This window comes from Oenanthe melanoleuca, chromosome 9, assembly GCF_029582105.1.
Source record: "Oenanthe melanoleuca isolate GR-GAL-2019-014 chromosome 9, OMel1.0, whole genome shotgun sequence".
Classification (NCBI taxonomy): Eukaryota; Metazoa; Chordata; class Aves; order Passeriformes; family Muscicapidae; genus Oenanthe; species Oenanthe melanoleuca.
Genome location: NC_079343.1, coordinates 8522167 through 8753721, shown reverse-complemented (window position 1 = coordinate 8753721; position 231555 = coordinate 8522167). Strand labels below are relative to the sequence as shown.

General features: G+C 41.5%; 3 protein-coding genes across 5 annotated transcripts; 2 read left to right on the top strand and 1 right to left on the bottom strand.

Annotated features, from left to right (window-relative positions):
• The first annotated feature begins 45016 nt into the window (after positions 1-45016).
• On the top strand, positions 45017-185074 carry DOCK10 (dedicator of cytokinesis 10). Of its 3 annotated transcripts, none has more exons than XM_056499007.1 (56): positions 45017-45190; positions 99599-99715; positions 107165-107254; positions 114030-114112; positions 117859-117931; positions 118243-118374; positions 118643-118777; positions 123036-123219; positions 124815-124900; positions 126913-126996; positions 127870-128025; positions 129562-129783; positions 130489-130611; positions 131233-131315; positions 136529-136651; positions 137912-137991; positions 139067-139254; positions 139877-139942; positions 140808-140900; positions 142742-142865; positions 143018-143139; positions 143803-143889; positions 144441-144533; positions 146075-146193; positions 148536-148605; positions 151645-151758; positions 152831-152902; positions 153295-153441; positions 154082-154165; positions 156804-156900; positions 157437-157481; positions 157912-158087; positions 158215-158331; positions 159322-159433; positions 160150-160271; positions 160357-160471; positions 160638-160704; positions 161458-161505; positions 162162-162263; positions 163140-163264; positions 163655-163767; positions 164454-164591; positions 166096-166278; positions 166808-166918; positions 168276-168491; positions 169163-169220; positions 169531-169629; positions 171190-171296; positions 171764-171886; positions 172727-172840; positions 176611-176757; positions 177085-177295; positions 180031-180221; positions 180679-180779; positions 181122-181260; positions 184339-185074. In XM_056499007.1, exons 1-56 carry the CDS (start codon positions 45077-45079, stop codon positions 184453-184455), a joined length of 6558 nt encoding a protein of 2185 aa, XP_056354982.1. In that variant the 5' UTR covers positions 45017-45076; the 3' UTR covers positions 184456-185074. The 3 variants fall into 3 exon arrangements, with proteins under 3 accessions (XP_056354982.1, XP_056354984.1, XP_056354983.1); XM_056499009.1 differs by lacking the exon at positions 45017-45190 and adding an exon at positions 88248-88531; XM_056499008.1 differs by lacking the exon at positions 45017-45190 and adding an exon at positions 88248-88531 and having other exon boundaries at positions 99596-99715.
• An 8822-nt stretch (positions 185075-193896) lies between these two features.
• Positions 193897-199495, top strand: CCDC195 (coiled-coil domain containing 195). Its single transcript, XM_056499255.1, has 3 exons — positions 193897-194326; positions 195670-195919; positions 198220-199495. The coding sequence occupies exons 1-3, from the start codon at positions 194011-194013 to the stop codon at positions 198308-198310; spliced, it is 657 nt and encodes a 218-aa protein (XP_056355230.1). The 5' UTR covers positions 193897-194010; the 3' UTR covers positions 198311-199495.
• A 517-nt stretch (positions 199496-200012) lies between these two features.
• Positions 200013-221774, bottom strand: LOC130256784 (guanylate cyclase soluble subunit beta-2-like). The gene is made up of 16 exons (XM_056498762.1): positions 221638-221774; positions 217907-217980; positions 216880-216974; positions 216526-216686; positions 216024-216123; positions 214699-214919; positions 214506-214611; positions 212759-212862; positions 211094-211310; positions 209129-209449; positions 208342-208490; positions 206102-206248; positions 205679-205833; positions 204044-204258; positions 203833-203955; positions 200013-203143 (listed from the first exon to the last, which is right to left on the bottom strand). The coding sequence occupies exons 3-16, from the start codon at positions 216911-216913 to the stop codon at positions 202992-202994; spliced, it is 2205 nt and encodes a 734-aa protein (XP_056354737.1). The 5' UTR covers positions 216914-216974; positions 217907-217980; positions 221638-221774; the 3' UTR covers positions 200013-202991.
• Positions 221775-231555: the final 9781 nt, after the last annotated feature.

Genomic DNA, 231555 nt, shown 5'->3' with positions numbered 1-231555 from the left:
AATCCTGATGACACCTGTATCTCTAATTTAGGAAGATGCTGATTTCCCTCAAAGATTTAAAACAGGTTCTGTACTTTTGTAGACACAGTGTGGCTAATATTTCCCTATATTTTATGTGGCCCTATGTTCAGGTTTTCTTACTGAATTCAGATGTTTGATGCAGATTCAACGCTTCATTTTCACAGAGCTTGTTGCCACAGAAGAGTTTCTTTTAGGCAAGTCTTATATGCTGTAATCAGGTAGGAATATTGACTGTCTCTGGCTGCGGCAAAGGCCTTGGTTAACAAGCAGCCATGGAACATTAAATATACTTAACAATCCTATTTAAACAAAAAAGGACTAAGGACTCTGTAACCTAGGGGTATTTGTACCAGTCTAGATACAAGTATTACTGTTTAAAACAGTCCTGAGAATGGTTTACTCTATTCCGAAATACTTCCAGTCATTTGAAAGCTTTTTCTTGTTGTTGGTTGATCTTGCCACTTTGTCTTGAGGAGTGCTCAAGACAGTATTTTCCTGGATCAGCTTTGATAACATGTCCAAGGAATTTTTCAAAGTCACAATACTAAATAAATAGTGTAGAGATTGGTCACCCTTTCACCCTCAGCTCTATCTGCATCTCCTTTCTAATCACTTCAAAAGGTTGTCCAGGTGTCTTGTTTTGTAATATTGCCCACAGTAAGCTTGGGACTCCAGAAGTGGATGTGAAGCTCCCACCAGGATGTGCATGGCATTGCATCTGGCAGAGCTGACTGACTGCAGTGCTCAGTAATTTGTGAACAAAGCCACCAGGTCATGTTATTTGTTTCCTACAAGTATTCAGCACTAGCCTGATACTTGAGGAAGTGCTCAGAAGTCCCTTTCAGTTCATAAGCAGGAAAGCCATCTTAATTCTTTTTCCTTGCCTGCATTATGTCTTTGACCTTACTACAGCATTGATTTGCTCCTTTCCTGAGTAAAAACAGCTAGAGGATCTGACCTCAATTTCCCTGGATTCTGTGTTTGTCAGCAGGGAGCTACCATCAATGTAAGAGGGAAAAGCTGTGTTTCTCTATCTGTTTGCTCCAAGCTCAGTAGCCAGGCCCCATTGCAACAAGGGCACTGGTCTTTGCTGTGTGTTTGTGTACAGGGTAACAGTGGGGTCCCCATCGAGGGCTGGAGCTCTTAGATGTCATTGTAACAGAAATAATGTGAGAAATAATAGCTGTGCTGGCAGGGAGGCAAATCTGAGCTTGGCAGGAAATCTTCCCTCAACCCAGGTCCCTTTTAGAATGTGCAGGTAAGCTGTGCAAATTAGCTTGTCCAGCTTCTGGAACACAGGGAGCAAAACAGATTTAGCCAGGTTTTGCTTATGAATGATACTGTGTGATGGGATGTTTCCTGTGGCCTTCAAGAACACTGACTAAGACTGCTATGTGTGTGGCACAGACACATTTGGAAGTGAATTCAGAACAAAGTCGAGCTGTAATGGCTTTACAAATCTGTCCTGATGATGTCAAGAATGCTGGGGTATTGAGAATCCTAGGTGAATTGTATGTGAAACAGAGAATGCTGCACATTTGAGGAAAAAAGCTGGAATGGAAAAATATTTGATTGAAAGACAGCATTGATATGGCAGCAGCAGTCTCTGTTTAGAGACAGAGCAAATAGACACCCCAGACTTCATAGGTGCTTTGAGATATTCTGTCCTGGCAGAAGGGAAGGGTGTTTGAAGAGCACAGACTCTACTTAGAGACTCACCAAAAAAATGGTCTCCTATTGCCTTGTCCTTGCAGAGTAGATAGCCAGAAGATCACCTTTGCATTACTTTACACGCTTGTTTATATGATGAAAGATCTTGAAGTGTTGAGATTTCCCTGTACAAAGAGAGAACCAAAAATATTTCTGCATCAAAGTGAAACTTAATTTCCTAGAAACAATCATTGTCATCTAGGGGGAGTAGAACAGAAGTGTCTAAAGCCAATTGTGCAGCTTCACTTTGCACCTCAAAGCTTTGGCTGTTTTTCTGGTGGGCTAAGAGACTGATTCAGCCATAGCTTCAAAGGCCCTGGCACTTCTCAGCCTGTGAGAAGCTGGACTAGCATGAAATCGAGGTTTGAAGAGCCAACAAAATTACACTACTCCTCAAAACTCTTCAGTTTTGACAAACCTCCATTTCTCAAAAGAATGTTCCATCAGAAAACTCACAAGTATGCTTTGGTGAAGGGGAGGAGGCATAAGAAGTTTACTCTTTTCCTTCTGCCTTCAAAAACAACAGGCCAGAAAGATGTTCTCATTATGTGAGCAGGGACTGAGTCATGGGGAATTGGATCAAGAAAGTTAAAGAGGCAGTGGTGGAGGTTGTCAGTGGGGTGAACCCTACAGATGTGATTTGTCCTTCCATGTGGCTGCCTGTTTCTGGGTTGAGATGGAAAGGTCTCTGGAGCACAGGGTTCTTTTCTCCTGTGAATGTCCAGCCCTCAGTAGTGCAGAGCCCTGTGGTGGCAGCAGGCTCAGGGAAGGCTCTGCCAGCACCCAGCTGAACCCCTCCAAGACCTGGAGGAATCCCAGTGGAAAGGCTTAGGATGAAAACCACCAGTTACAATCCTGGTTGTGGTAGAAGATTTATTTGCTGCATGCAAATTTGTGCATAACATTTGGTATAAGGATTTTTTAAAACTGTGTGGAAATTTGTTTTCTTTAATGGAATGAGTGATTTAAAGGCCCAGTGATTTGTGAGTTACAATTGTAACACATACAATGTAATGCAAAGGGCTCTCACTAAAATTCAGCAAGCTAGTGCTGCTGTTGACAAGTTGGTACAAATAGGAGAGACATATGGCCATCATCTGGTCCAGCTGCTTGGTGAGAGCAGGCCAGTGTCACCCAAGTCAAAAAGAACCAGCAACTTCATGTGGCAAGTCTCTAAACAAGGTACATATTCAGAATTCTTGACACATGCTGAAGCTGAAATTGAATATGAAATGTTATCATACTTTCATTTCTGTGTGATATAGCTTTCTGTAATATTAACCACAGAATTTGTACAATAAATACAAAATTATCAATGGAATTCAAGCCAGCAACAGATAGTATGATTCATAGCAAAATACTGTCACTACTAAATGCTTAGTTGAAGTTTTGGCAGGGTTTTGTTATACAGGACAAATGTTCTATCTCTTGCATGGTTTTCCAAATCTCACAGTTAGCTTTATTTTATCATTTAGCTTAAATTTTTGGGAACTTTAGGTTATTATGTCTGCATTGCAACAAAGCAGATTATAAACTAGGCACTGAACTAAACTTAATCTGCAAAAGCATATGGTTAATATGGGGTTCAGGCATAGTGGGTGTGAAAGAGAAATGACTTTCAGCCAGCATGTGTTTATCAAGCATTGTCATTGCCAGCTATTTGAAATTCATTTTTTGCCATTTGGAAATGTTAACATTGTAATTCTTCTGTTTTTCCAGACACAAAGAGCAAACAGACACTTTCTATGTGAATTAGGTTTCTTTGATTAAGAGAACAACAAACCAAACAAAAAAGTCCCTTTGAAAGAATGCCCTGGTGTGGTTTTATTCTGACATTCTGCACTGCAGTTTGCTTCACTCCACAAATAAAGGTCATCTAGAAACAGAAAGGAGAAGTGCACAAGAAAATGATTTTTCCCACCATGTTTCTGCCTGTCAGAACAACAGGCAGAATGCAGAGTGGGTGAGCATCGGTGGTTGTTTTTCCCACTAGTTCAGAGGATTAAGCCCAGGATCTGCTGCCTGCAGTCTGTTTGCCATGAGGGAATTCTTAAAGGACAGCCCTGGGAATGGATTAGCAGGCAGGGAGAGCCACAGAGGGTGCCATGCAGTGACTTTGGGGCAGTGAGGTGGCTGATTGGAGGGACTTATAAATTCACTGGTACTCAGGAGGGATGGCTCCAAGAGGGACAGGAGCTCACCTGGCAGTGGTGGGAGGTGCCAGGCAAGCATGTGCCTCTCCCAAGGGCAACTGCATCTTATCTAGGAAAAAATACAGTGGGCTTTGTAACATGTTGTCTTTGCAACAGAGACACAGGATTCTTTTATAATAAAAATAAAATATATTTGAATATTCTCTTTATATATTATTCGTTAAGATTATTTGCTGCAAAAACCTCACAAGGGTAGTCTAGCAGAAGTGGAATTCTGCATACTTGCATAACAAAACCCAATAATTTTCATATTTTAAATGAAAACGTGATACACCTAATTCCTCTTATCACATGTCAAATTAATACTTTGTTCCTCTAAATATTGTTTATATTGAAGCTTTTTCTGTAAAGAGCACCATACAATTTTAATTGTTATGCAAATTATTAACAGAAACTGCTGGGCTTTGTGCTTTGTTTTTAAGTCAGTTCCTTCAAATTGCAGCCACTAGGGTCCTTTTTGTCTCGTGAAGATGAGCAGCAGGTGCAATTTCCAGTGCTGATGGTAATTTTTGGGCTATGGGTCAAACCCAAGAGGGAGTTGAGTCAGCTGGGAGAGGACAAGCAGGTGGGTGGGAGGGCAGTGGCCATGGGGATGGAAGGCCCTTGCATGGTACTGGAGGGTTAAACAAGTCTCTCCTTTGGCTAGAAAGGCAGATTGGAAGGAGCTGCTCCCCAGACTAAATCAGCTGCACTGTAGTGTTCATCTGTGCCCGAAAAATTAAGATCCACTTACCCTCTTCTAATGCAAAGATGAAATTGTTGAGTGTCTGCAGGGCGACTTAGCCAAGAGCAGAAATGCAAGGTATATGGAAGTGTCTGACTGCTGTGTGTCCTTCAGTGGCACCTAGAATATTCCTTCTCCCATTTATCAAATTCCCATTCCCTTACAAATGAATTTCTGGTTGCTATGCCCCTCACCCCCCCAAGAAAAAAAAATAGAAAAAAAATACCTCCCCCCCCAAAAAATAGAAAAAGCAGTGAAAGTAAAACAAAGAGGTCTGTGGAAGAAGTTTACTGGCTTACGTCTGCTTGGTTTTATTTTTAGATCTGTAAAGTATTTCTCAACTTTCTGCCTTGTGTCAATGTCAGTGAGCTTCCCTGATGTGCCCCAGCTTTAGTACTGTTATTAGAATTGAGATAGGAGTATTAGAATTTGTGTAGCAATGCTGTGTCTGTGATACTGTATTTCAGAAGTCTGAGGCAGTCAGAGATCTTGCAAATATATCTCCTATTAGTCTTCCAAAACTATTCTCATGTGCCAGGCAGATTAATGCTAATACTTTGCAGTGAGAAGGGTAAATCTCTGAGACCACACATTCAGCTTCTGTCTGCAGGTTCTTATTATGTCTTTCCCTATTATGTCAGTTCCAAGGCTTTCACCAGATCTGCACTGAAGTAATGAGTAAACTGGAGAGGATCCTGGAGGTGAGGAAGTTCTGCTCCCAGTCATTGCAGGCTCCTGTCACTGCTTCCCAGGAGCTCAGCAAGGGAGTGGGTCTGCTGTGCCTGAAGGAAGGTTGTTACTCACAAAAAGTCATTCCTTTGGTTAAAAACCTTCTGTTGACATCCAATTTTCAGTTTATTCAGGGAAAGCTCACGCTGCTTTATTCTTGTGCCAGCATCTTCTATTTTCACACAAAGAGATCTTTCCTCTTCCTGGCATTTATCCCTGTGATGTATTTATAGACACTAATGGGCTTCTATCCATTCCCTGCTTTCATTTGTTAGCAGAAGTAAGTCAGGCTTCACCAGTCCCCTTTATTTGAGCAAAATTATAGCCAATACTGTAGTCAAAGCTGTTTAATATTGTGTATTCTTCCCTCAAGCATTATCTGCTTTTAAATAAGTGGATGATGTCTCTTAACTTTCACAGGTGTTACTGTGGCAGCTTGTTGTCATCTTACATTCAGATTGCATGTCCATTCAGTCACTTTTACACTGAAGAACTCCTGTTTTATATCATGAGTTGTGGGTTTGTTGTTGGTTTTTTGTTTTGTTTTTTTTTAATTAGGCCATTAAGACCTGATGTTTTATGATAACAAATTCATTCTGTTTCTATTACTCTGTTTCTGTCTAGCTTTCCAATCTTCTTCTATTGCTGATATTATATCTCCTATTAATCCATTTCCCTTCTCACTTACAATTAGTTTTTCAGTCCTCACCTTCTTCATTTCAGCTAATAGACTCCTATATGCTGCTTTCCTGCACTCCAGCTAGTCTAGATCCTATTGGGTTAGAAAACGAGTTATCAAACAAAGCTAGATGAATCCAAACTAATCTGATGTAGCCTGTCATTTCTTGTCCAATCCACTTAGAAGTAGGGGCTGGAAATAAGTAAATTCTGCCTTTTTCATTTTTTCAAGGGTATATGTACATTGGAGGTTTATTTCCATACGACTCCTGGTCATTTCTGTAACCTTCACTTTAGCCAATCTGTTTTTATTCCTGTATTCTCTTCCATTTAAGCCAGGCTCTATTTTCTGTCTATAATGAGTGATATCTGGATTATTTTAATAAGCTAAATGCCAAACTCTTCGTGTGGCAAACGGAGAGCCTGCACAATTCAGTTGTTTGCTATGACTTCCAGAACTGTTCTAGAACCTGCAACAGCTTTTTTGTGCCTATTTTTCCATTACCTTTTTAGAAGGATGATGGAGAGAAGACACTAAGCAGTGTAAAAAGCAAAATTTAAAGAAAGGCTGAGATGTTCTCCATATCTTTGTCATCATGGCCATAGCAAGTTCTACAGCATGACTAAAGTAAAGAAATATCCTAATGAGACCCTCACAAACAGAACTTTGTATGGAATAGCTTTATCATGGGTGATTTGGGAGAAATGTGTTTCACCAGGAAGGAATTTTATCCAATGACTTTGAATTTCTGAAATATTAAAAACAAATGTCTATATATTAGATCTTATCTAAAATATTTAGTATAGACTGTTTTTGATACATTACTATTGGCTCAGAACAACCATTCATATTCTTACCTTAACAGTCATCCCAGTTCCTGTTTAAAATTCCTGCTTTCAAGAGCTTGTCATTTGGCTCTGAAATGTTCCAGACTGAAGCTTGGCATAAAAAAGTAGCTACAGATTGCATTTTTTCAATTAATCTGGGGTCTGGGTGGGGGTTGGTGGGGTTTTTTGGGTTTTGTTTTGGTTTTCTTTTGGTTTTCTTTTGTTTTGGTTTTTTTTTAATTTCAGAATTGCTATAGAATTTAAAGAAGGGGTTTGAGGGTTTTTGCCTCTAATATGAATTAATGCTACTGAGTATTTAAAGTGTCAAAGGCATTTCCAGAGCCAGCAGATTTGCTGCATGAAGCATTATTACATTTTCAAGACATAACACATGCATTTCTGTCACAAAATATAGGACCAAAATATTCTGGGCCTGCTTCTGTAGGATGTTTAGCTAATTTTGCATGGTTTTTGTGAGAAAAAGCTGTAGTGCACATGAAGTGAAGATGATTCTAGCTGCTCAAGAGCCTTCAGCTGGCAGGGACAGTGAGGACACTTGCACACCAACTTCTTAGCTTTAACACTGTAGCTGGGACCAGGGCTTATATTCCTAAAATTGCATTTCTGTAAACATTTGCAGCCACAAGTCAGTGTCAGCCCCTCAGTCTAGTTGCACCACTGCTGATAAGCAATTTAAAATCTGTTAGTGGGCAGAAAACGATTAACCTTTTTTCTTCTTTCATTCTTGTCCATATTTTTCATTGTGTTTTGTAACCGATTAAGATTGGAGACAATATCTAGAATATGGAATATTTTTTGCAAATACTAACCACTGGATTATAGATGTGTAAGTTTAAAAACAAAAACAAACAAAGAAATCACCTAAAATCTTATTCCTGATGAACTCTTCCTTTCTTAGCGCATATTTTATTCTAGGCATGGTATAAACAAAATATGGTAGCCATGGAAGGCCCCAGCCAGGACCCCCAGCTCAGGGGCTGACAGGGTCTGTTCAGCAGTGTGTGCACAGCTCCTGTGGCATCTGTGATGAGCAGCACTTGAGCTGTTTACAAACCAAGCACAGCACAGGGACAGCTGCCTGTCTCCTTCTCTCTTTTGTCCTTGGGGTAGAGCAGTATTAGAGCAAAGGAGACATTGTTTTTGTCTGTAACTCTAGAGATAATTACAAATCCAAACTATAAATGTTAATGCTTCTCATATTCAAGGAATTATTTATGAATATGGATTAGCCCAGCCAGTGAATATTAACAATGATAAATTTCTTGTGTTCTTCAGCTTTGTTTATCAACAGGTATTCCAAAATTCATTGCAGTTTTAACCTTGATTTGTACAAACTCTGCAATATGCACAGAAGCCACTCTCTAACAAATCATGGGCAAAACAAAGAAGTAAATTAAGTTTAGCAATTAATGTATTCAAGTGTAGTAACAAGGTCATCTGAAAGTAATTGGCTTTGGCAAGAAGAGTTGCCCAGGTTAGAATTCAGCATCTCTGGACTACCAAGGTTTTCCAGCAAGTTAACAATGAGCAGCGTATTCTGAGGCTTTGATGGCTGCAAACTGTCCAGCAGCACTGGTTTCCAACCACATGGAAGCACAGCTACCTCCCTACAGTAACACCAGTGCTCAGGTGAGCTTGGCCTGCCCTCTGTCAGACTTTGCTCAGCTCCGTGTGACTGGTGGTGCTTTGAGCACAGGCTCTATCTGCTGAGCTGCATGACCAAACCCAAGCTACACAATGCAAGAGAGCCCCTGCAGCCCCCTGGGACGAGTCACCCCTTCTTTCAGCAGTGTAACTTGTACTTGCTCTGCTCTTAGAGCCCTGCCACTCCAGCACAGACCCACTTCTCTTATAAGTTCTGACAAGATCACAGCTGGAGACAGTATGGCTGTAGGCATTACGCATTTTCATGCACTCTGAGTACTCTTTCAGGATGAAAGTGATTAAAAATTTTGACATATTGAAGAAAAAAATGAGGAAGTCACATGGGCTGCAACTTTAAAATACAAAATAAAAACCGAGAAAGTCACGTGGGCTAAAATTAAAAATACAAAATATTGAAAAATAGTGACTGTAGAACATTTTGCTCACCTTGAGCCTTTGAAGCAATTTTATTAAGCAGAGTAATAGTGCTTCTGTTTGAAGTGTCAAGATGATTGCATATTTTTACCAAATTTCTTCAATTTCAGAATTATCAAATATGTCTTCTCAGATTGATTAGTATATTTCAAAAGAGGAGATAGACTGTATTGTAATAATGATTAAAACTATCGTTAGTATTTTATTCTAATAGCTTCTAAGTATAAATACATGCCTAAATCAAAATAAAGAGCAGGTCAGGATAAAGAGACAAGTATAAAGGTATCATGCACAACAACAACAGAACAAGTAAAGAGAGCTGCAGAATACATTGCATTTTCTAGAGTCATGGCTGATTTGTATGGTAATGTTGGTAAGAGAGACCACGTGCACATATTGATCTCAAAAACAGAAATGAAAGGGAGACACAAGGCAATGATATGTAAAAGGACCAGATACAAGCCAGGCTGGGCTTGCATTCCATTTATCATGTTTGCACAGACCAAATGAGGCATTCCAAGACATTCTGGGCACAAGTAAATAAATCCTTTTAGCACTAAACTGCATGGACTCTGGTCTCAGGACTTGGCTCTGGATTTCCTAAATACATACTATTTCTTTAGTGTAGATGGGCCTTAAAATGATTTCTTGGCTAGGTCTTCCATTAGCTGTGAGCAGCAAGGGGTTGGGGGAAAGGAGGATTTGCAGTGTTACATCACATGGAGCAGGTAGTGGTTACTGTGGTATTATATAAAACACAGACATTTGGGAGGGTGAGGGTTACAGCTAGAGAAGACAAAGTAGGTTATTTTGCTTTAAAATCAGAGAAAAAAGAAATTTCTTACCATGTTGATATTTCAAGGTTGAGATGGGAATTGTGGTTACTGCACATTAAGTATAATGTTATGTGTAGGGTTGGGACTAGGAGATTCTCTAAATTGGTCTATTACAAATTTCTGTGTAAGAACAAATGAGGTCATAAATTGGAGACAACTGGAAAAAATTCAGCTAATTAGAATTTATGATGGTAGAGAAGACACTTTGTGTTATTAACAAGTATCAGACTATCTGGTGTTAAATACAGGCTGTATATTTAATTGAGGTCCAGTGTTTTGACCCAATAGTTTCTGCTTGGTGCAGGGTTACAAGTCTGTGTTATTACAGGCTTCTCTGTATTCCTGTACTTCAGTTGATTTGTTCTTTTACTGTCTCATGTCCTGCTCAGTATGTTGGTAGTTCAGTAATACTGTTAAAGGGATAGGTGAGCTTGCAAGCATTTGTTCTCCAGTTCTGTGATAAGAACAGACAGTCCACACTTTTCTCTCTGATAAATTTTCACGTGGAGCTGTTATAAATAGGGAGATTTCCTAAGAGATATTCCAAATGTCTTGACCTCTCTTTTTCTTGTTAGAAGATAGTAAAGGTAAAACTCATTCCTTCAGAGCAATGCTTTAAAAGATTCAGGTCTGCAGGAAATGGAAATTTGAGCCAAATTCTGAATGTCCCCCAATGCTCGGGTACTCCTGCCTCAGTCTGTTCTCTGGTGCCAGCCCAGTGACTCACTGCTCTTCTGAGAAATTCTTGCCTGTTTCTTACATTCCTTCAATTCAGATCATTTATGTTTGGGCTCCTTGGTTTTACAGGGAGAAACAGCTCTCTTTTCTGCCCTGGGAGGATTGCTGATGAGTATGCAAGGAATACAGCAAAGAGGCTGGTGATTTTGTTTTCAGAAGTCTCTTTACTACTGTCACTATTGTCTCTACATTCCCTCTGCTCTGAGGCTGATAGAAAGAACCAGTGATGAAAGCCTAAATACTGGAAAAACACTTGGAATGCTTTAGAGGAAAGTCAAGGCCTTATTCCTGGCATGAAAAATCTAGAAACTCTCTTCCAGTTGTTGGCATCAGAGAGCTAATGATAATTTTGTAAGCAGAGCAAAGTTAATAAATCTGGAAAAGTAATCAGCTACAATAGTAGTCTTTCCAGAAAAACAAATGTATGCTAGCTGCAGCCAAGGACTTTAAGGTACCTTTGTGGAAAATAATTTTCCAAAGGCTTAATTTTTTTCTCCTTTATTACACCCCTGTAGCTCTCTATTTAAATATTAGAGCATTTGCTCTAGAAAGTGATTTTTTCTTGCATGTGTGCAAAGGCCAATGAAAATTGTATTGTATAATATCTGAATTATAAATAGAAGATACTTGTTACCTGCGACTCTGATGGCAACAGGATCTTGTTGTGTCTTGAGTAAAGGCTGAATGAAACATTCCCTGATGTGTTTGCAGGTCCAAGTCATTGCTAGTGTTTCCTCTACTGAGGTTCCTGACTGGTCTCATGCAAGCCCTGTTCCCCTGCAGTCAGAACATGCATCCACTGCCAGTCCCCTGCCTGGGCAGTAACTGACTTGAGTCAGAACTGACAGAAAAAGCAGCTTTGGTTTAACTTTATTGAATCTCCTCCAGATCCATTTTTAAAACGGTCTTTAATAATTTCATTAGTGAAGGCAAACTGGATAAAAGACTTTTCCCCAAACTAATTGTCCTGTAAATGACTTCTGGTAATTTTGGAAAGATGTTTATATCTGAAACTGCTCTCATTAGCAAAACCAAAATATTGTCCATCTGTCAAAGGTCACAAAACCCTCAGACTGCACAGATTGAAGCCTCAGACCCTTCTGGAAAATATTCAGTGTCAGGCTTACTGGATTTGTGCACTGAAGTGATAGAGACGTGAATTTTGATACAGAAGTCATAACACTTCTTATCTGCTTCTCATCCAGCAAGGCTGGCATAAGCAAAGGAAGTTCAGGGTTGTCTTTAAAAGTCCATATGTACTTTTAGGGAAAGGTTTTGGTACCAAAATTCTGAGTGGAAGTTGACTGAATCCTTCTATGTGACTGAAGAAATGGTAGTGAATTTTTCAATTTTAACATTAGTTTTCTTAATAGTTCCTATTTTTTCCGACTTTAAAAGGATTGGCAACGCACACTGGTACCTAAAGGGAAGAAAAAATGTGAGAAAAGAAAAACTAAGATATGAATGAATTGGTGTCTGAGCAGATTAAAATCCATCATAAATTTCAAAATTTACAAGGTATTTTTCTTAATGTTATTTTTATTATTAAGTTAAACAATTTAGCATCACCATTACTGTCTTCCTAGAAATAAAGTACTGCAGTCTTTTGCTTTGGTGCTGGAGGCTAATCCTCCTGCAGCCAGGGACTATAAAGAAACGGAAATAGTGAAATGTGGTTTTCAAGTGAACTGGCTGCTTTCCAGCTGTATTAAGATGAAGTGAAGACTCTGTAGGACACCACTGAGTCTCTCAACAAGAGAATTCTAATGGAGTCTGAGATTGTGAGATTTCTGTTCAGGCAGAGCAGAGCAACTTTTCAAAGGTTGTCAAGGATGAAACTTAATTGAGTGCTGCAAGAGACCAGGAAATAATCATTCAAAGTGCCTGACAGCTAAATCCTAGAAATATAAAGGCATTAAAGGCCAGATGTCATGCATATAATCATAAAGCATTGAGAAAATTTGTATGGGGTCTAGACCAAGAAGAAAATCTGGATATTGTAACATTTTCTGCCTGCATTGTTGTAGTGATTTTGGATGTGAATGGCTCTGGAGAAAGAGCCAGAAAAGTGAAACCAAAAACTTAAATCCCCAAATGTCACAAGACAGCGAGAGGACCATGTTTGGACATAGAAAAACAATGAGAAGCTACTGTGAGTTTCCAGAGAGGCTTTTATACCATGGCAGTAAGTATCAGGTAAACAAATTCATTATGCTGGTACTGCAAGTTTTAATGGACAAAAATACACTGGTACCATTTTTACAGAAGCAGATAAAGTTAATCTCTTGCCACTATAGACATATGCTAGATTTTTCTTACAAAGAAAAAAAATAATTGAATGAAAAAAACAAGAACACAGACTTTGTCCCAATATCAGATGGGATTTTCTCATCTGTGAAAAATTCAAGGACCAAATTCTTTTTCCCTCACTTACTGCTCCAGCTGATTTCCTCCCACATGCTATCAAATCTATTTATGGATTTCATTAGCCCACTGTCTCTTTCTTTAACAATGTCAGACTCTCTTCTGAGCTAAATAAAAACAAATGAATATTAATGCTTTCTTCTTTTGTTTGGCTCTTCTAACATAGAGCAACAGCAGATGCAAATTTGTTCACTGTAATTGTATTCCTTTGGATGGCAAAAAGACAACGTTTTTTCAGAGACATTAATAATAGTAATTTCAAAACACAGATTAGGTAAGGTGTGTTTCTTGGTGTACATGTGAAACAGTTCTATGTCTGCAAATATAAATGATCCTAAACAAAAGCTCTTAATATTATATGCACAAAATTGTGATTCTTCTATACACCAGGTATTAAATCTGCAAGGAATCCTGTTAATAGATAACTGGATGGCATCCTAGTTCTTTCTCCTCTACAAGAAACAAAAAGAAATCCTCAGATAACACTGTCATGCAATTCCTTAAGGCTTTCTTTTTTTTCAAAGCAACATGCAAAATATTTCAATGCATCACAGACATTATTTTGCCTTAGTTAAGGCAGAAAAAAATCCATCAAACAAGTCAATTACTGCAAGCAGAAAAAGCATCTTGCAGTTGTATTTTTTGTTGTTCAGTAATTTTTAATTAATTTTATTTACAAAAGAAAGGATCCCCTTGTTAATTTATGTAGTATTTTTGGTATTATATGGTTTCAAATATGAAGATAGGTTTTATCATTTGTCCTTTTGTAACAAGAGAAGAGGAAAAAGTTGCTATACTCTGAGATATTATTTTACCCAGCCTTCCCAGTAGATCTAAACCTGAGTTAGTAGGTCATTTATAGCACTGGGGAGAAGAGAAAGACAAAGGAGCACGTTGTAACTCAGTTGTGGAAAAAAAGGATCTGTTAAACTTTGTGGTTCACCCTTTTTCACATTTTGATCAAAAGAGAAAAACATTGCTAGACTGAATTGCCCTCCAGCTTTCTCCCCAGCCCCATCCTTGAGGACACACTTGTGTGTTCTATTTTCACCTGACTGGTGCCACACCCCTTTGGAGTTCTCTACTTCTGCCATCTCCTTTTCCATTCTGCCACAGCAATTGCTGCTGTGACCAGGTACTTCATTCCCATGATTCCAGCTCAGTATGATGTTCACAGCCTGATTTGTTCTTGAATGCTTGTCTACCCCAAAGTAATGTTTCTTTAGGAAATTAACTTGATGGTGGGGAAATTCTGCCCACAGATGTAGAAAGCTTATGTTAGGGTCAGTTATCAGTCATTAACAGTGGTGTAACTTTGGAAAGGTTTTACTGAAGACTTTTCTGTCTAGTGTTAAGTATCAGCTGGCATTTGTCATAAGGGTATGCTTCAAGTCAGTATACACTGAAATTTGGATTTACTTTGGTTAGGCTTAAATTAATTAGAGGCAGCATTAAAATATAAATATCCATTAACTTGGTAAACAATTAGAGCATTTCAACTTTTTTTTCTAATGCTCAATATTTAGTCCACAGCATCAGAACAAGGGAGCATTTATTAATTTGTTCCAGCATGAGATGCAGAGGCTTAATTCAAGGTCTGCACAGATCTACTGCAGGTTTTGGTTTTTGCTTTGGGCTTTTTTTGTCTCACGTTACATAATTGCTGAATTTGGATTGAATGACAATTATTCTGTCATCACTAAGTATATGATGATAGCTAAAAGAAGAATTTGATTTGTTTCTTATATTTGTTCTTGAATTCAGCCTGCAGTTTATACTACTGGCTCAAAATAAGAGATTTTTTTTTAATAACCACATTTATGGGCTCCACAAGGTGCTTATTGAGTGACATATTTGGCAAGTTTGAGATTAGTTTTGTTCAGGAAAGCTGAACATTATTTTGCACTATTAGGTTACTTTAAAAGCATCCTTCCAGGAGAATATGTAGCAAGTTCATTCAGTTATCCTGATTAAAAACTTTTGCAGAAGTAATTTAAAACTTGTACACAAAAACCATTCTTTTTTTACCATTTCTGTAGCTGGAACTTCCCTTCTCTTCTCCATATATGTGCACGTCCATGGCAAAGTGCAGGTCTGCAGCCAGGCTGTGATTTCCCAGCTGGGCTGGAGCCAGAGCTGACCCTCAGCCCAGCCTGTGGAGGTGTGCTGGGCTCAGAGCAGCCTGGGGTGTCTGCTGGTGCCCCACAGAGCTGTTTCCAGCTCACAGCCCCGGCTCTGGGTGCTGCTGCCTGATCTCTGCTGCCTTCTCTGTCTCTGGTGGAGCCTCTCCCGTGGTGCCTGTGACCATGAGCAGTAAGGTGTTGTGTCCTGTAGCTCCTGCTGAAGCCAGAGCTGATTTTGAAAATATCTGTGTGTAAAAATGATAGTAGCAGGCCATCTGCTATAGCTACTTCACCAAGAAAACTACAACCAAACAAGCCATAAATATTTAAAATAAGAATTCTCTCCACCACATCAGAAACCAGTACAATTCTTCATCCTTACTAATATGAATATTAGCAATGGAATCATAGTGAAAATGCGAAACTGGTCCTTTCTACAGAATATGCTTTATTAAAAAATAACTTGCCTTTAATCTGGGATACAGCAATCTTCATCCAAATGTATAATCCCTTCCTCTCCATTTAGAGGGAAGCCTCGCCTTAGATATGGACCACACACAAATATTATTTTTTATTGACTTAGGATAACAAATGGTTCCAGCACTCTGTCTCTCACATTCTTCAGCCCTTTCTGTTTCTGCCTGCTCATTTGAAAGTGCCAAGTTCCACCAAAAATATATCACTGTATTCCAGGGATGAGTTAAATTTCCTCTCACATAATCTAGGATACAGTAAATAATTTCTTTACTCAGAGAATTTATGCTTGTTTCCTTTAAATTTGATTAAAGACTTGGATCTGAGAAGAAATGTTAAGAACCTTTGTGTAAATACTAAGAATCCTGGTTATTTCAGCTACCAGGGTCTTGCCAGAGCTCTGGTTTGCAGCAGACAGAATTCTTCTTCTAAAATCTAAAAATGGTTGGTGCTTCTCCAGCACACCTAATTTCTGGAAGGGTACAGCATTTCTTCTACATTTGTGAGTCTAAAATTAGAAACAGTAGATTTCAGGGAGATATGTAAATTACTGATCCTGGGAGCTTTCCACCTTTTTGGATTAACTGAGTGTTCAACTACAGAATGAATAATCAACTTAGTCACCGTTTTTGAAAATTTAGGTTGTGCTGTACATAAGTAGTTGTAATAATTTTTAATTTTTTTTTTTTTAAATTTTACTCCTAGGGGTTGTTAATTGTACTGTCAGATTTCAAAAAGAAATAAATCAGCTTAGCATAAAATAGTCATCTTTCTCCCTGAAATATCTCTGAGTGCACTGCTGTCCTGCATTCTAATTCTAAAATGAATTTGTTAAAAAGAGAGAAGAACACTGGGTAGGCACATTTCATTAAATGTCCAATTATATTCATAGCTGGAGCTGTAGCAGTTCTTCCCTCATCTTTTAATAGAGACACTGGTCTCTCAATAGTTATAATTGCTTGTTAAACTAACCTGGTATTGCAGTGCTAGACTACAAAGAGTTGTTTAAACTTGGAGATTCAGGTAGCTCTTTCTAATTCTAGGTACCTATTTTGTTAAGGCTAATTAAATTATAGAGGCTATCCCACTGTCCTCTAAGAAGAAGAATTATCATTCACACAAAATCTTGCAAAAACACTAATGCAGCAACTTCTCTAGCTGAATTGCCATTTTACTAATTTGCAATAAATGTCTTGAAGTTTAAGAACTGAAATCATGGGATAAACAACACAAAACCCTTAAAATATAAGTCTTAAAATTTTTTGGAATATTCCCTATTATCTCTGTGAAAGCTTTTCAGACTATGCTACCATACAGTCTTTCCTTTTATTTCTTAAATGTTTTTAGTTCTCCTTCTCCCCATTAATTTCAAAACAGTTCAACAAATTCAATTTTCCAATCATTTTGGCTGACCTGAATCTTTATCATTCAGTAAATTCATCATTTTCCTAAAGAACTTCTTTAACCCACAATTCAAGATGAAGCACTGACTCTTCTGTCTAGTCTAAATGAAGACTTATAGCCATACTTGTACTGAACTATAGTTAAAAGTAAGTTCAAAAATGACTTGTTCAAAAAAGACAAAAAGGCTGCACTGAGTCAAATGAGGGGCAAACTACACAGCAGCTGAAAGTCATTTATCTGGAAAGCTCCACAAAGGCCTTACTTTAGTGTATACTTCCCATACCTGAAAAATAAGGGAAAGCAGGAATTTGTTCAGAAGCTGGTGTTGCCACAGGGAATGGTGAAATGAGCATCCTTTGTGAGGGAGGATGTGGCTTGCAGGTGGCAGAGGAGCTGGAGATCTGCCAGCGTGAGAACCAGCATGGCATTCAAGTTAACTCCATCAACCTCCCAGCCAACTCCAAGTAGCACATGCTGCATGCTAATAAACATCATATGGCTTTTCAGTCTGTGGTGGGAAGGGCCAAACCTGCAACTCTTAAAACTATCTTTTGGTATTGAGATTATTTAATTAACAATATTCAGTGTAAAGGTACAGCAGGGACAAAAGAAAAAAAATCAGAATCCCAGCAGTGTCAGAAGTTAAAGTTTGGGTGGATGGGAGTGAAGTGTCTCATTAACTTTTGTCAAGAGGAGATTCAGGATAATGGAAATGTCAGCAGAGGGCCCTGGAACGTTTAGATGCATCTTCTGCCATGTCTTCTGACAGCTGGCAACAGAGCAGTAGTGAAATGCAGGAAAAGGTTAAACAGCTTGTCAGTGAGATGCTGTCTATATGAAGGTGTCTTGGTTTGTGTTGTTTCTTATAATTTTTTATTTCAATGTACAGCAACCAGCAGATTACAAAAAATTCCTAAAATAAGATTTAAAATTATGTAATTTTAGTGTGCTATTATGTCTGTCAGCTTCACTTGGTGATGTCAGCAGAGGAGACAGAAAGAGATTTATGTCTAGAGAGGTTTGATTGTGTTTGTCAGAGAGTTCTTTTCCCTTTTTGGATTTTAATTGTCTGATTACAATGTGTTGTCTAGTATAAATATTAACTAGGTGCTTGGAAAGGTTTAAATATTTGCCAGGAGTGTTATCAGTGGGGTCTAGTGTCACAAATGAGGGGGTTTAGGTCGCTTAAAGCATCATCATCAAAGCTATTAGCAAAAGCAGGTTTAATAGAAATTTGTGAAAATGTAACTTAATGAAGTTTGACAGCACAGTTCACTCTATTACTTATTGCATAGATGAAGCATGCAAAGTAAATTCAGATTAGAATGTGTTTAGAATGATTTACCGAGACAGGGAACACAACAGGGTAAGGATGCAGAGGGGTAGGGACACAGAAGGTTGAGGATGTAATCAGGAGAGGGAGACCCTCCCATTGGGTCATGAGGTTCAGACTAGTCCCCCTTGCTTTCTGCCTCCCTGATGGAGCCTAAGCAAGGCTGAGCCCAGATTTAGCCTCCAACTTGGTCAACAGTGTACATCAAAAGCATTTAACAGCCCTTAATCGAAGACTGGATTAGGATTTCCTAAAAGCACAGCAGTAGCACATCTCAGTAGATCTGAGATGGCAATATTCATACTGTGCTTGCTATGGAGTATTTCAGTCAATTCACACCTGCACAGAGATGTAAATGTGCACATGTACAGATGTACAGAGGTACCTGCTAAAATTCCCCTCACATTCAGTGGAACACCTTGGACACCTTTACATTTCTCAGCAGACTAGGGGTGAACCTTGACCATGGGGTCACAGCTCAGGCCCCTCGGCAGATTTTGGGGTGGCCTCGAGTATCACAAAGGTGACAGCTGGCAAGCTGAGCTGTCCCACTTGGGGAGAGGCTGCCACTGCCCCCTGTGACCCCAGAGAGCTCCAAGGGCCTCACTTAGCACCACTGCTTGTGAGGTTGCAGGGTGATTGGCATCAGCCATCAGTCAATGTCCATCCTGGCTCTAATCCAATACAGCAATTATTGGAAATTTTCAAAAGTCCAGCAACAATAGTATTGCTCTCCTTGGGCTATGATTCAGGCAAGTAATGTTCCAAGGCTGTCCAGGGATGACTGATGATCTCTTGTCCCCTCCCTTGGTGAGGCAACAGAGGTTCCTGCTGCAGACAGTGCTCCTGATAAGCTCAAGGGGAGTTTAAGCCATGGGGCCATTAGCCAAAGCCTAACAGGATTCCTGAGATCATAGAGCAGCCCGAGGGAGGAGGATGGAGGAATGCACCACCACACCCTGTTAGACTAGAGAAGGCTCAAAACAAGTATCCAAGATGTAAACACAAGTCTCCTTTACCACGCTCTCTAATTATACATTTTCTGGCTTTCATAGCTGCAATGTATAATCCAGGTGTACCAGGCAATGTACAGGAAATTAAAGTAGAATCTTATTGTTGGAAGGAATACGTCAATGTAGATTGTAAATGGCAGATACAAAAAACAGGGGAAGGATAGTAGGAACATATCAGTCCTTCTGCAGGACATTATCTATTAATCAGAGAAGGAAACCCTGGTCTGGATTCTTAGGCAGCCTAAATTGAATTGTCTAGACTGGGGTGAATAGAAGGGAATTATATCAACTGAGATCTTGCCCCACAAGTTTGAAAACTCAGATTCAATTTTATAACATATAAGAAAGCCTTATTTTTTTTTCTGAAAAAATGTTCTACTGGCTGCATGTGCAGAAAATTAAGCTTGTCCAGTTAAGCTTGACTGTGCCTTTAGAGGTACACATTTAAGCTGCTGTGTGACTATCTAGCACCTATCCATGGTCTGTAGTTGTGGAAATATATTTTTGTAGAAAATTTTAGCAAAATTCAAGAAACAGAAGCATTTTTGATTTAGTTACTGGGGGGAATGTGAATCTTCCAGATTGGAAAATATAATGTGTACAGCACAGGAAGAGAACTTAAAATTCAGGCAAGCAGGTTATGACAGGGGATTAGAAACTACAGGTGATGTGATCATAAAGCTCAGGACACAGCCAGACCATGGTTGCAGCAATCCAGGCTTAAATATCTTTGGGCAAGGTGCTCAGAAATTAGCCATTATATATTATTGAATAGAATATTTTTTACCCAACTAATAGAATTCTACACAGCCCTCCAGGCCTTTCTCTTCAGGAATTATCCTGGAGGAAGGAGACTATACAGAAGCTAAAGCTTTATACTGGTCTTCTTTGGGAGGGTTTAGTATGAAATTCTTACAAGCCTTATTTTCCACAGACCCTCCTAATGGCAGTAAAAGGAATCCAGCAGCTGCAGCAGAACTGGACTGTTCCAGAACACATGTGTTATGTTTTTCTAGTAACTTTAATGCACTGAGGCATGTCAGTCCAGGTAGAAAACTCAGCTTTCTGAAATAAGCCTATTTAGGTCAATGTGTCAAAGAAATTAAATTATTTTCAGTTGCATTTATTTTTGTTGAAGACTTGTTACATATGAAAAAAATCTGAATTGTTGAAATTGAGGTGTTTATTTGAATCTGAGGTTCTACAGGAATGGATTTTTTTTTTACTTATTAGAAAAACAAAAACATGAATGCTGAAAACTATTTTAGTTCCACTATTTGGCTGAGGACAAACACAGCTGTATGGAAATTTAGTGTGGTGGTTCCCACAGCAACTGTAGTCCCACCATAGAACACACAACAATGTTCTTAATTTCCTTCTAAAACTGAGAATTTACCATTTATCTGAAAAATAAAAATCTGAGTAATTTCACACGCATAGTGAGAGATACATTTTTGAAGAAACAGCACTACTGAATTTTGAGCTTCAGTAGCCTTTCATTTCTCATCTGTAATTTCCTATTAAGATAGGATTTTATACCAATGTATTTCTATAGAACATGACAACAATTCCTTTTACAGGCACTTATTTTTGTAGTATTTCAAATGTGAAGATCAAAGTGATTAATGGATTCCATTTCATTCCAGAAGTACTAAGAGAATACTTCCTTCGATGACTTCTGTAATCAGGTTTAATTAAAATAATTTTTTGCACTTCAGAAAATGAGATTCAGATATTTATTTGAATGTAACTATAGTCATTTAATTAAATCATTAGCAATCACAGAGATGACATTATTAGTTCAAGCTCACTTAGCGTGTATTTTAGCTTGAGGCAAAGCCATGGGCTGAAATCAAGACAGACAAGTAATTTTTTTCCATTTCATTAACATAAAACCTTGTGAATGTAGTGTATTATTATTGTAGTCTGAGTTAGAGCAAGCTCTATCAAATTTCACCAAGACTGGGATCCTGGGCCTGAGAGTTTCCTGCAAGAGAGAGCTCCTGACAGGCACAGCTTGTGGGTTAAGCCGGCAATAGAAATGAAATTTGTCAAGGAGAACAGGCAGCTGCAGCTCCCAAACCTGGTCACAGCACACCTTCAGATGCTCAGGTATTGTGCAGGAGCTGATGTGCCCTCCACCAGTTCCAGAGGACTTGGGAGATCTCCCTCTTAACTGCAAATCAACAGCTTTACAGCCATTTGTTGTTCCTCTGCCTGTACTTTGTTAAACTCAAAGATTTGGCATTATTACTAATGTGAAAAACTTGAGATTGAGCATCTATTGGTATAAAATTGTTGCTTTGTCATCTTCCCTTTATTCTGTGTCCTTATGCCACTGAAATACTGGATTCTTCTGGTGTTCCCCTTGGTTTTGTTGCAATGAAACATAAAAAACCTGGAGGTGAATTGGATGCAAATGTTGCTTCTAATGAGTCGAAACCTCATTTCCATTAAATGAGCATAAGAGAAAAGAAAAAGAAGAAGATCTTTTAGTGAAGACACTCTAGAGAGACAAAACTGTCTCCAGCAGGGATTTCAGGACTATTGTACAGAGGCTGTTGCCTCACAGTGTCTCAGTTCAGAGCCCCAGCCCCAACCAAGGCCATGTGTTCCTGCTGGGCAGTCAAAATCTACTAAACAAAAGGTTATTAGGCTATAGAAGAGCTCCTAGAGAAGATGCAATTTTTGTATTGCCACAGTCCAGTCCTAATTAGTATTACAAAATGTGCTGTCTTTGAGATGGGCAAGCAAACAAAGACATCTGAGAGACAGCGATGGGAGCCAGAAGCCAAATTGCAAAGTATTAGTGGGCTAGTGTGGGAATTACACTAAGAGGGTTTTCCTAAAAGCTGGGAAGACCCATGGGGAGAAGTGGGATACTTGACTGTGGAGGTCTCGGACATGAGTGTAATATACTGGCAGTTTCAATTCTCTCATTTGCAATTTATGAATAGATGAAAAGAGCAACTAAAAACAAAATAAAAGTGCAATTGCCTTTTTCAGTCTTCATTAGCATTCTTTTCTTGAACAGATGGGCCCTCACTAGATACTCTTATGTTAAGTTTTTTTTCTGTTCTGGGCAATATTATGTTATTTGAATTATTTAATAAGCTTAAATTTATAGGGACAGTATGTGAATTGTCATGAATGAGAGGCTTAGAGCTTGGAGAAAAACATCTTCTTCCTGTCAGTTTAAAAATCACCTGAAATTTATGTTGTTTCTGAAACCAAGGACAACTCTGGAAAAATTTCTCTGTGGTTTACAGACCACATCTGTTTTGAGATCATCACCCCTATTTCCTTATCAATTTAAAGTTTAGGTCATGTTTTCAAGGTGTTTGCTGAGATTTACAGACATGGAACATGTCAGCAAACTCTACACCATCTTTACTGTCTTCAGTACTGTCTTTACTGCTGCTTTTTATATTTTGCTATTTGACTGATCTGTAAGAAAGCAGAAAACTCAAGGATTGAGATAAATCAACAGTAAATTTAAATTCTTTTTTTCTATCCTGTTTTCTTTGTCTGATTGTAACTATTCACATTTGTATGACATGATGAAAAATTGTTTATTTTGTCATACCAGGTCTAACTTTTAAATAAATTGTTAGAAATCTGAAAAATTCTGGGAAATCAAAACTACATATTTTAAATTTGGAAAATATTTTCTTTAAGAAAAGGAAATGAGAACGCTAAAATATTAGCCTTGATGTTTCATTCTGGAGCTGAAAAAAGATTTTATTTTAACATTTGAGATGTCATTTGAATGTGTGATTTCATTAATATCAGTAGGTAAATAAGGCTCTATAAGTAAAAATCTCACTTTGAGTCAAATTAATTGTTTTAATTTCCTTTTATTTGAATCCAAAACAATGCTGACATCTAAAATGTTTAACGTTGAATCAAAATTCTTTCAGAGGTTTTTTTCTTTCAGATGTCAAGGCAAAAAATAATTTTCTCTCAGAGAGCAGGGAGAGGTACTAACCACAGACTTCTTGCTGTTGGGAAGGCAGAATGAGAAATAAAAAATGTGCCAGTACCTGGGTAAGAAGCTATCTGGGGTGGAAAGACTTCAGAATCTTCTTTTGCTTTGTTTTGCTTAAAGGCATTTCTGATTTATTTCAGTGTTCCAGAGTCCAAACAGTGTAATATAATATTTAAATCTGTGTTCTACTTCTCTTTGAGCTTGATTTGGAATATGTATTCATATGGAGGCCTTAGGCTTGCAGGAGGAAAACAACAGCAGGGAATCTGAGGTGTCCCTTGGCCATCCAAAGATTGTGTCTTTGGGATCTTTGAGCTGTCTGGTTCTTGAGGGAGAGCACCTCGCTCCAGGGGAGCTCAGTGTGCAGTGACTTAGATTACACTGATCCTGCTGGGACAGAGCAGGGATTTGGTGCCAGACAAAGGAGCATCTGTTGATCTTTTTGAACCTGGGGAGAGCCTGCTGCAGTAAGTTCTAGTTCAGCATTCTGTAAATGCACACAAAGCTGCATATACATAGAGGGAGTGTAGCTTAAGTCATTGCCAATTTTTCCTTTTTTCTCTACACGCAGAGCAATTCTGCTCACAGGAATTCAGGCAAAGGGAAGAGAGCCCTTGGTTTGGCTCAGGAAACTTGGACTCCAGCTGCAGAAAATTGTCCCATGTGTAAGGCAAAGCTCTTCTGTGTCTCAGGCTGTACTTAACCAGTTCTGAAAGCAGCTACAGTGATATTACTGTGCATGGCACAGCACTTGGCTCATTTCAACAGTGAGCATCCTAAGGCAGGTATTGCTATTACTGAGAACAAACTGCCAGGGTAAATGGAGTGAACTGCTGGAACTCCAAATGGTTCTGGGAGCTAAGAAAGAAATGTGGTTCACTGGTTTTCACTCCTTTCTTCCTACCTGGTATTTTAATGCCAAATATCTGGCTTATGTTTCTGGAACCTCCCTTCTGACCTACACTGCTGTGAATCTGACTCTCCTCTTCCTTTGCTGCCAGCCAACATTCAGGATTTCCTCTGGAGCTACTGCCCTGTGTCTCCCTGAGAGGGCTGTGGACAACATGGGCCCCAGACAAAGCTGTCTTCCTTCTAACATTAATTTCATGTATTTATAAACAGCAATGGATGCAAGTTGCTCAAACATTTATGTAAGTACTGAGGAGCCTCTGAGGAATTACCATTGCCTCTACTGGCCACAAATTTGTTCTCAGCTGATGCTGTGGGAGGGTGGTTTAAATTCTGGATGAAATGTCTTTTCGTCTGGAAATCTGGCATTGGCTGCCAATAAATAAGACAGAAATCAGGAATTCCCAGACTGTTTCTACCATATTACAAATCTGGCCTCTTCAGCTGTATTCTTGGCATTCTTCCGTACCAAAAAAGTGTATGAACATCTTGTCATACTCACAACACCAGGACTTTGAGAAACATACTGGAATATTTATCAAGGAAAACAATGTAATTTGAAAATATGCACATCTTGAACAAAGCATTTATTTTTGAAAGAGATGGAATAAATTTCTTCATCTCTTATAGTCGGTTTGTTAATATTTTTATTTTTTGTCCTTTGTAATGAAAGGGAGTGGGTTTTCTTAGCTTTTCATTGTATTCAAATTACCCTGTGGACTGGGGACAATTTTATTCTTAGTTTGAAATGTTGTGTATGGAGCATTCACAATGAAATCATGTTAATAATATAGCTTTGTTAAAGAATTATATAAAATAAAAGAGAAGCTAGCTGATCCTTCTGTTTCTACCTTAAGTCCAGAAAAGTAATGCAGATACTGCTATGGTAACCAGAACTGAGTATTGTATTAAGACTAAATTTATACTGCTCCTCTTGTTTCTTTACCTTGTTTGTGGCTATTGAGTTTCAAGAATGTAAATCTTTCAGATGAGGACCTCAGAGCCAAGCTAACCCTTCGGTTTAAGAAAAAAATTAAATACTGTCAAAATTTTTCATGGAAGTGAAAAACATTAACATGTTTTTTTGAACTTAGTTTTTCTGCCTTGGTTTTCCTGCTCACAGCTCTCTCTTTCACTCTTTGGCTGGCTGAATATTTAATTATCTGCCCAAAGTGAAACAGTTCCAGCAGGAGAGAGGCAGACTCTATAAAGTCTAATGTTAATATTATAGCTTCCTTTAACAAAAATACAATGAACTTACTCACAAAGGTCTGATATTTCTGTCTCAAATGTATTTTCTGTCCCTGCCAGCTTTCACCACTGAAAACCATCCACAGAGAAGAGTAGTTTTTGCTTCTGTTCCTATATGGAAATGAACCATTTAATCTGACTTAGAACTTAATCATGTTATGCTGCCAAGTACCACACCACGGATGCAAGATCCTCTATATGGCAAGGGAAATTGTGTGAATTCAGATTCAGGGCACTGTCACAAAGAGAAAGGAATATGAACCTTTCTTTCCTATGTTCCTCCCCACTAGGGTATTATTTCAAGGTGAAAATTCTAGTTTTGGAGAGCTTGCATTTTCCAGGGGAATAAAGTTCAATCAGAAACAGAAATTGCACATTTGTTCTTGTAGCAGTAAGCATAGAAGGCCTAATGAAAGTATTGTCTGGGTTTAGAAGAGAGTGGTTAGATATTTTCCTCATGATATATTTTCTTGTTAGGTTACTTTTGTGGGTGGAAACTTTTCCTTACTGGTGCTTTCCAGGCAACCACTATTCAAAACCTCTTTGGACAAGAGTATATACCTTTTGCTATGAAGCCTAATGAAGCTTCCAGAGAGGTATGTTATTTTGGAGGGATTTTATATTCTCTGCTCTGGCTATCCAGGCTCTTTTCCAGCTCTTGTTAGGCACAATTGAAATAACTCCAAGAGAAGGACAGTAATACATCTCCTACTGTCTAAATGTGGCTGCCTTATTTAAAAGGTCTGATCCTCAGGTTCCCCATGTTGCCTCAGTATTTAATAAGCACCAAGTGTCTCCTGGCCATTGCTGTCCTCTGCCAAATCCATAACTAGAAAACAGAAGGTATTAACTTCAGATTCTCCTCTTGCTGACACAAGGATCCCCCTTGAGCAACTGAGGTTGGTCTGTGCAAATAGGACAGATGCACCAAATAGGGATGCACCAAAGGTTATTATAAATTATGTTAGCCAGAGTCTCCAAAGTTTGACAGTGCAGAAGCATGAGTCACTAAATCTTAAATATTTTCCCTGCAACTGGAATAGTTGGCTGCTGGCTTCATTGGTAGCACAGCAGCACAGAAATGGTGGAGTTAGTGTGGGATATAATGCAGACAAAGAAGAAATTGTGAAAAGGAAGATGCTCTTGATTATGAGCATGATTATGAGCATGATTATGTTTAAGGTAGCCTGCTGGTTAGCTAAAAATAGAAAGATAAGTGGGAGTTTTATCACCTGAAATTTCTTTGTATAGAGAAGTATCCTTTGACCAGTTGCATAGGGCCATTTCTGGGAATGGCATTGCTTTCAGTTTGCAAGAAATCTGTTACTCATTGAAGGGTGATACTTTGGAAAGGGAGTAACTCGATACCTTTAGAGGAAGGGTAACATTCTCTGAGTATCCCTGTTGTGGAATACAAATGAAGGTTTACAGCTGGTCATTCAGTAAAGCTTATTAGAGTGAGCTTCATTAGCTCTTTTGTATGATTTTGCTAAAGGCTAAGCAGCATTCTTTATGTCTTTGTTACTTTTTGCGCATGCTTGTGTGTAGGCTAAATATAGGAACCTAGAGAGATGGAATTGGTTACAGAAGACACAGCTGTGGAGTTATTATTTACAATCAAATTAGAAAAAAGAACAATTGAAGGGAACAGAGACCCCATTAATAACTGCTGGAAGCCTTGTTTGAAGTATTCTTTTTTTCTTACATCCAAATGTATCATCAAGAGACAAAAAATTCTGTATGGTGGTTTTGTTACTGGAGTACTAGATTGTGTTGTTTTTTCTTTGCCCAAATTTACCTTTTGTACAACTACTGTATCATATTAATCTGTTGCTTTGATTTTTCTTATTTTCTTTCTCCCATAAATTGCTGGGTTTCACTATAGCATTCTATGGAGAAGAGCATCTAAAGGCAGCATTCCCCTTCCTGAGTCCAAACCAAACTGCAGAGCTGGTACCACAGAAAGGAAACTTCCCTTTCCCAGATCAGTGATGTCAATCCATCTTGTCACTGGATGATGACAAGGCTCCAAGACTAACATCGGCATCCTTAGAAAACACAAGCTCTGGCTTGAATGGTAATTTAAAGCCCAGCTTCTTAGGGTTCAAGTCTGTTCAGAAAAATTCTCCCACATATGTCCCAAAACATCGCTGTGGTGGCTTCAGGCACATTTTGTGACAGCAGTGTCCTGTGGTGCTCCTGCCCTTTTAGCACCCTCGTCCCAGGCTGTACTCAACACTCTGCTGCAACCTACTGATGCTCCGAGGAACTACAGACTGGGCAATCCCTCCTCAGCCCCACCCAAGCAGAAGGTTTAAAATACTTTAAACAGTCCATTTTCAGCACTCGTGGCATCATTGTTTGCAGGGGAATGCTCTTCTATTTTGGCATTTCTGTATTGGAAAGTTTCCTGTAATGCAAACTTAAAATGAGTTGCTGGTTCTGAAAATGGCTGTCAAGTTTGATGAGCACAGCAGGATGAACAGATTGTAGAGTCGCTAACATGAGGAATTGTTTCCTTCTCACTGTTACATTCTTTCTAGAACTTCCATAATTTGAATTTATGCAGAATGATTAATGAAATTGGCTTTGGTAACAGTTAGTAAGCACTCGCTGTGCAGGAGCAACTCACTTTATTAAGCTACTGAGAATGATAATATTAATAGAACATAGCAGAGTTTTTCTCTAAGGTGCCTCAGTATTGGGATTTTTCCTTGTTCTAGCATGACAATTACTATATGCCCTGTGTTTTGTCTTCATGAGCTGTGCAGAGGTAATCTGGAATTTTTAAAGGCACATAGAAGCTGCTAAGTCTTGTTAATTTTAGTAGAAATGGGGAGCCCAGCACTGACCTGACATGAGAGACAAGAAGATAATTGCTCTGGTTGTACAGCTGAAATGTTGGTTCCTCAAGAATACACTGGTGTTAGGATAAGACTAGCAAGCTGAATGTCTGGCCAAGATCTACCAAAGATTCCTCTGCAAAGATGATAGGTAGATGAGGAACTATCCAAATTCAACTTCAAATTATATTATCTGCGCTGATAGGATGGGAGATAGAGCTTATGATTATAAGAAAACTGTGTAGAAAGAACCATGACTAAATAATTGGGAAAGGTAACTATGAAGCTACTCCCAGAAGCTGTCCTAGTGTACTTCTTCAGGATTTTTAGCATTTAAAACAGTTCCCAAATTACACACTATGAAAGTTATTTCAGAGGATGTCATATTTTCTATTCCAGTATACTTGAAGAGGAGCTGAGTGAAAAAAAACCTTGCATAAAAAAACCTTGAAAGATAAGTGTTACTTTCATATTTTGACTTCACCAGCCTACTGAGCCACCTTCAGGTTCAAGCCTCAGACCTCAAGAGGGAGCTCATAAGTACTCTACTGGCTTACTTTGTCCTTCACATTTGAACTAAAAATATTTCTCATTTTAGGGCCACACATCACTAAACTCAAGTGTAGTTCTTTTCCCCATGTCTAATTTTCACATGTTAAATCCACCACAGTGCTATTGAGTAACACCTGCCATTTTGTGAAGAGCTTTGGAACAGCAGAGCCTGATCTGGAGCTGATTTATGTTCCTACACAGTCAGAATTAGAGAATGAGAACGTGCTCCTGTAGGTCTTAGACATCAGGAAAGAAACAAGGGAGAAGCATTTTGGGGTTAGTCTGAAAGGACAGTTCAGTAGAGAGAACATGGGCACTTCCTTCCTGTGATCCTTACCTGCACTAGCTTTCCCTGACTCTGTCAGAGATGAGGGTGCTCAGCATTTCCTACAGTCCCACCTCACCACAAGAGCTAGTGCTGGCACCCTGTGACTGCCCAGTCACCTGGCATGGACCAGACCTTGCTGCCAGCCCAGCAGTGATCTCCCAGGGAGAGCCTGGTGTGATAGATTTGCTGTTCATGGGTGTTTGGATCAGCCCACACACTGATCCCTCTCGAGATACATCACACAACATTATTCCATTCTGAAGACTGCTTCAAGGAGCTGAAGCCAGCAGCCTGTACCTGTCTGAGGGGGTGTATTAAGAAGCCTCTCAGGTACTGTGTTAAGTATGGAAAGCAGATGAATGGTACAGAAACATAGAGGGAGGTTCAGGGACCATGTGTTCCAAGGGGAGAGCTCATGTAACTATAGCTTCAGAATTGCTGTGGGTCTGGAAGGCAGCCAAGGGGTAGCAGGACATGCTTGAATTGTTCTGGTCTTCCCACATTACCTCCATGCCCTGCCACCTGCTTCTGCCTGAGCCTGAGCTGTTCTCTGCCAGTTTTGGTCCCAATAACCAAACCAGAGCAAATGAGCTTTTTTCCCTCTTTGGACCTCCAGGTGTCTGTTCTGCACAGAATATCTGAGGGATGAAAAGCTCCTGAAGGGAAATAATCTGGGAGCAGAAGTTCATTAGGCTGTAAATGGCTTGGGTAAGGACACCTAGGAGAGAGAGTTATGAAATACTGTATTAGTTCTGGGGAGTGGGAACCTCTCCATGATATTCTCTAAAGGAAAGATGATGCGTTAATTTAACACTGGCAGAAGAAGATGGATTATCTGAATACTTGGAGGAAATTGTGTGAGGAGATGAGTTAAGGGCTATTAATCAACAAGGACTACTAAATTGAAACAAATGCAATCCAATATACTTCAGACTGTCCTGGGCACCAGAACACTTACAGAGATTGGGATCACAAGAAAATAATTTATGCTGGAGAAGTTTCAACCCAGGAGGAAATTATAAGCATATGTTTTGGGGCAGCTGTAACCTAGAGCATTGTGGAATATGATTCTTAGTAATTAATATTTCAAAAGCAAGGACACCAGCATCTGAAGTGCTACCTATAGTATATTAGCAAATTACTCTTAGTAATAGGAGTACTCCTAGATAACAGAGGAGTTTTAGCCTTAGGCTAGCAAATTAGTTCTTGGATCAGAGAGAGCGTCCTGCTGATTAAACAAAATGGCTGAATAGAAATAGAATAGACAATGCATTATATAGATGGAAAATACATTAGAAGAATGTTAAACATATGGAAAGCATTTAAGATTCTGAAGGGGGAAAATCTGGGGCTGGATCAAATCTGAAGTAAGAAATGTACTCTGTGAGACACAGAGGTTTTGAAGCTAAAGAGAAACCTTAAAAATCATGGTTTATGCTTTTGTTCTTCCTTTCTTCACTTCCTCATAAAATGCCTGCTCTTATGGGAACCCACAGGTCACAGAGCAGTGCCAGCCCACTGTTGCAGTGTCTCTCCCTTCCCATTTCTGAAGCAGTAGGACTTCTCCTTCCCTCCCTGTGCCACTCTGCCCCCAGCTCTGCCTCCCAGTCAGTGTGATTTGCATGTTTTGCTAGCACAATTATACAGTACTTTGACTTCTACTGAAGAGCTGAGAGAGGGATAGAATTTAAGTTGGGAAGTAAGTAGAACTTTAAGTCTGTGATAGAAAATGTGCCTACAAATGGTTCATGGGAGGTAAAAAAAGTCCTGGGAATGCAGACCTTGTGGATAGACTGTTGGTAATGGCTTACACCTTCGTTAAGAACATGCAGAAAATTTGGCACAGAAGATGATGTAGGCATTTTTCTAGGCCACTGACTCTAGAAGGGTGTTCTAATGTTTGCCTTTCTGAAAAAGCAGTTGTGATAGTGCAGACCACTAATTTTTTTCCCGTTTTATCTCTTGAAAACAAGCATATCAAGTAGTTTAAAATCTCTGTCTGTTTGGGGGCTGCTCTGAGCTTTCCTGGAGAGACTCCTAACCATCAGCTGCATCTGAACACTGCAGCAATTTAAAACTGGATTTGCCACCCAGCATGAAGCCAGGTGGAATTCAGGTGATGTAGGTGCAAAGTTGTAATCCTGCAAACCACACCAAACTGCTGCCACAGCATCTGAGCAACTCAGTTTGGAAACTGGTCTGATAATAAGTTTCTCAGAGCACACGGAGTGCATAGGAGGAGGCTCAGTTCTGGCTGTTTGTTTCAATACACATTTGTTAAGCAAAAGGTGTTCAGGAATTCCTTGCCCTAAATTGTCCTCTTTAAACCATTTTATCTTTTGAATTGGGATTGGTTGTGTAGAAAATAGGGGATTGCAAAAATTTTTCCCTTTTTCAAACCCATGTTTCCCATTCATTTGGCTGTACTGTCAGCAGCAGCAATGCTCTGTGTCTGGCTGAAGCAAAACCTCTGTACAAAACCAATTTGGCTCTCTGGAAATACACAAAGACAACAGGCACCAAAAAGAATGAACATATTCTTGCATTTTGGCATTATGTAAAAATGCTGAAGTATTGTATGTCAAACAGTACAGCTGCTTTTTAAACTGGATTTCTGATCTAGTCCAAAGTAATTCACTATTGTTTTTGCAATAAAAATCCATGCCAGGGCTGAAACCCCAAACAAAGTTTCCTGCCTTCAAGTCATCCCCTAGTACCTGAAAGTACTGTATTCTGATATTGACCATTTTGGAAAGTAATTTCCTGCTTCTCTTTTCCTATAAATCTGTGTTAAGAGGAGATGCCCCATTGAAGAATGAGATGCATTTGTTTTTTACCTTGCTAATGTTATTTTCTCACTTGAATACTGGTTTTTCTGTTTAATGAGCATGCATGTGACATTTGTGTTTATGTCTATGTAGATTCATAACTTCAGAGAAAGTTTGAAAACTTCAGATGAAAAGCTGAGAAGGTAATTTGTTATACCCATAGGCTGAACAACAAGCTTAAATATGATAATAAAAAATACAGAGGGTTAAACATACATTAAATGTAGTCAGTTATAATTGTAAGCAAGTAAAGACTGGGAGGAGGTTGATTACTGTACTAATGTCTGGTATTTAATATATTTCATGTCACAGTCTGACCAGGAAGATGATATCAACAGGACTGATTTACCCAATGATATGTTGAGTTGAATGAGAAATAAGGAATTACAGAGCATTCCAAATTCTAACTGGCTTTTTCCTCCTGATTTTAAACAGAAAATTTGTAAAATTTAATATATATATATATGCTCCTTCTATTTGAAAAGTTTTCACTGGAAAAAGCTCTTAAACTTTTATTTATTTATATACTGAATTTATTGTATTTGTGTACTATAATCTCCAGTGTTCATGTTGCAGGACAGCTCCTGAGTGTTACTGCCCTATATACCCACAAAGACAACATGTGTGGGAGGGGGTTATATTTTTACACTGACTTAAAATCCCTGATCTCCCAGAAGTCACGTACAGGAACAGCTAAATGTTCCTGTGCAGCACTGGAACATTCTAGATAATTGTTTTAGTGGCATAACACATGTATAAACACTGGTCTCTACCTCTGCACACTGGGTGCAGCATTCTGACACAGTAATACTGCAGGTAAATAGAATCAAATGGTAGAAAATATTTGGGAAACAGACCCCATTCTCTTGGTGGGGCAGTGCAGGATCTCATGCCTGCATTTATATTTTGTATTTGATATCGTTCCATCATAATTCCAAATCTTCTGTTAATAGAAGTTGTCTTATTCCAGGCCTTTGGGTGTCCTCTTGCACTCATCTCCCAACAGAATCTATTTTGTTTTATATATCTTGGAAATATTCAACCAGCATATTAAGTCCCACTGTTTTCCAGACACAGAAATATAAAATCTTTAGAAATCTGAATAACTGTGGATTTAAAGCATTGTTATGATCAATGCTTTAGCTCTTGAGTGACTGGGCTACTCCCACTCATGGACAAACACAGCTACAAACTGGAAAAAGTGCATGCAGTGCTCTTCAGTAGGTGGCATTCTTAATGTTCCTTGCAAAATAGTAAGACTTTGACCTTAATAATAAAAAACTTGTGTTGCTTATTCCTTGACTCTATTCATTAAAAGAGTTCTCCAGAAATTGTTTTCTATGTTGCTGTATCTCCTTATTTAACTACTTGGGATAGACACACCACTGGTTAGATGGTTTCTGACTGTTTCACTGCTTTGAACCTGTGCCTAACTCTCTTCACCCTACCAGGCCACTGCCTCCACTCTGGATCTTTACCCTGTGTTTTCACTCAGCAAACAACAAAATGCAGCACAGCATAAAAAGTGTCTCTGACTGACTATGGGATTTAATACCATTCGAAGTGGAAATACCTGGCTGCTACTTCATTAAAAATTCAAAATTCAGAAGACACTGACTCTGCTAGTCTCCTGTTTCTGTTTAAACTTGTACCAGTGTCCCAAGTCATCACATTTTGGCTTCATGAAATCCCCCACGGTGTCTCACTTTATTAAGTACCAGTGCACAAAAGTAATGCTTGGCCACTTCTAGGATTCACAGTCTGCATCTTTCTGACTTGCTCATCTGCAGAGCACAGTCTGACAGGTCTGGCAGATTGGGGCAGGGATCTTGTGGAGAACATGCCACAGAGAGCAGTGAAAAGAAATAGCATGCACGCCTTATCCAGCAGCTCCATGGCTAGGGCACGCATCTGAAATGCTGGAAATCCCAGATCAGCTTTCTATTTAGGTAAGTTAATCTGAATCCCTCTCTCCCAGGATAAAGCCCTAATCAACATCTATGGGGTTGAGGTATTCAGCCTACAGATCAGTGTCTGTAGTGCAGAAGGACATCACAGACACTCTACAGCACCTTTCCAGTTTTCCTGAGGATTCTTCAGTCCCTTATTACTGTGTGACCGTGTGTCTGTCTCTTAAAAGCAGCAGAGTACTGGAGTTACACTTGGACATGGTCACAGGCTGGTCAGAACACATGGGAAAGCTGGAACTAAATGGCCTCACATCTTTCTATTTCCCTGCTGCAATAAGAAGCTGGAATACTGTTGCCTTTTAGGTGTGTGCAGCAATCAAGAATTGAGACACAGAGGGCATGAAAAACTAGAGGTACTGGCAATTACCCAGAAGAGGAGAGACAAGACATATAAATCCGGGGGGGGAATTTGCATCTTGTTTATTCTCTGTGCACTGTGTAGTTCAAATTGCCTTAGCAATAGATATGTCAAAGCATTTGCATTCAGGCAGTAAAATGTTCTTCTTTGACAGACCAGCTGACCTTCCAGACCAGGCTTGTGCTATATCAGATACGTGGCACACTGAGAACACATTCTCACATGACATTCTCATAAACAGACTAAGGCAGCAGACTCTAGATGAAATCATCATTAGCTGGGTACACAACCAGCTGAAAACTGTCCAAAGGTCAGGTGTCAATTGGTTTACTAAAACAGAAGGAAATTTCAAGAGAAAGCTGTCCTCAGCTCAACTGTAATATGTGTCCTCAATACTGACATGAGAGTAGAACAAAGATGGTCTAATGACATTTGAAGATGACGCTGTGCAAGGAAGGGTTGCAGTACTTTGATGTAGAAAACCAGATTATTCAGACATTTAATAAATGGTCTGAAATTCACCACTTGACATTCAGTCCAGGTCCAAAACATTGCATTTCAGTGAAATTGGGCACTCAAATATGAAACAAGAGAGTAACCATCCAAGCAGCAGAAAGATGCAGGAGTTCTGACAATGTGAGCACCAAGATGGTGATGTTACTGTGAAGGCAGATCTCTCAGTGATGAGAAAAACCAGAGAGCTTAGTCCAGGAAGAAAAGAAGGCAAAAGGTATGTGGAGGAAAGAGACATAACACCAAGTCTTGGAGATATCCTTGGCCCTGCCTCCAAAAAAAGATGTAAACTCTTATGACTCCTATGACCTTTCTACATAAAGGCTTCCTTACCTAATCTGAGGAAAGTTGAGGTAAAAAGAGAGGATGTAAAATAGAATAAATAATGACAAGTGAATTGAGCTTTTAGGATTAATGGATTAATATTCTTTCTTGTTTAATTATCTAATTGTAACTTTCACTATAGGTGGGAAACCATTTACAGGGACAGAGCTTATCTCCCACCTGTGACTAATCAGATGGCAGAAACTCAAGTGTCACCCCCTCAAGTGAAATCTGGGTAGGGATAGAGCTTTAAAGAGGGACTTTACACTGTGCATCTATGGGAAGGGAATGACTGTAATATCCCCATTTTTGTTTATGGCATGTGTTTTGTCTGATTTGCATGCATCATTTCACTAGAAATTTTAAATTGTTGGGGTCCACATAAAACAACATTTAAGGACACAATCAGGGACTCCCTGCATGTTAAACGGGGAATTCAGGGAACTATAATTACTAATGTGCCATCAGTCATAAATAAATATTAAATAGTCATAAAAGCAATCCTGATGTTAGCCCCTGAGGTTTTGTTATTATCTCTCAAAGGAGCTATTAAGTATCACTGATCTTCTGGCTGAGCAGGGAAGAAAGTCTTGTTCCAAAGTTGAAGAGATGGCCTTAAGGAAGATGAAGCAGCTCAGAAAAAAGAGCAGTAGTCTAATTGTGATGGGCCCAGAGCTGCAGCCAAAGTCACCTGGAGAGTTTACCATGTAGGCAGATGCTGATGCTAGAGACTGATTTTTAAGTCTTGGTATTTGGCTAGTGAGCCCACTGCTCTAGGAGAAATACACAGTAAATGACTTTGTGAATCTGCAATATCAAGTCCCAGGCAGTGCACTAATTCAGCCTGTAAAACTTGTATTTTCTGGCATTTTGAGTTATCATGTGACACATTTCCACTTGCATATTTTTTCAGCTTTCTGAATGTAGTTTTCTTTTAAGAACCATTGCTTATGAAAATGACACCTGCTCTGAACTCTACTCTGCTGCTTGTAGTGCCAAAGCATTTCCAGTTTTCCTGTCCCACCAACTCTCCAAATGTGGGTAGAAGAATTTCTGTTGCTTGTCTCTTGCTTGACCATGAGTCATTTTAGTTTGTAGCAAGTAGTTTGTTGCCTTATAAACTAAGGAGAGACAGTGGGTTTGTAGTGGAATCTCATTTGGCCTGGATGTTACAGGAACCTGTCCCATAATGGTAGCAGTAAGTAAATTTTAAAAAAACAGGTGGTTTACTATCATGGTATGTTGAAGGTAAAAAGTGGACCAAGAATATTCTACATGACTGTTTCCGCTGTAGGAGGTAACAGGGAGGGAAGGCCTTCTTTTAAACTTAATTTTCTGCTCCTGGGAAAATGAGTGGCTCTGTGTTCCACTGCACAGATGGTAAAGTAAAAGGTATCATAAAGAAAAAAGGAGGCAGTAATTACTGTAAAAATCTTCCCTTAAATGTAATGTGTGCATATTTCCCCTCTGCCACATTAGTTAATCCGTGGAAGTTGAACGAGAATACATGTGTACACTTCAGAAGAGAGTTTTTCCTTCATGTTAAAGATGTACTTGAGTAGTAAGTTAGTTGGAATCCCCTTGCTTCTGCAGGGAAGAATGTCAGAGTCAAGTAAAATGAGTGGATTTAGTCCCATGAACTTTAATGAGATTTGGTCAATCTCAATAACATGATGTTGCTATCAAGTAAAAGCCAGAATCTGATAACAGCTTCTGAGTATAGTTGCAGGCCAGTTTTTAGCACTCTTCTCTAGTTACATGAAGTATATAGAGTTACCCTAAGCACAGTAACTTATTATTCCATCTTGTTGAATGTGTTTATTTATGAGTACAGAAAGAGGAGAGATGTTTTGTCATTGTCACAGGCAGAAGGGAAGAATTATTTCACATTGACTGATGCTGGCAGAAGTTCCTGTTCAGATTTTCAGTTGATCTCCATGGGTAACTCTCTCCATCAGATGTTAGCTATGGTGCCCATCTGTGCTCTCATTTTATAACAAATCACTTTCTACAATTTCATTAGTATTTTTGTACTCTGTTTCTGTATTAGAACTTCTATTTATAGATTTTGTGATACACTCCAAAGATTCAAGAAATCCATCAGAAGGAAGACATTTGATTTTTCAGTGTGAAATATGCTCATAAAACCTGCTGCTTTCATTTACAATGTGAGCTTGACCTCAAATTGGTCCTGTTGCTGGATAGGTGAAAAGGATTTTTCTTTAAAATACAATTATTTTTAATTTATTAAGTGTCTAAATTTAAATTAAAAGTAAACCCATTGCCATTCTAGTATTGCTGTTTGTACATATCAAGTGATTGCTTGAGGGCATACAAACTTTATGTGGTGCAAGCAAATTGGACCCAGCAGCAGCTCTTATAGTCACAGGAGCTAGATTAAACTCTGCATTTTCACTTAGATAAACTGGTTACAACCAGCTGCTAAGCAAAGAGTTTATACTTCAGGGATGATATTTCCCCCCTCTTTCTCCTGCCAATGCAGGACAATTCGTGTGAGTTGTTGAGGGCTTTTAGTATTTTACCTGTTTGTGACTGAATAGGAGAGGAAAAATAATTTGACTACCTTATTTTTATTATTCCACAAGTTCCCTTGTAAGTGAACAAGAAAGCAGTGAATTTTAGCAAAATGAAAGCTCTAGAGAGTAAATTTTAGAATGCCTGTTTACATTTTTTTTCTGACACATGTTTATGGTGTAGCACTTTATTCAACCCTTCTGACTCAGAAGCAGGAGTGGGCCCAAGAGTCTTCTAACTTGGAAAATTCAGGTCTCTGGATGTTTTATAAAGGGCCAGATTACATCAATCTGAGTGTTTTCCACAACTAAATCAGCTCTGGCAATAGTGTTCTTGCAGTGTCCAGACAAGATTTCAGGGGGGTTGTGGGAGGCATCTTAAATCTTTCTTCATTTTTGTTGCAGAGAGAGTGAGAAGATTCAGTCTCACCGTGAGATTTTGTGCACGAAATGAAACCAAAAGTGATTTCAACCACTTTGTGTGAGAGGCAAGAGTAGAAATAGAGAACAACATTTACCCCAAAGCCACATGATGTGACCACGTTTCCACTTCAAGACAGGTTTAAGAGCCAGCGTGTGAGTGTTTGTGGCAGGGACAAGACTGCACAGGGCTGCTGCTGGGCTCCTGCTCGTATTTCCAGCACAGCAGTAGAACAAGAGTGTAAGAGAGAGCAGAGGAAAGGCCTCTGCTTTTCCTGTGACATTTGAGGACAATTCCTCTCCCTGTGCAGGCAGAGTGGTGGGAGGAAGGCAACAATAAGGGCAGAGGCCACTCACTGATGTTCCTGGCTGTATTTAGGGACGTGCAAGCTGCTGGATGCATTTCTCTTCCACAAGATGAGTGCTCTGACTACAAATTCCAGCATCTACTCTACTCTTTTTTTTTTTCTTTTTTTTTTTTCCCCTCCCCTCAAATGGAGCAAGAAAGAAGAAAAAGTTCTTTCCTCCCAAAGGAGAGTACTGAATCATGTCCAGTACATTTATCCTTTCACTCCCGTTTGGTCATGCAGAATCTCCAGCCTCCAGCAGCTGCTTCCCACCCTGGCAGCAGTACATTGCTATAGGCATGCTGCTGCATCCCAACAAACCACCAAAAGAAAGGGGCAGCAGTAGGTTCAGTCTTTACTTCCTCCTGCTTTAAAGTGGACCTGTACCCTACTGAGTACAGTTTTTCACTTTTATAAAAATGTCTGAAATATATAATGGGCTTTCTGCCTTGTTTCTGTTGCCTGCTTCGTTCTTGGTTGTGGTTATGTCTTCCTTTTCCAAAGAGTTGAATGTTTGTGTATATACAGTGCCCCAGAGTTTTGGCAGAAGTAAAGTCAGGTTGGCTGGTTTTGCTGTTTATTGTTTTATACCATAAATCTCATCTATGTGCTCTGCATTTTTATTTAAAAAAACCCAAACAACTAAACATTTGTGCAACATCTGCTTTTAAAAAAGAAAAATATGACAAAGCATCCAGATTTTACCCAAGAGGATTACCCATTAAATTATGGTTGCATTCAATTCTCACCCCAGTTCTTTTCCATTGGGAATTTTTACCTTGAGGTAGCTGGCCAAATGCATTTTAAAATTAAATTTAGAGGTCACAAGACTCATCCTATTAATCATTTCAAGCAGTAGAAAAATCAAGCAGACTATGTGTTTAGAAAAGAAAAAAGAGGTTCCTGGAATGCAATCCTCAATGCCAAGTACACTTTGTATAGAGTATCATGGAAAAACAGCATTTAAAAATGGAAAGGTCAGCATCTTGACCTGGTTGACTTCCACAAATGGTAAAATATGCTTACTGTGAAAGAAGAGTATGTGTTATGGAGGTATGGGACATAAAAGTGAGAATTAAAAGCATGAAGACAATTAATCTTGCCTTTAGTATCATCATAAGTACAGTGAAAAATGTGCAGGTGGAGCACTTACTAGAAGTTTCAAGCTGCTCTGAATATTCCTAAATTAAGACTGTGATCACAGAGAATTACCTTAAGCTTTTGCTATTTTATATTTAAATTTTCTGCCAATTTTTCAAACCAAAGAGGTGATTCTAATGATGCATACTTGTCAAGTGCTACATGGAACAGAGAATTTCTACTTAAAAAGGGAAAAGGCTGCTTGAACTGTAGTTTAATTTGTGTGATTATGTGCCCTTTCACCACTGCAATATGACAGAGATCTGCTTTTTGTGGCAATGGACCTCAGTCTATTTACAAGAGGGTTGGTGTCACAATTAAATCATGCATGATATTGCATCAGTCATAGCAAATGGAGCCTCCTAGCAATGTATGTTTAATGTAATTGATAATGGAGTCATATTTTGAAATTGAGAACATATCAATCATCCAGTGATTAAGATAAATTTGAAATTGATTTGATGTGTGATTTTCCTTGCAGCTTCCATGTTAGAATTTTATGAGACTTTCCAAAATGAATCTGATGACTTGGTAGAGAGGGGATGTGAAGAATAAGTCTTAGAAGGGCTGCAGTGCTCTGTGCTGCCATAGAATTCATAACAGCTTTGCAGAGAGAAAGGTTTAAACACCAAACTTGTTATTTTAAGCACACTTAAAAAAATACAAACCACTCTGTATTTAACAGTGTCTGTAGTCCTGTGAGTGCCTGAGCACTTATGGGATGAGAGTCTTGTGAATCACTGAATAATGCTTCTGTTCCATAAAGTTGCTTAAATCCATGTGTGAATCTTCTCCTAAGAGACTAATACAGCTATCACAAATTCAAGGGTTTGCATTTGCACAGCTGAAGTGAAAAGAACTTTTTTTAATGTTCCAGCTAGGTATTTAATGCTGGTATGAATGCAGTGCTTGAATGCTTTATAAAAAGCATTGCTTGTTAATTGATTAATAAAAACAGTTCCACTGTGAACTGTCAGTTGTAGCTCCTCACTGATGAGCCTATTAACTCATAAATCTAGCAGAAATAGTTAAATTTATATGCATTCACAGAGTAGGTCATAGCATGAAGCTTGAAATATTTAGAACCACCCTGTGACCTTACTTGCCTTGCTAAAACAGCCCTACTGATGCCAATGATGCTTCCACTCAGGCAGCTACACCCAACCTGGTACCTTAGAGAAAGGGTAGATGAAGGGCTGGAAAATTATTTCTTTTAATATCCTTTATGCTATAAGCCTATTTTTACAGAGTGCAACCTTTGCAGCAAAGTAGGCTTATATGTGTGGATATTAAAGACGTGCAAAAGTATTACTTTTGCAGTTTTTAATTTGAGCATTGAAGGAGATATTTTGTGCTTGCAGGTTTTCATTTCCTTCTGTTGCTATCTTGTGTTATGATACATTAAACTTCAAAGAGATCTATCGCCTCGAATTTGGTGAGTTCATCCTCTGAGATGAGAGGAAGCAATGCAGATGCAATGCAGGTATCAGCTGTGGAGGGAGAAAGCTCTCCTCAGTGCTGTGGGGTGTGCTGTGCTGGGGGGGCTGATCTGTGATACACAGCAGCCACATCATCCTGTGCAGGGCAGGTGCCTGTGAGCAGGTTGGGAGTCACGTTCTGCAAGTGGCAGAACAATTAAAGATTGTGCCATGCTGTCATTTTTAACAAATCAGATGGATTGGGAATTACCTGGGAAGTGAATTAGTGAAGACTAAAAGGTTTCTGAATTACTGGACCAATGTAAAGCACTTGCATGTTAAAGGAGTCAACCTTCTTGAGCTATTAGTAGTGATGGAGATTCCTCAATTCCATTCAGCAAACACCTGCATCAGCACAACTTAAAACTATACTAGGAGCTAAGGAAGGTCTCATGGACAGGAAGATTCTTTACATTGCACACAGAAAAAAGTTCAAAGCCCAAGAGAAAATGAAGCTACACTTTACAGTATGTTTTGGGGGTTTTGCAGTTCAGATGATAAAACCCACAGCAGTTAATTTCACTTTGCAGTTAGTGTGTGCTGATAATAGGACAAAAATGCATTTGTGGTCGGGGTAGAAGAGGCAGGGGTGGGGGAAGGTGTTATCTCAATGAAAAAATTTTGTCTTGAGTGTTTGTGTGCACCAGCTTAATGGTATAAGAAATGCAACAACTTTTTCACTAATCAAATTAATGACCATTTCAGGGACAAAGAAAACTTAGGTAAAATATTTAAATACACACACTGCTGAGTAACCTGATGACATAAACTAGAATCCCCAGATAATTAAGCTGAATGTCTGCATTAGAAAACTAATGCATATTGAGTAAGTTATGCCAGTACAGAGGTATAGGATGACAGATTTCTGTGATTTTCTTCAAAAGGCAGTTCTAGAAATGTTAGATTACCAAACATGCTAAAGAAGCAAGCTTAAATAGTGTCACTATCTTTTGTTTTGCAGTAAGCCTGGGGGAAATGGCCACTGGGGGAAAGGGAGACAATTCTTTGATATATTTGTGAGAAAGTGGAACTATTGTCTATTCAAGTTCACATACAGTTGTGAAAGAAAATAGTTTTCATGGTCTTGCTAAAGAGAGACAACATGCACATGGCCTTGCTAATTAATGCAACTGCACATTGAAGGCTTTTGCTTCTGATTAGGAGTGGTATTGAAACAAAATTTTTCCAAACATCCTTGAAATTTGAAAAAAAATGTTCCAGATCCAAAGCCAACTTTGAGTGTGAAACTCAGTCCAAACAGTTACAGCCAGTGATTTTCTGCTGTGCTGAAATTGCTCTCCATCAGTGACGCTCATCCATCTCTCAGGAGCAGCCTTGAGTAGTTGTAAGAATAGGCTTCAAACTCATGTTTTTAAGAATGACTTGTTTCTGTAAATCCAAATCTCTAGTCCAAGCTCAATTGAATATCCAAATTTACAACTCTGCTGTTGCTATTTTACTAATGCTAACTATGTGTTTATCAAGGTAACAGTTCGTTAAGGTGGAGAATTAACAGCATTTAGCATATATACCTTTTTAGCAGAACCACACTATGGCGTACCCAAAATCAAATGGAAAGCCTCTTAGGGAGTGCAGTGGCCTTGTGTAACAACTGACTGAAATCTGAAAACCAAAGAACTTTTGAAATACAGAAGAACTGTGAAACAAACCCAAATAATTACTCTTGCGTAATATTTTTTTTGGTTAACAACCACATTTGTGTAAAATCCTGCACATTTGTGCTTTGCACCATGTGTGACAATTTGAGAGACTCAGCTTGTCTTTGACAGAGGTCCTTTACTAGACTATCACTGAATGTTTACTTAAAAGGATGATAATTTAAAAAAAAGTGTTATATTTAAACCTACTGCCTTTTTGTGCTCATTATTTGAGCATTTCTGGATATTTCTTGCTTCCCTGCAGGCTTGTAAATGTTTGTGGTGTAGAAACAGCTGGCTCTTTTACATCTTGATATCTACTAATAGATTTCAGCAGCCACATCCTCCCTGACAAGTATCTGCATATTCACTCATCCCCAGCTTGCCCATGTGCAGTTGTGAAGGGAGAAGTATTGTGGAGCACAGGCTGCTATTGCCTGACCACAGAGCTGACCACATCTGAGCAGGAGCAGCAGTGCTGTGCCCAAAGACAGAGATGGCTGGACATTTCTGGCCTGCTTTATGGTAATGATTTCCTTAAAACCATTTTCCAGAATGTACATTCACATACGGAATGGAAGAAACCATTAACTTTCTTTGTCCTTTCTCACATATGCAACGTGTGTTTTCTTTGCTGCCTGCAATAAATTGCAGTCAAGTTTATCCTAAATTACATCCTTGTGTTGAGGCAGAATGCTTCCCTACTCTCCAAGACTACTTAGTCTTCTTTTTTGTTTCTATGCAACATCAGGCTGCATTTCTAAAATGAGCCTTATATATAGATCGTTTGCAGAATGAATGTAATCTCCTTTTTCATCTCACAGTAAATTTTCGTGTCAAATTTCCCAAGAAATATTTTCCAATCCAGTAGTATTTTCTTACGGAGTTTTAGCTTCAAACAAATGTCATCTCCAAGATATTACAATGTAGCACCTGTTGCCTGGCAAAAATAGCTGGAGCACTTGATTGTTTTAAGCCAATTCTGGAGCACACTTCAGATGATTCACTTTATGGGAAAACATTTCCTTTGCAGAGCAATACTTAAACTCTGTTATCATTGCTGCCTTTGGTATCTTCAGTGAGCTTGGAGAACTGGGAGCTATGAGAAGGCTGCAGTGAATTTGCACACACTGTGTGTCTTACAGCACCTACCTCAAAACACACGGTGCTTCTCGGGGAGGACGTCATCCAGGAGTTCTTGCAACACTTAAATCCCCAATACAAAGTCTAACTAAATGTTAACTGACTGTTGGGTTTTGTGTTTTAGCACCTTTGCAGCTTCAGCTGTTGCCTTCACATACGTACAGCAGCTTTGACATTCAGGAATTACACCTGCGGTTCCTTGGGTTTTATTTCAATCTTTTCTTACAGGGATTGTCATGCACTCAGATGTTTTCTCTCACTGTCACCTCCTTTCCCACGCCTACCAGTTTAACTGAAAAAAAGAAAACTCTGCATTATAGTGGAGAAGGAAAGTATTATTGTGCAAAGACATTAAGATACAGCTCTCACAGCAATCCTTTATTCTCCACATTGCAGCTTTAGTGTTAAGGCATAAAGGTATATTCCTACTAACATAGGGTATGATTGCTTTGCTGGGGGCTGCGGGAGCTGTGACTATTGTGTAACTTCCGTGGGCTTAAATGGCTAAACTTAATTGTGGATCGGCTGAGTTTTCCACGGTGAAGAGAAAGGGATGGCATGCCAGCTGGCAGAAGAACTGGGAGACATCCAGCCTTTATCTGTGCAGGCTGCTTGGAGGACGCTTTCCAAGACCTCAGTGGACGGTGGCGATGACCAGAGAGTCTATTTCTCGTGAAACCTGGAGACCACTTCGGCTTCATCCCGTGAGCCGGAGTTCCCACTTCAGCAAGTGGCAAATACCAAGAGTGGCTCTTCCCGTGCCGAGCCCACCGCAGCCTGGCCGGGAGAGCATCCTTTGGTGACCACACGCACGGAAAGCGCTGTGGCTGAGCTGGCACGGCTGGGGCTCCCTCCCGGAGCCCCGTATCCCCGCGGTGCGCTCCGTATCCCCGCGGTGCGCTCCGTATCCCCCCGCATCCCCGGAGCCCCGCATCCCCCGAGCCCCGCATCCCCGGAGCGCTGCGGTCCGGCACAGCGGGGCGGGCGGCGAGGCCCCGCCGCTGCCCCGGGGAGGGTCGGGCGGCCCCCGCCCCGCTCGCGGCCCCCGCGCGGGGGGAGCGGGAGGGAAAGCGCCGGTTCCGCTTCCTGACGGCGCCGCGGCCCGGGCGGGAGCGGCGGCCGGAGCGCGGGGCTGCCGGCGCCCATGGCCGGCGAGCGGACGCGGCGCTTCACGCGGAGCCTGCTGCGGCCGGGGCAGGCGGCGGAGCTGCGGCACAGCGCGGCCGCCGCGGCCGCCAGCGGGCGGCTGCAGCTGCGGGTGAGTGCGGCGGGCAGCGCCGAGGGCTGCGGGCGGCGGGCGGCGGGCACGGCCCAGGTGCGAAGCGCGCCGGGTTCCCGGGAGAGCCCGGCCCGGCCCGGCCCGGCCCGGCCCGGCGCGACCGGCCCCGAGCGCAGCGGCCCGCGGGCAGCCGGGCCCGCCCGAGCCGCTCGGCCAGCGCCGCTCCGCGCCCCCCGTGCGCGGCCGAGGCTGACACCCTCGCTGACAGCCCTGCCTGACAGCCCTGCCTGACAGCCCTGCCTGATAGCCCTGCCTGCAGCCCTGCCTGACAGCCCCGCATCCTCCCGGCCCCTCGCCGGTCCCCTTCCCCTCGGCTGAGCTGCGAGCGGCGGGCGGGCGAAGCCGGAGCGCCCCGCCGGTGCGGGACAGGCGCGGCAGTGCCGCTCCAGCACAGCCCCTGTCTCCATCGCTACCCACAGCGTGTCGCTCCCGGTGATTTCCACTGGAAACCCCGCGCAAGAAGCCTGAAATGCCACGGAAACACAGACCCTGTTCTTCCCGCTTGCGTTCGCTTGTGAAATGCGCTGCATGAGCCTTCAGGCCCCGTGTCTCTCCATCAGTGGAGTTTTCTCCTCCGTTACATAGTTGTACCTAAGTCCTTAGCTGATGGGCATAGATGGCAAATCGTTAGGGCTCACAGTGAAGTATCCACGAGCCTTTTCAAATCTCTAGATATTTATGAGTCATTTATTAGCCGTTTTGATGTTATTATTCCTTTGGACTTAAAGCTATGTGTTATGAGACTTATATGACTCTTTAGATGATTAAGCACATCATTTATGTGAATCATTTAATTCAGATAAATATTTTCCTTTTCTAGTTTTTTCAGACAACACAACTCATGAAGTAGCGGGAAAGTTTTAAGTGAAAGGTCATCACTCATCAAAGTTTACCCCACAGCAGTGCTTAGCTGTAATCCCTTCTCTCTGCATAAAACAAAAAGCAATTCTGCAACTGTGTTCCCATAAAGTTAGTGGCATTTTCCATCTTCCGAGGGGTCTTGCCCAGTACAAATGGGCAGCTGTGCTGAAGTGACTGCTGTGCTTAGAGACAGCAGCCAGTTCACAGTTCCTAGTTACCTGTACAGCAAATGTGAGTTTTCTTTACGTCACTAGATTTGAAGTACCTTTACAGTCAGCTTTGGAGGTCTTCATAAAGCATTGCCAAACTCCTGACTTTTGAAAGCTTAAAATAAGTTACATGTCTCCTGACTTTCCACAAATGTTGTACATGCTATCAGCCCTTGTCAAATCCCAAAGCGTCCCTACAGCTGCACCACAAACAGATTTACATGGTCCTGCCTGCTGGGCACAGAGTTCAGAATTTGGCTCATTATCAAACAGGATGCACTATACTGATGGAGTTTTGATGGAAACCATCAAGGTACCATCATGGTTGGTTTGGGCTCTGACCAGACACTGTGCTGAGTAGTTGTCCCTTAAGAGGGTATGTTTCAGTTCAGGTGCCAGCTAAACTATTGTATTGTCTCATTGCATCTTGGAGTATCATAAATGAAGTTCTGTGAGCAATATATTTAACTCTGCTGTGACTTCGCTGCAAGAATGTAGAAACAAAACAGAATGAAATTGATGAAGCAAATCTGAAATTGATGGTCTGTTTCCTCAGAGGAGAATGGTGTTTTTAATGTGCTGCTAACAAATCTTATACAGCTATCTTAATATAGCATTTAATTACTCCTCGTGTATTCACATTGTATTCTATTCAATCTGTCTTTAAAACATCGAGACTTCAATTGTAGGGTGACAAAAATCATCTGCCACTTCTGTGAGTCTTCTGTGAGACTTCCTGTTGACTGATGAAATACACTGGTGCTGGATTTCATCAGGGCTTTTGATGCAATATCTGAGGCAAATACGGTCAGATCTGAAAAGATGGTCTTTGGAAGATACTGAAGTTAAGATCTGAAGATGCCAGACCAAATCCTGGTTTCAGTTATACCACTCAGTGGGATCACTTAGGAACTTCCAGATGTGTTTTATTCACCAGCAGGCACAATGGTTCTGAAGTCTGAGTTGCTTGCTGTGTTGAATATGTGTGGCTCTGGGGAACTTAATGAAGTTGCCATCTTTTAACCATATATTTTTGGGTTGCCAGTAACGTCGCCTCTGAAGGGCAAAGTTTTATAAAATGCCTTTTGCTGAGGTCTCATGATGGAGTACAAAGCTTCTCCCTACAGGGTTAAATCTTTTCTGCCTACATCAGCTAGACTGAGCAGAGTTAACCATTGTGTCTTGGCCAGCAGGCAGGGCTCTTTCTTGGCAGATGTAGCAGGGTTGCAGTTTGGGGGCTGCCAGGTGGAGCTGTGGTGCTCTGTCCTGAGCACTGATTGCTGCTCTGGATCTGTAACACACAATGCCAGGGCCTGCTGAGGTGTGTGTGAGGGCTCCCTCTCGCCTCTGTGCCTTGCACTCAGGGGTGCTGGGATGGCACAGCTGTGGCAGTAAAGCTGTTGTGTTGCTTTTGTAAAAAAGGTCCCACAGAACCTGAAATTTCTGCCTGAATTTCAACTGATATTTTTTACCAGAAGTGAATATCTTCACAGAAGAGAAAAACTGGGTATATTCAGTGGGGGCTCTTGGTTCTCATCATCTCTTGCTCTGGATGTATCAGCACTTATATTCCAGTTATATTAAATCTGGCTTGTGTTGGAGTGTCCTGAAAGTTGGCTCAGCTGTGAAGTGTCTGCAAATAACTGGCAGCTACAAAGGAGGGAAAGCATAAACGTGTAATGTGTAAAGAATTATGTGTAATGAGCAAAGAATTAAGCCTTCTGGTACTATGCCCTGTATAAGTTGCAGCTGGACTTCTGCTGGTAACGTTTGGACAGCACCTGCTGTAGGTGCAACCCTTCAGTTCAATAGGATCATAGGGATCACATGTCTAAACTATCTTAGAGAAAAGTGAAATGTTCTGTCTTGTAAGTCTTTACTGTCTTTATTTAGATTGCTTCTCCTTTTGTGTCCTTCACCTTTACTTTTGCTCATTTATTCATTTAATAGCTGCTGGTGTTCAGCACACAGATCTGTTTGTTAAAAAAAAGGTGCTATTATAATCAGGAAAAATGAGTTGGCAGAAATAAGGATGTTTGTCATTTGGTGATGTATAAGAGAGGAACTTCTGCAGTGCCCTGAAAGATAAAAAGTGCAGATAGAGATTGAAGCTGGAATATATGTGTGTATCTTGCTGGTAGGGACTGGTAACTGCAGTGTTTTGGCACAAGTAACACATTCTACATTAATTACCCAACTCTTCAGCAGGTGGGAGGACTGGTGCTATCAGGTGTTAATGGCTGTACTTCAGCTTGTTTCCATTGCCCCTTAAGCTTTCAAGTAGTAATGGCAATTCACCAAACTAGGTGGTGAAATAGATCAGCATCTTCTAGAAGGTAAATAATTTATTGTATTTTGAAACTTCAATGTGCAATTCTTTGTCTCTTCTAGTAGAAAGCACTTGTTAGAAAGTTGCTTTATGAACACTTGCTGCCACTGCCCAGGAGAGCTAAATAGCTGTGAAAGGGAAATTAATATGTCTGTTGCTTCATTTGTGTCTCTCACTGTAGCAGTGTTTTACTCGAAGTTTTTTAAATGGATATGGGCCAGTCAGTGCTCCTAGAAATCAGCTTGCTAATTGCTTATCTAGTACTGAACTTCAAGTTATACTATTATTTCCAGATCTCAATTAATTTGGCTAAGTACTGCTGGCTGCAGTCCTCATCCTTTACATAAAGTGTTGTGACATTGCTTTTATAAAAGAGCTGTGGCAGGTCTTGCTCCTCATCTCTCTTCCATCGTTAAACAAGTTAATAGCAGTCTGGAATTGGGCTGTAGCTCCACGTGTCTTTTTTTTGGCAGAGGTTTCTTTCCATCCCACTAGTAGTCCAATCCCTGAGTGCTGGCTGTCTCTCACGTGGAAGGCTGGATTACATGGCTCTCTCTTCTGCACAATATGGGTTCCTTTCCTTCTTACCTTACCTGGGGCCACCACAATTCCTCCCTGAAAGAATAGATCCCCTTAGTTTCCCATGTGTATTTTATGTGGCATGTACTTCACAAATAATGTCTCTGTTTATACTGTGGTTGTGTATTTCTAGTTTTGGTGGGTAATGAACTGGTTTGTAACTCCAGTGGTGTGTTGTAGTCTCTCCAGAAGAGTGATGTGTGTGGTTTCCAGCCTCACTGGAGCACCCACTGTCCTGGTACCTGGATAATGGTTCCAGAGCTTTGACTGGCCTGCTCTGTGTGACCTGTTCTCCTTATGGGATTGGGCTTCCATGTTGAGAATGAAATCACACTGCAAACCTCATCTGTAGAAAAGGGACAGTGCTACCTGAGCTACTTCAAAAACAGAAACTGGACTGTGAGACTGTTTTCTCCTGAGGATGTTCTGATGTCTACTGTTAGTCCAGGGTGAACCCAAGGGATGCATTTATGAAGGCAATGAGCCTATTGTGGTGTTGTACCTAAAACAGACTCTGTGTGTTTGTTCATAGGTGCACATGCACTGTCATCACACACCGCTAGGTTTTTTGTCTCCTTCCCTGTGAACAAAACCCACACTGGTGCAGTAATCTTAAGAGCATGTGCATACAGAGAAAGCCTCATCCTGTTGTAGTGACTGAGACAGTTTGTTCATGGCACCAGAGTAAGGGAGCATCACCTGCAGGTCTGGAGCTGGTGTTTCTGATATGGCAGGCCTTGGTATTTGAGATGAGCTAGGGTTTGCACAGGGCAGACAACTTAACAGGCATATTTAGAATGTTAACAACCTTGTGCAGTGCTGAAATATTAAATAATTTCTTTATATTTGTATTTTACCTGTGAACCTTGTTCATGAATCCACACTCAAAAACATATCTTTCATTTATAGCCTGTGTAGCATTCCTTACTTACTCAAGCACAAGACCCACATTATCTGCAAGTAGTCTCTTTTATTAGCAATTTTTTATTGTTTTGAAGTGTCTGACCAGTAATTCTGTCGATGTTTTTCGGCTAGGGTATCCCAAGAACACTTGGTCTGGCCCGGGCAAGGATCTGATTGCTTTCAGCTGGCTGCTGGAGCCCAGATGTAAGGGCAAATCAAGCAAAGGGTACAGGCAAGAATGCACTACTTGCACATTCTCCAGCTGCAAGGCTCCCTCCTCTGCAGGCAGACAAAAGGAGCAAAGTCTGCTTCTGAGCAATTCTAGGAACTTCATCTGGCACTGGGGGTGAAATTGGTGCAGAAGTGAGGAAAAGGAGATAAGGGAACAGAGGCTCAGAGAGGGTGGAGACAGAGAAGGGAAGAAAATGGTTTAGAAAGAAGAAAAGCATTGGAGAAAATGGGGGAAAAAAGAAAAGACTTTGTGGGGAAGGAGAGGCTGAAGAAGACAATAAAACGAAGGAAAGAAACAAAGAGAGCTGCAAGAAAGCTGCGTCAGGTTGGTGAATAACTTGTGCAGATAAGCCATTAGTGAGCACCCAGAGCAGTCATTTAGGAGTTGGGGAGATCCAGGCACTTGGATTTAAAGGCAGGGTTTTTACTGTTGTCTTGCATCTGTCACTTGACTAACTCTTTTAAATCCATGGAAAGTGAGCCAGCTTGGGTAACTCAAAATGCTCTCAGTTGACAGAAGTTGCATCAAGTTTTTTCTTTTTGCCTTCAAGATGAAGTAAGGGGTCTTGAGAGGGAGAGAATGAACATCAGTAGCAAAGAGAAGCTGGAAGATTAAGCCTTGTATTGGCTTTGGAGGAGGATGGATACACAGAGAGAGAGTTTAATATTGTTGTGGTTTAGAACAGGCAGTTCTGCACTGCATGTGTCACTTCCAGAAGTCAAAACATGTTTCTAAGTTTTCTAGCATAAGGTCAAAAGCCTATGAAGTGACACAGATGTGATTATTGCACAAAGACTTGTTTGTCATGTGCATAATGTTTCCAGTTTAGGATTCCCTGCATTTCACAGAACTCAACAATAATTTTCTGAATCTAGATTATACTTGCTGTCTGTTTTATAACAACTGTATGTTCTCATTTTAACAAGAACCAACTTTATCTCTATTTTTGTTGATAAGAAAAACGAAACACCAGGAGCTAACTGCCCAAGTTCATGCAATAAATCTATAATAAAAGCCCTAGAATGATTGCCTCCAAGTTTACCCCCCTCACAGGCTGTCCTGCCCCATATGGATGAATAATTTGCCTGGCTTCATAGTCCCTAGCCTAAGATACCCCCCTACTCCTCTCATTTCTGTCATGGGCAAATTTTTCCCACTCTTGTAAAATGTAAGAAGACTGAAGGCTGCCTGTACTTTGTGTGCTTTCTTAGTGTAAATGACTTCTGCTCAAGTTGTCCCTTTCTGGGCAGAGCACAAGTTCCAAATAGCAGTGTCATAGGAGGGTGCTGAGCTGCATTGGTGTTAAACAGTGGTGTGTGTCAGGGAAGCCTTCCAGAGCTGGGACAGCTTTTTCTGCTTTTCTTTTCTTTTTTTTCCTTTTTTTTTTTTTTTTTTTTTTTTTTAATTTCCCAAGTCTCCTTACCCCTCCTCTGTTTTTTAGTTTGGGTGCTCAAGGCAGTAGTCTGTTATTTTTTTCTCCTTCATGTCAATGATGCATAATCACTTAAGTGCATTGCTTAAATACATTTTTTTTTTTTTGTAGATTTCTTGTAATTTCTGGTACTAGTTTTGTCTTCATGTTACAGACAGGAAGAGGTCAATGTTGCATTTTTGTTCTTAAATTTTACAGAGGGAGAGTTCCCTTGGAGCACTGGGGGTAGATGGTGCTGCCCAGCCTCTCCTGCCCTGCTTTACTCTGGGAGTCAACATCCAGCCTCTTTACTTGGGGACTGTAAAGTTATTTTTCAGCTGAAACCCAAATACTGCATGTTTTGGAACACAGTGTAATGTTTTGAGATGACAGAATATGGATGTTCTTTAGGCTTGTATAGAAGTACATCAGATAGGGAAATCTGGATATGTGTGTGACGTGTGGGTTCATACTGTGCAGACTGCAGTGTGAACTGCAGCTACTGTCTTTGGGATCCTAGGAAAACATGGGGAAATGGAGGTGAATACCTCCCTGCAAGGAGTCTTCTGCTGCCTCTGTGAAACAAGGTTTTATCTCTGCAGACTCAAAGGAAAAAAAAAAAAGGAAACCTCAAAAGTGGAAAGATACACTGTATTACATTTTAAATTACTAATGCACTGATTAATAAATGACAATTCTCTTTCTGCTAGACTTTCTTTCCCTTATTGCTGTTGTGGAGTTGTATAATATTCATTTACAGAAGCTCAGTGTGCTGTCAGCATTGCAGTGATTTTTTTAAATTGCAGTGTAATTCCCTGCTTTTTCCTTCATGGAGTGTGGGGGAAGTGGAGGGCAGTTCTGTCACTGAGTCCAAAATGGGCTGTTCAGGTAGGAGAATAATGCTGGCTGACTTAAAGCAAACATGATCCTAGGTTACTTTGACATGTTGACCTAAATTAAATGATGTAGATATAATGAAATTTAATGAATGCAATTGAATTGGATATGATAGAGGGAAAAAAGGTTTCATTTTTTTATGTGTTACTGTTTATCAACAAGAGTAATACAGAGATATTCTCTCTGAAAGTGGCATGAATAGGAATGTTTAGAATAGCAAAAAGAAAATCTATTATCTTTGGATTTTAGTTTTTAAACTGTCATTGCCTGTGCTAGATGTACCTGCTTTGGTAACCATGTTTAGGTTGATAATTTTGAAGAGTGTACTTCTGATTCACAGGCAAGAATGAAATTCTGGACTCTTAAGTGTCTTGTAACACATGGCTCTGCTTTTCTAGGGCTAAGTTAAAAGCTCTCCACATGGGGAGCACAATGGCTCTGCAGAGAAGGTCTAGAAGCATCTTTTATCCAAAAGCTGCCTGGAACACTGCAACTAAGGGTTAATGTGTCTGTCTTTAGATGCAAATTCCTCAGTGATCTTTGTTCTGGATTGGGTCTTTCTCCTGGTTTAGGGGCAGAGGTTGGCATTGTTTTAAGAAAATGTATTTTTAAAGTGTGAAAATATTCTCCTGTGAGCTGAGTTTTTTTGCCAGGCTATGGGATAGAACAAGTGCATGGCAGAGGGACATGAGGAGAGGGAGGAGGAAGACTGCTGTGGTATCCTCTGTGGTGTGTAACAAAGCCTTAAACTACTTTTTCCATCTTTTGCTGTGAGGTGCTCGTTGCAGCTTCCCCCTTGCCCACTCTCTACTCCCTGCCTCTTTCCCTCTTAGTCCTGTGCAAGCTCTGGCAGCCCTGGGGGCAGTCTGAGCCAAAAAGTCAACAGAATAGAGGAAGGAAAGGCTGCCTATACCAGACACTGCAAAATGTATGTTCAGTTTGAGGGAGGGCAGGATTCCAGTCCTCCACATCCAGCCCCCTTCTCTCCCCTTTGGAAGCAAACACAGCACTCCTTTCCATGCTGTGAGTAGGTGCAGGAGAAAGGATTCAGATTTTGTTGAGTCTTTGAGTGAAGGTGGTGGGCTGAATTCAGCCTGGGGGCTATTGATTGGACTGCTTGTTTAGATAATAAGTCACCTTTGGAGCCTGTCCTGTGAAAGAGCTTTCTCCATTGCTGTGCAAGTACCATGGCACAGGCCAGGCTTGATGTCTTTTGTTAGGAATGCCTCTGTTGCATTTCACACACCATAAATAACTTGTGGTATTTGTAGCAATCTCAGTCTCTCTTTGAAGATACAAGTGTACAGCCTTTTTCCTGGCTTCTTTTTTCTTTTCTTCTTTTTTTGTTACTTAGCCTCAAGTGGTCTCAAGTCTCAAAAGTGGTTCAAGGGCCTGAATTTGGCCATTCTTGGGATAGAACTGTTTTGTGGCTTTGAACTTTAAGCTACGTGGAATAAAATACATGCAAGTTTGTTCTACTGAACAACAGTGTGTTGACAGGGAGAGACCTTGGGAAAACAAGTCCTGGGTCACACCTCTGATTCTGTGTGCAGAGAGAAAGGGAGTGATGAGTAAGTATTAAAACCAGTGATGAGCAGACTTTGATATTTATTCTAGAATATCATGTGGTGTGTGAATACCTTTTGTATTCACATATTTGCAATGCATAGTGAAATATGTGCTGAGCCATCATGTTTCTATTGTCAGTATATAGGCACACGTTTTCCCCTTCAATTCATGGGTGGCAGGTGGACTTCCAGCAGTGGATAGAGAGCAATTACAGAAGCAATGCAGACGTTAAATACCACGCACAGCTCTCCTCTGAAAGCAGCTTACTGAAAAGCATCTGCCTGTTCCAAAGCTGCATCTCACTTCAGGCAACAGTTGCCTTTTACATGAGTAGCAGTTGTTTTTTCCTTTGAGCTGTGTGATTGCAGAGTGCCTCTGTTCTGCTGACACCCTTTCATTAAACAGCTAAAATCACAAGCACTGATGGAAACGAGGTTGTACAACATTAAGTAGGGTTGAATTATACTGGTCTCTTTAGTGCTGCATGAATTTATCCTCACAGCTTCCCCTGAATCAATGAAAACTGTTTTGGAGGTTTTGTAAGAGAACCTACAAAACAGAAGTTTAGGAAATCCATGATCAGAAATTTGGCTTTCCTGGTCAAATAATAACCTGTGATTTAACAGTAATGTTAGGAAATCCCTAATAATAAGCAAAAAAAAAATTGTAGTCAAGGTAGATGATTACTTTTCCTGAAGTGTCTTTCAGAAACCTCCTGTTCCTTTTTATATTTCAGATGCATACCCATTTGTTTCCATGGTTCTGTATACTTTCTAGAAGAAATGGAGCTCATGTAACGCACCAACTCCAAGTGGTTTAACCCCAGTTGGTTTGGAAATGGAAGAAGGTGGAATGGTAGTTTAGGGGAGGTTATGTAATGTTGATAGTTCCAGCTGGCTGGGGATGTTGACAATGAAATGCTTTTTGCTTTCTATGTATTCTTTCCTCAGAAAGGGTGAGGAGAAGACTGTATGCAGAGAGGTTTCAGGTGAATGTTACAAGTCACTTGTGTTGCAATAAGGATGAGCAGTAGTACAGTGGGACACAATATCTTACATGCCTTCATATGAAGTTTATCTCTTTTTTTTATTTTCCCTAGAGCTTTTCTTACAATGAGAACCCTTCAAAACCACTAGCCATGGCCTGTATGTTGCAGTTAAATATTATCTTTCTCTCATTTCTTCATTCTCACATCTGCCCACTCCCTGCTTTGCTGCCCTCACCCCTTCCAGTCCTGGATCCTCGTTGTGCTTTGTGTCCCTCTCCCACTGTCTCAGATCCTCTGTTAATGCCTCTCTGTGCAGGGAACAGTGTGTCAGTTGTGCCAGGCACCCTATCTTTGCCTGCCATCCATGCCACACTAAAACCCACTTCTTCCAGGAATGTTCCTTGCCAGTTCTGCGAATGGATAATGTCTGTGCTCCTCCCTGAGCTGCCCCGTGCTGCTCTGCCCAGCCCAAACTGGCAATGGAAAGCCTTTGCCTTTGGTAATAGGCCTCTCCCCTGGCTTCAGTGTGGGGCACATGGTTTTGTATTGATAGTTGCTATTTGAATGACTGTTCACCAGATAAAACATTGTTCAAATAATGCTGAGCGGCTCTTCTTGAAAGAAGAACTTTTCCTGTGTCTGTTTCCTTAAAGGAAGCAGTGGTTCCCCTGTTCAGTGCAGTGTGGAAGACAACTCCATGTTGTGATGTGTGACTGTATCAATGGATTTATATGTATTTCAAAATAATCTAAAATAAATAGGGCTAAAATCCATTTCCTTGGAATAATGTGGCATGCCTGGTTTGGGGGGTTTAAGATGAGTACTCTGCATTTAAATTCCATGATGATGGCTATTGAGATGTGCTAGAATAAGGTATAAGGGCTGCTCTGCTTGGTCTTTGTGGACCAAGGCCTCTGGGTTTCTGTTTTCTGCCACTGTCTCCCAATGTGTATTTCAGAAGATCCTCATTCCTAATCCTCAAGGATCTGTCAGGGATTCAGATAAGAATTTTGAGTTTCTTTGTTTTGGGAGAAGATTTGTGTGATTGAGAATGGGAGTCAGCAAATGACTTGCAATTAGAGGTTGAAAACTGAGGTGTGAAAGGTCTATGATACACAATGAGGGTTTGCTGCTCAGTGTCTAACTGGGTCTGTCATCACCCCAGCAGCACATCCTGAACCCACTTTGCATAGTTTGCAGTGCATCTGGTTGTTGTTAACATCAATGAGGTAAAAAAGATAATGCAAGAGAGTTGTCTTAACTTCTTTTGCCAGTGTCAGAGCTCCAAACCTGCCCCAGAGCCAGTATGACAAACATCCTGCTATCGTTGGCTAACAGGGGCAGTTTAATAAATACTTTTTTCTGTCATAGGGGTGCAAAAAGAAACAAAAATCGAGCCATGACTAAGGAATAATACATTCTAGTTGTTATTACCATGGGCTCAGTTTAGCAGATTTTTTAGCTTTTTCATGTCTGTCTATAAGATAACAGGAATAAAAGCCAGCAAAGTGCAGTGCTGATGGTATGACTGCTTTTTGACAGTTTGGCAGGAAATGCTGTTTCCTGTTCTGTTTGAAGTTCTGTTGACTTTCTCATAAATATTAACCCATCTGGGGCTTCAACATTTGTTGTTACGGTGGGATAGACAATGTCAGTGACAACCAAATTTAAATGTAGTTGTTCCTTTTAGTAGATTAAACAGGTTAAAAAATGCAGAATTGTGCTGTAATTCTTTTGACTGCAGTGTAACATCTTCAGATTTCTGTCTGCATAGGCAAGTTGGAAAGTGGGATTAGATTTGCCTTTAAAGTATGGGCTCACACTGGTGTGGCTTGTTCTTCTGGATCAGATTAGATCTTCCAGAAGTCCCATGTCATAGGCAGATACCAGGCTCCTCAGCACTCCAAAGTCAAGTAATAGTTGTGTGCTTCCCAGATCACCAGATAAATTTGTATTTGGAATATGATGATAGATCCATCTTCTCCATTACTTTCATGAGAGGAACGTGTCATTGTCTCTTGAGACCCCAAGCAAGTGCTGTCCACAGTGTGTCATGGTCTCTTCCAACCCAAACTCTTGTGTGAAGGGGTGAACCTTTCCCCCTGCCTGTTGCTGTTGGCTGGCAGCAGTGTGAACACTGGTTCAGCAGGATGTCTTGGTTAGGGCTGTACCTCTATCAGAGTGCACCAGTCTTTTGGGGTTGGCTTTTAAATTTGTGGTTTTTTCAAATCAGAGGCTGATAGAGAAGATCTGAAAGCCAGAGAGTGCTCTTCCCAGAGAGCTGAGATCTGCAGGCAAGTTTGTGCTGGGTGCAGGACATCCCCAGGTGTCTCCCTGGAAATGCAGTAGCTCCCATTCCCCCTGTTGCTGCATGCCAGTGACACTGCCCCAGCAGTCTCCTCAGTAAACTGCCAGCCTCATCCTCTGTGAAGAGCAGTCATGTTGAATTTAGTGGTACTACATCAGGAGTGAAGCTCTGATACTGAGAGTGAGTAATTGTGACCAAGTCTGCCCTTATGCCTGACAGTGTGTGTTTGGTATTTAGCTGTAACTGTTCCTAATTTGCTCAGCTGCTTGACAAAAGCAGAAATGGCATCGAGGTGAGAGCTCTTCTGTTTGCTGCAACTCTGTGCTACCATGAAATAATTGTAACATTACACAGAAAGTGATAAATCATTGCTAACTTTAATTAGAGCACTAATTATATATTGGAGTGAATTTCAGCAGAAATGAACAATTGCTATCTCTGCATTTAAATTTCCATCTGAATTGTAAGAGAAAGTTGAGAATATTTTCCCTTGGTGTGAAAAAGGAGTGTGTTTAAAGGGGATCTGCATATATCATCATATTTTCACTTGGATATCGCGTGCTCTAGTGAAAGCTTTGGCAGCACAGACAGCCAGACTGTTGACTTCCTTAAAAAACACCTATAAACAATCTTTTGGGTTAAAGTTCCCATGCATACTCTGTAACATTTAAATCATTTACTTATGCATTTGCACTTTTTCTACTGGCACTACTTAAGAACATAACCCTGTTGAATGCCCAGCTGTCAGCAGAAGAATCAGGGGGTGGTCATCTATTCAAAAACCTAAGTGCATGTTGCACACAGGGAACTGCTTGATGCCCTAAACTAAATCAGTACCTTTGTGAGTGTAACAAATTGTGATTTCTTGAAAAATGCTATCTGGCTGATCTCTATTTCCTGCTTGATTGAGAAGCCCTGAAAGACTAAAAAGAGAAGAGTTCAACATTTGGATACTACATAAAAATTACTAGGATCTTTTGGAAGTTAATTTGAGATGTGTCATAATAATCTAGGGAATGGCATCACTTCTGTTATATACTAGGTAATTTTTTTAAAATAATATTCTAAAGTGGGTCTGTAAGAACAGGATATTTTCATAAATATAAGTTAATTTTACAGAAAGTCAATAGCACAGGCTGTTAGGACTTTAATAATAAAACAAATTACTTGTAACCAGACATTTCAGTCAGTGAGAATGAAAGCTTTTTGCACATATGTGTATTTAGCTCATAGTTTCTACTCATATTTTAATCTCCCTTGGAGTTCAGTATTAGTCTTTCAAAACACACATGTTACTAATCAAAATATTATTCTTCTAAGGATTTCTTCCTGAAATACCAACCAGAAGACATATGTTTATAGAGACTGTGTTAGAACTTAACAAATACAGGCCAAACAACTTAAAATTGGCCTGGTTTTGCTTATTTTGTATTTTGTTGAATCATCAGCCTTGTGGATGTGAATGTTAATGGATACCAGAAACCTAAGGTTCGTTAGTTTTAGATTTTGTATGATTTTATTATCTTCTGGAGGTCAAATAAAAGAAAGGGAGTGAAGTCCTGACAAGAGACACAAAATGAAAGCCACATGTTGTACAGAAAAGCTGTCCAGGGGACAGTGTCCTCATTAGCTGCTACAATAGCTGTTCCTTGGTTTGATATAGCGAGCACATTGTTGTGCTGTGACAAAAACCCAGCAATATTATTTCTAAAAGGGGCAGGGTAGTTTTGGATTGGGTTGGTGTGTTTTGTTTTGCCTTTGGGGGTGTTTTTCTCTTTTCCATGGTGATGAGGGCAAAGCTGTGTGCTTCAGGCACCTCCTTGGGTGTGTTTGAGTTGCTCTTTCTGGCAGGGTGACTCCATCCCGGTGAGGGGCTGAGGGACCTTGTCTCTTTTCCATGCTGCTGTCTGGGTGGTCTCACTGTTCCATTGTGCAGCTTGGCTTCCTGGCTGGTGGAAAGCAGGAGGAATGTGAGCCTCCCTGAGCTTCTGGATGTGCTAAGAAGGGGAAAGTTTTGGGGCTACTCAGCCCCCACATTGTAATCAAGGGGATAACTTCTCTTACAGTATCTGGCACTATGCACACAGATCCCTTTTATTGTCTTCTGAAGGCTAATGTTTATGCCAGTAGGATTCTCTGTAGGTGGATTTCTCTGCAGAAATTAATAATTTGCCCTGTGTGCTTTAGCCCAAGAAGTGTCATGGTTATGTGACACTTGACATGATCAAACAGGGAAAAGGTGCTTGGCTGGCTGCCCCTGGACCTGTCAGATTTGGGTAGGGTTTTTTGAATAATATGTAAACAAAAAAAAATGTCAAGACAGCTCTGTGATATTTATAGCCTTAAAAACTTTCAGAGTCCTAACTCTTAGCTTCTTTATTCTGGATTCTTGGAACTGATAAGAAAAAAGGAATCTGAAGCCACAGTATTATGCTGCTAGTGGAAACAATCCATATTATTCTTGTGGGATCTTTTCTGACAACTACAAGGATACATCTGCAGCTGCTGTATTTGGGGGAGTGGGGTGATGGGAGAGCAGCACCTGAGACAACACAGTTTTTCTGGCCCCATATATACAGATTTTACTTTGCATTTCTTTTTTTTACTTTGTCCACATTTTGTGCCTAGTTTTCCCTTTTGCAGCTGTAGAAGCTTATGCTTGGAAATTGAATGAGATGGTTCCTTTTGGTTCCTTGCTTCTGGCTGAACTCTTTGCATATGCCTCAAAGTGAAATTGCCTTGAAATAATAAGCAGAGATTGTACAGCTGACTTAGAGTTGAAAGAAGCCTGATTGGGAGCCTCTTTTGTTCATTTTGGGTTAGGTTAGAAACAGAGCCTTGTGTGAAAAAAAAATGGTATGGCCAGTTCATAGAGCTCCATAGAGCAGTTCTGAATTTTGTTATTGTTGTTAGCTGGCTCATAAATACAAAGATGTCATTGGCTTAGAGGCAAATTGGAAAAAGAAATTACTTTCTACCAAAATATCACTGTCTAAAATTCTGCTCTAGTCCAGATTTGAGTGGTCTTTTTGAAATTAACTCCAGTCTCTCTTTGTTTCTATTTCTATTCTCTCTGTGTTTCTTTATTTGAACAGAGATACTAGTTTTGGATTATGGCAAGCTGTGGCTGAAATAGAGAATGGGTTTCACATCCTGAAGATGAGATGTTGTAGGTGTAGAAAAGATTACAGGCAGTCTTGCCTCTGATAAATCACAATTGTACTAATTACCAAAGAAGAGGAACAGCTTTGCCTTTAATGGGTCACAGTTGTGACTAATAAATATCAATGTGATAAAAGGGATGGGGCTGGCTGGTCAGGGTGGTTCCTGGAGGAACAGGACCTGGCAAAGGTAGTGGAGCCCTGAGGAAGAAGGAATGATGCAGAGAGACACAAAGAATGAAACAAGGAATGGAGCTGCTGCAGTAGAAGATCTGCTGTGAGGTCAGTCTGGGTCTGATGGAGTCAGAGCCTGCAGCCATGGCTGGGCTGGGGGAAAGCTGTGTTCAGTCTGCAAATCAATCCTTGCAGTCATAGTCCAGCTGGGAATAGCCAGCAGAGTCTGCAGCTGGACCCTACAGTGGGAGCTTGCTGTGGTCAGAGTCAGGATGGCAAAGCTGTAAAGAAGAATGAACCAGGACTCTTTTCATGTTGTTGAGTGAGAGTCTGTGTCTTGGCTCATCTCTACCCCTAATGAGAGGTCTGCTCTTATTATGATGTCAGCAATAAAGGTTTCTGTGGCTCTTGTCCAAAGCTTGTGGATGTGGGTGAGAGGTTTTACAGTGACTTTTTTAGGCCTTTATCATATTTTAGAGAAGAAGTGGTAGTTTATTAAACCACAGTGCTGGTCAGTCCATTCAGCATAGAGAACATTGCTGTACAAATGGCTCCTCATCCAAACCCACATCTTGCTCTTAAAACCTCGTTAGTGGCTGCTGACATCTCTGTGCACTGGGAGGGCTGGCTGGGGATGTTCCTGCCTGCTCTCCCCAGTTGCTTGGTTCTCTTTCCAGTGTTTCCATAAGTGGCAGCAAATGGAGAATGCATCTGCTCTCCTGTGGGAAGAGCATCTTCCCATGTAGCTGATGTGTTTCATCCTTTAAAATTGATTTGTGAAACATCTAGACAAAAGTCTTTGGAATTTATGTATATTGTGGAGATCTTGGACTATGACAGGTAACAGATGAGTAGCACTCTGCTTCAGCTGTAAAGAATGTCACAAAACCAACATGTTAGAGTGAAAACAGGCAATGTGGTCTTCTTTTGTTTTATTCCCCTATGCCAGTTTTGGTTTTCAGACCCTCTTTCATTGGGCTAGTGAAATGGAGGTCACCTGGAAACAGGATCAGCTGTTGATAATGCCATTTGGAAGTTTAATCTGTATCTTTCTGAAAGAGGATAATAATTTGCTGCCAGCTCTTTTTGGGAACCAGTGGGGTGGTGACTGGTTTTTTTTCTGTTGTGACTTATCTGTAAAATCCTTGCTTTAGAAGTATGAGCTCAGACAGGGTTACAACTTCTGGTGAAAACTCTTCACAGAGTTTATCTTAATATATTATGTTTTTACTTAACGGTGTGCCAAAGAAAATACGAGTTTTGGTAGCTCCAACTAATTCCTCACCAGTTTTATGGGATAATAGAAGTTCTTTTTAAAAACAAACAAACATTTGCTTTGTAGGTTAAGTAGTTATTTTTCCTGGTTTGAAGTCAAAGATTTCTTTTCCTATTACATGTTTAAGGAAACCACAACAATCCTCTTAGCTGCTTTTTGGAATATTCTGTGCTACATCCAGAAGCCACTGAAGTGCATTGAAATAAGCTTTTCATCACTGCCTGTGAGTTGCAGTTCTCCATTTTACTTGATCTAAGAATAATTCCACTGATCTCACAGAGGCTGTAATTGTGGAAACTACCTGTCAAAGTGAGGAATTTCTTGAAAATCAGCAGGGTGCTTCACCTGAGTTGAAAATAAGAATGTGGAACTACTTGCATGCAGGTTACAGATTTATCTTATTTTTCTGTAAAGAGTCTTCTGAGAATCCACTTTAGAGGTTGAAGCTCCAGAGATTCTCTCATCAGCCTGTTAGAAATCCTTACACCAGTCTTTTTTCACTTTGTTTTCTTATTTGTCAATAGTTTGCAATTTGTTGATGCCATCTGCTGTAAGATCTAATGGGGGAAACCTGTGTTTTGGCCATGTACAGTGTGGTAGTAATTAGGAGTCTTCCACACAACGTCTGTGTAACACTTTGCACCAGACATCAACGTGAGAGAACAAAGGAAAATTGAGGAGAGAAAGGCAGCACTAGCACAGGCAGTCGTGGGAAGCCTGTTTCTGTGCTTGTCTGGCTGTTTGTTCTTCCCTCCCCTGTCTGCAGCGATTGTTTCCACTTTGAGCAGGTAAAGCCAGGAAGCAGGAGCTGTGAATTGGTCTTTCATGTGCTACTCCCTAGAGGGTGCCAGACACCCGCGTTCTGCAGCCCTGTGTGCGCTGCAGCCGGTGGCACCGCCAGCTCTGCCTTTGGGTGACACTGTGGCACCGCAGCCTGGTGGCACCGCCAGCTCTGCCTTTGACACTGTGGCATTGTAGCCTGGTGGCACTGCCAGCTCTGCCTTTGGGTGACACTGTGGCACCGCAGCCTGGTGGCACCGCCAGCTCTGCCTTTGGGTGACACTGCGGCTCTGCCTTTGGGTGACACTGTGGCACCGCAGGCTGGTGACACTGGCACCGCAGCCTGGTGGCTCTGCCGGCTCTGCCTTTGGGTGACACTGTGGCTCTGCCGGCTCTGCCTTTGGGTGACACTGTGGCTCTGCCGGCTCTGCCTTTGGGTGACACTGTGGCACTGCCGGCTCTGCCTTTGGGTGACACTGTGGCTCTGCCGGCTCTGCCTTTGGGTGACACTGTGGCACTGCCGGCTCTGCCTTTGGGTGACACCGTGGCACCGCCGGCTCTGCACCCTGTGAAATCGCAGCATGGTGGCACCGCCGGCTCTGCCTTCGGGTGACATTGTGGCACCGCCGGTTCTGCCTTTAGGTGACACTGTGGCACTGCTGGGTCCCTCTGGCTCGCAGCTGTGTGAGCATCACTTACCGCTGAAAGGCACAACGAGAGAAATGAGGCGGCTGAATGATTCCAGCACCTCTCTCACAGTCGTAACCATGTACTCTCACTCCTGGGCTTTTACTTCCTGTAGCTTGTGTGTTAGGAATCTTTTGTGTTGGTCAAGGATAACTCAGTGAGAAGGAAACGATTTCAAGATGAAAAAGCTGTAAATGGTTTAGGAGTTGTGCTGGCCAGTTACTGCAGTGAATACCTGCTTTTCTGGGTCACTAGCGAGCAGCTGGTGGAAACTAAAGAATTACAAAGCCTGTGTATTCTGACTCTTAGTCACCCCCTCTGCTGTTTGAGACCTCCGTGTTTCTGGTATTTAACCATTTTTATAGTAACACTTGAAGATACAGTGCATGAATGTTTTGAAATTAATTTAAGAGGGTATGTTATGAGTGGAGGCACAGATGCTATTTATGGCTTGTAGCACCTGTGACTGCATAAGCTTTCTTTGAAGTAAATATGGTATCCCTGTGTGTCCTTTAAAGCACTTTTGTTTTTTTTCTCCTCCCTCAAAATGTATGGCAGCAATGGTTCAGCCTAGCCCTGCACAGCCTGCTGTTGCCCTCTGGGCTGAGTGTGAAAGGTTTGGGACACAACTTTTGGAAAGGGAAGACAGGACAACTCCTTGAAGGTGGATCCCTGTAGTCCCCCAGACCTCCACTGGGAGCAGACAGAGAGCAGGAGGTGTGTTGGAAATGCTGCATCTGACAGTGAGAGGTGCCACTCTAACATGGTATTCTCCACATTGTTTAAGGCTGTAGTCATAAGGAAAAAGTGCATGGAAAGACCTGAGCTTATACTCGGGTATATGTACTTATATACAAATACCGGTGACAAAGACTTCTGCTAAGAAAATGTGTATCAGCTCTTTGTTTTGAAAGGGTGGGTGATAAATATCTAAATGTTGAGAAATGAGACATTAGCTTAAAAAAAAAAAATGTGAGGGATCCTCATTTGCATCAAAGCAGACTTTAATTTTCTTGTCCTATCTTGCTTCAAATGTTTATCTGCTACTTGTATGGACTAACTTAAGAGAAGTTTTACTATGAGCTATGGGTCTATGTGTGGAGCTGTGAGTGAGAGTCACTGATCACTTATGTTGTTTATGTGCTGCTGGGGAGCTGCTCATCATCTGCACCAGGGTATGGTGTACGTGAAATGGTAACTTGTAATGGTGGCATGAGCCTTATCATTTTAACAGTGAGTTCTTATTGTATGTACTGCTGTGCTGTCTTTTAGTTCTTGCTGATGGCTTGATGCTTCTGTGGGCCATGGTAAACACACTGCTGTAAGCAGTTCCAGGGGTGTTCCTGCTCCTTTGGATGTCTCCTGTGCTCACCTGACACTGCTGCTTTAAGATTGTCATGCTACAAGACCTTCTGTGGAGCTTCTCAGTAATGTCATGCAAAAATACTATGGAGAGGCAGGCTTTTTTTCCAGGTTAAAAATCCCAACCAAACAAAATGGTGCATGCCATGCTGGCAGGTGAGAGGCCTCATGGCAAGGGGGATTCTAACCTGCAGCCATCCTCCTTGCTTAAGAAAAACACAGCCTCCTTTGGGGGTGGAGGAAGGATCAGTGTTGAATTTGACAAGTTGTCATCTCACTAAAGGATCTTCCCCAACACTCACTTTTCTGCCTTCCTCTTTAAAGCCTTCAGCTGAGGACCAAAATACCAATAGATTGTATCCTGTTTATTATGATCACAGGAATTCAAATGCCACAAAGAGAAAAGAAAATTAATGGAATAAAGTAAGCTGTGGGAAGTAGAACAGCTTTTAATGTGGTCTGCTAATGAGGTATGAAATAGCTGTGTAAGAAAATGTTTGGTAGCATCTTCAGCAACACTTGCAGCCTGCAGAAACAGAAATACAGGAATATTGTAGAAGAGAAATAACCCAGTGCTTGGAGGAGAAGGAGTTTACTGTCTGCTGCAGACTTAGTGCAAGAGAGAATTTGCCTCTTCAGGCCCTGGCTGCCCTTTTGCAGGGCTGTTATCTCTTTCATGTGGAAGCTGAGGCTGGAATAGCTGCAAGCTCGAGGATACAGATGCCTTTGAACTCTGCTTTCTTATCATGGACTTTATAAGACATGGCAAGTGTGACCCACTTCTGTTCCTGCACAGCTCTGCTGCTACACAGACCTAGCCCTTGGAATTGCTGAGGACTGGGTCACTGAAGTCTGCAGGGTTAAAACAATTGTCTTGCCTATCTAATTTTGTTTCATTTTTTCATTGAGTTGCCTTTAGTGGTCTTCTTCCCAGCCTGTCCCCATAAGCCATCATGCCGGTGTTACATGTCTACATAGCATAGCTAAAATGAGTGATGGGTAAGAATGGAGTGAGAATGGGCAGAGGAAGCCTTCCAGTGTGCATATTCCTTAGCCCAGCATTGCTGCCAAAGTCTTTGTAAATGGGAATTAAGGAGTTGCTTGTACAAAGAAGTATTTTGCTTCCCAGGGGGTTTCACTGAATTTTGCTTCTGGATTAAAGTGCTAATTATCACAAAATAGTGCTGAATGCTTCACTGCAAGAGTAACTAACACTGTTGATAACTGGTGTATAAACATAATGTATGCTAATGAGATCCCTACCTTTGCAAAACAAAGCTGTTGATACTCTGTGTGTGTCCAGGCATTTTTAGTGGGCTGGGATTTCCATAAAACAGAAGGGATTTTTTTATCTCCTCAGTGGTTTCTTTTCCCCTGTGCATTAGCTGTTTTTCAGTTCTTGAATTTTGATCAAGAGCTGGAGGCTACTTTTAGCTGGCTTTGGCTTGTTAGTTTACTCGCTTTCAGACTGTGTCATTTTTCTCTCGGAAGAGCTGAAATGCCAAGATTGTGTCATTTCTACTTGTATCTAATAATAGCTTAATCTACAAATAACTGTAATGAAGTTACTAAGGCCACTGGCAGAGGGTAGTGCGATCCAAAGAATGAATGGGATTCTTCAGGGAGAGCAAAGTGAAGCTTTGGGTCGAGCCCTAGGGTGCTGTTCTGTCCACACGTGCGTGCACATGTGCAGCAGCGCTGGGCTGTGCTGCAGAAACCAAATTCAAACAATGCTGCCAACTCTCCCAGCTGAGCACTGGTGAGTGAAGGAGGATGCTGTACAGACAGACAGGAGATGTGTTAGCAGCCCCCAAGGTAGCAGAGCAGTTGCCATAACAGCCAGCAGCAGATGTTACCCAGGACTGTATTCTCTGCTGGAATTAGAGTGGGAATGGAGGTCTCCCAGCTGCCAAATGCATCGTTTGTGTGGCCAGGGTGTCAGTGGCAGCTCCAGAGGAGGCAGGGGGCTGATGAACACACAAACAGCAGCAGCAGGATGGCTGGTGCAGGATTTACTCAGCTGTGCCACTGTGCCCTTGTAATGCCTTTAGGAAAGTCAGGCTAACAAGCATGATAGGAGCCCCCTGTGCAGGGTTTGCTGCTGGGGAGGCAGGGACATCTCACCAGCGTGTCAAGGGTGTGCCCAGGAGGGTCAGAGGGGGAAGAGCCAGGTGGGTGCTCTGGCAGGGCTGGGGCCAGCCTGTGCAGTGCTGCTGACTGTTTTCCACGTTGCTCTAAAGAAATAAAATCAAGAAATAATTGTGATGAGTTTGTTTCTATCAAAGGACAGATCTAAAGGATTTACCTGTTCTGGTAAATGCTTTAATTAGAATTACGATATGTTTTGCCAGATTTCTGAGCAATTAAACTCTACTTAAGCCCAGAAAAAGTACTTCCATAAAAAGTTTTCAGTTCAGTTCCTGACTGAGATTGTGAAGAGGGTATTATTTACAAATATCTCATTAACAGACATTATAAAGTTGCTTATTGCCCCCATGGGAATTGATGACAAAACTTTCAGGCCTTTATTAGAAATGAAAACCTTTTGATGCAAGGTAAATATGGTTTTGGGTGCACATATAATGAAGTTATACATATTAGCTTAAAAGCAGCTGCTCTGGAAACCCTATTGGAAATTCTTAGTTTTCCTAATGTGTAGGAGAAATCCACTTTCTGTATGTATTTTTAGTGCTAACTTCCTCCCCTGTGCTATTATCTTACACACTCTTCCATTAGTGCCTGCTGTGTTTCCAGGTCAGCCATGTGATTGCCGAGCATCCCTGCCTGCTTTTTGAATGACTTGCCAGGCAGGAGCCCGAGAGGCGAGTAGTTAGTGCTGGTGCCACAGCAGCTGTTCCCAGCGTGGACCCACTGGTAACACACACTGGTAACACACAGAAACCCGCTGCTCTCACCCCTCTGGGAAGGTCATCATGTGAGGTTCAGAGAGACCCTGCTCCTGTGTTGGTGTAAAGGTGCTTGCCTCTCTGTGAAGGCAGAAGGTTGTGTGTAGGAACACGGAACAGCCCCACTGTTGAGAGGCATTTCAGAGCTGCTGCTTCACTTGAGCCGCGGTTGTTTTAGCATGAGCTGCATGTAGCACACAGATTTCTGCCTTTTTGCCACTTGTTACATTTACACCTCAAATGAACTTGCTGTGCTTCAGAAAATTGCAAGAAGTAGTGAAGACATTCTAGTCCAAATCCTTCTATGAGCTTTTTTTTTTGTGTGTGTGGTAAAAAAAAAACCCTTAGGCAAAGTGTTTTAAACCCAGCAGTGCTGATAATGAGAGTTAATAACTTTCCAGACATTCGCTTTTTTGCTACGTACGACCTTTTTAAAAAGGTATTTAAACTGATCCAGCCAGTTGCTGTGGATTCCTCTGTGTGTGTTTAATGAACAGCTGGCTCTTTTGAACTGGGAATTTTAATACTTTCAGTTCCATGAAACTGGAATCGGAGGAGGCGGATGATTGTACGAGAGAGGGAGCGCATTTTCTCATGCGAATTCAGGAGCAGGGAGGGAGGGAAAGGAAAGCATCGTAATATTGCGTGTGTTTCTGTTTCAGTGGATCAAATCTTTCCTCTGTGTGCATCCAAGCTATTTGGTTGTGATCAGATGATCAGAGCTCAAGGAAGCGATTGGAGAGCGAGCTGGCTGCAGCTGCACTGTAGGCTGTTTTCAGGGACAAGGAGCCACTGTTTTTCAAACACAGCATAAACATAGAAGTTATTTTGTAGGCTTCAGGATGCAGATATGGGTTGTGCTGCCAGCATTGTTCTGCTCCAAGCCTTTCGTTCTGTGGTACAGAGGAACTGTCCACATATCTGCAGGCGCCGACGGCGAGAGGAGTTGTCACATGAATTTCTGCCGCTGGATAGTGATGATGAAATGAGCAGACCCAGGACTCTCATCATAATGGTATGGTATACTTTAATCAACGGAGAAGTGCAGAATTATTACAGATGTTATGTGATTTTTAAATTTTTTTTCCTTTGACTGTATATTCATACAGAGAGCACTGATAGGCAGTTTGTCAGTTTGGTTAGTTTGCTGTAGATTTGCTGTGTCTATAATGTTACTTTATAGGTGAAGCTGTAAGCTGCACATAAACTCTGTGTAAAGTAAATGTTCTGTTATTTAATTGCTGGTGAATTTTGCTTGTGAGATAGGCAGCACTGGAGCCGGTAGTGTGGTTATGTTTTATTTCAGACTTGGAATTCCAAACAGCAGACAGCTTAGGAAATGTTTGCAAAGTCTGTTCATCATAAAAACAAAAACAAACCCAAAAGCCAAGCCAAACAAAACAAAAAAATCTTTACTTGCACCCAGGATGCAGTTGGAATTCATATTAAGTTATATGCAAATAAACCCATATATCTTTGCTTCAAACAGTTTGAAGCAGTAAAATGTTTGCTGGATCACTGCTTTCTGGTTTACTGAGTTGCCTCTGTTCTTTGATGAAGGAGGGCTTGAAAGGCTCCCAGTCTTCCAGCATCATTTTCTTCCTGAATTAAATTTTTGTTTTGTGATGGGAATATAATAAGCACTATAGGTTTATTAGAATTAAGTGACAGGGTTGTTCCTGATTATAAATCCCTGTTTCAGAATGAGGAATACCCTTACTACTGCCTAGTTACTGCTCTTTGCCAAATACACATATGGTGAGCATTTCCAGAACCCTGGAGTGGTTTTTGCGTCTGAAGTGGCAATGATTTGTTACTCTGTGGCTCTCGCTTGATAAAAATATTACCAAGATGCTGAAAATGGTATTTTTGTCAGTTTGTCAGGAGTCTCATTTATGTCATTTAAGTGGTAGAGATTTGATGAAGTTCAAAGTGCACTCCCATGATACTCTGATCCCACACAGAGCTGTAACAGTGGTGAAGGGTAGCATTAGAGAATTTAAAAGCTGTCCTGAGCAGCTGTTTTGAATAGAGCATTGCTGCCCATGCAGAGGTGTGTGATGCAGTCATGGCAACCACAGTAGCAAGGACCCAATCTCATCAGTGCTTTATGTATCAGCTGAGGGTGTTATCCAGGGCAGGGGGAAGTCATAAGTGTCAGGGGCAGCGTCATAAGAAGGAAGGAAATTGATTTCATCATTGTGAATCTTGTTAAAGCTTCTTTTGCTCTAAAAGTATCTCTGTCTATACAACTAACTTTTTTTTTTTTTTTCCTACCTAATGGTTAAATAAATGACCTCAATAGCATTTAAATGTACAAATGTCTGCTTTCTGGTAGTAATTTCAAGCATGATGAAGTGAGAAATGTCTGGAAGCACGTCTGGATATGGATCATTTGTGTAACTTGCTGCAGTCCTTGGAAGAAAAGGGTAGTCTTGGGTGTTGGGGCAGCAAATTGTGCCAGCCTGCCAAACCCAGAAATACTCATCAGCAGCTTGAGTTGTGTTTCTTTGTGTGGTAGGTCCTGTGAGATCAGGGCTCCAAGAGCAAAGGTCCCTGGCTCTCAGGAGGTGAGGCTTTACCCTGCAGCCTGGAGGGAGCTGTGGAAGGAGAGGCATCCTGGTCAGGATGGTTTGGTACCTGGTGCTGGATGTGCTCTGAGATCCCTCAAACACACCCCCAGTTGTGCTCACAGGGCCTCAGGTTTTCTAGGTCAGTGGTTAATACACTGGAGTTTGTCCTGCCAGAAGGCTGCCCTTCCCCAGGAGCTTTGTGGGATCATTTTCTCCCTCTCAGTCCCTTTGAGGAGAGGAGGAGGAATGGTCCAGCCCTGTCCTGGGGTAGGTGCAGGCAGGTGCTTTGGAAGAAAGCTGCTGGGCAGAGGTTGACTTTGGACACATCTCTCTCTTCAGGATGTGTATTATTAGCATGCTTTTGTTTTGAAGCGGTTAATTATGTAAATATCTGAATGAATTTGCCATTAAACTTTGCAGTTAGGCTTAGGAATGATGTGGAGACCTGGCAAGCTGAGAAAAAAGTGCTGCTTCAGACTACTTTGTGGCAGAATGGAGGGTTCTGTTTCCACCTAAATTCATGTTACTTGAAAGAGCAGCATGATAAAGAGAGCTGGAGGCTACTGGGCCTTAATACAACACGTTATGCTCCTAACAAATTAGTTTTTCCCCTGGGTCTGTTGTAGATCATTGAGGATTATGTCTGGATAATACAGTGGAGGCAACTATGTAGACGAGCAAGAGTGTTTGGTTCCCAATATCATTATGCACATTGTGCTGATGCCAGGAGCTAAACTGATCCAAATGAGATTCCAGAGTGCTTGTATCTGTGGCAGTGAGTACCTGGAGTGCCCAAGAGAGGTGAGGAAATCTCAAAATGCAGAATACCATAAGTACACACTCACTGATGGGCCTGGGTGTGATCATTTGGCTCCTGTCAGCTGAAGATCTGGCATTTTCTCTCTTCAAGCCTTCAGATGAAATGCTCTTACTCTCTGTAGCTTGTGTGCCACTGCCTATTTGTGTCCTACTGAAAGTGTGAGCCTTTGGTATTGATTTCAGGAGATAAACTATGCCTTCTGTGTGAACAGCTTTTTGAAGTCACCAGGCTCTGCTGTCTGTTCTTGCAAGTTTGTCTGTCCTGTGTGTAGCAAAATTAACATCTTGGAGTTGCCTTGATACAGAAAGCAACCCTGAATCAGAGTGAACAGCAATCTACCCTGAAATGCTTCAAGTAAACAGCCCTAGGGATGTGCCCCATTTTCCTTTGTTAGTCACTGAAGAAGAACATCCTGGTAGGATATACTTCTAGGAATTTTTTTGCCAGTGGCACTCTGAACAGGAGATTCTGTGGGTGCACTCTAAGAGAAAAGAAAGGAAGAAGTCCCCAGCACAGCCTCCAGCTATTGCTTAATGGCTACCTACTAATCACTGTATGAAGCCTTTGGGTATCTCAGCAGGTATTTATGGCATTCTGGTCCTTGCAGAAAGTGAGGATTGATGTCTTAATCCAGAGAATTATTTTTTCCTTCGGTTTGTTAGTTTAGAAATTTGGTTTTACCCTTAGGCAAGACATTAGTTTTAGATCTTGACTGGATCCACAGAGCTGGAGAGATGTTGGAAAGAGAAAACTATAAATTCTGTCCATTACTATTGTGTGTCATCTTCTCTTGGATGAAATCCTGGAATTTGCCAGAGACATGCAAAGTAAGTGTTCGAACAGCCTCTAATATGGTGTACAAGTTGAATCATTGATTTAATAGACCCTTGTTTTCTGTACCTTTAAGAGCTTGTCTGCAAGAGCTGGCTTTCAAAATAAGTCTGAGATGGTGAGGTTTGAGGTACTAAAAACCTTTCTAGAGTGAATGCAAATGGCTGTACATGCTGTTTCCACAACAAAAAGGAGAAGAGGAAGATGTCTGAAGGAAGAAAATGAAGTACATGGGTCATATAGAGCTGTTTGGTGTTTTAAGGGGAGCACTAATGTGCAAGATGTTGGTTTGCATTTGGAACTTGTGACTTGAAGTTAAGTTTTATCTAGCAGGTCATTCTTTGGGCTTTTTCATGCAATTTATTGCAAACTGTGGCAGCTGAGATTTGTGTGATGAGAGCAAAGCATATTTGAGGATATGATCCTCCTTCCACCACCCCCAGCTTTCCTGCCCATGGTAATAAACTACATAAAAATGTAAAAATTGTTTTGCATTTTGAATAAAATAGTATAACTTGAGCTGACTTATTAGCTTGAACACAGCAATATTCACTTCATTAATGCTGCCCAACTGCTTCCCAGGCCACTTAGTTTTAAATGGATTTTTATTCTTCTAAAAGCAGTAGAGAGAACAGAAGCATGGTGCTAAGAATTTTTCATCATCTAGTATTGAAGCTTACCTCCAGAACAGTGTTGCTTAAGTTTTGTTGCATGGTCTGTGTTAATTTTCTACTTTTAGTTGGAATAATTTAGAGCACTCAAAAGTGCATTCCCTTCCTGCAATGTCTTGGAGGGGCATTGTCTTTGCAAAGCAAGATTATCCAGAGCTGCAAAATGAAAAAAGAAAAAAAAAATTCTCAAAATTTTCATTACTTCTTAGCTTAAGTCAGAAGCTTCAACGTGTAATACATTTTTAAGCAATGATAAGCATATGGAGCTTTGTTTGACCTTAACTTCCACTTCAGCACTTGACCTCAGCAGGAACAGAAACAGGGCCATGTTTGAATAAATGAATATCATTAGAGTGTAAAGAGGAGAAGTATTAAATGGTGCAAAAAATGCAGTTCTGCTTCACAGTCATGTTGGCCACTGTTCTTGTTACCTTTGCAGCTTTTGTGTGCTGTGCCCTCAGTGCAGTGACTGCCAGCCCTTCCCCTGGGCACCAGGGACAGTGTTCTTGCTGCTCCTTGGAAGGATGTTGGGTTTGTTTAGGTGTTTACCTGTTCACATAGCAGCTGTGCCTCTGGGCAGAGTTTCTTATATACAACAGGGGAGAAAATGTGGGTTGGTTTTCATTCTTCAGTGTTGCAGTACCACGTAGTGTATGCATATGGTTCAAGAAAAGCTGATGATTTTTTTTTGAAAGTGGCCTTTTAAAAACACTGAGCAAATCTTCTCCATCTGACTTGGTACTCTGAGCAGTGTCTTATATTGCTTTCACTTCTTATTAGTGTTGCAGCAATGTGTATAGTATGACAGTGTGTGAAATGCAATTATTATTAATGTGTTAACCAAATTTTTTATGACAGCTTATGGAGAGTGTGGGCTCAAAGCAATAAAGTGATGAAAACATTTTTCAATATATGAGGAATTTATTCTCTTTTTTTTTTCTATGGGAAAAAAGAGAGAAGTAAGCTATTTATTTGTAAGAAATGCCTACCTGAAAGACTAGGGAATAAATTAAAGAGGCACAGAAAACCTCTGTAAGTCTTAGTCCTTGGGAGTGCTTTGGGAAGGTGATTTATGCATTTGACAAAAATCCCAATTTAGCATGTGTATGCAAAATACTACTTGAGAGAGAAGAAAATTGACCTGTGAAAAAGCAGAGGAACTTGATCAAAGCCAAGAATACAGAGAGAGAGACAAACCCACACAAAAAAAACAAGGCAGGTTTTTCAGGCTTTGGCCATCTGCAGGCACAGTGCTGTGTCACAGGCACAAATACAGGCAGAGCTATGCACAGACATCCTTGATTTGTCACAGTTTTGTCTGTGATGCTCTGCAGTTCTGCTTGGCCCCAGCTCTCCTGGACTTTAGCAAATGTGAGCTTTCCATATTTCCCTTCATCATTTTGCTCTTTGGATCATCACACAGTAAGGTCGGAGAGTTAACAAGATCCCAGTGATCTGTCTAGTCTGGGATTTTGGGACTGGATAAGCTGTGGCTGTAATAACCTGAAGCTCTCTGTGGTGTGGTGTGCTTATACACCAAGTCAGCCATAAGCACAGATTTTGCATTTGTTTGTGTCTCTCCTGTGTTCATCACAATCAGATGAATTACAACAAAAAGATAAACTAAATAATAATAAAGATACTAACATAGATTTAAATGCCAAGTGCTAGACACAGGATGAACCACCTAAAATAGCCACAGTAATATCTTTGAAGTTCTGGAGACTTGATTTGAAATGTGTTTCACAAAGAATTGAGTAGAGGTATTTTCTTTTATGCTGTCAATAAAACATGTATGTATGTACTTGGAACCAACAGCCTTCAGGTATAATTTCAGAGTGGTTCTCTGGGATTTTTTATGCATGTCTTGGGCTTCACAAGGAGTTCCAGACTCATGACTTTGTTCAAATTATTTGGTGTTTTGCTCCCCCAGTAAGGCTTTGGTACTGGGATGTGTGGCTGCTGCTGGCCCTGTACCGCCCAGGCTGTGGCAGTGGATTATGTTGAGAGTTAATATGTATAGAAATTAAGTGATAACAGTGATAAACCTGCTGCAGTGTCTTGGCTCAGTGTCAGCACAGCCTGAGTGTAGCAGCACTGTCACTGCCCGTAGCTCACAGGAGGCAGGCTGGGGCAGCACAGGCAGTCTGTGGAGCCAGGGGAGTGCAGAAATGCCCCCGTGATGCTCCATCCCCACTCCCAGCACACTGCAGGTGTCTGCACTGCATCACCAGTGAGAGCATTCCCGTGGGGATCCGCAGCTGGAGCACCGACCTGCGATGGGCAGGGCAGCTGGAGAGCCCCTGGCTGGCGGGGACAGTGGCAGCAGGGGCGGTGGCAGCAGGGGCAGATGGAGCAGGGGCGGTGGCAGCGGGACGGTGGCAGCGGGGACAGTGGCAGCAGGGGCGGTGGCAGCAGGAGCGGTGGCAGCAGGGGCAGATGGAGCAGGGGCAGATGGAGCAGGGGCGGTGGCAGCAGGGAGACAGTGGCAGCAGGGGTGGTGGCAGCAGGGGCAGTGGCAGCAGGGGCAGTTGGAGCAGGGGCGGTGGCAGCGGGAGCAGTGGCAGCAGGGGCAGTGGCAGCAGGGGCAGTGGCAGCAGGAGCAGTTGGAGCAGGGGCAGTGGCAGCAGGAGCAGTTGGAACAGGGGCAGTGGCAGCAGGGGCGGTGGCAGCAGCGCTCGCATCTGAACGTGCACTCCCTGTCCTTGGCCCGGGCTCTGGCAGGCTGGGTCTCTCTGGCTGAAGTAGGGCAGTTGCAGCTGGTTCCAGAAGAGCACAAAGGAACAGTATATTAAGCTCATGCTTTCAGAAAACGATATTAATGCCAGCCCTCAGCCCTTGCCTCTCACTGGCCTTAACTCACTGCTGGCTGCAGCCCTGAGCTGGGCTGGGCTTTATCTTTCCCCCTGTTGTCAATACCAAATCCTCTGAGTAGCACTGAACTGGATTTAAATGCATAGAGCTGAGTCCAGAATCCATTTCAGGCCTTTGGCCCCAACTATGGGGGTATTGATTTAGCTTGGATCAGCTCTGCCCTGTAAGAGGTATGCTGAGAGCAGAAGGGAGCCATAAAGGCACCGGGGCCCTCAGAGAATGCTGGCCAACCAAAAGTACTGCCAAAGTAAAAGCTGCTGGGAGGGAGAGCTGTCGAGGCAAAGACAGTGGGTAAGAGAGGAAGAGGTAAGTGATGAGAGAGAAGCCAAGGGGGAAATGCCATTTCTTCTCATCTGAATGTAAATAGGCACACTGCTCTTAAACTTTGGTCAGATATTTGATTTTAGAGGGCTATCCATCATTGCTCTGTTGATATGTCATATTCTAATTCTGCTTTTTGCTTTCTATCTTTTTTTTTTTTTTCCAAAAGCTTTGACTTTATTTCAGAGTATGCCTCCTCCTCATTAATATTAAATTCTCCTCTCTTGCTCTTTTTCCATCTCTTCTTTCTCAAAGTGTAAAACCATCTTCTGCTTTGCCTTCAGCATAAATACACTCTATTCCCCTCCCCTGCATGAATTGGAAATCTGAATGGAATGCAACAGAACTGTTCCTAATATTTCTCACTTCCTTGAAATACCTCCTTTACAACACCAATCTTAATACATTTGTTCTAAACCTAGTTTGAATAAACCAGAATGCCAATTTAGCACGTTTCAGACAAAAGTGTTATGCCAAGTTTCATTGCTCTTGTTCAGAGCATATTTCATTGTTCAGAGATATAACTCTGAACCTTTATCTCTATGCTTTGTGCTCTGCCATCCATCAGAACTATTTGGTTTTGGTGAATGTGGAAAGTCTCTGTTGTTCTGTAAGCTCTCAGTAACCTCTGGGCAGCAGAGCAAGGTCAGGTGGTAACAGGAGTCCCTTCTCTTCATAGCAGCTGCTCAACCATTCTACCATCAGCTGTGGCAGAAAATTCAATGGATGAGTAGATACTGTGAGTGCACCTGCAGCATAAAATTGTGATCAACTGTGTGCTGCAAAACCTGGTGTGGGTAGCTTTGGTTTTGTTTTTTTTCTGTGCATCTCAGGGGGATTCCCACCTGATTTCAGAAAAAACCTCTCAAGAGATTCTGCCTTCTAGATTACATTTAATGAATCATACAGGGTTTAGATGAAAGGCAGCAGTGCTTCATGACTGTCAGATGGCTGCTGTCATTGTGGGGGTGAACACAGACCAGCTCCAGCTTGCAGTGTATCCTGTAGTGGAAGGGGAGCTGGACAAACACAGGCAAAAGGTTTTGATGGTCCCTTGATCAAACAGAGGTTTGTAAAGGCAAAACACAGGATTTTATTTCTAGTTCTAAGCAGCATTTCAGCCTGTTTGAGGCTGTCAGCTAGTACTGGCAGCTCTGCTTTTATGAGTAAAATAAAAATTAAATTACCTGCTGAAGTACTGAACTGAACTCTAGTTCCCTGCAGTAATGTTGTCCAGGAATAGGAAAAGGATTGACATCTTCAGAATGTTTGGAGCTAGGGAAGATGAGGAAAAGTGGACTGTCGAGGAAATATGGGAACCATTCCTGGTCTTTCAGCTTTCAAATCACTTCCTTGAATAATTAAGGCTTCCAGTTTGAATTAGTGATTGGAGTGAGGAATACCACAATAGTGAAAGGGTTAGGATTCAGCATCAAAAAGTGAGTCATATGAATACTTCAGGATGTTTTGGGTGGCAAGGATTTGACATCATCTCAAGGCACTATTCCAAGTCTAGTCCAGCTGTTCTAATACATGGCTCAGACCATGGGCCATGATCTCCTATGCCAAGGTGTGGTAGCTGTACATGTGTGCACACATTTCCATTCAGACAGAAACTGATTACTTCATTGTTCTTGGGCTCAATTATTTCTCTTTTTTAAAACTCCGTAAGTAAATACATTCTATAAAAATGTGCTTTTATTACCCTGCTCATGTGGTGCCTCTTCAGAACAAAATGTTATTTTCTGTCTAAAAAGAAACTGTGTGCAATATCTGACTTTACAATTTCTGTCTGTTAATAATTATTGCCAATTTGTGGTTAGCTTAAAAAATAATAGATTCTCTGTGTGTGGTTTTCGATGAAAAATAGCCATTGTGATGTTTGTTGGACTTTCCTGCCTCAGGGATCACTCTGAGTGCAGTGTACAAAGCCAATTGAATTGACTACTTCATGCCTTTGGTGTTTGTTTTTCCTCACTTCTCATCTGTCAACTGCTGTGCTCATTTTTTTTTCATTAGTATTGATACTTGCATGAAGATGAGTTGGCCGGATTCAGGTGTCAGTTAAATGTGTGCAAATCCAGTAGAATAAGGCTTGACTCAAAGCAGTAAACCAGATCAGAAGTTTAATTCTGTGCTGCTTGCATGTTTCTGTCCCCAAAAATAGAAATTGTGAAGTTAGAGTGGAAAATGTGTGTGGCCTTGCTGGATCAGGCTCTGGAATGGGGATGCTGGAGTTGAATATTGTGCCACCAATCACTCTTGACTTTCTTTGGTGTTTCAAGTAAGGGTTTGGTGTAATTACCTTGATGATTTCCACAGGTTGTGACTTATGTGCTAAAATTAGCTTGTGCAGAGTACAAGCCTTAGCAGTAAAGAGATTAATTACTGAAATGTAGATTCCTGGAACCAGATGCTCCCCCATTGTCTGAGATGTTTCTGCCATTAGTAAATTATATGCAAACATTCATTGCAGCCTTCACTATAGGAGATCTGATCTTAATGAGATTACAGAGAAGCTCTTGAGAGAAACTGCTCTTGGAATTGGGCCTATTCTTTCTCATTTTTGGATCCTTCTCTTTTATGGCTTGAAGTTAAAGAATAAAAAATGCTCACACAGCTGATATACTTCTTTCTTTTCAGTGCCTTAGCACTTTCCCTGTCATTAACCCATTCTCCCATGAGCTTGAGGAGACTTTTCTCATCTCCCTAGAACTCCCCAGAATATGCATCCAGCTGCCTGTTTGGTCTCTCCACCTGCCAGGTGGTGCTTGAGCCTGACTTTGCCCATTCTGGCTGTGACTCTAGTTGGATTTTGCAGTGCTCGAATTCCTCCAGCTATTGACCACTGTCAGCTCTTTGGTTTTAAGCAAGGGCACAGCCCTTAAGGAGGTGCAGTGATCTAAGCAGTTACCTAATAGCTTGTTTGTTGCCAAGAATGTCCAGTTCCTTTGGCCTTTCAACCTTTAGTTGGCTCTCCTTTTATCTTTTAGCTAAGTCCCTTGTTTGCTGTCTGCTCCCAGGTGTTGTACATGTGTTCTCTAAGACATCCTCCAGATGAATGTGAGCATCACATGTGTCAAAGACAATGGGAAAGCAATCCTAACCTTAAATCTGGTGTATCCAGCAGGAGAAATTCACTGGAGCTTTGCACTTTCCTGTATTTCAGATACACAATATATTTTGTTGCTCATGATGCATCTGATTCTTCATGATGACATTTGCCCCCTGTAGCACCTGATTTTGTTTGTGCTGACAGAGCAGCAAAGGCATCACTTGGGGAAGGACTCGTGACTGGAGTGTTTGTGCATCTGTCACCTGCTTTTGTTCAGAAACCCTCTGACCAAGCATGCTCATTCCTCAAACTCATCTGAAAATGCAAAATATTTTAGCAGAATGTATGAAAGTATATAGTGTGCTTGTAAACACAGTTTGAACTGAAGAACTGTTTGGAAATAATAGAAATGTTTACTAACAAGTGCTTAATTCTGCTTTGTATATAAAAGATAAAAGTGAATCAAAGCCTGGAATTATACCAATATGTTTTAGCCTGTCCTTTCTGCATCTAAATGAAACTGTAAGTACCAGTTAATAAAATGTAATTCTGAAACATTTTACTGTATTTAAAAAGCCAATTCTTGAAGAATGCACTAAAGCAGACCTGCCCAGATGAAATGTTTGGGATGAGTTGACATAAAGGTTTGTACCAGCTCCCACTGAGAAGTTTCTTTACACAGTATTTTTAAGCTGCCAAAAGCTTTTGTACGTGCTAAGTGCTTGCCAATTTTTCATTTTTAAACTAACTCAAAGGCAATTTTAAGCTACATGAGCCTGCAGAAAGAATTGGTGGCTAAACATTGTGCTTTAAAAAATGCATTCAAAAGACAACTGTATTTCTTGGAAATATTTTCAAAAAAGGTTTTGTTCCTGCAGCCAGGATGTGTCTGCAGTGTTTCAGGCAGAACAAGGAGCTGAGTGAGGAGGAACTGCAGCAAACTCTGCTTTATTTCCCATCCACATCCTTTTCTGGCACTTGTTTATGCCTGGCTGTGGTGTGTATTTGTACAAAATCAGAAGTTAACCTTTTAGTTTCTGATTTCCCGACCAATTCTTTTGTTTCCAGATCAAGTGGCACTTAATACAAACAAGAATCATGATGTTATAGCAGTTTCCCAGTAAAAGGGAATTTTTTGGACTTTCCAGAATTTCAGTATTAAAAACTCAGAATTTCCAAGTTAAAAAAAGACCTCTTGGTACACAGCCAGTTGTCAGTGGCCAGTTTAGGGTTGGTAGACAATGTGAGAGTGAAGGTGCAAACAATTGTGTTTGTGTGTTGGATACCAAGGGTAAGATAGGGGAGGGGGAGGGAAACACAAGGGGAGGAATGCTGGTTTATCCTCATCCCATTGGAGAAAATAATCCAGAAAGGGTGAAGGAGGAGGACTGACTGTGATTCAGCTCTCTGCCTTGCAGGGGCTGGGACCTGGAAGCTTAGAGCAGCTTTACTGTGTTAAGAATGACACTGTTTTGGTCCTGTTTTCCAGTTCACTGAGAAATTGTAAATGAATTTTGCTTTTTGATCTATCCTTGGATGGAAGAGTTCTATAGCAACTTCTTGGGAGGCCTTTAATATCTTACAGAATTCAGACAGACTTTCTGGAATTGGAAAATAACTGTCAGGGGATATGATGAAAATCATACTAATAAAGAATGGTCAGAGGCAAGGAGGCTTTGCTTGCAGTTTTTTTCCTCAGAAAAGTGAGAGAAGATGAACTAAGGATCATCAAATTAAATTTATGTGGGACAAGTTTTGGGGAAAGAAATGTATAAAATTAACATTAAAACTGAATTTCCCTGCCACAAAAATGTGTAAGTTTGAAGAATGACTGAAAAAGATTGAGAGAAGAGTCTTTGAGAACTAGTAAATATGCTGACGCTGTCTCAGGCTGGGAACCTGCATGAGTGCAGATTGAAAGGGCATTCAGGAGAAATACTGTTACAGTGACCATATTCTGTACTTCTCCCTGAGCACCTGCAGGCACAGGTGCAGAAATGTGGTTTAAATCCTGCATGTTGTGACCATGCCTACAAAAACTGCAGTTTGGTGTGGTATACCTGAAGGAGTAGAGTTTGATGGGTTACATTATCTCTTTTTTTGTCTAGGCTGGGTTACATGTAGTTTTAATGACACTGCATGGGCTCTCTCAGGGACCCTAAGCACTGCCACTGGGGCATTTTCCTTGTGGTTTTTGCCTTCCTGTTTTGGTAATACTGAAGATTGCATATATTTTAATGTTTCAATTAGGATAAGCATTTTTTAATTAAGAAATTAAGAAACAAAGGCCTGGAAAGGTGAAACAATTCTCTGGATTTACAGAAAGTTGTGTCAGAGTGAGAAATGCCATATCAGATGTTGGCACAATTTGATGATGCTGTTTTATTTTCTGTGTTCCAGGAGAACAGGAAGAGAAGGGCAATGTCACAAGGATGCAAATTGTCTTTCTCTCTTTTCCACACACCAAATTTAATTAATGTAAATCTGACTTGCAGAGTTACAAATATATGATATTAAAAACAATAATGATTGTAGGGTCAGCTTGCACATGTATGGAGGAGAGAGTGTTATAGTGTTTAAAAGAAAAAAAAGGAAGAGGATTCTAGGATATTTTATATCAATATTACAGCATTGTAGATATTGATTGTGACCTTGAGTAAATTATTGAGTTGCCCAGCCTCCTTTTGCTTCAGTTATTCCAGCTGGAAAATTGGGTGAAAATGTGTATTCTCTTTATAAACCAGATGTCTGATCTGAGATTTTTCTTGGTAAAGAAAAAAACATTTTTTCAGCATAGCTGCATAATATAGCAGCATAGCATAGATCTGAATAAAAAAGATTAAAATTACAGACAGAAAAGCAAGCAACAGGAGCCAAAGTCACAGCTGCATTTTCATGTCTGGAGATAGTGTAAATTCAGATGATTAAATTATTTAATCACCTTTCATGTCCCTTCATCACTGTGTGTGTTGCTATCAAGGGCTGATGCCAGTCCAAGTAGATGAAAACAAAAGGGGTAATGTTTGTTTGAAATTTCCCAATGGATCAAGCTAAAGAAGAAATTAAAGTAATTGCATATTTTGCTTTTATACACATCAGCAGGACAACATTGCTAATGGGAAGTTTATTCTTCTAACCTGATTGCTGGTGTGGGAAGCAGCATTTTGTGTTCTTAGAGAGTGAGTACAGCCCAGTTTCTCCTGCTGCAGCTCCCTGGGGAGCCTGGCACAGGCACAGCTGGCAGCAGCTGGCACAGACCCAGTGCCCTGCTCCTCTGTGCCCAGAGAGCTGCTGGGGTAGGAGAGAAGCAGCAGCAAACACGAGAGCTGAGGTGATGGTGTCTGTAAAGGAGACATCATTAGGTTCTCCAAGGCTCTTTTCATTTTCATTCAGCCTTGTGGCAAAGGAATGTGTTCTATTTGTGCCTTGTGCAGGTGGGTTTCCAGCTTGGAGAGCTGCTGAAATGATGCTGCTGTTCCATCAGTGTTCTTGTGGGTGAGCTGATAGAAGTGTTGTGGCAAGTTGAGAGCAGGATGGTGTGTGCAGGGGGACAGCATTCTCAGGCTGTGGGACAGGGAGGGACTGCCCCTGGCTCAGCCAAGCTTGCATCCCAGGCAGGACAGCAGGATGTTCTCTGGGAGCTGTAAATTCAGCAAAGAGGGGTAGCAAGTGGCTTTTGGGGTGTGGATGTTACCAGCCAGCCCTTGTGTTTGCATGGGCATGTTGAGGTGATGAAATGGCCATTGGGTGCTGTGGAGGGTCAGGCTGGGAGCTGCCAAATTGCCCTCCAAGGCTTTCTCCTCAACCCCATCAGGGACCCCTTTGGCCACGGGTGAGTTCTCTGGCAAGAGTGGCACAGACAACCTGTTGATGGCTCCTGTCACCAGCAGGTCATCTGGAGGGGCTGTTTCAGCCTGGCATGCAGGGCAAAGAGGCACAGCAGCCTCTCCCAAACAAGTGTGTGAGTGCACTGAAAGCTGGAGCACAAAGAGAAGGTGAAGGCGCAGAGGAGGAATTGCTGAGGTCAGCACACTGCTCTGCCTGGGAGGAGCAGAGATGGATTGACACCGGCAGGGTCTCTGACATCAGGGAGTGCTGTCTGGAAAGATCTGTCAGCAGAGCTGTGACAGATAGAAGGGCTGCTTTTCATGGATATTTATGCAGGGGCACGGTCTCCCTGCCTCGGAGAGCTCACCTTGTGTGCTGATGTCGTTTTAGCTGTGATGGATTCCCAGCCCTTTGCCTGGTCTGAGTGAGCTGTATGGATGTGTGGGCAAAATGCGAGCTCCTGCTGCTCTAAAGGCTTTGTGGAGTGTTTGTGTGCAAAGCTTGATGTATCAGCTCTAGCTGTTAAAACATAGGTGGAGTCATATTTCTCAAAAAAAAAACAAACAATAAAAAAACAAACCCATCATTTAATACCAGAATGGCTTCACACAAAGGTTGCTTTAGATGTAGTTTTTCTAACTCAGTTGTTTTACCTTTCTGTTTACATTGTAATGCTTCATATTTTTCCTTTTTTTTTTTTTTTTTACTTTTTTTTCCCCCAAAGGACATGTTAAAATGTTCATGGATCAATAGTGAGCATTTAATTCTAAAATACAATCTCTTGGTTTGATTTGGGATTTTTTGACAGGGGGAGGAGGAGAGAATGTTCAGTCTTTGACAAAGGGATTGGGATGGAGCTCACTAGTGCTTTCTGTTGTCTTTGTTGGGTGCTAGTGAAAAGCACCTAACTGTCCCTGGCCCCAGTGTAGTGATGTGCTTTACCTGCCCAACATGAAGCTTTTGGGAAGGGCAGTTTTTAGGTGCAGTCACAAACCCCTCCAGGGCACCCCCTCTCCCCAATGCAGGTAAGATGAATGTGTGGTGTCCAGTCCCTGTCACCTCAGCTTTAGTCTCTCATTAGGAGATTATTGACAGTCCTATCTGAATAAAACACGTGCAGTGTGTGGCCACTCCATGCAATCCATGTCCTAGAGAGCATTCTGAGACAGAAAGGACAGTGTGTAATATCTGATCCTGCTGGCTTTGTGCAAACACAAACCTGGCTTCTGGCAGCTCTGCCCTGTCCAGGGGTCTCAGAGTCTGGTGGGGGACTTGCTGGGGGATTAACACTGAACACATGGAAAGCAGCATCAGCCTGGGCACCTGCACTGCCTGGATGCTGTGGGATATTAACTCTGTCATTCTCCCCATTATTGGCCTCAGAAGAGCTACACCAGCTATATCTCCAGATTTTGAAGAAAATTATGTGAAAATATTAAAATTTAAAAAGAAAAATATAAAGAGCTCTTCTTGACCCTCTCCAGGAAGCATGATTTTTTTTCTTCTCCCCAGTACCTGAGCTAATAGTGCCCACCTGTAACCGTGGTCACAGAGTGCAGGATTGTTTCTGGTTCTACCCCAGAGTGTTGGGCAGGGCTGGCATCCTGTGGTTTTTCTTCTACAACTTAATTGCAGTGGTTTTACCAGGAACTCTGAAGTGCTAGAAGTGCCCCAAGCCATTCAAGGGTCATGGGGAGGTTCTAATCTTCATTCTGCCAAGTTGTGAAACATTGAGTGTGTCATATCTCAGTGTTGATCTAGGCTGTACAGACTTTCTGAATGGCAGTTTCACTATCACAGGAGTCTTAGTTTATAAATGAAACTAGGGGTTTTTATTAAAAGCTTGTGTTTCATTTCAGAATTTAATCTTAGCATAGGCATAATATGCATTTGATGAAGATCATTCTAGCAAAAGGAGTTTTCTTACTTGCTAATTAAACTTCTTCTCAAATCTGTTAAACAAAAGGCCTGAGTCAGGATTATACAATTATTAGTATATGCACTGGCATAAGTTGAGATTGTGTTTTTGACTTGCACTCTGTTCAGGTCAGCATTGCTCCCAGATAGAAGCCCAGAGCTGAAGGGAAGCATTCATTCCCTGAAACTTGCTATGAATTTGATGCTTGCAAGAGATTTTTTTCTTCTTCTAAATCTCGGTGGAAAAAATGCAAGTGTGACAAAAATATCAGTCCTTGATCCTTCTTGGTTGGATTTGGTAGATTTTATTATTTTAGAAGGATTTTATGGGGAGTTGATTATTTGCTACACAGCAGCCCAAATATTCAGCTTGTGTCTTTTATGTTTGTTGAAGATAGACACTTTAGGAACTGAATTTTTGTATCTTTCTATGGCTCCTAGCAAAGTACTATCAAAATGCATTTTCCAATGATCACATGATGTACTACAGTGGTGAATTAGTTTTGTTCAGTGGTTTTTTTAACATGTTGCTGTATATCACATTTCAAACTGAAGCAAATGAAGCATGACAATGAATAGATCTAAAAGGGAAATGAGAAACTAGAAGGAATGGAGGAAGAGGGAATTAAAGTTACTAAAGAACTTGTGACCCCTATTGAAAAATTAAATGCTAGTGGTTCTGCAGCAAAAGGAGTGCATAGTTTTTCCTTAACAGGAGCAGAGATATCAAATTTCATTATTCTTCCCATGTGGATATTTATACATTTCTGAAAACTGCTGGGAGCAGAGAAGCATGTCCCACAAAGCAGAGCAGAAGGCAATTAAACACTTAATTGACTACTTTACAGAACTGATTGTATTTTGAAAGGCTTCAGCATCCTTATTTTGACTCTGTGACTTGGGTGCAGCAGTTCACATATGTAAACCCAGGCTTGTGGTTTTCCTGGAGCCAAAACCTCTCTCTTTGGAATACCTTGAGATGTGGATAATATCTCTCGCCTTATACATTATAGTTCTGAATTTAAAGGCAGCACAGGAGCTTTATTCATATTAACATAACCAATTTTATAATCATCTTAAATTACCTGGTGTCTTTAACTGAAGAGATAGAGAAGTCTTGAGGGAAAATTAGGAAATCTTTTACAGTCATGCTGATGCTAATGAAGTTTTCTTTGCACTTTGCTACAGGACAAAAATTATTAGACACTTGAATGGTTTTGTTATTCCCCATTACAAGAAGGATTTGCATCCAAAACAGATCTAAGAAAGTGGAGTCTTTATTTGCAGTTGTTTACTATTATTTTGGTTCATATCTCTGTGTGAATTCTGTAGCTTGTTATTTCAGTGCTTCAACCTTTTAATGCCTTGGTGTTGAGAAAATATAGTGATTTTAGTATTGTTCCTGAAACCTATCTGCCAGAGATATGGCAGTAATGAGGATTAACAGTAATATTAGGAATGAAAATCTTTTGGACAAAAGACACTCAGTGGAGTAAACTGGATGAGGACCAGCTGGAAACTTGAACCTAAGTTCATCTTTTGCATTATTTTGAAGTAATACAAGTTCATTAAAGTTTCAGGAAGTGCTAGTGACCCTTATGTCTGTGGAAGGGGCACCCTGGACAGGCTCCTCTGTGCTGTGGAGGCAGGGAGCTGAGGAAAGCCTTCCCAGGGAAAGGAGGGATGGAACTCTGCTTGCTCTGTGTGACAGTCGAGTTAAGGAGTGGATGAGCAAAGGAGCCTCTGAGAGGAACTGAGACCTGCCCAAAGTTAAACCAGCAGAGCTGCTGACTCCAGCATTAAATTTAAACTTCTGGCAAGGACCTCTGGTCTTGGCAGCTGCATTCCCTGTGTTACATGAGAGGCACCAGGGACTCCAGTAGAGATAGCATGGTAGTTTGAGAAAACAAGGGTGATTCCAGCTTGGTTAATGCTGTGCTTCTATATTGGCAGCTACTTGAAATGTCTGCATACCTTGGCAAAGGGTTTCTGTTGTCTTTTTTGTTTCCTAGTGCCAGACAGATGCCTTTCATCACTAAGTAGGAGTACAGTGAAATCTGTTTTAAGGCATCACACAGCAGGCTGGTAGCACTCAGTTTAAAGGTGGTGATCTCAAAGGCAAAGCTGAATGACAAAGATAATGATGAGATGAGCGGTTAATTCAGGAGTAGCACCATGTTTTAGCTGTGTAAGAGGAAAGCAGCTGATCAGACAGATGTGGCTTTGTAGTGTTCAGGTCAGACACGCTGGGCTCAGTGTCTCTGCTCTCCTGGAATGGAAGCCCAGCGAATGGAACAATCCTTGGAACTCCTGCAGAGGTTTGTTACTTTGGATCAAATGTTACTAATCTTGAGAAATGTGTGAAAGAGTTCCTGAAGTTTGTAGAACTCAGAATTATTTGTTGGAAAGAAGAAAAAAAGGCACTTGGGGTAAAGTTGCAGATCTTGGAGTAATTAATTAATTCAAACGAGTTGTGAGAATGACGCTTATTGTCCAATTGGTGAAAAATGCAGAATGAGAAAGGAGAAAAACTATCTCTTTGTCCTAGCTGTGCACACAGATATTCAATAAAAATAAAAACCTAATGCATGCCTCGTGTGCACAGGGGAGTGCAGCACTGCTGCTGCAGCAGGATGAATCCTCAGCTGGAACAAAGAAGAAAGGGTCTGTGTGTGTGCCTGCACATGTGTGGGCACTGAGGGGGTTTGTTCAGTTTTAAAAGACCTTTGTGCCCTGCCAGCCTTCAGACAGCTGAGCATTGGGTGAGTCTCCTACCTTAATTAAGAATAATTTGACTGGCCATGTCCCTGCTCCTGTTCCCACTGTAGTTCTGAGGCACTGAATGAGGGCTGCTAACTTGTCAAGGTGCTGCTAGGATTGCCCCTCTGTGGGGTATTGGGCAAGGGGGGCTGCTGGCATTTCCCATGTGTGGGCATTTGGGGAGCAGGCTCAGTCTGCCAGCTTTATTCTTCTGAAGTGGGAGCAGGGTGTGAAGCAAGCAGGTTCTTAGCTGGCAGGTTACAAGCACTTCTAAAACCTGCCAAAAATTTATTTTGGACATTATGTTTTCCCCTTTTTGTAACTGTCTGCAAATTTAGGAATTTGCTGGGTTCTTCCTCTCTTGGTGTTTCGCGCTATTTGAAAAGGGAACTGCTACCTTGGTCCAAAAGCAGAGATGGCTCTGGCAGCACAAACCTGTCACTGCATGCTCTGTGGTCCAGGTCACCACTGAGGGCTCTGTAGGAGATGGCTGCTCTGTGAATGGCTTTTTTTATCTTGCAGACACACACAGCATGAAGTAAGAGTGCAGCTGTTTTGGCTTTCGAATCAGGGAGGGTGGTGAGGAGAAAGGATGTAATGGTGTTTTGAGACAGATAGATGTTCGCTTGCAGCGTTTTTTCTACAACTTCCTATTTTGATTTGCATTAGAGGTGGGGACTGGGTATATTTATGGTTTAATGAGACGCTCTTGCCTTAATAGCAGAATGTTGTTCTCGGGAAGAAATGAGTTATTGCTGGTTTTCTTCTTCTTTCTGTTCAGTTACTGTGGATACAGCGTGTAACTTTTAGACCTACTTCCCCCTTGAACAACATATGCAGCTTCCAGTTGTTGTGCTGAAGCTGCTGAAGGAAGGAGGTTAAAGGAGCACAGTTTTTAAGCAGATATTTGTTGGCTGCTTAATTCCTACGGATACAATGAGCTTTCGTGGGAAATTCAGAAGGGAGCCCAGTGAACTGCGGAGGAAGAGAAAGACCATTAGGAGAGTGAATCAAGGAGAAATTCACAGATTGAGCTGTGTGAGTATGCACCCTTCTTCCACCTCTTCTCAGAAATGGCTAGGAAATTGCAGGTCGCTTGGGTCTGCACTTTGGAAAGAGTAGGATTTATTGCTTGTTGTTTGTGTAGGATTCACCAAGCCTCATTCCATCTGTGGTTAGGGACTGAGCGCTGGAGAATGAGACTGAAGCCCAGGGTGTTCACTTTACAGAACTCAGGCACATTAGGGAAACTTTTATAGCCTCACATTGCTGATCAGAAACATACTGAGAGCAGCAGTGTTTGATAGTCTCTCTGGAACCTACAGCAAGTGCTTGGAAGTTCCAGGAAAATTCATAGTACTGCTTCTGGAGTGGAAAGCTCCTCTGTGCTATTTTAGAGTTTGTGATCTGTGATGGGCACCTCTCAAGGCCAGGAGGAGGAGGAAGACAGTGCAGGGAGCCACTGGGGAAAGCTCCAGAACCTTTGGTGGAAAGCCAGGGGTGAAGTTCTGCCCCGTGGGCTACACAGCAGCTTTGCCACTGATGGCTTTGGGACAGACTGAGCCTCCTGAAGCTGCACTGTGGGTTCATGTTAGCTCGTTGTGCCTAAACTTTTCTGACTGAAATTGAAACTGCAGACAGCAAGAGGTAAAACACTTAGATCCTGCTCTTGAAGAGTCTTGGGCAAGTACTGGTTTTCAGTGTATTCTCTTCACTTGAAAGTCTACTTTAGCTCATAAAACATTCCCCACAAAGAGACAATTATTCCTTTTCCTCAAAGCAAGAGGTGTTTGGTTTTCTTCCATAGTTTTATTCATACAATTACTCTGTTTGCATGTGCTTGCAGAGGGATCTTTTGAGGCTTTTTGACATGTTCAGTGTAACAGAATCAGTGATAATACAACCAAGAAGAGCATTCTCATTAATTTTTTAGATAGGAAGGAAAAGAACTTTGCAGTTGTAACACTTGGTCACCAGTTAAGAGGGTTTGTGGTTCATCTAGTAGTGTTTGGGTTTTGCTAGTGACTAGCTGCCATTTTGGATAGCTGCTTTACATGGAAGTGGATCTTTTTGAAAGGTTACTTTATGGTGTAGTTTCTGCTGCCCTGAGCTATTGGCATGCAGTCAAAGATGGCATGTTTGAGGTTCGTGGTCAAGGGTCCCGGAAATCAGCTCCTTTCAGCTCTGAAAGCATCTAACCCTGGCTTTGGTAGGTAGGAGGTAGGCACTGCTTACTTGACTTATCCTCTTATATCCTGGTGAGGAGGGATTTTTGTCATTATTGTACAAATCCTGACTGTACTTTGTTAGTGCTCACCAGAAGTGGTTTCAACCTTACAGGAAAGGATGGCTGGAAATAAAGTCCAAATGGTGACAATAAGCCAGCAGCCTGCCTGTAGATAAAGAGGAATATATTTGTTCCCTTTTGCATGTATCCTCAGATAACAGGAACTGAGCATTCAATTTAGTGGTGCCAAATAGAAATATAGCAGCAATGCATTGTAGTTTGACCTAAAACATAGAGCACTTGTAGCCCTGTGCCTGTAATTGGAAATAGAACAAGCCTGTTTCATCAGAGGCTTGTGAGTCACACTGCACTTCCCCTGACGTGGATGGCTGCTGTATGTCAGCTACAGCTTTGCAGGGGAATCTGTGCTGATTTCTGTTCTTTTCAAACATAAGATAGACTAAGATGGGGTCACTGTGTCATGTTTCTCTGTAGATGTATTTCTCCGTAGTTTGTTTAGCCCTTAGGAAATGCAGGCACACTTGGCTTTACTTCTGTGCCTTACAATCTGTGTCTTTCTGCCCAATATTTCATAATTGGAGCATGTTAAATCTTTGGCCTACAGGCACTTTTTGCTCTCAACCAGCAGCCAATCTCTCCTTCATGCATCAGCCCTCTGCACTTCCACACATTTCAAAGTGATGTCAGCTCCCACTGCAGCTGTAAAGGCCTTTAGATATGGGGACCTTACTCAAAGAGTGCATTTCTTCATATACTATTCTTAGATCTGTGTTTTCTGCAGATGGACCTGCTTTAGTTTCTGGAAGCTCCATTTTTTTGGTAAGACTAATTATTATCTGACTAGTTTTAATTGATAGTAGTGATGATTGAGCTCAATGTGGTTGACCAGATTTTGCTGTCCTTTACATCCTGTGTGTAAATACATTGATAGCCAGATAATTGACTGGGAGGGGAGTTGATGTCAAGGAAACAATTACAAGTTTAACGTCATTGTGAGAACTGAGTTTATAGTGGTCAAGTACAGATGATGTTAATTTTACAGACAAAGCCTCTGTGGAAATACTTAAAATCATTTACTCAGATATGTAGCATGAGAAATACCTATTACTTGTGAAGAGATGAGTAACCATAGTGCAGGTAAAGAGGGTTATTCACTGAGTAAAATGAAGCAGAACACCACACATGAGATTTACCCCATGGGACAGTGACTTATTACTAAGTACTCTAGAAGTTAAATGATATCTTTGAAAAGTTTATTTAGAGCTAATGCAAACTTTTTTTGTTAGTTGTTTTTGCTTCAGGGACTTCTGAAGTGGTTGAGCCATTTTCAAACTAGTTGTTTGCTCAAGTCAAGATGTCTAGGTCTTCATACATCTAAATTTTAGGTTTTAATAGAAAATGAACAATGGATGTTTGCCTTTGCACTGCAGTTTCAGCAGACATACAACAGTGATCAAGTCTTTCGCATCAGAGTATGATCTAATGAACAGAGCTTTCCTTCAGTCCTTGAAAAACACTCTTCTTATGTACTCTAAAACCAAACTCTGCTAAACAGACATCTTAAGTTTCAAAGTAAATAAAACTGTTTTAAAGACAATCCTGTGCTGCTCATGGTGTTATGTAGGATCTACCCCATTTTAGCAGCAGGTTTGTGTTGGATGAACCTGGTGGAGGGCTGGGTCAGGTAGGAACACCTGGTGCATCCTTCTTTTTGTACTTCCCCTGAATCTATACACAGCCATGGGTAGATCTCTCTGTCTCCCTAATTCATCTCGTTTGCACAAATGGAGGGGACTGGTTTGCCTGTTGCTCTTCAATTATTGCTGTGTAAGTGCTATAGGTGTCAGAGCTTGGCTCCTACCTTTAGGAGTGCTGCTTAAGGGCAAAAATTGGAGTATCTTTTCTTTAAATGTGGATTTTGCTGTGCCTTCAAAGACTGTGAAGTTATACATATATACATGTGTGTGTGCACACATGCACCGACAGACTCAGAAGTGCTGTTTACATAATCGTTATAGTGGAAGCTGACAAGCTTTGGTCAAATTCACCCTGTGCAGCTTGCAGGCTGCTTTTGTTAACGTTTCTGCTTGGGGCCGTGGCTCTGCCCACCTGAGCCTGTGCCAGAGGAAGCAGACATGAAGCAAAGCATATTTCCAGAACAGCTGAAGTAGGCTCACTTCAGCATGCCCTTTGTGGTGCACAGGGCAGGACAATGCCCTTGTCCTTCCCTGGACTGAAGTAACCACTAACGAGGCAAGTGCCCATGCAGAGCACTCCAGCTCTGTTGGCAGCTCCTCTCTGCTCCCCCACTGTGCCCATCCCTTCTGCCCAGTCCCCTTCCACCACATCCTACCTGTCTCTGCATGAAGGGGAATAAGTTGCATCTTTGGCTTTTGCTTGCTTTTTTCATGAATAGGTTCTGTGTGGTAGACTCAAAGAAAGCCTTTTGTTGCTAAAACTGCACTTTTTTTCCCAGGTTTAGGTCAGGTAAGGGGAGAGAAAGTGGCTGAGTGTTGCTAGGTTAGAGGTCTATGTAAATTTTTATTTTTTTTTTAAAGCCCTATGATGATTTACAAAACTTTCTTGTTTTTTCCCTGAGATGACCTATGGGCAAATATTTAGTCTAGGCTTCAGAAGTCCTCACTATTTAGAAGCTGTTATTCTTGACATTTTGAAAAGCCAACCAGTTAAATCCAAATTTAAAACTTAGCATTTCTTGTCAGTGGCTGATTTTAGTAGTTTCATGATTAAATTAAATTTTTTAGTTTCCTTCCTAAGGAGAGTTTCAAGATACTGCATAAGCAGAGAGAACAAGTAAGCTGTTGCCTTGTTACCCTGAATTTTTTTTGCAGATTGTGCTGATAATTTTATCAACTGTCTAAAAGGACAAGTGCTAGTCCATGAAGATGGACATGCCCATGCACTGACATTCCAGAGTCAGAAGGCACAGCACAAGGCTGCAGTGCCAGGTGCACAGTCATGGCTGGGAAACAATTCAGGATACACATATGACTGTGTGGAACACAGCACAAAGCATCTTCTCTCCTCCCCCCAGCTGCATGCTTTGCTGAACCACCAGTCCACAGTTGAACCATGAGAGAGGTACTCTTATGAGGGCTGGATCTTTCAAAATTCATAATGAAAGGAGTGATGAGCTCTGCCTTGAGGAACAAGAGTTGTTAGAAGGAGTGGGTTGCGCCCTGTTGCCTGAGAACAATCTCTGTGGTTTGAGCAGCCTTAGCCCTGGCCACGTGTGGGTCACTGTGCTGGAGCAGCTCTGGGGCTCCAGCCAGACCATCAGTTGACATGAAAGTTTTGAGTTAGCTCATCCACATGAGAGGTCCCTAATGCGGGACTGAGGCATTTCTGTTTTTCAAGACATGCTGAATTCTTATAGTAATTTTTAAAGCTGGAACTTAATACAAAGTAGATTCACATAGATTGTGATCCACAAAACAATGGTAGTGTAAGAAATTAGGATTCATCCTATCCCAGCTGTATTTGTACAAAGTAAGTCTTATTTAGTCAAGCAGGTCACTTACTGGTATCAATCAGAGTTTTCATTGAATAAAGAAGCTTTAAAGAATGAAAATTCCTCCTGCCTTTTGTTACTCCCAGCAGGGTCTTCAGCAGGTTTCCTTTCTTATGCTCTGCTTGAGCTGATGGGTACTATAGCATTTTGGCAAGTAATTTCTGCAGCACTAGGAATTGGGGGTTGGATTCTTCATAATTCTTCGTGATTTTCTTTGTAGTAGAATTGTGTGGGAACTGGCAATCCCCTTAATGAAATTTATTGGCATTTTGGCTTCAGTGCTGACACTGAAGAGTATATTAGTTGTGCTGTGTAGCCCTGACTGGATCCTTTCCAAGTGTAATTCTCCTAGGTTTACTGAAAACCATGACAAATTAAACATTTTGGACCTGACGAGGGAATGTATTTTAAGGTGGAAGGGGGTGTGTCAAAGAAAATTTTATTTGTACCACTAATTTTAATAAATTTGTTGACTGTGGATCACATCCTGAGCCAAAGAAAGCCTTTGTAATGTGGCCAGAGAGTTTGTTGACTGTAAATAGATGCAGAACAGGCCAAGCAGTCATAAAGAGGAGGTCTAAATCTGCTGGTCCTGGCTGTGCTTCCTGATCCATACCCCAGGCACCTTTTGCAGACCTTGAATTGCCTGCCCTGTGCTTGAAATGCAAAACTTATTTTCCTTAAAGGAAATCTGTGCCATGATGCAGAGTGTGTTGGGAGCAGAGGGAGGGCAGGCCTGTGGGGTGAAGCATTTTGGGTGGGTGATTCCTGTCACTCCCAGCTCAGCTGCTTGAGGGGGTTGGGAACATCCTAATCCCAGAGTGGCTGTGCTGTCTGTGCTCCCTGAATGCCAGTGCTGTCCTGGGACTCCCTGCCAGGAGTACACAGGGTCTTGGGCTGCTCACCCATGATCTGATGGGGAAAAGGTGCATCTTTTCCCCCATTGGAGATATCCTTCCCATGGAATTCCCCCAGGCACCAAACTGCTCTGCTGCCCTGTGAATAGAGACATACATTGGTCCTACAGAAATGCAAAAGTGTTGTCAACTCCATGAAACCCAGATTGTTTTACAGCCTCAGCTTCAGCTCCTTGAGTGTTCAGGCAGCTGCAGGGAGCACATCTCAGAACTGCTGGGCATGCTGGATCTCTGGCATACTTGAGACAGGGTTAAATTCAGCCTTTGTGCTACATTTTCTCCAAAAGTCATGGAGTCTTGGCTGTTTTTTAGCTTCAGTTTGGACAGACTTGGCAAAGAAATACTCATTGAAGTTGGCCTGCTCTGGTGGAATATAATTAGCTACATTTATTAGCCATATGAAAACATAGAAAGATGTGTTATGTCAGAGACACAGTATTTAACTAGGGAAGGAAAAGAAGAACAAAGGAGTGTGAGAAGCACTCCACGTTGGTATTATCCTAGAAAACAGTTTAATTTGCTGTTGTGAGTTTTGGTGGGATTGGATTTGGTTCATGATATCATTAAGAAGTCTAAAAATGAAGGAAGGTGATGCTGTTGTTTTAGTAAGTGGCTCTTTTTCTTTTAAGTGCTCATTTCAGTATTTCAAATGTATACTAGAATGAATTGTCATTTTTGACAAGCCATAGCTTGGATGGAATATAAAATCTGAGTCTTGCTTGATCTTCACTAATCTGGCCATCACAATAGTTTTGACTATCTTTATGAACATGGTTTCTCCTGTCACAGAGATAGGGTTAGGGTAACTGAAGTCCATCAACTTCTTTCTGTTTCCTTAGTGTTTTTTTTCTTCCTTGTGTGTGGAAGAAAAGGAATTAATTTAAACATCCCTATTAAATTCAATAAATTTTAGATATTCATGATTTGATGTTGGAATAATATGACATTCAAGCATTAGAAAATCATAGCAGTTAGTCTAGCTTATTTTTAGAATGGGGAAGTTCTTGGGATGACTGTTCAGAGACTATAGGTCTCTGTTACATCATTTCCTACTTTAGGGAGTGTTCACAGAGAAGCAGCTTTAGAAGGAAGAGATATAATTGTGCAGAAAAGCTAAGTGCTAGCATCAGTGCATGATGTCTGTGTATCTGGAGGCAAGTCAACTACCATATTTGATTCTGTAATATCAATTATGTGGATATTTTGGGTAATTACCACTGGGAAATATAATCCTTTTTTTACCTAGACCAGAAGATGATGGCAATGAAGCCATATATCACTGATGGAATCTGGCCCGTTTCACCTCTGTGAAACTGTATTGTCCTCCTATGCTGTTGGCTCTGATTTAAATCTCTCCAGTGTTCCAAAAGTGTGGAAGAGCTGGCTCAACATACAAAGCTATTCTACAGTGTCAGGGTGTAAAGTAAACGGTACTGCTGAGAATGTTGTAGCAGGTGAGGAGTCAGAGAATGCCTTTTTACTAGATGTATTCACAACCATTTCAGCACAACTAAATTCATTACTCACTTGAGATGGAGAATATAAAAAGCATTACAGAAATCCAAGCCAGCATAATTTGATTTTGGCCCAGATTGCCAAGTTGGCCTGTTTCCAAGAAGAACAGACAAGTTAAATTGAGAAGAGCAGCACTGTGGTTATTAAATTAGCTTTAAATCAGCCCCACTCATTTACAGATCTCTGCTAGTGCTTGAAGGGAGAAATTTGCTAATCCCAACATCACTGCTTCTGTCTGCTTGGGAGGAAAAAACTGAGCAGCCACCCCAGACCAGCAGAGAAGCTGCTAACTAACCAGCTGCCACTTCCCATCACAACTGCAATACAAGCATTGCACTGCTGAGCCTTGCCAAGTCCAAAATACTGGCTCTGCAAAGGATGGAGTCAGTGTCCACAGAGCAGTCTTATGGTCTGTAAGAACATGCAGAATTGATGAAGAGAGGCATCACGTTTATTATACTGTTATACTTAATGCTGGCAGGGAATGGACTAAACTATCTCTGCAGCCAGTGTATTGACAAGGATGAGCTATTACTTGCATCTCAGATTTATGGAAGCTGGCATAATACAGTATTGCATTTTACACAGGATTTTGCTGTACTGACATGGGAGGGGGAATGTAATTTTTATTGCATCAGTAGGAAAACATCACCATAAATATTGAAGTGCTTCACCGAAAAGTTTTGTAGTAGGTTTAATAATGTCAAATCTGCTTGTATTTAGTTCAGATGTGTAATGTTTCTCCAAAGACTTCTCTGTTAACATCTGTTAAAATGCTTCCATCAGATCATGCCCTTTGCAGCACAGAGCAGGAGAATTAGAGCTGTGGGAACAGTGATGTTCATACTCTTGCTGTGTTCCTCTGCTTCAGGGTTTTCTCGAGTTGTATTTTTGTCTCGTGTAAATGACCTTGCAGCTTCCAAGGAGAAGTTTTCCCCTGGAGTGTTTGAGTAGCTTTCAGCAGTGGCTTCCTGAGCATTGCCTGTTTCTGAAGAGCAATGTGACACAGCTTACCCTGCCTCCACTTGCACCCCAGCATCTGCAGAATATGAGTTTTGAAGGGGATGTAGTTGCATTCACCCCACCTTACTGGGATTTCCAGGGGGAAGAAGGAATACCTCTTCCTTCTGCCAGCCCCAGCAAAAGGGTAGTTTCCACAGGCATAGAAAACCTGTCCCTTTTTATGGTTTTTCCCCATATTTTAAGAGAAGTCCTAAGATTTCTGGGGTTTCCCAGCTCTTCCATAGTCTACTACTTCAATAGGAAGGTGACAACTTATGTCATTAGTGTGCTTAATGTTTTTTAAGGACATTTTGAGAACTGACATTCATGATGTTTCCAAGGAGCATCTGACCAAGATTAAGATTGTGTTGACACTTGTTTTGTTTTGGAGAGCGGGCATTTTATTATTTCAGTGGCATATCTGTCTTACTAAGAGTTGAGATTGTTGTAGAATCATTAGCCTGAGAGTATCATCTCTGGGAAGGGAAGGTTATTGGTGCAGTCAGTGTCACAAATTTTCTGCAGAAAGTGTTCATGTTTTAATGAAACCTCTACACAGGAAAAATGCCTGTGTGAAGCACTGATGCCTCATAAATGTCAGTGCATGTATTTCTTTCACTTTGAGTTTTCTGGTAAATGGTTGCTATAAGGTTTCCTACTGAAGGGAACAGTTGCAGTACTACAAGTTTGCTTTCTGCTGAACTTGAACTGAGTGAACTTTGTTCAGGCCTAGGCATCATTATCAAAATCAGTGGTACAGCAGAGATGGTACACTCAGTGTGCACTGGTGTTTTCACTTCTTGGTTTAAACTCCTTGAAATATATATTTATAAAGTAACATTTAATAAGTAGATGCAAAGACAGATTTTATGACAGAAAGTCTGAAACTCCTGCCAAAAAGATACTGCAGTGACAACACAGTTTGGAAGGGAATGAGAGCAAGCTGTGTATAGTGATGTGGCCAAGTGACCCCATTAAGTTCCTGTGGGGAACCACTGTCAGCAAAAGGCAGAGAGAGACCTCTCTAAGGGATATGGCTGATGCTGAGCCCAGGAGCTCCTTGAGCAGGGCTGGATCACTGTGTGTCAACTGGGGCAGGCCGGGACTAAATACTGGCTTGGGACAGCTTAAGGTGATCTGGCTGGGTTCATAGCAAGTCTTATGTCCTAGTAGGGCTCCTTGTCTTAACTGGACATCACAAAAACAGAATCCAGTCCTGTCACAGAATCTAAATCAAACATTAAAGTGGTTTTCTTCTTTTCATTTGTAACTGTTGTTTTGATCTTGCCTGTCTTTTACAATCCATTCATGTCTCAGCATCAGTAGATACTGCCTATGGCCTGTGAATGCTAAATAGTAATGATTTTTAGAAGTTTATTTCTCTTAAGTGTGCAAATGGGAGTGTGAGAGTTAGCAGATTGAGAAGAGAGGTAACAGATTGAACTGCTGAATGAGCAGTTCTAACTTGTTTAATTGCCTTGCCAGACTTTGGTGGAGCTTTGATGCTTTAAACAGGGAGTTGGAGTAGATGACCTGCAGAGGTCCTGAGTTATTTTGTGATTCTTGCATCAACTGTTCAGCAATTGAAGAACTTTCTAAGAACATGTGTATTCCTGTGTTGTAATCTAATTTGTGTGGCTGTGTTACTGATACTTAATTAAACTTTTCATGGATGCATTTGATGCGAAGGGGAGTCATGGACTCAGTATAGAAGGGAAACAATGTTCATAAGAAATCTTGAGATGGCTGTGATTACAGAACAAACAATATATTTCTAGGAGTCAAAAGGGAGAGGGACTATTGCATTTGAATCATTATATGTATAATGGACCATACATGAATGAGATAGGTAAAATCATACACGATGGACAATCTCACTGGAGAAATTTTTTTTGTGGAGATGTCAAAGATTTCTTTTTCAATATACCTTGGTTCTGATTTAGGGAAGACAGAGGGAAATTTTATATAATACTGACTATTCCAATGAAAGTACAGTGGATAAAATACTACTTGTCTAATGTCCACTTTTGAATATGACTAAGAGAGTAAATGTTCTGTATTTGCTTTCCACTAGTGTCCTTTTTCTCTCTCATCACTTTCTTTTCCATCCCTTCTGGCAGTTCTCTTGCCCTTTCTCATTCACTCTTCCTGATGCTTACATCTTTGAATTGAGCAAATGTTCTCACTCTAGTACATGACTCTTCATTTGTTTAATGTATTCTAGCATGTCAGGCAGGCTTCTCTTTTTCTATTTTTGGGTTGTATTTCAAGACAATGTGACTTTACTTTTTCCTGCAGTGGTTTCTTTACTGCTGTTTCAGGCAGTAGTAGTACTGGTGTGATGATACTAGTCCTGCTTTCTGACAAGAGAAGCCATGGAGGTGGACACCAGATAGTTTATCCCAGGATAATAACCTTGGATTATTACCAAGTAAAACAATATGGTGGTTTTCACAAGTTGCTAGCAGTTCAAAAGGTGAATTGTGTAAGACAGTGAAGAAACAAGTAGATTTCTTATTTTGAAATGTATTAAGTTTGCAGTCCTATCTATGTTTAGTTCAAACTGTGTCCATCAGTTTTTTTGATGTATTTATGGAGAAAGAGAAATCCTGAGACTTCCAGGTAAATTAACGTGGTGGTTTCAGTCTCTGTAAGGAGCTGACAGGTTGCTCTGGAGTTTTGAGGTGGAGAGTGGCTGTTACAAGTGGCCCAACTTCCTCACTTGACTCTCATGCTCAGATGCAACAAGTCAGGAAGAATAGAATGAAAGAAGTTATCCATGCTTTGGTGTCCAAAAGCAAAAATTCCACAGATCTCAGTTTATGAAGGGGGAGGTAAGCAAATTTGTGTGTAGAGAGATCACCTGATCTTTTCTTTTTTTTCCCCAGCAGGAAAAACCCAAACTCTTGGAGCCTTTGGATTATGAAGCTGTTATCACAGAGATTGAAAAAACTATTGGGGACAGCCCGTTTAAGGATCTGATATTATTCCCTGATGATGACTTTTCAGTAAGTACAAGGCAAATGTGTTATTCCTTCGCTTAGGTTTGTTCTGTTCATTGATTTAATCTCCACTGCTAGAGGGAGAGCTAGAAGTTGTCCAAGGGCTCTCTAAGATTTTCTCAACTCATGCATAATGCCATACTTCCCTCCCAACAAATTCGTTGGCTTTAGGATTTTTTTTTCCTCTGACATTTATATATGCATGACTTTACTGCTCAGAATTAGATAAAACTTGAAGCCCTAGTTGTTCCCAGATATATTTCAGGAACTCACTAAACATGTTATTCTATAATGTATACTTGTCTGTTTGCTCAGCACAGTATTAGTTTGGCCAGTCCTGGAATCTCTCCCTACTATTACAGCCTAATTTATTTGGTAACTTCTGTTCCTGTTCTGTTTGATGTATTTGACCACTAGATAGAGTCTGTGGTGCTGAGGAAAGCTCTCATGGTGGAACACTGAGGAGCAGTGGATCCCTGACCCCACAGCCAAGGAGCTGCCTGACCTCATCCTGGGTGCCCCATTGCTTGTCCTGGCAAAGTGCAAAGACACTGAGAGCCTGGAGGCCCAGGGCAGCTGTCCAGTGGCAGTGCTGGGGTGCTCAGAAGGGAGCCTGGGGAAGGTGTGTTGCCAAGCAAGTGCATGGGCAGATTGCCTGCATTGAACAGCAGCTTTTGCAAAATCACCCCATCTTTGTATAACATTTAGGTTTTGATGAATAGGCATTCTCTAATGGAAAGACATTTCAATTTGTGACCAATTGTAACTGCTCTGTGAGGGCCCTTCCCATCAGCTCATGGCACTGCTGCTGTCCTAGGAGGGCAGCTTAATCTAATCGACTGCTTTGTTTTACTAAATGGCTCTATTTCCTTGGTGGCATTAACTGAGTTAATGTGCTCATGGGATTGAGAGAAGCTAAACAGAATAGATTTCCTCTTTATTGTTAATTCCTTTATCCATTTTGCACATTTGTCAATTTATGAAATTGAAACTTAGCGTTACAAAGCTGGCTAGACATCCTGTGTGCTGTCCCAAGGCCCCTGAGCCCTTTGATTTAACTGAACTCAAGTCCATGGAGCAAATCTCAGTGAAAGAAGAATCTTGTCCTACTGCTGAGGACCTCTGTCTGTCAACCATATTTTTGTATCCTTCTTTTCATTTTATTTCAAGCAGTCGTTGCCTGAATTTTTGTAGCTGGTTCTATTTTAGTAGCTAGTTCCTCTGTTATACTTTGCAGCTATTTGGCATAATCTATTTAGAATCAAAAAATAATAAGAACAAATAGATAAAGACAGATGACAGAGATAGTGGCATGGTAGAGGTGGTCTGTACTCACAGAAGAGCAAAGGCTGAGATAGGTAGGGTCCATATCCTTGCAATGAGCCTCTCTCATCTTTATCTCCTGTTGAAGTCAGTGTTAGTGGCAAGAACCTCTGTCACCAGACTGGACTGCAGGGCTTTTGTCCCAGGCAGGTTTTCCAGTTGCAGGGTATCTATTTACAGTCCTGCTCCCTCCTGCTGAAATATTACCTGAGCAGAAAAGTCTGGGTCAGCCATTTGAGTAGAAAGAGATTCACATCTGACTGAATTAGGAGGTTCCCAGGCTGGCTCTGAGTGGGATTTAATGTGATAATGCCCAAGGAAATGGTGGACAGCTCTGTTTAACTTCTAATGATTACACTTTCTGCAGACTTCATGTCTCAGTGTTGATACAGCCTCAGTTTGGGCCTGTGGGTGAGCACATCCTATGGGCAAGAGGCTCTTCAGAGTGAAACCCCAACCAAAACAGTTGGCTGAAGTAGTGAACATAGGAGAAAATTCTGCTTTTAATAATGATTTCCTATTTTTGGATCTATCATGTTAGCCACATGTGTCAGCTATGGATGAATTATTGTAGCTGCTGTTTCATCTCAGATTTGCTTCTCTTTTTGACTTGCATTCAAAGAGAATGCTGTTATTCTCACAAGACTCCAACAATGACTTGTTGGTCATTTCCAAAATCTTATGTGGAGTCTGATAGACTGTCTTCCTCCATTCCCTGCATCTCCACTGAAGAGTACAAGATGTATGCATTACAGATGCCTTCTCTGGTTTTATTCCAGTTGGGGAAAAGATGCTTCACTTCATTTGTAACCATGCCTAATAATCCCTTAAAAAAAAATATTCACATCAGTTCCACTTCTTGTTTTCCAAGCAATTCCTTCCTTACAACTCGTTTGCTTGCCCAAAGTCCATTTTCCATTTCAGAAAAAGCGCGTCAGCTCAGTTTCATTTTTCACCCATTCTTGGATCCCATGAACAATTTTCCCTTCTGTTGCTGTGCTGTGAAATAATGGCCAGTGGAAATTTCTGCAACAATGCATCAGTACAGAGCTTACACTGTACTTCTTGGGTAGTAAGAGGGAGTTGATGGCCTTCTTGTTGTACTTATAAAAAGCTTGGTGATGATCCTGGTAGTTTTGTATCCTCACCGTTGGGTTGCTGTCCTTCCTTCACCTTCTCTTCCCCAAACCTGGCCACACTGTCCTTGCCAACTGGAACTGCTGCTGTCTGGGATTCCTATTTGTCATTTTTCTGCTGTGTGTTTGCCAGAAACGAAGCCATGAAGGAAGTGTTACACCTTCCTTCAAGTTGGTCTCACTCCCACCTTTAACTTTTGACATCTTAGCGTTACCTGGGTTTGTTGTCATATATCTGTATTTCTGCTCCTAAGCACTGTCATATATCCAAACAAAATACTTGCTGTATCCTTTCATAGGTATTTTTTATCTTTTTTTTCCATCCCTTCGAAATTTACTGAACACCCAGCAATCTCTTTTCAAATCTCCAGGGTCTGAAGTCTTGCTTAAAATCACTGCTGCTCTTCCTTAGTGGCAACAGGCTCAGCACTCCTTTTCCTGTGTGGAGATTTAGTGACTAAATATGTTAATGGTATATTGGTAAATATAGGTTATTTGTTTTAAGTATTTATTAGTCACTTAAATTTGTATAGTATAAAAGCATTTTAAACTCTCTGGGTCATGAACATTTGTTCTTCCTTTTCACGTATGACTTTCCTAAATCTGTTTGAAAAGCAGAACTCAGACTTTTTTAAACTTTTTTTATAAATATGGCTGAATGCCTGGTTTTCAACCTGCAATAGAAACAATAATTCGTTGCCTAAATTTAGGACAGGTGTAAGATGGCAAAACTTGCCTGCATAATGCAAAACCTATTGAAGTTCAGTCTGATGTGCTCCTGACTCTTTGGGCTTCTGAAAGCCCACCTGGGAGCCCTGTTCCCTCCAAGCATCACAGGAGCCTTAGAAGAGGAGAGGCTGGGTTGTGAAATTGCTGTACTTGCCATCACTGCAGGCGTGATTGTTTCCAGGCTTCTTCTTTCAACTCTGAGCAAAAGCCAAAATCTCCCTGTTTTTCACTTTGTGAAACCTCTGCTTTCTAGATGCTGTGCAGGGACAAAAGTTGTTCATTTGGATACAGAAGGTCATAACAGAGCCAGATACATCTGTAAGGGGAGGGAACAAGAGTCATCAAGGGCACTGTCTCTTAACATGAAATGTATGTGCCACAGGGGCAGCTGGAAATGCTGGCCTTGGAGCCTCCTTGGAAAAACCCCTGGAAACCTGTTATTTCTAAGATCAGAAGAGTTACAGTGGTGAAATCATGAGTTATTTCAAATAGCACGTGATGTAGCTCCCACTTTCCTTGTGAGTATCTGTTCATTCTTAGAGGAGCAGAAATTGAGTCCATTACTCTCATGATTAATGGGGTTATGGGTATCCTTGGCATCTAATTTGTATGGGCTGGCAGAGGCAGGACAGTGACAGGTATCTGGACTCCTAGGGAGGCTCTCCAGCTGTTTAATGAGAGCTGATGCAGTCAGCCAAGCAAGCTGTGGGCAAAGCATAGCCCCTCACACTGAATGTGATTCAGGGAGTGATGGGGCAAAATCTGTCCTTTAAATGTGCTCTGTTCCTGCTTTCCTTTCTCTTTGCCCCCACACAGGTGGTGAGGTCTGTGCTGGGACTGCAGCCTGTCAGGGAGCCCTGTGCCACAACAGCCTCTGCACCATGCTATTTGTACAGCACAGGTGCATCTTAGCCTTCTTTTTTATTTTGATGGACTATGTCATTGCATGTTTTGGTGACATTAAGTAAATCTGTTTACTTGGATGAAAGTGGAGCTGAGCAGCTTTTCTCTAGAGAGCCTGAACTGAGGTGTTACCAGGGAGGAATGTGTCAGCCCCTGTGTGGTTAGGTCTCTCCGAAGGGTGGCCTTTGCAGGAAGTAAATATCATTGTTGTTGATGCATCCCTCTACAGATTTAACCACTGCTAACATGCTTTCAGACTAAAAGCTGTGCAGAATAGATTTAGACTGAAAATGTTTGAAATGGCTAATGGAGTTTGAACTCCATTTTCAAATGCTAAATTCACCATGTCACTGGGAAGTAGTCATTGCCTGAAAGCATTACTCCTAATCAGTGTTTGAGAAGGAGCAGTATTAACTTCTGGCTTTCATTGTAGAAGGTGAATGTGGCAAGGGAAGGTGCTTAGTGAAATTGCACCTTATAACTCATCCAACCTGGGGCCAAGAGCTTATGCAAAAGAGACAGCCTGGCAGTTCCAGAAATCGTGGTTAGATACAGGATATTTGTATAAAATAAATTAAAAATAATTCAGAAGAATTAGACTTGAGTGCTTTAGGCTGATACCTGCATTATTTGATTACTACAGTTTGTATGCACAAATGAGAGGGTAATTGGTCTCTGGCTTGAGCAAACAATTGCTATGATTGCCTAAACATTAGAAAATTAGACTGAATTCACAGCACATTTATAAATACTGAATTCTCCAAGTAAAATCTCTGATTTTTTGGATGACTGTTTCAGAAGCATATATTATGTTGTTGAAATTTAGTTCTTTTCTGAATAAAGCAGTTTTGGTAAATAATGCCATGCCTGATCAGCCTTTAAGAGCATTTAACTTTGGAAGTAATCGACTGTGAACAGGAAGAGCCTTTGTGGTCAAGCTTTTGCAGCTAAGTGGTTAAACATAACTAGTTCTCAGAAGGGAAGTGCTTTGTAGTTTCTAGTGCAAGTTTAAATATAACAATATGCAACATTTTCCACGTCCCAATTCTTTGTAAATAAGCCTGTGATATTCTTTGTCAAAGTCTACAAAGGCAACAAGCCATTGTTACCTGATTTCTCAGTTTTGCAGGGCTGTGTTTCTTTATTTCAAGTGCAGTCTTGTTGGGAAGGATGGTGGGGGAACATACCATGGAAAGAACAGTGGGCTTGGGTTACCTGTCTTGTTCAGCTACAGCATTTTTAACAGGCTATGTAAGGAGAGGGAGGCACAATGGCACAATAACCCCACTAAGACAAATATTAGCTCTCTCAATCACTGTGTTCATATCAGTTGACAAGAAATGTATTAGGTAAAAAAACTGGCTTGCTCTATGTCTTACCTACAAAGAAAGATACTGGAAACTACTTTCTGTGGAATACATGGAGCAGGCAAGTTTTGCTGCGGGCAAGCAGAACAGGCTGTTGGTTTCTCTGAAGCTTGTTCACCATCATGACAGGGTCAGTGTGAGGTAGAGGGTGCTTTACATCTCTTCTCCTGTGGGCTCCCACTCTGCCTCACTCTGGGAAGAGCAGTGCATTTTCAGCAGTGCTGGGAGGATGGTGCTTGGTGGCTGCAGGGCCCAGCCCTGGGAAATATCATATATTTCATATATAACATATCCATATCATGGGCCACAGGGCCACCCCAGACTTTCCAGCTGTGCTCAGGGATTGTGTCTTGTTGTGACTGCTTAAAAAGTGTTACTGCTTAAAATGTCACATACGTGTAGAGTAAAAGGAATAAGGTGCATTTCAGAGACTGTGGGTACTGCTGGGAAGCCCCTAAGCAACCAAGAATTCAGACATCTATTACTAAGCATGGCCTGAAAATTCATACTTCTCTGTCTTCTGTCACTTTTACTCATAGACTCATTGTAAATCACTTCATGCAGGCAGGGGTCACACAGCTGGGTAGAGCCCAGGAGCCCACATTTAGTAAATTGTGCTCAGTTTGTCAGAACAATGGGATTCTTTTCACTTTCTGGTGTCCATGAGGCCACCATCATTTTTTTCTGAGAGCCATGGTTTAATCATATTGTATCCTGAGGTCTCTGGGTGAAAAGTTTGGGGAATCCCGTGATGTCTCTGCCTGGTGACAGATATCTTTCTTTCATAACTACTCATGTGGAAAGTGATGAGAAATCAGAGTGGTTAATGTAAACCCTAATGAAAAATGCCATCAGTAATATGCAGGCACTCATGTAGAGTTTGGGTGCTTCTATTTATAGAGTGAAAACATTCACCTTTTAGTCAGGGGGTGAGAATATGGAGCAGAGCCTCAGGGATGCAGTAGCTTTTGCAGGCTGCTTCATGGTATTAGTACATCAAGATTCTTCATAAACCAGCTGTGTGCCACAGACCTTCCTCTGGGAATCGTGGAAGAGAAAATGTGTTTGGGAGGCCAGATTTGTCTGAGTTTCAGTCCTTTGCCATCTTGAATGACAGTTTCTCCATTGTCACTGAGAGCATAATCTGGGCTGCTGGGCATTGATTTGGGTTGTTTTCTGCTCTTATGGCAGAGAAAGAGTAGTTAATAGTACCCCAAGGCTTCCTCTCGTGGGCCGTGTGCCGCCTTGGCCCAGCTCGGGCCCCGCGCTGCCGCCCTGGGAACCAGGAGAAGCTTGGCTCCCTGTGGAGAACTGCAGCAGATCCACTTCTCTCTGTGGTTTCCTGCTCTGGGGCCTGACAGCAGCTGCTCTCAGAAAAAGGCCTTGGTTTGTGCAGGCTGCAGGAGGCTGAGGCAGTGCCTGGAGTCCCTTGTCAGCCCTGTCCTGCCATGCCCGCAGCTGGGAATGTCCCTCTGAGAAGCTGCTGCCAGTTCTCCTTGCTCTCCAGCCACTGAGCTGTCCTGTGCTCCTTTTGCACCTTCCTAGGCCGACTCTGCTCCTCTCTTCTCCTTTCCAAAGAGTCAGAGCTTTTATTTCTGTCTCCACATTCCTTGCCAGAAAGGCACGAGGTGGAGAAGGGAAGTGGAGGAAGCAAGTATCACTGTTGGATTTGGCATGTATGTCTGGGAGAGGATGTAAGGAAGACTTGACTTTTTTTACCAGAAACCTCAGAGACTGAAGCAACTCTGCTTGGAACAGTTTTATTCCCAGAAATCTAGTTGAACATTGTTCTTGCTTGTAATTAATGCCTTAGCTGATAGTATTGAATGGTGTGTGTGGGCAGGAGCTGGTTGTAGTTGTTGGTATGCATGTGTGTTGGCTGCATGACAAACTGAAAAATGCAAGCCATGATAACAAGGTTCTTAACCTCTTCCTGAGACAAAACTGCTGTTCTGTGTGGCTTTGACTAAATTGCATGTTTTTTTGTTTATTGTCAGATAGACACAATTTCACTGGAAATCAGGACACTGTATCCTTCTGTACCTGAAGATGCAGAACAAAAAGCAGAAAATTTATTTGTTAGAGAGGTGAGTATCTATTTTAAATGAAACCAAGAGTTTGGGGGTGATTTGCTGTGTTGCAGTTGCCTGTTGTGAGATGTTTGTATCTAAATGAACTGAATTAGCCTGTCATTGTACTGTTTTCCAACTGCATTCCCTGTCACCACTAGTCCTCTGATATTGATGTTGGTATTTTTACATCACTGCTAATGATTGGTGATGTGTATGTGCTTTGCACTTTGAAAATATTGATATTTCCAAAAATAGATAACCAATTGGCACCGGTTTAGACTCTTAGGTGTTATTACAAGGTATGTATCTCATTTGGAAGTGTACATATGAGGAGTAGGTGCACTGTGAAGGGTGCATAGGAGTTTGTATTTATTGTCAGTATTTAGAGTCTGTTTTACCTTACCATTGTAGAAAGTACAATGAGTTCTTCCATGACAGTTAGAGGCCCACCAGGAGTGAATAATTGCTCTACCTTTAAACAACCCCTATGGCTGTATTGTTTCCATACTTGATCTCAGATTGTAGGAAAAGATTTCTCATCTTGTTGCCTCAGGAATATTTTGTGTCATCACTGGTTTTATCATTTTGAAGGACTTTAGAGGGGCTGGTTGCACTGTTCAAAGGAATTTACTTTAGATGGCCCCCTGAACATTCTCATTTTTCATTATAGAGGTGCAATATAGCTCACCATTTGCACTAACAAAATAGGTTTACGAAACTAAATTTTTGGCCAGCTTCTAGAAGGAGTTTAATTCCAAGCACTTATATTTAGCCCATAATGTGATGGTTCTTGGCCTTTTTTTTTTTTTTTTTTTTTTTTTTTACAGATTGGGATTTGTCTCACCTTGCTTCTGGTCTGAAAAAGTAGTTCATGTGCACTATAATTGCAAGAGGAAACTGTGGAGGAAAAGTCAGTCACAGACAAACACAGGGATAGAAATCATGGAATCCAAAATTAGGCAGAAATGTAGCTGGCCCTAGTTCTTTTCAGCAGGTCTGAAAAGAGCAATAATAATTTACTGCCTGAACTTTGCCATCTTTGTTAATGTGGCAGCAGTGTTAAAAGATATCATAGCTTGTGGAGTTATCTACCTTCCCAGAAGCCTCACTGGCCTTTCAGCACTTTGAGGTCTGCTTTTTATTTTAAGATTCCACAAGTTGCAAGGCCAGCTCTGCGCTCATGGCTTTACAGAGAAAGTGGTGGGTCTAAAAATGGAACACAGTGCACAGTGCTGAATCGTTACAGCTGAGCACACCAGGGGATGCTAATGGCAACCTGCTAAAACACATATTGAGCACATCTATTAGCTCTCTCTGCAGCACCAGTGAGCCAAGGGGAGGAGGAGAGAGGAGCAAAGCAGTGGAAAAAAAGTGTTACAGGACTCAACTTGTGCATGGAAGAGTGGCAGGGTAAAGACCCTGTTTATAGTAGTAATGCATATGCTACAAAGCCTATATGTGTATATATATTTATATATGCACACATACACACAATAAGTTAAACTCCATTAAGGGGATGGTTTCCAGACCAAAATTAGGCAAACTGAACACAGGGTTCTGTGAAGATGTGTGGGTGTAGTCCCCTGCAGCAGCTGCAGAGATTGCACTGCCCTAGCAGCAGCCTGTTGTGTTCATGGCAGGTGTTCATTGGTGAGCTGCAAAAGAAGGGTCTGCGCTTGGAGGGGAAACTAATTTCCTCTATATGGTGCAGTTGAGGGCATGGTACTGAAACCCTTTCAAGACCTCAGATCCATGATCTCTTGTCTCTTTCTTCTGGATGCTTGTGGTGTTCAGAGGGTCTTGTCTATGAGATGAGGTCATTTGTAAAGGGTTGTCAGAAGTCTGTGATTATGCCTTAACATCCTGTCTGTTTCTTCCTGTCTGTGTTTCCCACTGGTAGCAGTAGGAAAGCTTTTCCTTCACCTCTAGCCCTTTCATTGTTATAGCACTTCAAGGATGAGGGGTTTTTTCCCAGCCCTTACCAAAATCCATACAAAGGCAGCTTGGGGATTTGATCAGATTTCCCTCCTTCATAGAGGCACCCCAGGAGGACTCAATTGCCTGGGCAGTATTGGTTTATGGATCCAAGAGAGCTGACAAGACAGATGGAGAAAGATGAGGCTGATTTTGCTGAGGAAAGCTTTCAGTATCGATGACATTAGATGCTTCCACCTGTAGTGGAAAGTTTCTGCCTCTGTTTGTGTATTCAGTTCTCTTAGTACCACTTTTGGATTCCTCAGGAACTCATAACTTTCCCTGTTGGTGATATTGAAATGTTACTATAATGGGTAGGGCAGAAGAATTGACTTTAAATAAGATGTTTTACCATCTATGTTTTGCTGGAATTCTAAAATGAAAATGTAAAAGAAAATAAAACTAAGGTGACAAATAAATAATCCTTTAAAAAGTATTTTATGCCTGCAGAAAGAATATTTTACATATTATGTTTGATTAATATCTGAGTCCCTTTATTAATTTATACCTAAGTATTGGCTATATTTTAAAGTTAATACTTTGTGAATTAATTGTTCCTATACCTGCAGTTGTATTAAGATAGTTTCCTTGTGGATTTTTCCACCTTGACTTTTCTTAGGCAGGACCAGCCTGAGGAGCTAAATCAGGTTCCAAGAATGGAGAAGTTTCTGGAAACTTTTAAAGCCAGAATCAAATTATCTTCAGTGGTTTGTTGTTTTAAGTATTCCTAACTTCCTTTATCATGTTGTTTCCTTCCAAATTCTGAATTTTCTCATTCCTCACAGAATCTGCTGCACGTCTGCTGCGTTTTTCCTAGTCAGCATTGTCATCACAGTCCATAATTTTGGCAAAAAGAAACATAATAAAATTCTTCCTTTTAGACAATAAAATAATTTCTAATATCACCTTTCCTAAGTCTGTATCCTGAATATGCAGATCAAAAGGTAATTCTTGGGATTTTCCCCACATTGCATTTGGAAATATAAAGGGATAGTGCACTTTGCTATTCAAAGTAACATTTTGAGGAACTTAAGCTATCTAATTGCAATGTGTTTAATCCCATATTGGTTTGCAGGGGCAGGAGGAGTGATCATCCAGGGTGAAAAACAAATCAAAATGAAATAGCAGTGTAGGAATATTGCAATTTCAAATTCACAAGTGAATGCTGTAGTTAATTTTGTCTATGATAATACAGAGTTCATGTGGGTGGGTGTCTCTGAACTTTCCTGTTGAGGTTTTCCAGATGCGTAAGAGGGAGTCGTCACTTGTAGTGACAAATCTTTTTATTTGAGATTTTGCAGGTTGGGTGTACAGAATCTGTAAGTAATTATGAAACATGAGTTTTATTAATCACAGTGTAAAAAAGCCACAGCCTCCTGTATAATTTCTGAAAGTGGTAGTGTGCCCATAGTGTTGATTTCTGAGACTTTTTGATTTGCAGGCTGGTCTGCATTGTTCTTGCCTCTTTCAAAATCCAAGCCCCTGCATTGCTTGCCCTGCCCTGTTCCACCTCAGAATGGCCACTCTGCCAGGGTGAGAGGCTGAGTTTGTGCATGCAGCTCCTCTGCAAGGAGCCCACTTGTTCCACCAATTACTTGTACTGTCTGTGCACCTCTGTTTGTGAAGACCACACACTAGTGCTGTCTTAGGATACAAGCAGGGAAGTTGTTTGTTTCCTTTGTGTTTCCATCACTTCCCATTTTTTTTTGTTTTGTTTTTCTTTTTTTATTTGTTTGTTTGGATTTTTGTTTGTTGGTTGTTTTGTGGTTTGTTTTTTTTTTCTCATCCAAAAGGTTCCTTTCCATTACTGGGTAAATCTTTAAGTGTCTTTTTCACAGTGATAGCCATCATGCTGTCCTCACCTGAACCAGAGATAAGTTACATGTGTCTGTCCCTGTAAGAAAAAATTAGGCCATCTGGACAAAAACAAAATAGAAAAAGAAAAAAAAAAAAAAAAAAAAAGCAGCAAAGACCTTAGTTTGATAGGGCCCCTGGGAATGGGCTGAGCTGCCTGTTTAATTAACAGAGCAGTAGAAAGTTCATGCAAACATGTGCCAACCCTCCCACATCCCAAAACTTCCATTTCTCTGTCTATATTTTTCCTCCCCCACAGTTCACTTGAGCTCAACAGCCCCTGCATTGGTGCCTCTGTTCTTTGCCAGGAATAGTAGTATCCAGCTCTAGCCTTTTCATGAAATCTCTGCCTCTATAAAGGTTTTACTTGCTCTTCAAATCAGGTTTGCATGTATCATTTCTCATTGCTAAAACCTAATTTCTGATAATAATTTCCAGTTTTAAAAAATCATTCTAAGTCAGTACAGTTAGCAGAAGTATTTAATTTTTAGTTGGGATACTCTGAAGAGAAAATCTCTACCCTTTTTTTGGTGTTACTTTTTAAGTTAGCTCTGTTTTCCCCACAGAAGCTAGTTCAAGAACAGTGGTAGCTGTTGCACTGGGTTGGCTTGTCTTTTGTGAATTTACTGGGTTATACTTGAATGTGCTGCTTTGTCCCCTTTGATTTTTATTTTGATTAGCTTTTTCTTGGAGAAGCACAATAAACCTTTATAGCTGCAAGCTAAGATACTGTGGCCTACTCTATAGGTTATTCACAACTGCTTTTTTTGAAAATACCAGCCTATAATGTTTGCAATAAAAGCCTGCTTTGAGAGTTCTCTGTGGGCTTTAATTGCATCTGTTAAATAAAATACATAGTAATGAAAGTACCACAGGGGAAAAGTGGCCTTTTCTGTAGAAGGTTCCACTTGGTTTACATTTGCCAAGGAGGAGTGATCTGGAGATTATGGGCTCACCCTCACTCTTGCTTATGTAGAATAGAGTGTATGTAACTCTTGTAAGAGTAGGTGACTGTCACACACATCTCAAACAAATACAAGAATGACCAAGTTGTTTTATGAAGAATCATAAAACAAAGTTTGGTGTGAAGTTGGGTTTTTTATTATCTCTACAGAGGCCAAGTGCAATCAGTGCTGGAGTGAGTTTCAGGAGTAGCTTTGACCCTGTCCCTGGCAAGTGCAGAGAGAGTCAGTTATAATGCTGTAATATTAATCTTCATTCTTGGAGAATGTGATTATATTGTCTACTGGTCACACTTCCTTCTACCTCTGTAAAATAATGAGGTCTTGTGTCAGATGAGAAGGTAAATACTGGATCCACGTGGAATGTGTTTACTGCCTTTGGTTGTGCTGAACTGCCTATACTGTGCACCCTCTTCCTTGTTGCCTTTTCCACACTCTAAACTAAATAAAGCTATTACAGAATACTCTGAATACAAAGAAGATGACTTCCTGAAATAATTTCTGGGTGCATACTCTGCATATTTTGCACAAGATTTTTAAAGAGAGGTCTTTTAAGCCAATGCTAAGTAATTTAGACAGCCCATCTCAGGTTTGCTCCAGCAGCCTGATAATCCTCTCTCTGTGCCTATGAGGCAGAGACCCTTGTGCAAGCAATGACTCCCATGGGCATTTCAGAAGAAGCTGGGAATGAAGAGTGGGAATATTCCCAGTTGAAGCAGTCAACCTTGTTATACTAATTTATTATTGTCCTTTTATTCTCTTTCCTTCTACTTTCTCTACACAGCTTTTGGCATTTAGACACCTTTGATCTATCTGCTACTCTATTCTGTTTGACTCCTGGAGTTTCATGCCTTTCTCTAAGACTGTCTTTACTGTTCCCACCTCAGATTCCTTTCAATCCTACTGCTTCTTTCTCTACTGTAGATATCGGTCCTTTTCCTTCTTAATGTGCCTCCTTTTCCCTATGGTCTTGGGCAGCAGACTTCTACTGTTGGTTTCTAGGCTTGATCCCTCTCTTCTTTTCCATCTCAGGTGGACTGGCACAAATTTTCAGGTAGAGCATAGAGAGAAAATAATGTGATACTGGGGTAAAATCTTTAGCATGCTGTACAAATATCAGTTGTAATTTATACTCTGTATGAAGAATTGCTGGAAATTCTGACATTGTGTCATTTTTCTCATAGATGTGCATCTTAGCAGTAACTGTACATACTTCATGCATCTTGTTCCCTTTCAAAATGTCATGTTGTGTTTAACTGCATTGATAAAAGTTCTGTATGAAATAAATTGCACAGATATTCTGGTCTGTTTGACAGCACAGCCAAGCCCTTCTGTATACTTCAGGTTTGGCTTCCTTATTTAAGAGAGATTGATGTACTTAGAACAATTTCCAAAGGCAAATGCAAAACCAGCAAGAAAATTTTTAGACAGTCAAAACTACACGATGACATGACTGAGCAAATTCAGTGTGGAAGGGAAAATGAGATTGGTGAAAAATTATAGTCCTATTGATATATTTCTTAATGTTAAAAGATCAATCCTTAAGGGCAGAATAAGAAGTAGAGAGCTTGTGCTGTAACAAAGGGGAGTAAAAAGAGTAAGGCAAATGTATTTACAGTGGAAGGCTTAGGTAATGAAACAGGATGCAAACAAAAATATGTAATCAATGTCCATTGAGGAAGTCAGACCTAAACTAGATCATGTATTTTGAGGCAGTAACTATATTATTTAATGATGCTTCCTAGAAAACAGATGAAAATCAGTCGAGCATGTTAAATTGCTATCAGCTCCCTCCTCCATCTTGTGTGATTTGATGTTAAAGGGAAATGTGCTTCAAAATATGGAAACATTTGATTCTGGCTTTCCTTTAAGAACTCAGCTCTAAAAGAGAAGAATATGTTCTCTAGTGCCTGGACTACCTCAGAACTTTATCAGTTCTCTAGCCTTGAGTCTCAACCCTTGCAGTAATTCTATTGTTATTGTTTGTATTTCTTCTTTAGGCTTGTAAATACTACAGTTCCCACTGGCATGTCGTGAACTACAAATATGAATCCTATTCAGAAGACTTTCGACACCTACCACAGTAAGAACACACATCAGTTCCCTTTTTTATTGTTTTTTTCCCATTAGGTTTGTGTTATTTGCTAAGCTTTGTCCATATTTGCACTTTCCTTTGTCTTCTGCACTGTGCTTGTTTTACCGTATTTTTAGTGCCTTGCATTTTTAAAAAGGGGAAGCAAAGGTCCTTCAGAAAAGTTCAAGACTCTGCAGAATTCACTGGTGTCAACAAACTCCATTAGTGCTGATTCAAATCCTTACAAGTGTGTTTGCGTTTTTAAAGTACAGTTGATACAGAAGAGGCTTTTCGTTTTCCTTAATAATGCATAAATGTCACTCACCTTTCACTGGGATTTGTTCTCCTTTCAGTTACCCTGTGGAACAGAGAATAGGATTTCAGTGCTTTAAAGCTGCATTTTACAGGAGAACTGGGTGCACTGATGGTACAAGGCTGTGTCAGGGTAAGGGGCATCTCTCCTGTGCTTGGAGGCACATGAACATGAAAATCATTGTAAAAGTGCAGGGAGGAGCAGGAACAAGTTCCTTGACTTGAGTGGAAAGAAATGAAGAATCTGGTGCTCATTCCTACCCATACTCGTGTTTCTGGAAGGTTTGTGTCCTGCCCCTGAGGAATGTTTCAGATGGTAGTCACCAAAATCACCCAGTGCCAGAATGAGCTGTGTTACTGCCTCCTTTCCTGAAGTTTGAGTCATTAAAATTACAATACTGGATGAAAAAGGGTTTTACCTGCACGTAAGGAAAGAATGAGTGCTCTAAGCTTAGCTTGGATGGAAGCTAGTACAAGCTTCATTGTTTCAGGAACTGATAAAACTCATAAAACTTAGTCTTATGGCCCAGTTGGATGCTGTGTTCAGAGGATTTTGCACTGCAAACCTTCCTTTAGGCTTGCATTTGTTCTTGTATGTTGGTATTTTATGAACAGTGTACGTGGTAGTACCAAAAGCCATTAAGAGCAGTTTTGCTAATCAGAGGTTATAAGCAAATCCTTTCTTAAGTACCCAGCCTGCTGATTGGCTTAGAAAAATAATGCATTTAGTGCTCAAGAAAAATGGTTGTAGCACAGCAGTTTTCCATTTAACCTTAAATGTCTTCACTCTCATGAAATATGCATTGGACAGATGTGGGTGCATTACTATGCACAAAAATACGTTTTAGCTGATTACATACATCCTCTTCTGTGAAGGATATTTTAGTGTGGAATTTTTAAAAATTTTTAATGAGATTTGCTTTCATGGATTCATGCTCTGGGGGCACAAGGGTGTCTTGTGTCTTTTCCCTTTCCTCCTAAAGCATACATTGTACTGAGGATTATACTGACAAAATCCTGTGTCTTATATCTCCTAGGGAAGGTTTAGTTGCCACACTTTTTGATATTTCAGATGCAAAGTTATAGCAGGAGTTGTCTGCAATTGTTTGCTGGGAACTTTTGGCTTTTGAGCTTAACACACCTTTAACAGATGTGGTTTGAGATCCGCCTCATTTCATATTGTTTCCAGCCTCTTCTATCTTGATTTGCACATGCATGTTACAAAGTTTGGTGTTTCAGACTAAATCTTCTCAAGAAAAATAGAGAGGCTTGTTATGTCCTAGTCATTATATTGTATCTCACTGTTAATAGCTCTGGATGCCCAGTTTTTACCAGTTTTTGTTTGATTTGAAGAAACCTGCTGTTGTACTTTGAGAAATCTGGACATATTCTTGTATCAATCCCTTTATAGGAAGTCATCATATTGGTGAGCACTGGCTGAGTGTTAAGTGTTTAGGTTTACATTGTGGGAAAAGAATATAATTTACAATACCAGCTCTAACTGTGGCTGAAGTAACTCCATTCACTGAGGGTGTGCTGAACTTCCCTGTGTGCTTTTCCATGTAGAAAGAAGCATGTTGGGACTCAGCAGCTTTCAGCACTGAAGGACTTCACTCTTGGGTGTGCTTGAGGCCATGCTATGTCACACAGTCGTGCAACACCTCGAGCAATGGCTGCATGGGGGAGCAGATTTTTGTCAGTGTTTCTCCTGAATGCTGACCCTTTCTGATTGGAAAGCAGTTGCTCTGTGATGCTGAGTACTCACTGCCTGCCCTGGGTGCTCATCATGTCCACTGCAGTACAGGTGTGGCACCAGCACAGAGCTCAGCACCATGTGCATGACAGGATCAAAGTATTTAGCAATTACTTTGCTTTTTCTCAGAGTGTGTTCCTCCTTGGAGGTTTTTCTCAGCTCTTTCTAACCCCTTAGATTCCTCTCTATAAGCTCTCACTACCTCTTTTACACTGTGTTTTATGCTTTGTGCCAGTGTGTTCTTGCTTCTTGAGCAAGTGGATGGATGGGAAAAGATTAGGGATTGCTTAGTGTGCTGTGCTGACTGAGAACAGAAAGAGTCATTAGCAAAATTTTTGCTGCTGTTTATAGGAAGCCTGGAACACTTGGTAGATATTTCAGGTCTGGTGACTCTTTTTTGTAAAAGGTGGGATTTGGCTTGAGATTTTTTGGTTTGGAGTCCTTTCAGGTGGGAGTGTTTTGTGTAAGAATTTTTAACAGCTGCCCTTGGTTGCATTGGAAAATCTGCAATGGTTTTCCATCACAAATATTCTGACTATTAAAGCTTTACAGCTGTCAAAAATGCCAGTAGATTGTAAATGTTCCTTTTATTCAAAACATTGATCAATTGTTTGTAGTGAATAAACTGCAAAACTGGAACAAACCAAAGAGGGAATGAACACTCTTGTGTTCTCTGTGCCCTTGTGGTGGCATGGGCACATCATGGGAACACTGGTTTGGAAATGGGGAAAATAAAGAGGAGATAGGAAGAGTAGAGTAATGAGCAATACCTTAATTTATGTCTAAATGAATAAAAAATGAAAAGAGTCAACATTTTGTTTGTTTTGGTTTTTGGTATTTTGGGTTTTTTAAATTCTGGATGAGTCAGTCTTCCTAATAAATAATAGCTTTTAGCATGAAAATTTTTTAGGTTTTCATATCATAACTGAAGGTTTTCAAGATGAGATTTGTAACCTTCAGGAATTTGACAACAGTACTGGAATTTTTCAGAGCACTGAAAAATCAAATTTTGTCCATTTAAAAATACCCTTGAATTTTTATTGGGTGTATTTGGCTGTTACTTACTGTTTAATTCTTCAGCATGAGAAGAGCTCTGGGCCTAAGTACAGTTATTTATGTGCTTAAAATTAAGCAAATGCTTAAGTGCTTTGCTTTTTCATGTTCAGTTGTGGGTTTGAGTATACAGTATAAAGAACTTAGATGGCATCACATTAAAAAGACATCTGTGTATTTTGAAAAATTGCTTGAAGTGCTTATCATATTAAATAGAAAAAAAAAAATCTTGGAATCATGAAGTGATGTAGGAGCTTTAAGATGTAAGTTCTGATGTTCTTGGTTAAGAACTCTATTGAAGAGCTCAGTCTTCTTCCTTTGACAGCTTGAATGAGATACCTCTTTGGAAATTGTTTTGGGTTTGTTGCCCATTGTGGTGGAAGAGCAGCAAAGAGGTCAAGAATTGGCATTTTATAATTTGCATAGAGCTGTTACAGCTTTTCAGAGGGGAAAAAAGAGATGCATGTGGCTTAGGAAGAAAGTATTTTACAAGGGCAGTGATTTTAAAGGAGACAATAGGATCACAGCAAAAGGTGTACTGTCATTGCCTTGAGGGCTCAGTGTGGTTACCTACTGAAATAGCAGGTACATTATTTGTTTTTAATAGATAAATAAATACATTTTTCCCCCTTCCCAGAAGTGAATGTAGACCAGAGAAACTGCCATCACATTCCTTTGAAATTGATCATGAAGATGTGGACAAAGATGAAGTATGTATTCTGGTTCTGGCATGGATTAGTTTTTTCCTACTGGGGAAGCTATTTATTACTTTAATATCAAATAATCACCCTCCATTATCATTCTTTATCTCCTATAAAATATTTCATATTTTAAATAGCTCTGAAATTAGTGGAACAGTTTTGTCTTGTGTCATCCCATGAATGGGAGGGCTATTAATATCTTATTTTAAAAGGAATGGAAGGGGGATTATCTGTTTTCAAGCAGATATTCACACATTACAGTTTTTGCCTTGGAATTCAGAAAACAAGTCTGTGCAGTTTTAACCTTGCTTTCCCCATAGGACACAACATCCCACTCATCTTCTAAAGGTGGTGGTGGAGGAGGAGGAGGATTAGCAGCAGGAGTTTACAAGTCTGGATGGCTTTATAAAGGGAATTTCAACAGCACTGTAAACAATAGCATTACTGTTCGGGTAAGGAAACAACATTTTTGTTTCTTTATTCCATTTGGATTTATTTTCCCCACGGAGGCACATTTTTTGTCATTGTCACTTAGCTGTTTATAGCTCAGGTTTCGTTGCATTGCTTTAAATGATAATAAAGTAATTCTTCATTTATCTGCAAAATAGTAATTGAAATGCAGTCAGGAGTTAGCTGTTATTTAAACCCCATGAATAAAGTATCAGTGACAGTGATTTGCAGTACAACAATTTTCATGCTTCTTCTTTCCCACCCCTTCAGTCATTCAAAAAGCGCTTCTTCCAGCTGACACAGTTGTCGGATAACTCCTACATTATGAATTTTTATAAAGATGAAAAAATATCAAAGGAGCCAAAGGGATGCATTTTTTTGGATTCTTGTACGGGAGTCGTGCAGGTAAGTTTCAGTTTATTTCGTGGCAGCTTTTTGGGTGTAGGATGCATTTAAAAAGGCAAATGGAAGAGCACGTTCATTAACAGAATAATGGTCTCATTAGCAATTTCAGGAAATGAAAGCACCACTGGTTTTGCTCTTTAATGTGGTGCAGATGCTCAGACTGACAAGTGACAAAAAACCACAGCTGAATTATGGTATCAGACCATGCACACACTCTTTTCCATGGCAAACATGAGAAAAAAATACTGGGAAGTGTTTGGGAGGGGTTTCACTGAAATTATTTACTGAGATGTCAGTTTTCACTTCATGCTTTCTGAGAACATGCTTGCTTGTTGTGGGGCAAAGGGAGGTTACAAGGCATTGCCTTTGGGCAAGTGTGAAATTAATCTTGTATCCTGAGCCTCCTTGAAAGTTGTCACTTTTGGAGATGATAGAGAGTCTTAATGGCATCAGGTGGAATAGAACTTTATTTTTTGTTTGCCAGAAATGTCTAAACCAACTTTTTTTTTTCCTGTTGTTACCTTTAGACTGAGTTCTTAGCTTCTTTCCTCCCACCTTCTTCCCTCTCATTTTAATGATATATTTCTCTTTTTTCTATTGTTTCATTCTAAGCAAGATGTTTCCAGCATGGTATGTGACTATTGGCTTATGTAGCCCAATGTGTCACTGAATAAGGAAATGCCTTTTATTTAATCTATACTTTAACCATTAAAGATTGGTAACAGTGCTAGGCAGGCTGATTGGAGAATTGCTTTGAAAGAAACCTTACAGCTAACATAAGATAAAATCCCTGATAAATAAAAGGTTTTCTTGATTGTGATGTCTCTTGTGCATCTCTAAACTCTTTTGGAGCATGAAAAATGATCAGTTCCCAGTGATTCACCCTGGGAACAAGTATTTGCTGGCAGTCCCCAGCTCTGTGGTCAATGGCCATTATCCCAGTGCTGTTCAGAAAGGAGTTTCTTTTTCCAAACAGGGGTAGAAGAGGATGGAGATAAGCATATAGGACTGTGATGTTTGCCAGTGTCATTCCATTGGCTTGAGAGATTCTCACAGGTGGCTTGGAAATGTAGCAGAAGCCATGCAGGAGATTCTTATGGAGAAATCCTGGTTAGAAATTCCTGCTGGCACAAGGGCTTTCTTGTAAGCTGGGTCTCAGCCAGAGCTCCAGTCCAGCCCTTTAGGGTGTTATTTACATATTTAATGCTATCCCAGAGGGTGCCCTTTCTGCTGTGTTTCTCATGACACTCCAGGATAGCAGAAATGTCTTGACCTGCAAGGTTTCCCTTTTTTACTAACTTCTGACAAAAAAAGCCCTCAAGCAAACTATCTTCACTAGTAAGAAGTTAAATCTTAGCTGAGGGTGTACTAGGGTGAGTGCCATCAGCTGTCAAAGTCTGTGATGGACTTGGAATCATAGGGCTGAAAAACAAAACCTGGCTTAGAGTTGCCATAATCAGGGAGACCAGAGAAAGTGGAGAAGGAGTTGGGTAAAACTGAATTTTCAGTGAAAAAATGTGATATGTACATTGTGATTTCATGAGTTTTAATCTCACTATAAATTATTTAAGTCTTTGTGAATGACTTTGAGTTCCTGTTTGGTTGAGATAGAATACCAAAATTGTTGTAAAATATCCCAGAGAAATCATCTCCAGATAAAACACAAAATGCTTCCAAAACAATTCTATTAGTTTGGAAGAATGACCCTGCAGGCATTAGACTTAGCCTGATGTTTCATTTATAGCTCATTCATAGTCTCTTTTATGAATCTTGTATTATTTCTTTTTGGAAGAAATTTTTGAACTTGAAATTAAGTGTTGAAGATTAGAAGTCAGATCCATAATACCATATGGTGGGAGTTTTATAGAGGAGCAAGCTGAGAAATGGTACTCTGGTTGGTTTTTTTTTTTTTTCCTATTTACTGATCAGGAAGGTAAAATATCTTGCCTTAGATTTGAAACAAAGACTTTGCTGTAGATCTCATCTGCTTGCCAGGAGTCTGAAGAGCAGATGGAAAAGTGGATATTGAAGTTTTCCTGCCCTGCTGATGTTTTTAAGGCTCAGCATGCAAGATATGTTGGCTGTATTAGATAATGTCTGATAGTCTTTCAGTACCTGATTTAAAGATCTTGGCCATGTCTATAAGGGGAAGTACATAATATAGACAATAAATGCATTAATTCTTGTGTTTCAGTACCTTTTTTAAAGTTCTTGGCCATTTCATAAGGGGAAATATATAAAATAGAAAATGAATCCATTAATTTTAAATTATTTTTGTCTTATCTGACATAAAATTGAAACGTGACATTCTTCTTTGTAGGTTGTGCATAAACTGGTGTACACAATCCACTTTACAAATAATCTGGCTTTAAAAATTTTAAATGACCACTACCTAAGATTCTTGGCATAGTTTTTTTCAACTTCTAGCACTTGGTTAAGCCCTTATATAATTATATTTAATATCTATCTGTAGCAGGTTTTAGTGAAGTTTTAGTCCTTGTTTTGCATTAGTTTGAATATATGATTGGAGGAAAGGAGTGATTTCAGGATCAGGGTAAATACTGAACACCCAAGGACCAATGCTACAAAACCAAAGCCTATTCTTATTCTGCATTTGATGAACTAAAATTTATAACCCTGAAAGAATATTTGCCTCCATAAAGTACTTGAAAGGAAAATTATTTCCTATCAAGAGAATTTCCAGTAGCAGAACTGAAAAATAGCACTTGTGCAGACATATACACTCAGAGAATCCCAAGTCAGTTTGAAAAGCCAAGATTTGTCTGACCCCATTGACCCAAGTAGCTCCAGAAGTAGTTCAGTCTTAAGTGATTCCTGATCTGGGTCATGACATGTAGTATAAGAACTGGAGCAAGTGATTAGCAACAGATTGGGTAGGAATCTTCTAAATCATCTCTGTTGCTGGAAAAAATTGTTCATGGAACTTACTTCTCAATGTCCTGGGTTTGCATCCTCCTCTGCTAATCAGTATCAGATTTTGCCTCTGTTCCTCTTATATAAAAGTAGCACTGTCATCTCACCATCTGGCTTAGAAACCTCTTAACAACTTGTTCCTATAGAACTGTGCAGGAAAATACTTACAGTATGCAGAGCTATAGGAGATCACTGTGATGCTATTTGAGACTGTTAAGGAAGAAAAAATGGAATGAAATGACCAGTTCTGGAGTGAGTAATTTTTTTTTCATTTGTCAGCATCACTCCAAGGTTAAATCTGTCAACGTGATGGCAATCTGGAATATTGGAATCAAAATGGTGGCACTGATGTCCATCATCAGTCATCTTTAAAAGCTCAGTGAAACAAGAGGGGGTAGAATGCATTGCTGCTCTCTCAAAAACAAGAAAGGAGGAGAGAAAATAGATGCAACTGCTTCCTTAAGACTAAAAGATATGTGCCTCACTAATTGGGTAAATTTAAGAAATGAGGGACAGTATGTTAGATCCCATCACTTTGTTTAATTTTATTAGGCTGTTGCAGTAGCTAAGTACCTGTTAATTCTTATGACAGAAATTGATAGACATATTGTCTCCTGCAGGTAAAATCTGGTGATAGGGAGCATCTCTCAGAACTCAATCTGTTCCCAGTATACTGGATATTTGTTCTTAGTTTGTGCTTGAAAATTATAGTGTTGAAATGAATGACCAGCACTATACCTCAACTTTGCCTTTTGTGAAAAACTGTTTAAAATCCCCTAAGTTGTTTTTAAAATCCTTCCAAGACAAAAGTAGATATGGGAAGTACCCATGGTAATAATTACTGTGCAGGAATTTGTCCTGTTGCAATCTTCTGGAAAGTCCTGTTGCCACTCTCCCCCAAATATTTATATGACTTAGCAGTACTTTGATTTATCTTTTTGGGTGTCTGATGTGCTGGTCAGGTGTAAGAGGCTTGTTTTTAGAACTGTTTCTCCAGACCACTCCAACTCATATGTAGCACATTGTGACCAGAGGTCTTTCATTGTTCCACATGGGAGGTATTCCCTTCTGAACTATTGTTCATCTCAGATTTCTGTGGCTAAATATAGGACATATGTTTGGCCATAGAAGCTCTTAAATGTACAAATTGACAGACATTTGTGTTGATATTGCACTATTTGAATTTTCTTTAAAGCCACAGAAGTTTGCTTAAATGTCATTTTTAATGAGTGGTCATATACAAGTCCATCTTATGGATGCTTTTTTCAGTACCTTTTTTGTAATACTTCTAGTGTTTATTTAAATTTTCCTTTTGTTCCATCAGAATAACAGGCTTAGGAAACATGCCTTTGAGTTGAAAATGAATGACCTCACATACTTTGTGCTGGCAGCTGAAAATGAGCAGGATATGGATGACTGGATTTTTACTCTCAACAAAATCCTGCAAATAAATCCAGAGGGAACTATTCAGGAGAGGAAGAGTGCAGATCTCACTGATCTGAAACTTGGTAAGAGTGAAAAATCTCTTGTATTGCTGGGGGGTTTTTTTAAAGAAGTGCAAAAAGTGGAACCTTCCACTATTTAATCATTTTAACTGCCTGAGTTTGTAATGGATTCTGTACCTATTGATTTCTGAGGAAGCAGCACCAGTCTTGGCAATCCCTGAGCAATGTCAGCTAACTCCCCTCAGATCACTTTCAAAAGGCTGGAGGGGAGGTAAAGTGTTCCCACAAAGTCAGCAGGAGCAACGTGGCTCCACTTTGCATATGCAGCTCTTTTTTAAATTTAGTCCTCTCTGTCAGTGATCTTGCTGGTGCTTTGTGTTTTACTGTCCTGGAACTCTGAAGGTTTAAAAAAGTTTTGTTCTGGAGAGTGGTTTGATCAGTTCTTTTTCCAACATTTTGCTTTCTTTAAAAATCTGGAGCAAATAATAAAATTTTTTAAAAAATCTGTGGTATATGGCTCTTTCTCTGAAAGCTTATTGACTTCTTACTTTTTTGAGCTTGCATGTTATTCTCTCAGTGTGGAAGAAGGAATTGGATTCTCTTTTATGCTGCAGTCTTCATATGGCAGTAACTCATTGCTCCACATAATAAATCCACATACAGTTTGGATGAACTCCATCTGAAATTCTAAGGCTGAAAACACTTGAAACCTTAATACAGTAAAATGCATGTGCTCAGAGCTGAGTCAAAGTTTTGAGTCCACATGCATCTGAATCTCAGGGATGTTCAGAGCTCATGGAGCTCTTTAGCCTGATGTTTATAAGAATTTTAATTTTGGAAGGATACTCTTCCTATAGACAGAGATGTTTTTAGAACTTGGAGGCACGAAAGACTTGCACTTCAGAATCAGAGGAGTACTTTAGAAAATCCCACCCATAAGGGGTATTAATGAAACAGGAAGAAATATGTGCATAAAAGGTCAAAAACACAGACTAATAGAAAACAGAAGTCTCTACTGGTAAAAAAGCTGATAATGAGCTACAGGAATGTGCTATAGAGTTAACTTGTCAAAAGACATGAGGCTTTCATGGCAAGAAGAGCCCTAAGTGACTGCAGTGACTTCTTTCACGTGGGGCTGAGAACAGAGCACTCCCTGGTGAGCTGAGTAAAGCACAGGGCTTGTGCCCAGTGCTGCTCTCTGGATCCATAGGTTTGCAGCTCATGGAGTCCAGACTGCATCCCTCCCTTTCCCAAAGAGCAGCTAAGGTCCTGCCTGCCTGGCTGAACACTCCCTTTACTGGCAATCCAAAATCTTTGGGTGACATAAACCCTTCCTATTGCATCAGAAGAGACTGAGATGAAAATGTGACTGTCTTGGGTGTGAACATTTGTCATGGGTGAATGTGTTGGTGTTTAACTGAATAGTCAGGCCTGTTGTTTGGAAGTTTAAATATAGGATCAGATACAGTGAGCAGCAGTGAGAGATGATGTTGAGGAGGACAGAGATTTACATGAGCATCACTTCCATTTGGAGAGATGATGAGTCTGAAGGAAATAGAAGGAAATAACATGGAAATACAGGTTTTTATCTTTTAAACCCTATGATAATAGCAAGAATAATAAGACCATTTTGTGTTTTTTTTTTTCTTCTCTTCCAGACCCTGCAGAAATTTCAGTGAATTATGATTGCTCTCAAGAAGAGGCGGATTCTTCAGAGAACACCTTGCACCCAGATTTTGCAAAAGTAATGGATGTTACATTTTTCTTTACAAGTCTAGTGGAAAGAACTTCCTATGTGAAAAATGCCTGCCAATAGCTGATCACTAATATTTTGAAAGGCTGAAAAATATAGCACAGTCTATTACAATTGTTAGAGACACAACAAGTGACAAGAATAATCTTCTTTGTGAACAACTCATCTGTTTAAGTGCAAAAATCTCCACCAGATGCAAAGTGACTACTACTAGGTGCTCTACAGAGTATTTTGATTTAGACCTGTGAACTCAATAAGGGTCTGGTCCCCTCAGTTGTGTGTGAAATATTTTCTCATCTGAACTGCATTTCAGTAGAATTTGGCCCTTGGGGAGCCAAGATTTCCTGTGTGACTGGCAGTGAAGTGAGCTCTGAACTGCTCATTGCCTTCTGTAACTTCGTTGAAAGATGCACGTGCTGCCAGGGGAGGCATTTTGTCCTCTGGAGCTCATAAACTGCTTCATGTGGATGAGATAATTGTATATGGTGCTAAGAAGCTTTTTAATGAAAAGCTAGATTGGAAATGCTTCACTGCTTTCTCTTAAATGAATGCATAATCTGTTTGTAGCCTTCTGCCAGTGAGCTGCTGTAGATGCTGTCTGTCTGCAGAGCCAAATGTTTTTGAGGATGTTACACAGATTTGAACTGAAAGCTATCCATGCAATTGAGGACAGAATTTTACTGTAGGTCATATTCATGTATGTGGTCACCTAGAATGCAAAGAAGCAAAAAAAAAATCAGATCATCGAACAAAATAAAAACAAAACAACTACATAAAATATATCTAAGCATATGTATTAAGGGCAGCAGTGTCTGATCATTTTGTCTGTGGATAGGTTTAGTTGATGCAGGTATCTCAGAGGTACCTTGCAGATCTCTCAAAAACCACTGGTGCCTGCAAGGCTATAGGAGAGGGTCAGCTTGTTTTGTGATGCTCTTTTTGCCCTTTATGTGGATAATTCCTGTTCCCCCATCCTGGCTCTGCAGGCCTGGCTCAGCTGTGTTCTGTGGCCTTTCCCTAATCCATGGCAGATAAACATCCTGATCCCATCTCTATCTAAACCAGTCTACCAGAGGCACATCTGGACCTTTTGCAGGTCAGACCATGGCAGTGCAGGTTAGGAAGTGAACACAGAGCTCTTGGTCTGGCTGGGCTGCTGCTGCTTGTTACTTAATGTGTGCTGGCAATATCATGATGTGGGAGACATGAAACACTGAATGGGACCTGAACAAGAATATCCTGTGCCAGGTCAGCTAAGGGGTTTTTTCAGTCCTAGACAACCAGAAAAGATGGACACTCTTAATATTTCAGAGATTTAAATTGAAATACCCCAAGGGACCTTTAAGGAGAAGGGAATGTATAGGGCTTACTTTACATATTGAATAAATGAGTTTAACTAGCAAGGAAGAACGTTTTTGCAGTTAGGCAGGGATAGGCTTTTAGAAGGTAGGGTAGGAAAGCACCAGGTGGCTTCAGAAGGTGAAGTTGGTTTTGTCAGAGAGCTTGCTGTTAAGCATTTGTCTGTCAGAAAGGAAATGGGTGGGTGGGAGAGGACCCCCAGCCTTCCCTTTGGGTGACACTGCAGTGTGTGTGTGCTCTGCCTGTGAGGCTGAGTGGCATTTGCTGCTCCCCTTTCTGCCCTCCCCTGGCACAGCTGTTTTTCTGTGGGGCTGGTGTGTTGGGGGTTATTTCCCTCAGCTTGGCAATCTCTAAACTGATTTTGGTACAGAGATCTGACATCTTCCTCAATGGGTAGCATATGTGAACATGCAAAAATTTGAACTCCTTAATTGAACTATTTTGGGATTCCTTAGAAGTTTGTCATGGCCTGAAAATCCCTGCTTCACAAGCAAAGAGTGCTTGGAGGTGCTTGGGGATAACTGCTGCAGAAGAGGGAAATGTTGTTATGAGTGAAACATTGATCTCTCATTTAGAAGTCTAACAACTCTATGGATTTCTGTTCTTGTGCAGAACACTAATTTATTATCTGTCTGTCACCACAGTACATCACAGAAACAGAAGAAACAGTGAAAGCCTCTCGAAATACCGAGCGCCTAAACCTGTTCTCTTTGGATCCTGATATAGCAGTGAGCAATATTTAATATTTTTTTTAATTCTTAGAAATTTTAAAACACAGGTGACACGAGCTAATTGGGTTAGCTGAGCCAACAGAGTGAGTTGCACTTCAGCAAGCAGCTGGGTATGCCCAAGGCTTCAGCAGTGAAGAGGGAGGGGAGCTGTGTGTAGTCCACAGAGATTTGTGTACAGACTCCACACTTGGGCTGCAGAATGGTTGAGGATGGCAGTGACCTCTGGAGGTCATCCAGTCAGCTGAGCTAAGCTCTAAATTAGTTTAAAACAAGCATTAAAGCAAAGTTTAACATTTAATGTCAGGATTCAAAGAAAGTTATTTCTTGCACTGAATGTGATTTAAATGGAAATTTTATTTTAGTTAAAAAGAAGGCTTAAGTAACATTGGGATCAGTGTATATTTAGACTTGAGCCTGATGTCAATCAACTGTAAGACCTTTATTCAAAGTATTAAGCAAATTAAAATAGTGATATAGTATATAAGTAATGGGAAGAGAGGGAAATGCCTCTAATTCTAAAACTGATAATAATCTGAAAATGTGAGGGTTTTTAACCTATATGAGGAGGTCTTAAAGTTTTAGAGACATTAAGTAAACAAGAAAAAAGTTTGTTCTAAAATTATAGGAAACCTAATTTGAATCCCAAATTCTTCCTCTGACATTTTATATGTCCTCAGGCAGTCTTTTTGATTTGCTTCCTAATCTACAAATTAGGAATAACACTCCTTCACTATAGTAATATGAAGATACCAGCAGTGACTTTTGAGGTTTTCAGGTGTTTCAGTGGTTGGAAAGACCTTTAAAAAGCTTACTTAGTTTTGGAATATGATGTTTTTTCCTATGTATAACAAATTGCCCTACTTATTTTAGGCATGGAATCCTCAGAAAAAGGAGTTCCCAGGGACAAACTCAGTGATAAAGCCATTTGAAGAAAAGCCTGCAAAGAGGATCCTGATTACTTGCAAATCCCTCAGTTTGAATCTCCAGGCCTGTGTTACTGAAAATGAAAATGATCCCTTAACCAATGTAAGCTTTTCTTATTTCTCTGTGATTTTTTTCTTTTTCTTCTTTTTTTTTTTTTTGGTAGATTTTTTCTTTGTTTGTTTGTTTTTTTATTTTTCATACAAGTGTTTGGAAAGAGAAGTGCAAGGAAAGCTGTATCACACATGCATACTGCTCCCTCTGAACAGAATTACAAAACTCATAAACTTTTCAATAGATATTCTGAAGATGATTTGCATTGCAGACTCTTAGCTGCAGTTAAGTGAAGGATTAAAAATGTTTCAAACCCTGAGGATTCTTGACAATTGCTATAAGAAGAACAAGTTTAAACTGTCAAGACCTATGTAGGGAGGCAACTGAATATCAGTTGCTGGTGAGCTGGGGTTTTTTTTTTTTGTTTTTCAGGGAGAGACAAGGAACCAAGCAGATAAAGTTACAGGAGAGATGGCAAAATTGAAAGGACAGAATGTTTCATCTAGTGGAAAAATCCAACTAAAACCAGGACAAACCAGAAAATTTTGCTTATTCTTACTGTAAAAAAAAAAAAAAAAAGGACTAGGAAAATTGAGATGTAGATGTCAGTCTATAGCTTTTAGTTAGTTTTCCTCTGAAGCAGGAAAGTTATGAGACATCAGTGTTCCAGCAAATCCACTTTCATATATTACATATGAGGCATTGATTTTGTTTGTTGATTTGTTTGTTTTTCATTTGAAGATGACCTCTACAGTGAGTGCAAATTTAGCATGATGTAATCAATATCTTTTTTTGGCAGACTGGAATAACTGTTTAAATAAAGTCATGATAACTGCACCAAGGGCATGCAATATTCCCTGCAGAGGCTGAAAAAGCAAAGGACATTGTACCTGCTATGCACTGCTCTTTATCTCCAGAGTTTTAAGGTTCTGATTTGTGGACAGTTCAGGTGGTGTTATGCTGGAGCTGATTTATTCCATCAGAACTATGGATGATCTTTGGAGGTTACTTTCAGTCACAGGACTGAATTCCCTGGTACTCTGCCATAGGATAAGTGGGCACTGTCAGAGTGGTTTGAATGCTCTTGGTTTCCCAGCAAAATGGAACATGTGTTTCCCACAGAATAATACACCCACGCTTTTGTGTTTGTCCCAGTAAACATTTTCTGTCCCCTTACATTTGTCATCTTTGTGTTGCATTTCTGACGATCCCTGGAAAGCCCACACTCACTTTTCCCTCTTTTATTATGACTCTCAATCTACATTTTAGAAATCCTGCAGTGTGTTTTCTGGGGCTCTATTCATTTACTCTGATAATTAGTTATCTATTTGGTTTTGATTCTGTGAGTTTCTAAGCTGTCAGTTCCTCTTCTGTCCCCCTGTTAAATTACCCAGCTTTCTTTAAAAGCCCCTAAATTCACATGGTTGGAAGCTAATCTGGGGTGTGTGCAAATGTGTGTTTTTAATGTATCTCATAACTTCTAAATAATACTTGTTTACTTTCTTTTTTTCTAGTTGCAGAAATCCATTAGAAGATAGACTTTACCTCTCTGTTGTCTCTGTGTTATGTTTCTGGTGTTTTCTCCAGGTAGAGCCTTTCTTTGTGAGCGTGGCACTGTATGACGTCAGGGATGGCAGGAAGATCTCTGCTGATTTTCATGTGGATTTGAACCACACTCTGGTTAGGCAGATGATTTCAGGTTCCTCGAGTCCATTGGAAAATGGAACAGTTGAAAATATTGACTCAAATGAAATGGAAGAACCACAGGTCAAAGGGTTCCCAGAAGAGTGGCTGAAATACCCCAAACAGGTATTCCACATGTGGCTTAGTGACCCGTGTCACTATTTTAGTTTGCTAGTATTTTTTTTCATGGGAGAACTTTTGTGTGCTGTCATCTTGTTTTCAAGAAAATTCTCTTTTGTGTGTCAGTTTTATAGAGCCACTTGCTTTCTGAGCTCCTTGTATAGACCATTTGCAATCAAAACTGATAAAAGTTAGTGTTTCTTATTTAGAGAAAGCACCCATGTTTCCTGTGCTCTTTCTGTCCATTTACTGACCTCTCCCAGCCAGCCAAACTAAAAATCACAACTCAAAGCAACACCTAGATGCTACCATAATCTCCAAGTGCTTCCACATTGTTGCTGTTGCCCTAAGCTGTGGGCTGAAGCAGCATGTGTTGCCTTTTCTCCTCCTTTCATTCCCCTGAGGAATGAGTGGCTCAGGCCAGCTTTTAGGTGCTGCCCAAGAGGAACAGTTAGGTTAGGCCATACTAACATGGTCACACTGCTTTTTCTACTTGGGTCAGCCTGTTTGCAAGGTGCTGCATGTGCACAAGCTGCATGTGCACAAAGATTTTCTTTTCATCTGGCTGTATTGAGTAACTAGAGATAATGATCCTTAATAATCCTTTCTGGATTTGGTTTGTTACTGTTTCCATCAACAGAAAGCACTGGCAATATTTTCTTTCTCCAGTATTGCTGTATACTTTTGAACTGTTCTCCCTTTTATCCACAGGCTCTTTTCTCTATAAGTAATCCTCACTCTGAGATTGTACTTGTGGCAAAAATAGAAAAGGTGCTTACGGGAAACATTGCCAGCAGTGCTGAGCCTTACATTAAGAATCCTGATTCTTTCAAGGTAATGTAACAGAACATCATTTCCTGCTCTGGAAGCTCCAGCCTGCTGGAAGCTGAGGGCATTGCAAACCCTGCTGACAAATCTCAGCAGCCTGTGGCTGCTGAACAGGACAAGCTCCCAGGAGTCCTATGCTTCAGAAAGCAAATGTGCAAGTTCCCCTGGCTGGATGAATGAAGCTCCATTTTGTCTGCAACTTGCAAATCCATCCGTGGTGCCTTCCTGTGCTGGTTATGCCTTAGTACAGGGATGTTCTCATTCAGCAATATTTTAGAAATTATGAGCTACAGAACTTTGTACTGGAGCAAAGTTGGGGTAGGCACCTCTCTGTCTCTGAGAGCAGGCACTGCACCTGCATTGGGTAATTACAGAATACTGGAATAACAACTTTAATGCAGTTCTGAATAAAGGAGTTGTGACAGAGTTTAACTTGTCAGCAGCATCATATTCATCTTGTGATGTCTCTGCTGTCCACCCCAGAACCTTTTGTTATGAACAGTATCAGGCCAAATTATTAAAATTGTTGTAGGGACACCGTAGCCTCTTCAGCTTGAATGTACTTTGTGCAGCATTTCAGATATTAGAATGATACTGATTAAATAATTCACATTTCCTTTTTTGCAGTGTGCACAAAAAGTGTTAAAATCCAATAAACAGTTCTGCAGCAAGCTGGGGAAATACCGTATGCCATTTGCTTGGTCAGTGAGGTATGTATTCATCCTTTTCATTATTCTATAAGCAACTTATAGCTTATTCCCTTAGACTTCTGTCCTTTTATTCTTTTCCACTTTTTCTGCCTGAAGCTAAGCAAAGCTTTTGTCTGGTGCAGGACCCCAGAGTATCCTGCAGGCTTTTTGTTTCATAGCCCTATTTTTCTCACAGCTAAATGTCAGTTACTTGCTCATTAAATGTTACTGTGGTAGAATCTTCTCTTCAGGTATGTAGTGGATTTGCCAGGAAGCAGCAAAGGTAGCTGACAGAATATCAATTTATTGTGAGCCCCACCATTCATTGGGTGCTAAAAATCACCAAAGAGATTTCAAAGTCACAGTTCTCGTTAGAATTTCCTGCAAAGATAACTGTGGTCTGAAATAGAGTCACAGTGGCCACCTAAAAAGTAGGTCACAGGTACCTGTTCTTGAGGCTCTGTTCTTGTTGTGATGCCTGTCAAGCTTTAAGAAAAGTCTAACCAAAGGCTTGAAGTGCTTTGGGGGTCATATTGAGGGATTATGGTTCAGAGACTCTTGCATTTTTCAAGGTTAGTAGGTGATGGTGAACTTCTGGTTTCTCATTTGGCAGGTCAGCTGGGTTTTATTGCAGGTCAGTGCAGTGGCAGTAATGTAGTTTTATTCTTTCTCTCTCTCCTCCTGTATAATTTTTTGTTGGTCTCATCTCAAGACTGAGGCACTCCTGTGCCTTTTAATCCCCTTTTACCAAATAGGGCTTTTTTTTCCATTTGTTCTTCCTTCAAGATTTGATGTAATTCCTTTCTCTGTCCTCTCCCTTTTTTCTTTCTCAGTCTTGTGTAATTTCTTTAACTTACTGCTGCCCTGGGATGAGAGAGCTCCCTGACAGAGACCCTCCTCCATGTCCCTGTGACAGCTCTCCCTTCTTTCTGCTATGCATAGAGCAGGGAATATAAATTATCATATTCCCTATAAAAAGGAAAGCTGTCAATTGCCAAGTGAAAACATTCCTCCTCCTCGTTGGCTTCTGTTCTCACAGCAGCAGGCCAGGTGGAGAGCTGCCTGAAGCTCTCAGTAGGGAGATTGAGCAAGTGCTGGGTGAAAATGTTGTGTTGTGGCATAGCCCATGGTTATGAGAGAGAGCTCCATGTGTGTGTTTCTGTGTGGGGCTTGAAGCACCAGGAGGACAGTTTCCCATGACAGGGGAAAAACTTCTGGTTTTAGAATATGGTGCTTAGATGGTGAAGAAGAGAACATGCAGTGAGGTATGGCCATTTGAAGGGTTCATTTATATTTTATTTATGTACTTTTTTTGTCAGTGTCCAGTAAGAACAGGAGAGGTGAGTTCTCAAGAGAGGGGCAGATAATGTGTTTTGATCTGTCAGCACAAGCTCAAGGATACTCATAAATATTTGCTACTTCTGTGTAGCCAGAGGACCATTCATCAAAATCATATTGATGGGTTGATGGAGACACTTTTACCATGTAACAGCCTGTGCAATGGCAGGAGGTGCAGGCTTGGCACCAGGCTGACCTGAGGCTTATTGACTCTGCCTGCCTGTGCTCTGTGGCAATACCATCAGTGACACATTCTGCAACTCAGCCCTTGCTGTAGTAGCTATCTTTAGGTGTGTGATGATTTCAACTAATTCAGGGTTTGGCCAGGCATTCATGGGTATAAAGAAGGCTAGAACATGCTTCCACAGCTTCAGCAAATCCTGTCAGAAATAAAATACAGGAAGGTTTTCATCTCATTTTGAAAGAAGTGTATTCCCAAGCGTCAATCCCTTGTTTCCTCATGACGAGGAGTGGGCAGGAGCAGGATTTGGGCTGTGCCCCTCTCCTCTGGCTCTCAGCTGCTGGGCTGTGTGTGCCCCAGCTGTGCTGCCCAAGTGCCTCCCATAGTGTGTGCCTCAGCCCAGACCTGCAGCTCTGGGCTTGCTCTGCCTGAGGAAAATCTTCACAGGCACGAGTGAGGTTTTACTGCCCTCCCTGTGAGGCAGAGAGCCCCCTAAATACCTGTCAAGCTAGGGTGCATTGAGAAAATTCCAGTTCCACACTCATTTACATCTGCTTGTGTATTAACATTGCTCAGGTCTGACTTTGGTAAAAGCAAAGTATAAAACCTATTTCTGTTTTCACAGCTTGAAAATAGAAGTTTCCACATGAGGCTATCACACTACAGGGGGAAAGAAATGGTTTGGCTATGATAAATAGCAAAACTCTGGGTTTGGAAATGTGTTTTCCAGTTGGTTCATTCTGGCATGAGGCACACTCCTGTTTTTGTGTGGAAATTTTCCCTCCTTAAAGCAGTTACAGATGGTCACAGTGCGATTTTTACGTATGCATTCAGCGAGCCAAACTCTTGACAGCTGAGTATTGCACATGTGACTGAAACTCTTAATTAGCTCCTGTGGCACCAGTTTGTTAGCATTGCTCAAAAGCATGACTCAGGGTTCTTCCCCGAGTTCCTGCTGAGAAATCTGGTGTCTGTGTGCTCTCGCAGGTATAATTAGGGGATGTGTTAGAATTACAATGTGTCAGAGTCTCATTTTCCTGCCCCAACTGCCAAAGTTTGCAAATATCTGCCTCAGCTACATATTGTAGATGTGGGGGGGGACTTCATTCACAGAGATTAGTTTTTACACTCTTACTCCTTCAAGCCTTCTCCACCCCCATAGACATCGTGCTTCAAAGCTGGTATTTGAATCCTTCAGCACTTGTGCAGCTGCTGATTTGGTGCAGCTGCCATAGGCTGAGGGAGCTGGAGGCAGTGAGGCTGATTTCCAGGAGCTGCAGATCTTCCACTCAATGTCTAACCCTGGATGTGAGCAGTTTGCCCACAGACCATGAACCACTAATTCAAAAGTAACCTTTACCAAATTTAAATGATGAACAATGTGCAGGTTTTCTCTGCTTGATGCATTTTTAGGGTTGTGGACAATCAGCTAACAATGTCAGAAGAGCAGAATCATATAAACATTTAAGTACTGAGAAGATGTTTCAGTTTTTGAAGTGTAATCTATTTACTTGCTTTCCCCTAAATGACTACTTTTGTAATCTCTTCAGGAGTTGAGTCCTGTGACAAGGAGTACTCTCGTTCCACCTGCAAGGATATAGCAAAACATGGGATTGCAGTTACACTGCACCTGTAACGCATTCAGTACTTGCTGCTCTGGCAATTCTTCAGCGTTAGTAAACCTGGAGAATGGAGACACCAGTACAATTTGACTAGTGCATAAAACATCCCTTTTTAAGGAGGGTTATCTTGTTTTCAGTGGACATCTAAATTACTCATGTGGTAGTAAGAACTTTGTATAAATGGAGTGTTGTGTGTAAACTGGAGAGATAGAAATGCATCCCTGCTTGGTAGTGGTTTCATGCCTTTAATTTTGTTTTGAGTACATTATTTAGGCAGGCATACACTGCTGAACCAGTCCTAGAGTCCTATGTGATAGCCAGAGAGCACTGATGCTCTGGAGCAGTGGCAGGATGACTTTGTAAAGCCCTTCTGACTCCAAACCAGAGAGGAGGAGTGGACAGCCATGTAAAATTTTGGGTTTGAAGATACCTTGAGGATCATGAGCCTCCTGGAGTGCAGTACTCATTACCACTGACCCAGAGTGAGCTACTTCCAGCTTCATTTCCTTTTTCACTTGCACCCACAGCTCTCCTTGGCGAGTGCCCCTACACCCTGCTGCACTGAGCAGGGTTTTGCTCAGTGTCAGAGCCTGCTCTGGAATCAGTTACTAGTTTCCAGCAGAGCCTGGTTTTGCTCAGCATCACATTGCAGAGCCCAGTGGCACAGAGGAAATCACTCACCCAATGTTTTGGTCCTCTCTGTTAGTCTGGAGGAGGAAGCAGTGCCGAGTCCAAGGAATATCATAATGTCACCAATACTGTAATAATTATTAAATCTTTTTTCTTTCCTTTTTCTTTTTTCTGACAGCAGTTTAATAGGATTTGTAGAATAAGTGGTGGCTGCCAGAAATGAGGTCTGGCTTCTCCCTAGTAAGCTTTTTGACATGGTGTGTTGGTGTGGACCTTATTCCCTCCAACAGCTGGAGGTAAAAATCTGATAGAAGAGAGTTGATCATTCTCAACAGTTGCAAATAAATGAGATAGGGATGCTTCTCTCAGTTAATTAAGATAAGATACGGTGCATTTATAATTATTCTTGGGATCCTCTTCCAAAGGTTTCCTCCATTATTTTGCATCTGGCAACAATTTGTCCTGGCATCAATTCTTCTTCTCGCTGGCAATGGAACAGAGAAGTAAATTAAGGAAGCAAGATTGGCCAAATGATTCACAGAACAGCACTTAGTGTCAAGAACATTTTACTTTTGTTAAGCAATGTTTTTTCATGCTACAGTTGAATCCAAGGTTCATTAATTTGGATAGCTGTTACATTATCCTGTCCAGCCAGCCTATGTGACCCTTGAGGATATACAAAGGGCACTGCAGTGTCTTAATTAAATCCTGCAAGTGTCAATGGGCAGGAATGGAAATGTCTGGAAATGTTTTCCTGTGCACACAACAGCTGATATTTATTGTTCTCAGTTATAGATGGTTATCCTTTTCCAGTTCATTGGGTATTTTGTAGCTGGTTCATCAAAAATTTAGTTGGTGTTCCACAAACTTGTTTTGTGAAGGAATGCTAAGCCACAGTGAGTTGGTGTCATGCTTCTGGAGGGCACAGGACAGATTTAATGCACATTCATTGAGGTCTCTAACCTGTCTATGTAAAACTGTATATTCCTTTATGTGGTAAGAGGTGGTAGTTGAAATTTGACAGCTAACTATGATTTCCATTATTTAAAATTATAATTATTTCCCTTGGATAATAACTTCTTGGATAAAATTACCCATGGATTAAACTACCTACTGATGCATTGAATTTTTCAAATTGATTCCTTGAAATGCAGAATCAGTCTCTTTGTTGAAGTGAGGAGTCATGTTTATGGTGGGTGAGAGACTTGCTCAAACCAGGTCTGAGGTCTTTGCAGGACTGGGATGTACATGGAATAAACTGAAATTGTCTTTGTCCTGCAAGCATAAAGCTTGGCAGGGCTGTCTTGGGTGAAAGTCTGCAGAGGCCCTGAATTTGTGTAAGAATTCATATCACAAACTTGTTAAAAGATTGCATGACAATTTCAAATGCTCAGATATATATGTGCATGCCTGCATATGTATGGATGAGTGTTTATAAATGTGTCATTTTTCTTTCTTTATAGGCCAGTGTTTAAAGATAATCAGGGAAATGTTGACAGAGACTCCCGATTCTCACCCTTATTCAGGCAAGAAAGTAATAAGATTTCCATGGAAGATTTGATTAAACTAATAGCAGAATACAGAAGGTAAGGAAAAGTTTTTAATTTGCTTTGAAGCTTTATAAAGCTGTGCAGAATAATTGTAGCTGGTTTTTTTTTCTTCATTTAACACAGAGTGCCAAAGTGGCTGTGTTAAATTATATTACATTGGTGTTTTTCACATTAGGTTATTACCTGCCAAAGAGTGCTTGAGGTTGGACTTTCCAGGAAAATTGAAACGTCGTTTGGCACATTAAAATAAATGTTATTATAACTAAAAATAGTGATTGCTTAAATCAGCTTTTATCAGGGGAGATGCAGGTGGAGTATCCAACATTATCTCAGGGGAAAAGAAATAGAAAAGAAAAAAAAACTGACAGAGATACAAAGTCATTCTTTGTGAGTTTCCCAACTCCTTGCTTTTGTTTGTTTGAGTCTCCATGGCAAACTCAAGAAGGGACATCGAAAGTGAAAACCTTCTCCAAGTGTTTTACAGCCTGTAAATTTCTGAACAGAGGTTTGGCTGGGTAGATTCCATACAGGTATAAGTCAGGTTAATCCTAGAGCAGGTTCTGTGTTTATACTGGATAAGTGACATGAGAATTGGACCATGTATTTCTCCTTGTCTCTTCTACTCCAAGTGGGCCTGAAAATGAATTAATCTAAAAAACTTCTGTTCCATTCATATAAAAAGAGATCACAGAAAGATTGAATATCAGCTATGGGCTTAGATTAGTCCCTTGTGCCACCTTACTGTTACTGGTCAGGACACTCTACTGGCTTCATTAGTGTCACCACTGCTGTGTTTGTGTCCCTAAAACATCTCCTAGACAAAAGAGATTTAGCATTGTGGTTTTGGCACTGCTCAAACTGCTTGGGCACAAGGAATATGTCTTGGTCACTTTTCAGCATGGCACTTCCAGAAGCCACAATGCTGTGAACTCCTCTCATCCCAATGCTCATTGAATTCCTTTTAGGGAATATTTCATTCAGATTTTATAAAGTAAAAGTAGATAAGTTAATTCTCATAAATTTTGCTTCATCACTTCCTTCTTTTTCTACAAAATAATACTGCTCACAAAGAGAAGGCAGGAGTGAGACGAAGAAAAAAAAAGAAACCACAAACCAAATCATATTTTATTTCTGTGTTTGATTAGAGTTTAATAGCTAATAGGTATATGTCAAATGTGTTTAATTTATCTTAAATATCTTAAATAAGATTCTGTTTTTCATTTTTGTTTCATTCCTGTGATGTTATGATCTCTGTTGTTCTAATTTTCTAAAATGTTTTCATTTATCTCATTGCAGAGCAGAGAAGATTAGCAAAATACAGACTATACCTGGATGTTTGGACATTGCAATTGATTGTGTTCCTTTGGAACATCCAAGTATGATTCCACTTTAAAATTAATTATTCTAATTCAATAGGACATTGTCATAGGCTTTCCATTCATACTTGCACCTCGAGGTGTCCGTTGTGTAGGAAAATGTGTGCAGGGGAGTGGTTTTGAGTTGCTGTCATTGAATTGCACCACCCTTTCATCCTGTACCTGGCCAGTTTTCAGTGTCTGAGAAAGAGAAGAGAGAAACCACACTGCTGCAGCTGGCCTAGAGCCACTTCTCCCCTGCCTGCCTGGGCTGCAGAGCACCTGCATTACTCTGAAAATGGCAATTTCCTCTTGTACTAGCTTAGAAGGAAGTAAAATTTGGCATGGTGTATGTGGGGGGATCACAAGCTTTTTTCAGCTTCCTCACAAGATCCTGGTAGACTTTTCCTGGGGATTATTCTGTGATTTGAGGAAGGAGTTTGCAGGCAGGGTCTGTCCAATGGCTTTTCCCAGAAATAGTTCTGTTTGCTGTGGATATATTAAGTTGATGGCCCCTCTCAGTTTGAGTTCCCCAGGAAGTTAAATGCCTCACTGCTTTAATAGTATAGGAAGAGAAAGTTTTCTCTGTTCTCTGTCCAGTTTTAATCTGTCTCAGTGACAGAGGGTTTATTTTCATCTTCTGTTTCTTTATCTGATTTCACTTATCCCAATTGCATCATATATTTGATCTAGTGCTGCACTGTTCATTTCTTCATTTTATTTATTATATTATTAGCTAATAGAAAAACTTAAATGAGCTGTAAAATTGATTAGAAGCAGCATCACTCTGTCTATTCTGTAGAAATTGTCTATATACCAATGAGGCTGTTACACCATCAAATGTCACAAAATACTGTGGGTGTCAAAAGAGGTTACCAGTGCTGTCCAGTTTAATTCAAGTGGGAGAAATAATTTAAAGGTGATTAATTGCCACTGTTCTGATGTAATGTGTAAATTTAAGGCGTCTCAGCATTAGTAATTTTTATAAGTTAAGGCAGGATTTTGTATATTCTATCTCAATATTATTTATTCTTAGAAGTACAACAGTAAAAACAAACACAATATGTGATGGGTCTCTTTGTTTTTTCTTTTGAAGACTGTGTAACTTCATCCTTTATTCCAATCAAGCCATTCCATAATGTAAAGGAGCATCAACCTACAGTGGAAGTTGAGGAGTTTGTGCAGGAATCAACAAAATATTCTCGACCTTACAGGGTGTACAAGAACCAAATATACATCTATCCAAAACACCTCAAGTATGACAGCCAAAAACACTTCAACAAGGTACAGTATGTCACTGATTCAGGCCAACATGGGGCATTAGTGGCCTGCATGAGCTCTTTTTAGGAATCCAGGAGAATTTATACAGGAGAAGAAAATGGTGATGTCACTGAACTGGCTCTTCATCTTTTTCATCTTTTGAAATCATAAAGCACTGGTACAATTTTAATGAATCTATGGGTTAATTTTAAGTTGTAACAGTGATTCAAAGAGAGATAATGTGGTAATACCTTCTTCATGATTTTCAGAAGAGCTTCATATGAATGACATAACATGTGCAGATAAAATTAATTTAGATAATGTTTGTAGTTCTTAAATGAAATCTGGTACCACTTGTGTTTCCTTGGTTGAAAACTAATTAAGGACAAGATACAGGTGAGTTCTGGTCACTTAATAGTCTGCTTCTAAACAGTCATTTTGAGGCCTGGCTTGCATTTTGCATTTTTCTTGGAAATTTTATTTCTAGTGATATAACTGAGACTTACAGGCATTTATAAATATTGATAGACCATTTGTGTGTTTCTCTTGGATTCTGAAAAGGCTTTATTCCAGCTCTGTAGTTTACCTGAATTTTTATGGGTACCCCATTTCTGATCTCAGCTTTACTATTCTCCTGTCTCTCCAGGCACGGAATATAACAGTGTGCATTGAGTTCAAGAGCTCTGATGAAGAAGGAGCAAAGCCACTCAAGGTGAGCTGCAAGGGGAGTTTATTCAGAGGGTGCTGTTTTTGAGGACATTACTTATAAAATCCAGGAATACTGGATTTTAAGGGTGATACTGAACCAGAACAATTCAGGAGTGGATGTTGTCATACATCCCAGTAATTTTGCACTGTGGTTCTGTTAGATCCCAGCTGGTCATAGTGATTCCATTTTACAGTGCCAGCATTCTGACTGGTGGAGGGGAAAGGAGGTAATATTAGAAAACTGAACCATTTTTTACACTGCAGCTTGCTTTTTCTAGAATTTGTCACTTATCCAATATTTCTCATTGAGCTCAGGAGACTTGATTGAAAAGTGAGGCACAAAATTAGAAGGACCTGAGACTTAATTCTTAGCTTTGCTATTGCCCAGGGGCTGTTGCATAGTCCAGTTGTGGTCTAGTTTTCCCAGCAATAAATAAAACTGCCATTACTCAGTAATCAAGAGAGCCCAGACAGGACCCTGCCAGAAAAGAGATTAACAGGGATAGTTTTTGTAACATTTGAAAGTCAGTAAAAGCACTGTATTGTGTATTGAAGTGCATAAAAGAGAAATAGATTTTGTAAAGCTTTTTGCAGAAAACTCTTAAATTGGTAAGACCAAGGAAGAAGTCTAAGGAGTCTGCATTGCTTAATTGAGCATAGGGTAATTTTCACAGAATCAATGGACTTTACTGGAAGTGTGTATAAAAAAATCCAGGTTTGAGCACTTAAAACATTTATTTTAATATTTGATAAAGTAATGATCAATCTTTCATGATAATTGTTTTGAATGTACATACATATTAGATATACCAATACTAGTATCTTCAGCAGAATTTCCCAATGTAATGAAAACATGTTACTTTTATCAGTGTATTTATGGGAAGCCAGGTGGACCCTTATTTACAACCTCAGCCTACACTGCTGTGCTGCATCATTCCCAGAATCCTGATTTCTATGATGAGGTCAGTCTGCTTTTTCTTTCATTAAATGTCTGCCAATCCCACATGTTTGCCAATGAGACAAAAAAAAATCTGTACAGAATGTTTCTGTTGCCATTGCTTGTGTATCTGGAAGGGCTGTGCTATGTAGATTGCCATGCAGTCTCATGTTTTGTTTTCTCTTCTTAAATCAACTCAGTGGATTGTTCCTTTTGTAAGATGTTCTGAGTACAGTTAAGATGCTGTAGAATTAATTAGGAGCAGTCCAGTTCTCTAAAATGCACGTCTGGATTACATTAAGGGTCCAGCTGCATCTCTGAATTTAATGGAAACAGTAAACATTATGATGAAGTGTGGAGCCAAGTGTCAGAACAAATCCCTCTCTGACATACAAGATCTGCATTGGGGCATTTTTGTTGATCCAGTGGTTTGAACAGAATGTACAGTGATGTGTGGTGGCTGCAGCAAGTCCTTTAGCTGTGGTGCCTTTGAGGATGCAGATATAGAGTAATTCATGTGGTGGCCTTTGCCAAATGTTACTCGCATGTGCATCTTTATGTTTCACCAAGTGTTGATTCCCCAGGCTTCCTGCAGGTGAACTTAATTTCACCCTATCAGTGACTGGTGTGTTTGATGGCTTGTGAATGTCAAGTGTCTGTTCTGAATTTTTCACTACTGCTTTATGTGTAGTGATAAGACTGGCAAATAGCACAGAGTTTATAGCCTGCATTTTCCAAACAGTTCTCCTAATCAATAAAATTTCCCTTTTCAGTAAAAATTTACTTTGATAAAATTGCTGAGACAAGATCAGCAGATAATGTACAGCTACATATGAAGTATCAATTTTAAGATGCCTGTTTAGGAACTGAGGTGAAACTTACAGCATTACATTTTCAGAGATTTTGTTTTGGGGTTTAACACATCTGAAAGTGTCCTTGGTGTGATGCTAGTGAGCCACTTGGTTTGGGAGATTACTTTCAACCTGAACGAGGAGCTGAGCTCAGATGTGAACAGCCAGTTGGGCTGGAAGAAGTGTGCACCTGTCCTAAATGTCCCTAGGAATGCAGGTGCAGAATTTAAAGAATGTAGGATGTTAGGAAAGTTGTCTTAATCTCTGTCTCTGGGTGCCCATTTTATATCTGTGTTTATGGTATTAGGTTCTTACCCTTAAGCTGATTTAACACTGGAAGCATTTGCCAACGATTTCTAACCCTTACTTTAGCATAGGATTAGCTTGGATAAATTTCATCACAGCTCACAGGAGCAAAGGTCATTTTTATTAGTTCTTATGGTAACATGTTTTAATTAGTTTGTATTTTTATCCCAATAGGTTAATAATACCTGAAAACCAGTGTGTAGGATTTCATGGATGGCATGATATGGGATTTAAGACTGAGCAGAAATTATAAATAAAAGTTTCTTTTCATGTCAGCCCTTATTACTTGGTCTTTGCCATGAAATGATGATGAAGCAGTAGCTGAAAAATCATTTTAGTTTTAATTTGGCCATCCTGCATATATGAGCACAGGGCTGGCTATTTATGGCTGCTAAAGTGCAGGTGATCACTTCTAAGCAGAGTCCACCACTCTTTAGTTCTGTCCTCTTTCATCTTATGCTCTTTCATCATTAATGAAAATACTCCTCCACAAGACAAAGTGGAAAAAAGCTGTTTTAAGTAAAAGGGATGGATGATCATCATAAACTATTTCCTTAAGAGAGTATTTCTTATCATGGAGCAAACATTACCCAGTAAAGGCAGGCTATACTTAGATATCTGTGTAGAGATGTCACTCATTTAGCCCATCTCTGATGCCTGGTTTAATTGATTTTTAAACTAAAGTGAGGTGTAACATTTTACATTTCAGGTGAAAATTGAACTTCCCACTCAACTCCATAAGAAACACCACATTCTGTTTTCATTTTATCATGTCACCTGTGACATAAATGCAAAAGCTAATGCCAAAAAGAAAGAGGCTCTGGAGACACCAGGTACCTGTAGTAGAATTATTTTCAATTATAAATATACATTATGTACATTCAAATAAGGATTGCAAAGTTTTTTGGCTGGGTGTTATTGTCTTCCTTTAAACTTTACAAGCTTTGTTTTTCCAAAGAGACTCATTTATTGTTCTTGTGCACAGTGGGGTTTGCCTGGCTCCCTTTGCTGAAAGATGCCCAGTTGGCTTCCCAGGAGCACCACGTGCCAGTGGCCAGCAGCCTTCCCCCCAACTACCTGAGCCTTCAGGAGCCAGCAAGCACCAAGGTATTCATTCACACCTCCACGTGGCTCCAGTGGCACAGAGCATTCATTGGCAGGTGGTCTTCATGAGGTCACACTGCCATTTGCTTTTGCTGGGGAGAGTAAATGGTAAATAAGGTTTCTGGTTTAGATATTCATTTGGATATCACTGGGTATAGGAACTAATATGTGCAGCACCTATCTGAATGTCTCACATTGCTGATTCACAGCTGTACATGGAGGAAAAAGTGTGGTTTTTATATTCTACAGTGTTATAACTCCTCAAAATGTGAATCAGAGTGGTCAAAAAGAACTCTTCACAAACTCAGGCCATATGACATTCATTCTCCAGCTGATGTGATCCACAGTCATGATTCATGCTCTAGTTTTGTGGTGTGATATCATATTTTCCTGCTGTTCCAGCCCAGCTTGGATTATTTCTGCCTCCTTGTGTTTGTTTTGCTATTGTCATGAGGACAGGGTGGGGCAGGATCTGTCCCTTGAATGGTAGCATTGGTCTTGAGCTGCAGAGTGGGTTTGTATTGCAGTGATGGTGTTTGTGAAACCACAGCAGCCAGTGCAGTTCATGCACACTCATGTGCAAAGCTGTGCACTGAAAATCTGGTGCAAACTTGAATAAGTAGAAAATAGGTGGAAAAATATTTTTTGTTGTTTTTCTTTTAACAGCAGATTGGCAGTGATATAAAATGGGTAGACAGTGGGAAACCACTTTTCAAAGTCTCTACTTTCGTTGTATCAACAGTAAATACTCAGGTAAGGCAACATTCCTCTTAGCTCTGTGACCTGCTTACACACAAAAAGTGTCAGGGAATGTCTGAAAGGGGTTTTAAAATCATACATTAATTTGTTTCTATAACATTTAAAGTTTATTTCAGTGCAGAAGGGCAAGATGCCAATGATGGAATACATACTTCAAGGATGCACAATTTAAGGAAAAGTGAAAATTATTTAAGATTATACCAACAGAAAAATTGTGGAATATCAGTTTAAACAGAAAAAAAAAATAAAATTATAAGTATCAGGAAGAAAAAAAAAAATCTGGCCTTTGAAATCCCTTAGCTTGTGAGGAAAAAGTTAATCACTCACAGCAGTGAAAAAGGATTAGTCAAAGCACCTGGAATTTAGCAAGCTGTGCTGGCCAATGGTTTGGACTCAAAAAATTGATTTTCTTTCAGTGACTCTAATGTAACATGGTGGAGACCAAGTGTGTTCATGGGTGTCATGGGTGATTGCTGTAACCAATTTCTGGCACTAAATTGTAATCATCTACAGTATACATTAATGTGAATGTTTCCTATTTTTAGGATCCATACCTGAATAACTTTTTCCATCAGTGCCAGGAAAGAGAAAAGGATTTGTCTCAGCCTCCTACCTCAAAATTTATCAATTCTTGTAAGGTAAAGTATCCTGCAATGCAAATTGTACTACACAGCTGTATTTAGGGTTTTCTCTCAATTGATCCCCCACTGCAGAGTTCTAACCATGGCACAGGTTTACCAGGAGGCAGAGGGTCTGTGACAGCTCCAGTCAGATGGACTTGATGTGACAGATGCACTGCTGTCACCAGCTGCCTCCCATCCCTTCTCATCTAGAGCAGGGCTGCATCTGCCCCAGCAGCTCTGCTGCCCCAGCCTGTGCCCGAGCTCAGATCCCTTAGGGGATAAGGGAATGCTGCTCCAGTAATGTCTGGGAAGGGAGCTGCAGTATTCCTGATAATCCTCTCTGCCTTAAATAACTTCTATCCTTACCTCCTTTAAAAACGTGGGTGCTATTCAGAGGGCTGGTCAGGGAGTGTATAAATCCAGAGTGCTTGTTGCCTGTCAAGTTTTGAAACCAGAAACAACATCTGCAAGCAGGAGCTGCATCAAATGTGCCTGTATTCAGTAGAGGTCAAAACCTGTGAGAAGGGAGGAGTATGACAAGCAAATTAGAAGAGCAGCAGGTGAATGTAAGGCTGTAATTCTTTACCTGTTCATGAGTGCTGAAATCCAGGGTTCTTCTGTGCACTGTACTTGTGGAATGTTAACAAACAGATAAGCAAGAAAACTGAAGGCAGATGTGACTGTTCCATCTCTGAACTGACGGAGCCATCGTACATGTGACATTTATTATATTTCCTTTTAGCACTCTGTAAAATCCAGCAGGTGTTTGGGGTTTAGATGTTTCCACCATGTAGGTGCTTTCCCCCTTTCCTTCACTGGTGATGTTTTCCTGTATGAGTGTATACCTTGATCAGATACAGGCTGCTTGGGAAGAGATTTTCTTTAAAAATGAAAGAATAGGTTCCAATAAATCATGGTAGTTCTCTGGGCAAATCCATAAGGATGGCCACTACTTTTGTTTGTAGATGCAGGTCTACCTGCAGATCTGAAAAGAGTGGCTTTGTTTTTGAATACTGTCTTGATTTAAAGAAATCATTAAGGTGTGTGTTCACAAGTCAAAGCATCAGTGTTATTTAGAAGGTTATACCTCAACAGAATGAAGTCCTAAATAATTTTTGGAAAGCCATTGAACATAATGGGCAAAGTTTAGGGATCCATAAAAGCTTTACAGCTTTCTAGACAGTAAGCTGATTTGGAAATACCTGAAATAAAAATCTAGGGGAAATTCAAAGGAGTTTGTTAATTTTTTATTAAAAACTCAATACATTTCTTGGTTAGAGAAGATAAAATGTCAGGTTTTTAATACTATTTTTTTTTTTTTTTTTTTTTTTTTTTTTTGCCCTTAAGTCAGTTTAGCACAAAATACTGGAATTCTGAAATTTGGACAATACTTACAGTTGTGTCATATTTAAAGCAAGCTTCATGGGGAACCAGTTCTCTACTTAGCTGACCTGTTTTCCTCCTGCTGTTACACCAGTGCCTGCACTGCATGGCACCTGTCAGCTTTTATTGCTTGTATTGAAAGTCTCTCACTTTCTTTCTTACCTCCCTTACAGAATTTGTTGAGGATTGAGAAGATCCATGTGATTATGAATTTTCTTCCTGTAGTCCTGAACCAGCTCTTCTGGGTTTTGGTGCAAAACAGTGATGATGAAGTTACAACAGCTGTGACCAGGTATCTGGCTGACCCCTGTGTGTTGTACAGGATTCACTCAAATGCAGATGTTGTGTAGTTATAGCTGCTCTATGACATTTAGGCTGCAATAGGTGAGAATGCTGCTTCCCCTTAGCACTGGGCTCTGCAAATAACACATGGAAATTTTGGTATCATGTGGCTGGAAATCACTGACCGTGGAGGATGTGTCTGTGTGCCTTGAGACAATCCTAGGGAAAGGTCTCATTCCTGAGCAGCCAAGAGCTTCCTGACACAGCTGGGTTTCAACTTTGGTTTGTGTTTGGTTCTGAGGATGTGGTGTTCAGCACAGGAAGAGCTCAGCAGCTTGCTGCATCCAGTGCAGAGTCAAACAACCAGGTCACACCATTTAGGGGCGTTTTTTAATTAGAATATATCAGCAATAACTGAAAAGCTATAGAAGCATTTTCCAGAGAGCAGACAAACAACTGCAATGATTTGCTGAGTCTCTCACCCCTCACATAATGAAATTGTCTTTATTGATGCTGTTAATCAGGGCAGCAGGAAAAAAGGAACTGGAGAGATTATTATTATTGGTCTCTGCAGGAGGGCAGAAAGTTGTGTTGTATTTGCTTATGGCCATAGTGGTGTTTTTGTTGTACTTCCTCCAGCAGCTAAACATGGGGACTACAATACTGCTGGTAGGAAAAAATTACAGCTGTCCTCTGCAGCCCTGTTAGACTGATCTGCTGTCAGTATTATTTCTTTTCTTCCAGAGATTGTGCTTCAGAATTAGTTCCTGAAGAACAATTACTTAGGGAAACTTAAAGGAACAAGGAAGCAGAGTTCCCCATCTTAGCCTTGGAAAGCTAAGCTTCAATATGCTTTATCAAAGGATCATGGCATTTTTCAGGGCAAGGTCCAGTTTTGCCACAGCTAGGTATGAGGATTAATGGATCCTTTCCTCATAAGTGTGTGTGTGATTTCATCACTGGACGCTGTTTTTAAAGGGGAAGAGGCCAGCAGACCTCTGCTGGGGACACCTTTGTGGCCAGCAAATCAACTGATGTTAAGTCTAGAGAAAATGATGAATTGTGTCCCAGGGCAGAATTTCAGCATCAGTTAACTGACTAGAAAAATGAAGAAGCAGCTGTTTAAAATACAGTTTTAATGATTAGATGGAAAAATGGAAGGATGTTGTTTTTTTCCATGCTTCAGATTTTGACTATACACACACCTGGCCCAAAAAAAGAAAAGTAAAAAGGAGGGATTCTCAGTGCTTTTCTAGCATATGTGGTGTCTTGTCTTCTGTGCTGGCAGAGCTGATGCCAGTGGGAATATGCATGTCTGCTGTGTGTGCTGTTCATTGACGTGTCCTACATATACACAGTGTTTTGTTCTGAATAGCTTGAAGCAGCTTGTGTTGAACTTACTAAAAGCAACAACAGAATGAGAGCATGGATTGGCTTATGTGTTGTGGAGAAAACATTATTCCTTTTATACTCATGGTTATTTACTTGTCTGGAGGCCCAGTTGTGTCATCATTTCCCTGTCACGTTTTTGCCAGAAATCATTTCTGTTTCAAATCAGAATGAAGGTTAAAAGATCAGAATGGGCACAATTAATTCTGTCATGGCTTTTGTTATTTGCTACAAGTTTTACTTCTCCTAACAGCAATATATATTAAAAATACTTAAGGGACTTAAAAAGCTTTTGGATCCAATAATAAGAATTTCCTGAAGACACTCAAATCACCAAGTTAGTCAAAGGGAGTACTTGTATGTGTCTGTCAAGTGCATTATTAATCTATTTTAGTCATACTGTTACTATGCCTGTTCCTAAATTCTTTCACATAAAAATAAGAGTCTAAAATTGCACAGTCTTTTCTATATTAAGTATCCTGAAAAAAACGAACTCCCAATAATCAAAAGGAAAGTATGGTCAAGTTGAAGACTTCTTGCCTAGATTTGTGTTTTCTGGAACAGGATGATCTCAAAGATGGTCCATGTATGAATTGAAGAGAAAACTCTGCTGCAGTTCTCAGTTTCACATAGTTAAATTTTGTTTCCTACTGTTTGTTGGAGCTCAGGTTTTGAGTGTGAGTGCTGGTGTGGTCCAGGCAATTTTCTTCCCTGTTGCTAATCCCTAAGCTTGTCTGTGGTCTCTTCATGTGTCCAGCCTCTCCTTGCTGTGCTGGAAAGCCCAAGAAATGACTGGCTTTTCCTAGTGGACAGATTTTGCACATGTTATTCATCATTTGGATCACACCCCTCATGCACTGTTCTACATGAGCTTACAAGAACAGGGCAGTGTGACTATCAGGTAGATTTTCTCTGCCATATGACACATAATAGCTCAGTTTTTGTTGTTCTTTTATCTTGCAGAGTTCTTACCAACATTGTTGCCAAGTGCCACGAAGAACAACTAGATAACTGCATCAATTCTTACGTGACGGTATGGCCAGTGTTGGAATGTTAATAGTTTGTGGAGAGATGGGTTGGCTTTGGTGGTTTTGTGGGGTTTTTTCCTGTTTACTCTTAGTTGTACTTGTTTGTAGCTTTTTCTGCATTAGCATCATAACTTTCTGCCACTGAGAGACTCTGGTTAAGAAACTTTAAAACTCTTCTGTTGAGGACAAGCAGCTGCTCAGGTCTCTGCTGCTGCAGCTTTTTTTTTTTTTTTTTTTTTTTTTTTTTTTTTTTTTTTTTTTGCCATAGAACACCAAGTTGAGCAAGCACAGGAGGGAGAAGCTGCAGTGCATCCAGCTGATAACTAGAACTCATATTTCAGAACCAAAACCTGGTGCAAATGTATTACCACTGAGTTTTGGGAGTGTAGGGTCAGTCTTTGTGAAATGATGCTAAGCAGAGAATTTCCCACTATGCAGCATTTGAGACAAGGGAAGGGGGAGATAACATGAAAGATCATGAAACTTCCACTAGATAATTACCAGTGAGAGACATTTGATGCTGCTTGCAGTCTGCAGCACTCCTCTTGACTGTGATGAGATTTATCACTATAAAATTCACTATAAAATTTCTGTCCATCTATGTTATACAGGTATGGGTTGCCCTTGTAAGGTGATCCCCTTGAATCCCTTTCTTTTCAATCCCTTGAAAAGCACCCACAAGTAGCAATTTTTGTGATTGAGGTACTTCTGGGTGCTCTTCACATTTGCCAGATGGCTTCATGTCTCTTAGGAAGCTATAGCTTTGTAACTAAACTTTTGATTATAAAATTATTATTTGTCTCAAGATCCCTTGTTTTTGCATGTTCTGTTGTACATAAATTCTTTTCTCATCTGTGGAATTCACATTCTATGTCTTTTCCCTATTTCTTCAGCCTTTTTTAGTCCTTTATTGTTTTGAAGACTAGAATATATGTGGGTAGGTACTGTGTATGGAGTTTGCTTCAGGGCAATCTGTAGTATTATTTAAAAAAACAAAGGAGTGGCCTCTAAAGATGATCTCCTTGGCATCTTTGTCAATTGGACATCCATTAAATGAGTATGAGCAATGCTGTTGGCCAGCAACTATCTCATCATCAATGCACTTGGGTAACAGCTTTATAAGCTGAGAGTTTTATGAAGCAGAGTTTATAAGCAGAAGCACAAATTAACTGCATCTACTGGCATGGACAGAAAAATCCATAGACAAGTGAACCCCATTAAGTGTGTTGCACTTTTTATTCCCTTCCCTGGCCTTTGTTGTTTTCCCTCTTTTAACTGCAGTGGAGAGGGATAGTAAATTTTGTTCTAGTCACGCTTGATGAATCAGTAGTGAGAAATCTTTAATAGCTTTGAGTGTTATGTTTGCTGACTTATCTGTGTATTTCATAAAGCAGAATAGAGGAGAATTGAAGGGTATTCAAAGAGCTGAAGGAGATATTGCCATTGCTTTGTCTCTTGTCTTGCTCTGGTCAGTGGTGACAGAACTAATGGAGATCATGATGGCAATGAGAGATCCCCACAGTCGTGGAAAGAAACTATGAGAGGCAAACAGTTGTGTGGAGTGCTGTCTGTAATGACATCCTGCTTCACTGTGCAACAAGTAGCTCTTAGAAAATACATTTCATTTGTGGATGATGAGTATTATTTGTGACATAGGCTCGGAGGGAGTGTTTCACTTTAGGAATAAAGTGAAAGCAAATACAGTCCTGATAAACTGTAGACTTTAGCATGTAGAAATATGAAAACATGATAGAAGTAAGGCTGCTAAATGGGAAAACATTTTAATTTCAGTGTTGACAGCTGTTGATTGATATTTGCATGGCATGGATTTACTTTCCTACTTTATTAATGCATATGTCTACAGGTAATGTACCTCAGCCTCTGAGTAGTTCAGTTTGTCTCAGGTACCCCAATTTCAGCACAGAAGAATTCTTCTGGGGTCCAGCAGAGCTCTTCCAGCAGAGCAAATAACCAATGTAACATGTAAATGTAGTTAATTAAATGGGTATTAAAACCACTTCTGCTCAATAATTTTTACTGCATGACCAGCTAATAATCTTTGAAACTACAGGTGATCATTAAGTCACACCATAAATCCATTTGGTCTGTTTTCTCATTTCCAGCAGCAGTCAAAACCCAATAACTGGTAATCTCTTTGTTTTCCATCTGAAAGGAAACAAATATCTACTTCAGAAATGCTGTTTTGGGAATAAGTAAGTTGGGAATTGTGACTCACAATGCAGCAATAATGTGAGATTACACTGACTTAAATAACTGGACCCAGAAGTGCCAAACTGCACAGGGAGAAGCTTATGGCATCTGCTGTAGAAACAAAGCTGAATATTAATCACTTGTTTTCAAGAGATGTTTGTTTCTTTTGCCAACCTGCTTGTATTGAAAAGATTTTTGATCCCAACTGATGCCCTATCAGAGCTGTTGCTTTAGGGAAGGTGCAGTGGTACCAAATTATCAGCTTAAATTTTTGAGCACTTATGGTGGGTTTGAGTTCCTAACAACTTGGTAGGTAAATTCCTCCCTTGAGGGCTCAGTTTCTACAAGGGGTATTGTTTTGCCCATCAGAGAGCTGCAGTGCTGCTCTACACCTTTCAGGATGAAGAGTTGTGACCAGCTCTGAGTGAAAGGTGACCTTGACTAAGTGGGTGAAAACCCTCCACACTTCCTCTGCTGGCATTTTCTTTTCTTCCCAGGTGAAGTGGCTTGAAAGGCAGTTTGGAGGTGTCAGGATCCTATCATCTATTGAAAAGTAAATCAGTGCTGATTTTAAGCAGAATTTCCTCTTAATTCACATTCAGCTGAAATCAATAGAAAGCTGTGTTTAAAACTGAGGTTTTGTAGAGGAGCAGTGTTGTGCCATTACTGCTAGGGAAATTAAACTTTATGTGAATGGATTGTTCAGTCAAGATCATTTGACAGCAAAGTTTGTCAGCTGTTAGTGGTACACAATTTATCATCTCCTACTGAGGCTTTTTTGTATTTATTTTATTGCACATTTTGAAAGTTTTCCTTTTTTCTTTCTTCCTCAGTATGTGTTCAGGACCAAATCATTTAATGAAAGAACTGTCCATGAGGAGCTATCCAAGAATGTGACTGGTCTGCTGAAGTCAAATGAACAAGTAACTGTGAAACAGGTTTTAAAGGTGAATGATAGCTTGAATTAGCACATTTGTAGTTTTCCTATTGGTTTTCTGCCTAAAGCTCACTTATCTTTCTCCTCTTTCTTTTCCCTGTGTGACCTTTGTGCAAATCACACCCTGCAGTGATTCAAGAGTCAGACTTAGCAGAGCTGCTGCAGGTTCTCAGCATAACATGTATCTCAATATGCTGTGGTTTGCATAAAATTCCTCCTGTCTATTACAGCTCAGTCAGAACCTGGGACCTAGTTCTTACACAGTATGATGTGGGCAATTAGTTTTAGGATACTGTGTTTTTATTTTTAACTTGGAAGATGCAGGGGAAATACTGATCTGTATGAAATTCATACATCTGTAAGGTCTGTCCCTGAGCCTCTGGTTATGGTACAAGAGCTACCCAGTCCAGCCCAGGACTTCCCAGAGGCAAAAATGTGTTCTGCTGTTTAAAATGAACCAGTTCTGATTTTCTTCGAGCTATTAGCAAAAAAAAAAAAAAATAGTTTGAAAAAAGCAGAAAACCTGCAGAAATCCTGGGCTACAAAAAAGTGCTTGTGGTTGGGTTTGTTGTGAGGTGGTTTGGGGGTTTTTTCAATGTATAAGCTTTTGGAGTGTATTTGTTTCACATATATCCAGAGATATCAATCTGTATTGTACTTATTCAGTATTTCAAATGGTATTTGAAGAGCCACTCTGTTCAAGTACCATCTTATTATGTGCCAAATTACCCTTTTGATGGAACTCACAAGGCAGGTTATTCTCTGCAGTTCTCTGCATCACCCCTTTCTGCCTGTTCCCTGCAAGCAAACCATTCAGTAGGAATGGGGAGTTTGTAGGAGTGGTGCTTGGAAGCTCCTTATTGCAAAAAGCCACAGTGAGAAAATGCCTGAGATGGCTTCACCTCTCTCAAGGACATGATCCAGCATTACTCAAATCCATGGCACTTAGATTTTTAAATTTATTTGTCACATAGTGTTTAGCACTGTGCATTACTGAGACAATCCATCTATAAGGGATGGTAATGCATCATAAGGTGTTTATCAGGCAATCATTATTCATTCACTCTTTTCCTTTTGAACAGCATTCCTGGTTCTTCTTTGCAGTCATCTTAAAATCAATGGCACAGCACTTGGTTGATACAAACAAAACAAAGGTAAGTTTATATACAAAATCTCTTAGGGAAATTGCAGAGTCCTGGCAAATACACTTGTATATACTTGAACTTTACTGCTTGACTGGCCAATAAAATAAATCCTGTGATACTTGGTAAAATAGGTTGACCTATGAAAACATTATATTACCTGCTGGGCTCCAACCTGTTCTTGATTGTACAAAGATAGATTGAGGATAGGTTAAGGATATATTTCTCTTTCCTATGGACCAGATTCTTCTGTTTGGAGTTTGTGCTTAGAATTGATCCATGGAACTCTAGGAGTACTTTTCTTCTAAGTTGAATGGCCTGTGGTTTGCTGACTTTATTCTTGGCCTGAATGTTTGATGTGCAACATCCTGCACTCTTAAGTTGATGATCTGTTCTCTGCTTAGGTTTCTCGAACTCAGAGGTTTCCAGAATCATTTCAAACTGAGCTGGACACACTTGTGATGGTTTTGGCAGACCATGTTGTTTGGAAGTACAAAGATGCTCTTGAGGAAACCAAGAATGCAAACTGCAGCACTGCCAAATTTCTCAAGGTGAGGTGTTCTGTCATTACAGCACATGAACTTATTTCCCCATATTTAATACAAACTCCAGACTAATCTAGTCTAGTCAAAGGGGAGTAAAACCAATTCTGAGTGGATGATGGCTCAATTTCTAAGTTCAGTGGTGACTGATTATTCAGTTTTCTATGGCCTTTCATCTTTGAGGATGCAAAAGCTTCATGTAAATCTGCTCTAAAGCAATTGTAATTAATTTCTGTCTATGCTTTTAAAGAGTCAAAGTTTTCAAGTTTTGCAGATTCTTCCATTATATTCAAATAGGTAAAATATTTGGTTTGAATGTGTATAACAGAAGGCTTTGCTAGTTTTGCAGAACTCAGGAGTTGCAGAGAAGGGAATTCAAGATTTTTTTTTCTCGAGTAAAACTCTGTGGTGGTTACTTTAGGCTGCAGACACAGTGAAAATGACAAGGTAGATTAATTCTTTATTACTGAAAATTAATGTGAAAATCAAGAGAGATGCACCAGGTCTCTGATGTTACTTGACCTGCCTAAGACTTACCTCATCTGTGCACATGATTCCAGTGTACAGGTGACACAAAGTGATCAGGTAACTGAGGCCATGTATTGGACTTTTTCCTATAAAACACTAATTCATTTTCCCCCTTTCTTAGCGCTGTTTTACATTTATGGATCGTGGATTTGTGTTCAGGATGGTCAACAACTATATAAGTATGTTTGGAACTGGAGATAGCAAGGTATGGCTCTGATTTATTTGTTTGTGTCTGTTTTTTCTAAAGTGACTGAGTAGCAGAGTATTTTTTATAGTGAAACTATTTATGAATCCATGATTTCACCAGGCTCAGAACTCAAGTCAGTGAAAATATTTAGAGTAAATATAGATTAAATCCTTCTGGGTTTAATCCATGTGTCTCCTTTTCTGGGAGTAAATAGCCATGTTCAAACATCTACTCTGTGAGACCTGCAAGACCAGACTCTGCACTGCTCAGACCAAAGAATCCAAAAGACCAAATTTAAGCTTTAATTCTTTGAAAGTACACTTGTCTGTAAGTATCATCAGAAATTGGCAGCAGTTTTCTTTGAGGAGAATAAAGTAAGAGCATATGAAAAAGCATTGTGTAAACTCAAGTGACACTGTAACATCTTTACTTTGTGTGAATGCCATGCTCTTACCTCATTGATGATGCAAGAAGGCAAATCTGCTCCAAATTAGTCTGGGCTGGCTATGAGGAAAATTCCCTGCAGCCTGAATTTCTTCTGTAATGCCTGCAGCAGTCACTGATAAATTTTGAACAATGGATTTAAAACAGCAAGAGGTCCCTGAATTTTTCAGCATGACTCCTTTGCTCTTCATCCACCAGGATGAGTCACAGGCTTTTTCTCTTCCATGCAGAGTTTATGAGTATATATATATATATAGTAACACAATGTAGTCAAGATATAAACTTTGAATGATTCATCTTTCCCCAAAAATCTCACAAAGCTTTTGTCCATTAACTTTTTATAATTCTTTACTGGTAATATGTGCATTTGTAGCTAAAGAATGAGATTACTCCAGGTCTGCTTTGCTTTTTACTAAAACCACCTTCATTCTTAACTCAGGTCTTTGACTTAATCTCTGGAACAGCTGTTGAATGGTCTCTCAGTTATTAATGTCATAGCCTGAAGTCTGTAATTCTGTAAATAGTATTATGCAATCTGAAAACTGTTTCTGCGTTTCAAACTTCCCTAAATACATCCAACCAAAGAAACAGATGTTTAATTAAAAAAGCCCATTAATGGTCAGTGGAAAAGCCTGAGATTAATCAGTGTGCAGAGCAGTGCTTAGCACCTTCTTGGCAGTGAGTGTGTGAACAGTGCCAGCATCCCTCCAGATCCATCTGCCAGCGTGTGTGGGAGCAGATTCACCGTGGAGTTGTGGCAGATGTGCAGCTGGAGCAGGATTTGTGGCACTTGGAAACAATAGTCACAAAATAAAATCAGAGATTTCTTACCTCAAGGAGAGAGGCCTTGAATCATTTTCATTTCAGTCCCATCCTAAGCAGGAGTCACTCTTCTAAATGTGCTGCAAGATTTCTTTTTGTGTGTTTTTTGCCTCTTTAACTGAGATTATTTATGTATCAAAGAAAAAGATACTGCAGTCTGACCTGTCTTTTCAGAAAATTTAACAGTGTATGTTGTTGCCTGAGTATCTTTGTGGGTGTATCAGTCTGTAGCAGTACAGTTTGAATTTATTGCAATTCTGGATGAAGCAACATAATTTCTGTTCCACAGAGATATCCCTTATGGTATTCCATATTTTGACATTTAAATATTGTTTTGAGAAACATTATTCAGAAGTTGAAATACCTCATTAGAAATCAGTTCATTGCTGTGTTCCCTCAAAATGTCACAGTTCCTCTTGGGAAACACATTTCAGATGTTTCACTTTTTATTTGCCATTAACATGTCCAGCTAACATACTGTATTCCTGAAGAGATACTACAGTGCAATAAAAAATTTTAGGGGAAAATTCCCTACCATCCCCTACTTGGTGGACTCAGAAGAGTGCCTGTTCTAGGTATCCCAGCCTGATGGTGGCAGCAGAAATGCTACAATTCAGTTTTAGTGCAAATGAAAAGACTTGTACAAATGCTTTCCAGCATTAGGGCAGAGTAACTCTGCTGCTGAATGACTGAGAATGACTGCTTGGCCACTGAGGACAATGAGATGGGATGATGGAAATAAAAATGTGCTGCTGGAAATGGTGTATTATCTTTATATCTCAATTTCACATCATTACAGAAGGAATGATAAGTTCTTGAGGTAGATGCAAGGCTCCAAAAATTATCTGGATGGCTTCTTTGAAGGGAGTTATTAAAGAAATAACACCAAAACTATGTATTACCCAAATCCCTTGGAGGTGGAACTCATTGGCATTAACAGAGGAAGTTTTATACCTCAGTAAGCTCTAGGTGTGACCTGTGTGGCTGAAACTTTGAAAAAAATTTTTTAAGTCATAACTATGATGGTTCATAATTTCTATAGACTAGAAGAGATACTTCACTATTATTTCATGCTATAGTATGTCATCAAAAGACCCAGTGTATCTTTAAGGATATTTAGTTTGACTCAAGCTTAGATTTATCACTATATCTTCAATGAAAAATCATAGTTTACAAATCCAAACGGCTTGTTTGTCTGTGACAAATTATTTTGATAACAGAGATGAAAACCATAGATTTATTGTTTGTGCAGCTTGGCATAATAAGCTCCAAGGTTTTGTTGTTGGGTGTGAGTGTGAAGTTTGATGTAGAGATAAGTAGCAGTGGAGCTGTGTCTCACTATTTCCCATGTTTTAATGTGAACTGAACCGTTACCTGTTGGGATTTTCAGACTTTACACCAGTTCAAATTTGACTTTCTCCAAGAAGTCTGTCACCATGAGCACTTTATCCCTCTGTGCCTGCCCATACGGTCTTCAAACATTCCTGGTAAGGTCTCCCTCAGGAGGATTTCTGTATAGCAGTGAATTGTTGGGAGGTTCAAAGAGCAGATAATAAATAACTCTCTCAAGAGCCGTGTCTGTACATCAGGCTCAGAAGCCCCAAACAGCTTTTCAGGTGTGGAACTTAAGCAGTGTGATAAAAATAACCTAATTTCAGTATGCCTGTAAATAAACTTAACCTCTGGCAGCTCAGTTAGGGAGTGGGGGTGGAAGCTTTCTCACTGGAAGTTTTAACTGGAATTTTTGTGATGACTGATTTGCTAAATCTGTAAGGCTACTGCAGTAGCCTTGGGAAGTGGTGAACTAGGAGAGGATTTCAACAGGTACAGCTCAAGCAAAGGGCTCTTCTCTTCTTTGTACCTCAGTCTTCAGCACCAAAAAATGAGTTCAGTTTTGACACTCAGGGTTAGAAGTTGTTTTAGTTCAAATTTGAGTCAATTTTTTTAAAAGCAAAATATTTTTTTACCAATAATTAAAAAGTGCATTTTTTTGCCCATTTTCTTATGTTTATGAAAAATGAAGACACTGTGACGCCTTCAGAATCAGCACAGGAGTATCGAACATCAGGTATGAGCAATATGACTGCATGAGAGAGCAGAATTTGACTACTGCCACTGCATTGTGGCACATCTTAGACAAAAGTTATTTATCATTTTCAGAGGTGGAATTGCTCTTTTAGAACTTTTCGAGCTTAGGATATGAGAACAACAATTTGGAGTTTGTACCTCCAAGAAGTTAATAGTCTAATGAGCAAGTGGTTGAGATTCTCATGTGGGAGCATGTCTACAAATCATCTTATTACTGAATAGTAAAAGCTGCATGACTTCAAGAGATAATAATATTAGATTAGTTCATTCTGAGAATTGAAGGAGCAGAATGAGGCAGACCAGGAAATTGAGGTTTAACAATGGATTGAACATTTGGCCAGTGAAGGGGTGGGGGGAGGATGCATTAACCTAAATATTAATTTAAACATTCTTGTCCGTTCCATTCCAAGACATTCCAGAGTACACACTGACTAATGAGTTTTGCCGTAAGCATTTCCTAATTGGAGTCCTGCTGAGGGAGGTTGGCTTTGCCTTGCAAGAAGACCAGGATATCAGGCACTTGGCTTTGGCTGTGCTTAAAAACTTGATGGCCAAGCATTCCTTTGATGATCGATATGCAGAGCCGGTAAAGAAACTGCTTGTTCTTCTTCATTTGCTTGTTCATACAGTGCCTAAACATACATGAAACTTCTTTAGCCACTGTTATGTATTTCTTAGTTTCTTGAGGATTGTGTTGTATCTTTTATTTTTAGGCCAAACAAGCACAAATTGCAAACCTGTATATGCCACTCTATGGGATGCTTTTGGACAATATGCCAAGGATTTACATGAAAGATATGTTCCTCTTCAATATCAATACTTCCAATCAGGTAATTCGTGTGATTTTTTTATTTTGGAGCACTGAAATGAGCAAAGTGAGCCAGTCTGACCCAGTGGGAAGAGGTCCAAGCTTATGCTGGTCAGCAGTTAGGTAGCAGAATACAGTTCTGAACTTACTGATATATTTTCATTTGCAAAGTTTGATTTGGAAGGTCTCAGTTTGCAGAGTACCTGCAGAGCCCTGGGGGTCTGTACTGTCAAGGAACAGAATGGGGGTCTGGAACAGACCCAGGACACTGCTGTCCCAGGGCTGGAAATTCAGGGTTAGAGATTCAGAGCTCCAGACAATGTGTCCAGTACTTCTGCCACAGGCTGGGGTCTGAGGATGTGTCCTCAGGGCAGGAGGTTGGGACAAAAGTTGGTTGGGTGTAAAGAAAACCTCCCATTGCCCTCAGAGTCTTTGCAGGATCACTTGGTGCACCCAAAAGTGGTACAGTACAACTGAGGGACCATAAGCTACACCAGGAGACAGAGGAAATACATACAAATAACTGAAGGCGGGAAGAGGTACAGAAACATCATAAAGCAACTTTACTGCCATAGAAAATGTCTGTATAAAATGCACTTCTGGAGGAATATGTTTGTTTCATGGAAGATATGTTATAACCATACTGCTTTAAAAGCTAGAAGCAGATTTCTGCAGGGGTGTTGTGTCTTTCAGTCCTTCCAGCAAATGAGCCCATTTCTTTGAGCATTGCTAATGACAATTAGTGTTCCTTTCCCAGTGCTGTGTTAATGTTTCAGAACAAACACTAGTTAGACTTGACTAGTCCTTTACAGCTTCCACGATGAGAAAGTCTCATATTGCAGGTAAGTTTTCACCATATTATGGCAAGCCTTGATCCTTTAAAGCTGTCCTGTCAAAACAACTGAAAGTAGGTTCTCAAACTTGGGTTCTAAGAAAAGCCTCCTGGGTGTGCTGTCATTATCCAAGTTATGAGTGATATCACTGGAGCTGGTTCTGTTTCTTTCAAATACAGGGATCCAGGGATGACCTGAGCACAGCTGGAGGGTTTCAGAGCCAGACAGCAATGAAACATGCAAACTCTGTGGACACCTCCTTTTCCAAAGATGTTCTGAACTCTATTGCAGGTACAAACAACAGACTGAACACACATAGGCAGATCTGTGTGTATCTCAATCCATTGTGCTTTCTGCTTAGAAATCATGGAGAATATCATTAACTTTTTCTATACCATGTCTAGGGAAACATGGTATGCAATGTTTCTCTTCCCTTTGGGTGTCTTTGAATTGACTCTCTCTTGTGAAGCTGTTCTACATCCACTGTTTCACTTACTCTTCTGCTTTGGAACGATGCCAGTTTTCAGGCTCTAAGAAATCCCTTTGCCTGAGTTCATTCTTGTAGTCTCTGCCTGACTTTAAAATAGTTCCAATGTTTCTCCTAAAAACTCCTAATGTCTCATGGAGGCAAATATTCATAGTTTTTCCAGACTTAACAGAAGAGTAGAAACATAACTTACTTTGTTCACTACCTCCAAACCCCATTTCAGAATTCAGGGAAATGAATTCAGGCATCTTTCCACTGATTTTTTGTGTCTTTAGGTCAGTTCTCACAGAATGCAACAGGCCATTTTAATGCCATGAAAAATGGCAAACTGAATCATTGTACTTCGACTTGTTGCATGTTTTCAGCACTAAACATACCCATCAATAGCATTGCTATTGGAAGTTCAAAGCACTTGTCTCAATCCAGCATGTGACACATTTTAAGTTCTCCATTTTTTTGTTAATTTTGTGTATCCATAAATGTTTTAGTTTAGCATGTTTGCTATGACTTTCATTTACAGCCTTTTCATCAATAGCTATCTCTGCAGCAAACCATGCTGACTCCAGAGCTTCCTTAGCAAGTCTTGAATCTAACCCAAGTACCAATGAAAAAAACAGTGAGAGAACTGACACGTGTGAAAAGGTACATGTGCAAATGTTGAAAACGCTTGCTAGAGGTGGGAGTCCATCACTGTACTCAATGAGGCCCTTTGCTGTCACCTCAACAGATCATGAGACCTTTGTCTTTGATTGGGTCAACTCTTCGTTTTGACAAGCTGGATCAAGCTGAGACTAGAAGTCTTCTTATGTGCTTCCTTCACATTATGAAAACCATTTCAGAAGGTAAAAACTGTGCACTCACTACTTAAATTATGTTGCTGTAAAATGCTGTGAGTGCTGAGTCCACGTGAACATTAAATTAGAATAATTATCAGTGTATTTTATAGGCTTTGGGCTAAGTTTAATTCCCTGTAACAGATACATAATGTATTTTCATATCTCCCCTTAGATGCGCTGATTTCCTACTGGTTGCGAGCACCCTTCTCAGAAATAACAGACTTTTTCAGCATTTTAGAGTAAGTTTTTTGGGTATTTTTTGGTTGTTTGATTTTTTGTGTCGAATATTCTAAAGTGCTGGCTGCAAATTCCTCTTTGGGTTTGTCCATCTATTAGAATAGTCTGAAATAGCTCTTGTATCTTAAATTATTTTGCTCTCATCTTCCCAAGTCATGTTGAGACATTATTAATAAGATGCATATCCTCCAATATGTTGTAATTTCCATGAACAAGGGTCATAATGCTTTGGGTCTTCCTCCTAAAAGAGATTTTCATATTAGTTTCACGTTTGGTGTTGAGATTCTATTCTTCCCTTGAGAAAAATATTTAGCTCTTCAAAACTTCCCAGCCATAAGAAAAGTCACATAATGTAGGATGACCTGCTTTTCACATCCCCAGGGTGGTTTGCTCAATCCAATTTATGCATGACTGCAGAATCCAGCAGGGAGCTGGTTTTGGAATTTCCTCACCATCTTGTTGTTGAAATGTGAGTTCTTTACCTTTAGCTGATGAAGAAGCAATGCTTTTGCAGCCAGGTTTTTGTCTTTGCCATCTCACCAGGCAGGAATCTTGAATTGTGGAGGAAGAGAACATGGGTGTGCAAAGTGCTGCCACACCTCGTGTGGTAGTAATTCCCTAGGCTGGGAACTGCTGCTTTCTATTCTTTTTGCAGGTGTATATGCCATGGGTGTCATTGAGGCAGTAAGATTCAGCATTTTTTCCATAAGTGCAAAGCCATTAATAACCATAAAATGTGTTGTTTTATCTTTCAGGGTTTGCCTGCAAAATTTCAGATATCTAGGAAAACGCAATATTGTCAGGTAATTCTGTAGTTATGAATTCTGTGTTGCAGTATTTAAATATTACATCTTTTATTAGACTTAGATTAACAGTATATCCTTCAATGTTCTCTTGAAAGAATCTCTTTGTGGAACTGAAGCCAATGTATGCTTCATTTTTTCTTTTATGCAAATGATGTTATTGTGGTGTTCTGCATATCTGAGTACATACTTACTATAAAGGATTAATTCCATGGTGTGATAACCATTATTGCATTTATACCCCAAAATACTGGGGCCATTCTTGACCATATTTCTGTTCATATGCCAAATAATGGAACTTTGAACACTGTATTTCCATCCATGTCATGGAAAGAACAGTTTTAATGGGCATAGATAATAGTTTCACAGCAATAAAATAAAAAAATCTCCTGCCTCCCTGAAAAAATCTGAGATCATGTTCAGCTGTGAAATGTGGAATGCACGCTTTGTCTCAGCTGATGTTTCATTTTTAATTTTATGTTACTGCTGTGAACTCCTCTATATGTCATGTGGTGTCAGAATTAAAGGTCACCAGATGAACCAGTTCTTGCTCCACGACAGGTTTTGCCAGGCCTGCATTTTCTCTTCAGGGACATGACAAAATCAATGTCACATTTCATAACACATCAACACTTATTTTCTCTTTCTCTTAACAGGAAAATTGCAGCTGCTTTTAAGTTTGTCCAGGCCACCCAGAATAATGGAACTCTTAAAGGCTCAAACTCCTCTGGCCAGGCGTCAGGGCTGCTCTCACAATGGTAATGGCACATTGAATTCTAGCTATAAACCCTCAGCCTGGGCTGTCATCCTCCAGCCCTCATACTCTGTCCCAGCATTAACTGAAAAGAGGTTGACAAAACATGTAACAAACTTCAGAGGCACCAGAGCTTTAAACTGTAAAAAAGTTGAGTCTCTTTGGCTTGACTTATGAGCTGTTGGTTAGAGTTATTCAGGGAGTAATTCTGTCCTAGAATAATTTTATCATGTAAATTTATGAAAATTAAATTTTTAAAATAAATAAACAGGAAGTGTATTTTTAAAAATTGCTTGAATTTTGATATGTTAAATCTTCCTGAATTCTACACTAGTTACAAATATAAAATCCTTTCAAAAATTATAATAATAATAATAATAATTGGTATTTTAGTTGTAAGCGTCTCATTGTAAATTAATGATGTGTTTGTCAGCATCAAAGAGGATTAAATGAACATATGAATATGCACACATGTATTTTTACTGTCATTGTCAGTTTGTCATCATTTTTCTTTCACCTCATAGATACTATTATTTCTTTCTTGAACAAGATATATTTTTTTATATTCTGAGCTAACAGAACTTACCTCAGTTTTTCTTCACCCACAGACAGTTTTCTAAACATCAGCCAGTTATTTAAGCTAATTTTTTTTTTTCAGTGCTTAATGGAAGTTTTGTCCCCTGTGATTTCAGGAAATCACAGCACATGTTTGTTTTATCCACCTCGCTGACTTTCTTCATCTTTGTTTCTCTGATGAATTTTGCATCATTTTGTTTAATTCAGCCATTGAGAAGCACTGTAGTAACTGACATGGAAAATTCTGGATAGCCACAGTAGTTTTTTCTTTTTTTCTGTTCTTAATGGTACCTTTCACTTGCAGGATGCATTCTGCTTCAAGTCATGATGGCCACAAGCACCACAGATCTCAAACATTGCCAATAATCCGTGGCAAAAATGCACTTTCTAACCCCAAACTCTTGCAGATGATAGACAGTAGCACTGCAAGTAAGTACAGAAATTATTTACTTCTTTCTGGAATTCTGTGAGATTTAGATTAGGCTCTATACAGACCTTTTCTTGAGAGGAGGCTCTTAAAGTTATGAGATTGGAGTCATCTATCCCACTTCCCAATTAGGTTTCTTTCCTCCTTTGAGGATGAGCAGAAACAGTGAAAGGGTGTACTCGCATCACTGGTGCAGTTGGTGAGAGTTGAATCAAATATTCCCCCTCTTTCATCTCCTATAAGCAGTCTTCTTCAAAATACCACTTTGATTAAAAGTGCAGTTAGGACCCCATTTCTGCTGTGATGAGACTTAAGGACCAGATTGCAGAATTAAATCATCTTTAATGACACTCAAGAGACTGGTTTTCATCTTTCTTTTTTTTATGCTGCAGGCACCTCTAATGAAACAGACATTGTACAGTATGTAGACACAGAGGCAAACATTGCTACAGAAGTCTCCCTCACAATCCTTGACCTGTTGTGTCTTTACACTCTGAATCACCAGGTATGTTTTGCTGGTTTTCTTTTCTGCTTGAACTGGTGGGACATGGGGTGAAAGGAAGGCTGGGGGGAGCAGGCACACAGGAAACTTGGGGATGTCCACTATAGCAGGATAGGGAAATAAGACATGCCAGTCCTCAGTGAAGGTCTTCTAGAAGGGAATTGGTTCATAGTACCCAAACTGAATAAAAGGAGGTGGAAAAACATCCTGCAGATCCAGGGCTATGTACAGCCCTGCTCTGCTTGGAAGTGTCTTGTATCTAGTGTTACATCACCTTTTCTCAATCATGCTTATCCCACTAGATTTCAGAGATTTTCAACAACAGATTTCCAAACTGCTTATTATCTATCTCTGCAAGTCAGGTGAATCCTTTTCCTCATTAAAAATTGCTCAGATTGCTTCAGCAAGCCCAGATGACTTACTGAAGATGTCATAGCCACAATACAGCAAACAGCTCCTTTTACATTTTGGTGCTCCCTTTCTGTTACCCCAACCCTTAAATATAGTGTGTACAATCCATGAGTAGCAAAGTGCTTTTCTTGAAAAAACTGCAAGAGTCTGCAGCAAGCTGGGAAAGCATTATCTGCAAAAATTTTACATAGAAAAAAGCACCAGGGAATGTCCAGTAGATCCCTCTGTTTATTCACTTCAATAACCACAGTGTCCTGTCTTGTCTGTGAACTTTTCAGAGGCAGCTCCAGCAATCTGATTGCCAGAATGTGTTGATGAAGAAAGTCTTTGACACGCACATGCTCTTTTTGCAAATCAACCAGTCAGCAGCAGCTCTCAAACACGTCTTTGCTGCTCTACGGCTGTTTGTGGGCAAGGTAACCCTGGGTTTATTCTGTTAGTCATGCCTATCAATATGCTACAGCAACTACAGCTTGGGGACTGTTGGACATTTGGACATTTGGCAAGAGTTCTGAACTTACTCTATTAATACTTATTCCTGACAAAGATGGTCTGATTTATTGCTGATTAAAAGTAAGAAGTTCACAATGTTTGAAAAAACACTTCTGTTTTGAAATGGAAAAAACTGCTAAGAAGGGGAAAGTTTTAATGTAAGTAGACAAGTGATGTCCAGCTCTGTGGTGTATCCTTGGCTTTCCTGCTTTTACCACCTATGGAAGAAACCTTGAAACCCTAGAGGTCCATGGTCTTTGTGGCAGATACCTGGTTTGCAGAATCCAGCAGTGAATGATTACTGCTGTCCCCAGAGGAGCTAGCAGAGAGTATTCCATACACTTCACCACACTAATACAGTTTTCCAAATACCTGGTTTTAAACATAGGAAACAATATGGTTATGTGTCAAACTGTTTGTTTGCTTTCACTGCACTTGTGTGAATTGTCATAGGCAATTAGGGACTCAGTGCCCTCTGCAAAGGCTGCACAATTTCCAAGTCACAGGCTTTGATAAGATCCTCTGAAAACCAACCAGAATGTAGCACTCACATAACAATTGCTCTGGGGAAGTGAGAATAAGCAGAGCTGGCCTTGGTTCCTAAATGTTTCTATGAAACACAAGAGTGTAGTTGAGTTTACAGCATGTGGCCTCCCTCTGGTTGTTGTCTCAGGGGAAAGGAGGAGGAAATCATGCTTATCCCAGTAGTGCAGCTTGAGGACATGGGGGAAATATGAAGTAAACCATCCACAGATGGCTTTAAATGACATACCAGACTGTTGGGAATGGAAGAGCTCTATGCAATGTGGAAAATGAATAAATACCCAGAATTGCCCTTCTCATTTATCCTGTAGCTTTTGGGATTGAATTCTCCCTTCATGGTTCTTTGGGAGCAGGGATCTGTTGTGGTTCCTGAGAGAACCTCAGGCAGTAATTGAGATCTATAGCCCATGTGCACATTTCCCCCTCTGCTCCCTCAGTCTTCTATTACATTCACCCTGCTGGTAGCAGTGGGTATGGCTTGGAGAGCCCTTCTCTGTTCTCTCCTGCTCTTCAAACCCTTGACCTCTGGAAGTTCACTGACCCTTCTACTCAAAGTATTTTCCTTCTGCTGAACAACTTTTATAACCATGCAGAACTCACACAGCTTTTCCTGGTTAGCTGTCATGCATTCTTTGCAGATTCCTTGCTGTGTGCCAGCTGCTCTCTGGGCTTCTTAGAGGCCAGTTTGATGGCATACAGTGTTTGTATGGAAATCTGAGTATAGTATTTAATTTTAATTTGCTTGTGGGATTATATTTAGTTTAAACCCTGGTATGAATAACTGTGGGAGAGTTACTGAAAGGTTAAGAAAAAATTGTTAACTTGGAATAACTGCACCAAGACCTGAGAGTAGTACTGAACATATTCACACATTTTTTTCTATAGTTCCCATCGGCATTCTTCCAAGGACAAGCAGATCTCTGTGGTTCCCTCTGCTATGAAATCCTGAAGTGCTGTAACCATAGGTCACGTTCAACTCAGACAGAAGCATCTGCTCTTCTTTATTTTTTCATGAGAAAGAACTTTGAATTTAACAAGCAGAAATCAATAGTCAGATCCCATCTACAGGTAAGTGAAGTATGAGATCATCAATTTTTAACTGATGTGCATTAGTTTTTATCGTTATTATTTTTATGCACTGAAGCAAGGCAATCCTTTTGCAGTCCTCAGACAGGCAATTTGTGGCAGCTTGATTTTCCTGCCAACTCTGAAGTTGGCCTGGATTCTCTGCTGTTCTTGGGCTGCTCAGCTCTGTTCCAGGGAGAGACAACAGCTGTGAACATATCTGCATTGTCAGATTAATGACTATTCTTGACTCACATGTTGCTTACAGCAGTTGGAGCACAGCTGATGAAGGAACTAAACAGAATCTGACAGTACAGGAACAGACATGTGAAGTCCAGTAATAACATATTTACACTGTAAAATGTGAGCAGCTACAAAATCTTGAAAGATTACCTTTGTACATGTTACCTTCATAGGACAGGTATGAAATTACACTAGCCTGGCACATCAAGTCATACTAAAATAGGGGTTAAAAACTGTTGTAGCTCTGATTTCTTTGCTGATTGCATCCTGTGTTTGCTCCCCTGTGCAGCTCATCAAGGCAGTGAGCCAGCTGATAGCGGATGCGGGGATTGGCGGATCTCGGTTTCAGCATTCACTCGCAATTATAAATAATTTTGCTAATGGAGACAAGCAGATGAAAGTAAGAAACATTTTTTTGTCAATCACTACCTCTTGCAAAAGGTCAACAATTGCACAGAAGCAAGTGTTTCAGTAAATAAAACTGCTGGCTCTATTAGCCAGTGATTTATACATTCATAGTGTGCCTTTCTCAGGCAATCTGAAGTTCATGAAGGTGTTTGTGACTCAGAAGCTTAATAACTGAAAATCATTTTTAAACAAAAATATTTTTATTTTAAAAGTGTATTATTTGTTACTTATTGCTTATTGTGTTCATTTGCCTCATATCAGAGGTCATGCATTGGGACTAATGGAACATAATTGAAGTTAACAAAAATTTTTAGTCTACAATTGCTTCCTTTCCTCTGTTCAGTAAATGAGTAGCAAAAACAGGCACAACATTTGGGTTTTGTAAAACCTTTCTAACTCACTGAAGGTATACTCTTAGATGAGTTACCACTGCTTTTATAGTCATTTTCTATACTAAAATTGTTGAAAAAATATTCTGGTCTTTAATTTTTACAATTCTTGTCCAAGCATGTGTCAATGTGCATTTTCAGTTTCATACTTTGGAGGTTTTGTCCTTTTCTGAAGGTGACTTTAGGGTATCTCCACTGAGATTAATAATAAAATTAGCATAAGAAAATTGGTAGATAGCAGAAGTAATTTGATGTGTTATCTAATAGGATGTCATTACAATTCTACTTGTTTTTGAAGTGCAGCTTTGATTTCACAGCACTGCAGTCAGTCACGCTGCTGCTGTGACTTGCTCATCTCTGTGTGACATAGAAGAGGGAGTATTTAATTTCGTTTACTTTTTCTCAATGTTTTGCTTTTAAACACAGCAAAGGATGGAAATAAGTCTGTAAACAAATGTATTTCACTGCTTTTCTGAAAAACTAGAGAGCTGAGCTAAATATGTTGAGAACAGCTGGTGTGAGTAATATAAGGACTCTGTTTTAATCTAGCACAGTATGAGAAGGTCAGGAGCCAGACTTGTGCTTTATTCCCATGGTGAGACATGCTGGGAGTGTAGTTAAGCAGGACTATCTATAGCACATGGTGCTGTTGCTCAGAGGAGAGTGTGCAAGGATCCAGTTCTGGACCCAGTAAGCAATTGAGGAACACCTGTTCCAGCTCCCTGACTTCAGCAGAGCTGTTACACATGGGTAGGGGAGCAGGTGACTGACTTGGGCTATCTGGTAATGCTGGGACACATCAGGGGAAAACATGCAGGGTTTGTGGCACTGTGACTGCTCCAAAGCCTGCCCAGCTGGGAGGGGATGGAGGTCCTCTGTAAGCAGAACTTGAGCTTGTTCAGGGTGCAGCATGCAGCTCTTTGGATGGTTTCAGTGATGCATTGCTTATCTTTCCCAAAGAACGTTAATTTCCCAGCAGAGGTGAAGGACCTGACCAAGCGCATCAGGACGGTTTTGATGGCCACAGCTCAGATGAAGGAGCATGAGAAGGACCCTGAGATGCTGGTGGATCTGCAGTACAGCCTGGCAAATTCCTATGCCAGCACACCTGAGTTACGCAGGACGTGGCTCGAAAGCATGGCCAAGATTCACGCAAGGAATGGGGATTTGTCAGAGGTAATGTAGCAAGTGAGCAGGAAATCCATTTGTCTGTAGGCTGAGCTGTTCTGATGGAAAGGGCTTTGCAAGACCAACAGCAGTGTGTTAAGAGAATCATGCAGTCTCTCTCATATATTTGAAATCAGAGGAGCAGAGGTTTGAAAACACCTGGAGATGTGATATGCTCATCCCACCTTGCCTGATCATGAGTACTTGATCCATGCTGAAGCCAGACTTGAACCTGTCTGACAGGGAAGCTGAGGGCAGTGTCACTTTGGCATCTCTGCTACAGGCACAGCAGCTGTCGTGTAGAGGAGGTTATGAGCAGTAAGTAGCTCACATAAAGGATTTTCTTCTCCCCCACTAGCCTAGGAGAGGAGCTTTGCTTGTAATGTGTTGTCATTTTCATCAAAAACTAAATGGGTGATAAAAAATTCCACTGCGTAACCCAGGAATACCTTATTTGTTAAGTCATCTTAATGGTTTTCTTGAGAAAAATCTATGCATTTATGTAAGACACCTTGTGAAATTTACACCTGAGTTGGATTTCATCATTTAATCCTTTATTTTCTTAGATTACTTCTGTCTTTGCTTTTCTGCCTCGTGGTTTGGCAGTGCTGAAAGTATATGCTCCTTACATGAATTCAGGGTACTTTAACACATCCATGTATGCTGGTCTCTCGTTACAGGCTGCTATGTGCTATATTCATATTGCTGCTCTCATTGCAGAGTACCTGAAGAGAAAAGGTAAGATCAATGTATTCAAAACCAACTGTGAATCTATAAATATTGCTGTTCAAAATAATTTCCTTCCTTATATGTAAAGTATTCTTAAAGCATCTTGAATTCTTCCCAAATATTTTATTTTTAAATCTATCATAAATGCTAGTCTTAGACTGAAGCAGTGAAAGTGTGTTTTGTGCAAAGAGGTTTAATTAAATGTTTAGCAAGCTAGAGCTAATAGAGAATGCTTCACTTGTTAGTCTGTTGTTATTAAATATGCATGTATTAACACATACCAGTAGCAGTGTACTAATACCATCTTACAATATCATAGGTTACTGGAAAATGGAAAAGATTTGTTCCTCACGTATGCTCCTGGAAGATGCTCAAGGCTCTGATAGTAATGTGTTACTAACAACTCACAATGGAGGAAGTGAGTGATCTAACCGTGCCTGTTTGTGGGTTAAATAACCTGATTAGGAGATCAAACTACTGTTTTCCATCTGATCTGGAAAAGTATCAACCAAACCAAAACTGTTTCTAGTGCATGTTGAAGGCTGTTATAGAAAGCAATGATGTTGGAAACATCAGGAGCTCCTTTCCTGATGCTCTGTGGCTGGTCTGATGGATTGCTCAGAATGCCTCTGGTTATGGGCTTTTGCAGCAGGAAAATCCCTCTTGGGTCAGTTGGTGTTTAGCATGCAAATCCATGTCCAATTCCTTGGCTACCCAAAGCTGGGAGGGTAGGGGGATGGCATTAATATCTGGTTATCCATATGTAACTTAGTATAGATAAAGGAGTTTTTTTAATCCATGATACTTATTTTAAAAATTAATTGCAGGCTTACATTTTTTAATGCTTCTATGCCAGTGATTATTTAGTTAATGAAATCTGTATTTCATGGTAATTCTCAGCATGATATATGTTAGCAATATCCATAAAGAGCATTTTTCAGAGTCAAGAGCAAATATCTGGGAAAGAGAAAACAGTTTTGGAAAGACTATAGTCCTTCAATATATTTGGAAGTGTCTGTGGACAAGATGAAAAAATGCATCCTTTTAAGAAGGAAGCTTTCTGTTTTGAGACAGTTCAGTGGTAAAAGACTTTGCCTGAATAAAGATTATTGTAGCTAGAGTGATGAAATTGGGTGATTTTAAACCTGTACTTAAATGGTTTTCAAAACTTGAGCGAGAGAATGGAGGCTCCCATCTCAGTGTGTATGGGTTAGTTTTTTTAATTGGGCCATAGTAGCATTTTCCTACTTTTAAATGAAGCATGAGCCTTGCCAGGAGTTTGTCACCTCCCCCAGCAGGTTTACCTTCTCCACTCCAGAGCAGCAGTAAAATCCTTGCAAGGTAGACCCTTCCTGATCTGTAGAGTGTGATGCCTGTGCAAATTGTTTCTGCTTCAACCATGGCACTAAAGCCTCAGCTTAGCAAATACTCGATTTAAGCTCAGTTTTATTCCTTATGAGCCTTCCCATCTGCAGCTGCTGGCACCAGCCAGAGCTTTCTGCAAGGCAGCTCCTTGGCTGGGGCAGCACTGGCCACCTCCAGCATGGCCTGGAGCCACCTCCCCTGGGCTGTGCAGTGCTGGGGGGCTGTGCCCCTGACAGGTGGGACACATGCAGGTTCCCCAAGTGTGAATTGTCACCTCAGCCTGTGAGGGTCATTCCTGTGCACAAAGGAGTGTTGCACCTGAAGCTTTGCAAGGACTGCCAGCACTTACAGCTCAGGAACCAAAATGCCAGAGAGAGGAATAACACTGCACTAGGAAAATGCTATAGTTCCCCTTTGCCTAGAGAAGTGAATTTATATCATTGAGGAAAATGTGAAATAGTCTCATAAACTCAATCAGCACCATTTGTGCTTTTCATTATTTGGGCTGTGAAAGAAATGAACTCATCAACTCAGTTTTAATGGTATCCAGTAACTTCTTGAAGTGTCTGGTCATTCAGTCATTAATAGTCTTTCTTATGGCTTGCACTTCAAGGCTTATTCTCCATGGGATGGCCTGCTTTTCTGAGCATTACCCCCAACATTAAAGAAGAAGGGGCTATGAAGGAAGACTCTGGGATGCAAGATACTCCCTATAATGAGGTCAGCAACATTAACAATTATATATGTGTTCTGTATTAAGTGTGTTATTTCTAGTGGAATCCTGTGCACATTACAACAAATTACAGTGAGTGTACTCAGGCAATGTTAAAAGGCATGCAGCTTTTTAGTGAAATGTCACAGCTGGTGCAGTGCTGTTTAGCTAAGGAGAACATGAAGTACCAGAGCTCAAAGTCAGGGCAGGGGGAAACCCATAAAGCAAACCAGTTCTTCTGCATGATATGTCAACTATTCAAGTACTTTCGTCTTACTGTTATTTCAGGTTTTTTATGTCTAAAGAAGAGCTTGGTCACCAATACATGAGTAAACATTGTGTAATTGCAATAAACCTTACTATAGAAGTTCCAGAATGAAAATGAAATAGTGGATATGTGCTTTTTCTGCATTGCTATTAATTAAATGCCACCAGCTGTCAAGTCACTGAACTATTTGCATTTGTGAAATTGCAGAATATTCTCGTGGAACAGCTGGAGCTGTGTGTTGAGTACCTCTGGAAGTCTGAGAGATACGAGCTTATTGCTGAGGTTAACAAGCCTATCATTGCTGTTTTTGAAAAGCAGAGGGACTTTAAAGTAAGTGGGTGTTTGGTTTTGGTCTTTTTAATTATCCTAAGGCAACAGTAAAGATCAAAACTTTTAGGGAGAAAAATGTGCTTTCTTTAAAAGGAATTTTTTCTTTCTTCCTGTCTGTAATTTTTCCTTTTAATGTTTTGTGCTGTGAGAAAATAAAAAACCCTGCCTCTTTTCAGCATCAATGCAACAGTAAATGTAAAAGGATTTCAAACAAACCTCTTCTATTTAGCCAGTGGATGTGACTTTTTACATAGGTTTTAAACCAAGAGCACATTTGCATTGCATTAAATTTAGAAAATGCTGATAAATTGTGTGGTTTCTTCACAATTTCTTGGGGTTTCTTAGTTTCTTATTTACCTGGCAATTCCAATACATAATGGGTAGCCAGATGATAATCTCATTTACTGATTTTTCTGGGTTTAAATTGAAAGAGACATAGAGTAGTAGGTAGCAATAAGCTGAAATTTTGGTTCTCTGTCCTGAGAAAGTGCTGTTTATTGTAACTGGGGAAAGCACATCTTTGTGGGGTGGGAGCTGATTGGAGTTGTTGGCACCTTGTTCTCACCTGCACAAACAGCACTTGGTTCTCTGACCCCTTACTAGGTCAGCAGCACTGTCTGGTGGTGGGATGATGCTTTCTGACCCTGTACACAAAACTCCTCAGAAGATGACAGGAAGGTTACACTGCCAGCAAGGTTAAACTCTTCCCTTAGCACGTAGAACCATCTTTGCAAAGGTTTGGGAGCCCAAAGCAAGGCAGGGTTGTGCAGAGCCGTGGGGGCATTTCCCAAGGTGCTGGCGTGCCCTCAGTCCCCTCCCTGTGCCTGTTTGTCCGTGCAGAGGCTGTCTGAGCTGTACTACGACATCCACCGCTCCTACCTGAAGGTGGCAGAGGTTGTGAACTCCGAGAAGCGACTCTTCGGGAGGTATTACCGGGTGGCCTTCTATGGGCAGGTAACTATGGGCTGCTTCTGTCTCCACAGCCACAGACTTCACACCTGCTGGTGATACAGCTCAGGGAAGCACTTGGTAGTAATCACAGGGTAAAAGCTGCCTCAGTGGGTCAGGCTCCCAGCAGGATTTTGGTCAGGAGAGAGCACTCAGTTGCCTCTGTGTAAACCACTGCTGAGGATTTAGTGGTGTATTAGAGAACAGACTTCTGTGCCAGCTTCAGTTCTTGACTTCATAAAGCAAAACTGGGACTGAGGCAGGGCAGGATTTTTCAAACTGCAACATAAATAGAATCAGACAAAGCATCTTTGATATATGGACTCTCCTCTAACAGATCTTAAAGCAGAGCAGTATGCAGTAGATGCTTTGTTGTGTTTTTCCCTGACTCTGCCTTCTGCTTCCAGGTCACCTCTGATTCTGTGCAATGTACTGTAGAATAGCATTACTCCCTCTGCTGTGCTTCAACACCCTTGAAGCATTATTTTGTGTTTTCTTCTCCCACAAGCCAGTGTAGCAATCCAGCATGTTCCTTTTAGTCCTCGTTTTGGCAAGCATAAAATTTCCTGTGCTCTAAAATATAAAGTGTGTAAACAACAGATTGATGTGAATCATTCTGTTTGCTAATTAGATTTTAATGCAGAAATTTGCTCTTTTCTCCTTTTGATCTTATTCAAGGCTGTGGTAAGTCTAGTTCTGTTGCATGTTTTGTTTAATTCTCCTTACACATCCTTCATCCTTCCCTCTACTGTTACTTAACATTAATTTTCCTTTGCTCTTGATTCTTTGGTTCATGGCAGATGAAGTAACATTGCTGCATTCATTGTTGCATCCTACAAACTAACTTTTGTTTGTTCAGTTTCCTGAATTACGAGCTGTATCTGTCATCATGTTGTGTGTGCACTCTGGGGTCCAATGCTGCTTCATCTCATCCCAGTGGAAGTTCGTCCCAGCTTCACTGGCAGTGGGATTGGACCCTCTCTTCCTCTGTTGAAAGTCTTGGGGTAGCATTAATGCTGTTTGAATGGAAGCCTGCTTTCCTGGCCTGCCCAGCAGCTCCCAGGTGAAGGGCTGTTGTGTCAGCCTGAGGTCCATGGCAGTGGTCACTGGAGCTCCCTGGGCAGCCTGTGGCCATGGTCTTGGCAGTCCTTTGTAGGAGCAAGCAAATGAGAATTCAGAGGGGAATGGCAGGTCCTGGCTCTCTGGGCAGATTAGCAAAGCTGAACTTGCCAAATTCAAGGAGGAAGTGATCTGCACCTGAGGAAGGGCAGAGTTTTCCTCATGGCTGGCCTTCCTCAAACTGGGAGCAGAACAGGACAAAACAGGGCTCTCCTACTGCAGCCTCTGGCCAGCATTCTCCCAGAGCCAGTGGCTCTCCCACTGGGTAATTTAGCTGCAGCACTTCTGCTGAACTGGGTCAGCATGTCTGTAACAGTGCAATGACTTTCCAGGTGCCAGTGCCACAAGGGCAACTTCATTTAAACAGCTTTAGTGCTCTAAAGGGTCTGACTCTGTCATAGCTGTGTCTCCTCTGTCTGTTCCCCCCAGTCACTGGGCTCTAAAGGCAGCAAGCACTCCTTTCTCCTTGCCCTTTGCAGGAGAGATGTGATGTGCCTTCTGTTCCTTAACTGAAACAAAAGCTGCAGAGAAAGCAGATTAAAGAACAAAAGAATAATGTTAATGCTGGGAGGGAGAATTTTGGGGCTTCTTAGTGGAGAAAGATGATCTGCAGCTGTACCTGAAAACTGTTCTTCATGCAAAGGCAGAGACACTGTTTGGTTACTGCATTGCTGCAGGGACCCTGTGCAAGGATGGTTTGAATTAATGTGATCCTCAGGGGGGACACAGTCATCTGTTTTCACCAGCAAGTTTCATTTGCCAGCTCAGGGAGCCAGATCTCATGGCAGCTGCTGTTTTAGACTGCACATTCTGTTAAAGGCCTTTGGTGACAATATCTCATTGCACCCCCAAGTGACCACACTAGCCAGTGCATATGAGTTTACTCACAGAGGAGTGTTGGAGAAGTCAGTATCTTTCTTGAATTAAGAGCCCAAAAAAAAAAAAAATTCCTGTTAAATATATTGAATAGGTGGGAACTCATATTGTGCTGATAAGCAAAGACATTCAAGGCCTGTTTTTCAGAGCAGTGTCAGGTGAAGGTAGAGCTGAGGGCTTGTTCTCCTGTGTGTGCAAGAAGCTGGAGAAGATGGAGGGCAGAGTTTCATAGTGATCACAATCACTCACTGTGGGATCAGACAGAGAAAGGACCATTAGATGCCAATTCTGGCAGGTCAAGAAGAAGGCTTTACCTCAGCACCTTTCAACAAAGGGCAGAGAAGAGTCTGTTGTGCTGTGAGCTCCAAGGCTGTGTCTGGAGGTGTGTGAGGATGAGGAAGGGCCATATCACTTAGCAGAACTCCCACAGTGAGAGGCCTTGGTCTCTCAGAACATCAGAGCTCAGTATTCAGGAGGTCCTCTCCCTTCCAACACCATCAGCTGCTCCCTGTAATAATTTTTATCTGTGAGGCTGTGTTGTCCTTACAAGACCAAACCAGCCAGGATGAAAATAATCCAGGGATATGCATCGATAATGTAATGTTGGCTGCTTAATATTTTAAAATCCTAAAATTGGAGGATATTTGGCATCTGAAAAGTATTTAATCTTACTTTTAATAGTGTTTGCCAGACATATAGCATATGGCAGACATGATTATTTATAGCTCACAGTTAACTTCTGCTTGTCACTTGTCAGCTGAAATACTGTAGGGAATATGTACTTAAATGATGTCTCTTGCATTAGAGATAAGACTAAATCTGTTAGTGGTTTGTTTTCAGGTATTTTTTTTTTAAGTAAAACGATTAACAGAGATATCATCTCAGTGTGCCATGCAGCATCAGCAGAGATTTGGCACTTCCATATAAACACTGTGTTTCAGCATGCAAACACACACAGAATCAGGGTTTAAGAGCATAAACTATATTCTAGCTTGCTAGGAGATTAATTTGGAAAACATGAGGGGTTTTGTTGAAAACACTGAAGAGTAACAGAAAGCAGATGTCTTTTGACAGAAACAGTTTAGAGTAGTATGTTTAAGTATGATTGCATCAAATTAATGAAGTTTTCCCACATAAAGCAGTTTTGCTTCAGTGAAAATGAGATCAGAAACCAGATTATGATCCTGTAGGTATTTTCTCAGTGTAATCAATAGGAAGTCAGTTGCCTGCCCAGCTCAACAGATAGAATGCCAGCTTTAGAGCTTTAGATTTTTTCTCTAATTACCTGTGAAGTTCCTCATATGCCTATGAAATTTACTTGATAATGTTGTTGAACATCATGCAATGTTAGAAGGTCACTGAGACTGAAGAAGGTGCTGTCAGATGAGCTGCTGTTGCAGCTATTAGTTACTGGTTTCCAGTAATACCCACAGTACTCCTGACAGGTCTAGTTTTTAATCTGTGAGGGTTTTTCATCATACACACATCGGCATTTTCAAAAATCCCTTTAACTCTTTAAGCAGATCAGTCCCTTAAGTGAATGAATGTGTAGTGATCTTTTCCTGGGTCACTTTGGAGATTGCAGACCAGTATAAACACTGACCTCTAGGCACATGTCTTCCAGGAGTGGACAGAGGTAAGCTTTTAACTTAGGTGCTGGAAGTGGTCTACTGGATGCTCTGGTGGGTACACAGGCAACCTTGATTCCTGATGTAAGCACCTCATTTAGGTTTTGCCCTGCCTGATATGTTCACTGTATCCTTTTGTTTCTTTCCAATCAGGGCTTTTTTGAAGAAGAGGAAGGTAAAGAGTATATCTATAAAGAGCCCAAATTAACTGGCTTGTCTGAGATCTCTCAAAGGCTGATGAAACTTTACGCAGACAAGTTTGGGATAGATAACGTGAAGATCATCCAGGATTCCAACAAGGTATGAAAGATGTGGTTTTGCACCAGGGAGAGAACTGAGTGCATGGTGCAAGAGGAGCAGGCAGATGTTTGCTGCAGTGCAGGTTGTTTTCTGTCTCATTTAGCTTTCATCCATTTTTGCCAATGGCTATAGTCAAAGGTCCCACTCTTCTCAGGGAGCTCTTGGTAAAATACCTTTGTCTCCTTCCATGATCTGAGTATGACATTCAGAAGTCTCAGTTTTCATCAGTATGGCTATAAATAAATAAATAGATCAAAGATGTAATGGATGCCTTGGGAGCTCATCACCCTTAACATGATTTATATTCTGTTTGCCACTGTACCACAGGTGAACCCCAAAGACCTGGACCCCAAATACGCCTACATCCAGGTGACCTACGTGACACCTTTCTTTGAGGAGAAGGAGGCCGAGGACCGAAGGACTGACTTTGAGATGCACCACAACATCAACCGCTTTGTGTTCGAGACGCCGTTCACGCTGTCGGGGAAGAAGCACGGCGGCGTGGAGGAGCAGTGCAAGCGGCGCACCATCCTCACCAGTACGTCTGTGCCCTGCTGCAGCCCTGCTCCCCGCCCAGAGGGCTGCCAGGTCTCATCAGTCACTTAGCGGGATGCTGGCTCGTCCTTTCACTGTGTTGTTGGCCCTGTGCTTCCTTACACACCTGCTGACCAGCTTAGGGATAGTTGTTTCCATTCAGCTGCTTTATTTTTCCTTATAATTGGCATCTTAACTGTTCTTGCAGTGAGTGGTTCTGCTGGAGGCAGCTTAGCACTCAGAACCATTTTCTTTTAATAATAATTCAAAGAAAAAGCCAATAGGATGTCTGTTCTGCTAAGAGTAAAACTTGCAGACAGAATTTTTCATTCAAAATGGGAGTAAGATACACTGTATACAATTTTTTTAAGCTAGAGGTAAGACTTCAATCAGTGTTTTAAGGCAGGAATGTCAGGAGCACTCGATATGTCTTCTCTTAATGAGTCATATTAAACTGAAGTTTTTAGCTCCTTACCATGTTGGAAATCTCTCTTTTTAAAGGCCTCCTTTGTGAGACTAGTAGCTGCTGAAACTTGACATGTCTGAATTTTGATGTATGAGGAACTGTCTGAGATGGAGGCGTTGTTCTCATGGGCAGCCGTGGGCAGAGAGGCTGATGTTCACAGCAAAGGCTCCCAAGTGACACAAAACCCAGTTCCCTACCAACTTCAGTGCCTCTGCTTCCCCCAAAGGACAAAGTGAAGAAAACTACTTACAGTGCAAGCACAGTCACCTAAAAGTTCTCTTCTGGCAAGTCAGGAAGGAGGCACTGATGTCTGAGGGTGTCTTGTTACATGACACAGCTTTGCTTGTAATAAGAAGAAAAGAGGAATAGCTTGTGTGTGGTTTTTTTAAGTGCTTCTGCAGCAGTAGGTGTTTTGAGATCTGTATTGAAGCAGGTAGTTTCACTGACTTGAAAGTGCAGCTGTTATGGTCTGTCTGGCAAAAACAGAGGGCTGTTCTTCTGGCAGGATATTTTCCCTGGGTTATTACATGCTGTCATCAGCTCCCACTGCTCTCAGCCCTGCTCCATCTTTGGCATTCAGTGAGAATTTGATGACCTCCACTTTTCCCCTGCTTTTCTCTTTGGCACCTACCTCACCTCAGTGCTTTTCACTAAAGGAAACATTATTTTCCTCTCTCTTTTTTTTTTTTTTTTTTTCACTCCTGTTTGATAAAGTCATGTGTTTTCATTTGTTTCCTGTGTAAATTTAAGTGGTTTTAGTTTGAGAAGAAAGCAAGGTTTCTGCTGTGACTGGAGGAGTGGTGAAGTCAGTTGTGGCTGGAGTGGCACCTGCAGTGGATCTCTGCTCCAGAGCCTGCTGGGCAGAGGGCAAGTGCAGCTGGCTGCAGTCCTTGGCTCGCTGGCTCTCTGCCATGCCTGGCTCGTGCTTCCAGCTCTGGAAGTCCAGGGTTTCCTGTTCTTCAGTGAGACAGACACACTGTAAACTGGAGCTTATTTAGGTCTGAGCTGACTGGAAGCAGATGCTTAGTGGAGAAGGACATGCATGGAGTTTGGGAGACCTTCCAAAGCATGTAGAGCAATCAGAAAAGTGTTAGCTCAGATCGGACTTAAAGCACCATAACAATACCTTTGCTAAACTCCCTGAGACCCATGAAAGGCCTTGACTGAAAGAGTTTTAAAGGTGAATAATTCCTCCCATAGCAGTGTTTAGGTTGAATGTTAAAAGTACCTTTTCACTTCTTTAAGGATGTTTTAATAATAGGTTCATCTGCCAGTGAGTGTGCTGGTTTAACCTCAGCTGGCAGCTAAGCCCCATGCAGCCAGTCACTCACTGAGTGTCCTCTGGTGGGATGGGGAAAATGAGAAATGCAAATGTGAAAAACTCACAGACTGAGATAAAGACAGTTTAATAGGTTAAGCAGAAGCTGTACAAACAAGCTAAGCAAACCCAGGGATTCCTTAACTACTTCCCTGGGAAGGCAGGTAAAGGTAACTCCAAGAAAGCAGGGCTCCATCACATGTAACTACCTTGGGAAGACAAACACCACATTCTGAATGTCTCTCCCCTTTCCTCCTCCTTCCCCCTGCTCTATATGCTGGACATGACACCATATGGTCTGGAAAATCCCTTGGGTCAGTTGGGCTCAGCTGTCCTGGCTGTGTCCCCTCCCAAATCCTTGTGCACCCCAGCCTCCTCTGTGGTGTGTGGGGTGAGGAGCAGAAAAGGCCTTGATGCTGTGTAAGCCCTGCCCAGCAAAAACCAAAAATACCCCTGTGCTATCAGCCCAGTTTCCAGCACAAATCAGAGCACAGCCCTGTACCAGCTACTGTGAAGAACATTAACTCTGTCCCAACCAACACCAGCACAGTGAATGATTCCCAGCTTGGCTAGAGGCTTCTGCCTCTAACCTGATGTATGTTTGATGTGGTGGTTTGATCTGTGCACAAAGTTCAGTGTGGACTTACAATTTGATGCATTAACTCAGAAGAAGAAATTTGTGGATTCTGAAATCTGAGCACTGAGAGCTTTTTGCCACGTGCATGGGGCAGAGCTTGCTGTCAAACACCAGTGAGTTCCAAAGGAAATGTTCTTCCAGTGCCAGGTACATCAGAATTCAGCTTGGACTTGCTGTGTCACTTCTACTCATTCAGTGATGAAAAATTTTTATGGATTGATAAAGAGATTGACAAAGTCAAAAGTTAATACTTTAATTGTTTTGCTTTCCTAAGTCTTGCTGGGTGAGTTCTCTGATCCATTTCTCTCTCTCGAGTAGCCAGTCACTTGTTTCCCTACGTGAAGAAGCGCATTCAGGTCATAAGCCAGACCAGCACAGAGCTGAACCCCATCGAAGTGGCCATTGATGAGATGTCCAAAAAGGTCTCAGAGCTCAATCAGCTTTGCACAATGGAAGAAGTGGACATGATCCGACTGCAGCTCAAGCTCCAAGGAAGTGTCAGTGTCAAGGTAAGGACGATTTGCTGCCTTTATTCTCTTTTTTTCAAGACCTTTCCAACAAGACTGTCATGTATCACTTAAGAATAGGGTCCATCACAGGCAGGTGGATTCTTTAAAGGGAGTTTTTTTGGGATTGGCTTTGTCATTTTCTATTTAGGGAAGCTGGGATCATGACAGGCATGTGTATTCCTGGTGCTCTCATGGAAATGTCTTCTAACAAACATGTCTGGTGGTCAGCTAGCTGGGGACTTGGGAAGGCCAGCACAGATCTGCAGCTTCTGTGAGATTGAGCAGCTCCTGTTTCCTCAATAGAACTCCTCAGCTTCCATCCTGGTGGCAAAGGGAGTGAGGGGATGTTCCTCTCACAGCCTAGGTTGCCTGAGACCAGTCTCCAAGCCTTGGAACACAAAAGAAACAATAAGGAATGGCTTGTTCTCTTACCTAAGCTGTGTATTTTTTTACCCAGGTAAATGCTGGACCAATGGCCTATGCTCGAGCTTTTCTTGAAGAGACAAATGCTAAGAGATATCCTGATAATCAAGTCAAGCTTCTGAAGGAAATCTTCAGGTAAACATTAATTTTAGGCTTTTCACCCCCCACATAGCACATAGGACACTCTGCATGGCACAGGCAGGTGAGACACAAAATCAGGCTGATCTGAACCAGCCTAATTTACATCTGCCTTTCCCCTATCTTACAAGTCATTCCTAAGAAACATTTACTGCAGTTCTGGGCTACCCTAGTAGAATATATTGCTTTTGATCTAAGGATGAGTTCTGAAATTCTCTTCTAACAAGGTGCAATTTGCAAGGGGGAGCAGAGAGACAGCACTGTGTGTATAGATGTACGTCGGTTTTTTTCATTACTGCAAAACTTGTGTCATTGTTTCTTGTGTTTTGGTGCTTGCAGGCAATTTGCTGAAGCCTGTGGACATGCCCTGGATGTCAATGAACGCCTTATTAAGGAGGATCAATTTGAGTATCAGGGAGAGATGAAGTCTCATTACAAGGATATGCTCAGCGAGCTCTCTGTAGTTATGAATGAACAGGTCAGAACATCTGTTTTGGTGCTGGTTGGGCTCAGTGAGGGTGCCTAATTGTGTCTTCTAGTGACAAATGAAGCTGTAGAGCAAAATACTAGAAGTAATACCTTGCAGTGCAATAGTGACTGAGAAAACAGTTTATTTTTTTGCAGTTTTGGGTTTTGTTTCTTCCCCTCTTTTTTTTTTTTTTTTTTAATAGAAGTATATTATGTATATCAAACATGGTCCAACAAAGATTGTTTTCTGGTTGGCTTGCTACATGTTGAAAAGCTGAATGTTTGTGATGCTAAATGCTGACTGGGGTTTAGAGGCATAGAAAGATATTCTAAACTAGTGCTTTATGCTTTGCTTGCTTTGTCCTATAACTGTGATGTATTTAATTAAAACAGTAAATTGCTATTAAGATGTAGCTTATAACCACAGGAGGTATCTTTATTGTTTCTGTTTATATTCAGCTTTCAGAGCAAGTTATTTTTTAAGAGTTTTTTATGCTTGAGTACATGGTCAAAATAGATGCCATGTATTTTAGCAGCTTTAGAGGGATGAGCATGCATGGATACATTATATGAGCTGCATCCCAAAATTCTGAATTGGACTCCAGTGCACACCTGCAGCTATTCTACTGCTGTCCAGGCAGACTTTTTTTCATAATTTCTGTTTCAATTAAATATTGAGCAATTTGTATACTGAAGTGCTAATTAAACCATGTTTAATTATTGCTCTGCATGCTTATGGGCAGGCTACCTTAGATTGCATCTGATAAATAGTTCCTCTCTAGCAGTTGTGCTGCATTTCCAGGTGCCTGTAGCATCTGAAAGCACTGTTGGAGTAGAGTCACTTGGTTTAACCTCTGGTATCAGTGGTGGCATCTCACAGAAGTGCCTAATTGGCTCTCCATCATCCCATGCTATATTATTCATATTCACATATGAGGAGAATAAGGACTGACCTGAATGTTTTTCCCATTGTTGTGCTTCTGTATTGTGGCACTGAGTGAGTTTTCCTTGAGTATAAATTTCCTGATTCCTTGAAGGCCTGGTGCCTGCCAGGGGGGGTCAAGCTCAGGGGTGGCTGCAGTTCTGGGAGCTGTGCTCCTCTCCTGTTCAGGTGTATAAACATTTGTGCACCTCAAGCATTCCAGTGATTTTATCATAACTAGTATTTATCACTGTTTTGTTCAGTATGTCAGTGTTAAGGGAATTATTTGTTAATCAATATTCATTCATCTCACATGGATGTTATTTTGACCATCTAGTCAGTGTGCACAGGCAGCACCATGTGTCTTGTGTGAGCCACTGTTTCCCACAAGAATGGAAAATGCATGGTCAGCTCAAATGAGGCACAAGCAGCCCATTCAGCATTCATAGAACAGAGTTCTGTTAAATGCTCATACCTGTATTTATATCTGTGAGCTCTGAGTTTTCTTCCTACTAAATAATACAAAATTGCTTGCACAAAGCAATGCCAATGTGTAAAGAGTTCATCCAACAAAAGAAAAAATTGTCATCTCTATTACCAAAATCGTCTGAATTTTAAAGTCCACCCTGAAAACAGTCTCCCACTTGCAATCCTTTGGGGAAGCCCCATTTTCTGGGCAGTGTGGGGTTTTGAGAAAACTCTGCTCCTCTTTGCAGTGAGTTCGTGAACTCCCTGCTTCTGAGTATTTCTGAGAGTATTTCCTCAGAGAAATCACATGCCATAAACTGTGGCTGAAATATTTATCTCACAGTGGGAAAGCTTGGGGCTCTCTTGCACCTGTGCTGTGTGCTTTACACCAGTAAAATTTGCCATCTTTCCCATTGCTGTATTCAAGAGAGTTTTGTTTCTCACCTACTGACAGTGACTTTTTCATCACCACATGTTTTTCTCTTTTTTTGTTTTTCTCTTTTTTGTTCTTCTTTTCTGACAGCTCTGTCATGGTCCTTGCTTATACAGCTTCTCTTCTTCCCTGTCTAACATTTCCCTCAATACTATAGCCAAAAGTGGTATGTTCATTTTTCTTACATCTATTTTTTTCTTTTAATGTCATATACTTCCTTCACTTGCTGGTTTTTCTGGGAATGTTTGTTTAATTTCATCTCAATGACTCCCTTCTCAGGGAGTTTAAAAAAAGTTCCAAGGTATAAGTGTGATGTGTTGTCCATGAGCAGTCTTGAGACCCTGTTCTTTAGGGTCCTGGTTGTGAACTTTGGGGAGGCCAGTGAGGCAGCTCAACAGGAGCCCCTAACACAAAAGCAAGTGCCAATAGTAGCAAAAGTGGCTGCCAGGGTGTGCCCAAAGTCCCAGTGCTCCTCCTGCAGCCCCTGGTGTGAGAGCAGCTCCTTCCCAGAGCTGTCTGTGCCCTAAGGACAGCTCAGGTGTGGCTGCCCTGCAGCCCTGGCCAAGGACAGCTGGGGCTGGGGGGTGTAGGGCTCCACCTGGAGAGGTTTCTGTTCCACTGCTGGTGCTGTGGTCAGTGGGATGGCCCTGTGTCTGCTGGGAATGCTTCAACAAAGCACCCATGGAGGAAGACAGGCTTTCAGTCTGCTTTTATAGGAGTAAGTAGGAAAAAAGGGTTATTGCCAAGGCTAGAAGAGCTTCTTCAGGAAAAATACCTTCCTTCTTGCTAAAGCCTGCCATAGGACAGGGCAGAGCTTTTGCCACTGCTGCTGGACTGCAGCTCTGCCAGGCTCAGCCTGGCACTTGGTCCCAGCCCTGCTGCCCAATGTGCAGCTCTGTGCTGCATCCCAAAGACAGCCTGGGCAGAGCTGGGCCTGTCTGTGCCGTGGTCAGGGGGTGCTAGTGTGGGTGTCCCTGAGTGTGCTAAGTGTAGGGGACTTCTGTGAGAGTGGGGCAGCTCAGGGAACCCCATGGAGCTTGGCAGAAGCCAGCCCAGCCCTGTTTTCCCCCTGACTCTAGGATGTCATCCCTGTCCCTGCAGCCTCCATTTACCAGGGAAAGGTCCTTTTCCTCTGTCAGATCCTTGGCATCATTGTGTAACAATTAAAAAATGGCAAATCCTTGGTTAGACAGACACTTCAGACTCCAAATTATTCAGGTCTCTCTCACTGTTTGTTTCCTTTTTCTTTCTTTTTTCCTGCACAGATTGCGTACAAGGAGGACTCAGCAAGGCAGCCAGGGATGGAGCGCACGTATTCCCGAGTCATGCACAGAGCCAGCTCCTCTGTGCCAGCAGCAGCTCCAGCAAACCCTGATGTGTGACTGCAGCGTGGGCAGCACATGGCCTCAGGAAGATCTGGTGTCTGGGGTGGGGTTTGTTCTTTGTTGTTTAGGGTTTTTTTTTCCTTTCAGATTAATTAACTGAATATTAAGTTGATGGACAATACCAGGAGAAGGATTTGAGGGTTAAGATTTTAATTTATTGGAAGTCTTCATGATGTTATTTTTAAAAATGCAAGCTTGAGAATTTTTATTTTGCCTGCCCCAATATTTGCACATTCCCTCTTTTTTTTTTTTTTTCCTTTTTTTCTATTTTTGTTGTCAAGTTTTGGTTTTGAGCAGCCTTTATTAAGCCAGGCTGATTACAAAATTCCCATTGAACAGATAGATATGCAGCAAACCCTAAGTTTGCTATAAATTATAATATATCTAATACTAAGTCCTAGTATACATATATTTTAAAGGTCAGAGTGGATGTTTTATAACATTTAAGCATATTGCAATTGTAAATAGAAGATGTGTAAAATATGTCATTTTTACAAAATTTTAAAAAATATCTTTTTAGTTAATTATGACAGTACTAAGAATATGGATAACATTTCAGTTACCATTATATTAAAATATTTGTGTATGTGTATAAAAGCGTCCATAAAATTTTCTCTTTGAAGGTCTGTGCATTGGTTCATTCCTATGACAGCAGTCTCTGGAGTGGGGGAGATCAGGATGCCTCCTGCATCCCTCTGTCAGATGTGCTGTGGGTGCTGATGGAGACACTTATGACACCTGCAGAACGTGGCTTTGGGGTCTCTCCATGGCCCCAGACTGAAGCCAGGCTTGGTGTAGTTCTCCTCCTTGAGGCTGAGAAAACTCAGGTTTTCCTTTGAAGTTCATAGTCTCAGATTTTGCCCTGGGCACATTGGGAAGCTACATGCCTTTGGTGAGATGCTTCAGTTTCTGGATCATGGGAGGATAAGGTGGAATGGTTGTGCCAGTTCTTAGGAGTTCCCTTTAACCTCAGGAGTTCCCACACTCCTTCATGTTCATTCACTGAAAATCCCTGCTTATAGTACCTATATGTCAGAATTCTTCTTTCCTGTGCAGACAACCCCCACAATTCTGCTAAGCTGTTTTTTTCTGTTAAGCTCATTTTCTCTGGAGAAGCTCTGGGATTCCCCTGAGGCCTCCACAGGTTTGTTCAGGGCAGAGGCCAGCACTATCTCTTTCTACCTAGGGGTACCAGGAGGAATTTTCCAGTGATTTTTGCCCCATTCTGCCCTCCTGTCTCTTCTCATAGCACCCCAAGTTCACAGCTGGTGTGTCTCAGCTGGAGCTGGAGCCTGGCCCTGCAGAGCCAAGGCTGGGCTCTGAATTCACCCCCTATCTGTGTGCAAGGGAGAGGTGCCATGACCCAGCCTCTACCTGCTGCTGTCTCACTCAGCACATCAGGAGCTTTCCAGGCTAAGGTTTGGAAATCCCTGAAGTGTCCTTGCCTGGTGGAGAAGGAGGGGAGTGTTTGGGCTGGCCCTCCTCCAGCATCAGTGCAGCAGCAGCATGACCCTCACCTGGGGCTTGGAAAGAGCCCAAATCCTCACCTGGGCCCTGCACAGCAGCATCAGCCACACAGCTGGGCAGGGGCTGAGCCCTCCTCATCCTCACCTCGACAGGTCTGGCTCTGTGCTCTGATAACCAGCAGTCTGCTGAAAGGAATGATGTCTGGCCCAAATTTCAACTTGCTTTGTGCTGTATATAGTGGTAGGTGAAGTTATACCTGCTGTTTTTATATATATATGGGAGGAGCCCATATCTAATGTATATCTATATATATATATATGTCATCAGTGGTGGCAGCAGGACTGTGCATACAGAGAGGTAAGTGAGCACCAAGTCCTCCTGTCCCGTGGTTTGTTGCTCTCATTGGGCTCATTTTGTGTTTATGATGGTTTGTGGATGGGTACTTCAGAAGCCTTCAAGGTGATTTGGAGACAGACTGTTTCTAATTAATGTTCACAAGAAATTAGCAACTGCATCTGTTGGTGGCCATCTTTGGGAATAACTAGATTGCAGAACATGGTTTGCACGGAGGGAATGTTGCAGGCTGGGCTGAAGCCAAGCTGTGGTCTGTAAAGTAGAGGTAAGGAAATCCCTGGATTCTTCTCTCAATAGCTTCCACACAAAATGTGTTTCATAAGTCCAAGGGCTGTGGGATTTGGTTTATTTTAAGCAGCCAGCTCTGCAGCCTCCTCTGGGGCTGGAGAACCAGCCCATATCCTGGGATTGCCTTGTTGCTGGTGTTAGAGATGCTCAGGTTGAGTGTAGCTGGGTCCTTGCTCCAGATGGCTCTTCCCCTCCTGCTGTGTTCACACACTTTGAAAGCAATTAGCACAAACATTAGCTTTGAACCCAGGTTACAGCAGGGAGAGAAAAGAAAGCATTAAACCGTGGATGGTCCCAGCGTTTGAGGTGGGAGAATGAAATGCAGGAGGCATGTGAGGATGATTACAAGGATGGGGTTTGGCCCTTTACCATGATAAAATTCACCAGCCCAAACTGCAGAAGTCAGATGTGCAGCACTGCATCCCACACACAGCCAGTCTGTGATGCTGTAGGAAAAAGCTCTTCACACAACTGCTGCTTTTTAAACTCCTAGGATTACATGAGGTCTGCACCAAAATCTCCCCTTTGAGGCTCCCTTTGTCTAGGGCAGCCATAAGATTATGGCTGACTGTTCTGGGAGCTGAGGGTTTCTCCAGTAAATTCTTTCACAATCTGTTCTTACACCTTTTCCTCCAGCTGGAGGAGGCTCATCCCCCTGGTGCTGTAGGCAAAGCTGGTGAAAGATTCCCTTTCATCCCAGGGAGGAGATCTGTGCAAGCCAGACTCAAATTGAGCTTCTTTAAAAACTTTACAGAGTGCAAAAGAAATTATTCATGTTTGTTACTTAGTGGAAGCTATCTCAACACCCCAAAAGGAGTTAAGTGTTATACATATTTTATGTTTAATCACATCTTTAGTGACACCCAACCACAACCAAAGGCTTAAATTTCAATTAGAGGGAGGTGTATTAAATGTTTAATAGCAATCATTCCTTACAGGGTAATTATATCTTAACATTCACTGGAGAAATGTTATCTTGGCAATGTAATATTGATCTGAAGAGGAATATTTTTTTAAAAATTTTATTTTTGGATAATACCCAAATGAGACATGGAAGGGGGTGGTCTCTACTGTTCTATACTCCAGATACACTGCCCTTGTGCTGGCCTGGCCACTCATGGGCAGGGATCTGGGAAAAAGTGAAATTGCATCCATACATAGCTTTAAATGTGGGGATTTCCATCTCAGCATGAAAACTGTTGTCCCACATGTGCTGCAGGTACCTTTTACATCAGTCTATCAGTTTTTTAAACTAATAACCATATACTTAATATTTCAGCTGTAAGTAACATGGGACAATGAATCTTCAAGACAGATGATCTATCAAGGATATCTGCTATGGACTTGAATAACCAGTTTGGTATGCATGCAAAAAACTTAATATTTTGTCACAAAAATAACAAGTGGTCAGAGTCACTACAAATTAAAACCATGAACCTAGGCAGTTAAAATCCAAGGATATTTATATCAAACATCTTTCTTTATAATGAGAACAAAGAAATGGAATTTGGAGGAAAGCATTCAAATATGAAGAAAAAGAAAGAAAATTTAAAAAACCAAACAAACTAGAATGCATTTCTCATTTAAGAGAATTGCTTTGAGATAAATTAAAACTAATCCAAAAGGCAAAGAACAACCAAGTCAATGTAGAACTACGACCATGACCAGGAAGGACCTTCAGCTTCACCACTGCTGCATCCCCTCTGCTTTCACACAGGCTGCTGGGACAGGAACCACTTGGCACAAACCACCCAGCCCACACCAGGCTCCTGCTCCTTCTGCCATCACTTTGCTGTCTGGAAGCCACAGCGTGGAGTAGGAAGGGGTTTTTTGTCATTTTGTTTGAGGTTCTGCTTTTGCAGTGGCCCCAGGTACACACATCCTAACAAGGAAGGGCAGGATCCCAGAGAAAACCTCCTGAGGGTCTTTCAAGGTGCCATGGGCCAGCTCCCTGCAGGAGAGCACCTGCTTGGCTTCATCCCAGGTGAGCCTGTGCTGGGAACAGCTGCTCTGCACAGCAGAGCACAGCTCCTGGGAGATCAAAGTGTGAGCACAGAGCTGGGGACAGTGCTCAGGAATTCCCCAAGATCAGAGGTGCTGTAGCAGTGCAGTGGCCAAGCTGCCAAGGCTGGGACACTGGGATCACAGTGCCTCAGTCCCTGCCTTGTGACAAACCTGTGTAGTGGCCATTCACACAGCTCTGCTCCACTCTCTCCTCCAGGGCTGACCTCCTGTGCTTCAAACACACAATCCTCTTACTGGGAAACACCACTGAAATTATTTGTTAATTAAAACTGAACAGAATAACCAATTTTAAAATAGCAGGGGAAATTTGGGGAAATACCAAAGTGACGCTTTTGTTTCAAAATTACTTAAATCAGGGACATGCAGATTTTGTTCCAAACCAGGCTGGTCCCTCTGGCTGTTCCCTCCACACCAGCTCCCACTGGGGCTGAGCCAGCCCCTGGCAGCCCAGGGTGGGCTCCTGGCCAGGGGCAGAGCAAGCAGACCCCAGCCTGGTTTTGTTTGCAGCCCACAGGGTGCAGCTCTGGCCAGCTGTCAGCTCACTGGGCAGCTGGGGGAGGAAATGAGAACATTATTATTCTTTTCAAGAAATGTCCAGCACAGTTCCTTGGTGAAATATTATCTATGGAAAATATCCAGTAACTTTCCTACCTTCCAGGCATGTGTTGGAACATATGGAGATGGGGAAAAGTAAAAGTGCAGTGAAACCAGCAGTGTTAGGGGAAAGCTGCCCCAGCATGTGATTATCAGGCCAAGAGAGTGTTGAGTGGTTTTAAGGCACAGAGGTAAAGAGCTCATCTGGGGGAGCCTCCTATCAGTAAGAGGGGTGTGTATTTCACACTACAGCCTCAAGATGCAAATCACAGGCACCAGAGCAGGTCTGGCCCATGGCACTGCAGGAGGAGGTGCTGTGCCCAACAGAGGTTTGGGAACAGCCCTGGGCTTGTCCTGTCCCTTCAAGAGCATCTCTGAGGCACAGTCAGGTGGAGTCAGAGTAATGAGAGCCCTTGCAGCTGGGAGGCATAGCCCACACGAGATATGTGCATGGTTTGTAATGTTTCCTTGAGTTGATAATGTACAGTATTTTTGGAAAATTCTCAGTAATGCAATAGTGCAATCATAATTACTGCTATCTCTGTCCAGGTTGAGGGTTTTCATAAAACACTAGAGCATCTTGGAGTTCTCAGTATAAACATCTCATCATGAACAGCAGCATGTTTCCTTTTTTCCTATGAACTACACCCCATCTTACAGAAACTGCATTTTCAGTGTGCTTTTTAAGCTGTGCTCCCCATGTGCTGCTTCAGTTAGCTACAGTCACTCAGTTTTTGTTAGGGACAGCTGTGAGGATGTCACTTATGCTGTGAGACATTTTTGTGACCTACAAATGCCATGTGATGTTCCCTGTAGCTCTGAGTCATGGTTTAGATGTGGTTGCACAGATTGTCTATGGGGAGATTTCTTATAACTACAGGGTTTCAAATATACTCACCTTTTATATGGAGTGTTTTGCTTGAGAAAAGAAAGTGGAGTAAGAAATCATTGTTATTATTAATCATAATAATTTTAGGATGTATTTGTGCTTGAGGCTGCTCTGTAATTGTGATGCTCTCTCCCATGAATGAGGGCTTGTTTTAATTTGAAAGCTATCACAAGCTCTGTGCAGGTAACTTTGGGCCCAGTTGCAAGCTCCTCATTATGAAAATCTCCAGCTGAGCATAAAGATTCTCTTGCATGAGGCATGGGTTTGCAGTCTGTAGCATATGTTGTGCTTGCAGGGGGCTGGCATAAAAGAGATTAATTCTGATTATTTCACAATAACTTGAGGATGCATTTAAAGGGACAGAGACCTAGAGCCTTGGAAATTCAACATGGAGACCTGAAGGGTCCTCTTAGAAGTTTGAAATATTTTTCTAGCCAAACTTCGTGCCTGCCCAATCCAAAACCACAGCCAAGGTTTTCAGATGTGACTCATGCATCTTGGTGTTTCTATTTCACATTTTCAGGTTAAGCCTTGTTTTTCAAAAGTATTGAGCATCCCCTGCTGGAATTCAGACCCCTTTCAGAAACCGTGAATGCTCAAAATCAAAGCTTCTTTTAATATGGGTCACATGGGATTTTCTGCACATGTGGGAGTTAAGGCACAGCCAGGCAAATGGTCCCTGCAAAAGGAAAAGGATGCTTAGCAGACATTAATAAGTTAAACAATTACCTTTTAACAGACTGATCAGATAACTTCGTGCCATCATTACCGAATGAGATGCTGAAACCTGAGAACGCTTTACGCATATATTTGACTTTTGCCGTCTTGCTTTGTTTCTGGGGGTGTGGAGCCGCTCTGAGCAAGTCCCCACTCAGCCGTGGGCAAAGGGAGCCCTAATCGGCCTGAGAGGAGGGCAAGGTCTCATTGAAACAGGGAGCAGCCCGGCTGGGGGCTCTGCCCTCCCCTCTGCCCCTCCGAGGGCTGCTGTGCCGGAGCCAGCCCTGCCCCATGTCCCCATGTCCCCATGTCCCCCTGTCCCCCTGTCCCTCTGTCTCCCTCCCACTCAGCTGGAGCACTTCCCACTTCCATGCCAAGGACGGAGCATCCCTGCGGACTCAGGCTCTTTTGCACCACAGTGAAGCCTCCAACGTGTCAAAGTGAGAAACCAAGCAAGGACTCGGGGCACACTGATGCTCTTGCACAGGGAGAATGGGAAGGGTTTGGCACTGACCCTGACCAGAGCTGCTGTTACACTTCTGTTTGGTAATTTTTTATAGGATGCATAAATCCAGTGCTGCTGACATCCAAGGATGATTAACAGCAAACCTTCCCTGGGGACTCCAGCCCTGACAGAGATCTGGGCTTGCTGCTGGGATGATGGACCTCTGAGGTGTTCTATTCCCCAAGATTTCCTGTTGGGGCAGCTGGGCTCTGTGCTTGTCCCATCTTGTCCCAGCAAGGCTGGAGATGCAATGCATCAGGTTTAGCCCAGAAAAGGGAGGCTCTGTCTTTTTGCACAGGGACTCCCGTGCCACTGGGAGGCAGGACACACCTCCAGCTGCAGCATGGCACAGGAAACATCCACGCACCTGCTGCTGATGGATTTTCCAGGAGAAAATGTTGTTGCTAAAAGGAAAAATCACCGTGCCAGAGTAGCAATGAGTTTTTGATTATTTTCTCTCTCTAACCTCAGGGGAGCAAGAGGGATTTGTGAAGTGAGACAGCTACAGAAGCTGTTCAGCAGGGTGGTGGCTGTGCAGGTGCTGTTTCCTGCTGGGCAGTTTCCACTCTGTCCCTTCCCCAGCCATGCACACACAGCTGCTGCCACCGAGCTGGGCAGGGGCAGGATAAAGAGCTGAGCTCCCCATGGTTTGGATGAAGATGCTCCACAAGGTTTCTATGTTTTGTTTGCAGATTTTCTGCTGCAGTACTATTTGATATGCAGTTTGTACCGTCTGCTGAGACTGAGCACAGCCACCAGCAGCCACACAGACATATTGCTATGGGGCTTCTAGCAGAGAGCTTCAGATATGACTGAGGGGAGAACAATTCTACCTGGGTCCATATCCTACCAAGGACAACTTGCCAAAGCATCTCAGCTGTGAGAAATTGCCCTTTCTGTTAAAAGATTTGAAGTGTTTTATAGCAAAACCCACAGAGTTATAGGTATCTGCAGTAGGCTCAGGAAGGCACACTGAAGATACACCCACCAAAATCTGCAGCCTGCAGGTGCCATGGCTGAGGCACACAGCATGTTTCCCACCTGTGGCACAGCAGCATCCAGGAGCTGGCAGGGAGAGCACGTCTTGGACCCACTGAATTTACAAAAAATAAGGTGGGTGCATGGAGCTCTTTCTGCTCTCAGGGAACACACTGGTCAGCCCAGGGGCAAAGGCAGCTTTGTCAGGTTTTCATTGTCCAAAACTCCTGAGTCCTCTGGCCCTTTCAGCAGGGGCAACTTTACAAGGTTACAAGACAAAAGTAATTTCCTCAGACCTTTCTGGTGCATCCAAAGGTCTATGCCTGCTCAATCTGGTTCCAGAGGAGCAGCAGGCATGGGATGAGAGGAGCAGATGTCTTCAGCCACAGCTGGGGTGAGCTAATTGCTGGTAAGTGTCCCCTGCCCTGCCAAACCTGCCAGCTGCAGGATCAGCAGCAATATTTAATCACACATGGGTGCTGTCACTGCTCCACTGCCTGATCTTGCTGGAAAAATAGATCCATAATGCTCCCTACACTTTATCCCCTACACAGGGGCACCTACACTGTTATTTAAGCCTGGGTCCAAGCCAAATAAAAATGCATGGGTGCTGAGGCTTCATTCACAGCCTGAGGACTCACATTGGCTTCAACTCTCTGCCTGCAGCCTGAACCATGCAGAGCCCTCTAGAGAGGCTGCCAGCAGGGAGAGCAGGGCTGATGCTGGGCAGCAGCACCTCCCCAGTGGCTTCATCACCACAGCCCTTCTGACACCTCTGGAAAAACAGAGACTGAGTCATCTCATCTTTGACAGTTTTCCTTTCTTCCCCCAGCCTCCAGCAGCAGAGTGGGGAAATGCATGCAGATGAAATATTTTCTTTTTCCTTTCTCAGTTATTCCTGAGTCATTGTTAAGTTGCTGGGAAGTGAAGGGCCTCAAAGCAAAAGGTGTGTTAAATTACTTCCCTGTTGACTTTCTGGCATTCTCAGTTCTGTATTTTGAAGTAGGTTTTGGGGAGTGGGAAGACTGCTCCACAGGTTTTTGCATCTTACTGCCAGAAGAGAGATGGCTTTAGGGACTAGGTGATGAGAGAAATGTGGGGGATTGTGTTTCTCTTACTAATGCAAGAATCATGCCTGGTCTGTCTCTCGTTACACTCCTGGTTTAGTGCCAGTGCTCTGCTCCATCTCTGCACCCAGAGAGGGCCCAGGCTCTGCTGCAGCATCCCAGGAGAGCTTTGGGCTATTGCTTGTCCACCACAGCTGCTGGCAGGTGTTGTTAATAGCAGGGCTTTTGCACTGTATCAGCTTTCATTTAGAAATGTAATTTTCCCGAGAGAAATTACTAATTCTGGAATTGAAATTCCAGAAACACAGATCAAAAGTGAAAATCACCCCTGTTAGAGAAGAGAAGAATTCCTGCGAGCAAAGGATGATCCTCTCTCTGTGCCATGGGGATGACCACTGGCATTTTGGGCAAACCAGAGGCCGTGGGCTCTGTGTGGGGAAAAGGGAGAGGCAGGCGAGGGGCGGGCGGGTTTCTCCTGGGGCAGCGGTGTGACAGTGATTCGTGCGGAGGGGAGAGCCCAGCTGCGCTCTGAAACGCGAGCCCCCATGAATAAAGCATGGCCCTCTCCGGCAGCCGGACAGCTCGGCCCAGCCCTCCCGGGGCCGGGGCTCCCCTGCCCAGCGGCTTTAAGGGCAGCAGTGCCCCGGAGCGCTCCGCGGGCAGGGACCATGGAGGGGAACGCGCACCTGCTGCCGCTCATCCGCAAGATGCGCTCCCAGATCAACCGGCTGGAGAGGGAGAACAGGGCCCTGAGGGGAGAGCTGCAGGGCTGCGGGCACCGAGCCGAGCCGGCACCGGGAGATGGGAGCGGCGCTGCCAGGAGCCTGGCCGGCGGTGGGGAGGGACCGGCCGCATCCCCCGCATCCTCCACATCCACCGCATCCCCTGCATCCCGAGCATCCCCTGCATCCTCCGCATCCCCCACATCCCCCGCATCCCCGCAGGGACTCGCCTTGCCCGCGGCAGCGCCGAGGGAGCCAACAGGTACGGAGCACAGGGGCTGTCCCGGGCTGTCCCCGGCGCTGGCCCTGCCCGCAGGAGCGCGGATCAGCTGCTCGCTGGCTGCGGTTCGCTCCATGGAGAGCCCCGGCTCGTCCGGCACTCACACCACACATTGCTCTGTGGGCTCTGCAGGGTGCACCCCCAGCTCAGCTTAGTGGAGTGTTCTGCTGCTGATCCAAGGATCCAACTCAAAGGGCTCCGTTTGCTTGAGCAGAATGTGACTTTCTGGTCTGGGTTTCTGCAGGCATGGGCTCTCCTCCGCATCCTGTCCCCTCTCTGTTCCAGGCAGGAAAGAGCCAACACTCTCAACCATGCCACAACCCATCCTGCCGTAGTCAAAGAAGAAAAAAATGCTATAAATAATAGCAAAGAATGGAGGGTTGGCTGCATCATGCTGCATCATAGATCATGCCAGATGTGCAGTTTAATTTTGTGGATAACACAGTTTGTTCTTGCTGCGGCAGAGAGGGGTCAATTTACAGGAATACATTCTCTTCACAATTTTATCAGAGGAGAAATATGGAAATATTCCTCAGTTATAGAAGTCTGGTTGGGACTTCTGGAGGAATTAACGAAGCAGGAATCAGAGTAAAATGTTGTTTGGTGAGAAATGGCCCCACAAGTTTTCATGGAGACAAATGTGTATGAAGGAACGAGAGGCTGACCAGCACAAGTGGATTGTTGTGCAGCCAGAGGTGCTGGATGGAACAGTGGTTGTTGCCAATCCCACTGACCACTGGCCAGGTTACCAGCCTGAAGGCCTCAGGCAGGGGCTGCTGGTGGCTGGGGATGTCATCAGTTTGGGATGGTCTTTTGGCAAGGGGGAAAGCTGTGGAAAGTGCTTTCTAACCCTGTGACTCTTCCTCTCCAGCTGCCTTCTAGGGCAAAGGGTGGGACCTAAAGGGGCTGTCTGGCCCCCTCTGCCTCTCAGCTTCCCCACATACAAAATGTTTTTGACCCCTAAAAGTAATTAAAAATAGAATGATAAATCATTTGGGGTTGGAAGGGACCTTAAACATTATCTAGTTTGAGCACTCCAGCTATTGGCAGGGACACCTTCCACTAGGCCAGGTTGCTCAAAGACTCATCCTGGCCTTGAAGACTTCCAGGGCTGGGGCATCCACAACTTCCCTGGGTAACCTGTGCCAGTGTCTCACCTCCTAAAATCTCATGTTCCCTCTTTTAGCTTAAAACTGTTCCCCCTTGCTCTATCACTATCTGCCCATGTAAAAAGTCACTCTCCAAAAATGCATTGAGGATGTAATTGTCAATATTAATAGTATTATTAGTATGCTTTTATCTCTGCCTTTTTCTCTGCTCCTCAGATACTGCCATGACTGTGAGACGCTACCCCACCATCTCCCTGGCTCCTGCTCCTCCCAGCACCAGAGCTGGCAGGAAGCCTCCAAGCCATGGGCCCCTGCAGGTGCCAGGCAGTGCCCACTCCCCTGCCCCTCCTGCTGCAGCACAGCTCAGCAGGGAAGAGGAGAAAGGCCTGGAAAAGTCACCAGCCAGCTGTCTCTACAGCCACTCCAGCAGCATGAAGCTGTTCCAGGAGCATGTCTATAAGTGCCAGTAGGTTTGGATTGCCTCCACAGCACCACCTGCCTGGGCTGGGCACAGCTTTCACCTAATAGATATGTGGGCTTTGCTCTGGGTTTTAGTGTGTTATCAGCAAAATGATTGTTTGAATGAATGTGGGCCCTGAGCAGACTGGAGCCCTCTCTTGAGGAAGTTGTGCTTCTCCTCCCTGCACTGAGGTTTGGCAGTGGTGGCAGGTTACATTTGTTATAGAAACAGGAGGCTGAGGGAGAGAGAAGGGGGTGGAAATCTTTGCTCTGTTAAAGCCAGGCAGAGTTTTGCAGATTGATGTGATGTTCTGACAAGCTAAGCTTGAAAGGGATTTTTAAACTTTGAACAAAAAGCACAGGAATACCAAGGAACTCTGCACTATGCCTTTAGAAGTGTGATTACTGTGGCTCGTGGATTTAGATGTACTGTATCATATTTCCCCTGTAACTGAAGCATTGCAAGTTAATGCTTTCAACCTTGAAAAAAGTAGTCTCATGACAGCTTCTAAATTAAGTGAAATGGCTGCTGGACGAGCCCTGAGTGTCTCTGCTCACTGATGAGAAGTTTTCCAGCACAGGACAACCACCAGAGGTAGAACCAGCAGTAATGAGACTGTGATGTATGATAGCCCAGCCACATCCTGTCGCTGATATATCCACCTTGGGAATTCATGCTGATTCCTGGGTTTAGCCCAGTTATGCTGTGCTCAGAAGGAAAACAATCCAAATGGCCTCAAAGCACGTGTTTGAGCAGGGAAAGTCCAGGCTCTGCCTGCCTGCCCATGCATGTCCTGGGGCTGACACCTGCTGTGGGCTGTGTCACCTGTGTGGAGGAGCCTGTGCATGGCACATCACAGCAGCTTTTATTGTCCCCCAAACCCTCAGAGCAGTGCCCAGCCCCTTGCACTCCCTGTGCAAAGCTGATTTGGGGCCCAGCTCCTCTCTGAGAGGCTGCAGGGGACAGCAAGGTCAAGCTTTCAGAGGCACCTGGGCTTTCTTGTAAGGACGTTTCAGGGTCAGCTGTTTTACAGCAGTTAGACACCTCAGTTTAGTCCCTGGCAGAGAACTCATACTGCCCCTGTAACTCTGGATTTCTGTGCATGCTCCCCTGGCTGCAGGGACGCTCCAGACCTGGGGGCACAGGAGCCCCTTGGGGCTGTGCCCTGCTCACCTGCACGGTGAGCACTGGGAACACCAGCCTGCAGGCAGGGCATGGAATGGCAAACACTGCTGGCTCACAGGGGAAAGGCTTTCAGAGCAATCAAAACAGCAGCACAGCTCTGTTACACCAGTGCCCGTGGCCAAACGGTGATTTTATCGCTGTCCTTAGAGCTGAGTGTGACTCACGGGCACTCACTGCCTGCTTTGGGAGGAGAAGTGGAACTGCTTTCCACCCAACCCCTTGGTAGGCTGCTCGATTCCCTGAAGCACAAAGCTTTGTGTTTCTCACAACAAAAAGCATTTAGTATTTTTTACAGTCTTAATGGTGGCTGCTTCCATTATATACTCAAATGTCTGACACAAACAGCAAACTTAGTTAGCTTTCACTACTAAGGTAATTTCTAGCAATGAGTTCAGCAAGCTTATTAAGCTTAATTTTTTACAAGGATGGCGTTTTTGCTTTCCAGCATGCTGCTTCATGTCAGGTTTTCCTATTGTTTTGATTTTTTTTATTGTAGCTTACTCACATTTGCTTCAAAGCTATAATCCTGTATGTGATATGAATATTTTTGCTTTAAAATTAACTCTGTAGAAGCATCACCTTGAATTTATATAGATTGCAGTTGCATCCAAGTAATAAAAAACCAGCACTGCTAACAAATCATCTCTAATTTGCATGTCTAAAATATTTTAATTCATATATGCTAAAGTGTTATTTCTACCAAGGGATTCCCACTGTGTTTGGTAAATGAAAAAAAATCTATTAAATATTTAAATATGGGATAAAAGAGGCTGTGAAATCTTTTCAGGGCTATTATACTAAAATGACTGAAGGGTCTCTGTGGGTGCACATGCACCCCCAGGGCTCTGTGCACACACAGCTGTGCACACACAGGTCAGGCACTGATAGAGGGATGTGAGACTCGATGGGAAAAGGCAGATGCCTCCAGCAGAGAGGACCATGCCTGGTCCTTTGGGATGACAACATGAATGGCATGAAATCCTGCCTTCAGTAGCATGCAAGGGTTGAAAGCATTTATTTTTTGCTTGCTGGGTTGGGTTGGTGTTTTGGTGGTTCTTTTACTGTCTTGGCATGTTTTATACATTTGTAATCCTCATAATGTTTTCTCTCTTTTTTTCCAGGGGTAAAGTGAAGGCTGTGAGTTTCCTCTTACCAATGGATATGTCATCATTTGCTGAAAAGCAAGGTTCTCTCAGAAGCCCACAAAATTAGAGCATGGAACATCTCATGACCATCCCTGAAAAGGATATGTGAGCTGGTGAATTTTTAAAGGCCCATTGACTCCTGAGATAAATTGGCCTTAAATGATAGCTGTGTGTCAGGTTCCTCTGCTGCAAAACGTTTTGGCAGGATGCCCAGAGAGCTTCACCCAGCCGTGTTTGGGTCACTGGCCTGATGTTCAGCGTGGAAATGGAAGCCACAACAAAGCCAGCTGGAAGCCCAGACTGTGATGAAACCACACACAGCAAAGGTGCCTCTGCAAACTGCAAAGTGTCTCAAGGACCTTACCTCAGGACTGATCTGACAGGGTGTTGAAGCTGTTTGTCACAAAAAGCAGAAATTGTGTCACCACTTGTGTTTGCTGATTCCTTTGACAGAAAGGTGTCTGGTGCAAATGACAAAATAAGAACTACCAAAGAGCCTGTGAGGTTTGCTCTGTAGTAAAACTTTCAAGCTTCACTAATACAGCAAAGGAGATATTACAGAGTTAGTTAATGTTGCCCTGGATTTCTGCAAAGCTTGGCAATGAGTTTATGTCCATTTGGGGCTCACTTCTAACAGAGCACAGGGGAGAGTAAGTACTTATTGGTATGAAATGTGACTACAAATCTGCTTCTCACTTGGTGTGCTCATCCAGCTGGAGACTAAAGGCTGGACACCAAGGCAAAATAGGAAAAACTGTGAATATCAGAATTTTTTAGGAATGGCTTCTCAGCACAGCCCAGACCAAAAATCATTAGCAGAAATTCAGCAAGCAAGTACAACACCACTGTGAGACAGAACTACAGACAGATTGCAAAAAATGAGCAATGCTTGTTAGTCTAATCATATAAGTGAAGATAATGTTCCATGTGTTTATTTTTGATTAGAACTATTTATGGAATCAAAATACTGCACACTGCTATTTCTGTACAGGAAGCACAGATGATGGAATATTGTATACAGAATACATGAATAGTAGATGTTTGTACAGATAACTTTATGGAAGGTTTTAATTTCAGTGTCTATCTTAAAGTCTTGAGTTTTCTAAGGTGGAAGCAGAGACTTACTAGAAAAAAATCCCCTCTGGATTTTCCATGATGTTGTATACTTCTATGAAATTGTGTGTTTTCTTCATTTTGAATTTCACCATAGTTTTTTATATTCAAGTGTAGTTTTAATATATTCTCACAACTGAAGCAATAACCTCAATTTTACTGATATTTTATTTGTGTCTTTTAATATTCAGCTTGGATCCAGAGATGCATTGTAATGTCAGAAGTAGTAAATTAATGCAAAGGAGGTTCCAGTTTGGAAAGTTTACTAGCAGCACATTTTAGAAGGCTTTAAAGGGAAGTACTTTATAAATGTTTTAAGGAAAGCATAATTTTTGGGAATTAAACACTGCATATGTGTTCAATTAGGCCCCTAAATCCAGTTGTTTTCACTTAGGAAAGTAACAGAAGTCTGAAAAATCTGGCCCCTGAACCTTTAAGGTACCCAAACTTTTCCAGTTAAGATTTCAACACCAGATTTAATGGGATTTGAGAATCCATATGCTTTAGAAAGCTTTCAAAATCTCAACTCTTAATTTTTCTAAGCCTCAGCTTCCATGAAGCAGTGCTGGGAATTCTCCTTCCCTTTTTTGTCAATTCACTGTAGATATGTGATTGACACAAAGACTGAGTACTTTTGTAGGCCTAGAGGAAAAAGAGAATAGAAAAGGTGGAAGGGAAAAGAGGGACAGGAATCAAAGTAGTCATTGACAAATGGCAGTCGGTATATTAATGAAAAGATTTATTTTTTAATTATATTTCTGTAGTCTTTACAAGTGCTTACAGATTTAAGAACACATGATGATGCACAGGCACATTAATTTTTAGAAGCAGTTGTGCAGATTTGAGCCAGCTCTGCACCTCCAGAAGAACCAGATTGCAGCAGATGCCACAGAGAAACCACTGAGCACACCATTTTTACCACAGTACAGCATGAAGTAACTTACCATGGAGCACTTACTGGCAATTAAAACACTCCACTATTAAACACCCATAGATTGTTCAGTGCAAGAAGGGCAGGTTTGAGCAAAGCAAGTGCTAAAGGACAGAGAGATGCTGGCAGCAATTAAGCCACAGTTCTTTTCTTTCTTCTTCCCAAGATGATCCATACAAATTCAGAGGAGTTTGGGCTTCTGCCTAAAACTCTGTAGTATATCTGTATTAAACCTCAGAATATACACCAGAACCTATTCACTGGTGGCCAGAGTGGTTGGACCATTTCCAACTGGAAATTCTTTTTTCAGAGAAGTGGTCAGTGATGTTCAGCCACAGAGGTGTGGGACTGCAGGAGCACCAGACAGCAAGAGCTTCCCTGCTGCATTCACACTGGCCACTGAGAGATGTCAGCTCCTGTGTCACACCTGTGCTTGGGACTAAAGTGGCTTTAGATGTCCACAGCAAATGCCAGTAATGACAGAGTCCTCACTGCCATTTGTTAAATGATGTGTTCTCTGTTCATCAGCAAGATTAGTCAAGAGTACTGAAACACATCTCTAGGCTGGAGACACAAAAGCCTTGTCAGAGTTCCTTCTTGACTTCAATCACTGGGATAGTGCTGATTTAATGTTACTTCACTTTTACATCACTGTGAGGGAAACTGGGTATTCTCATTCTTCAGGAAAGTCTTTTTAAAGCTATGGTTGTGCTACAGAAGCACGAAGCCAAGAGCACTGGAATGATGGGGAGGACTCCCAAGAGTGAAGGTGATATTTAGATGGTGTGTCTGAGGGTAGCAAAGAGTCCAGTGTTTGAAATCTTGACACCCAGCTTAACAATTGCAACCCTTAGACACAGCATCAACATACAGTAGATCTCTCCCTTGCCAAAATAATGAACAATATTTAGATAACAAAATCCAAAGAAATAAGTAAAGCTTTCCATTCATAAAATTGGACTCCCTGAATGGTGCTGCTCAGCTGTGTGGTGGAAGGTGCTCCTGTTACAGGGTGTGCCTGCAATGGCATTTCACTCAGCCAGGAGTACACTCCTGAGGGGATTTCCTGCTCAAACCCACTTACCATGTTTGTTTCTCACTGTAGAGTGGTCTCACAGCACACAAGTGGATCTCTTCTGGATGAAGCTAAGTCAGAGGATGTGCCTGAGGTGCTCCAAAAGCTGGCAGGTATTCATTGCATGGGACCACACCTAGTAAACCCCCTGGAGCACAGCACCCATGGTTTCACTCTGTGCATCCTCCTCTGCTGCTCTAATTGCACTAAGTGTTCTGTAGACTGAGCTGCCGAGATCCTGTCTCAGAGATTTGAAAAAAAAAAAATCTAACCAGGTGAAATTTCATCTGGCTATACTATAAAGAGGAAGAGATGTCTTTCATCAGTCTTAGCTCTCTGTCTGGAGTTTAAAGAGCATTGCTCTTGCTGCAGACACAGGTGGAAATGTGATGCTCCAGACTGTCAAGGAGCAGTAACATTATCACCTTCTCCAGTGAGTTCTTGCCCAGAGTTCACATTGGTCTCATGCCTGCATCCTCAGTCGATGAATCCACACCCAGAGGTAATAAATCAGTGTGCAGGGCACATCTTCTGTCAAAGTCACCCACCTATTCCAAGCTCCATTTATAGGAGTGACAGCACAATTTATGATGTTGTCTTCAACCTTTATATCCATTGTATTTTTACTCCTCTCTCTGAAATCCCTGACAAATGAGCTTCAATTTTTCTCTCCCATTTCTGGTCAGGCATAATCTAAGCACATGTCAGCATGGAAGTATTTCAGCTGAGCAGCCTCTGATACCAGGTAATGTTGATCTCTAATGCTGTTGTTTTCAATGACACAGCAACATTAATTCTAGCACTGACAGTCACCTTCTGCAGTCCTGAATATTTTTTTCTGTTTAGTTGGGGTGAAAAAATGAGAAATAAACTTGAAACTCATTTGAAGATCTCAAATAGGCTGTAGGCCTTGAGTGTTGTGACAAATCTAAAGCTTTGCAACTCCACCATTCCCATGTCCTTCTATGCACAGTATGTAGAGCTGGTTCAGAGATCATAGATGCTCTATTTTTACTGTTGGCTGCTATCAAGTACACATTATTCTCTCTTCAGGATGCAAAAATACAGGTTCTTTTCATCTATTCTCCACTTCCACTTCATAATGCCTTTACCCAACAAAAGATCCATTAGGAAATTAAGCTGTTTTTGCAGTTAAAGCACAGGTGAATGCTGCTAGCATTACATGGGGAAGTTGTTGGCTGTGCTGGAGTCAAGACAGATGGTCACTTCAGGGAATATTTCTTTTATGGCAAGTGCTCATTTGAGTAGGAATATTTCTAGCTGGATGAGTCACCTCTTTCTCAATTGTTGCATCAGATACCAACACATGATTTCTACAAAGATATTCAAAGATGTGGCACAGGCTGAAAATGCATCTTCAAAGCATCCTGCAAGGATTTCTTTCTCCACTGAGAGTATTATATGGCCCATGTAGATGGATTTAAAAAATTTCCTCCACTGTTTTATTTTTACTGAAAACTGTGATGAAATGTCTTTTTTTTTGTTTTGGTTTTGTTTTTTGGATTTTTTTACAAAATCATGTGGTATTTATATACAAAATCAGTCCCATAAGAGCAAAATGCACAAAATCATAATAAAATTCCTCTGTTTAATGTAAAAGTAAGAAACTTAGAGTAAAGTGCAAAAATTAGAGCGAACATTTCTATTCTGTGGCTCTTCAGCTGCAGGTTTGACTCTTGCCTGGTTTGGAGGACGAGGACCATCATCTGCATGCTGGTTGCCATGGAGACTCCCATCACTTTTGGAATCACAAGTTTTGCCTGAAAGGAAACGCTCCTGCAGTGTGAGTTCTCAAGGACCAGGGAGGTTTCTGTTTGTCAGCACACCACATACTAGATTAACCACCACATCTAAGCAGGTGGGAGGGAAGGCAGTAAAATATTTTCTAGTAATTAGCGACAACATATTTAATCTGTATAAAATCCACAAAACACATAAATAGAACTACAAGACTTGCTGCATTAGATTAGGTTGTTATGGCATCAAACCTGTTATCTCTCAGTATCCTCCTCAAAGGAGAATGAACTTTGGTCACAGAACATGAGCATGGCAATAAATCCTTCTGAGCCCTGCAGAAGACAGGACTGAGGCCTCTCCTGAGCTGGTAAGGCTCCCCCATAACTACATCTTTTCTAAGATGTGTGCATGAACAGTTCATGGGTCTGTCCCTGTGAAGAGCTGTCTAATGTTCATCCACTCTATTTGCACTCCCAGAAAGGGTTGGACAGCTGTCAGCTTCTTCCTCACTAGTGCACAATCAACACCTGGGATTGATGCAAAGGTGAAATTTGTCTGGCCCTAAGGGTTGTGCAGAAGGATAATGTGGATATGTTGGCACTAATTTCTTGAGTAAAACTATGGTCATTCAGAAGATGAATGTAAAGAACTGCAAGATTTAGCCTCAGTTATTTTCTAGTTCTGTGGTCTTTGTGACATGGTAACTAAATACCTGTTAAATCTCCAACTTTCATCTGATTTCTTCTTTTGAGGCTGTTTTGTGCATCTGTGGGGCCATCAACATACTTCATTGCAACAGCTGGGGTCTGGTCCTTCTTTTGCTGAGTCTGAGTAGCTGAAAGAAGAACACAAAAGGACATTTAACTGGATTTTATTAACATTCATTTGTTCAAGGAGGAAAATATGTGCTGAGTTGACTCTACCTGGCTGATGAGAACTTGGCATAGTTTCAATCTTGCCTTCTGGAATGGACTGAACAGATTCATGGCCAGAATCTAAATCTTTCATTGGCCTTCCCATAATCTCATTCTCAGTTGCAGATTTGTTTCTAATGAGGAAGTATGTGTGCATTTTCCCTTTGCCTTTTACTTCTATTTCTCCTCTTTCAGTAATCTCAAAATTCTTGTATTTTAGGCACCTAAAGTATCAGAAGCAAAATGACACATGAAAAATGAAGACAAGTAAAAATGACACTGATGTTTTAAAAGAGCTGAGTGATCATATCACAACAGTCTGGGAAAAAGAGTCTCAATTTGTGAACAACTGAGGATTTGTTTCAGCTGTTTATTCAAGCCTGCTGTGCTTTCATGGGCTGACACACACAACCTGATCAAAAATTAATGGCTCACATAGTCAAATACTTCAGTATGTTGGAGGGTTCCTATTTACCAGTAAATAGAAATTAAGAACTGAGGCAGCCAATATCAGCTAGCCAGAATTATCCCCAGCCATTTCATCAGAGAAGGCAATCAGGACTGTCAAGCATGATTGACTAATCTATTTTACATCCAGACTTGCTATTCCCAATTGCCTTTTTCATGTGTCCAAAAATGGCCATTTTATTTTCACTGGGACTGACATGAGGCTGATCAGCCCCACAGTTTCACAGTGTCCCTCTTGCCATTTTTCCACACAGCTGTAGCTTCCTTCAGCTGCTGTGGTGCTGACAGGCAGCAGCTCTGCAGGGCCATCACCCAGCTCTCAGCACCTCAGATCCCTTCTGCTCCCAAGCATTTGAGACTGCTCTGATCCTCTTCCAGCACCCATGGCTCACCTCCTCCTTGAACCCTGACTCTTGGTGCAGGGACCTTGGAGATCTCATCAGTGAAGACCAGAGCAAGAGAGGCCTTGAGTAACTCAGCCTTTCTTCAGAGCACTGTCACTAAATCACCTGCCACAGCAGGTCCATGCTTCTATTTATATTCCAACATTGCAGAAGCTCCTCTAGCTGCCTTTGAACTGTGTTGTCCATTTAGAAGCCAGCTGAGTTCTCATTTTTCCCAACATCATTCCTATGTGCCCAGACAATATTGTTGTACTCCTGCCTTTGTAGTTAGTCTTTTCTTCTGCTCTTGCACACAGATTTTATGCATACATAAAGTTCTTGAAACTGTAGTATTAATTTTTTACACACATGAGTTTCTGGAAAGTAAATTACAGCATGAAGAGGATAGCTGTTTAAGCAGTTAATCCTTAGTAAGTGTAAATAAAATTTTGACTGCAAATTATGATGCTCAATCAGAGAGATTTAAAACCTTTTGTTATTAAATGTTCTTTCTAGCACCTACATCAATTTACCAGTATTTCCAAATAAGCTATCACAATTTTTTTTAAAATATTTTGCTTTCTAGGATGGAGACTCTCAAATCTCTTTGCTTTTATGTATAGAAGTACATTTGGAATAATTAGGAAAAAAAAATAGAAGTCATTACAAGCAGTGACTTTCCTTTACAAGCTGCTTGAACGAGTGACTAAGCACCTCTACACTGAAAGTGCAGCTGCCCAGGCAGTGGATTTCAGCCAGGATTTGGGCAGGTGAAGGCTCCTCAGTTACTCACTGGTAGGCACTGGAGCTGAGGTGGATCTTGCTGGGGACGCCGTGGCTCTCCATGCGGGAGGCGATGTTCACCGTGTCCCCAAACAAGCAGTACCGAGGCATCTTCTCTCCAACCACCCCTGCCAGCACAGGACCTGTATGGATCCCAACTCGAATCTTTACAAAGACATAAAACACCCCCAGAAACGTCACTTGGTGTTTGACATCCTCCTTAACGCTATCCAGCCACCGAAAAGTTCATCTCAGCACAGCTCTGGACACCAGTATGGGATCAGATATCCACAGGGAGAGGCTCTTCATGAAAATGTGCCCACGTGGGCCTTGCCCAGAGCCAAGGGGGAGCCACAAGCAGCTCTGCAATACATCAACCAGAAGCTCAGCACAAGAAGCACACAGACAAACATGCACCTTTGTGTTGACTCACTTGGATAGGATTTCCAGAAACTGGGTTCTGTACTCCTTTGGCTGCCATTATCATGCCCAAGGCAAAATTAGCAACTCGCTCAGCGTGAGTGGGCACAGGCACGGGGACCCCACCCACCACCATGTAGGCATCTCCAATGGTCTCCACCTGCAAGTGAGAGGGACATGAGCATGCCAGCTGTGTCACTCAGGTGAGTGAGTGCTGTTCAGGGCTCTTGAACCTGCACCAACTGCCCCTTTCTCTTAAAACATGCTTCCAGTCACTGAAAAGCTTTAGCACACATGAGCTTCCTTGAGATGGAGATCCTCTCTTTCACTCTACACTGAAAATTTCATTGCACTCTGTCCCTGCTCACTTGACCCACTTTAGATACCAGTGTGAGAGACACTAAGGAGAAAGGGCTGCTGTGCAAGTGTCAGACTGTTTGCCTTCCTCTTACCCAGGGCAGACCCATGTGCAAAGAGCTAGCCTGAGGCACAGACTCCTGATAGATGAGTGCTATTAATTAGCTCTAATTCACAATTGGTGCTAAAAGTGTATTTCTTATTTGAGAGAAATTTATTTTTAAAAGCCACAATAAAGCAAGGGAGCCCATTCACTGTTGGTTATGATTAAGAGGGTCACACAAAATTAAGGAACCTCCAGTCTCCAGGATGTCACAGAGCACAGTGTGAGCTAAACAATTTGAGAGCATCCTTCCCTACAACCAGCTGTTTTCCCCATCAGCTGCAGCCTGTGAGACAAATGCTGAAGGGTTCATCCTCCTTCAGGCATCCAGTCTCCTTGAACTAGCTGTTATATTACCTGAGAAATACTTTGGATTTTGTTCCCATACCAGAAACTCTGCTGGGAATAGAACAGACCTGTTCAAAACAAAGAATTCTTGTATGTTTAAAATCCACTGTAAAAGTCTGTTACACAGTAATGAAATTTTCTAAACTGCTCTTGGGAGGCTTCACTGGCCCATTTATCAGCAGTAAACAAGAGATCTTTTAGATTAGACTAATTGGCTTTCTTAAAAATTAACACCAATAGGAGAGTGGAAACATAATTTAATATTTGGATTTGTTCATTAGCACAATGACTTAAAACAGTTCAGCACACTAATTTCAAAGAAGGTGTTCCTGTCCATGCCTTCTACCACACAGCCAAACCCACAGTGATACAGTAATTTTCTGTAACAAATTAAAAACAACTGTTAAAAGCTACTAATGCAAATAGATACACTAATTATTTTTCAGCCCTAGTAGAAGATTTAATTTAACAAGATTTATTCATAACTTCAGATGTTTATAAGCTTGGGCCAAGTTTCTCTGATCAATGTCACTATTTCATTTCTTTCCCAATTCCCTGCAACAGTAATCTCATCCTTGCTCTCTGTACTCCAGTAACCTCCTTCAACTTTAATAGGAGTTATATACAGGCTTCAAAAGGGGATTATTATAGTGACAGATCATTTACTTATGATGGATGATTTAGACAGAATATGATGCTAATTTATCCTGAAATCTGTGGGCCATATCCTGGATGCTTCAATTATTCAATACAGATTCCTTGCCAAGGAAGAAACACTTCTGATTTCCCAGTACAATTTATTGTGGGTGAACTGCAAGCCTTGCCTGAGCAAGGAATGAATAAGATTTGGATTTCACCCTTCACTATTTCTGCCTTCCTAAATATTTAATGAACTGGGGACAGATAGGAACTTAGGAACTGCTCTTCAGCACATCAAACCTGGTACCTCTGGAAGTGTTAATAATGCTATTATTATAGGCCAGCCAGGGCTGTGATCTTTCCAGCATTGCTGAAGATCTCCATGAAATGAAAATCTAGCTATTGTCTGGGTATTGCTTATAATGCTATTTCCACCAAAAGATACAATGACATAGTTAACCTATTTAGAAGAGGTTTAAGTAAAAGAACTAGGCAAATTTTGCATGTAGGATAGGCATTTGAGAAAGGAGGGAGAGAGGTGTGAAAGAAGAGCCATTCTGGTATTAGCATTGAGGAAAGAGACTTTAGCCTATGATAGAAGTTGGGTTCTCGTCCAATAACTTCCACTTCTCCCTGTTTTTCAGTTTGTGTGGCCACTACAAATAGGTAATATTTTATGGTTTAATCAACAATCATGCTGTGGTGAAGAGGATTTAAGTACATTTAAAAACAAAACAAACAAAAACAAAAGACAAACAAAAAAAACACAGCAAAAATTTCTGCAGCCTTTTTTGCTCAGTACCTACCTTGTACACATCATGCACTGTGGTCAGTCTGTCAAATCTCAGGTACATTGAATTTAACATGAGAACTATCTGAATAGGCTCACACTGGGCACAAATGTTGGTAAAGGTCACCACATCACTGAACAGTATAGTGCACTCCTTGAACTCTCCTGTGGGCACAAAGAGCAGTGGTATTTGTCATGGACAATCATGGAATCTGTTTGAGACTTGCCTGAAAAGATCATTCTATGGCCTCTCAGTTGTAATAATCATCCTGAGATGAAGGAGAGGTGTCAGTGGAAGAATGTATCAAATATAATTGCACATCTCAAACAACCCAAACATCTGAATACAGGATACACTTAGCTCATTATCCTTAATTTTATATATGTGCTGACTAAAGGGAATTTAAGCATGTTATTGCTACCCTTAACAACGGGAATCATCATGATCCTACATTTATGGATAACAAAGAGGTAGTAAGAGAATTTTCTAGCAAAGACCACTTTCAATGTCCTGTATAAAACCAAAATCTCAGATTTGAAACACTGACTTTTGTTCACTGAATGGGCAGCTACTACCACCTTTCACCACCTAAGGAACAATTTTGGCAAAGAGCTCCCAAAACTTTTTTTGATAGAATCGCCTAATTTTTATTATCAGTGAAATGAAGGGTCTGTGATCATCCTCCCACACATGGATGTCACAGGCAGAGGATGGACTCCAGGGCAGTGGCCAGCACTCCAATCTCTGTATGCCCATCCCCTGCTGCACAAATCCCACATCCCAATGCATCCTGCTCATTCACCTGCCTCGACTCTCTTGCCCTCTTTCAGCTGGTTGGCCACGTGCTGGGGAAGCATGGCGTAGAGCAGAGCCTCGGTCTTCTTCTTCTCCTCCTCCAGGTGCTTGGACAGCACGCGCAGCTCCTCCTTCTTCCTCTCCAGCTGGCTGGAGAGCTCCATCTCGGCCAGGCGCTGCTGGTTGAGCAGGATCAGGTCCCTGGTGGCGTCGTGGGGCGCGATGTCGGCCAGGTGCATCTGCCGCTCCTCCAGCTCGTGCAGGGTGCGCAGCAGGGGCGAGCACAGGTACAGCATGCACTGCAGGGGCTCCATCCACATCATCTGCCCTGCCAGCAGCCGTGGGGCAAGGCTCTCAGCGCTGGGCCCACCCACGGGGGCTCAGCAGAACTGCTGCTCATTGCAGGGGATGAGCTCTAAGGACAGTGGGTTTCGGTAGGGTCTGCATCATCACGGGGATTTGTTTCCTAGGAATTCTCCTGAGAAGCCACACTGGGCAAATAACAAAATTTTGGAACCCAGGAAACAGTGACTCCCTCATTGCAGGTGCTGGGCAGAGCCCAACTATGATTCAAGTCCCTCCTCCTCACAACTCCAGTGTTCACATCTCCTCTCCTGTCCTTTCTCCTCCTCTCTGCATTTTCCCCTCCTTACCTCCTAGCTCTTGAGCTGTTCCCAAAGCCAATCAGTCAGAATCATGCACAGGGGAACTGAGACTCACAGTGATTAAGCAAAACATTTGAAGTTTAATTTCATAGTGCATAATTTGTGTCCCAGTAACGTCAATGGCACTTTCTTCCCTGGGAGTTGGAGCTTTCAGTTACTATCATAACTAAACAAGCAGTTACAAAAATGCCTGAAAGGTAAAAAGGATTTTTGGTGGGGGATCCATTTTTTTAGGTTTTTGTTGAGGTATTATTATTACTATTATTATTATTATTATTATTATTATTATTATTATTATTATTATTATTATTATTATTATTATTATTGTTGTTGTTGTTGTTGTTGTTGTTGTTGTTGTTGTTGTTGTTGTTGTTGTTGTTGTTGTTGTTATTGACTTGCTTCATAAGTGTCATTGTTTTCTAAACAGCAATCTAGGAATTCCTATTTCTTTCTTTCTTTCTCCCTCACCTTATCCCCAGGGCTACTAGATGACCAGTTTTAAAACTAAGAGGATTGAAACATCAGAAATACATGTGAATTAACCCCTAGAGCATAAGAGAAAGTTGTACCCATGACTAGTCAAAGTTCCTTGTTTTCGTAGCATTGCTTTTTTCAAGGTGTCCTTAAATGCTTAATTTTTTTTTCTGAATCTCAGGAAAACAAGATTTGACACTTATTACATAAAGGTGAAAGGAAACAAGAGAAAATTAGGTCACATTACATAGCTCAGAAAAGAAAAATTGAAGTCACAGAACAATTAAACCAAATGTAATTATAGTTAATTACACTCAGCAGAGGATCATCCCATATTCAGTCCTCTCAGTAAAAATAAAGCAAATGCAGTATCTTTTTTGCTGAGATAATTTTAACTGGTAAGCTCTTACGTGGTTTTGGGGGGTGTGTGAAGACAGAAATTAGAACCTGAAAATGTGCTACAAAAAACAAAAGCACAGAGAACTAATCTATTTTAATCACATTTGAAACCCAGCCAATAGCAAATAACTCCCCTCAAAGGCATAAATTAGGAACAAATCATGGATTCACATGTGGGTTTTGCAGCATCAGAAAACCACCATATTTCTAAGCCTTTCAAAGAGGAGCAGAGTTGTTTCTGACTGAAAGGCTTCAAAATCTGGTGAGGTGATAGCAGAATTTGTGTTCAAGCATCAACTGTTTCTCTAAACAGAGCCACCTAATCTCCTCAGTACCCCAAGGCTATTTATAGGACTTGAGTGGGGTCAGGAGTGCATCTCAGTGTAATTCCTGATTTCATTTGAGCCCTTGTGCTACTGAAAACAGTGAAGTACCTCTTAGCTCTAGCATTGGCCGCTCTCTCCACGACTCAGGCATCATCTCCCTTCTAGTCTGGAAAACAAATTGGCTGTTGATGAACTTCTGAATGCTGGAGATGGTGAAGGGAACTTCTGGGTGAATGATCCTGAAGTACTGATCCAAGGAGATGCCCATGGTCTGAATGCCAGGGACAATCTTTTGAATGCTCACCCCAGCTTGCTTCACTTTGAGCTTAGAAAGAAAATATGGACCAATGTTACAATTCATGTCCTTTTGGATTCAGAACAAGCAACAGATGATCAGTCATTATACACTTCCACACACTTAGCCTTTCTGGAGCACATGGTTTATTTCTGAGCAGAGTTTCTACCCTGTCAGTGTAGTACTACACAGCTCTGAATGCATGCCCTTCATGGCAAGGCAAAGCCCCAAGAAAGGAATGCTCTTATTAAAATGCTCCTTCTTGTCAATTGTGAAAAACCCCCAAAACTACCTGCTATTTTCTCTGCTTGCTTTTGTGTAGACCTCACAAACAGCCTTACAGGTAGCTGCAGGAGAAAATTTGAGATACCAGTGTGTCTTGTATTCCAAAACAAAAGTAACTGGGGCATAAAACGCCTTGGCAAATATTAATTTTCTAATAGGTGCCATGGCTTACTTTCTCTTAACGAAGTGTAAGGGTTTAATCATTTTCCTTTAGTCTGCTGACCATATGTGAGCTCTTAAATTCTGCAGGAATGTTCTTCTCTGCTTGTCATCAGTTACTGAAGCTCTGACCTGGCTACCACTAATGGGTGTAGGACTTATCTTCTTTGCACACTAGTAATTTTATTGAATTGTGCATACTGGCCTTCTTGAGAGGTTTAAGAGTCTGTGTTTTGCTGATGTGGGCAGTGGCATGAAGCAGATTCTGTGCTCTAGAATCTCAATCAGCAGGATGCCAAAACACGTTCCCTGGGGGGAATGTATTCAGGGTTCTTCACTGTCCCATCCTCAGCCTCTCCTCTCTTTGCTCCTGCCTTAAGCCAACATTCTCTCCACAGGGTTTGGAGCAAGAGGAGCTGGAGTTGGGAGCCAGGCAGAGGGCAGCCCTGCCAAGGGGCTGCAGAGAATGTGTGCACAGGAGAAGAGACTCAACCCTGCCCCACAAGGTAAAGAGATTTTTGGCTCCCAGTGAAGGTGCATGCTGCCTGATGCAGCAGGTTCTGGGCTTGCCCAGCACAAGCACATAGGAGTGGACTCAGGAAGCACAAAGAGCCTCAGCTGCCAGCCAAGCCCTTAAAGCCTTGGGATAGATTACTAACTGGGGGGAGAGGGGGAAACTCTAAATGCAAAGCCAGCTTAAAGGATGGGACATGTCTCTGGTATACCCAGGGACAAGAAGGTGAGCAGAAACCTCAAAAAATTCTGCTCACTATTTGGTAACAGATAGACTGCTGCAATAAACCTTGCTGGCATATCTGCAGCTGTTTCAGCCATGGTAAACTCAGTAAATTCAAAGGAGATTCCTATTTGCAGTGATAGAGCATGGCTCTGTACAGAGTATTTCTGCAAATCCTGTGAGTGAGTGCACACTGCACACAGAGCACACACACAGGGAACAGCAGGACAGTCAAAATACAGGGAAATTACTACAAGGTTTATGCAAACTAAGGGCCCTGACCACATGCTTGTCCTACCTCTTTGTCAAAAACCATATGAAAAGGAAGTCCATTGCAAAATGTTTTTGTGTCAATCCAGAGGCTCTTGGGATAAACAGGATCAAACCCTCTCAGGAGCTTACCTGTGGTGAGATAAATGTGTAGATTTTAATGTGGCTGCACCTCATAAAACCAATCAGCATTACTTTTTATCACCCAGTGGGACAGGACCCTATAACTTAGTGAGTGAAGAGAAAGCAAACAGTGTGTGGGCCCAGAAATGTGCACACATCTGTGCTAAAGGATCTGCAGTGCAATCCACAGCTGATTAGCAACCAATCTGAGTTGGCTGAGTGTTTAAAACTTTAGCACAAAAAAGACACAGATGCATGAAATTATGTCAAAAAAATAAAAATAGATGAACAACTGTGGATGTTACTTCTCTATGAGTCTGCAGATGCCATAGCAATATAACACAGGTTCATCCTACAAAAATGTGCACAGAAGTGGATTTAATACACTTTGCCAGCTACCAAGGAACACTTGGAGGAAAAACAGCACTGTGATCTGGGTTTCAGTCTCCTATACAATAAACCATATGTACCATGGCCATAGCACAGAGGTAGAGTTACTGTTTGGGTTCTGTTTTACTTACCCTGAGATTTTTTACAAAATGGTCACAAATGTGCACAGTACTTGGTGCTTACCAGCAGATACTTTTGTAAGAGGCACACAATGGGTAAAATATCAAAAGAGCTCATCTTTTGAAGGAAGCACCCAAACCCTTTGATCCTCATGGTATAAACTTGGATTCCCAGTAACCCACCAGAATCAAAAGGATAATTACTTCCAGTGATCTCTTTCCCCCCAAAGGTGGCTATGACAGTTACTCCAGTAAGTTCTGCTGAGAACAAACATTCAAGTGTCACTCAGGAGATTGGTGCAAAACATTACAAACTTAGAACCTAGCTTTTTTCCTGCTTCAGAGGAAGTCAGTATGGGTTTTTAATTTATCAAAATCTGGCTCTTGATAACTCACACTTATAGCTACTAAAGAAAATTTTTTTTTAGTAATAATGCTAGTCTAAAATTTTATTTTAAATACATATTAATTTCTTCTTAGTATATCTGCTCTTGTAATGCATGTGACACAGCACCAGGTGATACCAGGTTCAATTTTTCACTCATCCCAGAATGCAGACATTTTAGCAAAGTGAGCTAGATTTTCATTCTTTTGGGAAATCAAAAAATCCTAACGGAAAAATTCCTTCCATTTTATAAACATATGTAAACATCTAATACATCGAGGTAAGAACAGAGATTGCTAGATTAGCAGTAGACTTTTGGTGGTGGAGGATGTAATTTGGCTTTCAAAATTTACTACAGCTGATAATTTAGGAAAGCAGTAGTATCCACCAAGTTAAAAAAGCACACTTCTAAATTCAGCATCTTAAATCAAGTGACATGAGAAGAATCAAGTTCACCACACAATGGCATTTTATAGAAGAACACTTTTCAGATGAAAGCCCTGTTTAAGAGACAAAAGTGACAGGTCATATTCCATTTAAGTCTCTGTCATTACTAAGCATGCTTATTATCTGCAATTTTTCTTTGATCATCAATGTCAAACCGAAAGAAACTTAACCAGAAACATTTTGAAAAGTTGCAGAGGAAATATAAATGGTAACTTCAAAATGGATGGGTGGATGGGGATAGGGAGGCTTACTGACTTTCTAACTGAAGAGACTGAGAAGTGATGATGAGCTCCCTCTGAGTGATCTCTCACCTTTTCCTAATGTGATTATTCCTCTTAATGTTTTCCAGTGACTTTTCTTAACAGGACAAACAGAGTTTCCTGTGTCTCCATTTGCATTCTTGGCCTTTTCAAGGTCCTGTTGAAATATAGCCAAAGGGAAATTCAAGGGTGTTTTTATTTTAAATATATTTTAGTAATATGGTGATAATGAATATTAAAATACCTCTTTATTCAGTTGGTTCTCAATTTGTTTTTCAGAGTCAACAAGACATTGAGATGAGGAAGAAAATTCCTTTCTTCCCTTGCATGGAAATAGAGGGTTTTGAGTGACAAGAAATACAATATGTTCTTTTTTCCCAGTTCTTTCTTCTTCTTCTGTTTGATTGACTATTTTCATTGAAATCTCAATGTTAAAAAAATCCAGGGCCGCTGCACCGATGATTCCTGAAGGGGAAACAAAAGACAAGGTATTGCCAAGAACAAAACCTTTTCAATTCCCCTTTTAGAGGGCCCTCAGTGGAATTGCACTGTTTCAGAAATCACTTTTCCAAAGAACTCTGGAAGAAGAAAGCACCTCATGTCGTCCTTGCTACCACTGCCATGATGAGAATATGCACATAGGAGATCAGCTTTAAAGCTACTGCTGCTCTTGCCTTGGCTGAGCTCTTGCTGATTTTCACTAGGAGCAGCTCAGCAGGAGAGCTGAAGAATGTGTTCAAGCAGCCATAGAGAAAAAATATCAATTCCCATCAACCCAAAGAGGGCAGGGAGTCTAAAGAGATTCTGCTACACAATCTATTTCAGCCATTGAAGAGTATTATATTTTGAAAGGAAGGAAATACCTTTCATGCAGATGCACAATCTGTTCTCTCATTTCTGGTTAGGTATCAGGCAAAATACTGGACATCAAAATGACATCAAAAGCCCTGTCTGAAATTCCAGATAATTCTGTGCTTTCAATATCAAATAAGTTTTGACATGGGGGAAGTTTTGATGAACCTCTGAATTCAGCATCATTTATGAAAGTAAGGAATATGATCATCTCTTCCAGAGCTATAGCTCTCTAATGCTTGCACAAGTACAGCTCTGGAGATTCTGGTAAATGCAGGTGAAAGATCCAGTTTGGAGCAGGGTTCAGTAGGAGTTTTACAGATTGGATATACTACAGGGAGGATGAATGTCCTCAACTCAACTAGAGTTTTTACTTCACTGTAATTTTAAAAGAACAAGTCACTGAGAATTAATAACCAGTTAGACACAACACACACCATGAACTTTAATTTTTCTTCCAGGGAGGGAATTCTATAGCAAAAATGGACATTTATGGCCTGAGTTGTCATACAATAAATTTTGATGAAAGTTATTGTGAGCTAGGAGTGATCAGGCAGTAGGGAAATACTGAGTTCAGGTGTCTGAGCTCTACCAGGCTTCAATTCCATGGCCAGGCCTCATCTGAAAAAAGATACTGAACTCTGAGTGCATCTGCAGATATCTGATAACTCTGTATAGATATTGCATTGATCTGTACTCTGCATTTAGTTTCATTACCTGGCACAATATGGCACAGACCTCTTCTGTCTGAATAGTAATGTAAGTGCATTGACCCATCTTCATTCTTTTCTACTCTAAAAGATGGTGCATTCATCTCCTGAGGAAAAAAACAAATAAAACCAAAACCTCAGTATCTTTTTTCTGAAAAAGTCTACCGAAGAATTCCACTTGTACAAAAGCCTCTCAGGCCTTAATAACATAAATTGTAATATAAACAAGCTAAAAAGCAGAAAATTAAATACTTTCACCTGTGAAAAAAAATCTGCTATGTATTAGAGTCAATGTAGTAAATACTACCTATGTTGAGGAATAGTCAAAACCAATCATTTTTAGAAATGGTTGTAACATTGGGAGTAATCTGTTTCAGAACACAGCAGAAGAGAACAATGCTTTGGTGGTTTTTTCATTATTTATTCACACTTGTGAGATGCTGTTCCTTGTGTTATGAACTCTAGCAGAGTCCATCCCTACCTGCTGAGCAGTTACTACTCAGACTTGCCTGGTAAGAAAGGGACAGGTAGCTGTGCAATGCATCCAGGTTCTCTATGAACTCGTAGAGATTTCCACCCAGTGTCCTCAGCATGTGGTCATAGCCTGAGCGCTTGCAGAATTCAAAGAAATACTTTCCAAACTCCCTCAGAACAAGGTCAGCAGGAACACCTGGCAAAATAAAGATACCTTAAGGAACAAGAAAGGTTTGGAAATTCTTGCAATGCTGTCAGGTGGATTAAGATTGAAGGCAGAAAACTTGCAACACAGGGAAGGCATTCCCAAGGGCACAGGAGACAAAACCTGGGCTGCAGTCTCAGGCTTGACCCAGGATGTTCCATTTTTGAGGCAAGCTAGCACATACCTAATACTTTGCAGGCTTTGTCAACAAGCTGCATTGTGATCTCATCTTTGTAAACCTCAAAAGTCAGGAAAGAATCCTGGACTCCAGCCTGCAGCCTGCAACAGAGAAGAAAATATTCTTGTCTCAGCAGTAAATACAACATGTTTGGGTGACCCAACTGGCATTTTTAAGTTTTGTTTGCTGTGAATGCCCTCAAGGGTTATTGGAACACACTACTTCACCTAATGATATAAGTTTAATATTAAATTGCTTTAAATTAATTAAATTGCTTTAACAAAAGTGTCCACCTCACCATTTCTGCTATTTCACATTATGGTATTACAGCAAACTCTTCCAAGGATAAGGACATCATACTTGCTAGAGCAAGAGGGGTCTTAGTTTGTCTTCTGGTCTACTGGTTTGTTGTTCAATGTGGCCACAATATCAAGCTCTTGGGGCTCCCCAAACCTGCTGATTTTTTTTATATTGGCTTCAATGGATGATAATATATGGTGGATGGATTATATAGGACCTAAGTATCATTTATATATTTTGGAAGTACCATATAGCTCACAAAAACAAGACAAAACCAGAGATGATACAAGGCTAGATTAAATGGGATTTCAAGCAACCTGGTCTAGTGGAAGGTTCCCTGCTCATGGCAGGAAGATTGGAACCAGATGATTTATGATTCAGATGTAGCTGCTTTTCTGAGTACTGGAATTAAACTCACTTTACATTAAGGATGACATCTTTTCATTTTAATTACTTCTTGATATTGTCAAGAAGTGAGCCAGCACATCTATTGCAAAATTGTGTATAAGACTAAATGTCATCTTTAATTATCTGATATGACAAATTAATTGGGACAAATTAGTATCAGAGGATGAAGTGTTACAAGGCAAGAAACTCTTGCATTTGCCCTGTTAGCTATCCTAATAATCACCTGAGATCACATCAGCTACCATTTACCAATAAGAAATTATATGCCCTGCTGCTGAATCCCTGAGCACTTTCTTTTCAACTACCTTTATTGGGAACACATTACCTTAATTTTTCCCATGTTTCTTCACCATACTTTTCAACCACCAAAGACTTCAGGCACGTGTTAATAAATCCATACTGCAAAAACAAATACATGAACATGGAAAAGATGTACTAGTTTTTCAAATACTGCCTCAACACCTTTTTGTATTTCAGATCCCCTGCTAATTCTATATTATTATTATTATTATTATTATATTATATATTATAAAATAATGCTTGACGGCCTAAAGAGAGAGTAATAACGTTGGACAGCCATTCTATCTTTCAGTAAACAGCGCAGCGTTTTCCTCAGTGTTTCACAAGCATTCACAAGCATTCACAAGCATTCAGCAAGAGAGAGCAAGCAGGGAGGGGTGTTTGGCAGGGCAGGAGCCGAGTGCCCTGTGCTGGCAGAGCTGGGGCTGCAGAGCGGGCACAGCACAGCCCAGCACAGCCCAGCACAGTCCAGCACAGCACAGCCCAGCACAGCACAGCACAGCACAGCCCAGCCCAGCACAGCCCAGCACAGCCCAGCCCAGCACAGCCCAGCACAGCCCAGCACAGCACAGCACAGCACAGCCCAGCCCAGCCCAGCCCAGCCCAGCACAGCACAGCCCAGCACAGCACAGCCCAGCACAGCACAGCACAGCCCAGCACAGCCCAGCACAGCACAGCCCAGCACAGCACAGCACAGCACAGCCCAGCACAGCACAGCCCAGCACAGCCCAGCACAGCACAGCACAGCCCAGCACAGCACAGCCCAGCACAGCACAGCACAGCCCAGCACAGCACAGCACAGCCCAGCACAGCACAGCCCAGCCCAGCACAGCCCAGCACAGCACAGCACAGCCCAGCACAGCACAGCCCAGCACAGCACAGCACAGCCCAGCCCAGCACAGCACAGCCCAGCCCAGCACAGCCCAGCACAGCACAGCACAGCCCAGCACAGCCCAGCACAGCACAGCACAGCACAGCCCAGCACAGCACAGCACAGCACAGCCCAGCACAGCACAGCCCAGCACAGCACAGCACAGCCCAGCACAGCCCAGCACAGCCCAGCACAGCCCAGCACAGCACAGCACAGCCCAGCACAGCCCAGCACAGCCCAGCACAGCCCAGCACAGCACAGCACAGCACAGGGGGCATAGCACAGCACAGCCCAGCACAGCCCAGCACAGCCCAGCACAGCACAGCCCAGCACAGCCCAGCACAGCACAGCACAGCACAGCCCAGCACAGCCCAGCACAGCACAGCACAGCCCAGCACAGCCCAGCGCAGCACAGCACAGCCCAGCACAGCACAGCCCAGCACAGCCCAGCACAGCACAGCCCAGCACAGCACAGCACAGCCCAGCACAGCACAGCCCAGCACAGCCCAGCACAGCCCAGCACAGCACAGCCCAGCACAGCCCAGCACAGCCCAGCACAGCACAGCACAGCCCAGCACAGCACAGCACAGCCCACGACAGCCCAGCACAGCCCAGCACAGCACAGCCCAGCACAGCCCAGCACAGCACAGCCCAGCACAGCACAGCACAGCACAGCCCAGCACAGCCCAGCACAGCACAGCCCAGCACAGCACAGCACAGCACAGCACAGCACAGCACAGCCCAGCACAGCAGAGCACAGCACAGCACAGGGGGCACAGCAGAGCACAGCAGAGCAGAGCAGAGCAGAGCAGAGCAGAGCAGAGCATCCCCGCAGTGCCGCAGCCGTGGGGCTCGGGCAGCGCTCCCAGAGCGGCACCAGCCCAGGGATGGCTCGGTCCCAACGGCCCCGAGCCTGCGGGTCAGCATCCTGTCCCGGCACGGCGCTCAGCGCCCTGCTCTCGGGCTGGGAGACCGCTGCAGGGGCTGTCCGTCTGTCTGTCTGTCCGTCTCCGCCAGGGGCTGCCCGTCTGTCTGTCCGTCCGTCCCTAGCAGGGACTACCTGCCTGCCTGTCTGTCTGTCTGTCCGCCCCCAGCAGGGACTACCTGCCTGCCTGTCTGTCTGTCTGTCCGTACCCAGCAGGGGCTGCCCGTCTGTCTGTCTCTCCATCCCCGCCAGGGGCTCCCTGTCTGTCTGTCCGTCCGTCCCCAGCAGGGGCTGCCCGTCTGTCCCCGGCCGCAGCTGTTTGTCCCCGACAGGAGCTACGTGTCTGCCTATCTGTCCCCGGCAGGAGCTGTCCGTCTGTCTGTGTGTCTGTCTGTCCCGGCCCGCCCCCGCCGCCCCGCTCACCATCCTGCCGCTGCCGCCGGTCCCGCCGCGCCGCCCGCTGCCGGCCCGGGGGGAGGCGGCCCGGCCAGGCCCGGCCCCGCCGCGCTCGCCCGCGGCGGCGGCACCCGGTGTCACCCGGTGTCACCCGGTGACACCCCGCAGCACCCGGTGGCAGCGGTGGCAGCCGGTGGCCGCGGGCGCTCGGAGCGGTGCCGGTCCCCCCGCGCCCCCGCGGGCTCGGCTGTTTTCCGCAGGAGGCGCGTTCCCCGCAGCTGCGGCTGTGCCGGGAATCCCGAGCGCTCCAGCAGCATCCCGGGCACCACGGCAGCTCACGGCAGCTGCCCCGGCCCGGCTCCCGCTGCTGGAGCTGCAGGAAAGCGCGGTCATCCCGGCCGGACACTGCCCGGCACGGCCGGGATCACCCGGTCCCACCCTCCGCAGGGCAAAGAGCCGGGAGACAGACAAGAGAGGAGGTTTCTTGCCCAGGGTTTCTTAGAACTGCCCTCAGCAGAGCAGGAGCAGAAATGGTGGAGGCCATAGCCACCAATAGCCATGGACAGGAGGTTTGTAGGGGGAAGCAGCACTTTACACTCGATGCTGCTGAGCTGGAGCTGCTGCCAGGAGCTGCTTATGGGCAGGAAGTGAAGCTCCCTGCATGGGCTGCCATGATCCAGGCTGTGTCTGCAGCCACCCAGCCTGTCTGAGAGGAAAGGACAGCAGATAACAGGGATGCTAAAGGACAGGGATGCTAACAGGAACACAGTAATTGGTGTTGGGTGCAAGGAATTTGTGGGGTTTGGTGCTTGGCAGAGTTATCTCATTTCCTATGTTTATTTTTTAAATAATTATTTGTAGAGTGAGAGGTTTGAGTGATTTGAGAGTCCTGAGGGAACACAATGAAGAGCTATTTGGAGAAAACCCCTCTCCCCTTGATAAAGATGAGCTTCTGTCCTCCCTCAGCCAGACTGGCAGAGGCAGCCCTGTGGCTGCTGGAAGCCCTGTGCCACCACCGCATTGCTGCTGCTTGGTGCAGGGGCTGTGGAAGGCTCTAGGGGTCTGTGTACTGAGCCAGGGCTCTGTGCCTGTCTGGCAGGGAGGGTTTTGCTCCTTTGTGGTGACTCTAAGGCACTGTACTCATGGCTCTGTCTGTGATCCTCAGCCCTCCAGTGCTGCGTGTGTTCAATAGACACATCAAAATCTGGGCCAAGGCCTTACACCAGGCTACAGAAGTGCTGATTTCTTGGCAGTCACAGCCCTCCCACCAGCCCTGTGCTGTCTCTGCCCTCCCACAGCCTCCTCTAAACTCCCCACAGCCTTTCTGTCCCACACCACCAGTGACTCCCCTGTGACCTCACAGATAATAAACCAGATCTCTTTTCAAAACCTGCCTCATGAGCCAAAGCTGGTCAGAGCCAGGCCAAGGAGAAGAGAATTAACAAAACTCTGTGCCCTGCTGTATCCCCACTGCTGTGTGTAGAGGACTAGTTTAGCACAGAAAACTGTACACAAACCCCTCTGTATTTCCTGGACAATATCAAATATTTGTTCAAACACACACCTGTTGGAGATAGCAGTGGCCAGCACAACAGATGGCCTATCTCCTGGTTTTCTCTCCAAGCTGTGATTCCAAGGAGCACCCATGCCTGCTGCAGGGCAAGAGGTGGTCCTGGACCCACAGACTGATCCCCACAGCTCAGCCAGCCAGCAGTACCTGAGGGGAATAAACACCATATCATCTAAGAATTCTATAGGTATGCTTACTGCCTTCCATTTATAAATTAATTTCTATTATACTGAAATGAAACTCATTTTAAGGTTTATAAAACCTAAGTCACTGGTGGGATTTGTAATTACAGTAAGAACTTTAGTATCCTCTCTTCCAGTACTTTAGTATCTTTTCTTTGTCTCATTGTATGACACCTAAATAAACAATACAATGATTTTAATAGCAAAGATTAGCAACTATCTCATTTGGAGATGAAATTCAGGTAAGTTATCCAAACCTCATGTTAGTACCTATATACTACATCAATATTGTACAAAGTAAATCATACTGGAATTGAGTTTATTCTTGCTTTAGCCCTTCTTTGATTAGTGAATTGATTCTTTTGGCTTTTTTCCAGTCCATTTGTGATTCTGAGAGAAATTTGGATAAAGAATCTTCAAGTCAGGATTGGTTTTTGTGGGTCATTAGGCTGCTCATCCATCACAGCCTCTGGCCCATAATGTGTCCTCGGTCACCTCTGTCATCTCAAGTTGGATAACAGAAACCTTCCAAGTAAAAGAACAGAAATCAAGAGGTAAAAAATTTATAATACACTTATGGTGTGATTAGGGATTCTTTATTCCTTTGGCACAATGTAATCAGTACTTCCTAGAATTTTGAAATCTGCAATTATTTCTGTGTATAACCACCAGTCTTTAGTCTAAGACAACATCCAACATGTTTCTGTATCTCAGCCTACTCTGTGTAAAATGAAGAAAACGACACTCCCCTTTCCAATCTGTTGCTGTGCTCTGGTGATGGTGATTCTGGTCTCTTTTGGCACAGCACATTCAGGTCTCCCATAGGTCTCTGGCATTGGCCCAACCTGCCACTTGCTGCAGCAGAGCAGGTATATTTGGGTATGTAGAGGGAAGGCTGGAGCAGGATGGCTTTGGTCAGAGGGTCTCTTGCTTCCCAGAACACACAGGGTGGATGGGGATAGGCTCAGACAGAACTGCACACTGGAATTCTCCTGAGAGGCTGAGCCTCGTGCCCAGGGCACAGCATGCCTTCAGGAGAAATGTGTCTGGGAAGTCTCCCATGGGCTGCACCTGCACACAGCCTTTTCTTCCTCCTGTAGCCCACTCAGCATCAGTGCTGATATCCACACCAGCCTGAGGACTGTGCTGCTGTGAAATTCTGTAAAATTCTGGCAGTTTATGGGTAAGTGTGCTTTATATTTTTTTCTGCCTTTGTGGCAAAAGGTTCATTAATTCAGAAGGGAGGTGCTGTGGCCTTGCCAGAAAGATATTCATCCATACCTGACAATTGATTTTATCAAGAGCCAATTTCCCCTGGCCTTTGTTGTGCTTGTACCCAGTTAGTTCTAAACAGCATCCTTGAGCCTTAGGTAGTTCAGCAAAATAAATGGGCCATCTGCAAAGCTGTATACACTGTTTCTTCAATTAGATGAGAGGTGAAAATATGCAATATAGCAATTTATAACTCCTGATTACTGCCTTGGAGAATGCAGTCACAGACTGTCATGGTCTGTGTATGCAAGGCCATCCTCTTTTTTCTTCTTTTTCTTCCTGTTGTGTGATCATTACCAACAGTGCAAAGTCATATATGAGTTGCCACGGTGGAGGGGCTCCTCCCATGACTGTCTGAGCAGAGTACATTCTAAACGTTGCACCCTGGAGCCCAAAATACCACAGCAGTAACAGAATCCTTTCTCCAAGTGGTTGCCAGCACTGTCTCCTATCAAAGACCCCCAAGGATTCAGCCCTTTTCAGCATACTTCCTTCAAACACAGCCTCACATCCGTTGTTCAGATATCATGTGTTCACATTTGTCTTAAATTAGCCTGCACAGTGACTTTTAAGTGACTCAAAGTGAAAAAGAATCTGTCCTTCTACTGATGCACACCAAAAAGGAAGTTTTATATATATATATGCATTGGTAGGCTTCCAGTACTTCACACTACCAAACCATGAAGACAGCTGATGCAGAGTCTAGATCAGGAATAAAAATAAACACAGGAGATGTGCTGTCCTGCATAGTTTGGATGGCTCCAATTTTCAAAACACATATTTTAAACCCCCAGCAGTTATATTTGAATTCTTATTAAAACCCTGGGCAAAATTTAAATGACCTTAATGTAGACTAACTCAACAGCAGAGAAACTGCATGAGTGCAGGCTTTATCCTCAAGGAAGCTCTCAAAACCCCAGCTCCTCTGGTTATGTGTTAAACTGAGCTGGAGACAGGAGGCCATTAACAATATTTTAAATGGGAATTCAGTTGGAAAAAGTCACGAGCTCAGGTCCAAAACCTATTCACAGGTTCCCCACATTGTGGGGAGGGAGCTGAGGAAATTAATGATTCCTCCAAGAGCTGGATGGTCACTGGCATCTCTCCCTCTCCCCTGGCATTCCATGTCTCCTGCCATGGAGCTCTGCTCTCCCTGTGTGTGATCCCCCCTGACACTTCCCTTCTTCAGCACTCCTCCAACCTGTGGGAGTCAGGGCTGCATCCCTGGAAATGTCTCATGCCAAGGAGAAAAAGGCCCTGGAGGTACATTTGCATGAAGCTTTCTGGTTAAAGTCTTTGTGTATGTTCCTCTGGGTATTTTCTTTATCTTTTTTCTTGTATGGCTACTCACATTCAAGAGCTAGCATCTAATATCTTTGTTTTCCACAAAGAAAATAGCTCATTGCTTGTACTTTTCCCCTCTGATTGCTAGTTAATGAAATTGGTTCCAGCTGTAACATCACTGCAATGAGCTACAAAGAATCACTTGTCTCAACTGCCTGGGCCGGGCTCATTTCAGCTACAGCTCACAGATGGCACAGTCATCCAGGAGACTGGAAGAATGCAGTCAAGAATAATGCAAAAATGGGTAAAAGCTGAGGCTCATCAATCTTCGGTGCTTTGCTATTGTGTCTGTATGGTGCTCCAGCCTCATAGCTCCAACACATGAGCCTATGGAGCTGTTTGGGCATCTTGTTCCTTTAAAAGTGTAACTCCAAATGAGAAGGTGCTTATGCCAAATAAAGGAATAAAGTAGAAATTGTGTGCAGGAGGTGCTGCTAAACAAGGAGCATCTGAGGGACCTGCAGTGCATTTCCCTTCCATCTCAGCAGTGTCCCCCCTGTGATCTGAAGAGAGGGCCTTTCCTGGAATATTCATGGCACCTGTCATCTGCCATGTAACTCAAAATCTCCAAAGGCCCAGTTCAAGAACCCAAAGCAGTTTAGCAGCACATCCCTCTGATAAAATCAAACCAACAAATGCTAAATGCTGGCTGTAGCTTTATTGGTGTTAGATATTGTGAAATATTACTTTTGGAAATATTAATCCAGATATCCTCCATTTGGCACAATAAATATCTGGGGTTTGTGCTTAAGAGGTGGGCCCAGGTTTCCTGTGGCTTTGGGTATTAAGACTTCTGTTAAATTACAAATCTTATTGAATATGTTGATGGTCCAGTGAATTTCCTCCTTGGCTACCCTTTCCCACTGAAGCACCAACCACTGATTCTCTCTTGGTGCTTCAGAGGTAACAATCAGCTTCCTTGTTGCTTGTACTCCTCCAAGTAAGATTTTGCAATAATATTAATTATACAGCATGCTTGGACTTCTCATACCATTATTAGCAAATACATGTTTACTCTAGCTTTCCTTGTTTGAACTGAATCTGTGAACTATATCCCATGTGGTATCTTTGAAAAATACTTGGATCCATTCTGTGCACAGGTGAAGTTTAATATCCTTTTCTTGTCACTAGGGACAAACTGTTCTACAGCTTTAGGTCTGAGTTTCCAGAGGATGATGACAGCCCCCATGATCCCCAAGAAGAATTGGACCTGAGCTTTGACAGCAAAGCCCTTCTTGAAAAGGAGGAAGTATAAAAAAAACAATTCCCTTATTTAAGCAAGAGAAGCTAAATTTGCAATTTAGTAGGGAATGCTAAATAGGGAGTAGTAAACTCAGCTGGAAAATCCAACTGGAAATCTTATGATAATAAGATAATAATAGAAGATAGGTCCAAAGGCTGAAGCTCCAAGGAAACCCTGTTGATTTGTCAAGTAGAAGGGCTCTTAGCCAGGAGTTGAAAAATGTTAAAGCCAAAATGGTTAATGACTTTTAAAAATGCGAGTTCTAAGGAAGAAATGTAATTTCTAGTGAAGTGAAAGTAAAAGGAAGACTGAAAGCATGAAGTGCTTGCCTCTGTGCCCAGTGTGTGGTCTTTAAAGGCACAAAGGGATGATGGTTCCTATTCCTCCTGCACAGGGAGGAATGCTGTGAACAGGAGTGAGGAAGATGACAGGTGCTTGCTGAATGTTAGAGCAGCTTTATTTTTTGCAATGAGCTCTACAAGGGGAAAAGGCTTAGCTGGAAAATTAAAGTGACACACCTGTCTCTGGTAGGGTGAGCTAAGGGGATGAGAAACTCAGACTAGCTGAGAACAACTACAAGAAGTATTTGGAGGTAGCCCTGTGTTTCCTGTGTCTCTGCCTACAACTGCAATCTCCTTTTTGATCTCTCCTTTCGAAACTGGAGGTGTTGGTGATGATCTAACCAGCACCTGACTAGCCAGACATTTGTACTTGGAGGGCAGCTGCATCATGTGATGGGGGTGTGGCTGTCACCCTGGCAAATCCTTTCAAAGGATTACCCAAAAATCTCTGTAATTTTCCTTTCAGTTTAAACCATCCTCTTCCATTCAACCAACGATGAACAAACTTGAAAGGCCCAGTGTGTTGAGCTGTTGGGCAGAGAGGACAAGAGCAAAAATCTATATTACCAAGAAAATCTGAGAAATTATCCCTTTGGTGCTTGCTGATTATTACTCTGTCTTCTGAGTTCCTTGTGTATTTGTATAGACTGAATTTATATTGTAATGCAAAAAGCTCCTTCCCTCCCTCTCCAATCAAAACAATAGAGCCCAAACATACAGCATTAGATGTTTAAAAAGATTCACCACACAGTTTCAATTATTGCTCTGACTTCTGCTGTGGCTGGTTACACTCATCCTCAGGAACAGAAAATACCTTTCTGTAAACTAACGATAATAAAAAAAGTCTTTCTAGCTTAGGCTAGCTACCAAAAATGCACTGCACCTCTCCGACCTCTGCTGTAGCCATCTAATAGCTCTTGTGGATTAATTTGGAGACAATTGTGGTCTTAATTCTGGTTTTGGTAGTATGCTTGGCTTTGCATTGATATGAACACCAGATATACTAAAATTGAGATTTTTAGAGTTTTAGTGTAAATGTGGAGCTACAGCTATTTGAGATCTCCAGCATTTCCCTTGAGATTGATTTTTCCTCTGATAATTTTTTTTGCCAAAACCGGTGTTTTCCTTTCTTGACTTGAACCATCTTGGTTTCATCAAAACTGGTTTTATATAGTGTGTCTCTGAGGCTAGGGCGTAGCTGTGTTGAAAGGCTATTTTTTTTTAAGAATAAGAACCTATATCTGCACCCCTGCCTAGTCTGATTGAACTAGTTCTGCCCCAGACAGATGAAGCAGTTTAGTTGTAGGTACACAGAACTTGACAAAGTGTCCAAGAAGCAGGATAAATTGCTTGTGCTCATCTCTGGGCCACCAGTAGGATCAGAAGCAGACAATTAATGTTTGTGTGTGCCATGTTCCAGTGTGGATGTGTCACACTCTGGGAAACTGGCACTGACCACCCAATGGGTGTAGCAGAAAGCTGCCCAAATCTGGACATCACGGCCTTTACAAAAATGGTTTGCCAGCACAGCTAACTTCTTATTGCTGTGTGAATGCCAGCTTTGCTCCATTTTTTGCCATGACCAGGACTGGATTTCCCTGCTGCAAGAAGAGAAATCCACGTCCTGGTCTTTCACGGAGGCGGAGGGACAGGAGTTAGTGTGGGAGCTGGCTGTGGAATTAGTGCAGTGGGATGATGTGTACATGCACATGTAAAACAGGAGCTCTACTGCAGCACGGAGGTGCAGTGCTATCTTTGGCTGCATGGAATTACATGGTTCAGCAAAGCCTCTGCACTTGTCCGTGTGCCAGCAAGCACGCTGCAGTTTGTGTGCATGGAACCCACTCAAAGCAGGATCACACTGCTGCTGGAGCAATTTGTCTTCCTGCTGCATGCACAGGGAAGGCTGCACAGCCTGCAGCCCCTCAAGGAGCGTGCTGGGGCTTTGCTCCCCTCCTTTCTTGCTGCTTGGCTGGTTTCCCCTTCCTCTTCTCCCTTCTTTTCCTTGCTCTGACAGAGTAGCCTTGTGGGAAGGTAAAGCAGTTTCTGAAGCACTGCAATGCGAACACACCAGCTCCAATCCAACCTTGACTAGGAAAATCTGTGCTGCACAGTGTGGCCATCACAGTATGTGTGAGCTGCAAGGAAAGAAGAGCCTGAAGGACCAGAAGAACTCATTTGACAATGACAGTGTTTTTGAGAAATAGATTAAAACTAATTTGTGAATTAGATCTAAAACGTTAATTTTATTCATGCTTGATGGGCGTCAGTGCTGTATAAAGTCACCATCAGATACCAAAGTATGCTGTGTCTGTCTTTAAAGCCTTGCACAAGTGGTGCTTGTCATGCAGGTGAGTGATGATGTCCACATTTTCCCAAAGGGAAAACAGAAGAGCAGTGCAATGTGCAATGGGACACAGAGGTGATGATCCAGCATGTAACTCCAGAGCTGCTGGCCTTCAGACCTGTAGTCTGAACCCATTTTTATTAGCTGAAATAAGCAAGTGCAAATAAGAAGCAGAATCACCAAGCAGTTAATTGGGAGAAGGCTAGCTCTGACTTGTACAGCTGTTCTGTCCCAGCAGCTTGTCTGATGGTGTAATACATTAAAAACAACAATAATCCTGCTGTCCAGTAACGTGTACAGGCTGGTTACTAGAATCTTAACTGCAGCTGGATGCAGAGATGCAGGAATGAATATGCAGGTAAAGCCAACCCAAATCTAGAGTGACAAGGATTGGCCATTAGGATGATAGATACGTGGGCTTCCACTGCTTCCAGACTTCCATCTGTTGACAGTTTAATTCCTCTTTTTGCCCTATGGCAACATCCAGCTACCAAAATTTCTAATGCTGTTTTATGTATGAAATTTGCTGGGATTCTAGGCAACACCTCTTTTCTCACATGGAAGAGTGATCTCTTTAATGGGATTAAAGAGAAGATATTTCCTGCTTCCATGCCTAAAAGTGAGAGAATTCTTAATTGGGTAAGAAATAGTAGAGTACCTTTTGAGGCTGTTTTTCTAGCATAGGCTAACATCCTCAACTATATGCCTTGGTTCTAGGCTTTGGGGAAAAGAGATGGGAATAGCAACAGAATATCTTGATGCCAAAACAGTGACTGGCCACAAGCAGCAAGGTCTCTGCTGTCATGGAAACTGCCCAGGTTTTGGGCTCTTCTGACAAGAAATGCCTATGGCATGATGGTCTGAAAAGCCATGCTGTGTTCAGGATTGTTCCTGTGATTCCTGTGTCTTCTGTGTATTGCAAATATTTCCTTACACAGTTTTTAAAAGAAGGGAAGACAAAGCAGAGCTATTCAACAGCCATCCAGCACCAGAGCACTCGGTGCATAAAGTAATCCTGAAGAATCTTGTGAATCCATGCATGTCATCAAAATGTATGCAGGATTACCCAACAGAGCTCTTGATTCATAGGACTTGTACTAATGAACACCAGGAAAATAATAGATTGTATTGGGTAATTTGTGTGTTTGGACACCCAATCCTTCAAGCCAAGTCATTCTTGTAGGCCTGGAAAATCATTGAATGAAAAATTCTTAAATCGCTACACTTCTTCATTAAAACACAGAGCAAGGTCCTCTGCATTCCACCCACTGTGCAATACTGAGAAGAAAACACTGTGAGTAAAATGCCAACCAAAAGCAGATACTTTTTTCCTTATGTCTACAGAAACTAGACCTTGGATGAATTTCCTGTCAGCAGTGAGTCTGATCAAGCACTGTGCATCTGACAGCCAGCCTGGCACTGCCTCATCACACACAGCAACTGGGTTCCAATGGATCTCATGTGCAAGGAGGCTTGAAAAGCATATTGATGTTTAATTAAATGTTTGACTTCCAGGTTTCGAAGGCCTCCTCAAGATATGTGTCAGTAATATGGATAATGCTATGAGTAAGTAGGTAGGTTCTTCCCCACTGAGAATAAATATACGTATGTGTGTATGTATACATGTGTGTATATGTATATAAATGTTTTTAAGGCAAGACATCTGGCCCAGTAACACCTCTGCAGCAATGAATGCAAGCCTCCTGCCTTGCTCTGGTTGTTCAGTGCTGCAGCAGATTCACTATGAAGCTTGTTGAGGAGGAGGAGTCCCAGGCTCTGGTGCAGAGTTTCAATTAGAAAGAAAAATCCTAAAAATAATGTCATAAGCTAGTGCTGACATGTGGAAAGAGCTTGGCAGAGTTGTGTAAAGGACTGACTAGTGTGGTGTAGATTTCTATGTAGGGAAGGCTGACTTAGTTGGGGGTTTTTGGTGAGGAATATCTGGGAAAGAGACAGGAAATGGAAAAGGACACAAAGAGAGAGGCAGTGTTAATGGTTTGTGCTCTGGAAACTAGAAATTTTATGTTCCCTGTGGAAAGAATTGCACCATTGCACCTGTTTCACCACAAGTTTTTTCAGCTATTTAGCCCTCTTCAGATCATATGAGTATTTTTGAAATTTGGCAGAGAGTACACAGAGTCAGACTTTGAAGCCACTCTCTTCTTTCTGGATGCTTTCCTACGACTGGGAAGTTGTAGGAAAAAAGGCAACTCTGGAATATCATAGCATTTCTTCTCATAGGCAACTGTACATGTTTTCTTGTTATGTCACTTGTATGTTCTTGTATGTCACTCTTTCCACAGCCCAGCACTGCATTTACTAGAACCCACGTGTGTGAGCTACATAACACCACAGCTCCTGTATATGATGTACCAGCTATACTTTAGACAAAACTCCAGTAAGTGAGTCATTTCTCCCCCTTTTGGAAATGCATTTATATATGTGTTCTCCTACCCATGGTGAAGACGTGTTTGGAATATATCATTAAGGATAATATTTGTATCTGAATAAGAGATATCCATTCATTGGGTAGTTCTGAAATGTGAAAGCAGTATTAAATTAAAAAATCTAAAATTAAAAAAAAAAAAAGTCATATAAAACCAAACACATGCCACTCTCCCTGGGTAAAGATCTACAATTAAATGAATAACCGTTTTAACTAATAAAAAAAATCTTTAGACATGTTTCTGCTATGGCAACTGGCCCAGCATTAGGCTGATTGATGGGGCTTGTGAAATGACCTTTAGGACTTTCCAATCTGGTCAAAAATCTTCCCAACTCCAAACAGTCCAGCTGGCCCAGAGATGGAGCAGGGGATGTCTTCCTAGATCCTACATTCAAAAATCCTGCAGTCTTCCTTCTGGCAATGTAAGCATATAAAAGTCTTTGGTACTTTTCCAGCCACTCACTTAAATAAGACCATGTACTGAGCACTAAGTGTGAAAGAAATATGCATGCCTTTAAAAGTCAACAAGAAAAGTATTTTTGTTTGTTTAATTTGAAAGCTGGCATTATGCCTCATGCTCTTTACAGCTGCTAATAGCTGACAGCCTCGACCTCTGCCAGGCCCTGAAGGGGGCTAGAGATGCTGGGTGCACAAGAGGACAGGATTTACACCTTTCCATTTGGCTGACTTTGTCTAATTTGGCAGAAGAAAACTCTTTGGTGTTCATGGTTTTAAGA

Excerpts from the sequence above, each read along its gene's own strand:
- DOCK10 (XM_056499007.1), top strand. The coding sequence starts at position 45,077 with ATGGCCGGCGAGCGGACGCGGCGCTTCACGCGGAGCCTGCTGCGGCCG. Across the intron at positions 99,716-107,164 it reads TCCCTGATGATGACTTTTCA|ATAGACACAATTTCACTGGA; the intron begins GTAAGTACAAGG and ends GTTTATTGTCAG. Across the intron at positions 151,759-152,830 it reads CTGTGAAACAGGTTTTAAAG|CATTCCTGGTTCTTCTTTGC; the intron begins GTGAATGATAGC and ends CCTTTTGAACAG.
- CCDC195 (XM_056499255.1), top strand. The coding sequence starts at position 194,011 with ATGGAGGGGAACGCGCACCTGCTGCCGCTCATCCGCAAGATGCGCTCC. Across the intron at positions 194,327-195,669 it reads AGCGCCGAGGGAGCCAACAG|ATACTGCCATGACTGTGAGA; the intron begins GTACGGAGCACA and ends TCTGCTCCTCAG. Across the intron at positions 195,920-198,219 it reads GAGCATGTCTATAAGTGCCA|GGGTAAAGTGAAGGCTGTGA; the intron begins GTAGGTTTGGAT and ends CTTTTTTTCCAG.
- LOC130256784 (XM_056498762.1), bottom strand. The coding sequence starts at position 216,913 with ATGCAGCTTGTTGACAAAGCCTGCAAAGTATTAG. Across the intron at positions 212,863-214,505 it reads AATAATCACATTAGGAAAAG|GTAAGCTCCTGAGAGGGTTT; the intron begins GTGAGAGATCAC and ends ATCTCACCACAG. Across the intron at positions 209,450-211,093 it reads GCCAATGCTAGAGCTAAGAG|GGCAGATGATGTGGATGGAG; the intron begins GTACTTCACTGT and ends GGCTGCTGGCAG.